The sequence below is a fragment of the Megascapheus bottae genome, chromosome X, assembly GCF_031878675.1.
Source record: "Megascapheus bottae isolate mThoBot1 chromosome X, mThoBot2.hap1, whole genome shotgun sequence".
NCBI lineage: Eukaryota > Metazoa > Chordata > Mammalia > Rodentia > Geomyidae > Megascapheus > Megascapheus bottae.
In genome coordinates, this window is record NC_143547.1 from 23,128,285 (window position 1) to 23,416,642 (window position 288,358).

General features: G+C 41.8%; 3 protein-coding genes and 1 non-coding gene across 9 annotated transcripts; 1 reads left to right on the forward strand and 3 right to left on the reverse strand.

Annotated features, from left to right (window-relative positions):
- Nucleotides 1-2,688: 2,688 nt before the first annotated feature.
- Nucleotides 2,689-3,279, forward strand: Mpc1l (mitochondrial pyruvate carrier 1 like). Its single transcript, XM_090326020.1, has one exon. The coding sequence runs from the start codon at nucleotides 2,741-2,743 to the stop codon at nucleotides 3,137-3,139; it is 399 nt and encodes a 132-aa protein (XP_090182146.1). The 5' UTR covers nucleotides 2,689-2,740; the 3' UTR covers nucleotides 3,140-3,279.
- A 2,361-nt stretch (nucleotides 3,280-5,640) lies between these two features.
- CXHXorf38 (chromosome X CXorf38 homolog) lies at nucleotides 5,641-25,457 on the reverse strand. Of its 2 annotated transcripts, none has more exons than XM_090326100.1 (7): nucleotides 25,202-25,457; nucleotides 24,875-25,009; nucleotides 21,783-21,902; nucleotides 17,513-17,662; nucleotides 16,117-16,296; nucleotides 12,050-12,212; nucleotides 5,641-5,936 (listed from the first exon to the last, which is right to left on the reverse strand). In XM_090326100.1, the coding sequence occupies exons 1-6, from the start codon at nucleotides 25,415-25,417 to the stop codon at nucleotides 12,051-12,053; spliced, it is 963 nt and encodes a 320-aa protein (XP_090182226.1). In that variant the 5' UTR covers nucleotides 25,418-25,457; the 3' UTR covers nucleotides 5,641-5,936; nucleotide 12,050. The 2 variants fall into 2 exon arrangements, with proteins under 2 accessions (XP_090182226.1, XP_090182225.1); XM_090326099.1 differs by lacking the exon at nucleotides 5,641-5,936 and adding an exon at nucleotides 7,713-9,925.
- A 2,475-nt stretch (nucleotides 25,458-27,932) lies between these two features.
- Nucleotides 27,933-126,189, reverse strand: Med14 (mediator complex subunit 14). Of its 5 annotated transcripts, none has more exons than XM_090326786.1 (32): nucleotides 124,992-126,189; nucleotides 118,494-118,520; nucleotides 114,298-114,403; nucleotides 109,419-109,592; nucleotides 107,767-107,896; nucleotides 106,318-106,446; nucleotides 105,920-106,027; nucleotides 104,917-105,049; nucleotides 100,587-100,737; nucleotides 98,723-98,838; nucleotides 93,841-93,893; nucleotides 92,107-92,232; nucleotides 86,733-86,811; nucleotides 81,180-81,339; nucleotides 77,835-78,029; nucleotides 75,518-75,652; nucleotides 71,771-71,847; nucleotides 65,290-65,450; nucleotides 65,059-65,205; nucleotides 64,524-64,615; nucleotides 63,754-63,906; nucleotides 63,178-63,447; nucleotides 57,054-57,194; nucleotides 54,571-54,682; nucleotides 49,475-49,606; nucleotides 47,316-47,498; nucleotides 45,238-45,473; nucleotides 43,994-44,173; nucleotides 43,586-43,693; nucleotides 34,134-34,259; nucleotides 33,619-33,811; nucleotides 27,933-30,226 (listed from the first exon to the last, which is right to left on the reverse strand). In XM_090326786.1, exons 1-32 carry the CDS (start codon nucleotides 125,204-125,206, stop codon nucleotides 30,153-30,155), a joined length of 4,422 nt encoding a protein of 1,473 aa, XP_090182912.1. In that variant the 5' UTR covers nucleotides 125,207-126,189; the 3' UTR covers nucleotides 27,933-30,152. The 5 variants fall into 5 exon arrangements, with proteins under 5 accessions (XP_090182912.1, XP_090182913.1, XP_090182914.1 ...); XM_090326790.1 differs by having other exon boundaries at nucleotides 27,934-30,226; nucleotides 125,855-126,188; XM_090326787.1 differs by lacking the exon at nucleotides 93,841-93,893 and having other exon boundaries at nucleotides 98,727-98,838.
- A 38,954-nt stretch (nucleotides 126,190-165,143) lies between these two features.
- Nucleotides 165,144-165,247, reverse strand: LOC150040593 (U6 spliceosomal RNA). Its single transcript, XR_016533996.1, has one exon. It is a non-coding gene; the product is annotated as a U6 spliceosomal RNA (small nuclear RNA).
- Between the last annotated feature and the right edge of the window lie 123,111 nt (nucleotides 165,248-288,358).

Here is a 288,358-nt window from a genome sequence, read left to right on the forward strand (position 1 = left end):
ATGGTGAGGTATCTGACATGTAGGCCTAAAATGTCATTCAATACATGCTTAGTTTAAACTTATGCTGAACTGACTTACATTAGTATATCGGTCACCCATATTTGGAAGTTCAGTATATTTATTATTTTTTGCCAATCATGGAGCTTTTACTCAGGGCCTGAGCACTGTCCTTGGGCTTTTCTCAAGGCTAGAGTTTTACCACTTGAGCCACAGCACCACTTCCAGGTTTTTCGTATGTATGTGGTACTGAGGAATCAAACCCTGGCCTTTGTGAATGCTAGGCAAGCACTCTACCACTAGGCCAAACTCCCAGTCCAGGAAGGTCAGTGTTTTTAAAGGGTTATCTAAGTAAAATGCTACTTTCCTTTTGAGCAATGGCTATATGCTGTAAAATATTTCAGATGTGAATGAATACTTAATGTTTAAAGGAACAGTGGATTTGGTTGTAAATCATTTCATAAAGTATTTCATATCAAGATATATTCAATTCTTTTTTTTTTTGGTTGGTCATGGGGCTTGAATTCTGGGCCTGGACATTGTCCCTGAGCTCTTTCAGCTCAAGGCTAGTGCTCTACTCCTTGAACCACAGCGCCACTTCCAGTTTTCTGGTGGTTAATTGGAGATAAGAGTCTCAAGGACTTTTAGTGCCCGGGCTGACTTTGAACCACGAACCTTAGATCTCAGCCTCCTAAGTAGCTAGGATTACAGGCGTGATTACCCACGCCTAACTTATTCAATGACTTTAAAAATTGCTACTTTTACTGGAAAAATAAGAAAGTAGGAAAATTATCACTTTTGTCATTAAGGAATTTTCACCCACAGATAGTTATATCAGATGAAAGTTCTGGAGAATAGAACAGGACTATCTTCTCAAAGTTCTCCCTCCTTGTATGTCTGTTGATTAGTGAGTGGAAAAAGCTACTTTTACAATGGAGAAACCTGTTAGACTGCTCTTCAATTATCAAACTTATGCATGGTGGAGCAAAGCGATGTGGGGTACCTCCCACTGTAATGCACTAAAGACAGTTATTACCTGAGATGGTTTGTCAAAAACAAACAAACAAACAAACAAAAAACCCTTGAACCTCCTGGATGCTGGTGGCTCAAGCCTATAACCCTAGCTACTCAGACGGCTGAGATCCGAGGTTCATGGTTTGAAGCCAGCCCAAACATGAAAGTCTGTGAGACTCTTATTTCCAATTAACCAACTGAAAACTGGAAGTGGAGCTTTGATTCAAAACAATAGAACACTAGCCTTGACCAAAACAGCTCAGGGACAGAGCTCAGGCCCTGAATTCAAGCCCTATGGCTGACAAAAACAAAACAAGGGCCAGGAGTGTAGCCTATTTGTGGAGTGCTCACCTACCGTGCACAAAGACCTGGGTTCGATCCCTGGGTACCACATATACAGACAAAGAGGAAATTGGCGCTGTGGTTCAAGTGGCTGGACACCAGCCTTGAGCAAAAAGTGTCCAAGGACAGTGCCCAGGCACTGAGCCAAGCCCCAGGACTGACCAAAAACCAAACAACCCCAGAAAACCCTTTAACCTGAATCTAATTATGGCAAAATAGAAAAAAAAAAAAAGCAAATTAAAGACATAATGAAAAGCCACTGGTTTGGGTTTTTCAAAAATGTCATTGCCAGAGAAAGTCTTCTAACTGAAAGGAAATTAACCCAAGGAGTTAAAGAAATGTAAACTTTAGATCTTGAATCTTCTGCCTCTGGCAAGACCAAAGTGGTGCGCATGTGTGGGGAAGACATTCCTCATAAAGCAGAAAATATGCAGTCCATATTAGATATGGTGCTGAACTTAATTAATTATATAGGTATGTTATCGTATTCTGATTGAGTAGGCCATTGTTGGGTTCTTTTTGCTTTTTGGCTTGAACTCAGGACCTGGGCGCTGTCCCTCAGCTTCTTTTTGCTCAGGGCTTGACCACTTGAGCCACAGCACCACTTCTGGCTTTTTCTGTGTATGTGATACTGAGGAATTGAACCCAGGGCTTCATGCATGCTAGGAGAGCACTGTACCACAAAGCCACACTCGCCGCTCTTGTCCTTGATATTAGGCAATAAATGCTAAAATATTTTGGGGGTGAAATGTCACTATGTCACCAGGAAATAGATGAATTGTGTAAGGAATAAAATTATGTATGTGGTTGAGGAATTGTGAATCAGCAGCTAGTCAGAGACAGGACAAAATCAGGAGTTTCCTCTCCACAGAAGGCCCCTTGCCTCCCTGGGTGATGAATGACTCCCTGAATGTTTTACGGTGGCCATAGCACATGGGGCAAGTAGGAAGAGGCAGAGGGCCAATGCACAGGCATGCACCTACACAGGCCATGGGCACGTTCTGCAAGAGCGAAACCCTGTCCCTTCCATGCAAAAGGGCATACTTCAGCTGCATGTGTGAGCTGACACACTTTACGGCAGCCATGAGAAGGCGCCAGGCTGAAACATGTCTTATGCCACAGCTGCACGTGCAGCCCGATGTGCTTTACGGCAGACACACAAAGAAGTCTAATGCACCAGCAGGTGCGGCCGGGGCCGGTGCGTTTTACGGTAGACACACACGACAATAGATGTTCGATGCCCTAGCATGTACGACCCGGTGCGCTTTACGGCAAAGCTCGGTGCAGGTACAGAGTTAAAGTACGTCATTGTCCACTGTGGGCATCAAGGTTCTGTATTCTAGTCCCGCAGTAGCCAGCAGTTGGGCGGTGGCATTCCTACTAGCTGATGACCATGGCGGCGATCTTAGCGCTACTTCGAAAGACGAGAGACTATGTGACAACCAAGGAGTTCCGAGATTACCTGACCAGCACGCATTTCTGGGGTCCGGTGGCCAATTGGGGCCTTCCGCTGGCAGCCATTAAAGACACCAAGGCTCCTCCCGACATCATCAGCGGCAGAATGACCACAGCACTCATCTTGTACTCCACCGCCTTCATGCGCTTCGCCTACCGCGTACAGCCTCGAAACTTCTTGCTGCTGGCGTGCCACGCCACCAACGTCGTGGCCCAGAGCGTGCAGGGCACTCGCTACCTCCGCTTCCACTATGGCAGTGGCAGCGGAGCCCATGGGGCTTCTGGAGCTTCCTCCCGCCCCAGTTCAAAGCCATCCCCCAAAGCACGTTAATGGGGGGTGGGAGGACGACACCTGATCGCCCTTCTGTGCAGTTTTTGCAAGAAACATCAAGGAAGACTTGGCTTTGACTCTCAAACTGTGTGAACCTGACTTGAAAACCTGCAGTTTGGTTAATCATAATAAATTGAAAAAAAGAAGCATCAAATTGAAATCTCTTTGAGTGTTGCCTATTTCTTGAACTGGGGTGGGGGCGGTCTGGGTTTGGGGTAGGGGGGAGGATTGGAGAGTCTCTTGTCACAAGAGACCTGTTCATGGAGAGAGAGGGAAGGATTGTTTTAATGAAAAAAAGTTTTATATTATCCCTCAACCTCTACCCTTTGCGTTGTCTTTTTTAAGCTCTCCAAGGAGCATGTTTTTGTGGCTTGTTTTAGGTGTCCAAGGCAAATAAGGGGATTTTTAGATTGCACACGTCCTTTACATTTTTGGACAATCACAAATGCCTGTAGCAAAGGAGATCCTGAGGCTGTTTGTGTGGAGGGGAAATGTTTCAAAGTGGGCTGAAATGAAATCCAGTGTGAACTTTTTAACAAATTACTTTGTTATTAGAGATGAGGTAGGGAAGGATACAATGTGGGCTTTGAAGGAATACTTGAGAATTCAGAATCACCTGGTAAACAAGAACAATTGAGAATCTGCTGTGGCAGCTGTGATAATGCAGGATACTTTGTCAATCCTGTCTTGTAGGAAAATAGAAGGTTAAAAAAAAGCCAAAACTATCCTTTTTCCTTTCCCTTGCCAAAATATGATGGCAGTTTGTAAAAATAAGGGTTGGGGAACTAAAACTCACTTGCCAATATAGTAGCTGAGTCTTCCCATAGAAATCCAAAAATCAGGGAGCCTGAGGGCAAACAGAAGGGAGGGGGGATTGAAGAGGAGGCCTTTTACCTCCTCTAGAATTTCCTAGAATTTACTGCATGGGCTATTGGCTAAAGCAGAACTATCAGTGGAACACTGGAAGAATCTTCATCTTCTGTGACATCAAGGCATCAGTCCTCTTTGTATGCAGTCTTATAAAGGGGGTGGGGCACAGGAACAAAACTGTGGGATAGTCTAGTGCCTGTTATCTATTGCTGTGTAACTCTTCACCTCCCAGCACAGCTTAAAAGAATAAACTACTGTTACACTTTCTGAGGTTCAGGAATGTAAGGTTCCCATCTCTGAAGATTTGGCTGGTGTGGGGGGGGAGGGGACATCCACTTCTGGGCTAACAGTTGTTTTCCTGAGGCTTCATCTTCTTATCCTGTGGGCCTCTCCATAGAGCTACCCTTGGCATGATATGCCTGCCTCCCCTATCCCGCCTCAGAGAGAACCTAACATGGTAGTTCTTGGGTTTGGGTGGGTTTTTTGTTTGTTTTTGTTGATTTTCCTTTTTGTTTTGTCAGTCATGGAACTTGAACTCTGGGCCTGGGTGCTGCCCCTGAGCTCTTCAGCTCAAGGCTACCACCCTACCCCTTGAGCCACAGACCCACTTCCGGTTTTCTGGTGAATAACTAGCCTTGGATTTGATTCCTCAGTACCACATACGCAGAAAAAGCTGGAAATGGTGCTGTGGCTCAAGTAGTAGAGTGCTAGCCTTGAGAAAGCCCAAGGACAGTGCCCAGGCCCTGAGTTCAAGCTCCAGGACTGGTAAAAACACAAACAAATACAAAACAGTTCTGAGCTGGGTGTCAGTGGCTCATGCCTATAATCCCAGCTACTCAGGAGGCTGAGAACTGAGATCAAGGTTTGAAGCCAGCTGGTACAGAAAAGTCGGTGTTGCTCCAATGAACAACAAAAAAGTTGGAACTACAGAAGTGGTTCAATTGGTAGAGTACTAGCTTTGAGAAAAAAAGCTCAGGGACAGACAATGCCCAGACCAAGTTCAAGCCATAGGACCAGCAAACACACACACTAAAAAAAAAGTTAGAAAATAAATCACAAAGCGGGATGTGGCTTAGGAGCATGGCCTAGTGGTAGAGTGCTTGCCTAGCATGTACAAAGCCTTGAATTTGATTCCTCCTTACCACATACACAGAAAAAGCTGGAAATGGTACTGTGGCTAAAGTGGCAGAGCATTATCTTTGAGAAAATGCAATTGCAGTGCCTAGACCCTGAGTTCAAGCTCCCAGGACTGGTCAAAAAAAAAAAAGCTGTGTGACTATAATCCTAGGTACTCAGGAGGCTGAGATTGGAGGATCTCTGTTCAAAGCCAGCCCTAGCACTAAAGAACCTGAGACTCTTATCTCCAATCAATCACTACAAAAATGGAAGTGGGGCTGTGGCTCCAGGAGTAGGGTGGTAGCCTTGTGCTAAAGAGCTCAGGGACAGCGCCCAGGGACAGCGCCCAGGCCAAGTTCAAGCCCCATGACCAACCACAATAACAATAGAACCCCAAAAACCTAAACACAGACCTTCCTTACTACCCAGCTATATCACTCCTAGGCATCTCCCCTAAGCATCACAAACAAGGATATGATAGGGACACCTGCACTGCCATGTTCATTGCTGCACTATTCACAATAGCCAATATACAGAAACAGTCCAGATGCCCCACTACAGATGAGTGGACCCAAAAAGTGTGGTACCCATCTCTATACAATAAAATTTTATACAGCCATTAGACTCATCCAATTACAGGAGGAATTGCTTCATGGCAGGATCACATTCTATAAGCACTCCTTTCACGACGCTGACCATCTTTGCCCAGTGAGAAGGTGCAGATGGCCTCAAGAATGCTCACTCTTCCCAGTCGCTCAGAGGACCAGCACGCTCGCCTTCCAGCTGGTCCTGCAGCGCTCCGTGTCACCGACTACACAGCCATTAGAAAGAATAAAATCATTCTTTTGCAGGGAAATGGATGAACTAGAACAAATCATGTTAAGTGAGGTAAGATTTTATTTTAAAAATTAGAATATTTTTTTCACTTCGCCAAGTATTATACGAATTAACATTTTTCAGCATGTCTTACAAAATGTATTTTGTAATTTGAATATATTTCAGTAAAAGGCCAGCAGTGTCTGTTGAAGACATTTCAGAGCAGGTAGCTTTCTAATTAACCTGGCAAGGTTAACCTGCTGATAATTTCCTATTAGTCTACATTTATAATTTAGAGATCAAAATGATTAGAGAAAATATCTAAGGCTGCCAGCACCTCCACTCCAATACAGCGCTGCACTTGCACACTTTATTCCTATTGTGTCCACCCAACTAGGAAAACTAGCCTTGTGCTGCCTAAATCCACACAAGTTAATTAGCACTTCAACCAAAATGAGCTTTTTGAGTCATTAAGGTAATAATCATTTCATAATTCCCCAAATTCTCAAACATAATCCTTTCAGACCATGGTAATTTAAAACTCTATGGATCTTGGCTGCTACTATTTTTTGCCAGTCTTGGAGCTTAAACTCACATGGGCACTGTCCCTGAGCCTCTTTGTGCTCAAGGCTAGTGATCTGCCACTTGAGCCAGTGTCACTTCTGGCTTTTTTCCTGCCTGGGCTTGCTTTGAATCACAATTCTCAGATTCCAGCCTATTGAGTAGCTAGGATTACAGACATGAGCCATTGGTGCCTGGCTTTATTTTTTTTAATTATTACTTTTTTTTATTTCTTTGCCAGTCCTGAAACTTGAACTCTGGCCCTGAGTGCTATCCCTGAGCTCCATTTGTTCAAGGCTAGCACTCTACCACTTCAGCCACAGTGTTGCTTCTAGCTTTTTCTGTGATTTAATTGGAAGTAAGATTCTCAGACTTTGAGCTGGCTTTGAGCTGTGATCCTCAGATCTCAGCCTCCTGAGTAGCTAAGATTATAGGCATGAGCCACCTAGGGTTATAGGTGTCCAGTTTGGCTGCTACTTTATGATGCCAGTAACATTTTCTGAGTTGGTAGGGCTAGAAATATTGGTCACGAACAGACTTATTTTCCATAATTTAGGTAGCTCTCTGTGTGTGTATGAACATGACACACCTGTACTGAAGCTTGAACTCAGGGAATAGGCATTTTCCCTTAGTTTTTGTTTGCTAGTCCGGGGCACAGTGTCTGGGCACTGTCCTGAGCCTTTCTGCGCTTGCCGCTAGTGTTCTACTACTAAGTCGTAGCACTACTTCCAGCTTTTTCTGTGTAGGTGGTACCAAGGAATGGAACCCAGGGCTTCCTGCATGCTCACCAAGCACTCTACCAGAGGCCATGCTCCTGGCCCCCTCCCTTAGCTTTTTTGTTCAGGGATGGTAGTCTATCACTCCACATAGCTACATGTAAGGGTTTTTGGTCTTAGAGATTTTCCTGCCCAGACTGGCTTTGATTAGTGGTCCTCAGATCTCAAGCCTTCTGAGTAGCTAGGAAGGATTACAGGCATGAGCCATCTGCACTAAGGTTCGGGTGTTTTTTTAATTTTAATGGAGTTTTTTTTTTATTAATGTTCCAGTCATTTTTCTCTTTGAATTCTTTCAAAATTATGAAGCACATGCTGTTTCTCCAGGAAAGGAAGCTCTTCCTGCGCTCTTCCCTGATTCTGCAGATCTGCCAGTGCCCTGGGAGGCACAGCTACAAAAAGAAAGTTACAAGATCCAGGACAGATGACAAATTCCATTTTCATGGTTCAGGTTACTGTTATTATTTTTTATTAAAAAATTCAAAATACACATGTGCATTTTTGTTGCTCAAATTTCCTATGAGAGTACACAAAATAGGAAAGTCAAATTCCTGCTACAAACTCAGGGACCCCAATTCCCTTCAGACCCAACAAAGCAAACAGGCTTGGGGAAAGAAAACAACTTTCCAGACCTGTTATTATAAAATACACATTGACACTGTGCTCTGCTGGATAAGCATTTCGTTGTTCTATTTATATTTGGTGGCAGTGCTACAGATTTCAGCCTCCTGAGTTGCTAGGATTACAGGTATGAGCGGCCAGTGCCCAGTTTCCTCTGCTTTAATGTAATTAAATGCTATTAGTATACAATTACCTTAACAATATCTTTGATTCATTATAAAAGTTAATAAATCTAGTAGGATGACAGCTCTTATACCATCATCTATACCAAACAAATCCTTATTTTTGCATCAATTTCATTGGCTGCAACACTGATAAGTGCAAGTTGCATAAGGAAAAACTATTTGTGCCAGGTGCTGGAGGCTCATGCCTGTCATCCTAGCTCCCAGATAGGATGAGATTTGAAGATCATGGTTTGAAGCCAGCCTGAGTAGGAAAGGCAGTGCAACTCTTACCTCCAATAAACTACTCAGAAAAAAGCCAGAGGTAGTACTTAAGTGGTAGAGCATTAGTGGTGAGCACAATGAGGCTCAGGAACAGTGCTGAGTCCTGAGTCCAAGACCCAAGACTGGTAAGAAAAGGAATGGAAAGGAAAGGAAAGGAAAAAGGAAAAAGGAAAAGGAAAAGGAAAAGGGAAAATGGAAAAGGAAAGCAAGAAGGAAGGGTGGCCAGGAGTTTGGCCTAGTAGTAGAGTGTTTGCGTAGCATGCACAAAGACAGGGGTTGATTCCTTGGTGCCACATACATAGAAAAAGCCAGAAGTGGTGCTGAGGCTCAAGTGATAGAGCTCTAGCCTTGAGAAAGCCCAAGGACAGTGCCAAGGCCCTGAGTTCAAGCCCCAGGACTGGAAAAAAAGGGGAGGGGAGAGACAAAGAAAGAAAGGAAGGAAGGAAGGAAGGAAGGAAGAAAGGAAGGAAGAAAGAAAGAAAGGAAACTACTTATAAGATAGAGATAGGGGGATTGAGTTTTTGTTTGTTTTGCCAGTCCTGGGGTTTAAACTCAGGGCCTGGGCACTGTCCTTGGGCTTTCTCAACGCTAACACTCTACCACTTGAGTCACAGAACCACTTCCAGCTTTTGCTGTGTATGTGGTAATGGGAAATCGAACTCAGGGTTTCTGCATGCTATGCAAGCACTCTATCATTAGACTATGCATAGCACGTAGGGATTGAGTTCTGAGGTCAATCAAGGTATAAAAAGTTTGTGAGAGTCTTCTGGGTGCTGGTGGCTCATGCTTGTGATCTTAGCTAATCAGGAGGCTGAGATCTGAAGATAGAGGTTCAAAGCTAGCCCAGTTCAAAAAGTTCACATGGAACGTTTATCTCCTATTATCCTGCAAATGGCTGGAAATGGAAGAGTGGTTTGAGTGGTAGAGTTCCAGCCTTGAGTGAAAAAGCCAAGTCAAAGCACAAGGTAATATTCATGCCCTAAGATTGGCACACATAAAAAAAAAAAGGTTGCAAGACTGTCTTAACTGATGGGCTGGGTGTGGTAGCACAATGGTTGGGCATAGTGGCAGATTTCTGTTCTCCTCAGTGACATAAGGAAGCACAAGTTAGGAGGATCAAAGCCCAGGCCAGAAAGTCTGGACAGAAAGTAAGCCCCTATCTCAAAATAGTAACAGGGCCTAGAGGTATGGCTCAAAGAGCAGAGGGTCTGCCTAGCCAGTGCAAGTTCAATCTCCACTATCAAAAATAGAAGCAGACTAAAGGAACACACTAAAAACCACAAACCTATGGATCCAAACACATTCATCCTAGTTTCTTGGAATTTTTAAAATGCATTGTAATGTACAAAATAGATGTCAGATATATCCCATTCTCTGTCCAGCCTGTGCAGAGTTCAGAACAGTTAAACAGGTGAAGACGCACATCCATCTTTGCTCAGACGTGGCATGGGGCATTTATTTCCTTCAGGCAGAGTTGTGGGCACATGGCAATTCTGGTCCTGAATGTCCAAAGGCAACCTGAGTCAGTTTAGTGCCACTGGCCGTGGGAAGATGATGGCGGACTCTACACACCACCACAGTGTCTGCACAGTTCAGGAACAAACAGGACAAAGTATGATTAGAAGACTTTGGGGGTAAAAGAAACATAGAAAGCATGAAGGGATTTGTAAGTTTGCTTTATGGTTTTTTCTGCATTTCCGTTAAGAGAGATACAATTTCATAATTTTTTTTGTCAGTCATGGGGCTTGAACTCAGGGCCTGGGCACTGTCCTTGAGCTCTTTTGCTCAGAGCCATGGCTCTACCACTTTGAGCCACAGTATTGCTTCCTATTTTCTGGTGGTTAATTGGAGATAAGAGGCTGCCTGGGCTGGCTTCAAACTGCAATCCTCAGATCTCAGCCTCCTGAGTAGCTAGAATTACAGGTACCAGTCACCAACGCTTACCTAATTTCATAAATTTTATGAATGAAGGAGTGGGCTTCGTTGATAATAATGAATCAACTCCTTGACTAACAGATGAACCTTTGGTCACACATTCACCTCAAGAGGGCCAGGCCTGCACTGGGAACAAAGTATACAAAACCAACTGGAACAGTCGTGGACTTGCCATCTTCTAAGTGCACTGACATGTAGCTGCCTGCTGGATGGTACCACAGCAGCCCAGATGTGGTGGCCTGGACCTTCCGCCTGCATGGGTCAAGTCCCTGCTCTCTAGCCCCCCACTGACCAGGCCAGCAGTCCCCTCCCTGGCTCTACTGCCTCAGGCTACTCAAATCTAGTAGTCACAGTTCTGTCCTAAATGAAAAGGGCTAGAAAATGGACTTCTAGTCAAAATTTCCCTCTTGCTTTCCTCCAAAAAGGGAAGGTTTCTATCTCAACCTTTATGTCCTAGCTCACTCTTGGGCATCCTTGTGAGAATGACTTTCACGCTGAGGCTATGGAGCCTGGGTGTGCATGCGGGGGGTGGGATGGGGGCGCAGAGCACTTCATGGGAGTTCTCAGCCCAGGCCTGACACAAAGGCCTTCATTGTGGTAAGCAACTGCAATCCAGGGACAGAAAAGACTCTTTTTTTGCCAGTCCTGGGGCTTGAAATCAGAGTCTGAGCACTGTTCTCGAGCTTTCGCAAGGCTAGCACACACCACTCACGGCCACAGCACCACTCACAGCTTTTTCTGTGTATAGGGTATCAAGGAATCGAACCCATGGCTTTGTGCATGCTAGGCAAGCACTCTACCACTAAGCTGTGCTCCTGGCCAAGACTCATCTTTTGAAGCAGGAAACCAAGGTATGATATGAGACTATTTATTACTGATTCATATACATATACAGTATGTTTGCGAATATGAAAAATATCTGAAAAGCCAGAAGAAAATCAAGGGGAACTAATGCTCCTTTTTGCTTGGGTACAGTATTTTTTTCTTTTACATAGAAAAGGATGCCTGAACTAGAAGCCAGAGTGATTTTCACAGAATAGATTTTCATTGAAGGATAACCTAAAATGGAAGAGAAGGGCTGGGTGCCGGTGGGGCACGCCTGTAATCCTAGCTACTCAGAAGGCTGAGATCTGAGGATCATGGTTTGAAGCCAGGCCAGCAAGAAATTCATGAGACTCTTATTTCCAATAAATCACCAAAAAGTGACAGAAGTGATGCTGTGGCTCAAGTGGCAGAGTGCTAGCCTTGAGCAAAAAGAAGTGCAGGTCCTGAGTTCAAGCCCCAGGACCAGCAGAAAGGGAAAGGAAGGGTAAGGAAGGGGAGGGGGGAGGAGAAGGGAGAGGAGAAAGAAGGAAGGGAATACATTCATTTTCTCTGAGAGAAAAACAAGTAAAACCCTGAAGATGGTTACTTAGGTTAACCAGTATTTCTTATGAAAACTACCCAATTGCTATTAATGCCACAGGAAGAACTGGGCATAGCTGGCACCACTTGAGGGGGCAGAAATGCTTCAAATTTTATGTTTTAAAAGACCAGACTAGTGACTTCTGTCTAAGAAAGCTGGCAGAGAGTTGACGCTGAATGCCTTCACAAATGGAAGAGCCATTAATTAGAGAAAAAACATGAAGCTCAGTGGCCTTCCTTTGAAATAATGAGGGCGTAGGGGAACCAGGTTAGACTGCTGTATTCAGTACAGCTTCACATAAGAGAACAGACATCAAAGAGGCGAGGCTATTGTGTCCTTATTTAAACATCCTATGCCTAAACCTCACCTCACGCCTTCCTTTCAGGTGTCTGGCTCTCAGCTTCCTTTGAATCTCGTTTTTGATGCTGCAGATAGAGGCTGTCTAGCTTCTGTATATCGTCTGTAAGACTCTTTCTAAGATCTTCATTGTTTCTCAGAAATTCCTTTACCATTTCCAGTTGAGTTGAGATCTGCAAGAGAAGATCATACAAAGCACAGCTTAGGATGATTTTTTTCATAGCAGACTTATAATTCAAATGACAAATTTTAGCAGCTTCGAGAATGGCATGTGGGACTGGGGAACAACCAACTGACAAAGGGCATGCTGAGCATGCGTGTGAAGTCCTGGGTTTTATCCCCATCATCTGCCTGCCCTCTGCAACCTGAAGACCTATTCCTGTTCCTGTCCATCAAGAAACCCTGGCTAGGGGCCGGGAGTTTGGCCCAGTGGTAGAGTGCTTGCCTAGCACGCACAAAGACCGGGGTTCGATTCTTCAGTACCACATACATAGAAAAAACGGGAAGCGGTGCTGTGGCTCAAGTGGTAGAGCTCTAGCCTTGAGAAAAGCTGAAGGACAGTGCTCAGGCCCTGAGTTCAAGCCCTAAGACTGAGGAAGAAAGGAAGGAAGAAGGAAGGAAGGAAGGAAGGAAGGAAGGAAGGAAGGAAGGAAGGAAGGAAGGAAGGAAGGGACTCTAGCTATAAGAATCTCTACAGGGGCTGGGAGTTAGGCCTAGTGGTAGACTGCTTGCCTAGCATGCACGAAGACCCGGGTTCGATTCCTTGGTACCACATACTTAGAAAAGAGCCAGAAGTGGTGCTGAGGCTCAAGTGGTAGAGCTCTAACCTTGAGAAAAATCCAAGGACAGTGCTCAGGCCCTGAGCTCAAGCCCAGGACTGGCAAAAAAAAAAATCTCTACAGATAGCTGGGCCCAGGTGGCTCAAACTTGTAATTCTAGCTACTCAGCAGGATGACATTTAAGGATCACAGTCTGAAGTCACCCCAGGAAAAAAAAAGTCTTGTGAGACTCATCTCCAATAAACATCTATATAAAAACAAACAAGCAAGCAAAAAAGCCAAGAAGCGGACCTGTGGCTCAAGTACACCACTAGCCTTGAGCAAAACCAAACAAAACTCAGGAATAACACCCAGGCCATAAGTTCTAGCCCCAGGATCAGCACACATGTGTGTACACATGTGCACACATAGAATCTATATGCATAGAAAATCGGTAACAAAATGTATTTTAAAAACACCACCACACCTGATGTGGTGTGGGCTTGTTTCCTCATGTGTTTCTGTTGCATTTACATAACAAGGTTTCATCCTATACACTCACATCTGTAAGCATGGATGTGTATGATATAAAATGAAGCTTTTTCATTTTGAGTTTTCATACCTGTGCATTTATTGGTTATATATGCACACAAAATTGACAGTAATAATGTAAAATCAAAAAACTGAAGCTCTACACAGAAGATGCTAAAAAGTCAGTTCTCTTCCAAACTCTTTCTCTAGTTATGTAAGCACCCCTCCCTTAAAGTGACACAACGAACTACCTCTTCTTCAGATACCCCGTGCATTTACATGGAAGTACATGCATGCACTTCATTTCTTTTGCTCTCTCAGCTTGCTTGTTCAGCTGCTAGCACTGTTCCCTTCAGTTAGCCTGGCTTTGTGTGTGTGCCCAAACTGTGGTTCAACTCAGGGCCTGAGCACTGTCTCTTAGGGTTTTTGTTCAATGTTGGAGCTCTACCACTTGAACCATAGCTCCACTTTCAGCTTTTTGCTAGTTAACTGGAGATAAAAGAGTCTAATAGATTTTCCTAACTGGCTGGTTTTGAATTGAGATCCTTAGACCTCAGCTTCCCAAATACCAAAGATTAAGATGTGAGCCACAAGCACTTTGGCCACCCAGATTTCTTCCTTCCTTCCTTCCTTCCTTCCTTCCTTCCTTCCTTCCTTCCTTCCTTCCTTCCTTCCTCCCTCCCTTCCTTCCCTTCCTTCCCTTCCTTCCCTTCCTTCCCTTCCTTCCCTTCCTTCCCTTCCTTCCCTCCTTCCTTCCTTCCTTCGTTCATTCTTTTTGGTTTTGTGGGTCATGGGGCTTGAAATCTGGCCTGGCACTGTCCCTGAGCTCTTCAGCTCAAGGATACTGCCCTACCCCTGAGCCACAGCCCTTTCCCTGAGCCACAGCCCTACTTCCCATTTTCTAGTGATTAATTGGAGATAAGAGTCTCTCTCACTCTTTAGTGCCCAGGCTAGCTTTGAACTGAGATCCTCAGATCTCAGTTTCCAGAGTAGCTAGGATTACAGGTGTGAGCCCCTGCGCCCAGCGGTTTTAGGTCTTTTTTAAAATAAGCACAAGGCCAAGATTGTGGCCTAGTGTTAGAATGCTTGCCTAGCATGCACGAAGCCCTGGGTTCAATTCCTCAGTATCACATATATAGAAAAGGTAAGAAGTGGCTCAATTGGTTGAGTGCTAACCTCGAGGAAAAGTTGTCCAAGGACAGTGCCCAGGCCCTGAATTCAAGCCCCAGGAGTGGCAAAATATAAATAAATAAAAATCAGCTGAAGTTAATTGCACGAAGGGTTTCATTGTGATATTTATATAAATGCACATGTGTATGTCAGCCTCATTTTCTTTTTGCCACTCCTGGGGCTTGAACTCAGGACCTGAGCATCGTCATTGGGCTTTCTCAAGGCTAGCACTCTATCACTTGAGCCACCGCACCACTTTCAGCTTTTTCTACGTATGCGTTACCTAGGAATTGAACCTGGGGTCTTTAGGCATGCTAGGCAAGCACTCTACCAATAGGCCAAACTCCCGGCCCAGCCTCACTGTTTTTAGTAGCAATAATGGATGGTTCATATTCCTACATGCAGGTCCTAAAACCTTAATGATCTTCTAGTCCTTCTCTCCTCCTTCCAGTCTCATGCTATGTCCAAGTATTCTATCAGGCTACTAAGATCCATCATCCTCCACAAAACCTCTAAAATCTGGCTCTGCCTCCACAATCTGTCTTCCCTCATGCAAGCACATGAGGCTTTTATTTCTTGATCCCCTGGCCAGTCATCTAACTCCCAACTGTGACAAAAGTTTACTTTCTAAAAGCTGTGTGTGATCTGATTGATCTTCCTTGCTTGAGAACATATGGTTCCCTCCTGCTTTTAAGAATAAGCCCTTGGTGGGGACCGGGAGTTTGGCCCAGTGGTAGAGTGCTCGCCTAGCATGCACGAAGACCCGGGTTCGATACCTTGGTATCCCACATACATAGCAAAAAGCTGGAAGTGGTGCTGAGGTTCAAGTGGTAGAGTGCTAGCCTTGAGAAAGTCCAAGGACAGTGCTCAAGCCCTGAGCCCAAGCCCAGGACTGGCAAAAAAAAGAAAGAATAAGCCCTTGGTGTGGTGAAGAAAACTTTCTGAAGTATGTTTTTTGTTAATTCACTGAATTACATTCCTACCTGACCATATGTCATGGGACTCACCTAATTATTGCCCAGGCCCACACTAGCCTTCATACTGTACCAAGGGTTGCTTCACTCTGCCAAATGTGCCCTTTCCCCTTAATTTGCCAAACCCTTTACTGAGTTTTGTTTTTTTGTGTTTTTTTTTTTTTGGCAATTCCACTGAGAGGCCCAAGAGACTCCCTCTCGTACAGAATGTTGTTATAGTCTTTACCCCATTGTTCTACTTCCTCTTTTTTTTGCCAGGCCTGAGGCTTGAACTCAGGGCCTGAGTAGTATCCCTGAGCTTCTTTTGTTCAAGGCTAGCACTCTACCACTTGAGCCACAGAGCCACTTCTGGCTTTTTCTGTGTATGAGGTACTGAGGAATCAAATCCAGGGCTTCATGCATGCTAAGTGAGTACTCTACTATTAAGTCACATTCCCAGCCACTCATTATTCTACTGTATGACATACTTTAGACCCTCAAGAGCTTGATTAAATGAAAATATTTGTCATAATATGTATCTGTGTCAAAAACGTATTCACTTTTGGAAATTACTTAACTTGTAGATCAGGAACCTAACTGGCTCTGGGTCTAAACTGGGTCCTCATATTCTTCACTCACACTGAGGCTCCAATCCCTGCCCTTACCTCTTTGGGCCACACTTCTTGTTCTTCTGCTTGAAGGCATATCTCTTGCAGTTTTTCCTTTAGTAGTTCCATTTCGATTTCATTGATTTGGCTAACACTCAGGTAACCTCCAAGTTCACATTCATACCCATCTGGCTGATCTTCCTCAGGAATGTAAACAGCCCAGTCTGAGGTCAACAGCTATGGGAAGATCACACAGATACATGAACGGATTTATTCATTCATTTTTTTTTGCCAGTCCTGGGCTTCAGCTCAGGACCTGAGCACTGTCCTTGAACTTTCTCAAGGCCAGAGCTCTATCACTTGAGTCTCAGCACCACTTGAATCTCAGCACCACTTCCATCATTTTTCAATGTAAGTGGTACCAAGGAATCGAACCTGGGTCTTTGTGCATGCTAGGCAAACACTCTACCACTAGGCCAAACTCCCAGCCCCGGATTTATTCATTCTTTAAATGTATAATTATTTTTAGTGTTGAAGATGGAACATAAGATCTTGCACATGCTGGGTAAATGCTCTACCATTGAGCTACATTGTCAGCCCACTGAACTGCTTTCAAGATCAAGACATTTCAATGGACTGCTCACAGCATTGGCAAACTAAACACTATTAACTAGATCTACGTTAGCCATTACTACAGAAAAGCTTATTAGCTCAGCGGAATAACAGGCCTCTTACTGGCATTCTTTCCCTTGCTTATGTTCTAAACTTTAGTGTAGACTCAGGGCTCAGTGGTATACATCGTTTGCCTTGCATGCATGAAGACCCTGGTTCGATTACTTGGTACCACATACACAGAAAAATGTTGGAAGTGGTGCTGTGACTCAAGTGGTAGAGCACTAGCCTTGAGGAAAGCCCAAGGGCAGTGTTCAGGTCCTGAGTTCAAGCCCCAGGATTGGCAAAAAAACAAAACAAAACCCAAACCCTGGGTTTCATCCATAGCACCACAAGATAATAATCAAAGGTTGGAAATGTGGCCTAGTGGTAGAGTGGTTGCCTAGAATGGATTCTAGACAGGGGTTCAATCCCAACATTGTAGCGTAAATAATAATTAAAAACTTAGTTTAAGCTGGGGGCTTGTGGCTCACATCTATAATCCTAGCTACTCAGGAGGTTGAGATCTAAAGGATTGCGGTTTGAAGACAGCCCAGTCAGAAAAGTCCCTGTGAGATTCTTCTCTGATTTAACTACTCAAAAACTGCAAATGGTGCTGTGGCTCAAGTGGTAAAGTGCTAGCTTGGAGCACACAGAGGCTCAGGGACAGTGCCCAGGTCCTGAGTTCAACCCCACAACTGTACTTTTAGTTTAAATCTAGTAAGTGCCACATTTTAAACAAGTAACTGCTTATTTATGATCCCTGGTTCCGAAGGGCAGGACTTTAAATATGATTTTTTACCTGTTCTATTCTGGAGTATGCAGCCACAACCTCTGGAATATTCTTAAATTCACTCAGAAAATTTTGGATCTTCATTTGAAAATCTGTAAGCCACACAGATGACACTTTCATCTCTGAAGAGTGCATGATCTCATTACGACATTTAATCACCTATAGAAAGACAAAAAGATAAAAGCCCTCAAAACAGATATCTTGTGACTTCAAAGAATAACCACAAAGCCAGGTGCAGTGGTTCACGCCTGTGGCAGCTCACACCTGTGATCTGAGCTACTCAGGAGGCTGAGATCTGAGGATCAAGGTTCAAAGTCAGCTGGGGCAAGAAAGTCTGTGAGATTCTTATCTCAAATTAACTATTAGAAAAAGAAATGGAAGTGGAGCTATGGCTCATGGTGGTAGAATACTAGCCTTGACCAAAAAAAAGCTGAGAGGCAGTGTCCAGGCCCTGAGTTCAAGTCCTATTACCAACAACAACAACAAAAAATAGAAAGAAAGAAAAGAAAAAACACAGAAAGGGGGCTGGGAGTTTGGCCTAGTGGAAAAGTGCTTGCCTAGCATGCACGAAGACCCAGGTTCGATTCCTTGGCACCACATACGTAGAAAAAAGCTGGAAGTGGTGTTGAGGTTCAAGATCCAGCCTTGAGAAAGCCCAAGGACAGTGCTCAGGCCCCGAGCTCAAGCCCAGGACTGGCGAAAAAAAAAAAGAAAAAAAAAGAAAGGAAAACACAGAAAGGCTTTGGTAAATATAAAAATCAGGTCTCCAGGTGAGAAGGGCTGCCCTTTTCTTGAGTCCACTGCATAAACTGGCATGGAGGATAGCACAGCTTGTAGAATTCATCCCCCAAGGAAGACTTCTACTTAATTTCATCCTGTCCGGAGAACATACACCACAAAGTAAAGTCCTCCCTGGGTCAAAACAGAAATGATTTCAAAAGAAACTTGACACTGGCCACATGCAGCAGCATGGACCAAAGAAGAGAAAAAATAGGGACAACTGGAGCCTGGATTTCTCTAATAAAGGGGCAGCTTTCTAATTAACTTGTCACCTGTTACTGTGGGAGCTGCGTGAATCTAGGGCCTTCTGCTATGTGTTATAGGCCCTTCGGATTTCTCAAGAAAGTTGGAAATTCCAATTTTTACGACAATTAAATAATTGAAACAGGAGGGAGCACAAATAAAATATGACTATAAGTCAGATTTTGGCCACAGAATAAAGTACTGTGAAGACTTTAGAGGTATGTTCAACCCCAGTGGCGCATGAATAAGAAATTAACCAGGGTAGGAAATGTCAATAAACCAGCTAGATGTTGTGGCACCTGCCTATAATCCTAGCACTTGACAGACTGAGGCAAGAGGTTGTGGGCAATCACAACCAGATGCAGTGGCTCATGCCTGTAATCCTACCTACTTAAAAGGCTGAGATCGGAGGATTGCGGTTCAAAGCCAGCCCAGGCACTAAAGCTCTTGAGACTCTTATCTCCATTCAATCACTAGGAAATAGGAAGTGGGGCTATGGCTGAAAGGGTAGGGTGGTAGCCTTGAGCTGAAGAGCTCAGGGATAGCACTCAGGCCCAGAGTTCAAGCCCCATGACCCACAAAAAAAGTCTCACAGACTTTCTTGGCTTCAAACTATGATCCTTACTTAAATCTCAGCCTCGTGAGAAGCTAGGATTATAGGCATGAGCCACTGGTACCAGGGGAAAAAAATGCGTGTGTGCATTTTTGCCAGTCCTGGGGCTTGAACTCAGAGCCTGAGCATGGTCGTTGGGGCTTTCTAGAGGCTAGAGCTCTACCATTTGAGCCACAGCACCACTTCAGGCTTAAAAAATACATATATTTCAAACAAATATGTGTAAATATAAACATATGCATATATTTTTTACATGTTGGAAGTTCCAGGAAGGTGAGACAAGGAAGTTTTTTTGTGTGAAAAACACAGTGACAGAAAAAATCAACTTTTGCTTATATTTTATGAAAAATGGTACCATCACATAAAACACAAATGACATAGCTTTCCACATTCCAAGGTGCAAGCACTGTTATAAGTCTTTGCTTGTATGAGGTCACAGAGGGTCTTCACTCTTTCCACCTGCTGTCATGCTGATGAAATATGTCATTTTTTTGCCAGTCCTAGGGATGGAACACAGGGCCTAAGCATTGTCCTTGGGCTTTCTCAAGGCCAGTGGCCTGCCAGTTGAGCCATAGCACCACTTCCAGCTTTTCTGTGTATGTAATACCAAGGAACTGAACCAGTCTTCGTGCATGCTAGGCAAGCACTCTACCACTAGGCCAAACTCCTGGTCCTTATGTCATTTTTTTGCCAGTCTGGGGGCTTGAACTCAGTGTCTGGGCACTGTGCATGGTCTTTCTCAAGGCTAGCCCTCTGCCACTTGAGCCACAGCGCCACTTCTGGCTTTTTCTGTTTATGTGATACTGAGGAATCAAACCTAGGGCTTCATGCATGCTAGGCAAGCACTCTACCAGTGTTCAACATATTTGACAATGTTGTTTTTTTTTTTTTTGTCGGTCGCAGGACTTGAACACTGGGCCTGGGCGCTGTACCTGAGCTCTTCAGCTCAAGGCTATTGCCCTACTCCTTGAGCCACAGTGCCACTTTTGGTTTTCTATGATTAACTAGAGATAAGCGTCTCAGGGACTTTTTAGTGCTCAGGCTGGCTTTGAACTGCAAGCTTCAGATATTGGCCTCCCGAGTAGCTAGGGTTACAGGTGTGAGCCACTGTGTCCAGCTGACAATGTTGTTTTATTTAGTTTGGTCTGTTGTGGGGATTCAACTCTGGGCCTGGGTGCTGTCCCTGAACTCTTCAGCTCAAGGCCAGTACTCTACTACTTTGAGCTACCACACTACTTCCAGCTTCCCCTGTTTTAAATACAGAAAATTTTCTGCATTAAAATTTTCTCTTTTAATGGGCCAAAGACTTAAAGAGAGTCTTCTCTGAAGAAGAAATAAGGATGGCCTATAGACACATGAAGAAATGCTCAACATCTCTGGCTATAAAAAAAATGCAAATCAAAACCACTTAAACAGTCCACCTCACTCCAGGTACAATGGCCATCATCAAGATATCTAATAACAACAGATGCTGGTGGGGATGTGGCCAGGAGGGATCACTACTACACTGTTGGTGGGAGTGTAAACTCATTCAGCCATCATGGAAAGCAGTATGGCAGTTCCTCAAAAGACTAAACATAGAGCTCCCCTATGACCCAGCAATTCCACTACTTGGCATTTACCCAACCATCCAGAAACTAGGGCATACTCAATCTACTACCACAACAATGTTCATTGCAGCATTATTCACCATAGCAAAAATATGGAACCAATCCAGATGTCCCTCAGTTGATGAGTGGATCAACAAGACGTGGTATTTGTACACAATGGAATTCTATGCTGCTGTCAGAAAGAACATCGCCTCATTTGTAAGGAAATGGAAAGACTTGGAAAAAATCATACTAAGTGAAGTAAGCCAGACTCAAAGGAACATAGGCCCAATGGTTTCCCTCATTTGTCATAATCAGTAGAAACTTTGGGCTCTCCTAGCAGAGATTTACAATAGAGCAAAACCTAGATACATAAGGCCACATAGGATGACGCTAAATGAAAGGACCTCCAGGATATAGAAACAAAGGCCGTATAATGGTTGTTGTCCTTAATGTACTATGTTATCTCTCATCTCTTTTGCTCTCCCTTGGTTATCTCATATTGTTACAGCATTTTACCTTGTTATCTGATATACTGTATATATGTTTATCTGGTTATCTGAAATAGGATAGGGAAGGGGGGAGGGAAATGGGGACCATGTCATGAGAAAAGGTATCAATGTGAAGTAATGCACCGTCTATCTGGTGAATATAATGTAACCCTTCTATTAATTACAATAAAAATATACAAAAAAATTTTCTGTTTTAACACAGAAAATTACTTTCTGTTTACAGAAGAACCAGCAAGTAGCACAATAACAAGCTGCCAGGAAACTTGTATTAGGATCTTCCTTAGTTCTTGGCTGAATTTATAAACCCTATTAGCCTGTTTAGTGATGCCAACTTGGGACTGAAATCTACCTTTTTCTCTTGTTTATTTCCCCCTTCTCTTTTTCTTTCTCTCCCCCTCCTCCACCCATCCCCACATAACACCATTCTGGGGGCTGTCCTTGGACTGCATGGCTGGCTTAACTCACAGGGTGTCTTACCACTTGCCCTCCCTGTATCAAACCTGATCGACTCAGTGCATGGCTTCTAACTTGACCGCTCTTACCTCTGTGACTTTCTTCCGATCAACCACAAAGTGATCACAGGAATTGATGAGACACAACAGAGCAACAGCATCACATTCCTCAGGTCCTCGTTTGTCTGCCAGTCCTCGGGGCATGAAGGCCTATAGAAGGGGAGGCATAAGAGCACTTGATTCTCCACCAACCCCAGGAGCTGGAGACAGCAGTGACACATCCACTCTCCAAAGGATGAGGCAAAGTCGCTTACCTGCCCAAGGCTACATGGTAGAGGGATGTGCATTTGAAGTGCAAGTGGGGAAAATAGTGTCATGGTTAATCCTTGGCCAAGAGCTTAGATTAGATACAGCTGCTGTAACTGTTTTTTTCTTTTCTTTTTTTTTGGGGGGGGCATATTTTTGTAACTGTTTTTTTCTTAAGTGACATAGAAGCACAAAGGTAAAAGTTACCTTTTTTTATTTGTTCCTGATTGAAATCTCAGTACCAAATTGTTAAAGGAAGACTTGCAAGTTACTTCTCCTCAAATACATTATATGTCAATAAATGAGGGATGACTACTGGCACCTATCTCAGAGATGGAGTGCGAATGCACAAAGGGATTGGCAGGTCAAGCACTCACAGTAACTGGTATGATACATGATAATAAACAGAGCAACTGTGTGCCAGTGACTCACTCCTATAATCCTGGCTACTCAAGAAGTCGAGATCTGGAGGATTGCAGATGGAAGCCAACCTGGGAAGTAAAGTCCTAGAGACTCCATCTTCCAAAACAAAAGTAAACAGCAAAAAGGCAGAACTGCAGGTGTGGCTCAAGTGGTCAGATACCAGCCAAGCAAGGTCAAAGTTCTGAGTTGTAACTACAGCATCATTAAACATACACACACACACACACACACACACACACACACACACACACACTACATATACTGGCAATCATGTTGGCAGTGGAACGTGAGTATCTGAGATGCCAGACACCAGAAGGCTTCATATCACATGATCTTGTCTTTACCAAGATTTTATGACAAAGACTACGACAATGATGTGATAGCAAAGCTTGGTGCTCTATCACCCGAGCCACACTTCAAATCCTTATTTCTCTTGAGTATTTGTCAATCATATGGTAACTGTTTAATCTTTTATTTCTTAAAAAATAAAAAATAAATGGGCTGGGAGTTTGGCCTAGTGGTAGAGTGTTTGCCTAGCATGCACTAAGACCCAGGTTCGATTCCTCAGTACCACATACATAGAAAAAGCCAGAAATGGTGCTGTGGCTCAAGTGGTAGAGCTCTAGCCTTGAGAAAGCCCAAGGACAGTGCTCAGGCCCTGAGCTCAAGCCCTGGGACTGGCAAAAAAGTGGCAACAATAGTAAAGCTATTTGTACAGTGAATAAGCTGGGAAGAATATGGAGAGCTGAAGACTCAAAGTCCTTGAGCAACTGGTAGAGAACAGTACCAGCACATAAGCCAAAGAAAGAAAGCCATGGGGGCTGGGAGTGTGGCCTAGCAGAAGAGTGCTTGCCTAGCATGTGCAAAGCCCAGGGTTCAATTCCTTGTACCACACACACAGAAAAAGTTGGAAGTGTTGCTATGGATCAAGTGGTAGAGTGCTAGCCTTGAGAAGGCTCAAGGACAGTGCCCAGGCCCTGAGTTCAAACCCCAGGACTGGTTAAAAAAGAGAACCAGGCCGGGAGTTTGGCCTAGTGGTAGAGTGCTTGCCTAGCATGCACGAAGACCCGGGTTCGATTCCTCGGTACCACATACATAGAAAAAAGCTGGAAGTGGTGCTGAGGCTCAAGTGGTAGAGCTCTAGCCTTGAGAAAGTCCAAGGACAGTGCTCAGGCCCTGAGCTCAAGCCCAGGACTGGCAAAAAAAAATAAAAAAAAAAGAAAGAACCATGTGCGATGGCTCATGCCTGTAATCCTAGCTACTCAGGAGGCTGAGATCTGAGGATCAAGGTTCAAAGCCAGCCTGACAACAAAAGGACCTGGGACTCTTATCTCCAATTAACCTCTAAAAAATGGGAAGTGTGGCTTAGCTCAAGGGGAGGGTGGTAGCCTTGAGCTTAGGAGCTCAGTGACAACCCCCAGGCCCAGGGATAGAAAGGTAGCCTTAAGCTGAAGAGCTCAAGGACAGTGTCCAGGCCGAGTTCAAGCCCCATGACGCACAAAATAAAATTCTTAGGGCTGGGAATGTGGCTTATTGTAGAGTGCTTGCCCAGCATGCTCGAAGCCCTGGGGTTTGATTCCTCAATAGCACTGAAGTTGATACTATGGCTCAAGCGGTAGAGTGCTAGTCTTCAGCAAAGAGAAGCTCAGGGATAGTACCCAGGTCCTGAGTTCAAGTATCAGGACTGGCACACAAAAAAGAAAAAAGAAAAGAAAAATTCCTAAATCACCCCAGCTGTTTGCCAATCACACAGTCAAGACCCAGACCTGAGGACAGGCCTAATAAGTATATTTCTTTCTAGCTGCTTACCTCATTTGCACCTTCCCAAGTTTCATTCCATAGCTTGAGAGAGGGATACTTATGGTCCCCCCCCTTTTTTTTGCCAGTCCTAGGGTGTGAACTGAGGGCCTGAGTACTGTCCTTGGGTTTTTCCTGAAGGCTATAGCTCCACAGCACTTCTAGCTTTTATATATGGCACCCAGGAATCGAACCTGGGTCTTTGTGCATGCTATGCGAGCACTCTACCACTAGGCCAAGCTCCTGGAGCTAGTTAGGGTCCCTTCTATTTTAGCCTTATCTTCCCTTAACTTCCTCTGCCATCTTCATGGCATCCATATAGGCCAAATGAGCCATTCAGTAATCCTATCCTCCAAGACTCTGTCCCTGCTCCTCTTTCCTTGCCTGTGCTCACGATGTTTGTAATGTTTGGATCTACATCCTGCTCGGGTTTCTCTTGCTGAAATCTTCCTTAAAGCTCAGCGCAGGTAGGCAGAAGAAAGTTTCTACTTCACTGAACTGGCTCAAGTGTACTCGAAGTAAGTCCTAAGCGCTTGGGCACTGGATGGCATCAATCAATCAACCTGCACTACAGCTTTAAAAGGCCCAGGTTTCCACCGAGACCCATCCACTAGCTGCACCCCCTCACGTCCCAGCCGCAGCAGCCATTTATTTACCTTGGCCACTTCCCAGGCGTCGAGGGGCCATCGGCCCGGCCGGCAGTTTCCCCAGTACACGTCTCCATTTCTGTGGACGTGATGTTTCAAAATCTCCTGTTTCCATTCGGCACACACTGGACACTGGGGCTGAAACTACAGAAGGCGGTGGTGAGGAGGGGCGCGGGCGGGCAGGGTGAGGGGGTCGAGGCTCCAGGAAAGGTTGGCAGTCCAGAGGATTGGGGCGGGACCCGCCTCAGGGATGAAAGGGAACGCTCCACCACCGGAAGTGGGACAGGGAGAGAGAATGGGGAAGGGTGGAGTTGTGGTTCCAGCCCGAATACTCACCTGGCGAGCGCGGGGTTGGCACCGTGAGCCGCCGATGCAAGTGGCACGGGGTCCCAAGCCAGGAGCTGTGGTGAGTAGGTCTCGGTGGAAGGAGAGTATCTCTCGACCGACGAAACCCTGCAGGCAGCTGCGCAACAGCAGCAGGCAGTGTCCTGCCTTCACCCAGTTCTTGTACTCGGCGCAGTTAAGGCGCGCGGCCAGCTCCGACAGCACCATATTTCACTCAGAGCCTCTGGGTGTAGGGCGGTCAGGGCGCACGGGCGCCAGCGCCAAGGTAGTGTGTAAGGCGCAGGCGCGACCCCACCCAGGGACCGCCCCCACGTGCAGTGGCTGAAAGTGTGTAGCTAGCGTCATTGGCCTCAGGGGTGGGGTTTTCCGTTTCCATGGACGGGCCAGCTCCACCCCTTAAGTGAACCGCTGATGTTTGCCTTGGCAAAAAACCTCCAGTTGCCTTGGCACCTAGTTGAAACCCAGGCTCTGCTCCCCAACCGGAAATCCTGCCAGGCCCCTCTCCTGATGTGCAGCTCCTGTTTGAACTTTATTTTAGAGATGTAAAGTGCTCAAGGGATCTTTCTTGAATTATTTGTATTCCTTGCCTTATGCAATTCTATTAAATGACTCATTCCTAGGCCCACAGGCTACCTCCATGGATTAGTGAAACATGACCACTGGCTGCCCATACTGCACACCTATTGTGCGTTGTGTGCAAAGCTCAGAAGCTCTACAATTGGGCCACCTAGCAGGACCAAACAGGACACCATATTGGTCAGATTCTAAAGGGCAGCACAGCCCCAAGCATCCTGAAGCATTGGCAAAGGTCAATGGTTACTTAAAGGATTTTCTTTGCCAGTCCTGGGGCTTGAACTCACTGCCTGGCCACTGTCCTTGAGCTTTCTCAAGGCTGGTGCTCTACTACTTGAACCACAGCACTATTTCCAGCCTTTTCTGTGTATGTGGTGACCAAGGAATTGAACCCACGGCTTGGTGCATGCTAGGCAAGCTCTCTATCGCTAGGCCACACTCCTAACCCCCTAAACGACTTTTCAGTCTTAAACCACTTTAAGTTCTAAAAAAGTACCAAGGAGGTCAGAAGATCAGAAGGCATTATCCTATCAACTTCTACAGCCCGGCCATGTTTTGGTTTCTTCCTTTTCTTTGGAGCTGGAACTGGGTCTCAAACTTAGGGCCTGGGCACTGTCCTTGAGATTTTCTTTTTTGCTTAAGGCTAGTGCTCTAGCACTTGAGCTGTGGTTCAAGTGTCCTGGATTTTCCTGCCTGGGCTGACTTCGAACTTGTGCTGATCAGATTTTAGCCACCAGGTGTAGAAAGGATTACAGGTGTGAGCCACTTGTGCCCAGCTTTGTTTTAGTTTTTCTCTCTTTTTTGAGGGGGAGGGAGCAGTCCTGGGGCTTGAACTCAGGGCCTGGGTGCTGTCCCTGAGCCTGTTTGTGCTCAAGACTGTATCTCTACTGCTTGAGCCACAGAGCCATTTCTGGATTTTCTTTCTTTTTTTTTTCAAGTAGTTTATTGGAGATAAGTCTCACAGAGATTTTTCTGCTTAGGATGGCTGGGTGGCTTTAACATTGATCCTCAGATGGCAGCCTCCTGAGTAGCTAGGATTACAGGCATGAGCTACCAGCACCCGGCTTGTTTTTTGTTTCTTCTAGTACATTTCTTGAGCGTGGCAAACATGTCAAAATTGTGTGTATTCCAAAGTTTCCCCTTACTGCCAGGTTCATATCAAGAGGTACAGGGTTAGGAGCACTAGCTCTGAACCTAAATAGCCTCCTTAGTGGTTTGCCCTTCAGGGATAATTTCATCACAAGAAAATTACTTCATTTTTGTGGTCTCTTTATCATCTGTAAAAGGAGGATACTGACATATAGGGTAGCTGGGAAATTAAATACACATGCCTGGCACACAGAAAACTCAGCAAATATTAGCTACCATTTTATCCTGATCTAAATATACACACTGAAACAGTCAGTTATAGTCTTAGGTAAGGTGAATGACAAGTCACTGGCCACTTGGATGTGAAGTCTAGAAAACTGAGCAGATCATAGTGCTCCTGGAGATAAACTGCACAGAGCAGGCCGACCTCATCCTAAGGAAACTCCTACACCTTCATCACCTTGGCATTCCCATCAAGCCAAATGAACAAGAAAGCCCCACTAGAAACACTGAAACCTACATTAACATGTGTTCTTTCTGTTCCTTGAGTGTAAGTTCTCTTCAAGCTTTCTGGGAGTGGAGAACATCTGAAAGTGTAGTGGTGCATACCTTTAATCCCAGCACTCTAGAGGCAGAGACAAGAGGACTGCTTAAAGCCTAGGAGTTGGAGAGACCCTGTCTCTTTAGAAAAAAAAAGTAATCATGTGTTTCTTTTGGAAAAAGAAAACATAAAAGAACTTTTATGTTGGAAATCAAATTAACTATAGTCCAAAGAATGTCTTAGAATCCTGTAACTGGACAGGTGTTAACTGCAACAAAGTGAAGTTATTAGTGACATTCAGACTCAAAATTGTAGATGCTTCCAGGCCCAGAGTTCAAGCCCCACCACCAACCAAAAAAAATATGTATGCTTTCTCTCATGTTTTCACTTAACTCACTCAATGGATTTTCAAATGAAAGCTCGGTTTTTGCTATTAAGATCAACTGATGGAAAAAAGGCAGGGAGTAAATCTGAACCAATTTCTTCTTTAAATGTTAAACTGACATTTTCACCAAAATTAACTAGAGAGAGTTGGTAGTTCTCTGAAACTTGTATAAATTTTATTTATTACTGTAAATACTAAAGTTACATGGGATACACCTTAAAATTAAGTCCTAAACCATCTGCTAAGGGAAATCACTATGAATATCCAGTCCCTTTGATCAAACCTGGGTAACAAAAGAGGCAAAAGACATGGTTTGAGATGAAACTTATGATTCCAATGCTAAATATTTTTCAAGCTTTAATAAAGCATATACCAATTCCAAGTACCAAGCATATTATCAAAATTCAATTTCATTGATTTACTCTTCATAAGCATCAAAAGAAAATTCTGTTTGCTGATTCCTATCTTACTTTTGATTTGCACAATGCATTCATAATTAAGAAAAAGTTCATCGAATGCATCATGTATAAAAATGCAATTAACATTTCCAAATCACACTCAAAAAAGGAAAATACCTGAAAAGTTAATTCTATTAATAAAATGTGACACAATATCATCCTGCAGATAAAAATACATTTCTTATATATACATGTAGATTTCTACATGAAAGAAAGAATTCAGCTCCAAATAGAAAAGGGCTGATGCTTGATAAAAAGACATCTTAGATTGCCAAACTGATGTGATAACCACTACAAGGAGAACTGAAAACAGAAGGATAAAAAGGTAAGTTAAAGGAAGGATAAAAGTTTAGTCACCTACTCTGGAACAGTGGCAGAGTTGGGTGAGAAGCAGGAGATGAAAGCAGAAATAAGACACAGAAGTCAAAGGTCTCCCCGTTGACCGGAAATGAATGAAGAATCAAGCAAAGTTAAGAACAGATATGATACAGTTGGCAGTGAGATGCTTGAAACTAGAACTTGGAGATTACAGTTATAAAAGCGCAATTAAATTATGGTAAAGTGGAATTAGACAAAGCATCTAAAATTTAATCAAAAACCAGCATTACAGTGACTAAATAACTTAGCATGGCATTATCTTAAAATATTTTTCCCCCAAACAACATTATGTCACCAGAAGACAGTCACTTCAGATTATCGTATTTGAATCTTAAAAAGTCCCTGACTAGGAGAAACAGTTGCGTATTCCAATAAAGAAACTGCTGAGATATGCATCAGAAGCGTTGCTGGACCCTGCCTGCATAGGCCCTGAGTCTTGAGGACTCTTACAATGACTAGACCAAGTTTCTTGCAAATAAAACATTCTATTATTTTGTTGACAATGAATTCATTTGAGATTGTTCAGAACAATACTAGTTTTGGTGGGGAAGGCAAGGAGAAGTGAAGGTAAAGAAATATCACAGAAAATTCACGCAAAAGTTGAGCATTAAATTTCCTTGTTTCCTAATTAATGCTGTATGCAAAAGTATCCTGTAAAGACAATTTGCCTAACAACAAAAAAAGCTCCAATATCCTCAACAGATGAGAAGGACTGTCTCAGGATAAAGCACTGTCTCTTCTCCAAAACTCAGTTCTTTCTTAATTCATTTCTACACTGAAAGATAACTGAGGGGCTAAATGTTACCACCACTCAAGTTAGGAATGTCTGAAAAAGAAAAATTAACCTTGAAACTGATGTTTTGGGTCAAATCTCAGACATTATTAGAAAATTACTTGCCCCACAAGGTTAAGCATGAAGGGAGGCCCTATAAAAATCCTAGACAGCTTATTATACACGCACAAGTGAGTGTCACTTTATTTTTTTACCTAGCTTTATTAAATATTGCTTCTTTGGGATGTGTTTATAATGACTCCCAGAACATTTTTTGTGTAAGGATTCAAAGCGGTCATATTAAAATACAGCTCCAATATAAAGTTTGTCACAGTTTTACAGTATTCAAAAATGACAGACCTGCCTTAAAAAAATAAACAAAAAAAATAAAAAAGGACTATTACACCCAAAACATAAGGAAACAATTAAATAAACAAGTTTGGCATTTTCATATCTTTATAGTATAAAACAGAATATTAAATCTATTACTGGCAAGCGGACACTGATGAATTACTCTAGTTTGGAATGTGTCCCATTTAACCACACTATACAAGTTCACTATACAAAAAAATTGATGATCTTTTTTGATGAAAGAAGTGCACCCTGAAAATTTTTTGCCAGTTTAGAATATTTAGCTCTTAAAGTTAAAAAAAAAGTCCTTTTCCTTTTTAAAAGTGAAGGCTGAATTCATTTTTTTGTTGTTTTGTCACATTTGTCAGCCTTCCTGGTTTTAAAAACAATAGTGTCTACGGACGCCCACCAGGGGGCAGTGTAAGATTAGCCATTAAATCACGAACAGCTGCAAATATTGTGCATTCACCTGCAACAGAGAAAAATGGTCATTAGCTATTCGCAATACAGGAAAGATGATGTTAACACACCGGTGGAGGGAGGGGGGAATTAAATCTGAAATTAGTTAGAACTTTAAAGATTATAGAAGATTAAACTCTGGTGTGATATAAAAAAGTTATATCTGATTTGGGTTGTTTTTCCTCAGAAGAAAATGTTGGCTAAGTTCCAGTTAGGTTCAAATTGGATATGCTTAAGGTTTTATAGAAATAATGGTGTACTGGATAAGCTTTAAAAGTTGGGGGGTTTTTTGGTTGTTTTTTTGCCGTTCCTGGGACTTGAACTCTGGGCCTGGGCTCTGTCCCTAAGCTTCTTTGTGCTCAAGGCTAGCAGGCTACCACTTGAGCCACAGCACCACTTCCTGCTTTTGTCTGAGTAGTTTATTGGAGATAAGCAAGTCACAGACTTTCCTGCCCTGGCTGGCTTCAGACCATGATCTTCAGATCTCAACCTCCTCAGTAGGGAGGATTACAGGCATGAGCCACTAGCACTCAGCAAAAGTTGGGCTTTATGTCAAAACTTTAAGGTTACTTACTATTTATACATTTTTTTGCCAGTCCTGGGGCTTGAACTCACGGCATGAGCACTGTCCTTGGGATTTCTCAAGGCTAGTGCTCTACCACTTGAGCCACAGCCCCACCTCCAGCTTTTTCTATGTGTGTGGTATCAAGGAATTGAACCCTGGTCATCATGCATGCTAGGCAAGCACTCTTACCACTAGGCCAAACTCACGGCCCCTATTTATACATTTGTAATCTAACAAGAAGATCTAATTTATCTTCATGTATTATTAATTACAACTCTGTATGGTATCCTTCTAATGTATTATAGACCAGATAAAAATGCCTCCTACAGCACTGTCCAGTAGAACTCATTATGCTGATAGAAATGTGTATGTATGTGTACTGTGGCTACTGAGCGCTTGTAACATAGCTAGTCTAACTAGGAAATGGACTTCAAAATTAAAGTTAAAAAAATAAATTGTATTTACTTTTAATTGACTTAAATAACCACATGTAGCTTTTGGAAGTTAGTTATACTAGACGGTATATACTGACATCTACTGGAGATTTCTCCTACATTTTAAGGAAATTGTCAACTTCTGTAGTTCAACTTTAAAATTAAATTAAAATCAAACAGTATAAAATCAGAACTCGAGCTAGGCATTGGTGACTCACGACTATAATCCTAGCTACTCAGAAGGCTGAGATCTGAGGATGGCTATTCAAAGCCAGAATGGACAGGAATGTTCATGAGATCCTTATCTCTAATTATCCACACCAAAAACCAGAAGTGGACCTGTGGCTAAAACAGTAGACCACTAGCTTTGAGTGACAAAGCTCAGGGACAGCATCTGAGCCTCGAGTTCAAGCCCCAGGACTGGTGAATTCTCTCTCTCTCTCTCTCTCTCTCTCTCTCTCTCTCTCTCTCTCTCTCTCTCTCTCTCTCTCTCTCTCTCCTTTTACACACACACACACACACACACACATACTTTTCCTACCTCAGCCTCCCAAGTGCTGGGATTACAAGTGTGTAATAACATGCCTGTGTTGGCTGTTTTTTTCTTTAAAAGTACTTTATCTTAGAAGTGACAGGTGTGTATGGGGGTGTGTGCCATGGAAGCTAAAGTATGGCATTATCAACAATCCCAACATACAATTTGTTGAGGGGGAATGGTAACTCATCCTTTTCAACTTCCCCTTTGTTTCTCACTTCTTGTAAATACAACTATTTCATCATAAACCAAAAGTTGGATATTTTCCACTAGAGCATAGCACTATGGTAGCTGGAAGTGGGAGGACTAAAGACATCGCATGTTTCATGGTTTACTGGAAAAGGGTGGGATGTTCAGGGATGCTACACAAATTACTGCCAATCTTCTCTCCAATCACTAGAAAATTAAGGCACAGTATGGAAAGGAATTCCAAAGGTTTGTCCAGCCAAAGGGAGTGGGGGGGTGGGGGAGAAAGGAAGAAGAAAACGCTTCTAAAATATTTCACCAATTTCTTATATAAATATATATATACATGTATATATGTATATAACACATATACATACATATATATTTAACACTTTCACTAATAGGTAGAAAAGCTTGCTTGATCCCAATAGGATCAAAACATTTTTTCTTTTAATTTTAAATTCCACAAGACATAATACATAAAAACACCTAAGATAATGATAAGTCAGTTGTTTGTGAAGGAATGGTCATTTATTATCAAAGTTCTACTGGACTGCTACCATGAGAATTGTGATAGTTTTAGACTTTGATTCTTGAGGACCTATTTTCAGCTGAAAGAAGAGAAAAGTCAAAGGATGAAAGCAGGAAGTTGTAAGAAGTAGAAGTATTACAACAAAAGATGCATACTCTACTGCCCAGTGGATTCCTTAGAAACTGTGGACTCGTCTACATACAACGTGGGGGAAAATAGCTAAAAAGATCACTTCTTTCATGATGATTCTCCTAACACTTTAACACTGTGGTACCTACAAATGTTTCAGAGAACAACTTTCCCTCATTAACCATAATTCTGTTATCAAGCTATTCTATAGAGGTAAAGAGGACTTTCTTGGCATTAAAAATAAGCAACATTAAAAATTAAAATGTCTTCAATTAGAAATGAGCAAAATGGAAGAAAAGTTCTCTTTGCCAAGCTTTACTGTTTTGTAACCCCAAATTTAGCACTGCTGGGAGTTACATGTTAGGTGGAACTAGTACAGTATTGAAAGGTCTTTGTTGCTCTGTCTAGAAACACGCTGGTTTCCTTGGATGTGTTCAGTTTGAGAGCTTCCTTGTGCACTTGGTGAAAAGGTTCACTTGCACCCGCCTAATACTTATATAAGAAGCCCAAAAAGCAGTGGTGCCATTTGTATCAGCTTTTATTCTTCACAAAACATTTAGAAGATACAGAACTTTTCATGACAATATTCTAGCCGTGATTGAACCATGAAATATGAGAAACCAACATGCATTTCAACTTTGTGATGTACAGAGTGGCAGGTATTGATGGCAGGGCAGGAATTCACAGCCATGGAAAATTCTATCATCCTAACCTAGGGCTTTTGTGGCAATGTGTGCTATAAATACAAGCTTCTGGCATTAGCAACTGGGTCAGTCCCAATAGTAAATCACCAAGGAAAATAAAAAGTCCAGGCAGCAGAGAAATGGACAAAAATAAAAAACCAGTGAGAAAGGAAGAAAGCGACAGGCAGACATTAGGAGGCCCACAGCAACAAGCTAGTACTGGGGTTGGGGGGTAGAGTGGCTGGGGGGTGGGGAGCAGGAGAGGAGGAGAGAAGAAGGTATCTCTCGAAAGAACTTTTATACCATATGCAATAAAATACCGTCTACTGGTCATGTACCTTGTCGTGGTGGGTTCATCTCTGCAAACCTCTTTAGAATGTTGCTGACCATCATGGGAGCAGCAACAGAAGAGTTCTGCTGTCTGGGAATGTCTGCCTGCTGGGTTGTACCTGAAGCCATGTCATAAATGATTGGAACTATAATACTAACAGGTTCTTGGGGAGGGACTGATGTTTTCTGAGTTAGTTGAAGCTGTAGACACACAAAAAGAATAAAACAAAAACAACATAAAACATTCGTCTAAATTTGTCAAAGGTACTATATCATTTACTATAATTTAAGACACAGCAAGCAAAAGGAAATGAAATGTGACAACTGAATATTATCGTAAGCACTAGGTCAATATATTTCTAGAAATACTTCAGAAAGCAATGAGGACTCCATAAAGTCTAAACTGCCACTTCACAAGCCTGGGCCTATGTTGGGCAGCAATCAATGGGCAATGTGGCTCCATTACCCCCACATGGCTTCTTCCTCAGAAGCTCTGTGCACACAGATGGCTGGTGATACTTACAAAGAACAGCATTTTGGATTTCAGCACTACAGCAGGTGTCCCAGGAGGTGCAATTGGCGGTGCGCTGGGAGGGATGGTCAGGCAAAATTGAACATTCCATTTTAGCTGTGTTGCCTGGTCAGGAAACTGTTTGGGGAGAGTGGGGAAGAGAAAGAAAAATCACAACAAGGTCATATATCGACATTTCAAGTTGTATACTAGTGGAGGAGTTTCAAAAAGTTAAGAATTTCATTTTAGATCCAATAATTCATAGAACATAAAGTTGGCAACCTGTACTTATTCAAAGAAATATACATATATATATATTTGTGTGTGCATGTATATGTATTATTTATACATATATCAAGTGACTGACAAAATGGAATTGCCTGAATGTATGTGCTATGTCCCTCTTCTTTCCCTGCCACTTCATTAATTCCCAAGGCCTATGGGTTCACCTTCTGTAGTATCTGATGCCTAGTCCAAATGTCCATTTTCACACAGTCCACCAAGCTTGGAGCTTCCTTACTTCTCCCATGGTTGCCTAACACCTCCTTCTAGTTGTTGCTTTCCCTAGTCCATCTTTACACTGCCATCAGTTACATGTCGTATAGTTCTAATCAAGCTTACAAATGTTCCCTGGTACTCAGTGATGCATGTTGCCCCCACCACTGCCAAAGTAAGGAGCAACACCTGACAAACACAGCTCCTTTTTTTTGGGAGGGAGGGTCCGTCGTGAGGCTTGGACTCTGGGCTTAGGTTCTGTCTCTGAGCTCTTTAGCTCAAGGCTACCACCCTACCTCCTGAGCTACAGTGCCAGTTCCAGTTTTCTAGTAGTTAATTAGAGATAAGAGTCTTACTGACTTTAGTGCCCAGGCTGGTTTTGAACCAAGGTCCTCAGATCTCAGCCTCCTGAGGAGCTACAATTACAGGCATGGGCTACTGCACCCAGCTTTTTTTTTCCTTCCAAAAATTGCTTTACTGTTCAACAAAATCATAGCAGCAACACAATAACTTGGCTATTACAAAGTCATCAACACAGCAAAGTAAGAACAAAGCCAATAAACAGGCATTGCTGCATCTTAAATTAGTTATTGCTTTTAACAGGAACCACTAATCTAATTGTTTTCAACTCAATCTGCAAATTAGAGCAATGGAGGAAAAGAATGCTGAGTGCTTTAAAAAGTTAGCTACAGGAAAGGCTCACTTGTGAATAACTAAATGAGCAACAATTTAGAACAGAGCCCAAACAAGGATTTTTAAAGTGCTCTTAGTACTGAGAGGTATAGGTATAAAGTTATAAATAATTGATGAAAATGCCCTCACAGCAACTCAAAAATACAAACACTGACCCTCTGACCAACTTCTTCCTTTTTATCTTAGAAAAGGGTAGTCCACTTATTGCTGTTCTTAATTCCATTAATACCTGAAATTATACATGCTAGCCAAATTGAAATTCTCACTAATTTAACCTCTATAAGATTTAAAATAATGCTAGCTTTTGGAAAGAATCCCCCAAGTTTTAAGTGTGCATACACACTCAAAGTCCGCTACTTGTTTAACCAGGAGGAAAATGTGCTAGAAAATATTTAATATCAGTAACTAGAAAATAATACTCATGCATCTACCCACAAAAAATCAACTTTTTGCTGTAGACAGGAACAGTTAAGTGATCTCTACCTATTTTTAAAGCTGCTGTAACTTTTAAAAAAAGATCATTTATCTTCAAAGTCAGAACCCAAACAAAACTTTTTTTTTAAATCAAAGATGCATGAATATAAAATACTTCATCTAGAACTAAAGTGCTCGCCTAGCATGCATGAATCCTGGATTCTATTCTTTGGTACCACACACACAGAAAAAGCTGAAAGTGATGGTGTGGTTCAAGCAGTAGAATGATAGCCTTGAGAAATCTCAAGAACAGTGCCCAGGCCCAAAGTTCAAGCCCCAGGACTGGAAAAACAAACAAAAAACCATCAATTTACTTAGACATACTGACTCAAATTCTTCAGCAACTTTGTCGGTCTCAATGACGATCTCAACCACTACATTCTTGCCTAAAAGCATATTCATGTAACATTTACCAGATTAGTAGATGAGTCCTCCAGTAGTAGTAGTGCATATGTATTATATCATCAAATTCTTCATTGTGTTGCAACCCCCCGCCCCGCCCAGCCTCCTCCTCCAGTCCACAGAGAAACTGAACTTCAATGCCTCCCCTAACTCCAGGCCTTTGATTCTCATGCTCCTTGCTGCCTGAGACTCTGCCTCTTTGCATTTTCTGAGTAAAGATGAAGGCTCTCCCATGGCCCTTATGACATTTGTGGGCTTTGGGGTCAGGCTTGGATGCTTGGTCTCAACAGCAGGGTGCTGAGTTGCAATAGCTCCTCCATGAAGTCACAGAGCAGACACTGCTTTCAAGGCACATAGAATATCAGTGGCTCATCTGCATGGCTCTTGGTCATGGGCTGCGAGGCCCAAGGATGGTTGCAAATCAAGGCCCTTCTTGACTGGTTATCCATTTAACATTTTGTTTCTAAACCATCCCTAAACAAACTAGCTGGAGCAATCTTTATGATTTTCAATTATATTCACTTGGTTTTTTTTATTACTTCTAAGTATTTATATTTATTTCTTTAAAAAAAAGTAAAGCACAGTCAGGTGTGGTGGCTTACACCTGTAATCCTAGCTACTCAGGAGGCTGAGATCTGAGGATCGTGGTTCAAAGCCAGCCCAGGCACTAAAGTCTGTGAGACTCTTATCTCCAATTAACCACTAGCAAACCAGAAGTTGGACTGTGGCTCCAGAGGTAGGGCAGTAGCCTTGTGCTGAAGAATTCAGGGACAGCATCCAAGCCCAGAGTTCAAGCCCCATGACTCACAATAAAAAAGAAAAACAGATTTCTTTCAGACACAAATATTTGCTAATAGCCTATCAGATCAAAAGCTAAATGTTGATATCATTAGCTTCCCCAATACTAATAGTAAAGTATCCATAAAAGATTGAGCAATTCAAATCAATATTAGAAATATTAAAATGAAATGACTATTGTCAGACTGAAAATAATAGAATCAGCTGTTATTTGTATTCTTTCTACATAATTATAAGGAATATTTAGTACAGTAAAAATGTAAAACTAAGCTGGGCATGGTGGCTTATGCCTGTAATCCTAGCCACTCAGGAGGCTAAAATCTGAGAATCACAGTTCAAACCAGCCTTGCTACTAAAGTCAGTGAGACTCTTATCTCCAATTAACCACTAGAAAACCAGAAGAGGTGCTGTGGCTCTAGGGGTAGGGCAGTAGCCTTGAGCTGAAGAGGTCAGGGACAGCGCCTAGGTCCAAAGATCAAGCTCCATGACCAACCAAAAAAAAAAGGAAAACTTCATAAAAACAGTTTAAAATAGTTCAAAAGATATAGCTTGGTGGTAGAACACTTGCTTAGCATGCAGAAGGCCCTGGATTCCATCCCCAGAACTGCCAATAAATAAACTTCAATGGGTTTACTTCTCCAGTATGCACGGAATGCTTGTAAATTATAAAATTATTCATAAATGATAAAACTATTGACAAGGATGTAAGAAAGAAGGTACTGTCTTAAATTGTTAGTGTGAATATAAACCAATAATATCTATGGAGAACAACTGGGTAGTATCTATCAAAATTATAGATATATCTACATATCCATATAACTATATCTTTTGATGTATCAAGTCATTCTAGAAATGGATCCCACAGATAAACTGGCACATCCATAAAAGGCTCTTTCCTATGGTCCTTCATATTGGCTTTTATAAGAGGAAAAAAGGCCTGGGTAGAAACACATACAGGGAGACAAATGTTGGAATGATGGGCATATAAGCCAAGAGACAACAAGGACTGTTGGCACCAACAAGAGAAGAGAAAGGAATAGAACACAGTGTCCCCTAGATCCTTCTGAGACTCCATGAGTCTACTAACACCTTTAGAACTACTATCCTCCAGAGTAGAGTGGTGGGAGAGGAAATTGCTGATGTTTTAAGGCACTTTGTGTTCATTTGTTCTACTGGCACTAGAAAATGAATGCACATGGGGACAGAGCTACAGAGAAATGAACAAAAATCCCCGAAAGGCCAAAAACAAATTTAAGAGGAAGCAGAGCTATGGATCAAGTAGTAAAGCATCTTGTGCTAGTGCCTAGGCCCTGAGTTCAAGCCCCAGGACTGGCAAAAATTATTCAAAAAAGATGCTTTATAGTCACAGCATCAGCTCCCGAGTCTGCACTGTGTCCCTGGCCAGTCAGTTCACCATCTACTTCCCCAATACATTCACCTTTTTATATGAGACTGTCTCTGTGTAGTGGACTCTGGTGGGACGTGGAATCCCCACCTGGAGGGATGTAGAATTCCCTCCTCTTGACCCCATAACATTTTTGGTGCATAGGCCAGGAAGAGTCCTTAACCACAGGGTGACTCGTGGGTTCAAGTCCCACCGGTGGATGTGGAATCCTATCGATAGCGTCAGATCCAAGAGAACCTCTGATTATCCTGGAGGAATTCTTAACCATTTTTTAGGGGGAAGTCGCCCAGGTGAAAAGTAAAGGCCTCCGGAGGTAAGTAGAAGTCGATCAACCACTCTGTATTTCTATACTTATATCTGTAAAGTGCACTCTGGGCCTAAAACAGAGAGGAAAAGCTGGACGCAGCAAGCTCTCTAAGGCCGGGGTGGTCAAGGGACGCCTTGACCCCCTTGTGGAGGTTCCTATCGGGAGGGATGTGAATCCCCTCCCTGGGACCATCAGATCTTTGGCAGGAGGGATGTGGAATGCACTCCCCAGGACTGAGGTGATACTGAGTTGTCAGAAACGAAAAACTCTTGCCCCCCTGATAGCAGTTTTTGTAGATAGGATGGCCTTTGCCAGCCGGCTGCTAGAGAATGGAAGTCTCCACGGGGAGGCGCCCCCTGAGAGTTTTCAGGGCCCCAGGTGTCTTCCTCACTCTGACTGCTGCCAGGCATGCCATCAAAATTTGGGGGTACTTAAAGGTCTCTGCTTCTGTCTTGTTTTGTGAGGTGTTTTTTGTGTTGTCTGGTTTTGTTTTCGAAATTGGTACCAGTCCTAAATATGGATTCTTGTGATTTTTGTGTGTGTATGTTTTTGTTATTTATTTGAACATTTCTAGGTCTCGGGCCTGGTATGGCCGCTCCCGTGTGGCTGCAGTTGTAATAAGCCCTGGAAAGATTCCAGCTAAGTTGCCTTGTAAAAAAAGTTTTGTTTCAAACCTGGTTCTCACCTGCAAGAGTAAAATTGGCAAAACTCACAAACTTCCAGAAAATGTATGGCCAATATTAATTTTGCATGCTTTAAGATCTTTGAGTATGAATGTTTGTGTGAACGGGTGTGAGTGAACATGTTCAAGGTTAAATTGTCAGCATGCTGTATAAAACAATGGATTAATTTATACTTAATAGTGGGTAGTTTACAATCCCACCCCCCACCCCCGTATTTGCTCAAAGCTCTAGCTAAGCGAGATTTGGGTTGAACACCAGGCACAAATTCAGGAAAGAAGTCTGTGGACCTACGGCTGTGTCCCCATTGATCTGTATATAGGCCTACATAGGTAAATGAGGCATTGCTGGGGTCACAGGGATTAAGTTGCCCAGACAATCAAGAAAATGCCTTTGCAAATGGGTGCTAAGTAAGCTACACTATTGTAGCCAAAGAAGGTTTGCGCGGTTGTTAAATGTCTTACATGATCTCCAGTTTGGAGTAAAATATTGCTTCTGAAATGTAATCCTGGCAACCCCTTGATAAAATACTCTAAGCTTTTTGGGTCCCTAGCTAAGGATAGAGACAACGCCCGAGTCAGCTTGAAGAAGTTACAGAAGCTGAATCTCCACCCATCAACCCCCTTTAGATGAAGGGACCAGAGTCATTTTTGGAAAGTGAGACAGGATAAATTAGAGGTATTGGAAATAGTAGTAATAGATGTGCAAGAGTAGAAATTGCCCTTGTGGAAAATAGTTACAGGTTCAAGTCTTCTATGCCTGCCTAGAAAATCCTAGTCTTATTTAAAGGAAATTTGGTTCCTAAAAGTTGTCACCCTGGTAGTCCTTTGGAAAAACTAATGAGGAAAAAAACGAGTGTGCTCAGGTAAAGCAACCAGAAAAGCATTGGGAAAAATCACCTTAGGTTAAGCTTCGTTAACCAGTCTGTGCAGAAATTTGCAGGCAACCCAGCAGGAGGTATGACATTCCATTGGAGCTGTTGAGAGATGAGGTTGCTGCCACATATTCTGTCCTGCCTGATTCCACCACCAACCCACAGCTGCTTCCTGAGAGGACTGAAACTAAACCCTTGGTGATGGGCTATTCTATCTGTGCTAAGTTCAAAGTCCCCTAGGTTTTTGCAGCCATTATGGTGACTCTGGATGGGTGAAGGGAATTTTCCACTCAGTGCTGAACAGCCTAGACGTGAGAGGTGCTAAATATGAATGAGGGCTATAGACAGGTAAACAAGAGAGAAAAAGTTTAGTAAAGAAAACCTTTGGAAAGGAATGGAGGAAACAGAAGGATAGTTTATGGATAAGGGAGGATCTGAAAAGAATTGTCTTATATTTGTTCCACAAAAAGGGAGAAAGACAAATCCTAGATAGTTCCTGTAGGTAGTAGATGGTATGAGCATTATCTTAAGAATGGAGATTACAAGTAGAATTGATAGGTATGTAATTGAGTTAGCCATGATGCAAGCTGGGTCAGGATTGGTACACTGATGTGGAACTATTCTTTGTGCCCACCTGAGGGATTGTTAAGCATGCTTCCTAGTTGTGAGAGCTTTTTCTTGGGTGCAGAACTGGGAGGGCACACTATATGCCCCTCCAAACCAAAGAATGCTGTCTGCCCGAGTCTGATAACAATTGTTGGCCCTCCAAGCCATGTGTTATCTCAGCTGGCACTGTTAACCATGATTCAATCCAGTCCTTACAGGCCTTAAAAGTTGATCTGGGGACATGTTCATCATCTGGTTTCCAGTACCCTGGCACTCAAATGAACCTGCGCTGTGATTCCCAGCACTCCAACCACTGTGAAGGTAGCAGAAACAAGCTACTGGGTTCATCACTCCTAGGTGAAGACTGCGTGTGAGGATACTGGACTTTCAGACTCCCACAGAACTCACTGAGGTCCCCTAGCTGAAGTTGTCCTCCAGAACAGAAGAGGACTAGATATATTGTTCCTAGAGGACTGAGTGTCGCCCTGGGAGGAGAATGTTGCTTTTTGGTGAACTACACTGGAGTAATAAAAGATAGCCTGGCCGCTGTAAACAGTCGATTATGTGAGCAAGAAAGGGAGAGACAGGGGTCCCAAGGATGGTATGAGAGGCTATACAACTGGTTCCCCTGGGCAACTTCCCTAATCTCAGTCATTATTGGCCCACTGGTGATTATTTTAATGTTACTGTTGATTGGCCCATGTGTAATCAATGAAATGATGTCTTTAGTAAAAAAAGGATCAGAGTTATAAAACTGATGATCCTACACACCCGGTATAACCCTGTTTGTACTAAGGTAAACTAGTCAAGGATTTGACTAGGCTAAAAGAAAAGCGGTGAGTGTTAAGGGGAGCACGGACTGGTGCCTAAGAGTTCCCCGTCCCATCAGCCCAGCCACCTTTGCCCTTCCAGGGAGCGGCAATCTTGAACTTCTCCCCAGCCCCCATGAGGAGGGATATCCGCTTGGGTGGGGGTGGGCCTGCTTTGTGTGGAGACGCCAACTCCAACTAAGGTGATAGGTAAATTCAAACACTGGTCTGTAACCCTATTGGCTACCTGAGTGTGGCTGGAGCTGGCTGTGGTCCCTCTGTGTACGTAACAATCCCATTGGCCACCTGTGTGTGGCCAGGTTCCACCACATGGGTTTTTGCTCTTAAAAACCCAGCATGAGGGCTGCTCGGGGTAACAGCATCAGCTTGTGAGCCTGCACTGTGTCCCTGGCTGGTCAGTTCACCATCTACTTCCCCAATAAATTCACCTTTTTATATGAAAAAAAAAGATGCTTTACATAATAAAACCCAGTAGGTATTTAGTGTGCCAATGGCAGCACCTATAGTGCCTCAGCACTTCAGTCTTCACAGCTCTTCAGGCAACTGGATGACTATGAGCCATGAAGGCGAGGAACCAAATAAAAACTTTTGTAACACATAAATTTGTACAGATGCATGTGCAAATTTCAAAACAAAAACGGGGAATCAAGTACAAATTATGACGCTTAATATTATTATTTTACATATTATTACTTTACAGGAGATATTATTATATGCAGCAGAAATATGAATTGGTGTTGCTATTGTTTTTCTGTCAGTCATGGGGCTTGAACTCTGGGCTTGGGCTCAAGGCTACTAGTGCCCTACCCAAGAAGCCACAGCACCACTTCCAGTTTTCTAGTGGTTAACTGAGATAAGAGCCTCAAGGACTTTAGTGCCTGAGATGGCTTTGAACCTCCATCCTCAGATCTCAGCCTCCTGAGTAGCTAGAATTACAGGCATGAGTTACCGCACCTGGCTCTGTTTTTCTTTTTCTAAGAAATAAAAAGAAGTAATCCACCGTGCCCGGCTTTGTCTGTTTTTTTTTTTGCTTTATTAGTCCTGGGGTTTGAATTCAGGGCCTAAGCACTGTCCTTGGGCTTTCTCAAGACTAGAGCTCTACCACTTGAGCCACAGCACCACTTCTGGTTTTTTCTATGTGTGTGGTACTAAGGAATCGAACCTGGGTTTTCCTGCATGCTAGGTAAATACTCTACCCACTAGGCCAAACTCCGGGCCCATGAATTGGTTTTGCAGACTACCTCTATAAAAACAGGCAAACTACTGTGGACTCAACTTACAGCGTGGCTGGACAGGAATGAATGACAAATTCCTCACTATACTGTCTTGTTCTGAATATGTCAATACAACATTTAATGTGTCAACTGTGTCAAAACTAAATAAAATGTAAGTTAAAAATTAAGAATTTACCTATGATTCTATAGCCATAATGTGTTATTACATAAATTAATATGTATCTGTGATATACAAACCCTTAGCCTAATTTTGATTATGTTCTAAAAACTAAATGCCAGTGATTGTATATAGATTCCCTTCTTGAACACTCATTTGTTAAACATGTCATTTGAAATATGATGTAAAAATCAATGTTAATAAATTCTTTAATAAAAAAATTAAGAATTTAGAAAATGAACTATACAACTTGTGAGTGGGACAGGAGGGAAAAACTTGGGAGAAAGTGAGAAAAAAGGTGACATTACCCAACAATATATATACTCTTAACCTGAGTTATATAACTATAAGTCCTCTGTATATCACCTTTATAGCAACAACAACGAAAAAAAAGAAAACAAAAAAATTTAGGAATTTAAAAGAAACATCTAAAAAGTACATAAATAGGTGCAAACTAACAAACACTGCTTTTTAAATAGACCTCACTAGAAAAGTATTTGTCACTTACCAGTTCTAGCTTCATAATATGCACACAGTCTCTGAGGATGTGTGTAGGTGCTCCTAATAGCTTGGTGAAAGCTATTAATGTATTGGCTTTAAATGGTGGTCCGGCAACCTATGAAGATAAATAAAGCAAATTATTCTTCATTCTATCTTGACTTTTTTTGCCAGTCCTGGGCTTGAGCTCAGGGCTTGAGTACTGTCCTTGGACTTTCTCAAGGCTAGCACTCTACCACTTGAGTCTAAGCACCACTTCTGGCTTTTTGGTATGTATGTGGGGTACCAAGGATCAAACCTGGTCTGCGTGCATGCTAGGCAAGCACTCTACCACTAGGCCAAACTCCTGGCCCCTATCTTGATTTTTTTTTGTGGCCTCATTAATCACAGTAAAATTGTACATTATTTAAACACATACTCTTGTTTCGAAGAATTTCTCTAAAACTTGAAGTTCATCAGGTTTCCACTGTCCTGCATTTTCAGGTGTCACTTTTAGCTGAAGCGTCTGGTTGGTTTTGGGACTAAGGGCTACTCTGCATTTCAGCGCGTCAGTCTTAAACATGATTACTCCAGGTTCATTGGAATTTATCAGCTGCAGCTGCAAAATAAGAATGATGCTCCTAATTACTGTTTTAGACAAAAAGAACATGAAATGCTAATGAGAAAATGAGTTTAAAACAAAAACAACTAAGCATACAGATGAACAAGATGAGGTTCAAAGGGCTGAAAGCTTACATGGACTGTACATAAGTAGTAGAGCTCAAGCTACATGATAGGGTCTGATGATTTACCAAGTTCGAAATGGTAATTTATTCAACTTAATTTATAATTTTATTTTTTTTGAGAGGGAGGCCAAAAGAGAGCCAGGAAGAAGTGAGTACGATCAACCTGCATTATATATAAGTATGAAATGTCATAATGAAACCCATTACTTTGTACAACATATGCTAATGCAATTTTTAAAAGTTTTTACATATTTTTCCACATCTGGATGGATAAAAAGGTTGCAAAATGGCTTTAAGCCAACTATGGAATGGATATTATAAACACCCACCAATTTTATATCACCTCATTAATATATAGAGTTTTCTTGTTTTTTTGCTTTTTGTCAGTGCTGGAGCTTGAACTCAGGGCCTGAGCACTGTCTTGGGCTTTCTCAAGGCTAGAGCTCTACCACTTGAGCCACAGCACCACTTACAGCTTTTTTTATGTATGTGCTAGGCAAGCACTCCATCACTAGGCTAAACTCCAGGCAGCAAGAATTTTAAATAAAAGCAATTGTACATGTATTTAGAAGGATCTGTCACCTTTGTGATCATCAACAATTTTATTGCAATGGAAATTCAGCTGCAAAGTTGACCTGCCCACCATGGTGTGCTAGAAAGCAAACAGCCAGGCTACATTATAAGATTCCAGCACTGTGAAATGTGACATATTTCTGAGTCCATGTTAGTTATATGACATAGAAACCACAGCACAGAAACTACAAAATGGAGAAGTATGCTAACCTAAGAATGGCAAAGAAAAAATGATGTTCCATTTTAAGGCTATGGCAGGATGAAAAACTGCTTATGAAGGTGGGACAGTAACATGTAAGCTAAGATCCAACTCAATGTTCTGCTTTTAACCATTGCCACTTAGAATGTCACTAAGTACCCATACCGTTTCTTGTTGAATAATTCTTTGAAGATGTCTTCTCATAATGACGGATCCAAGAAACCTCTCAAGTGGAGAACAAAGGTAACTACCTGCCAGGCCAGGCACGAGGCCTGGTGTTGGAGAGGGCAGTAGTAAAATGTTCAAGGCACTATGAGTGAGGATGGTAGGTATGGATGCCGCCCAAGAGCGCTGAGGTAGTTTGCGAGGTGGAGGCATATTTGTTGGCATTGTTTGGGAACCTTTTGGGAGGAAAAAACGTACCATTTCATTTACAAATTCATATTATCACATTGTTTCCTCTTTTGTTTTCATCATAAATCACTGCTATTATAAATTAGTCTGTAGTATATTAATTACAATCATACATGAATTCCTTATTAGCAAGAATAACTACAATTATTCTCCTTCCTATAGTCAGGCGCTTTCGCAATGTAATTCTGCAGGAATTCTTTCAAGGCCAAGGGTCCATTTCCCTATCTGTAATCTAGCTGGCCTGTCTTGCTTCTGGCCAAAATGGGGAAATGACACTGGGTTACATGCAATAGGCTTCCAACTCCTGAGAACTTGGTCCAGCCATCATGTGAACAAGGTCATATTCAACCAAGAGACCACAAAGAGCAGAAAAGCCATGCCAGTGGAGGCTATCTGAGTCCAGCTAGTCCCTGGTCAACCTAATAGCAGACTAGACATATTCATGCACTCAACAGTGTCTGCCAAACTGAAAAACTGTGAGCCAATATTTGGTTGTTTTATACTCTATATGTGCAACAAAACCTAATAAATACATTCAGTTTTTTTCTGGTGTTAATTTGCATAATTTTGGCTGTCAACTTAAGGTATTTTTCATTAACATGACAGCTAACAATTAAGTTATAGGCAGGGCTCATGCCTATAATCCTATAATCCTAACTACTCAGGAGGCTAAGAGCTGAGGTTCAAAGCCAGCCTGGCAGGATAGACCATGAGACTCTTATCTCTAATTAACCACCAAAAAGCTAGAAGTGAAGCTGTGGTTCAGGTGGTAGAGTACTGGCCTTGAGCAGAAAAGCCCAGGACCAGCACACACAAACAAAGTCATGAGAGCGATACTGGGACTCCATAAAGAAACAATATTATTCCTTCTTGTCCACTCAACCTTGCAAATTAGCTATTGTGTAGTGACTTAACAAATGGACAGAAGTTTGTTTTTTAGAAAACCCTATTTTTTTTGCCAGTCCTGGGCTTGGGCTCGGGGCCTGAGCACTGTCCTTGGACTTTCTCAAGGCTAGCACTCTACCACTTGAGCCTCAGCACCACTTTTTGCTATGTATGTGGTACCAAGGAATCGAACCCAGGTCTTCCTGCATGCTAGGCAAGCACTCTACCACTAGGCTAAACTCCCAGCCCTAGAAAACCCTATTTAATTCTGGGATCTGTGGCTCAAGCCTGTAATCCTAGCTGAGATCTGAGGATCAAGGTTCAAAGCCAGCCCGGGGTGGGGCACACTAAAGCTGTGAGAGTAAAGCCCATGAAATGTGACACTCTTATCCCCAATTAACCACTGAAAAATGGGAAATGGGGCTGTGCCTCAAGGGGTAGGGCAGTAACCTAGAGCTGAAGAGCTCAGGAACAGCACCCAGGCCCAGAGTTCAAGCCCCATGACCACACACACACAAAAAAGAAAGAAAGAAAGAAAAAGAAAGATAGCCAGCCCTATTCAACAAGTGTTAAGACTGTAAGATTGTAAGATTTTCAAGGGTGAAGATGAAATAAAATAGGTCATTTCTTGGTAATGCTAAAAAGAAACATAAAAATATTGATGACTGGCCACGCACGGGTAGCTCATGCTTATAATCCCAGCTATTCAGGAGGCTGAAATTTGAGGATCACAGTTTGAAGCCAGCCAAGACAGAAAAGTCTGTGAAACTTTTACTTCCAAATAACCACCAAAAAAAGCTGGAAGTAGAGCTGTGGTTCAAGTGGTAGAGTTCTAGCCTTGACCATAAAAATCTTAAGGACAGCACCCAGGCACAAAATTCAAGCTCTAGGACCAGCTCATCCTGCCCAACCCCCCCCAAAAGGAAAAAGCTGATGATGCTCACTTGTTCCAGCTCGAGGAGAATGAGAAGCATCTGTAACTGGAGAATGTAATGATGGGTTCGCTGGTGACATTCCAGGCAAACGGGTGGCCGGAGAGGGGCCAGACACTTGAGGAGATCCTGGCCAGTTCCCTGCTCGACCACTTGGTGACACCATAGTATATGGGGAACTAGGGTCTAGAGTTCCTGAGAAAAGTGAACAATCATTCTCAAAAATCTGCATATTAATCACCAAAAATTATAGCATACAAATTCTTAAGTGATTATTAATATTTTCCTTTCAAGAAATTTTATTGAAGATTGATGTCTCTTAACATTTACATATTAATGCATAAACTTATAAATTATTTTTATTTAAAACACATTATTAATTTTATATAATATGTAAGTATTATACAAACTACATGAATCTTTATTTTGTGTCATTTGTGTATTTTGTAACCAGATACAAGTATTAGGAAATAAAAGGACTAACAATGGATAAAATCTATACAAGCTTCCACATATGTAATAATCTGTGCTATCATTCATCTGAAAATATTAATTAATCTCAAGGCTCCTTTAGGGGTAGAAATTTGTGTGTGTGTGTGTGTGTGTGTGTGTGTGTGTGTGTGTGTGTGCCCTCACATTGTGTTTTTTTTTTCTTTTGCCAATCCAGGAGCTTGAACTCAAGGCCTGGGCACCATCCGTAAGCTATCTCAAGGCTAACGCTCTACCACTTGAGCCACAACACCTCTTCTGGCTTTTTCTTGGTATATGGTACTGAGGAATCAAATCCAGGGCTTTGTGCATGGTAGGCAAACACCACTGCTAGGTCATACTCCTGGCTGCTTCTGGCTACTTTGAGTAGTTTACTGGAGATAAGAGGTTAAGAGTCACATGGAGTTTCTTGCCTGAGCTGGCTTCAAACCAAACTCGGGCCTGGGTGTTGTCCTTTTTGTGTTCAAGGCTAAAGCTCTACCACTTGAGCCACTTCTGATTTTTGAGTGGTTAATTGGAGATAACAATCTCACGGGGAACTTTTTTGCCTGGGCTGGCTGAAATCCTCAGACCACAGCTTCCTGAGTAGTGAGGATTAAAGCACCTGGCTGGCACAATTTTTAATTGTGAAGAAAAGGTAATATTCTAGGGCCAGGAGTTTGGCCTAGTGGTAGAGTGCTTGCCTAGCATGCACGAAGACCCGGGTTTGATTCTTCAGTACCACATACACAGAAAAAGCCAGAAGTGGTGGTGTGGCTCAAGTGTAGAACACTAGCCTTGGGGAAAGCCCAAGGACAGTACTCAGGCCCTGAGTTCAGTCACCAGGACTGGCAAAAAAGGTAATATTCTAAATATATAATACAGGGGAAAAGTTAAACTATGGTATGCCTATACAAGGCAATACTATAACGCCATGTGCTGGGGATGATGCTAAGCTTTTAATTGACGAATATTCCCACAAATATTAATAGTAAAATTAAGTTATAGATATAAGTTGCTGAGAAAACTAGAATATCTGATGTGGCTTTACTCATTATATATTAAGCGAATACTGTACTCTATATTGCTATGTGTATAAGTGTGGGGCACATACATTTACTCTGCAAGAAGAATGTCATGTATTACTAATGTAATATTAAATGCCTCTGGTAAGAGTCACTAACTTAGGTGGATAGTGGGGTAAAAAGGAACACAATTCACTGGCTGCCATATTTAGTCTTTTATCTGTCTGAATTCATTCAAAACAGAAAATTTAAGTAAAAATCTTCCACTTGCAAAATAATTCAAATGGTAAAATGGACTCATCTTGGAGGATGGTACTTGGAGTTCACACAAACCAATGGGTAGAGAGGCAGTAAAGCAAGGAATATGGGAGAGAGCAGGCAAGCAGAGAGTATGTGACAGCAAGGGCAAGGCAGAGCCAAGCGGGGGAGTAAGGACAACAGGAAAGGAGGGAGAGAGGGAGTGATACAACAGAGCAAGATAAAGAAGATAGACCAACTAGTCATTAACCTCTGTGGAGTATGATTAGGAGAAATTAATTTTCTTTCTGTCCGAGTAATACTTTCACTATTTCTTAATAAGCAAGCAATAATTTTTATAACAATATAATACTTCTATTTAACAAAAATTACTTTCATGTCAAGCTCTTCAGCTATTGCAACTTCTATGTATGGACTCACCATGTGGACTAGCAAAACTGGCCCCTGGTCCTATTGAGATTCCATGCGAGGAGGGGGGAGGAGTTGGAACAAATGACGCTGGTGATGGGGCTCTCAAAGCCCCACTGGGGGAGCTGGCAGCATGCAGATTTCCTAATAAAGGAAAATAATTATAGATGATCTTGCAGGACATATAATATGTCCTGCCCAAGGACCCCCAAGTTAAAAAAATCTCTCTAAAGACTACAGAAACCAGTAGCAAACTCCTCTAAATAGCACAAAGAAAAACTGGAAAGGTCTTGTTAGTGAAAAAGAGAGCATTCAACTCCATGGGCCCAATTCTATCTTGCATATTGGCTAAGAAAAAAAAAGAAATCCAGCCAGGCACTGGTGGCTCAAGTTTGTAATCCTAGCTACTCAGGAGCCTGAGGTCTTAAGATTGTAGTTCAAACAGAGGCCAGGCTTGAAAGTCCAGTGAGACTCTTACCACCAATTAACCACTAGGAAAAGCGGAAATAGCATGTGGTTCAAAGTGGTAGAGCACTAGCCTTGAGCAAAAGAGCTCCGGGACAGCACCTTGGCCCGGAGTTCAAGCCTATAACCAACAACAACAACAAAAAATCCAGTGTAGGGCCAGGAGTTTGGCCTAGTGGTTAAAGTGCTTGCCTAGCATGCACGAAGACCTGGGTTCAATTCCTTGGTACCACATATGTAGAAAAAGCCAGAAGTGGTGCTGAGGCTCAAGTGGTAGAGCTCTAGCCTTGAGAAAGTCCAAGGACAGTGCTCAGGCCCTGAGCTCAAGCCCAGGACTGGCAAAAAAAAATCCAGTGTAGAGGCTGTAAGCATGACCTAGTGGTTGAGAATTTCCTTAGCATGCATGAAGCCCTGGGTTCAATTCCTTGGTACCACATACATAAAAAAGCCAGAAGTGGTGGTGTGGCTCAAATGGTAGAGTTCTAGCCTTGAGAAAACCCAAGGACTCAGGCCCTGAGTTCAAGCCACAGAATGGGCAAAAAAATTCCCATGTATTTTGTATTCTTATTCACTCATTCAACAATTAGGAATGATTATCAATTTCATGGCAAGCACTGTTCTAGCCATTGATGTAGTGATTAACAAAAGAAAATTTCTGTATTCAGGGAACTCATATTTTTGTAAAATAAGAAAGGGCTATGTGATCCAGGCAGAAAAAAAAGTGGGGAAGGACTGGCTGGCCACAGCTTAAGGTATCTAGAGGATAAGATACTCCAGGCAAACCAGAGAAACCACTTAGAAGTGACTGTAACTATTCAAGTGAGAGGGGACCAGTGGCTTGGACAAGGGTCACTGAGGCTGGGGTTGTGCAAGGTAGATGGATTCTGGGTAAAAAGAAATAGCTGACAATGTCGACAGTGTCTGCTAAGTGACTGAATGTAGGAAACAAAGAAAAAGGAGTCTTGCATAACTCTAACAGCCATGGAGCCAGGTAGCAGGAAAGAAGGGGTTGTCAATTACTGGAGTGACTGTGGTAACAGGAGGACTGAGAGGAAGATGCAGAGCTTAATTTCAGCCATGCCAAGTTTCAGAAATGTACAAGACATGTGGAAATGCTGAATGGATAGGTAGAAAATGCAGGCCTAGTATTTTAAGGCAAGCTCTAGAATATATTTTTAAAAATTGAAAACAAACTTAATGATGGCATTTAAAGCCACTGGGACTAATTTTAAGACTATGAAATGGGAAAGTCTGACTACACAATGTATAAATGAATATAACATTAAAGTACTTGCTACATTTCTATTACCATCTTCAATAATAGCAGGTTGTGTATTTTCTACTACACTGTAGAATAATTTCCTTTTCTTGTAGGTCATGGGGGCTTGGTCATTGTTCCTGAGCTCTACAGCTGAAGGCTACCACCCTACTCCTCAAGCACAGCCCCACTTCCCATTTTCTAGTGATTAATGATTAATTGAAGATAAGAGTCTATTGGCTTTGTAGTGCCCGGGCTGGCTTTGAACCTCAGATCTCATGGCTGTGAGCCACTGTACCCGACTATAACTTCCTATTTTTGTGTTCTGTAATAACCTAATCAATATATTACATGAACAACTGTTAACCTGGAAGTGTGATATGTACTTATTTAGCTGCATGACCTGACAAGTGACTTAGCTTTCCATGCCTCAATTTTTCTCCATAAAATGGGGCTAATGGCAGAACCCACACCACAAGTTTGCTGTGAAGATTTAAATGAGTCAAGTAAATAGAAAAAGGCTTGGCATATTCACAGCAGGCACTATATATCTGTCTGCTACTCTAACTATTTCAAAATTGTTGTTCTCTCTTCTTCCAATGTAACAACAATCTCAATTCACATCCAAGAAACACACTCTCCTGGAGTTGCATTTCTTTGAGAGCTCACCTCTTCCCCAGCTGTTCCTTTACCACAGAGTACTAGTGCTCTTAGTAGTTGAGCAGGCCCACTCATATGAACTTCCACATGCGCATCTGTGAATCACAGGCCTTAAAAGAGCCAACTACATGTCTTAACTTAGAAATCTCTGAGGACTGCTAGGTACTGGTGGCTCATGCCTATAATCCTAGCTTCTCAGGAGACTAACATCTGAGGATCATGGTTCAAACCCAGCCTTTTACTTATCTCCAATTACCCACCAAAAAGCAAGAAGTAGAGCTGTGGCTAAAGTGGTAGAGTGCTAGTCTTGAGCTAAAAACCTCAAAGAAAGCTCCCAGATCCTGTGTTCAAGCTCCAGGACTGGTACCAAACAAAAAAGGAAAATTTCTGAGGACTTACAAAACCAACAAGGTGGAGCGAACACCCTCCTTAGCTGTGCATCCCATAGCAATGCAAACTAAGAACCAATGGGGCACTATTAAAATCCAACTATGGCTCACCTACACAATAAATGCTGAGATCTATAATTGGCCCTTAAATCTCTAAGAGGACCAGGTCTATTATCCTCTGGGATCTCAGACGTCACATATCCCAAGTCACTGTCTGGAATACCTTCCTTATCGGTGCTTTCTTTATACCTAGACATCTATCTCTGACCTGTCATTCAAGTCTCTTCACCAGTGTCAGAGACAACAGGGAAGGCAAAACATCTCCACTGAAGTAATGGTCAAGCCCTACTTAATAAGGCTTTCAAATCTCTGGATCACCTCTTGGTAACACTTATCACTCCTGTCATTACAGATGAAGACTCTTTCACAAAATAAACCAAAAACCCATATTATATCTCCAAACAATAAGAATTGAAAGATGATTGAGGATGTTTCATTCTTTTTTCAAAAACTCTGCTACTATAGTAAGAGCAACATGAATGGCCAGAGAACCACGCCCTGTGTGTGCTATACACCAGGTCCCTAAACACTTGATGTGATTCATTTCATTAAATTCTCCCCACTCTCTCTCCCTCTCTCTTTCTCCCTCTCTCCCTTCTTCCCTCCCTCCCCCCTCCTTTTTTTTTTTTTGATCGGTCATAAGGCTTGAACTCTAGGCCTGGGCGCTGTCCTTGAGCTCTTCAGCTCCACCACTTGAGCCACAGAGCCATTTCCGGTTTTCTGGTGGAGATAAGAGTCCCCTGGACTTTTGTGCCCAGGCTGGCTTTGAACTGATATCCTCAGATCTCAGGCTCCTGAGTAGCTAGGATTACAGGTGTGAGCCACAGAAACTTGGCTAAATTCTCACATCTCTATTAAAGTTTTATATCATTCTCATTGTACAAAGTACTTGACAAGTGATGTCCTAATACCTCTCATTTGTAGATTACTAGATTCTACAGACTCATATAAATCTCTTTGTTCTCTCATTCTCTTTCACACACATACACACTTAAACATACAATCTAAAAGGATTTTTTTTAATTTTACAAAGTAAAAAAGTGCATCTTGAAAGTTTTGCTTTACAACATGAAAATGTAAATAAATTTGTTGGGTTAGTCACTTAAAAAAATAGTAACCAGCTGGGGTGCAGTGGCTCACGCCTGTAATCCTAGCTACTCAGGAGGCTGAGATCTGAGGATCAAGGTTCAGAGTCAGCCTGGGCACAAAAGGACCTGAGACTCTCATCTCCAATTAATCTCTAGAAAACAGGAATTGGGGCTTGGCTCAAGGATAGGGCGGTAGCCTTAAGCTGAAGAGCTCAAGGGACAGTGTCCAGGCCCAGGGGTAGGGTGGTATCCTTGAGCCGAAGAGCTCAGGGACAGCGCCCAGGCTGTTCAAGCCCTTTGAATGCCCCCTCCCCCCCCCCCCCGCCAAAAAAACAAGGTTTGGACTGGAGAAATAGAGTTTGGTGAAAAAAAAAAACATTTGTCGGGCCGGGAGTTTAGCCTAGTGGTAGAGTGCTTGCCTAGCATGCACGAAGACCCGGGTTCGATTCCTCGGTACCACATACATAGAAAAAAGCCAGAAATGGTGCTGAGGCTCAAGTGGTAGAGCTCTAAACTTGAGAAGAAGAACCCAAGGACAGTGCTCAGGCCCTGAGTCCAAGCCCAGGACTGGCAAAAGAAAACAAACAAAAAAAACATTTATCTAGCATAGTTGAAATCCCCAGGTTTCTTTCCCAGAACTGTAGAAAAAGAATAACAAAGGTAATTATACCTGCTCATTTTTCTAATAAGCTAGAATATCCTCTAGTGGTAATACTACATTCTTCAGTTACTGGAGTGATACACTTTTTTCTTGTGCTGGTCCTAGGGCTTGAACTTAGGGCCTGGGTGCTATACTTAAGCTTTTCCTTGCTCAAGACTAGTGCTTTATCACACAAGTCACAGCTCCATATCTAGCTTTTTGATGGTCAATTGAGGTAAGAGTCTCATGAACTTTCTTGTTGGGGTGGCATTGAACAGTGATCCTCACCTAAGAAGCTAAGATTACAGGCTGGCCTGGATTGATACATTGTTTATATTAGAATATATTAGTTACATAAGGGGAGGATTGTGACATTAACATACATATATACAATGTATCCTGATGAACCCACATTCCTTGTAGCCATATATTAGAAAGAATTCTCTCTGAAGCAGGAGGCTACATGCACAGTGCTTCTCAATGAGTGTGTGAGTGATGTGTGCTGGAGAAAAAAGTTGAATGTGACAAGAGAATAAGTAAACCATTACCTGGAGACTGTGTGTGCATCATAGAGGGAGACTGACTGACTGTGCTATGGTAAGATGTAGGAGGGGAAGTAAGTGGATAAGCTCCGGATGTTCCTGGTTGCTTTGGAAATGGCTGAGGGGAAGAAAAAAAAAAGATAGTTAAATGTTGGTAAACCGATAGTGTGAGCATGTGAGTTTCCCTTGATTACAGCTACAGTATTTACACACTTCATTGATGACCAAATAGGAAATGTGAAAGATGAAAACCTCGAAAGTACACACTAAGTCGCTGAAAACTCTAGTTCTCAAAAATGCTTTTTAAAACATAGCAACATCCTCTTTCCTTGCTTTGTATGCCTCAAGGTATGTTTCACTCATTTTATCTACCATCTCCAGGAATTATCTGTATCGTTTATCTACCATCTCACTAACTTTAAGGCATTTACCTGCATATTTTCATATCTCTGAAACCAGTAAATTTTTCAATTCCTGGTGTGTTAGGTTAAATAACTTGTAGCATTTTGTTTTGCCAGTCCTGAGGTTTAAATTTAGGGCCTAGGCACTGTCCCTGAGCCTCTTTGTGCTCAAGTCTAGTGCTTTACTAGCCACAGTGCCACCTTAGGCTTTTTCTTATTGGAGATAAGAGTCTCTCAGACTGTCCTGCCCTGGCTGGCTTCAAAATTTGACCCTCAGATCTCAGCCTCTGAGTAGCTAGAATTACAGGCTTGAGCCACTGGCCCCCGGCTTTTAGTTTTTTTTTTTGTTTTTTTTGTTTGTTTTTAGCAGGATATAAAACAAAAGTGGTACATCTTACATTGGTGGAGTATAAAAGTACTTGAACTCTATCCTCCTGCCTCAACCTCTAGAACGCTGGGATTACAGGTATGCCTCATCATATATATCTGGCTTCCTTTGCCCTTCCTAAAAACAAAGTTCTAGCTGGGAGCTGGTGGGCTTACACCTATAATCCTAACTACACAAGAGGCTGAGAACTGAAGATCAAATTTGAATCTAGTCTGGGAAGGAAAGACTGTGAAAATCTTATCTCCAATTAAGCATCAAAAAAGCAGAAGTGGAGCTGTGGCTCATGTGGTAGAGCCCTAGTCTTGGGCAAAAAAAAAGCCCAGAGACCGTGCTTAGACCCTTAGTTCCAGCCCCAGGACCAGCGTGCACACTTACATACACACAAATCAAAGTTGTCTATCTTGTTTCTTATTTATTCTTCTTAAACCATTTTAAGCTTCATTCTAAATTACAAAACCATACATTTTACTGCTATTATTTTATCCAATAATGTAGATTGTTTAAATATTTAAAGCACTGGTACCAAAACTATGATAGTTTTTTTTTGGTCTGTCATGGGGCTTAAATTCTGGGCCTGGGCGCTGTCCCTAAGCGCTTCAGCTCAAGCTTAGCACGCTACCACCTTGATCCACAGCACCAGTTCCTATTTTCTCATGGTTAATTGGAGACAGGAGTCTCTTCATGCCTGGGCTAGCTTCCAACAGTGATTCTCAGATCTCAGCCTCCTAAGTAGCTGGGATTACAAATGTGAGCCACTGGTGCCCTGTGTGTGTGTGTGCGTATTTTTTTTGGGGGGGGGGCAATGCTGGGGCTTGGATTCAGGGCCTGAGCACTGTCTTTGGGCTTTCTCAAGGCTAGTGCTCTACCACTTGAGCCACAGTACCACTTCTGGCTTTTTCTGTGTATGTGGTACTGAGGAATCAAATCCAGGGCTTCATGCATGGTAGGTAAGCACTCTACAACTAGGCCATGCTCCCGGCCCCATTAAGGAATTTTTAGAATTTTTTTTGGTTGGTTGTGGGGCTTTTACTCTGGACCTAGGTGTTGTCCCTGAGCTCTTCAGCTCAAGGCTAGCGTTCTACCACTTGAGCCACAGTGCCACATCTCCAGCTATGATACTCTTAAGACAATATTTTCTTCCTTTCCCACTGAATATCTAATGGATTAAAGCCACATTATAGCCATATATTAGTGGTTCATGCCTGTAATCCTAGCTAATTAGGAAGCAGAGCTCTGAAGATTAACCTTTGAAGACAGCTCCAGCAGAAAAGTCTGAGGATCTTATCTCCCTAATAAACCACCAAAAACCAAAAAACCATATGTAAAGGTTTGGGTCAAGTGGTAAAGTATCAGCTCTGAGTGAGAGAGAGCCCCCCAGACTCAAAGTTCAAGCTCTAGTACTGACACAAAAAATAACAACAAAACTGTACATTTTATATAAAATACTTGATAGGGGTGAATTTCTCCCAAGGCCTTCCTCAGACCCTGAAGATGTTTCAAATCCTTGGAATTACATTACTTTAAGCAAAGATGTGGTATAAGTGTCTGAGTTTAATGGTTTTCCCCAAACTATTCACTTCCCAGTCAATATTTTTCAAAAGGATTTCCTGGGCACCTTGGACCCACCATGGACCTGACCCCTATAGAACTTGAGAAGTTATAAAAATGCACCACTGTTTGGAATTTTACTGAGACATTACCTGTTGCTGGGGTGGTGGCTGCAGTTGTGATATTAAAGAGTCCATCATATCTCCTCCTATAGGAGAAGGAGGATTATCATCCTCATTCACAGACCTTCTTCGAGCATCCTGGTTGCTGTCAACGAACATATTCAGGAATGTCTACGGATATAAACAGGCAAAATTTAGATTATCTTTTTCGTAGGACATTTCAATAATTTAGAGTTTTTTAGTAGAAATAAAGATTATAACCATTGGTGAATATATTATTAGGATAATCTAGAGGAGATAGTACTAATTTTGAAGAAAAGGGTAGGCTTGAAGAAAGTATAGCAAAACTAAATAACTGATCATAGCTTTGGAGCTATGATCATTAAGCATAATTGGCCATCATGAATCCCAATAGATGGCCATAAAATAAATATTTACTAATGATTTCATCTTAAACCATTAAGTGTAAGAGACAGTCTGTTTTATAGGCTGTGTCATCAAAAAATTGAGCAAGGCTATCAAGAGTCTATCTCAAGCATAGAATTTCCTTCTTTTTCTTCTTCTTTTTTTTTGCCAGTCCTGGGGCTGGACCTCTGGACCTGGGCCCTGTCCCTGGGTCTCTCTGTGCTCAAGACTAGAGCTCTACCACTTGATCCAAAGTACCTTGTCTGGCCTTTTCTGTTTATGTGGCACTGAGGAATCGAACTGAGGGTTTCATGCATGCTAGGCAAGCACTCTACCACTAAGCCACCTTCTCAGCCCAATTTCCTTCTTTTATACACACCCACTTTCCCATTCTTCAAAAACAAGTAATAACAAGCTTATCATTAAAAGGTTATTAAAAAGTATGTAGTCTGACTTTTAAAGATAATGGATTTACAGCACATTTTATCTTTTCTCAATATGTTACTGAAACTACTAGAAAAAAAGTCATAAGGACAAAAAAAAGAAGAGAAAAAATAGCCGTATATTCCGAAGGCTGTGAAGCTGTGAAGCAGATGGTTGAACCACACTAGATTCAAGAGTCGTACCCTAAGCAAGCCACAGGGAAAGCCAAGAAGCAAAAGCTATTTCTATCCAAATCCTCAAGACATTTTGGAACTGGCAGGACCTGATACCTCTGGAAATGAGGGTGGAGGTGGGACTGAGTACTCAATACTGGGTGAAAGTCTTTCTAAAGTCTCTTTAAAAGACATTTAAACTCTTCTACATTCTCAGTTGCTTTTGCCTGAGCTTAGCTGATTTCCATCCCTTGGAGGAACTGATCTGAAGAGGGTGGGGATGGGGGGGGGGAACTCCAGGATATAATGGAGAGAAAATGGGACACTGAAGTCCACAAAGTTCAAGTTGAGAATATTGAGTTTCTCTCTCATTTGACTCAAACTGGGAGTCAGATGCATACTATTTATGCAGTATAGTTGAATCTTCTGCTCTTGGTACTTCCACCAGACCAAGAATTAAAGACCTAAAGCTACTGACATTGAAAGTATGGCCCAAGCAGATCCTCCTGTAATGAAAACCATAGCCAATACATCTGTAAGGTAATTAAGTCTTTCTTTTACATAAGACAGCAAAGAATGACTTGATATTTGAAGAAAGACATTAACATGAAAGAAATCAATGCACCCCACAATGAAAAAGAAGGGAGATTATGTAGGAAGAAAAGAGGTAAGAGATGATAATATAGCAATAAGACTATGATGTCACAAAATGAACATTTATAGAAGCCAAAATAGATTTTGGGGAAAAAAATTAAATCCTGGCAGGAAAAATAAAGAGGCTGTGAGAAAAATAAAAAATAAAAAGGAACCTTCCAGAAATAATGAGACAAAAAAGGGTGAACAAATTCAGAAATGGTGCTCACTATACAGCTTGTGGATGGGAGGGGAGGGAAAAACTGGGAGAGAATGAGGGAAGGGGTGATACTGTCAAAACAAAGAAATGTCCAATTAACCACCAGAAAAACAGAAGTGGTGTTGTGACTGAACATGGTAGAGTGCCAGCTTTGAGCAAAAGACTGAGGGACAGCACCCAGGCACCCTGAGTTTAAGCCTCATGACCACCACCAACAAAAAAGACAAAAAAAAGAAGTACAAATGGCCAATAATGGCCAGGACTTTAGCTTAGAGGTAGAGTGCTTGTCTAGCATGCATGATGACCCAGGTTCAATTCCTTAGTACCACATACATAGAAAAAGCCAGAAATGGTACTGTAGCTCAAGTGGTAGAGCTCTAGCCTTGAGAAAGCCGAAGGATAGTACTCAGGCCCTGAGTTCAAGCCCCAGGACTGGCAAAAAAAGGTCAATAAATACATAAAGAAATGCCAAAATATCTCTGGCATAATGAAAATATAAATGAGAATGACATTGAAATTTCATCTCATCCCAGTCAAAATGGCCATCATCAAGAATACAAACATCAAATTCTGGCAAGTATATAGGAAAGGAATTCTTTTTTTTTATTGTAATTAATAAATGGGTTACATGATATTTGCCCTATAGAATGTGCATTAATTCACATACATTGATACCCATAGAAAAGGAATTCTATCATACTGTTGTAGGACTATAAAATAGTTCATCTACTTTAAAAATCAATATGGAGGTCCCTCAAAAAACTAAATATAGAAATACCATATGATCAAATGAGCCAGTCTTGGGCTTATAGCTAAGTGACTGCAAGTTAGGCTATAATAGAGATGTCTGCATATGGAAGTTCATTGCAACACTATTCATAATAGCCAAGCTATGCAAATAGTCCGGATGATCTACAACTGATCAAGAGATGCAGAAGAGGTGGTACATATATACTATAGATTATTATTCAATCATAAAGAAGAACACAATTGTTTCTTGCAGGGAAATGGATGAACAGAACATCATGTTAAGGAAAGTCAGGTTCAGAAAAACAAAGGTGGAATGTTTTCTCTCAAGAGTTGGATGTTAGACATAAAGGATATAGGGACAGACATATAAAATTGTGGAACCATTTGAGGAGACTGGTGGTGGGGAAGGGGAGTAAAGGAAAAAAAATTCATTGCATTTGTAAAGGAATCTAGGTAGAAGCTATTAAATAAGATAGTAGAGATAAAGAAAGTGAGAGTAAACAAGGAGATTAATCTGATTAAAATATTGTATTATGCACATGTCAGGTACCATGGTGAAATCTCTGAGCAATTAGCATATACCTAAAAAAAAAAGAAGCCAGGCACAATGGCTCATGCTTGCAATCGTAGCTACTCAGGAGGTTCAGATCTGAGGATCAAGGTTCAAAGCACTAAAGTCCATGAGATGCTTATCTCCAATTAACCACCAGAAAACCGGAAGTGGCACTGTGGCTCAAGGGGTAGGGTGGTAGCCTTGTGCTAAAAAGCTCAGGGACAGCACCCAGGCCCAGAGTTCAAGTCCCATGACAAAAAAAAAACTAGAATTATAGGACAGGTCCAGTTTGGAACAAGGCAACTAGTAGAAAGGGAGAGAGCTAATGGAGGTAGGAGCGTGAATATGGCAAAAGTATTTTATGTACATGTATGAAAATGGAACAATTGAGCTTGGTGAGATTGTTTTAGAAAGAGAAAGGATGAGAGAGACTGACGGATGGTGAGTCTCATCAATGTACTATGTTCGTATGTGGACATGTCAAAATGAACCCCCCTCACACATGCAAAACTAATTGATGCCAACTAAAAATATGAAAGAGGTATGATGGGATTGGAAAACGGGGGAGAATAATGGAAGGAGTGACATTGATCAAGATGCAATGTATTCAGATTTAGAGTTACAATTGGAATGAAGTTACTGTTTCGATTTTTTCCTCATTTTAAATTTTCATTGTTTTTAAAGACAATAATTTATTTCCTTCTCCTGAGGTAAGACCTGCCACAGATTTTCACGAAGTTGTTATAAAAATTTATATTCCTCTTACATTTGTGTCTAATAAAATTGTGACATTGTTTTAAACTCTAAAAAAAAGATGCAATGTAGTCATAATTTGCCTTGTTTAAAACCTCTTTATATAACTATTTCAAGATAATAGCAGGGAGTGGAGCTGTAGCTCAAGGAGCAGAGCATTAGGCTCAGGGATAGCACCTAGGTCTTGAGTTCAAATCCTAGGGCCAATATATGCATGTGTATACACACACACACACACACACACACACACACACACACACACACAGCTAAAAGTTGCCAGGCCCTGGTCACTCACACCTGCAATCCTAGCTACTCAGAAGGATTGAGGTTCAAAGCAAGACAGGTAGCAAAGTCTGTGAGACTCTTATATCCAATCCACCACCAAAAAGCTAGAAGTAGAACATGGTCAGGTGGTAGAACACAAACCTTGAGCAAAAAAGCTCAGGACAGTGCTCAGACCCTCAGTGCATCAAGACCAGACTAAAAACAAAGAGGACTAAAGGTATGGCTCAAGAGGTACAGGGCTTGCCTAACAAACACAAGGCTCTCAATAAGAAACCAATAAGCTATCTGATTTTTTCAATGTATAGCAAGGGGAGTTATATAACTGGGATTTTTAAAGGCTGAGTTAGTGGTAAGTACAGTGAGAAACTAAGCCCTCCCCACAAACATAAAAGCCAATTAATAATTTCAGAAAATAATAATAATAATTCCAGGAAAATAAATGGTGAAGAAAAAAGGAAAAGCATTAATAGTAAGCTTGGTAAAACAATGTTTACACATTCATACTGTAACACCAAAACAAGTTATCTCATTATAGTACAAAGACAGGAAGTAAAAACACGCTGACATACTAGGAATAGGCTGGAAGGGAGGAAGGGTATGCAAAAAAGAATTTGAAAACTTAAATCCCTCCATTTTCACAGTGAGTATCAGATAAAGTCTTAAGCAAAAGGTCAACAAATAACACTAAGCATGCTGTTTAGTGATACAGATATAAACATGAAGAGAATCAACTATAGAAGAACTGAAAATCAGTGTGTCTGAGGGGCAGGAAAATGGCAGGAGTGGGTTGCTTTTTTTTTTCTTTGAAACAAGCCTTTTAGAACTACCTGACTCTACACTGTAGACACAAATAACTGAGCCATAATGTAAAAAGTTGTAGTTGTAATACAGAACATCACATTTTTAGAAAGCATCATAATTAACTGGTAAACATTTTAAATAACTAATAATAAACACTACTTTTAAAGTGCTAGGTTTTTTTAATTTTGTTTTGTTTTGTGTTGTTTTCTGGTCATAGAGCTTGAACTCTGGGCCTGGCCGCTATCCCTGAGCTCTTCAGCTCAAGGCTAGTGCTCTACCACTTTGAGCCACAATGCCATTTCCGTTTTTCTGGTAGTTAATTGGAGATAAGAGTTTCACAGAGTTGAGGCCGAGAGTTTGGCCTAGTGGTTAAAGTGCTTGCCTACCATGCATGAAGACCCGGGTTCGATTCCTTGGTACCACATACATAGAAAAAAGTCGGAAGTGGTGCTGAGGCTCAAGTGGTAGCGCTCTAGCCTTGAGAAAGTCCAAGGACAGTGCTCAGGCCCTGAGCTCAAGCCCAGGACTGGCAAAAAAAAAAAAAAAGAGTTTCACAGACTTTTGGATCGCGAGTTTGGCCTAGTGGTAGAGTGCTTGCCTTGCATGCACAAAGACCCAGGTTCGATTCCTTGGTACCACATACAAAGAAAAAAGCTAGAAGTAGTGCTGTGGCTCAAGTGGTAGAGCTCTAGCCTTGAGAAAGCCCAAGGATAGTGCTCAGGCCCTAACTTCAAGCCACAGGACTTGCAAAAAAAACTGTCTCACAGACATTCATGTCCGCGCTGGCTCTGAACTAAATTCCTCAGATCTCAGCCTCCTGAGTAGCTCAAATTACAGGTATGAGCCACTGGCACCTGGCTACTTTTAAAGTTTTAAAAAACAAGTATGATGTTCTTTGATACATTTTATCTCACTCATCACAGAGTAAAGAAATAAAGGGCTTACTATAATCTGGTTCACACAGGCACAGCACACCATCAGAACTTCTAGCTTCTTCAGAATTAAGTTACAGAGATGAGTTATTAACTCATGGTCTGATTAATCACTACTTAGTTAATTCAAACAAGACTTGTGTTACTTTGGCCCATTTCTCCCTCAGAGGAATTGTTTTAGAGATCATGTTTATGTTTACTGTCATGCTATAATAAAGTCTGTTACCTTTAATCCTGGTGCAGGATAAAAACCTTCAACTAACTTGCTGTTATCAAAAAGACTATAGGCACCATCCCGTATAGCCACAACGCCTCGACTCCGGCAGTATATGTCAATGCAGTACATATTCCTGAAGGCCAGTCTGATGTGCGTGGATGATTGTGGCAGAATAGAGAAGCACTGGTAGGCGGTGTTGGTTCTCTGGGTTAAGCCCAACATCGGCACAGTGGGGAGTTTGTTGATGGCATTTAATGGAGCCTGAGTATCAAACAGTACCTATAAAGAACAAGCACGATGAGGGCAGCCAGTTTCTGCACAAATGCCAACTCCTCAGAATTTTCAACATATAAAATTTCACAAATGAAATAATCATCATTTCGAAACATTCTCTAAAACATTCCCTTGCGGAAAATGCACAGAAGATAGCTGGAGTCTGACAAAATTATCAATGTGACATTTAAGATATAGAAGACACCTACCTTGTCATTAAAGAAAGGTGTTTACATGGTATTTTTTAAAATTTGGCATGGGACACAAATAGTGATAAGGTCTTATTTTTAGACAGAAGATAAACTTTATTACCTGTAATAACTGAACCACATTTGGTGTCTTGTTGAACATTTCTTGAAGCTGATGGAGAATGGTATTGTGACAGTTACTGCAACCTGAGTTAGGACCAACTGTTCCCAAAGAAATGTGAAATTTCTGATGGATAGAATTCCACTGGATACTAATCTAAATTGAACAGATTATATGTTTTAGAAACCAAGAAAGTAATATTCAAGCAGCAGAAAAAAATTAAAAGACAAAATGTGGAACATTTAATGAGATTTTTTGTGTGTGTGACAGTCCTGGGGCTTTGAACTCAGCGCCTGGGCACTGCCCTCGAGAAAGCTCAAAGCTAGAGCTCTACCACTTGAGCCACAGCACCACTTCCAGTTTTTTTCTATGTATGTGGTACTCAGGAATAGAACTCAGGGCTTCATGCATGTTAGGCAAGCACTGTACCACTAGGGCATATTCCTGGCCAACAAACATTTTAAATATGCCATTTTGTCCCTAGTTTTCACTTAATCTCTTATTTTAAAGAAATTTTAATATTTTTTGAGTTCTTGAGTTTTAAAACATTAATAGATAAAAAAAACCCTTTTTTTTGTCAGTCCTAGGGCTTGAACTCAGCTCAAGGTTAGCGCTCTGCCACTTGAGCCACAGATCCACTTTCAGCTTTTTCTGTGTATGTGGTACTGAGAAATCAAACATAGGGCTTCATGTATGCAAGGTGAACACTCTACCACTAGGCTATGTTCCCAGCCTTAGGAAAGGAACTTTTAAGTTTTAATTCATAGACTTACCGAGCTTCCCTTAGTAGTTCCATAACATAGAATAAGTTTTCGGTAATTATAAACACGAACTTCTGAGAAAATATTTAGGTGAGCAGGTATGTCTAAGAGAAAGAAAACAAAGATTATTGATACAAAATCTGAGAACTGGAGGTGCAGTTCAAGTGGCAGAGCTCCTGTCTAGCAAGTCTGAGATCCTGAGTTTAAACCCAACTACTGTTAAAAAAAATAGGGATGGAGAGAAGAATTAAAATATAAATTTAAAAAGGATAACACTTTACCAAAACTATATAAATAAGATATATAATAAGTAATCTTGTTTTTTAAAAAATATAGATAGTATGCTCCCATTGAAAATTGACCTGAGATAAAAGAAACACAATTTTCATTAGACATATTGTTGGTTTTCTAAAACAATGTATATGTTTTACATTTTCAGATAAAAATGGAGAATTATTATTTTAATTTAGGAGAAAAGATTATGCAAGCACAAGGAAGAATTCAATCCCCAGTAACACACACAGAAAAAGAAAATTATTACACGTACCTGGTAAAGAACGTGCAAATTCCAATACACACTCATATAATCGTGCAATGCTATTCCAGTCATTAAGAAACATTTCAACCACTTTTCTCCCACCAACAGGTTCAGACAACAGATTTTCATATGTCAGGTAAACATGCCGGGATGGTCCTACAGGATTAAAAAAAATGATTAGTAATCGGCACATTTTAAAATCCAAAATTACGCAAAGACTAAGTGTGTGAAAGATCTCACCTTGTTCCCTGGTAGAAGTGCCATTAAGTGGACAATTTGCAAATACTAATTCTGCCACCCATGTCCGGTTATTTCGACCTTGTAATCGGAAAGTGCAATCGAGAAGACAGCGGTCCAGAGCCTTTTGAGTTTCCTCAGTTATACCCTTACAAGGAGGAATTCTGGTGATAAAAGAGAGCATATGAAGCAGCATGACAAAGTACAATGTACATAATGATGGTCAGGGTGTGATATTAGAGCTTTACATTCTGCTTCCAGGTATCTTCTGCAAAGGAAGGAAGCAATTTACTCATAGCAAGTGACAATTTTAAAACCCGTTTCATTCACATCAACCTAGATTAGGACTCTTGCTTTAACTCAATGACATCTGTTGTTATCTGTAATCTTATTCAAAAAGAGCACAATTCTACAAGATGAAAAATTAAGAATACTGGTTCTACAACATCTATCTAGAGCATTTTCAAGAAAAAGATAAAGCCTAGCTAGGCACTGGTGGCTTATACTATCTACTGAGGAGGCTGAGATCTGAGAATCAAGGTTCAACAGCAGACTGGGCAAAAAAGTCCATGAGACTCTTCATCAATTAACTACCAAAAAATCCCCAAATGAAGCTATAGTCCAGGTGGTAGGGTGATAGCCTTGAACAAAAAGCTCAGGCACAGTCCTAGATTTCAAACTCTAGGACTGGCATACACACACACACACACACACACACACACAATGAGAAACAAAACATGTGTAATGCTATTCTTCAAAGACAGGACAATATAATACATCTCTGGAGTCAGAGACATGCATTCTAATTTTCATTCTGCCACATTTAACTTCTCTGAATTTCAGTTTCCCAGCATAGAGAATTATTTTATTAGGCAACTGATGAGAAAAAGACAAAACAATAGAGAAAACATTTATTGTTGATCCTCCCTTACACAAAAAACCCAAATACCTCCCTATTTTTCTCCTACAGCTTTTTTTGTGGGTTATGGGGCTTGAACTTGGCCTGTGTGCTGTCCCTGAGCTCTTCAGCTCAAGGTCATCATCCTACCCCTGGGCCTGGGCATTGTCCCTGAGCTGTTTGCCCTACCCTTTAGCCAAGCCCCACTTTCCCATTTTCTTGAGGTTAACTGGACATAAGAATCTCAGGTCCTTTTGTGCCCAGGCTGGCTTTGAACCTTGATCCTCAGATCTCAGATCTCAGCCTCCTGAGTAGCTAGGATTACAGACGTGAGCTACCGTGCCCTGGCTACAGCTTTATGGATTATTCATTTTTAGCAACACCCAATATGAAATAAGATATTTTACCTGTTAGTGAGTTAGTTCAGCAATGGATGAAATTATGAGGTGATATGTTAATTATGCATTATCCCTTAACTCAATAGGGTGATTAATTATCTGACTCAGTATAATGATTATAACAAGGCAAAGAAAAAAAGTATGGAACTAGAAATATGGGAATCTCTTATTCAGAATGTAACACCTAGAACAGGGTTTCTCTGTCCAGGAGATACTGGCATTTGGGGCTGGTTAATTCTTTGGTGTGGGAGCTGTCCTATGCACCCCAACCCCCACCTTCTACCTACTAGATGTGAATAGTACCTCTTATACCTCTCCCAGTTAATAACAACCAGAAACATCTCTACATATTGCGAAATGTTCCTTGAAGGGTAAAATGGCCTGGGGATCAAGAACCACTGATCTATAATTAAAAATTTTAAGGAAACAAAAGAGATTAGATGTGCCAAAAAATAAAACGTAAGGGCAGCAAGATTTATGCAATCTAGATTGCATAAAAATAGAATTTAAAGCCAGGCACAGTGGCTTACACCTGCAATCCTCGCTACTCAGGAACTGAGATCTGAGTGAGGGTCGAGGTTCAAAGCCAGCCTGGGCACAAAAGGACTTGAGACTCTTATCTCCAATTAAACTTTAAAAAAGGGGAAGTGGGGCTTGGCTCAAGGGTAGGGTGGTAGCCTTGAGCAGAAGAGCTCAGGGACAACACCCAGGCTAAGTTCAAGCCCCACAACCCACACACAAAAAAAGAAAGAAAATGAATACACAGAAATTAACATGTATTCAAGTGAGAACAATTTATGTTCTCAGGCATAGCAGGACCCTGAAGGTGCTTCTGTCACTTTCTTAATTTGTGCTACAGATGCAATTGGTTCTATTTACCAGAACCTGTAAGCTATTTACTCACTTCTTTTTCCCTTCAATAATGGGGATGGAATCAAGTTAAGCAAGTACTCCATATCACTGAGCTATAATTGCAGGCCTTTTATTTCCCCTCTGACTTTTAAGGTATAAATATAATAGGGAAATCCTCTCAGAATGATTGTGTAAGATGGGGATGATGACCAGGTCCCACAAAAAGAAACCAAGTTACTGCAGAGTAAGAAGTCAGTTAGCCAGAGTAAGAACTGAGGAAAATATATTTTGAAAAATGGATCCATCTTATCTGGAAATTCCTACCAATTAAAACTTTTTATTTTTCATTTCAACAGTTGATATGATTTTTCTCCATGACTTCAGAGAGTATTGAGCAAACTGAAAGACAAGGCTAGAGTCCTCTAAGGCAGATGAGTCAGCTGTTTACAAAAATCAGAAAACACACTACAGCCTTGTAGTGCAAAAGCAGGGAAGTGACAGGAAGAGCTAGTAACAGAAGTACCAGTGTGCCTAAAAGCAGAGGAGAGGGTTTTATAAAGGTTATACACATGTACACAGGAGTAGCAGAGTTCGTAACTTGCAAAGAAAAAAAAAAAGGATCTGTGCCTGTATGTTAGCGGTATAAGTTACAGTAAGTAAAGAAATAATGAAGACAAAAATAAAAACAAAGCAAAAAAAATCTCAAGATGTGGTCAGACACTGTGGCCAGAACACTGCCTGGAGTGAGTATAGAAGATGGGAAGACTGCCCAAGAGCTCATGTGGTTCTCAAAACCTGTGTTCCAAATCTGTCTTAAAAGACCAAAGATCTTTAGAATTCACACACGGTAGAAAAACCATAGCCATTGGAATTTACTAAGATGCACTGACTGCAGAGATGTAGTATATGAGGACTGCTCAACTGATATTTAGAAAAGAACAGACATTTTCAGCAAGGAAGGAGCAAATGTTTGAAAGATCAACCTATATTCCTAGTTAATATTAACATATCTAGATCTAAAGCTTGACAGAATAGTTTCTCAAGATTAAATGCATTAGAAAAATTGAGTTCTAGTGATATATATATGCAGAATTTTTATTTAAGAAATAGACATTTTATCATTTATGCTTTCCTTCTTCATTTGCATACCCTACCACAATAAGGGCATTTTCTAAATAAACATATATCTAATTTACCCATTTCTACATTTTTCCTTTAAGTTCTAAATAAACAAAAGCTAAAATTATAGACTTTCTTAGCTGAGTGCCGGTGGCTAACGCCTGTAATACTAGCTATTCAGGGAGCTGAGATCTGAGGATCGCAGTTCAAAGCCAACAAGGGCATGAAAGTCTGTGACACTCTTTATCTCCAATTAATCTCTGGAAAACCAAAATTGTCGCTGTGGCTCAATGGTAGAGTACTAGCCTTGAGCTGAAGAGCTCAGGGACAGTGCCTAGGCCCAGATTTCAAACCCTACAATTGAACAGGTCAGGAGTTTAGCCTAGGGATCGAGTGCTTATCTAGCATACAAGAAGACCTGGGTTCAATTCCTCAGTACCACATACACAGAAAAAGCCAGAAGTAGTGGTGTGGCTCAAATGGTAGAGCACTAGCCTTGAGAAAGCCTAAGAACATTGGTCAAGCCCCGAGTTCAAGCCCTAGGACTGGCAAAAAAATTACTGTAGAGGTCTTGGGGACATAGTTTAAATGGTAGAGTGTTTCCCTAACAAGCAAAAGGTCCTGAGTTCCATCCCCAGTATTGCAAAGCAAAAGAAGTTATAGGGCCAGGAGTGTGGCCTAGTGGTAGAGTGCTTGCCTAGCATGCACAAAGCCCTGGGTTTGATTCCTGGGTACCAGGATGTGGCTCAAGTGGCAGAGCGGTAATCTTGAGCAAAAAATGTCAAAAGAAAGTGCTCATGCCTTGAATTTAAGCCCTAGTACTGGTAAAAAAAAAAGTTAAAAATATAAAGTGCTTCCTTCCTAGGCAGAACTCTTAGGAGTTGTCTTGCTGTCTTGAGTTCATAAAGGGAGCTCTGAAGCTTCTCTTGTAAAAATGCTGAAGCTGGGTATAGCGGCTCCCACCTATAATCCTAGATACTCAGCAGGCTGGGATGTGAGGATTAAGGTTCAAACCCAGCCAAGACACTCCAAAGCCATGAGACTCTTATCTCTAATTAATCTCTAGAAAATAGGAAGTGGGGCTATTGCTCAAGGATAGGGTGGTAGCCTAGAGTTGAAGAGCTCAGGGAATATGCCTCGGCCCAGAGTTCAAGCCCTATGACCCTCTCCACCTCATCCCCCCAAAATGCTGATGGGCTGGGAGTGTGGCTTAGTGGTAGCATGCTTTCCTGGCATGCATGAAGCCCTGGCTTTGACTTCCTGAAACCACATACACAGAAAGGGCTGGAGTGGCTCAAGTGGCAGAGCGCTAGCTTTAAGCAAAAAGTGTCTAAGCGGGGGGAGGGAAATGGGGACCAAAACATAAGAAAGTGTATCAATGTTTGTGAAGTAATGCACCTTCTATCTGGCGAATATAATGTAACCCTTCTATTAATTACAATTTTTAAAAATGGGGAGAAAAAAGTGTCCAAGGACAGTGCCCAGGCCCTGAGTTCAAGCCCAGGACTGGCAAAAAAAATGCTAAGAACAAAGTACTTTCAAAATCTTATTAACCATGAAAAATATACCTAAAGGGAATAGAACATAAGTGTTAACATGTACTTATCTGTGGTTGCCAAGAATAGTTGGGTGTTTTTAATAGATATTTTAGGCAAAGTTATTCAAAACCAAATGCAATTAAAAATATCACATTTTCCTATTGAATTCAATTATAAGACCAGAACTGTCCCTGGCAAACTGTGTAGAGAAGGTGTTAAGACAGTCAGCCAGGAAGAAGAGCTACTCTTTAAATAATTAATTCAACTTGGCATTAAAAGTGAACACTATGACACATGGCTTGTTAGGCATACGCTATTTGCTAGCCCTGTCCATCTTCCACAGAAACCAAATGGTTCCTGTATAACAAAGGTTAAAGTACCATAGTTCAAATTTGCAGACCTGCTGTGTCTTGGCAGAGGAATTCAATAAATAAAAATTGCTTATGTATTAATAAAATGCACATAAAGCAATATCTAAGAAACGGTCACCTTTGTGTGTATGTGTGTAAGTCTTGGGACTTAAACTCAGGGGCTAGATGCTATCCCTGAGGGGTTTTTGTTTTGTTTTGTTTTGTTGCTCAAGTTTAGCACTCTACCACTTGAACTACAGCAGAGTATTTTGGCTTTTTTTGGTAGTTAATTGATGATAAATGTTTACAAACTTTCCTGCCTGGGCTGGCTTAAGAGTTGTAATCCTTGTATCTCAACCTCCTAAGTAAATAGCATTAGAGGCGTGAGTCAAAAGCACAAGCTAACAATCATCTCTTAAATCCTTGTAGAACCCACTTTAGTCTAAGTTACCAACAATTCTGGCATGAACCAGTTCTGTAACCTGTTTTGCTAGTTTGGTCTTGTTACCCTCCAATTTATTCTCTACACTTCTATCAGGTTGAAGTTTCAGAAGAATCTAATGATGTCAGTGTCTGCTTAAACTCATCTATGTTTTTTTCCATTGTGGTTTTTATTTATTTTTATTTTAATTTTTTCGATGAAATCTATGTTCCCTAGGCTGTTCTCCAACTTGTAGTCTCATTCAAGTAATCCTCTGGCCTCAGCCTTCTAAGTAAGTTTAGGCTACAAACACATGCTATAGTACATAGCTTGTAAGTGCTATTGGCATAAAGTCTAAATTATTGGAAGACCCTTAAAAAGAAAACCCTACAGGATCAAACCCATCCTGCTAACATCCAGTCCTTCCCTCTAACCTCCTCCTCTTACACTAAACTCTTTTTAGATCTAAGATACCATACCCTTGCATTAACAGCTACTCCCACTGGCTAAGACTTCATTTCCCTTCCCTCTGGCTAATTCTTATCTCCAGCCTGAGTACTGGTTCTTCCTCAAGTAACCCTTCCAGACTTCTGAAGTAGCCCACATCTCTCTGCTATGTGAATCCACAGCACTCTGAAGGGCTTTATGAGAAGTCAAGCCTAATATCCAATTGTATTCAGAAAATACCTATTGAAAGAATGAGAAGCAGAGGAAAGACACCTAAAAAAAACTTCTTAAGGGAACTGACCCATTCCCACTCAGGATATCAGTAATTCTGTGCAGAAATCTATCACATTTACACGTTTTGAGCTCTGTTTTACGCTGTTGTATGGAAAGAGAGGAAGGAACAGCTCTGGCAGTATAACTGCAATGTGTGATATCGAGTGAGGCACATGACAGGAGCTTACTTTAATAAGCGAATTGCGTGGCTGAAGCCATCACCTTCCACTTGCACCCCTTGATGTGGAATTTCCAGATTGGACAACTAGGAAGAGAAAAGCACAATGTCACACCATTTAAGTTTACATTATAAATCACTGTTTCTATGTACTATTGTCTTGATTTTCATGACATCTTTTCTAGAACCAGTAATTTCCCAATTTTACAACATTACCAGTTATGAACATTATCTCTCTTATTAGATTTTCCTGAAAGCTACTACACCAATTCAAGTGAAACTCAAAGCATCCCAGAGTTTCTAAACATCGCCACAGGTGGAAAATCTTCAAAATTTCCAGGATTCATAATTTTTTCATTAAGCAAAAAGAAATGCAGAATCAATTCTAATGGTTCCCAAATGATATACCTCAAAAATAAGGTGTATTCTTGTATAATCCTACTGTTGGCTCAAGACAAGGTTTGATTCATAATCATATCTCTTTTCTGATCATAAGCAGTACTTTTTTTTGATAAGTCGTGGGGCTTGAATTCTGGGCTTAGACATTGTCCCTGAGCTCTTCAGCTCAAGGCTACCACCCTACCCCTTGAGCCACAGCACCACTTCTAATAAACAGTACTTTAAGTTTATAACTGCTGAAATACAGTTTTGTATTTAAAAAGTTATTTCCTGTATGAGGTAAATGATTATCCAATGGGAACTTTTTCCAATTGGAGAACTCAGAAAGTGAGTTAAGAAGATAAATGTAGAGTAATACTTGAAATACTTCCTATGAAACTACAAGTTATTTTAGAATGGTAGAAAGTCATTTGATGATCTTTGGAAGATATTCTTATCTTTGGCATTACAGGTATCTTATACAGATATTGTTCCAAAAAGGAATCTCCAAAAAGTATTTGAATAAGTCCTTCTCTGTGGCCTGGGGAGGGCAAAGGTTTAGAAAAGTAGCTGTTAACCAAATAGTCAGCATGAGTTCAAATCCAAAAGGAAGTAAAGGGTAGGATGGCTGAAAAAATGCTGCCTTTATTCTATCAATCAGAAAGGGAAACATCCATGGTAAAACGACCTAGTTATTCATAGCTTAGTGCAAATTACTGTAAACAGAGAATGTGCTTGCTTTCCTTCTTAACTCAGCTATGAGTTTCTGCCACGATTAGAATATATAGCTAAGTTGTTGGGTGTTTTTTAAGTCTGTTATGGGGCTTAAACGCAGGGCCTGAGTGCTGTCTCTGAACTCATTTGCTCAAGGCTAGTACTTTACCACTTTGAGCCACAGCATCATTACCAGTCTTCTGATGATTATTTAAAGATTACAGCCTCACGAACTTTCTGATCTTCAGATCTCAGCTTCCTGAGTAGCTAGAATTATAGGCATGAGCCACCAGTACCTGGTTGTAGAAAGTCTTTTAGGAGCTTGACTGATTTCAAATAGTGGAGAATGTTCTCACATGTCATAGGTGTGCAACAGTATGCAAATACAAAAAAGATATGTCAACAGTTGAAATGGAGAAAGGACATAATTATATCTCAGTCTCAGCATCATGTATAATTCTTCTCTATTGCAAAAGTAATAACTGAATGATACTTAAGATAGATAATGCAAATGAAAGATGAAAAAAACACAGTTCCAGGAATTTTGCCTAGTGGTAGAGTGCTTGTCTAGCATGCATGAAGACCCGGGTTTGATTTCTCTGCACCACACACACAGAAAAGGCCAGACATGGTACAGTGGCTCAAGTGGTAGAGCTCTAGCCTTGAGAAAGCCCAAGGACAGTATTTAGGTCCTGAGTATAAGCCCCAGGACTGGGGGGGGGGAAGAATCCAAAAACGAAAAATGTAGAGAGGAAACACAGACAGTTCCTGTTCAGTTTAGGAGCTTCAACACCGAGCTCACTCACAGTTATAGGAGATGGATAGGTATATCAAGGACATGAGCACCTATTTTAGCTTTCTGTTTCTGGGCTTGAGTTTCCCTCTATTACTATTCTTTGCAATTTCATACCTTATCTTCTGCCTACGTATTCCAAAACCTTCTAAAGCATGGGTCAGTAAATAACACCTGATTTATGGGCTGAATCTGGCCCAATTCCTGCTTTATTTTTTAAAATATTGTTTTACTGGTGGACACAGCCACGCTTGTTTATTTAAACGCAACTCTGGCTGGCTCGCACTACAACAAGAGTTGAGTCATAACAGAGACAGTATGATCCACAAACACTAAAATGTTTACTATCTGATCCTTTAAAATAAAGGCTTGTCAACTCATTGGAAGACATGAAAGCTATTTTCAACAAGTCTTCCCAAGGCCATCTTCATTGGTCCAACTGAAAAAGTTCACCTTCGCAGTTTTACTTCCCTCCTTTATTTATAACTCAGATTGTGGTTCAAAGCTAGCCTGGACAGGAAAGTCCATAAGACTCTTATTTCAAATTAACCACCAGGAGACCGGAAGTGGCACTGTGGCTCAAGGTGAGAGAGCAGTTGCCTTGAGTGAAAAAGCTCAGAGATAATGCCCAGGCCCTGAGTTTAAGCCCCATGACCACAACCAAAAAATAAAAAATAAACCTTAGAACTAGAGGGAAATAATTTAGTTTTAATATATCACTATTGAAGGGTTTACCAATCTTTGGCCAATACATCATTTGAAATATGATGTAAAAATCAGTTAATAAATTCTTTAATAAAAAAAACTTTAAAAAATTATAGGCCATTACCTTCCTTTTCCTCTGTGTTTGAGGATTATGCTGAACCATCATTCTTGAAAACCATAGATTCTGCATTGGTCTATTGCTTTTTACGTATGACAAAAGTTTTTTTTTATTTAAGATGACTTTCTGACTTATTTCTCAGAGAGACATCAGTTTTATTAGTGCTTGAGCAATATGCATAGCTTTACTAACACAAAAAAACCATTCTTTTTATCAACTAACCATCTCATTTAGGCTTAAACATTACTACTAGAAGATTAAAAAATGTTAATTCTTAAAAGTTGTCCATTTTCTTAGAAAAAAATCATATTAAGTGAAGTAAGCCAGACTCAAAGGAACTTAGGCTCAATGGTTTCCCTCATTTGTCATAATCAGTAGAAACCTTGGGCTCTACTAGCAGAGATCTGCAATAGAGCAAAACCTTGATACATAAGGCCATATAGTATGAAGCTAATTGAAAGGACCTCCAGGATATAGAAACAAAAGCCATATAACGAATGATTGTTGTCCTTAATGTACTACGTTATCTCTCATCTCCTTTGCTGTCCCTTGGGTATCTCATATGTTGTTACAGTATCTCACTTTGTTATCTGATATACTGAATTTATTTGTATTTGGTTATTTGAAATTTGATAGGGAAGGGGGGAAAACCAAGACGGGGGGTGGGTGGTGGGTGGGGGGGAGGGTAATGGGTACCAAGACATGTGAAAGGGTATCAATGTATGTGAATTAATGCACCTTCTATCTGGCAAATATCATGTAACCCTTTTATTAATTACAATAAAAAATATAAAAAATAAAAAAAATAAAAAAGTTGTCCATTTTTTTAATTCAAAAGTTAATATCCTTTTATACAGACAGAAGGCCTGAAGCTGGAACCACAGGTAAAATAATTTAAGTCATGTTTTACATATATACTATTAGATGCTATGATTACAACCTCACCTTTCCCCAAATGAATAGGTTGTCCTAGTTGAACCTGTATAACTTGAGCAACACATGCTAAAATGACTCTTATTTATTGTTGCCAGAAGTGTTCTAAAAGTTACCTCTAACCGAAGTCCTACAAATGGCATGTTTGTATCACACATAGCAACAAAGTGAGCTAGAACTTTGTTGAAGGCACACGTTTCTCCAGATCGTTTGGCTTTCTTGGATTCCACTGGACATGAGTCATCAGACAACTACAAAACAAGTGAAAAACACAAGTAAAGAAGTGTTTGTGATACAAATCATTGAGGTTCTTTATTATAATAAAGCTCAAGGTTAACCAGAACAAAGTTGGCCGTATTGCCAGAAATATTCATTGAGTAAAGAACTAACTAAAATATTGGTAACTTAATTGTACATATTTTGTGTTTAATAAATTCTCTTGTGGAAAGTAACATGTAATTGTCAATTAAAATAGAAGGATTTGCCAGGTATGGGAGTGCACACCTGTAACCCCAGCATTTAGAAAGCTGAGATAAGACTTTTTTGTGGGGGGCAGGGGTTGGTCGTGGGGCTGGAACTCTGGGTTTGAGCATTATCCCTGAGCTATTCAGCTCAAGGATACCGCCACAACCTCACTTCTGGTTTTCTAGTGGTTAATTGGAGATAAGAGTTTCTTGTTTTTTGGTTCCCAGGCTGGCTTTGAACCTTGATCCTTGGATCTCACCCTCCAGAGTAGCTAAGATTGCAGGTGTGAAACACCAACCAGCAGGTAAGAAAATCCTGTCTCGAAAATAGAAGGGTTAGATTCTACATACTTACACAGAGTGAGACCCCATGTGGATACTCTTTTTTTTTTTTTGGTGGGTCATGGAGCTTGAATTCAGCCTGGGTGCTGTCCCTGAGCTCTTTAGCTCAAGGCTATTACCCTACCCTTGAGCCAAACCCCACTTCCCATTTTCTAGATGTTATATGGAGATAAGAGTCTTAGGTAATTTTGTACCCTGGCTGGCTTTGAACCTTGATCCTCAGATCTCAGCCTCCTGAGTAGCTAGGGTTACAGGCATGAGCCACTGCCTACCAAAGAGGATACTTTTAAGAGAGAAACATAAGGCACAATGCCTATATGTTTCTTCATGTTAACATAAAATTATATTTGTATAAAAATGTATATGTATATATACACATATACATATGAACAAACTCTAAGATATAAAAACAAGAGAGCTCTCTTTTTTCTTTAATTTTTATCCTTTTAATTTTTGTTTGTTTGTTTTTGCCAGTCCTGGGCTTGAGCTCAGTGCCTGAGCACTGTCCTTGGACTTTCTCAAGGGTAGAGCTCTATCACTTGAGCCACAGTACCACTTCCGGTTTTTTTCTATGTATGTGATACCGAGGAATTGAACCCAGGTCTTCGTGCATGCTAGGCAAGCACTCTACCACTAGGCCAAAATCCTGGCCCTATCCTTTTAATTTTTTATTTGTCGGTCTTCTTTTCCTTTTATGTATTCAAGTGTATATCTTCAGGAGGTTTAGGGGGACGGTAGAGAACGCAAGGGAAAATAGGGTGAAAATTCAGCAGTGGAGTTCACTGGACACTGATAAAAGTGAACTATACAACTCAGGATGGGATATGGGGAGGAGGGGCTGGCAGAGAATGAAGGATTGGAAAACACTGTAGGAAAGGAAATGTACTCATTACCTGACTCATGTAACTGTAATCCCTCTCTACATCACCTCTATAACAATAACTTAAGAAAAAAAATCCAAGGGCTGAAGATGTAGCTTTGTATAGCACTTGCCTAGCACAAGCAAGCCATTAAAAGAAAAAAAAAAGCAAGCTGGGCAAGGGTGACTCATGCCTGTAATCCTATCTACTCAGGAGGCTGAGATCTGAGGATCTCAGTTGGAAGGTAGCCCAGGCACTATAGACTCTAAAACTAAAAACCATGAGGCTCTTATCTCCAATTAATCTCTAGAAAAGAAAAGTACTGTTGTGGCTCAGGGTAGAGCACAGACAAGTGTTACTTAAGTTTCATTGCTGCTCTATCTCTTTAAGCCCCTATCTAAAGCTGAGTGTAGTAGCTCAAGCCTACAGTCTTAGTTACTTGGGAAGATGGCAATTTATATGCAAAAAGTTCACAAGACTCATCTCTGCCTGTCATCTCAGCTATATAAGGGGAAGCACAATGGCTGGGTGCAGAGATGCATGCTTATCATCACCAGCAACACAGAAAAGCATAAGCAAAGTCAGCCAGAACACAAAGTGAGAGCCCACTTCACAAATAAATAAGGAACAAAAACAAGCTGGAAGCATAGCTCAAGTGATAGAATGCCTAGTACTTCTAGAAAGAGAAATCAAAACCAACATCCTACCCAATTCTTTCCCATATTAAAAATAACAATTTCTATGCTCGTTCCCATAAGTGATCATACCTTGCGCTTGGTACCGGCTCTGGTTGGTTTCCCGGGTTTTGTACGTAAAACCAGGTCCTGGACATTTTCCTTGAACTGCTGCAGGAGCAGTGCCATAACAGGGCCATCTTCCCGATCTGCAGTATTCACAGACATGAAGTAATACTTGTACGACAGCTGTGTAGGTTCATTTGGAACTTCTAGCAGCTCCACAACCTAAAAAGACCCAAATTAGAAAAGAATTCAGAGAAGCACCAAATAGTCTCCTCCTCCTATTAAGTGATGCTTAGAATTATAAATCTACTGTTAGACACCAGTGGCTCACACCAGTAATCCTAGCTCCTCAGGAGCCTAAGATCTGAGGATCATGGTTCAAAGCCAGCCCAGGCATGAAAGTCTGCAAGACCTCCAATTAATCACCAGAAAACCAGAAGTGGTGCTGTGGCTCAAAGGGTAGATTGAGCCTTGAGCTGAAGAGCTCAGGGACAGCACCCAGGCCCCGCGTTCAAACCCCATGACAGACAAAAAAATAAATAAATAAATCTAGTGTACATCTTTTTTTTTTTTGCCAGTCCTGGGGCTTGAACTCAATGCCTGGATATTGTCCGTGAGCACTTTTGTTCAAGGCTAGTGTTCTACTACTTGTCACAGCACCACTTCCAACTTTTTCAGTGTATTTGGTACCAAGGAATCTAATTCAGAGCTTCATGCATGCTAGGAAGTACTCTACCACTAATCCATACTCCCTGCCTGAGTACCTGAACTCTGGGCCTGGGCATTAGCCTTGATCTCTTCAGCTCAAGGCTACCACCCTACCCCTTGTGCCACAGTGCCACTTCCATCTTTTTTTTTTTTGGCCAGTCCTAGGGACTGAGCACTGTCCTTGGGCTTTCCTCGAGGCTAGTGCTGAACCACTTGAGCTATAGCACCACTTCCAGTATGTGGTACCGGGTAATCCAGCCGGGGTCTTCGTGCATGCTAGGCAACCACTCTACCACTAGGCCAAACTCCCAGCCCCCCAACCCACACCGAGTATATCTTTTTTTTCTTTTAAAGAAAAACTTAATCATATAAAAAAAGTAGGGTTGAAGATATAGCTCAAGTGGTAAAGTGTCAATTAATGAGCAAAAGCATAAGACAGTGATTTCAAGTTCCAGTTTCACACAAAAGTAGCATTCTAGAGGTGGGGTGGGAGAATGCATTCAGCTATGGGTATATAGGATGGTGCCCCAAGCCAACCCCGGCACTAAAGACCCTGAGCCTCTTATCTCCAATTAATCACTAGAAAACAGGAAGTGGGGTTGTGGCTCGGGGGTAGAATGGTAGCCTTGAGCTGAAGAGCTCAAAGATAGAGCCCAGGCCCAGAGTTCAAAACCTATGGCCCACAAAAAAAAGAAGAGAGAGAGAGAGAGAGAGAGAGAGAGAGAGAGAGAGAGAGAGAGAGAGAGAGAGAGAGAGAGAGAAGGAAGGAGGGAAGGAAGGAAGGAAGGAAGGAAGGAAGGAAGGAAGGAAGGAAGGAAGGAAGGAAGAGAAAATGATCACACTGGTAATACACTTCTATAAGTGGAAGAATCAAAAGCATAATGGAGCTAGGGACTATTTCACACCTGAAATCCTAGTTACTCAAGGGGTTAAGTGGATTGTAGTATAAAGTCAGCCTTTGGCAGAAAAGTGTTTTGAGACCCTATCTCAAAAATAACCAGCTAAAAATGGGGCTGGAAACATGACTTAAATGGTAGAATGCCAGCTAAGTAAGCATGAGTCTGAGTTCAACACCAACATTCAAAAAAAGAAATGGAAAATAGACATTTCACCAATGAAAATTTATCATGCCAGCTTTTAGGAGACTGAGGCAGAAAGACCTCAAGTTCAAGGCCAATCTGGTCTGTGCAGAAAGCTGCAGGACAGCCTAAGCTATACAAGGAGACCTAGTCTCAAAAAAGCAAGCAAAACCAAAACAAAACAAGTATCACATCATAGGGCTAAAGATGTAGTTCAATGTTTATCCAGAATGCTCAAGGGCCTGGATAAAAACCCTAGCACCAGGTGGCTCACACCCGTAATCCCAGCTACTCAGGAGGCTGAGATCTGAGGATCAAGGTTCAAAGCCAGCCTGGGCACAAAAGGACCTGAGACTTATCTCCAATTAACCTCTAGAAAATGGGAAGCGGGGCTTGGCTCAAGGGTAGGGTGGTAGTCTTGAGCTGTACAGCTCAAGGACAATGCCCAGACCCAGGGGTAGGGCAGTAGCCTTGAGCTGAAGAACTCAGGGACAGCGCCCAGGCAGAGTTCAAGCCCCATGACCCACAGGAAAAAAAACCATATTGCTGATGGGGGTACAAAATAGTATACTTGTTTCTTAATTACTTATAAAGATACACACAAGGTGGGTGCCAATAACTCATATATGCAATACTAGCTACTCAGGACGCTGAAACATGCAGATTGCAGTTCAAAGCCAGTCTGGGAGTAAAGTTCATGTGACTCTTATCTCCAATTAACTATCATAAAGCTGAAAGTGGAACTAAAAAGCTATATAACAGCTCTCAGGCCCTGAGTTAAAATGTAGTACTGCAACAAAACAGAAGAGGGGGGAGGGAGAGAAGAGGGGAGGGGGAGGGAGAGAGAGAGAGAGAGAGAGAGAGAGAGAGAGAGAGAGAGAGAGAGAGAGAGAGAGAGAGAACAATATATATCATATATCATGTTCCTCTCTCATACTCATCCAAAATAATTCAAAAATTATGTTCATGTGCACAAAATGTATGCAAATGTTTCTGGTAGTTTTATCACAACTACCCCAAATGGAAACCACCTAGAAGTCCTTCAGTTGGTGACTAAACGGGTTCATCTACATCATGGAATACTAAGTGCTGTAACAAAAGAACAATTATATCTACAGCAGCATGGATAAATGAACATTAGGGACATTGTAAGAGTCTCACAGACTTTCCTGCCCAGGTTGGCTTTGAACCACGACCCTCAGATCTCTGCATCCTGAGTAGCTGGAATTACAGGAGTAAGCCACCAGCATGCAGCCCAGGAAGTTGATTGTTACAAAGGAGTAACAAGAGGGATTTGGATAGTGAATTTTGGTTCACCCAAGGCTCAGATCTATAATCCTAACTACTTCAATGGTACTGCATTTCAACCAGGAACTAGGCTTAACTACAGGAATTGAGATTTTAGGGTGAAGGGTGAAGGCTATCTTCTATTCCCCAATGGAGATATGACTTTCCTCTTTCCCTCATCCTAGCTGACATGAAAATTGCTATATGAAGTTCAAATATTCAATCACAAATTAAATCATTTAAGATACTAACAGAATCACTACACTTTTCCACCCTAGTTATCCCTTCATATACTTACGATGTAGTATTGTGGAAGACGGGTAAGTTTAATAAACAGCTTATTCTTAGAAAGTTTCCCAATAGGATGAGTTGAGTAGTTGGAAAGCTGTAATGTTTCAGTGCTTATTGTGGGTAAATGTTTTATAGATTGTTTACAACGCTGTTTTCCAAGCCAAAACCTAAATTTAAAACAGATAACCCATATCATATAAGCATATATTTTTGTTACTGATTTATAAACACAATCAAGGCTATTAACATTTAATTAATCATAATTTAAATGAAGTAATACACACATGATTATATTAATGAATTCTTACTTTTAGTTGACTTTAAGAAGCTTAAAATGGGCATAGTGGTACATAACTGTAATGCCATCTAATAAGGTAGGCAAAAATTGAGAGGATTGTAGTCAGAGGACAGCCCTAGCTCAACAAGTAAACTGGGTATGGTAGCTGTCTTATAATCCCAGCCATGCAAGATTACATAGTATATATAAGATCCTGAGTTCAAATCCCAGTCAAACAACAACAAAATAACCTTAATCTGTAATGTGAATGATTTTATTTGTAACACAAAACTATATGACTAGTTTCGTTTATGACAGGGAATAGTATATTTCCTATCTTCCAAAGACAGTACAATTAACCTCACTAAAATATGCATTTTATAAAGGATAAAGTGGCCATTCACTGGTGGTACATGTCTATATCCTAGCTACTTAGGAAGTTGAGATCACTGTTCAAAGCCAGACTAGACAGGCAAGTCTGTGAGGCTCTTGCCTCTAATTAACTTCCAAAAAAGCCAAAAGTAGAGCTGTGGCTCAAGTGGTAGAGCACTAGCCTCTAGCTGAAATAGCTCAGGAACAGCACCTAAACCTTAAACTCAATCCCAGAACCAACAAATTTTTTTAAAAAAATGTAAATCCTTTAAATAATGCCAGGAATTGTGGTTCATATGTATAATCCTAACTACTTAGAAGAGGTATGGAGGGTCTTGATTCAAGGCTAGTCTGAAAAAACAGTTGTTAAGATCCCATCTGAACCAATAAAAGTTGGCCATTGTGATAGATACCTATTATTCTAGCTTTATGGATAGCGTAAATAGAAGCATCAAAGTTCAGGATGGTCCCAGCATAAATACTAGACCCTATTCAAAAAATAACTAAAGTAAAAAGGTTGGGGGCATGCTCCACAAAGGAAAGTACCTACTTAGCAAGCACAAATCCAGTAAGTTCAAGCCCTGGTACCACCAAAAAAGTAAAAGACAAAACAAAATCACAAACACCTCTGGATATATAGTCTTTTCAAAGTATATACAGAATAGCTATTTTGCACTGGAGCTTTGCTTGTTATGATTTTTGTGGAATAAAAATTAGCATAATTACAGGCTCATGCCTGTAATCCTAGCTACTCATAAGGCTGAGATCTGAGGATCAAGGTTCAAAGCTAGCCTGGGCACTTAACTTCATGAGACTCTTATCTCCAATTAACAACCAGAAAACCAGAAGTGACTCTGTGGCTCAAGCGGTAGAGCAGTAGCCTTGTTCTGAAGAGCTCAGGGACAGCATCCAGGCCCAGTTCAAGTCCCACACAAAAAAAGTAATTTTCTAGCTAGGCACTGGAGGCTCAGCCTGTAATTCTACCTACTTAAGAGTATTACAGTTTGAAGCCAGCCAAGTAAGTCTGTGAAACTGTTATAATTAAGCACCAAAGAAGATGAAAATGGCTGGGAAAGTGGCTCAAGTCTGTAATCCTAGCTACTCATGAGGCTGAGATCTGAGGATCCCGGTTCAAGGCCAGCCTGGGCACTAAAGTCCAGCCTGGGCACGAAAGTCCTTGAGACTCTTATCTCTAACTACTAGAAAACCGGAAGTGGCACCAAGTCTTAAGGGGTAGGGCAGTTGCTTTGAACTGAAGAGCTCAGGGATAGCACCCAGGCCCAGAGTTCAAGCCCCACAACCAACAACAACAAAGATGAAAATGAAGCTATGGCTCAAGTGGTAGAGTATTAGCCTTGTGCACAAAAAGCTCAGGAAGCCAAGCATCAGTAGCTTCACACCTGTAATCCTAACTTCTCAGGAGAGGCTGGGATCTGAGGATCGCAGTGCAAAGCCACCCCAGGCATGAAAGACTATGAGACTCTTTATCTCCAATTAACCATTAGAAAACCAGAAGTGGAGCTATGGCTCAAGTGGTAGAGCGCTAGCCTTGAGCTGAAGAGCTCAGGAACAGCGCCCAGGCCCAGACTTCAAGCCCCATGACCAATGGCACAGAGACCAGGACTTGCATGAGAAAAGAAAAAGTGATTTTCTATACTAATTGCTATATATACTTCCAGTAAAACATGGTTTTGCCATTTTCCCTGTATTGTTTGTTCTGAGCTTTATTTATTGAAGTACATGTAATAGTATGTGTGTTGACTGATAATGACATTAAGTTCCACATGCTTTTTCTTTTTTCTAGAATTCATTTTTTGCATAATATAAAATATCACATAATTAGGAGCTCATTTTCACTAGTCAATAAGGAAATGTAACTCAAAATCACAGTGAGCTGGGTGCTGGTGACTCATACCTATAATCCTAGCTACTCAGAAGGCTGAGATTTAAGGATTGGGTTCAAAAACAGCCTGGGCAGACAAATTCAAGATATGCTTCTTCCCAATTAAGCAACAAAAAGCCAAAAGTTGAGTTGTAGCTCAAATAGAAGAGTGCTAACCTTGAGTAGAAAAGTCAGCTCAAGTCTTCATTTAGAGCATGAGGCCCTAGGTTCAAGTTCCATTACCAGCAAAATAAGATAAAATCACATTAAGATATTTCTTTATACCAAGGTGTCAATATTAGAAATGAAAGAAAAACAGAAATCCTTCATATATCAAATACTTGGAAGTTTCTTTGGAAAAAAAAATCAAACATGGTCTGGGAATGTGGCTTGGTGGTACAGTGTTTCCCTAGCATGCATGAAGTCCTGAGTTTGATTCCTCAGTACCACAATAACAGAAAAACCAGGAAGTAGCACTGTGGCTCAAGTGGTAGAGTGCTAGCCTTAAGCAAAAGAAAAGAATCTTAGAGACAATGCCCAGGCCCTCAGCTGAAGGCCTACGACTGGCAAAATAAGCAAACAAACATTTTAAAAAGCACATAAATGTACTACATGTCTCAGCAATTCTACTGCTAGGTATCAACCTAAGAGAAATGTAAGCATATAAGCTACACATAGACTGTCATGCAAGTATCCATAGAGTATCATTCACAACAAGCAAACAATGAAAACAATTCAACTACTCAACTGGTGAATACATAAAACGTTATCTATCCATCAGTGGAATATTGTTCAGCCACAATGATGAAATATTTATACATATTCTAACATGAATTTTGAAAATATGCTAAGTAGGAACTGGAGGCACGGCTCAATTGACAAAGCACCAGCCATGAGAGCATGGATCACCAGTGCTAGCACAAGAAAAAAGAAAAAGGTATGTGAATGAAGCCAGTTACTAAAGTCCATACATCTTATGTTTCAATTTACATAAAATGACCAGAATAGCCAAATTTACAGAAAGAAAAAGTACATTTGTAGACCACACAGGGCTAGGAATGGGCATTGAATAGATATTGGCATCTCTTTGGTGTGACAAAATCTTCTGTAACTGGACTGTGGTGATTATTGCAAAACTTTATAAATTTACTACAAATTATATGTTTAAAATATATTATATGATATTTAAATTATTTATCAAGAAGTTTTTGAAGTAACATCCCTGAAAGATTAGTGATAAACTGGCATCTATCAGGTATCCTTTGAGAGGCATTATTATAAGTAACAAGTACTTTCTTTTTCTTTTTCTTTTTTTTTGGTGGGTCATGGGGCTTGAACTCAGCCTGGGTGCTGTCCCTGAGCTCTTCAGCTCAAGGCTACTGCCCTACCCTGAGCCAAGCCCCACTTCCTATTTTCTAGGTTAATAGTCTCAGGTCCTTTTGAGCCCAGACTGGCTTTGAACCTTGATCCTCAGATCTTAGCCCCCTGAGTAGCTAGGATTACAGGTGTGAGCCACCACGCCTGGCTAGAACTACTTTCTTTTTAAGTAAATTATGTGGGTTAAAGATGTATATTTGATAATTAATTTAGCAAGTTTATCAAGGCTTTGAGGGTTTAGGTTGTATTTCTGTGAACTAAAATTAAAAGATAAAACATATCGAGATTCCTTCTTGAATACTTGTTTGTAAAAATCAATGTTAATAAATTCTTTAAAAAAAAAAGATAAAACAATCCCAAGTTAGGCACGAAGTGAATTATTAAACTTTATTCAGTCAAAATGTAAAAAACTGCTGAAGCATAGAAAATTTTAGAAATTATTCAGATTAAAGTTTATGATTTATTTTACATACAGGTAAATCAAATAGCCACTCACTCCCCAAAAGGTTTATATATTATATACTGGCATTAAAGTTCATGATTTGTGTACATAAATATTACCTAATTACATTGAATTTGAATCTTTAAATATTTGAGACCAAAGTTAGCAAAAGAAGAGGGGTAGGGCTGGGAGTTTGGCCTATTGGTAGAGTGCTTGCCTAGCATGCACAAAGACCTGGGTTTGATTCCTCGGCACCACGTACAAAGAAAAAAGCTGGAAGTGGTGCTGTGGCTCAAGGGTAGAGTTATAGCCTTGAGAAAAGTCCAAGGACAGTGCTCAGGCCCTGAGTTCAAGCCCCACAACTGGGGAAAAAAAAGAAGAGGGGCTACACAAAAGCTACAGATGCTACTGGCAAGTTTTTTGGGGGAGGGGGTTGGTGCTGGTTCTTGAGCCTTGAGCTTTCAACTGGCTTTTTCAATCAAGTCTGGTGTACTATCACTTTGAGCCACACCTCCATTTTCTTGCTTTTTGGGGGTGGTTAACTGGAGATAGGAGTCTCACAGACTTTCCTGCCTACACTGGCTTCAAACCATGATCCTCAGAGCTCAGCCTCCAGAATAGCAAGGACTGCAGGCATGAGACATTGGTATCTGGCTTGGGGTTTTGTTTCCTTCATTTTAAAGAACAGTAAGTATATTAGAGCTGTCATAATAGTGGATTTGTGAAACAATGGTAATAAAATTATTTCTAGTTTGATTTTAAATTTTATTTAGTATGAGGCCTTCAATGGATTTTGAGGGGGGAAAAAATCAATGATAGTATTAAAGCACCTGCTTTAATCAGCTGATGCTAGCCGGTGAAATTTATACTGGATAAGGACAAATAAGACTTTATTACACAGAACTACAGATGTAAAAATTTTATTGTGTAATTGATTTGGAAAATGCTTGGACAGGAGAATCTGTGGCGAGAAATAAAAGCTGAGGGTCATGTCCTTCATGCCTACATTTGAGCTGCAGGAGAATTTGATATGAGGCACTGCTACCTTGGCTCTGTTCCAAGAGAATTTATAGACTAAAGGTATGAAAAGGCACTCAAGTTTCATGTCATCAACCTTAAGGACAGTAATTCTCAAGAGCAATGATGAAAAAAATATATCCTGTCAAGATAAGCTTCTATTTTTAGCATTGAGCTAAATAAATAAGCTTACTTCAGTTGCTGGATCCAGGGAATAATCCGTTTCATGTCATCATTCACAGATTTCTCCATATCATCCAGTGTGGCCTGGTCTAAATAAAGCACTCCATTAAGTTAATTACTCATATAAGAAACAAAATTTTCATGAAAATTACTATTTTAGGCACCAAATCCATGTATTTATTTGAGTTAAAGAAAAACTAAAGGTACCATTAGTTATAAATAAACATGTGTTTTCCTCTTTTATGTGTGGGTCATGGGTCTTGAACTCAGGCCTTGGCACTGTATCTGAGCTCTTCAGCTCAAGGCTACCTCCCTACTCTTGAGCCAAGCCCCACTTCCCATTTTCTAGAGGTTAAATAGAGTTAAGAATCTCAGGTCCTTTTGTGCCCTGGCTAGATTTGAACCTTGATCCTCAGATCTCAGCCTCCTGAGTAGCTAGAATTACGGGTCTGAGCCACCACACCCCATGCCCACTATGCCCCACGCGTGGCTGTTTATTCCTCTTTTTAACATCTCAAGAGTCATAGGTAAAAACTAATAGTAAATGCAAATTAGCAAATAGCAAACAGCAAATTCTAGTTAGTATATAACATAACTATTTAAGGCTCATAATTATTATTAGACTTAGAACCTTGAAGATTATGTTTAAAACTCTCACTAAGCTAAGTACCAGTGACTTCTGTCTGTAACCCTAGTTACTGCGGAGGCTGAGATCTGAGGATCGTTGCTCATAGCCAGCCAGGGCAGGAAAGTCTAAGATTCCTATCTCCAATTAACCACTAAAAAAAGACAGAAGTAGAGCTGTGGCTCACATCACAGAGCACTAGCCTTGAGTGAAAAAGCTCAAGCAAGCCATGCCCTGGTGGCTCTGGCCTGTGATCCTTCCTACTCAGGAGGCTAAGATCTAAGGATTGCAATTCTAAGCCAGCCTAGGCAGGAAAGTAAGTCAGACTCTTATCTAAAATTAATCACAGGAAATCCTGGAGGGTAAAGCTGTGGCTAAGTGGTAGAGTAAGCACTAGCCTTGAGCAAAAGGAATCCAGGGACACCATCTAGGCCCACAATTCAAGCCCCAGGACCCACACATAAATAAAAAAATTCCACTGAGATGTTTATTTACTAAATATATCATTTCAAGTATAAGAGCTGTTGGTTGAAAACTGGCTTACTAAATCTACCTTATTAAAAATTTTTGTGTACTAATCCTAGGGCTTGAACTCGGGGCCTGGGCTCTGTCCCTGAGTTTGTGCTCGAGGCTAATATTCTACCACTTGTACCACAGCATAATTTTGGTCTTTTGGAGTTATTTACTAGAGATAGGAATCTCATGGACTTTCCTGACTGGGCTGGCTTTGAACTGCAATCCTCTGATCTTACCTTACTGAATAGCTAAGATTACAGGTATGAGCCACTAGCACCCAGCCCACAATAAATTTTAATGACATTAGGTAATAATAAAACTATTAAACTAAAAAGATACAAAATAAATTCAACAAACACTGTTTAATAAAATTGTACTCATTACTTGACTTATGTAACTGTAACCCCTCTATGTCACATCTTTACAATAAAATTTATATTAAAAAAAGAACACATAAATAGCATGAGAGAGAGAGAGAGAGAGAGAGAGAGAGAGAGAGAGAGAGAGAGAGAGAGAGAGAGAGAGAGAGAGAGAGAGAGAGGGGGGGGGAGGGGGGGGGGGAGAGAGGGAGAGCCTCTTGTGAGAACAGCCAGAAAATTCAGCTGAGGAAAGTCCTCAGCAGAAACCAACCACACACATCATGATTGTGAATTTGTAGCCTCCAGAATTGTGAGAAAATAAATTTTATTATATCTTTTTTTGTTGATTCTAAGGCTTGAACACAGGGCCTGGGAGCTATTCCTGAACTTTTCTACTCAAGGGTAGTGCTCTACCAGTTTGAGCCACAGCGCCACACTAAGTTTTCTGGTGGTCAATTGGACATTCCTGCCCAGGCTGGATTTGAACTGCATTCCTCAGATCTCAACCTTCTGAGTAGCTAGAATAACAAGTGTGAGCCACAAATGCCCAGCTAAATTTTATGTTTTTAATAAAATAAATATATTTTTTATTTTCTTTCATAGTAGCCTGATCTAAAATAAACACTGCTGTTTCTCTCACTTTTTTGTTTTATTATCTTACATAGTTATACAAAGGTGTTTCAATTCCTCATGCTTCTCCCATTTTTATGTTTGGGGTTTTTATTTATGAGTATATACTATATAAATGGCCAGGAAAACAATTAAAAGAAAAGCTTCAAGAAGCAGGGCCGCAGTGGGGTTCCAGAGCTGGCCTCCTGGTTCAGGTAAACAGAATAGAGGCCCCGGGCTAGCTGCTTCTCACTGTTTCTCCCCAAGACTACTTACAGGGAGATTCTTTGTTCTGTTTCAGCCCAGAGGAACCCTACAGGTCTCATCTATGGGAAAACCATGCATGAGTGCATTTCCATGCACATTGGCTAGAGTAATGTCCAGATTGCAAAGCCTGCCAGGAGCTCTACTGCTTGGAATTTGGTATTCATTAGGAGAGATGACTCCTCAACACCTTCAATGTGAGGGATGTCCAGGGCAATGTTTGTAGATTTGGATGCCACAATCATTGATGGAGTTTATATTGGCCTCTGCCATCAGCTCTTCCACACTGAACAGCTCATCCAAAGCAAGGAAGAAGCTACCAATAACCAAAGAATACTACACCACTAACAAACTCTGTCGCTTTGTCTGGAGACTAAATCTTCGAGCTGTCTGAGCAGTGCCCAGGTCTTCAGGATTTCCTGGTTTTCTATAGCTTTTATGAGGGAACCAGCTCAGGGTTCACCTCCCCACTGGTGGAACAACCTTCTACTGATTACACCAAGATGTTCAAGTTGGAGTTCTCCACTTACCCAGCCCCTTCCAGGTTTCCATGGCTGTCACTGAGACTTATTACTCCATCCTCATCACCCACCACCACCCTGGAGTATATCATAGTGAACAATGAGGCCATCTACAATATCTGTAGTAAATACATACTAAATTAACGACATTAGCCAAATTGCATCTTTGATTACCCTCTCTATATTTGGTGAAGGTCTGAATATTGATTAGACAGTATTCCAGGCCAAATTAAATCCACTTCTCTCTGGCCACATATATATCCCTGTCATCTCTGTTGAGAAAAATCTTCCATGAGCAACTTACTGTAGCAGGGGTCACCAGTTTTAGCTTTGAGCCAGCCAACTAGATGGTGAAATATGACCCTTGCATAGTAATATACATGACTTGCTGCCCATTTTACCATGGTGACATGGTCCCTCAATACGTCGATGTTGCCACAGCTGCCATCAAGATCAATTGTAACATCTAGTTTATAGACTTGTACCATCCTCATTGGCATTAATTACCAGCCCCTGACAACATTGCCTGGTGGAGATCTGGACAATACAGTAAGCTGCTTGCATTCTGAGACACACCATATTTGCTGCTGCATTCTGGCTCACATGCACAAGTATGACCTGATGCATACCATATGGGACACTGTCAATGCTATGTGGGAGAAAGGATTGAAGATTTTTCTGAGAATTGGGTGGGCATGCCCACCTTAGAGGATTCTTAGCAGCAGACAGTGTCCAGGGAGAGGACATGGATGAAGATGATTAGCCAGTCTAATACAAGTTTCCACTTTTCTTGAGATTCTCATACTTTGGTTCTGTGAAACTGAACCACTTTTCTTGAGATTCTCACACTTTGGTTCTGGAGTTTTTTTTGTGTATGTGTGTATGTTTTTTTTGTTTTTTGTTTTTTTTTTGCCAGTCCTGGGGCTTTAACTCAGGGCCTGAGCATTGTCCTTGCGCTTTTTCCTCAAGGCTAGTACTCTGTCACTTGAGTCACAACACCACTTCTGGCTTTTATTTTTCTATGTATAGGGTACTGAGGAATTGAACCTGGGTCTTCATGCATGCTAGGCAAGCACTCTACCACTAGGCCAAACTCCTGACTCTGGTTCTGTGGTTCTTGTAACCCTGAACTGTCAATAAAGGTGGTGTTTATATTTTAAATGAAAAGGAAAGAAAGAAGGAGGAGAATAAAGAAGGAGGAAAAGGAAGAAAGGAATTTTAAAGAATAATCACCATGGAGGCTGGGAGTTTGGCCTAGTGGTAAAAGTGCTGGCCTAGAATGCACGAAGACTGCATACATAGAAAAAAAAAGACAAAAGTGGTGCTGTGGCTCAAGTGGTAGGGCTCTAGCCTTGAGAAAGCCCAAGGATAGCACTCAGGCACTGAGCTCAAGCACAGGACTGCCCAAAAAATTAAAGAAAAGAAAAGAAAGAATAATCACCATGTTTGTTTAAAAACCAGTCAAAATAATTCACTTTGCACAACTACCTAATAACAACAATAAAAAAACTCATAAATGGGTTGGTCACTCAATTGTCATTTAGCCATCATAAATGTGATATGACTCAAGGTATGAATCTAGTTTTCCATGAGGAATTCACATAAAAAATAATCTTCAGAGCTACATAGCCAGAAAGTCCTTTATTTATCAATCTAGCTTGCCTAATATTAATTTCAAATGGCAAATGCACTAATATATTCAAGAACACTGTTCCAGCAATAAAAACAACACTACGTTTCTGGCATTTCATCTTTTCAGAACACTACATCATATACAGAACAAGCTACAAATCAGACTTAATTTCTACTGTGTTTAAGCCAGAGAAAAATACTTTTCTCTGACTCTGTGCCCAAAATCATCATAGATACTTATACTGCCATAAACTCATCTTCCAGCCATGAATGACATTAACATCCCTTGTCATTTCCATGTCATTAACTATTAGTGGTTTAATGAAAAAGAACTATTAGACAGATAAATGAATCAGCTATCACCATTATTACTTTAATATAATAAACAGTATGCATACACTTTATATTAGCAATTTAACATCTGGTAAAAAAAAAAACAATCCAAGATGGGTGCTGTGGCTCAAGCCTGTAATCCTAGCTACTCAAGAGGCTGAAATCTGAGGATCGCAGTTCAAAGCCATTCTGGGTAGAAAAGTCCGTGAGACTCTTATTTCCAATAAACTACTCAGAAAAAGCCGGAAGTGGTGCTGTGGCTCAAGTGGTAGAGTATTAGCCTTGAGCCTGAGAAGCTCAGGTTCAGCGCCCAGGCCCTGAGTTCAAGCCCCAGGACCTGCAAAAAAAAAAATCCAAGATAGAATTAAAACAATGCTCCAAGAAACAGATGTCAGTTATTTCTTCCACACCTACTTTTAACACTACATATACAAAACTTTCTAATACCTAATGACAAAAAAGTTATTTCTTTTTTGTTAAAAATATTTTTCTTGCATTGAGTAATGACATTGATTGGTAACTTACCAAGTCCATAAAGCATAAATTGGAACATTCCAGAATGCAAATCTACAAAAATGTGTAGGCACTCCGAATTACCACAGGGCTCCAGGATGGGAACAACAATAGCTGGAAGTGCAGTCTCTATGGAAGCTGAAGTTAAAAATCAAAGATTATTTTTCTTTCTGAAAATTACCCAATATATATACATATATTTCTCAATGAATAGAAACAACTATTGGAAGAGCTTGAATGGTAGAGGAAAATATGATTTTGCAAAATTTGGCAAAAAAAATAATGAATTAATGGTAACACAAAAGGAACAATGTAATTTAAAGTTGATTTTTAACTGATTCATCTCAAATACTACAGGAAAAAATCCTTTGAAAAGAATTAAAACAGCTAATGGAAAGTCAATCTCATCAATTAACTTTATTTTTTTCAGTGGCTGTTTGAAGTTAATATTTAGGGACGTTCTTCTTAATATTACTTGTTTGGTAAATAGAATAAGCTTCATCTATAACTTAAAGATTTTCATCTTCATTCTACAGTTCATTTTTTTAATGTCCTTCCCCCCTGGGGGGGCAATTTGGGCCAGATGTTTCAAGAAACACATAAAAGCTAATAAGCATTATTGATTCCAGAGGAAAAAAAGTTTAAATCATTTGTATATCTCACTTTCAAGACATAGATGAAACAAAACTACAGGCAGTTGCTAAACACAAACCAACAAATGTTAATAATATACTTGATCTAGAAAGCCATAGTATTTTCATCATGCTAAATTAAGTCTTGCCTGAATCCCAAAAGTTGGCAAAATGAAATTCTGTAAATGACCAAAGTACTGCAAGCACACTAAGTGCAGATCAGATTGAGTGGTGAAAAAATTCTTCTTGTTAGCAAGTTCATCTAACATTACAGAAAAGAAAGCCTTATACAAGGCATGACTGCTTTGCTACTTTGTCAGACTAGAACAAAAGTACTTTTCTCTTCATGCAAAAGATAGCTAGTAAAAAGAACAATTTGTGAAGTACTTAAAAAAAAGCAAAAGCTGGAGATATAGCTCAGTGGTAGAGCATATGCTTAGCTAAAACACTGGATTTAATGCCCAGGACCAAATAAACAAGAGCAATGTTCAACAAATGTTAGTCTGGCACCAGTGGCTCACAACTGTAATCCTAGCTACTCAGGAAGCAGAGATCTGATGATCACAGTTCAAAGCCATCCTGGGCAAAAAAGTACTTGAGATACTTACTTCCAATAAACTACAAAAAAAGGCCTGAGGTGGAGCTGTGGCTCAAGTGGTATAGCACTACCTTTGAGCAAAAGATTAGGGACAGTGCCCAGGCCCTGAGTTCAAGCCCCAGTACTGGCACACACAAAAAGTACACATTGTCTATATTCCTTTATGAAATCAAGGAAGTAACATTTAATCTTATGAATTTGCAGTATTTCAAATGAATGAAGTTATCATTAGTACTATATATACAAAATAAGGTAAAGAATGCAGGAGACATTTATTTAGATGAACATATATTGCTTTCAAGTATATCTAATACATATTTGTATATGAATATTTTAACATTCAGGTCCAGTAGACGTATCACCTGAAAAACAAAAACATCCAACAGAACAAAAAAAGCACAAAGAATCTCTTTTATACTATTTTGTAATTCAAGATCAGCATGACAAATTACTTTTTTAAAAAATCAATGCTTTACTAAACTCACTACATTAAATAATAAAATAAAAAGTACTTACAGATTTGAAGTAGGGGTGCTGATTTTTGAAACATTTCTATACACCAAAAATTCCTACCTGTGTACAAATGTATTCTTTAAAGCAAAGAAATGTAGCAATAGGGTAGTAATTATAATTAGTAATTACAATTCCAATCTAAAGCAAGGCATCAGAAGATAATGTCCTAAGAAAATATTTTGATTTTTTTCTATGAATATATTTTATGACAGTCAATGTCTCCATTTTTCTTTACAGAAACGTAGAGGCAGCTAAGCCCAATTAGGGATGGCTGTATGCTTCACAACTTCCAAAATAACCATTTCCAGATTCTGGCAGAATGCAACATTAGGGAGCACATCATAGCTCCTCTAAGAGTCAGACTATTTGGTGAATTGAGCCATAATGTATCTCATGTTACCTCTTGTGCCTTGCACTTGTTTTTGATCTCTCCAAAGGGCTGTCCTTCCTTTTTCCCGAGGCATTTCCATCCACATAAAACCTTACTGCTATCTGGGCTTCTAAAACCTGCAGCTATGCATTCTCCCAGTTATCTCTTGTAATGCTCCAACCTCTAAGTTACTCATTTCATCGGGTTATTCTGGTTATAAGGTGGGAGAAACACCACTCATCTAAGGGATTATACAAGCAAACTATAGCCCTTGGTGTCAGGAAAAGATTGTTTTTTGTTTTTGTTTTTGTTTTTGTTGGTACCAGGACTTGAACTGAGGACCTTGAGCTCTTTCTTAGCTCCTTTGCTCAAGGCTGGTATTCTACCACTTGAGCCATATCTACAGTCCAGCTTAATTAGAGGTAGTCTCAGACTTTTCTGCCCAGTTGAGCTTTTGAACTTTGACTTTTAGATCTCAGCCTCCTGAGTAGTTAAAATTACAGGTGTGAGCCACCAGTGCCTGGTTTCAGAAAAGGATCTTACTAAAGCATACTTTGCCACACAAAAGGTTTCAAATAAGACTATATGAAAAGTAAAGATTCACTAATACAAAATTTAAGAACAAGCTATATACCCTAAAATGGTTGAATAAAAATGTTATCGCTGTTGATTTCCAGGAATGCTTTGGTTAAGGCAGAACCAGAGACTCTACATGAGAGCTTCTCTCTTACTTCCTATAATCAAAGCCCCCCAAACACATTGCTCAACAACCCAGGCTTGATATCACTGCAATAGCACACTTCTACTAGAGTTAAGGGGTTTAGGAACAGCCAAGACTAATGTCCTGAAATTACAGATGAATAACGGGACTCAAAGAATGTAAATTAAGTTTTATATGCTTTAAGAAGTGCATAGCTGAACTCAGGATTTTCTGGCCACTTAGGCAACATCTCTACAAAAACCTTGCTGCCAATAAGCAAGTCCAGGTAGGAAAGTCCATAGACTCTTGATAACACTCAAGTATCATCAAAGCCTATCATAAGACTATCAAAGCCTATCAAAATGATCATAAGCTTCTTTTGGAATCCCAACAAATAAAGTGTTAGAATTTTGCTATTTGAAAATTTTTGAATACAAAAACATCAGAAAAATTAAGATTGAAAAATGCTTCCAGCCTTTAGAACAAAAGGGGAGTTTCACAACAAAAATGATAAAATAAAAATAAGGAAAATGATCTTTCATAAATGTTCCTAGGACAACTGCATGTCTCCTTCCAAAGAATGCTGTTGGACTCTTACCTGACAATCCACAAAAATTAACTGCAGTCACTGAGCTAAATAAAACTCCTAAAACATAGGTCTGCATGACATCAGGTTTAGGATCTAATTTTTTTGTTATTTTTTGCTAGTTCTGGGGCTTGAACTCAGGGGCCTGAGTGCTGTCCTTGAGCTTTCTCAAGACTAGAACTCTACCACTTGAGCCACAGCACCAACTCCTGATATACATATGTGTTATGGAGGACTCAAACCTGGGTCTTCATGCATGCTAGGCAAGCATTCTACCACTAGGCCAAACTCCTGCTCCAGGATATAATTTTTTAATACTATGTATCAGCTGTACAAGGGTTTCACTGTAAGATTTCCACATATATACAAATGTATTAAATCAATCTCCTGCCCTCAATGTTTTTCCTTACTCTTCTCTGTCTTGAAACAGTTTCAACAAATTTCATTGTTCTATTTTCATACATAGAAACACAAACTACCTCAAACAAATTCATTCTCATTCATATACCTTGTTAGCACAACAGAGAACCTCTTTCCTTATTAATTTTCTTTTAAATGTGTGGTAAAATTGCGCCAAGGATATGGAAAATGAATGATGCAACTTGTGGGCAAGGATAAGAAGGAGAATCCAGGAAAAAATGGAGGGAGGGGTATCATTGTACTCATAACTTCATTTATGAAATAGTAACTCCTTTGTAGATGTTAATAATAAAAAATAAATTTTTAATTGCACTAAGAACTGGACACTGATAGCTCATACCTATAATCCTAGCTACTCAGGAGGCTGAGATCTGAGGACTGAAGTTCAAAGCCAGCCCAGGCAGAAAAGTGTCCGTGAGACTCTTATTTCCAATTCACCACTCAAAAAACAGAAGTGGCAGCAAGGATTTTGGCCTAGTGGTAGAGTGTTTGCCTAGCATGCACCAAGACCCGGAATTGATTCCTTGATACCACCTACACAGGAAAAGCCAGAAGTGGTTCTGTGGCTCAAGTGGTAGAGCGCTAGCCTTGAGAAAGCCCAAGGACAGTGCTCAGGCCCTGAGTTCAAGCCAGGACTGGCAAAAAAAAAACAGAAGTGGAACTATAGCTCAAATAGTAGAGCACTAATCTTGAGCACAAAGAGACTCAGGGGCAGTGCCCAGGCCAAGTTCAAGCCTCAGGACAGGAAAAAAATGCATTAACGGGTAGGAAATAAATTCTAAAGTACGTTAAATGCACAAATGCAAAAATAAAAATTAGATTAAGTGAACCATCATTGTAACAAAAAATGTTTATCTGCAAATGATATCATAAAATGAAAAGAGAATTGAAAAATAAAAGTGGAAGAAAGCTGAGCACTGGTAGCTCACAGGAGACTGAAATCTGAGGATCATGGTTGAAGCCAACAGGGTCAGAAATGTCTGTGAGACTCTTCTTTCCATTAAACTACCAAAAATGCCTGAAGTAGAGCCATGGCTTGAGCAAAGAAAGCTCAAGTGTAAAACCCAGGCTCTAAGTTCAAACCCTAGGACCAGCACACAAAAAAGGGACAACATTCTTCCAAATCATGATTTACCAAAAGAGACTTTTATCCAGAACACAGAAAGAACTCTTACAATCCACAAAAAAAATAGTAACAATTAAGTCAGGTACTGGTGGTTCATGTCTATAATCCTATCTTTGCAGAAAGCTGAGGTATAGGATCTAGGTTCAGAGCCAGGCCAGGCAGGAAATTCTATGAGACTCTTATCTCCAATTAACTACCAAAAAGCTAGAAAGCTGTGACTAAAGTGGTAGAATGCTGCTAACTCTGGGCAAAAAAGCCCAGGGACAGTGTCCAGGTCCTGAGTTCAAACCCCAGGAACTGCATCAAAAAAATTCCGAATTGCTAACAATTGGTGGACATTTCTTCACCAAAAATAAGAGTTGTGCAATAATATATTCATCATTATTTCTAGCAAAAAATTATTTTAAGGCTCAAAGCTCATATTTACATTTTTGTTAAACTATTCTTTCTTTTAATCTCTTTAAAAATACAAGCAAATCCTCTGGTTTGTCTTAGACCCTTCTTTTCATCTCTTTTTTACTTTCTTTTAACATGTAGTTTTTATTGACACAAAATAATTGTATGACGTGACATTTTGAGACATTATATAATGATCAAGTGAGGATCAATCGAATATTCATCACAAACATTTTACCTTATGGACATTACATTCAAAAACCTCTTAGCTTTTTTTTTTACTCTAGCTGACTAGCTAGAGTCAACTACAATGTATCACAGTTATTGATGTATAATACATGTACAATGTATCATAGAAATGTACAATACATTGTATTGAACTATAGCTGGTCTACTTTGTAACAGAACAGAATTTATTTGAATGATTATACATTGTAAATTTTTCAGAATTCCTGCCTTTTCTTCAATGCTTTTACCTATTTTTTCTCAAAGTGGCTTTAATCCAGGATAAATAGTATATAACTAAGAAGCTGCTTTTCTTTAAGATTGGGAGTCTGTAATGATGACAAGAACTATATTTTGCTACTAGCGTCCTATGTTTAAGGCACTTCACCTACTGCATCTCTATTAAACTGCACTTTGGAGACCAGGTATGATGGTCAAAAGCATTTGTAAGAACTGACTGTGTTGACACACAATGTGTAGTCCTAACACAGGGGGACTGTCAGTTTGAGACCAGCCTAGGCTATATAGTAAAAACTCTTATATCCATGGGGAAAAAACTGGAACTAGAGATAGTAAATACACTTGTCACATAGATTTAAAGGGCTTGCTTTTAAAATGACTGTCTCTCAAAACTCTTTTGACTGGGTAATTATACTTGGAAGTATTTTTAACTAAGTGTTGATATCTACGTATCTTATTTTGAACTTGTTAATACGCTAACATTTCAAATTTCATTTTTAAAGATAAATGGAATTTTGCTTTGCTCAGTCATATTTTATAAATATAAATATTTGCAATACTGCTTTATCACTACAAAAAAGTTAAGAGAAATATGACTCATTAAAATTCTTCCATTTCGATGGGAACAAAATTTTTAAGAAGAGATGATATACAAACATTAAAAAATGAGCCAAAGCTAAATAAAAAATAATAATGAAAATATTAAGACAAATGTGGTAGATTATAAATTAAAATTCAGAAATGTTCATCCTCTACAATAAGCATATCAAGAACAAAAAGTGATATTAAAAAAAAACTTGAAGAAATGTCAATTTGAAACACCTACAGTTTTCATTTGCATTGAAGCCTCTAAGAATGGTCTTCAGTTCTTGGAGCTTCTGGTGAGCTCTTGCATGGACACTGTCAATCAGGAGTTTTTCTATTGATAAGTGATCAATCTGGATAAACAGCAACAAAAAAAACATATGTATAACTGAAACAATGTTACCTTAAAAGCCTGAGAGCAGATACTATTATACTTTCAAAATTTCCTCTCAGAATCAAATTGGTTAGCATAAGTAAATTTAGATAAAGTTAACATTGAACTTGTACTGAGTTTAAAAGTACTCTATTGTGGTAAAAGCTCAACACACACACAATATATATATATATATATATATATATATATATATATACATACATATTTTTCTGATATGGTTGTTGGGGTTTTGTTTGTTTTGTTTTTAAGCTTAGTTGATCTACCAATGAGCTATGCCTCCAGCCCTTTTCTACAATGGTTGTTTTTGAAATAGATTCTGTCTTCCTGCCTAGGCATAATTCTAATCCATGATTTGTTTTTTGTTTTGTTTTGTTTTTGTCGGCTGTGGCGCTTGAACTCTGGGCCTGGGCACTGTCCCTGATCTCTTCAGCTCAAGGCTAGCACTCTACTATTTGAGCCACAGCGCCACTTCCAGTTTTCTTGTGGTTAACTGGAGATAAGGGTCTCATGAACTTTAGTGCCCCAGCTGTATTGGCTGTCTTTGAAACTAGATCCTTAGATCTCAGCCTCCTGAGTAAACTAAGATTACAGGCATGAGCCACCACGCCCAGCTGATTTGTTTATTTTAAGCCTCCCCTTTGTATCTGGACTGACAGGTGCATACAACCTAACCAGATTTTTATGTTGAAGTCTCATGGACTTTTCTGCCCAAGCTGGCCTTGAACCATGATCTTCCTGTTCTCAGCCTTCTAAGGATCTCTGATTACAAGTGTAAAGCACTGGAATGAAGCTCAATATTTTCATAACTACAATTAATGTATCAAGTATTACAGTATTCAAATTCCAGACCTTAAGTATAAAATGGTAGCTATATGCCAGTGATGGCTCATGCTAGTCATTCTAGCAACTCAGGATGCTGAGATATGAGGATAGAAGTTTGAAGCCAACCCACACAGGAAAGTTTTGAGACTCTTATCTACAATTAACCACCCACAAATGCTAGAAGTGCAGCTGTGGTTAAAGTGGTAGAGTAAGAACACTCAGTTGACAGGACCCAGGCCCTGCACGCCCATGCCCATGCCCCCCCACCACACACACTCTTAAAAATTATACAATAGGGGCCAGGAGTTTGGCCTAGTGGTAGAGTGCTTGCCTAGCATGCACGAAGAGCCAGGTTTGATTCCTCGGTACCACATACATAGAAAAAGCCAGAAGTGGTTCTGAGGCTCAAGTGGCAGAGTTCTAGCCTTGCAAAAATCCAAGGAGAGTACTCAGGCCCTGAGTATAAGCCCAGGATTGGCAAAAATATGCAATGGTATGTTAGGTGTTAAAAAATCAGAAGTGGGCTGGGCACCGGTGCCTTACACCTGTAATCTTAGCTATTCAGGAGGCTGAAATCTGAGGATTGCAGTTCAAAGCCAATTCGGGCATGAAAGACTGAGAGACTCTTATCTCCACCAGAAAACCGAAACGTGGTACTGTGGCTCAAGTGGTAGAGCTCTAGCCTTGAGCTGAAAAGCTTGGGAACAGCACCTAGGCCTAGAGCTAAAGCCCCATGACCAACGAAAAGAAAAAAAAAATCAGAAGCATAACAATGACTTAAAACAAGTTCCACAGTCTTAGAAATTATTTTAAGAAATGTATGCTAAGTATAAATATAAATGTTAAGTTATATTCATTTAATCAAAATTTATTGAGTTCGTTTACCTTCATGGCTCTTTCTACTAATTTGGAATCTGAAGCTGGCAATGGAGGATCATGGAAAATCTGTAAAGGCTTGGAGACATCGTTCTCATCGATTTTAATTATAACTTTGTGAACAGATGCTATTCCTATTTTTTTTCCAAGAACCTGTTGACTAAAGAGAAAAAGATCTATTAGTAATGTTTTTCAATACAACCTGATAACTTTTGCAATAAAGGTAATCTATTGTGATTTTTTAGCCAAATTCTGGAGCATGGCATACTCTCAGTATTCGAGGAGGGAACACATTAATACTGGGAAAGCAACTATTCTGTAATCCAATACAAAATGTGACTCACATTTTTAAAAATATGTAATTTAAGGGGCTGGGAGCTTGGCCTAGAGATAGAGTGCTTGCCTACCATGCATGAAGCCCTGGGTTCGATTTCTTAGTACAACATATACAGAAAAAGCAAGAAGTGGCGCTGTGGCTCAAATGGCAGAGTGCTATCCTTGAGCAAAAAGTGTCCAAGGACAGAGCTCAAGCCCTGAATTCAAGCCCCAGTACTGGCAAAAAAAAAGGAATTTAAAAATAGAACTGAAGACTCAGATATTAAACCACAGACCTATGGCCATCTAATCTTTGACAAGGGAGCCAAAAAAAATAGAATGGAAGAAAGACAGCCTCTTCAAAAGTGGTGCTGGCAGAACTGGTTAAGCACCTGCAGAAAACTAAAGTTGGATCCTTCTTTGTCACCCTGCACTAGAATTAACTTCAAATAGATCAAAGACCTGGAGGTAAAAGCCGACACACTGAAAACTTTACAAGAAGGAATAGGAGATACACTAGGCCTCCTTGGCACAGGTCGAAACTTTCTTAATAAGGACCAAGAACCACAGCAAATCAGAGAAAGGCTGGATAAGTGGGACTGCATTAAACTGCAGAGCTTTTTTATGGCAAAGGACATAGCTAGTAAATTAATTAGGAAGCCTACAGAGTGGGAGAAGATCTTCACCAACCATACAACAGACAAAGGCCTCATATCTAAAATATATCAACAGCTCAAAAAATTGAATCACTCCAAAACTACTCTCTAAAGTAACAACCATCCCATTAAAAGATGGGCCAAGGCCGGGAGTTTGGCCTAGTGGTTAACGTGCTTGCCTAGCATGCATGAAGACCCGGGTTCGATTCCTCGGTACCACATACATAGAAAAAAGCCGGAAGTGGTGCTGAGGCTCAAGTGGTAGAGCTCTAGCCTTGAGAAAGTCCAAGGACCGTGCTCAGGCCCTGAGCTCAAGCCCAGGACTGGCAAAAAAATAAAAATAAAAAAATAAAAGATGAGCCAAAGACTTAAAGAGAGTCTTCTCTAAAGAGGAAACAAAAATGGCCTATAGACACATGAAGAAATGCTCAACATCTCTGGTCATAAAAGAAATGCAAATCAAAACAACTCTAAGATTCCACCTCACTCCAGTTAGAATGGCCAGGATCAAGAAAACTAATAACAACACATGCTGGAGAGGATGTGTCCAGGAGGGATCACTACTACACTGTTGGTGGGAGTGCAAACTCATTCAACCACTATGGAAAGCAGTATGGCAGTTCCTCAAAAGACTAAACATAGAGCTCCCCTATGACCCAGCAATTCCACTACTTGGCATTTACCCAATCATCCAGAAACAAGGACATACTAAATCCACTAGCACAACAATGTTCATTGCAGCACTATTTACCATAGCAAAGATATGGAACCAACCTAGATGTCCCTCAGTTGATGAATGGATCAACAAGATGTGGTATTTGTACACAATGGAATTCTATGCTGCTGTCAGAAAGAACCACACCGCCCCATTTGTAAGGAAATGGAAAGACTTAGAAAAAATCATATTAAGTGAAATAAGCCAGACTCAAAGGAACTTAGGCTCAATGGTTTCTTTCATTCGTCATAATCAGTAGAAACCTTGGGCTCTCCTAGCAGAGGTTTGCAATAGAGCAAAACCTTGATACATAAGGCCATATAGTATGACGCTAAATGAAAGGACCTCTAGGATATAGAAACATAAGCCATATAATGAATGATTGTTGTCCTTAATGCACTATGTTATCTCTCATCTCTTTTGCTGTCCCTTGGTTATATCATATTGTTACAGTATCTCACTTTATTACCTGATATATCAGATATATTTGTATTTGGTTATTTGAAATTGGATAGGGAAGGGGGGAAAACAAGATGAGGGATGGGGGTGGGGGGGAGGGAAATGGGGACCAAGACATGAGAAAGGGTATCAATGTATGTGAATAAATGCACCTTCTACCTGGCACATATAATGTAACCCTTCTACTAATTACAATAAAAATATATGAAAAAAATAAAGTTTATGGCACTGGGTGTCATGCCTGTAATCCTAGCTACTCAGGAGGCTGAGATCTGAGGATCAAGGTTCAAGGCCAGCCGGGGCATAAAAGGACCTGAGACTCTTATCTTCAATTAACCTCTAGAAAATGGAAGTGGGGCTTAACTCAAGGGTAGGGTTGTAGCCTAGAGCTGAAGAGCTCAGGGACAGCACCCAGGCCCACTTGAAGCACCATGACCCACAAAAAATAAAAAAAAATTTATGTACACACACACAATCTTTTGATTAATTTACAAAAAAAAAAGAATCAAGACAAGTTCAAACAAGACTTAGAGAACGCAGTTTGATTTCAATTTTCTCAGAAAGAATGTTTTGTTTTTAATGGTACTAGGTTTTGAACTCGGAGACTCAATATTTCTGGGCTACCCTTCTACCATTTGATCCCCACTTCCAGCTCTGATTTTTGCTGGTTATTTTGAAGATAAAGTTTAGTGGACTTTTCTGTCTGGAGTGACCTCAAATTGCCACCCTCTTGATCTCAGCCTCCTTAGTAGCTAGGATTATAGGTATGAACTATATACCCACACATACTTGGCCAAAAATAAGTGGGTTTGGGGGCGAGTTGTGGGGATTGAACTCAGGGCCTGGGCGCTGTCCTTAAACTTCTTTGTGATCAAGACTAATATTCTACCACTTGACATAACACCACTTCTGGGTCTTGAGTGGTAAATTGGAGATAAGAGACTCACAGGTACTCACGGGTGGGCTGGCTTTGAAATGTGATCCTCAGATTTCAACCTCCTGAATAGCTAGGATTGTAGGTGTGAGCCACTGGTGCCTGGCCACAACTAGGATTTTTGTTTGTTTGTTTTGTTGCCAGTTCTAGGGCTTGAATTCAGGGCCTAAGCACTATCCTTGAGCTTCTTCCTCAAGGCTAGAGCTACCACTTGAGCCACAACACCAATTCTAGCTTTTTCTATGTATGTGGTACTGAGGAATCGAACCTGGGTCTTTGGACATGCTAGGCAAGCACTCTGGCACTAGACCAAACACTTTGCCCCTCCCTCCCTTCCTTCCTTCCTTCCTTCCTGTCTCTTTCTTTCTTTCCTTCTTTCCTTCTTGTGCCAGAATTGGGGCTTGAACTCGGAGACTGGGTGCTATCGCTTAGCTTTTTCACTCAAGGCTAGCTAGCTAGCTCTCTACCATTTGAACCACACCTCCACTTTCCACTTTTTGCTAGGTTTTAAAAGGTATATTTCACACCTGTAATCCTAGCGACTCAGGAGGCTGAGATCTGAAGACTGTCAGTTCAAAGCCAGCCCAGGCAAGAGAGTTCATGAGACGTTTATCTCTAATTATCTATCAAAAAATCTGCAAGTGGTGTTGTGGCTCACATGATAGAGATCTAGCCTACAGCAAAAGAAGCTCAGGGATAGCCCCTAGGTTATGAGTTCAAATCTCAGGACTACCACAAAGAAGAAGGTATAATTCAAAATGAAAAACTGTCATAAACAATTATCTTTTACATATGATCCTTTAAAATATATGGTCATATCAGCCTGAATAGAGTCTCATCTTATCTTAGAAGCTAAACAGGATCAAGTCCAATCTGAGTAGTACTTGGTGGAAGACTACATGGGAATACTAGATACTGTAGTGTTTTGACTCAAACTCTGCCTATTCTTTGCTCTGAGCCAACCTCCAATTCTGTCCTCCTGAACCCTGAACAACATCTTCATCTTTCCCTCACCCTTTCCATCACCCCTTCCTCCATTCTTCAGTCCTCCACAAGATGCTGAGCAGGACTTCAAGTACAATCAGTAAAGATTAAATATCTACAAAACTAAAATACATAATACACTAAGAAATGACAATTATGAATATTCTACGTAGTTGGTTATATATAAACAAGCATGTAGCTACTGACATATATTAAATCAGATGTATAAGAAAAACAAAGACATAATGTGAACCTACCAGAATCAATTTTACTTACTTCCAAACTGAGAGGGAAAGGCATTTTCCAGCATGATACCTTTCTACCTGCACAAGGTCTCCCCACCGTTCTCGGATTAACATTAGAGTCTGAGAATGTAACACTTCTAATTGAAGTGACAAGCAGAAAGAATCTAATAGATCTTGTTAAGCAAATTTAATAAAATATATTATTTCAACAGCCAATCAAATATAGGTAAACTTCACTTAACAAAAGATATGTTCCCAAAACCTTGGTTATAAAAGAACTTACTCAAGTAACCCATCCTAAAAAGGTAAATTTTGTGGTTTTATGGAGTCATATTTCTCCAACAACTCAACAGAAAATGGTAATGCTTATAGTATAATGTTAGAGAAAAAGGTTTATATTTAAGTTTGAACCAATGTAAAAAAAAATAAGGCCTAAGTTGGTAGTTTAGAAAACATACTTTGGCCAATCAGTACTATTTTTCCCAAAACAGTATCATTAGGGGCAGGGGGAGACAGGTCTCACTATGTTGCCCAAACTGGCCTGAAATTCATAATCCTTCCCCTCAGCTTCCTTAGTTTTAGAATTATATATATGTGCCACTTCACCTGGCAAACCATTTCTAACTAATATTTTGAGAGTCTGCTACAAAGTCAATGGGAAAATCAGATTTTTTTTGCCAGTCCTGTGGCTTGAACTCTGGGCCTGAGCACTGTCCTTGGGCTTTCTCAAGGCTAGAGCTCTACCATTTGAGCCACAGCACCACTTCTGGCTTTTCTGAGTATGTGGTACCTAGATATGGAACCTAGATCTTCGTGCATGCTAAGCAAGCACTCTACCACTAGGCCAAAACCCTGGTCCCCAGAAAGTTTTTTATTACAAATCTTTCACTGCTCATCCTTCTGGTGGTTCCCCAACCCTATTTCTATTGAAAATTGACAGGGAGTAGAGGTCATCACAAAGGATAAATGGAAAAGAAAGAATTGACACAAAGATAAAAACCTTACAATACACATTTCATAATTCAGAAGGATACGTAAGCAATTGTACATGTCTTGAAGAGGTTTCTCATCAGCAAAGAGTCGAGACTGCACCAGTTGATGGATAAAGTTAATTTGCATACTATGAACCAGAGCTCTCCCATCTTCCAATGGCAGGAGAAAAGAAGACAGTTAATTAGAAAGGTGTACAGGTTGTGCCAAATAGGCAATTATATACAAAGAATTTAAAATAAGAACTAAAATTATGTACAAAAACTAGAGACAAAATACATGTTGGGGAAAATATGACTTTTATAGTGAGTAGACAGTTATAATTATCATAAAATTTGGATTAATTCATCATAAATTGCTACACATATTTATTGTTTGCAAGAATGTTTCAATATCAAGTGTTACATTGACATTGTTGATTTAAATTGTATTTATAATTTACCTCCTGTTTCCTTATCTTCAACTAGAATTTCTAGCTTGAGAAGACGCCATGGTACATCTGGATCATCTCCCATCACAGTCAAGGTGGCTTCAAATTCTCCTTCAACTCGAAATTTCACACGGCCATTTGCTTTTAGAAGAAAAAGATAAAGTGTACTTTGCTAAAAACTAAGCAGTTTCCTACTAATCTAGAACTCTGAGACTTGCTAGTAAGAGATTTTAAATAGAATGAACATTCTTTCCTAAGAGTTCAAACAAATCAGTGGCTCCTGCATAAATAGTAAACTAGCATCCAGGCTATGAAGAAACAAAAGGTAACACTTGTGGGGCCTGGAGTTTGGCCTAGTGATAGAGTGCTTGCCTAGCATGCACGAAGACCCGGGTTCGATTCTTTGGTACCACATACTTAGAAAAAGCCGGAAGTGGTGCTGAGGCTCAAGTGGTAAAGCTCTAGCCTTGAGAAAAATCCAAGGACAGTGCTCAGGCCCTGAGCTTAAGCCCAGGACTGGAAAAAAAAGAAAAGGTAATGCTTGTAACATAAAAGTATTTTCATCAGTCTCTACTCCAAGAGGTCTACTACTCCTCTACCCTCAGCTGAACTCACCCACTCTCCAGTTTCAAATACAAGTATTGTATTTTTAGGTACAGAAAAGAGTAATAAAGGAATAATTGAGTCATAAATTCAATCAGTGCCAAAATGGGGGGGGAAGCATCTATCCTAAACATCATGACCCAAGATATTATAAGGACACCTGCTCAGCTATGTTCATCTCTGTACTATTCACAATAGCCAGGCGATGGAAACAATCCAGATGCCCTACTGCAGATGAATGGATACAGAAAATGTGGTATATATACACAATGGAATTCTACATAGCCAACAGACAAGATAAAATAATGGCATTCACAGGGAAGTAGATGAATCTAGAGCGAATTATGTTGAATGAGACAGGTTAAGACCTAAGGAACAAAAAGCGCATGGTATCCTTAATATGTGGCTATTAAATCCAAATAGTACAAGAGCGAGGACTCAATAACTGCATACCCAAAGTTTTGGACATGGTAATGGAAATATAAACATAACTATATAGACATAAAAACCTGTGACTCTATAGACATGTTTTATTTCATAAATTAATATGTTTATATGACATACAAACCCTTAGCCTAATTTTGATTAAGTTCTAAATACTAAGTCCCAGTGATTGTAAATAGAGATTCCCTCCTTGAACACTTGTTTGTTAAGCTTGTCATTTAAAATATGTAAAAATCAACGTTAATAAATTCTTTAATTTAAAAAAAAACAGTCTTATAGACTTTCCTTCTTGAGCTGGCTTGGAACTGCAATCCTCAAGATTTCAGCCTCCCATGTAGCTAGGATTGCATGCATTTGCCACCAGCTCTCAGCTTTAAGAAAATATTCTTTTAGAAACTAGCTTCAGGTACATACCCACAGTAAGATTTGCTAGCTGAGGAGGAAGATCAGTAGTTACAAGTCGATGTCTAAGAATCTGATTAAGCTGATGAAGTGTGGCTTGTTTCTCAATTTTGGTAATTGGATCTGGAGGAATAATTTTATCCTACAAGAAAATTTAAGTGATGTTTAAATAATGTTTTAATAATGTACAACGAAACATAATTGTTTATCTGTCTTTATATAATATGTTCTTATTCTACCCATCAGTGTCACAACAGTCAAATGTTTTGCAGATTATATCCAATAGTGACCATGCATTAGAGTGCCAATAATTCTGTAGTCAGCTAGCTAAGACCATAAGATTACTCCCTATCTACAACATGGTTTCTTTCGTTCATGCTCCATTTAAAGTCAATTTAATTTCTCAGTGCTGGTCCTGGGGCCTGAACTCAGGTCCTCGGCACTGTCCCTGAGATTTTTTTTTGATCAGTCATAGGGCATTTTTTATCACTCTGGGCCTGGGTGCTGTCTCTGAGCTCTTCAGCTCAAGACTAGCACTCTACCACTAGAACCGCAGTGCCACTTCCGAGCTTTGAACATCTGTCCTCACATCTCAACCTCCTAAGATTCCTCAGGAGCTAGGATTACAGGCATGAGCTACCAGTGCCTGGCACCCTGAGATGTTTTGCTCAAGGCTAGCATTCTACCCCTTGAGCCACAGATCCACTTCGGGCTTTTTTTTATTTCTTTAGTAGTTAATTGAACATAAGAGTCTAATTAACTTTTCTGCCTGGGATGGCTTCAAACTGTGATGTTTTGATCTCAGATTGTATAAAATACAACAGTGGCAATAATAACTTTGTGGGTGTGTACTAGTATGTACTCAGGACCTGAGCATTTTATCTCAGCTTTTTCACTCATGACTAGCACTCTACCACCTGAGCCACACCTTCACTTCTGGCTTTTTTGGTAGTAAGAGAAAACAGTCTCACAGACTTTCCTGACCAGGCTGGCTTCAAACTTCAATCTGGAAATCTCAGCCTCCTAAGCAGCTAATAAGTACAGGCATGAGCCACTGGCACTTGGCTCAAGTCTGTAAATTTATTGACACAATAAATGTTTAAAGACCTCGAAAAAGTAGCTAGTGTACTTATTTTCACATTTGAAATGTTAAATTACATGCTATACATGTGCATCTTCCTGCAAAAAGGGAAAAAAAGATTCACCCATTTCCACATCTATTCACATCTGGCCCCAATTTATTTCAAAGAATCATAAATTTATTTGTACAGAAAAAAAGTAAATTACATGAAGTATTTGTTTTAACAATACATTTTTTTTGGCCAGGTATGGTGGCTCACACCTGTAATCCTAGCTACTCAGGATGCTGAGATCTGAGGATTGTGGTTCAAAGCCAACCTGGGCACTAAAGAAGGTGATACTCTTACCTCCAATTAACCACTAGAAAGCAGCAAGTGGAGCTGTGGCTCCAAGGGTAGGGCGGGAGCCTAGAGCTGAAGAGTTCAGGGACAGCGCCCAGGCCCAGAGTTCAAGCCCCATCACACACACACACACACACACACACACACACACACACACACACACACACCTTTTTTTTTTTGCTAGGTTCCTTAATCCATACCCAACACCTTCAATTTTTATGAACACGGTGACAAACTACTTACCCTAATGCAGGTTGGTAGGCGTGGATAAGAGCCAGTAGTGAGTACATCAATGGCATATGGGATGGCAAAACTAGGCAGGCGAGCATGGACCAGAGCATCTCTAGCTAATGATGCCAAGCGATCAGCCGTATCCACAAACAAGATGGCTTGCTGATCTAAAAAGCTTGAGATCATCTTTAAAGCAAAAGATAAATGTATATAAAAGATAAATGTATTAAATTACTTAAAAACCATCTGCTTTCTGCATTAAACATCATTCACTCCAAAGTAAACTTTAAGATACATTAGTAAAAGTTTTTTTGTAATTGATCAAGGTTCAAAGCCAGCCCGGGCACTAAAGACCTTGAGACTCTTATCTCAAATTAATCACTAGAAAAGGGGAAGTGGCACTGTGTCTCTAGGGGTAGGGCAGTAGCCCTGAGCTGAAGAGCTCAGGGACAACAACTAGGCCCAGAGTTCAAGTCCCATGACTCACATGAACATGGTCTTGTAGACATAAACATAACTACACAGACATAAAAATCTATGATGGGCTATATACTCTATAGACATAATGTTTTATTACACAGATTAATATGTGTCTATGACATATAAACCCTCAGCTTAATTTTAATTATGTTCTAAAATCTAAGTGCCAGTGATTATATAGAGAGATTCCCTTCTTAAATTCTTGTTTGTTAAACATGGCATTTGAGATATGATGTAAAAAATCAATGTTAATACATTTTTAATAAAAAATTTAAAATAAGGTGGGGGGGGAGGGTGATGGGTACCAAGACATGTGAAAGGGTATCAATGTATGTGAATTAATGCACCTTCTATCTGGCAAGTATCATGTAACCCTTTCATTAATTACAATAAAAAAATTATAAAAAAATTTTAAATAAAAATTACATTTGAAAAAAGTTCCCAGTAATTTGAGGAAATGCTTAATGCATGCATATTTGACATTAAAATATCAATTTTCTGTCACTTCAATGAAAAAATGTTTCAATTCATTTCTGTATCTTTCATATTTCATATTTCATACATACTCCAGGAAATGGAAACAAGAGTTTTTTTTTTCTTCTTGGTTGCTGTTTGTGTTTTCTTTTTGTCTTGTTTGTTCTTTATCTGTCTTTGGCAGGGTAAGGGGAGACACAGAAATGGAGGGACAAAGGGCGAAAAAATGCAGCAGTGATACTCACTAGACACTAGGTTGAAAATGAACTATACATCTCATGATGGGGACAGGAGGGAAAAACTAGGAGACCGAAGGAAGGAGTAACATTGTCCAAAAAGAAAGATACTCATTACCTGACTCATTACCTCTAACTGTAAACCCTCTGTATATCATCTTTGTAATGACAATATAAATTGCAAAAAAAATATACAGGGCTGGGAGTTTGGCCTAGTGGTAGAGTGCTTGCCTAGCATGCACAAAGACCTGGGTTCCATTCCTCAGTACCACATACACAGAAAAAGCCAGAAGTGGTGCTGTGGCTCAAGTGATTGAGCCCTAGCCTTGAGAAAGCCCAAGCTCAGGCGCTGAGCTCAAGGCCCAGGACTGATAAAAAAAAATTACATGTTATCAAAGGTTTTTCCAACTATAGAAGAGATGACTCCCAACCTTATAAAGTTGTTCTGAATAGTAGGAATTAATACTTATAAAATCTTTAGAACAATGCCTAGAACATAGGAAACAAATGTTGCCTACTATGAGATACAAGTTAACATGCCCAATACAAAATCCTTCTGATCCTGTAGTCAATGTACAAACTATCTCTCTAAAGCCTTTATTTCTTCTTTTTAAATATATTTCTATTTATCTTTGTGACTGTACAAAGAAGCTGCCATTCAAAAAAGCAGTTTATGAATACAATGCATCTAGATTAATGTTTCCTTTCCAACATTCTTGTCCTTCCTCCCAACCTCCCTTTCCCTCCCTTTTCTTAAGAAACATTTATCTTCTAATCCTGTTCAAAAATAATCCTTACTTTCCTCTCCCAAGTCCTTCAAATAGGCTGTTTGTGTCCAACTTAACACCACATCTTACACACACATGGCTCTACATTTTCTTTGTACTTCCAGTTACGTTTTTTTATCTGATTTTCACAACTCTAGTAACTTGAACCAGGTAAATACTATCACCTTAGAGGTGAGAAATTTGAGGCACAGATGAAAATACTTGTCTGAAGAAAAACAACCAATTATGTTTTTTCTCTTAGACCCAGCAGCTTACATCAGGAGAAATGCTACTTCCTATGATAAGTACCGAGGATTTCTTGCCATACTACCAACATTTAACTGCTTATTAGTAGCCATGACAGTGCTAACACACTTTCGTCTTTTAAACTGTTTTTCTTTTTTAAATTCAAATTCAAGCCATTCCAAGTCTCTCACCACCCAGGTCACTGAGAAAATGCTTGTCAGACCAAAATTAAAGTCAGAGTACCAGGGACCTCTCTCCTGTGGGAGGAATATCAATCAAGGCAATTTGAGTGCCAGTTTACTCAATCCTTACTGCTCCACCTTAAACAGGGTAATTAAATGAGATTCTTGCTGAACCTGAAATGCAACCATTTCAGCAATATTCCTCTTACTCAGAAGTCTAATGAAGATAAAATTTTAGTTTTGAGTAACCAATAAGTGAACTTATTAGGTAACTAATGATCATTATATTCTTGTCTTAAGTATTCACATCTCAACTAGTAATATGGTTAATTATAATCTTTAATATTTAACCGAGCACTGAGTAGTCATTTCTCTAAAATATGCAAATGGATCATGAAAAGATGTTTAACATTAGTCATCAGGGAAATGGGTATTAAAACTACAGTGACAAACAGACACATTGATGCATACTTGAAATCCCTGTACTCAGGAAGCTGAAGCAAAAGGATTTGAGAGTTCAAATCCAACCTGTCACAAATTCAAGGCCACCTGACCTACATAGTAAGACGCTATCTCAGAAGACAGAAGAAAGGAAAAGAGATAAGGAAACCACAGTGAGATATCAATTCATATCTATCTAAGTAGACTAATAAAGTCAGGTAAAAATGTTGGTATGGATGTGAATACGGAAAATTTGGAATCTTCATACATCCCTGGGGAGAATAAAAAATTATGCAGCCACTTTAGCTCTCCTCAAGTAGAGCAACAAATAGATGGAAACCAGTAGCTCGTGTCTATAATCCTACCTACTCTGGTGGCTAAGATCTGAGGATCATGACTTGAAGCTAGTCTGGGTACAGAAGTCCAAGAAACTTTTTTTTGCCAGCTGTGGGTCTTTAACTCAGGGCCTGGGCACTGACCTTGGACAAGTTTTGCTCAAGGCTAATGCTCTGTCATTTGAGCCACAGCACCACTTTCAGCTTTTTCTGTATATGTAGTACCAAAGAATCGAACCCAGGGCTTCATGTATGCTAGGCAAGCACTCTACCACTAGGCTGGCCCCCAAAAAACTCTTATCTCTGATTAACCAGCAAAAAGCAAAAAGTAGAACTGTGTCTTAAGTGATAAGAGCAGGCCTTGAGCAAAAAAGCCAAGCTAGAGCTCAAGGCTTCAGTATCAGCACCACCCCCCCCCAAAAATAGCAAACATAAATTATCATATGATCTAGCCACTCTACTTAGAAGTCTGTATTCAAAGAGGAAAAAAATGTGTATCTACCCCAAACCTCTTTACAGGAGCATTATTCATAGTGGTCCCAAGCTGAAAACCAAGCCCCTATTAACTAATGAATATAAAATAAAATGTAATATATATATGCAATTCAGTCACAAACAGAAATGAAATGCTGACACTACAATTTTAGTGAATATTAAAGAACACATGATTCTACTTGTATGAAATGGTCAGAACAGGCAAGTCCATAGAGACAAAAAGTTGATTAGTGATTGGTTAGTAAGATGAGAGATGGTGTGACGCCTGAAGTATAGTTTTTTTTTCAGGTGATAAATATATTCTAAAATTGATGGTACAGATCATGTACAAATTTGTGAATAAAAAACATTGACTCAGACATTTTAAATAGATGACTTGTAAGATATGTGAACTGTATCAAAATAGATGCTTGGGTGAGAGACTATCATCAGATAGTGACTTGATAAAAAATTTTAAAATGTGCTTGTGGCTCACACCTATAACCCTAGCTACTCAGGAGACTGAGTTCTGAGGATCACAGTTAAAAGCCAATTCAGGCAGGAAAGTCCATGAGACTCTTATCTTCCATATACTACCAGAAAAACTGGAAGGAGAGCTGTGACTCAAAGTGATAGAGTGCTAGGCTTGAGCAGAAGAGCTCAGGGACAGCACCCAGGCCTTCAGATTAGGTCCAATGATCAACAACAAAAATTCTTTTTAAATTGAGCATTACTGTCAGACAATGTCTTCATTTCCCCAATTCAACTGACATTTGTTAGAAGTTTTAATTGGCCTTATACAGTTGGGCATATAAAGCTGACCTTAATACAAATGGGTAAAAGCTTTCATGGTTTCAGGACTTTGTTCAAGTGCTGAATACCAGCCTAGCAAATATGAGGCCCTGAATTCAAAATCCTAGTTTTTCCTCCTTCCAAAATAAAGAACATGCAAATTTTAAGTAAGTCTTATAAATTCTAGACAATTAAAAATTAAATATAAACATTTCCCTCCTTTAGTTCCAATCTCAAATTTGAAGTACTCTCATGAATGATGTGTCCAGATGCTGCTTACCCTTCTGATCAAAGATTCATAAATACTAGGTTTGCACAAAAATAAGCTATAGATTATCATTCCAAAATATGGTTACTCATATGCCGTAATTTAAATCAGTTGATAAATGGCAAAGTGAAAATTAAAACTATTTAACATTCAAAACATTATTATATATAAAGTAAAATTTTAAAAATTAACTTACCGCACATTTTTCCACTTTGCCAGCATCATTAGCCCATTTTACTAATGCTAATAATCGAACGAAGAGTTGGCGTGTTCGGCTAGCAAACTGTACTATTTCTATTTTCCTATAAGATAAAACAATTTTCATTGAACCACTGTATTAGAATATTTCATGGTTTATCCTATGTGAGCTAGAAAAATCCATCTTTACAACTAGGAAAAAGTCCTAAAATATGAATTATCACAATTTGTAAGTCATCTGCATATGCTTTGTATTTTACTTCAGAGAAATAAGTTCAATAGGATGTTTTAGCAAGGAATCCCACTGTTAAATTAAGTTTGCACTACAGTAAAAATTTTTTCAATTAAAATATACTAAATTCATCACTATATGGCACTAGAAGTTAACTGAGTCAGAGAGGGGACCATGTTAGGAGTTATAAAATACAAATACCATTTTTAAATTTTGAGACATGTTCTCACTGTGGAGCCCAGGCTAGCCTTAAATGTACAATCCTCCTGCCTCAGCTTCCCAAGGACTGAGATTATAAGCATGCAGTACCATGCCTCACTAAAATATGAATTCCATAGATGACATAGCAAGTAACTAATAACTTTTAATGAAAGAAAGGAAATGAAAGCTTGAAATTATGTTCTTTCTACAAAAGTACCCATTTCCCAGCTTGCAAGATGACAATTTTTTTAAGTGAATAAGTAGCTTAACTTCATCATTTAAGCCACAAGGGTCATGCTCAAGTATTCTACTTGTCTAGCAAGCATGATACACCAGGATCAATCCCCAATATGGCAAAAATAAACAAATAAATAATCTAAGGCTGAAGAAAGTATGTTGTGAATAGCAAAAATAAAAGATAAAGTAGGCCAGGAGTGTGGCCTTGTGATAGAGTGCTTGCCTCGCACACACGAAACCTTGGGTTCGATTCCAGGGTACCACATACATAGAAAAAGTCAGAAGTGGGGCCGGGAGTTTGGCCTAGTGCTTGCCTAGCATGCATGAAGACCCGGGTTCGATTCCTCGGTACCACATACATAGAAAAAAGCCGGAAGTGGTGCTGAGGCTCAAGTGGTAGAGCTCTAGCCTTGAGAAAGTCCAAGGACAGTGCTCAGGCCCTGAGCTCAAGCCCAGGACTGGCAAAAAAAAAAAAAAGAAAAAGTCAGAAGTAGTGCTATGGTGCAAGTGGTAGAGCACGAATCTTGAGCTAAAGACCTTAGGGACAGGGTCCAGGCTCCCCGCCCCCCCCCCCCCCCCGACCAAAAAAAGGTAAGTAAGCTGGGAACCAGTGGCTTATGCCTGTATTCCTAGTTACTCAGGAGAATGAGATGTGAAGATCCCAGTTCAAAGCCAATCCAGACAGGAAAGTTCACAAGACTTATCTCCAATTCACCACCAGAAAGTCAGAAGTGGCACTGTGGCTAAAGTGATACAATGCTAGCCTTGAGTGAAAAAGCTCAGGTACAGGGCCCTGAGTTCAAGTCTCATGAATATCAAAAAAATAAAATGGTAAAGCAAAGAGGCTGAAGCAAGAGGGCTGTTAGTTCAAGGTTTGCCTAGACTACCCACTGAGATCTTGTCTCCAAAAATTCAAAAACATCCTAAGATAAAACAATTAAAAATCAAGGTAGAAAACCTATCCAACTCTATGCTATACCCACTTCTACACTTTTTTTCTTTCAATGCTCAACAGTTAGGTTGTGTTTGTTTGTTTGTTTGTGGGTAATGGGATTTGAACTTGGCCTGGGGGCTATCCCTGAGCTCTTCAGCTCAAGGCTACAGCCCTATCATTGAGACAAAACCCACTTCCCATTTTCTAGAGGTTAGTTAGAGATAAAGAGTCTCAGGTCTGTTTGTTCCCAGGCTGGCTTTGAACCTTGAAGATCTCAGCCTCCTGGGAAGCTAGGATTACAGGTATGATCCACTGTCATCTCACCAGCTTCAACAGTTTTTATGTCCTCATAAAGCTTTCAAAAATTGACTAAAAGAACTCTCAACTTCCTGGCAGCTATACCACTGATAAATATATCTTTCAGTGTTTACTTCCAGACAAAAGAAAAAAAATTAACATGACTCGGCAGAATACCAATGTCCCTCCAAATAGAACCTAATCCAATAATCTACATATAACTTTTCAGTGACCCAAGGATCCAACCCATATTTCATCATCTGGATAATATCACAATGATGCAATGCACCAAAATAAGTTTTTTTATTAAACCACATCCTACCTGAAGGCTGCAAACTTAAGCTGTTTATCAAGAACATGCAAAGCTCACAAACAAAAAGGTTTCCTTAAGATTAGCCAACAATATTAGTGATACTATAAAGAGAAAAATCAAGGAGACAATTATGATTCTTTGCCAATCTCTGAAAATGGTTATGAGAAAGCATGCAAAGAATCAAGACAGAAACACAGAAGTATTCAACATATATTAAGATCTGGCGAGCTGGAGTACAGCACTACCAGCATCATTACACACATAAAAGGCAGCCACCTCAGGGCTACTAAAGCTTCTCAGCACTATCACTCTAACTCATCAATATATTACCCAAGAGAAAAGTCTCCATCTTCTATTAAAGCAAGTAAGTTTGTAATTTTTACCTTTGTTTTACAAACTAACTACTAAGTTAGTAATGAATGGCCTTCTCCTGCAACTATTGTGTAACATTGTTTTCAGAAATGACATTGTCTGATGTAGAAGTTCTGATATTCCCACCTATACTCTGAGAGGACAAAACAAACCTGACTGACATTTCCTTCTTTAAAACCAGCCAGTCAAGCCATAACACAAGTTTCAAATGTCTCTTCTACCTCTATCATTTTGATCTATGTCTAATTCTATCAAAAAGAGAACTGGGAGTTGGAAGTGGAGTATAGCCATTAAAGAGTGCTATAAACCTCCTTAGTAACATGGTACTTAAAAAAAACAAAAACCTATCTGGCAAATATCATGTAACCCTTCTATTAATTACAATAAAAAATATATTAAAAAAAAACAGGGGCTGGGAGTTGGGCCTAGTGGTAAAGTGCTTGGCTAGCATGCACGAAGACCTGGGTTCAATTCCTCAGTACTGCATACATAGAAAAAAGCCAGAAGTGGTGCTGAGGCTCAAGTGGTAGAGCTCCAGCCTTGAGAAAAACCTAAGGATAAAGCTCAGGCCCTGAGCCCAGGCCCAGGCCTGGCAAAAAAAAGATATAGTCAAGTAACTATACTCTAGTCACAATTTAAATCTCTATCATGTGATGCTTGAAATTTTAATTTATCTTATTCTGTTGGTCAATGGAAAATATTAGTGTGTCAAGTATTAAGCCCCAAACTCCAACTAAACCAAATTTTTCTCAATCATAAAAAAACAGGAATAGTTAGTTTGGCACTGATGGCTCACACTTATAATCCTAGCTACTCGGTCGGCTGAGCTCTGAGGATCACAGTTCAAAGCAAACCTGGGTAGGATAAGTTTGTGAGGATAGTCTTTTTTTTGCCAGGCTTGGGCTTGGGCTCAGGGCCTGAGCACTGTCCTTGGACTTTCTCAAGACTAGCATTCTACCAGTTGAGCCTCAGCACCACTTCCGGCTTTTTTCTCTGTATGTGGTACTGAGGAATCGAACACGGGTCTTCGTGCATGCTAGGCAAGCACTCTACCACTAGGCCAAACTCCCGGCCCCAAGTGAGGGTAGTCTTATCTTCAGTTAAACACCAAAGAGCCAGAAGTGGGGCTGTACTCCTCAGAGCTCTAGGACTGAGCAAAAAATCTCAGGGACAATGCCCAGACTTTGAGTTCAAGTCTCAAAACCAAAAAAAAAAAAGTAGACAGACAGAAAGACAGACAGACAGATAGCAGGAGGCAAGTTTCTATTCTCTAAAGGTATGAAATAGCATTATTATAGTAAATGGTAATGAGGCAGCCAATTTTCTAAAGCCACTGTCCTCAGTTTCATCCATTATGGGCTTTGCCTTGCATATCTTCCTATCCGTTTCAGGAACTTGACCGGGTCAAATCACTCAATAAAGAGTTGTAAAATAAAACATCTAGAACTGGTCTCATACTCAGTTATTGTTAAGAAGTAGAAGACTACATTTCTCCATGCTCCCTAAGAACATAATCCCAGTATTTTTTGACATACTATTAAAATCCACACCCCCCCATAGTCACAGATAGATCAATAAGGATACAAATTAAGGTTCTGTGATACTCACCTTTCCACATCCGATTTCCTTGGCAATCTGAGAAGAAAAAAAAATTGATTAAACACATGTATACATTCATCAAACTGTGATATCTTTACTTCAACTCTGTAATAGTTTTAGTGTTTCAGAAAACCTTAGTTAACCACTGCTATAGATTCAAGTTGCTACCAAGTCTTGGTACTTACAAATGTTAGAAATATGGTTGCAAAGGAAAAACCAAAATGAACATTTCTCTCCATTCAAAATGCTTCAAAAGGTTTACATGAAGCCGGATACCGGTGGCTCATGCCCGTAATTCTAACTACTCAGGAGGCTGAGATCTGAGAATTGCAGTTTAAGGCCAGCCCGGGCACAAAAGTCCATGGGACTCTTTTTTTTTGCCAGTCCTGGGCTTGAGCTCAGGGCCTGAGCACTGTCCTTGGACTTTCTCAAGGCTAAAGCTCTACCACTTGAGCCTCAGCACCACTTCTGGCTTTTATCTATATATGTGGTACCGAGGAATCGAACCCGGGTCTTCATGCATGCTAGGCAAGCACTTTAACCACTAGGCCAAACTCCCGGCCCCTCCATGGGACTCTTATCTCCAATTAATTACCAGAAAACCGGAAGTGGCTCTGTGGCTCAAGTTGTAGAGCACTAGCCTTGATCTAAAGAGCTCAAGGACAGGCTCAGAGTTCAAGCTCCATGAACAAAGAAAAAAGAAAAAAATTGAAAAAAAGGTATTAGATGAACCTCAAACATCTAAAAAGCCCAAATCTTATATCAGCACACTATATCAAATATTTGGTAAGACCAAATATTCTTTTAAGACCAAATTGACCACAGATGTCAGAGTAGTACTTAGTTGCCAGTCTCCTAGTCCCTAATGAATACATACTTTAGTTCTAGGCAATAATCCTTCCATGTTTTGTTATGGTGGGTGAAACTGGAAGCTAAGCATACACTCAAGGGTTTTATGATAATTACAATGAAGCTGTACAGTAGCTAAATGAAAGACCTTCATCATAAGGTTTTGATTTTTTTAATTCTCTAGTATTGGTAGCCAGAAACCCATCTCAATTTCTTCCTTGATAGATCATACAATCTAACACTCTTGCATCTACTGATGCACAGAAAGGGCCTAAGCTGCCTACTGAACTGCTGCTATATTCTGTTCATCTCTGACCAGTGGTTCAGACTCTGAAAAACCGAGCCAACTATATATACTCTTCTCCCATCCATTATGTCACAAGAACAGATGAACTGAAACCATTTCTAAAGGTACAAGGAGGGGAAAGTATTAAAATGTGACTGACAGTTACCTGATATTCTCAGAGAAGACAGTGGATGGAAATAAGGCCAACAGACCACAGGAATTAAAGCAGAAATTAAGGCCCTATTTTTTAAAAAAAAAATCACAAATAAGGCTAAGCACCACAGGCTTACAGCTGTAATTGTAACTCCTCAAGAGGCTAAGATCAGATGAAGCCAGCCCAGGCAGGAAAATCCATGAGGTTCTTTTTTTCCCCCGTCCTGGGCTTGGGCTCAGGGCCTGAGCACAGTCCTTGGACTTTCTCAAGGCTAGAGCTCTACCACTTGAGCCTCAGTACCACTTCTGGCTTTTTTCTATGTATGTGGTACTGAGGAATTGAACCCGGGTCTTCATGCATGCTAGGCAAGCACTCTACCACTAGGCCAAACTTCTGGCCAATCCATGAGTTTCTTTTCCCTAATTAACTAAGAAAAAGCTAGAAATAAAGCGGTGGTTCAAAGCAGTAGAGCATTATACTAGCCTTGAGCACAAAAGCTCTGGGACAGCACCAGACCCTGAGTTTAAGTCCCAGGACCAGCATAAAAACAAAACTCACAAATATAGTCACTGGTATATTCTGCTACACACAAAAACTTCTGAGAATATTTGAGGAGGCACAATCTTTTGTCCTCAATCGAGAAAGATGACAAGTGCAGGATTGGCAGGGAAATATACACAGCAAAAACAAGATTCCTACCTCAGATACCCTAAAAGTATCATTTCACACCAGAGGTGCTGTCATTTCTGAGACAAAGGACAGGATTTGCTGACTGTTTCTCCTTTTTGTCAATGCTTCCTAATCTATTTCAAATTCTTTTGTGAAAAGAAATTCACATTGAAGGGTAAAAGTCCTATAATACAAATGTTGGAACATATATAAAGCACAGTAACTTATTTATGCTAAAGTGCAGCAAAACAAGTTTACATGACTGAGACCCTACCATTTTCTAATTTTAACTCAAGTTTAGAAGAGTAGAATAACGGCAGGGAAGATGGCCTAGTGGTAGAGTGCTTGCCTACCATGCATGAAGCCCTGGGTTCAATTCCTCGTTACCACATACACAGAAAAAGGAGGAACTGGTGCTGTGGCTCAAGTGGTAGAGAGCTAGCCTTGAGGAAAGCCCAAGGACAGTACTCAGACCCTGAGACCAAGCCCCAGGCCTGGCATAAAAAAAAGAGTAGAATAAGCTGGCCACTGGTAGCTGTAATCCTTGCTACTCAGGAGACTGAGATCTGAACTTGTAGCTCAAACCCAGCCCAGGCAGGAAAGTCCATAATACTCTTATTTCCAATTAGCTACTCAAAAAGCCAGAAAGAGAGCTGTGCCTCAAGTGGCAGAGCACAAAAGCACAAGGACTCAAGTCCTAGGTTTAAGCCACAAGATCAGCAAAAAAAAAAAGAAGGGCCGGAAGTTTGGCCTAGTGGTAGAGTGCTTGCCTAGCATGCATAAAGACCCAGGTTCGATTCCTCGGCACCACATACATAGAAAAAAAAGCCAGAAATGTTGCTGAGGCTCAAGTGCTAGAGCTCTAACCTTGAGAAAAAGAACAAAAGGGCAGTGCTCAAGCCCTGAGTCCAAGCCCAGGACTGGCAAAAAAAGAAAAAAAAGAGAAAGAAACAAATTCTTAAAAAGTTATATGATGTGGGGCCAGGTGTTTGGCCTAGTGGTAGAGTGCTTGCGTACCATGCACGAAGACCCAGGTTCAATTCCTCAGTACAACATACATAGAAAAAAGCTGGAAGTGGTGCTGAGGCTCAGCTGGTAGAGTTCTGGCCTTGAGAAAGTCCAAGGCCAATCAGTGCTCAGGCCCTGAGCTCAAGCCCAGGACTGGAAAAAAAAAAAGTTATAAGATGTGAGCATATATGGAAGGGAGGAAGAATAGCCAAGCATAAGGTGGGGGCGGGGAAGTCCAAAAGCCTGGGACCAAAACCAAACCATGTAAATTACCCAAGCTGTACTTTCTACCTTCAGTTGTTCAAGTGATGCAGAAATAAGTACTATGCCCCTAAAAACTCGTATAAAACATACCTATAACACTAGCTCTACATTAATACAGTAACTTGGATAGTTTCTGCCTAGAACAAGAAAAAAACATAGTAGCCAGGTAAATTGATACTCTGTAATCCCAGCATTTAGAAGGTGAATAAAAGAGGAAAGCAAGTTGCAGTCCACTCAGAGCTATAAAACAAAGCCCTGTCTCATTAAAAAGGGCAAAGGACCAAGTACTGGTGGCTCAGGCCTATAATCCTAGCCATTCAGGAGGCTGAGATCTAAGGATGTGGTTTCCTGCCAGCCTGGGCAGGAAAATTCCTGAAACTCTCATCTCCAATAAACTACTCAACCTGCAAAAACATACTCAAAAAAGCTGAAAGTGGCACTGTGGCTCAAGTGGTAGAGCATTTGCTTTGAGCAAAATAAGCTCAGGGACAGCACCCATGCCCAGAGTTCAAGCCTCAGAGTTGAAAAAAAACTATCCATGGTTTATGATAAGAATTTTAAAATTTCACTCACCCACGTACTAAATTCAGCATACTTAGTTAAGCCCTGAGTATGTGCCAAGCATTGTTTCAGGTCCTGGGGAAAGCAGCAAACAAATTAAATTTTCTGTCCCTAAGGAGGTAATATTCTAAATGGGGACCAATATCTTAATGTCAGGTAAGTATTACAGAGATAAAACACTAAGAAGAAGCATGAAGGGGCAGAGTACTATCATATAGGTGGTTAGAGAGAAAGTCCTCCTAAGTTTTATGTGGACTAAGAGCTAAAGGAAATGAGAGAGGAAATCACGATTTCTGGGGGAAGAGCAAAGGCTCCAAACTGGAAGTGTATGTGGAACTATCAAGATGGCTAGTTTAGCTGGAACAAAATAAGCAAAAGCAAGCATTAATTAGGACATGAACTGAAGAGGTAATGGTGAGAAGTCATAGCCTACAAAGGCCCTTGAAAGTAAAAATGCCCACATCCTGGTTTGTACAAAACAGTAGTGGTTTATCCTTGTTTCTAATGTGTGTGTGTGTGTGTGTGTGTGTGTGTGTAGAGTTGGGGATAGATGCACCCAGGCTGTGTACGTGCCAGACAAGTGCTTTACCACTGAGCTACAATCCCAGTTCACTGGTCAATATTATTAACACGAGTCCTGGATTGGATCATAAATTTTATTGTCATTCTATATATAGGTGATTATATAGATTGTCAGAAATCAGTGGCTCAAGCCTGTAACCCTAACTAATGGGGAGGCTGAGATCTAAGGATCAAGATTCAAAGCCAACTGCAATAGGAAAGCCCAGGAATCTCTTATCTCTTAATTTTTAAGCACCAAAAAGCTGGAAGTGGAGCTGTAGCTAAAATGGTAAGTAAGCACTGAGGGTGGGGAAGCTCAGGGAAAGGACCCCAGCCCTAAGCTCAAGCCCCAGGACTGGCACAAAAAATAATTAAATAAAATAGACTTTAAATGAGACAGGAAATGACTGGAAAGATCTGAGCAGAGTTTTAAAAGAATCATCCCAGTTACTTCATGGACAAGAAACCACAGTGGAGCAACAAGCAAGGTTAGTAAAAATACAGATAAGCAGAGTATTCCAGAACACAGGTTAAGGACAAAGTAACTTGAACCAACACTTGATGGAAATGCTGAGAAGTGGTAAGAATCTAAAGTCAGGAATAACAGGACACTGGTTGTGGAATTTGAAAAAAAAGAGGATCCAGGAATTATTCTAAAAATTTTGGCCTGAACAACAGGAAGAATGGGGGGGGGCAGGAATAGAAGGAGTCAAACAGAACCAGGAGTTTGGGTCTGGACTTGGTATAATGGAATACCCATTAAATGCTTGCTATGTCTTTGAGGCAAGATCTCAGTATGTAGTGCAAGGTAGGCTTGAACTCCCTATGTAGGCCATGCTGGCATCATGATCTTCCTGCCTCAGCTGGGTGCCAAGACCCGTGTCACCACACCAGATTCCCTTTATATACTGAATCTGGAAAATATATTTATGAATATTCATCTCACACGGGTGTGGGACTCTAACCATATATTTACTCTACAGCAATAAAACAGATAAACTCAAGCCCTAAAATAGTAAAACACAATTCAAGAAGCTACCAGTCCTATATGGGAAAACAAATCCATGAGACATTTTACATAGGACAGGACCTTCCCATATGTGAAGCTTCCATAAGAATGCTTTAAAAAATAAAATCCTCCAATAAGCAGTGCAGAAATATGTTACTAAAATAATATATAACCATGAGACCTATCTTAAACATCTTTAACTCTACCTCTATCCTTCTTAATGAAGTCACAGCACAACAAAACTAAGTGGCAAGGTTTTACAAGTGGAACCTACTGTAATTCTTTTAGTCTTTTGCAAACACGAATTGTAAGTCTCTAGGAACATATTGCCATGCAGTATTTCAGCTTACTATGTGAATACTGATGTTCTTCATTTGAAAACCATGACCTGAAATTTTATGACAAAGAAAAACTAACCTAGATAAAAACTAATAATGACTTTTTGTAAACCTGGGCTATTAGATTGAAAACAGAGCCCCAAATTTTTAGAGTGCTTGCCTTTCCTTTCGGCACCAAGTCGTTGGTGTATTCTAAATCCATTCCTTCGGGATTAACACCATAATGGTGCCCTAAGGCATTTCACAGGTAACTACGTGCTTGAAATAACAGCATACTAGGTACAAAAACATTTTACTTTCACTAAATCCTTGCAAACTTCACTTTCAAAGGTTTCAGGAAAAAAAATACTTGACATCTAAACCGTTGTCGGATTAAACAATCTCCGGCATTCGAGTCACCAGAAACCATTACAACGTATCTTTCGAATGTATTGTCAAGATACTGTTAAACAAATGTCCCGTCTTTGGGATTTTTCCCCCCCAGTTCCAATATTATGTATTCCCAAATTCTGAGCTCTATTCTCGAACTCAGCCTAGAGTCAATAGAGTTGTATGGGGAACTCGGGACGAAAATCCCAAAGACAATCTTCAATCAAAGTGTGATAAGAAGCAAATTAGCAGGTCTGGACGGCTGCACTGTCAGAAAGACCCACCCTTAATACAAAGCTTCCCTTCCATGTCTTCCGAGCCCCATTCTCGAATCCTAGGCGTAGCAACCACAGGAGGAGGAGGAGCAAGCACCCGTCTTACTCGGTAGGGCGGGAAGGTGGGGGAGGCTGAGGACCAGGCATGGGTTCGCGGCACTTACAAGTCTGTCAACACCAAGAGCTCCGAGTAGGCCCGGTGCAGCAGAAATTCGATCAGAGTGCTCAGTCGGTAGCCAGGGCTAGCCGCAGCAGCAGCTGCCGCCGCCACGGCAGCTCCTGGAGGAGGTGGTGCTGGGGCTGACGCGGGGCCGCCACTGCCACCGCCGCCACCGCCAGGCGGGACCAGCTGATGGTTCTCCAGTTGCACAGGGGCCATGGCGGGGCAGGGCCAGGCTTGGCGCAATGGCCCACGATGCGGCTCTTGAGCCTCCGGGGTACTCGGTCACCGCGCCTGAGCGGGCGCGGGCAACGGTGGCCTCTGCCTACCGTCGAGCCACCGGCGAACAGGAAGCAGTACTCGGACCTTGGAGGCCCGCCCCCATATAGTGTGAAGCCCGCCGGCCCCAGGGATGCGAGCGGGCGGGGGGAAGGGGATGGGGGAGGGGAGGGGGGCGGGGGAAAGGCAAAGAGGGCGGGGAGGCAGGGCGGCCGCTGCAGACAAGCTGCAACTCCGCAGACTGCTCAGTAACAATTTCACCAGGCAGCTGCAGCATCCATGTTGACGGCTCGAAGCGGAAGTCGTCAGGACAGAACGGAAGAGGAACGTGCGAGCAGCCTGCTGAAACTAACCGGCAATGGTTTCCCCCAACACACCCGCAGCCCTGCGTCGGAGCCTTTACAAGGAAGGCGGGCGCGTGGGAGTGGGGCGGAGCTGGAGCGTGGGCGGGAAAACGGAAAAGGGGAGCCGGTGGCGCCGGAAGCGGGGGTGACGGCAGAACAGGCCGCGTCCTAATGGACGTAAGCAGTTACCGGGCGCCTCAGCCTTGCCCTCCCTCCCTCTAACCTCTAACGTCCCAAAGACTACCACTATCCCGTGGAGACCGTCTTCGCTTCCTAAGTGAGTCCCTTAGACGGCCGAAGAGGCTGTCCCTAGAAGTTCGTAAGTTGGGTTTCAAGTGTCGCAACGAAATTGCCCTGGCCTGGCCTCGCGCTCGTACTGGTCACGCCCTGGTCACGCCTATGGCCACGCCCACCGGCGTTCGTGGCGTGCTGCGTCTCGAATGTGGCCTTGCCCTTTTTTTTTTTTTTTTTTTTTGCAGCTATGGGAAAAGGTGTGAGATTATAGGACTGAGGTTGGGGACAGGGCAACTTGGCAAAATAATCTAGTTTTCACAGGGTGGAACCTATGCTAAATTCGTTAATGTCAATCAAATCCTGTCTAGCCAGCCCTTAAATCCTCTCTTAGGAGCTCTAGGGTTTTGTCTATGCCCTGCTTTTCAAAGCAAGGGCTTTCAGATCAGCTATTGCCACACCCTTCTCCCCCTCAGCTTCCTTCAAAATCCACGCTTTGTATTTTGTGGCTGTTTTTCAGTCTTGGCTTCGCTTTGGAATCACCTGGTGGCTTTTTTAACAGCAACAAAAAATAAGCCTCATGGGTACCATCCCCTGAAGATGCCAATGTAATAATTGGTCTGGTGTGATGTCTAGGCTTGGGGATTTTTGAAAGTTCCCCAAGTGATTCTAATGTGCAACTCACTTTAAAAAATGTTGTTAAATGGAATCGCGACCTTTCCCCTTATTTTTTAGCATCAATGATTTGTACAAAGGATTACACCTTGACATGTACGCATATGCATGTTGATCAGACTCCTCAGTCTGCCACTGACCGTTATTCTCTCACTCCTCAAACTACCCAGGACAAGCTTCATTGTTACAATTTTAATCATCTCTTTGAAGCCGCATCTAAAGTGGAAGATTGCTTCTATTTTACCCTTAATGTTGCAAAATGCTACTCTTGTTCAGTTAGAGCCAAGGTTAGGAGTGTCCCGCGGACGAAATCTTTTGATACATGACAGACAGATATAATAGTTTGTTTGTTTTGTTTTGTTTGCCAGTCGTGGGCTTGAACTCAGGACCTGAGAGCCTGAGCACTGTCCTTGGACTTTTCTCAAGGCTGGAGCTCTACCACTTGAGCTACAGCACCACTTCCAGCTTTTTTCCATGTATATAGTACGAAGGAATCGAGCCTGGGTCTTCATGCACGCTAGGCAAGCACTTTACCACTAGGCCAAACTCCTGGCTCCCAGACAGATGTAATTTTTTCTCCTGGACTACTTTTAGCCATTCTGCCTGTATTGGTAATTTTGAAAGGGCAGGAAATGATGTTATAAATATCCAAATGTTCCTCAGCACATTGGGGTGGGAGGAAAAGTTTGTCGATGACTCACACCTATAATCCTAACTACTCAAGAGGTTGACATCTGAGAATCATGATTCAATACAGGCAGGAAAGCCTATGAGATTTTTTGTTGTTTTTTTTTTTTGTTTTTTGCCAGTCCTGGGCTTGGGCTCAGGGGCTGAGCTCTGTCCTTGGACTTTCTCAAGGCTAGAGCTCTACTACTTGAGCCACAGCACCACTTCCAGCTTTTTCTATGTATGGGGTACTGAGAAATCAAACCTGGATCTTTGCGCATGCTAGGCAAGCACTCTACAACTAGGCCAAACTCACCTCTCCACTCTGAGATTATTTTTCCAGTTAACCACCAGAAAACCGGATGAGGCACTGTGGCTCAAAGTGGTAGAGTGCCAGCCTTGAGTGGAAAAAGTTCAGGGATATGCCCCAGGCCCTGAGTTCAAGCCCTATAAACAACAATGAAAGTTCCCCAGATCAGAATAATAACTTACCCGTTGTCAGTGTCTGACACCTGTAATCCTGTCTACTGAGGATGCTGACATCCTAGCATCAGGGTTTGAAGCCAGCCAAGGCAGGAAAGTCTGAGAGTCTTATCTCCAATTAACCACTAAAAGCCCAAAGGAGAGCTAAGATTCTAGTGGTAGAACACTAGCCTTTAGTGGAAAAAAAAAAAAAAAAGAAAATCTCACGGATGGCACCCAGGCCCTAAGAGACCAGCCCCAGTGCTGGCATGCAGGCACACATAGTAATAATAATAATAATAGCTTTTACGTGTTTCTTTTCAACACAGTGTTGGAACATAAGATCTGGAACTCAAGTTCCTCCTGCCTCAGCTGGAGGCACATGTCTGTGCTCTGCCTGGCCAGGGAACTTCGGCTGTTTCTGTATCATGGCTATTGTCAATAGTGCTACAAAAAGGAGTGCAGACCTCTCCAGCACACTGATTCCATTTCTTTTCCTGATATCTCCAAAAGTATTTTTAGAGACCTTCATTACTGTTTTGTACAAGCTGTGCTCATCTACATTGTCACCCTCCATGTTTGAGAGTTTGATTTTGCTCACATCCTCATAAAAATTTATTTCCCTTTTCCCTTCTGAAATAGCCATTTGAACAGTTGTATATGGTATCTACTGGTGCTGCTTCTTTTAATAGTAGTATTAGTATTCGTATTAGTACCATTTTCGTGTTGGTTTTGAGACAGGCTGTTCATGTATTGCCCAGGCTCATGTAGAATTTGCTGTATAACCTAGGATGGCCTCAAATTTCAGTCTTCCTACCTCTGCCTCTCTGACTGATAGAAATACTGGCGTGAGGCACCACACATGACTTCATTGTGGTTTTAATTTACATGGAAAACAAAAATTTTGTATTAGATAGAATTGGGCAATTTCCTTGTGACATGTTTCATTGAAGTTTATTTTCCCTCTAACTCTATCACATCTCAGATAGTTTCAGTACAACTGCAACCATTTTTCCTTAGTTCTTTTTTTTTTCTCTTGGGTCATGGGGTTTGACTCTGGGCATGAGCACTGTCCCTGAGCTCTTCAGCTCAAGGCTATCACCCTACCCTTAAGCTAAGCCCCACTTCCTATTTTCTAGAGGTTAATTGGAGATAGAGTCTCAGGTCCTTTTGTGCTGGACTGGCTTTGAACCTTGATCCTCAGACCTCAGCCTCCTGAGTAGCTAGGATTACAGGCGTGAGCTACCGCTGGCCTTTCCTTAAGTTGTTAACCTAAATACCTTTGATCTTTCATTAAGTTAGTCATAACAAAGGTAAAGCAAATTGCAAAACAAGAATGGGAGGAGGAGGTGCTGGGAGTTTGGCCTAGTGGTTAAGGTGCTTGCCTAGCATGCATGAAGACCCGGGTTCGATTCCTCGGTACCACATACATAGAAAAAAGCCGGAAGTGGTGCTGAGGCTCAGGTGGTAGAGCTCTAGCCTTGAGAAAGTCCAAGGACAGTGCTCAGGCCCTGAGCTCAAGCCCAGGACTGGCAAAAAAAAAAAAAAGAATGGGAGGAGGAGGCATTTTCTTTTGTTATTTTTTGAAGGAAAATGAAATTGGGCTATATATTATTTTCATTTAAAATATATAACTGCTGCTCAGACACAGAAGGGTAAAAAAGACATTGAAAAGTGTTTTATTTATTTTTGTAATATACTGTAATCAATTCCCCAAAATGGGGTTAAGAAGTAACTACAGGGGCCAGGAGTTTGGCCTAGTGATAGAGTGCTTGCCTAGCATGCACCAAGACCCAGGTTCAATTCCTTGGTACCACATACATAGAAAAAAGCTGGAAGTGGTGCTGAGGCTCAAGTGGTAAAGCTCTGGCCTTGAGAAAGTCCAAGGACAGTGCTCAGGCCCTGAGCTCAAGCCCAGGACTGGCAAAAAAAAAGTAATTATATTACATTCATACTGAAGTTGAGGTAAAGAACTCACAACATTGTGAGCATGGCCTGACCATCCTAGGAAAAAAAAGAATACTTTAATGGCTTTGCATTTGGAATAAAATCTATACTTCTTACTGTGGCCTTAAAGCAATAAGCAGAATGGCCTTTATCTTCTTTTCCATTTAACCCCATCTCCTGGAATTTTCCCCTCACTACACAGAATCTAATACATGCCATTCTCTCTCACCTGTCCTTTGTGTCAGATGAATCTCTCTCCCTGGTTCACTGAAGCAAAAGTTGAGTAAAGGATTGCTAAATACTGTAAGTACTGTTAAATACTATTAGAATTATTGATTCTGTATTGAAGACTTCTTAAATCTTTAATGTATATAACCCTTTTAATGTTTTCTGTGAATGATTTAAACTATCAAGAACAGGCCTTTTGTCTGACTTTCCCTTAGAGCAGGCTGTCTTGAGAGGAGGACTGACAGCCAAGCAGCCCCCCTCTTTGGAAGCCCCCCATATTGTCCTCAAGGCAATGTGGTTGTTCTGAGTACTCTAAGTGCCTTAAGGAAATCACACAGCTACTACAGCTACTTGCTGCTAAAGCGGAACTCTAGCTCCAAAAGGCACTAATTCAGCTATAATTGTTTTAAATGTCTTTTGCAGGTCTTTTTACCATCATAAACCTCAGGGAATTCTAGTACATATTTTTACTCAGCCAGATGGGGACAACTTCTGATAGCCAAGCAGAATGTTTTGCATTAAGGCCTATGCCATGGTTGGTCTGAACACATTTCCTCATTTGCATAGAGCGCTGAGCCTTCATTACTGAAACCATCCCTTATTTGTGTGGATAGCTGCACCATGATTAGTCTAAGCTAATCCCTCATTTGCATGAAGGACTGGGCCATGATTGACACTTTTTCTCATTTCCACAAAGGACTGTGTCATAATTGGTACAAACACAGTCCTTCATTTGCAGGAAAGTGTCTTTGCAAAATATAAGTAGGATGGGATTTTATCTGAGTCAGATTATTCCTGATGGGGTTTTGTGTTTTATGAATAAGGGTGAATTATTTCTAAAGCTATGACAATGAGAAGATAAAATGAGAAGCACCCTCAAATTCATTCTCCTAAATTTGCACCAAAATAAAGGAGAGTTGAGAGATTAGTAATAACCCTAGCGCCTCAGAATGAGATTTTTCTCATGCAAGTGCATAGCCTATGAAGGCAAGATGAATGGATGGATGGATAGATAGATAGATAGATATTCCATTAGCTAGAATTAGTCACACAACTGGGAAAATGGCTTCCTTTGTGCATAAAAAGGAAGTGAAAAGGTCTGATGAAGTAGTACATTGTTATTACCACAATATTAAACTTTTTCCCTAGATCACATTCTCTGAAATCAGAATGCTTACATTTAAATCATTCCTACCACCTACTGTCAGCTCTTTCCAGCAAGCTACTTCACTTCTCTGGATCTCAGTTACATCAACTGTAATAGCTATGGATTATTACAGATTTACATCAGAGAATGATCATGAAGAATACAAGAATTAGCACTTACAAAGGGCTTAAGATTTAAGTGATTTGTAAATATTAACTTGTGTGTGCACGCGCACAGTTTCTGGAGCTTGAACTCAAGGCCTTGGCACTGTCCTGGAGCTTTTGTGCTCAAGACTAGTACTTAACCACAGCTGAACTTCTAGCTTTTAGGTGGTGACTTTCCTTCATAGGCTGGCTTCACACCTTGAACCTCAGATCTCAGCTTCCTCAGAAGAGAGGATCACAGACCTGAGCCACTAGTACCTAGCTATTAACTTTTACTATCGTGATCATTTAGGAACAGTAAATCTTGTATCTATTCATCTAATAAGCTGTTAGCTTTCTATCTTCTCATGCTTTTGTGTGGCTATCTTTAATATCCTCAACACCTAGCATAGCATCTAGCTGTTGGCTGTGATGAAACAATTTGACCCTTTCATTTATGTTAGTTAATTCTACTTATACTGCTTTAACTTTTATAGGATTAAGATTGATTTGTGCTGGGCTCTAGTGGCTGTTGCCTGTAATCCTAGCTACTCCACATGCTGAGGTTTGCAATTTGAAGTTCAAGTATTAGGAGCACGAGCCTTAAGCAGAATAGCTATGGGACATCATCTACATCCTCATACTGGCACAAAAAGAAAAAAGGATTGCACCTGTTTGCAAAAATGAAGAATTAGGAGTTCTTTTAAAGTAATTTAGGAAAAAAATGTTGAAGGGGGTAAATGAAACATTATTGTCAGAATATTAACAATTATTAAGCCTATCATAAGGACTTACTAGAATATTTCCGTTCTCTTTGTGAAGATATTTAACAAAAAGTTAAAAGAGGAACTGGAGCCAAGCACTGGTGGCTCACACCTGTAATCCTAGCTACTTAGGAGGCTGAGATTTGAGGATTGCAGTTCAAAGTCATCCTAGGCTGGAAAGTCCATGAGACTCTTATCTCCAACTAACCAGCTAAAAAAACAGAAGTTGAGCTATGACTCAAGTGGTAGGGCATTATCCTTAAGCAAAAAAGCTCTGAGATAGCACCCAGGCCCCCAGTTCAAACCCAGGGACTGGCACAAAATATATATATATATATATGTATATATAGATTACATATATATGTAATATACATAATAATCAAGCCCTGCACAGGTGGCTTACACTTGTAATCCTAAATTACTCAGGAAGCTGAGATCCAGAGGATGTAAATTCACAGCCAGCATAGGCAGAAAAGTCTGTGAAGATGCTATTCAAAAGTAAGCAGGGTGGGACCGGGAGTTTGGCCTAGTGGTTAAAGTGCTTGCCTAGTATGCATGAAGACCCGGGTTCGATTCCTCGGTACCACATACATAGAAAAAAGCCGGAAGTGGTGCTGAGGCTCAAGTGGTAGAGCTCTAGTCTTGAGAAAGTCCAAGGACAGTGCTCAGGCCCTGAGCTCAAGCCCAGGACTAGCAAAAAAAAAAAAAAAAGTAAGCAGGGAGTTGGGGCCGGGAGTTTGGCCTAGTGGTAGAATGCTTGCCTAGCATACATGAAAGCCCAGGTTTGAGTCCTCGGTACCACATACATAGAAAAAAGCTGGAAGTGGTGCTGTGGCTCAAGTGCTAGAGTTCTAGTTTTGAGGAAGCACAAGGACAGTGCTTAGGCCCTGAGTTCAAGCCTCTCAACTGGCAAAAAACAACAACAACAACAACAACCAAAAGCTCAAAAAAGAAAAGGGCAGGGTTTCCAGGAACCACAGCCAGCACACAAACAAAAGAGCAGAAGTGGCTGTATATTGTCAGGGTGTCAGGGCAGAATGACAGATATGAAGTGCCAGTTTCTATTGTGTCAAGTACATAGTATTCTTAGAATACTTAATACTGATAATCAGAATGTCTGCAAGAAAGGGAAAAAAATGTTTCCATTTTTTATTAGCACAGACTTTCACAAAGAGGTTTCTTTCTGACATCTTTATGTATACAATGTATCTTATCAAACATTTCAGTCACTCCTCCCCCTCCCCTTCCTAAATCAATCTCAGCAGACTTCTTATTCCATTTTCATACATGTAATAAAACATTGTGTTTATAATAAAGTGTTCATGTTCTTTACTCACTCCATTTATCTCCCTCCCACTAGTTCCGCACCCTCAAGGACTTATTTTAATTCCTGCCATTTTTGTCTTAGTGTAATGCTCATTGTTCAATGGGGTTTCAGCATTATATTTCACACATGTATATATAGTACTTTAATCAGATTTGCCCACCCCTTTCACAATTACTTTCACATTCTCTATCACCTCCACTCCTATTATTCAACAGCAAGAAAGGAAAAATTTAATAAACTTCAGAAAATATAAACAAGTTTAAATAATAGCCTTTGTTATCACAGTTACAAGATAAAAATGCCTTCTCCTGATTTTTTTTTTTGCCAGTCCTGGGCTTGAGCTCAGGGCCTGAGCACTGTCCTTGGATTTTCTCAAGGCTAGAGCTCTACCACTTGAGCCTCAGCACCACTTCTGGCTTTTTTTTTCTATGTATGTGGTACCGAGGAATTGAACCCGGGTCTTCATGCATGCTAGGCAAGCACTTTAACCACTAGGCCAAACTCCCGGCCGCCTTCTCCTGATTTTAATCCATAAAATTAATGTAAGCCAACTTTCTAATTTATAAGCAACCAAGGCCAAACTGCAGTATTTCCACTTCCTAAATTTCCTAGATTGGTTTCACAGGTCCAATAAGTTGTTAGTGTTTCCATAAAATTTTGAAGATTGCAAAATGTAAAATAGTATTTCACTAAGCAATTTCCATTGACAGTTATCTTTTTTTTTGACAGTTCTGGGCCTTGAACTCAGGGCCTGAGTATTGTCCTTGGGCTTTCTCAAGGCTAGAGCTCTACCACTTGAGCTACAGAAACACTTCTGGCTTTTTTTTTTCTATGTATGTGGTACCGAGGAATCAAACCCAGGTCTTCTTCCACACTAGGCAAGCACTCTAGCTCCAGGCTAAACTCCCGGCCCCATGACAGGTATCTTTTTTTTTTTTTGCCAGTCCTGAGCTTGAGCTTAGGGCCTGAGCACTGTCCTTGGACTTTCTCAAGGCTAGAGCTCTACCACTTGAGCCTCAGCACCACTTCCGGCTTTTTTCTATATGTGGTACTGAGGAATTGAACCCGGGTCTTCATGCATGCTAGGCAAGCACTTTAACCACTAGGCCAAACTCCTGGCCCATAACAGGTATCTTTAAAAATGGTTAAAGGGGGCCGGAAGTTTAGCCTGGTGGTAGAGTGTTTGCCTAGCATGCATGAAGACCTGTGTTCGATTCCTCAGTACCGCATACACACACAAAGAAAAGCCAGAAGTGGTGCTGTGGCTCAAGTGGTAGAGCTCTAGCCTCGAGGAAACCCCAAGGATAGTGCTTAGGCCCTGAGTTCAAGCCCCAGAACTAGGAAAAAATGGCTTAAGGCAGGGAGCATAGTCTAGTGGTAGAGTGCTTGCCTAGCATGCATGAAGCCCAGAGTTCAGTTCTTCAGTACTACATACTCAGAAAAAGCCAGAAGTGGCACTGTGGCTCAAGTGGCAGAGCACTATCCTTGAGCAAAGCATGTCAAAGGACAGTGCCCAGGCCCTGAGTTCAAGCCCCAGGACTGGCAAAAATAAAGTGGTTTAAGCCAGGCATCACTGGTTCACATCTGTAATCTTGCTCCGGAAGCTGAGATCTGAGGATCACAGTCCAAAGCCATCCCAGGTAAGGAAGTCTGTTAGACTCTTGTCTCCAGTGAACCACCAAAAACCCAGATATGGAGCTGTGGCTTTAGGGAAAAAAAATTCAAGAACTCACACTGGAGCTCAAACCCTAAGACTAGCCCCCAAAAGGTGTTTGTGGGGGGGTTAACTTATTTCTTACAAGTCTTTGGCATATAAGGGTTTAAGGTATTAGCAAAAATTCAAATTGTAATTTCCAGATCTAAAGCTAAGGGTTTAAACATTAGCCTGAATTCATTGATAATATTTGATAATGTTTGATTACTTGTCCACACACTTTTGACCACTAAATGTACTTTGATTTTCTGTGTGTGGAGAATATAATAATTGGCTACTGAAAAGAGTTAAAAAGAACTAAGCCAGGCCGGGAGTTTGGCCTAGTGGTTAAAGTGCTTGCGTAGCATGCACGAAGACCCGGGTTCGATTCCTTGGTACCACATACATAGAAAAAAGCCGGAAGTGGTGCTGAGGCTCAAGTGGTAGAGCTCTAACCTTGAGAAAGTCCAATGACAGTGCTCAAGCCCTGAGCTCAAGCCCAGGACTGGCAAAAAAAAAAAGAACTAAGCCGGACCAGGAGTTTAGCCTAGTGCTTGCCTAGCATGCACAAAGACCCGGGTTCAATTCCTCGGTACCACATACATAGAAAAAATCTGGAAATTGTGCTGAGGCTCAAGTGGTAGAGCTCTAGCCTTGAGAAAGTCTAAGGACAGTGCTCGGGCCTTGAGCTCAAGCCCTGGACTGGCAGAAAAAAAAAAAGAACTACGCTGCTCCATGGCACAATAATTACATAAAATACAAAATGTATCAAGATAATTTATCTGTTAGTTGAAGTTACTCTTTAGTCTATGTAGACATTTCAGTGCAACATATACATTGTTTGCCATCATATGCTGACTAATTATAAAGTAAAAGCCATTTCATTTTATTGTATCATTTTGTCCAAACACACTCAATTCAGAATATATTAAGGAATGATGTGGCCAAAATTGCCAACTAAGATACCCCTTCAACTGAAGCAGCTAATGAGCTAACAACAACTCATAGTCAACTTGCAATTCATTCAAATCTAGTCAAAGGAGGTTAGGAGAGCAGCAGGCAGCTACCACCCTGACACCTCACATTTGTGGCAGCCCAGAGGATAGAAGCCACCACTACTGTGACAGGTTGCAACTGACACCAAAAGGAACAACACAAAACCCACCTTTTCGATCCATCTGTGGTGATGCATTTATAAGAGTCTGATGGTTTCTGAAGGACTAGCATAGGCCCTCTTTGTACATGTCCATCAAAGCATTCCCAAGCCCAGAGTGAGCATCTTTTGCCCAAGCATTATTCAAGGGCATAAGTATGACCTTGAATAATCTGAGGCAAGCAACAATGATAGAGAAAATTTTAAAAAAGGCCTAGAAAAGAGTTAATTTTCCCTCTCTTTGTTTTCCTTTCTTTCTCTCCTTCCTTCTTTCCTTCTTTTCTTTCCCAGTCCTGGGCCTTGAACTCTAGGCCTGGACGCTGTCCCTGAGATCCTTTTGCTCAAGGCCAAGGCTCTACAACTTTGAGCCACAACACCACTTCCATATTTTTAGTGGTTCATTGAAGATAAGACTCGCTTGGACTTTCCTGCCCCAGGCTAGCTTCAAACAATGATCCTCAGATCTTAGCCTCCTGAGCAGCCAGGATTGCAGGTGTGAGCTAGCAGTGCCTGGCTTTTATCATTGTTTTGTGGTAAAAAGATTCAAACCTTATAATGATTATCATTTAGTTTATCATTTGTAATCACTCTACTACACAACAGAACATTGGAACTTATTTCTCCCATCTGACTATAACTAACACCTAGTAACTAACCTTGTCTCATCCCTTCCAAGTCCCAAGGCTCTGGTACCCACTCTTCTACTCTCATCTTCTACCACATCAACCATTTTAGAGTGATCCCACTTATGTGTAATACTCTGTGTTGTTTGTCCTTCTATATCTTATTTCACTTAGCGTCTTCTAGTTTTATCCATGTTGACATAGGATCTCATTTTTTATGGCTTCACAGTATTGAATTGTGTGTATGTACCACATGTTCTTTATAAATTCACCAGTTGATGAGCACAGAAGTTGATTTCCTTGCTTGACTATGTGAATAGTACTGCAATGAACACAATGAAATGTCTGTTCAGTGCAGTGATCTTCTGTCCTTTGGAAAATATATTCACTCATGGGATTGCTGCATCATATGGTAGTCCTGTGTTTATTTTTTTTAACCAGTCCTGGGGCTGGAACTCAACTTCTGGGAACCGTCTTCCAGCTTTTCAAGGCTCCAGCACTACCACTTGAGCACCACTTCCAGCTTTTTATGTGTATGTGATACTGAGGAATTGAACCCAGGGCTTTGTGCATGCTAGGCCAACATTCTACACTAGGTCATACAGGATTCATTATGGCCAAAAATTTTAGTTCATTGTTTCTAGAGACTTTTTCTTTATGGCGCTAAGAATTGAAACCAGGGCTTTCTATATTTTATGCAGGCACTCTACTTCTAAGCTATACCAAAGCCCTTGTTTCTAGAGCTTGTGTGGGTGTGCACACACACCTGTAAGTGCCAGTACTGGGGCTTGCACTTATAGCCCAAACACTGTCCCTTAGCATTTTTGTTTAAGGCCAGTGTTCTACCATTAAATCACACCTCCACTTGTTGCTCTTTTGTGATTAATGGGAGATAAGTGTCTCACAGACTTTCTTGCCCAGGCTGACTGCAAACCATGTTCCTCAAATCACAACCTCCTTAGTAGCTAGGATTATAAGCATGAGCCCTGAGCACCTGGGGGGTATTTTTTAATAAGATAGAATGAATCTGAAAAAAATGATAATTTCTAAACTAAAAATTAAGATTCAACAAAAACAATTCTCTTAAGGAAATATGAATTATAACTTGAGTTTTGCTTTAATATTTATGAAGAATGAAAAATTATTTTCTCTGAGACAGGCTTCAGTGGCTCATGCCTGTAATCCTAGCTACTCAGGAAGCTGAGATCTGAAGATAACAGTTCCAAGCCAGCCAGGGCAAAGAAGTCCCCTTGAGACCCTTATCTCCAATTAACCACTCAAAAACCGGAAGTGGAACTATTGCTCAAAGTGGTAGAGCCTTGAGCAATATTGCTCCAGGACAGCGCCCAGGCCCTAAGTTCAAGCCCTATGACTAAACAAAAATAAATAAAAATGAATAAATAAATAATTGAGTGCTGCTGTTGAGTTATAACAATATGTTCACTAACTCAAAAATAGAGCACCAAATATTTTTAGTTGATTTCTTCAGCAATTATATTTGCAGGTTTATTAAAAACGTCAGTTTTACCTTTTTTTCCCATCAAGCCAGATAACCAGAAATGCATTGATTGTATTGGAGACCCTAGACTATATTGAATCTAAACTATTCAACTTTTCTTTTTTTGTTAGTCCTACAGACTGAACTCAGGTCCTGAGCACTGTCCTTAGGCTTTGTCAAGGCTAGGGCTCTACCACTTGAGCCACAGCACCACTTCTAGTTTTTTCTATGTATGTAGTACAAAGGAATCGAACCCAGGTCTTCGTGCAAGCTAGGCAATCACTCTAACACTAGGCCAAACTCCCTGCCCACTATTCAAGTTTTGATAGCTGCCAACATATGCAAATTGATGTGGATCTGTACCTTTAAATCTGATACGTGATTAAACATTTATCCTTCCCAAGAATCAAATATAAATGCTTTTTTTCCACTGTGAAAAAGTTTTATGACATTGCTTTATATTTGTAGCAAATAACAATTCTGTCGCACTGAATTTCCCTATCCATCAGCTTTTGGATCTTTGTGAGAGTCACATTTCATTATTCTGCCATTGTGGGTCATGATTTAAAGTCAAAGCATTTTCTAATGGACAACAGAATGTTTCTCCTCATCAAACAAACAGTAAACAGATTTAAGAGACAGTGCAGAAAACCATGTTGGTGAGTGTGGCAGTGAACCTTGGCCCATCTGTTTTTGGTATGCAGCTGTTACAGCACATTTGTAGACTTTCCCAGACTGACCTTGGCGAAATACTAGATTGTGTTTCAAAATCATTAGGACTGTGAGTTCTGACTTGAGAAAAACAAAATTAATGAAACCCAGCCTGAGGGAAAGCTGGTTTTGCTTTAGTTCCTGAGTTTCTCATAACTCAAACATCCCCAATTGTATCAGTTAGGAATGACTGAGCACAAGAACAGAAAATCTGACAAACTGGACTGGGAATTCCTTTCTCATGTCAAGGTGTCTGGTAGAGCAAAGTGCCAGTGATTCATAGCTATAATCCTAGCTGCTCAGGAGGCTGAGATTTGAGGGTTGTGGTTCAATGACAGCCCAGGCAGGAAAGTAGGTCCGTGAGACTCTCCTCTCCAGTTAACCATTAGAAAACTGGAACTGGAGCTGTAGCTCAAAGTGGTAGAGCACTAACCTTGAGCAAAAGAGCTCAGGGACAGCACCCAGGCCTTGAGTTCAAGCCCCACAACCAACAGAGAGAGAGAAGGGGAGAGAGAGGGAGGGAGAGGGAGAGAGAGAGAGAGGTGCAAAGGGTCTAGAGATGGGTGGGGATTTGATTCAGAATCTGAAGTAACTCAGGATGCTCTTCTCCATTAATATCCTAACCACAAGATGGATGCAATCCTAGTGACATAGAAGGAAGGAAATGGTTTCAGGGTCATTTCCCATACCCACCCCCACCCCCCTCTCCACACACATACTAGTTTTCTGCTTGGAATCAGAAGCAGTGAGGTTTTACCACTACTGAAGAGGACCTGGGAAAATGATCATAGAAAGCTCAAGTAATCATAGAAACAGGAACAAACCTTAGGTTAGCCTACCTGCACATGGGACATGCATGCAGCTATTTAGCAATTCAGAGGGGACAGGGCAGTTGCATGTAGAAGGAACTCTACATTGTTTTGTCCATGAGGGGTTCCAAATCTTCCATTCAGTTTGCTAAAATTCAAACCAAAGCTCCCATTCAAGTTTTTACTCACCTTTCCTTTTGTATACCATTGTGGTCTGACCCAATTCCATGCCATCACTCATCTGATTAGCTTTTGTTCCCATTTCTACACTGGAACATGATAGTCGTTCTTCCCAGTACAGCTCAAGTGTTATCTCTTCCAGAAGTGCTCCCTGATTTCCCCCAGATGGAGATGATCAATGAGCTCCAGGGCCTATAAATGTAGAGAATAACAATGGCTTGGATGCTTTCTGTGGTGTGTGTGTGTGTGTGTGTGTGCGTGCGCGCACGCGCGCGTGCATGCTCAAAAGAAAGAAACCAGAAAGTCTGATGTGTTTAAGAGCATACAGCTAGAAAGTATTAGTGACGACTCAGCTCAGCTTCCCCCTTCCCCCTAGCCCCAGTCCTGGGGCTTGAATTCAGGTCTGGACACTGTCCTTTGGCTTTTTTCCTCAAAGCTAGTACTTGCTCTACCACTTGAGCCACGTCACCAGTTTCAGCTTTTTCTGTGTATGTGGTACTGAGGAATCAAATCCAGGGCTTCGAGCGTGCTAAGCAAGCATTCTACCACAAGGCCACGCTCCCAGCCATCACCTCTGCTTTTTTATTTTTTTATTTTTATTTTTTCCACCTCTGCTTTTTTAAAGGGCCAAATCCATTAACTTACCATGTCCATACTGTTCCCCCTATATCCACAGGCCTCAATTGGGCCAATTAAAGTGGAAAGAGTCTTCTAGTCACCTCTAACTAGTTTCTACACCTATTTTGATCATATCCTACTTAAAACCAGTTATAATTTAATGAGTAAAGCAAAAGCTTGGTCTATGGGCAACAAAACATTATATAAGCAGGCACTGGTGGCACACACCTGTATTTCTAGCTACTCAGGAAGCTAAGATCTGAGGATTGATGTTTGAAGCCAGCCTGGGCAGTGAAGCCTGTGAAATTCTTATCTCCAATTAACCACCAGAAAACCAGAAGTAGCACTGTGGCTCAAAGTGGTAGAGCAATAGCCTTGATCAAAAGAGGTAAGGGACAGCAGCTAGACCCTGAGTTCAAGCCCCACAACCACCACTACTCACAACAAAAACCAGCAATCAGATTGTTAGAAACCAAAAACTACTCTTTCATTTTCATTTTCAAGATACCTAAAAAAGAAATCATAGTCTTTGGCCCGAAAGAGCTAGGTCCACATGTAGCCTGTTCACTGCTCAAACTGGACCCAGTGTATACCCAAGGATAAAAACCATTAAGAAGTTTATCATTGGATTTGTTATCTTGATTTTTTAAAATTAACTTTCGCTTTTATGGGTACCAAAGAACTGAACCCAGGGCCTCATGCCTGCTAGGCATTCACTACCATGGAGCCGAATTTCTAGCCCTGATTTTTTTTGCCAGTCCTGGGGCTTGAACTCAGAGCTTAGGAACTGTCCTTGAGCTTTCTCAAGGCTAGCCCTCTACCACTTAAGTCACACTACCACTTCTGGCTTTTTCTGTGTATGTGGTACCAAGGAATCGAGCCCAGGGCTTCATGTATGCTAGGAAAGCACTCTACCACTAACTAGGTCACACTTCCAGTCCTTAATGATGCCTTTTAATGAAGAGAAAAACTTTCCTTTTAATGGCTCCCAACAAGTGTGCTTGTTTCTTTAAGATACTCTGTTTTGATCCATAAAGTCAACTTGGTATTGTTAGCAATCAGAGATTCTAGTTATCTGAAATAATCTGACTTATTCCAGTTATCTGAATTAATCATCTGCATAGCATAGCTCTTTCAGTCCTAAGCATTTAAGTTTTGCATGACATCATTCTGGCTATGTTCTTAACAGTGTTCTTAACAGTGCCACCTAGAGGTGGGGGCCTCCATTCCAAGCAGGCTAGGGTACATGGGAAATTTGTAGAGGAAAGAAGCTTCCTTGAAAAGTTAAAAAATAAATAAATAAAAATCTCAGGGATAAGCCTTTTTCTGGGTTTAAAGTCCTAATTTATACTAGCTATATCATTTCATAATTTCCAAACTATAAAATCAGCCTGAAAAATAAATTGGTTCTGCTCCAGTGACTCTTCCTTAAGGACCTGATACCGTAATTACCATATCTATCCATTTACCTCCACACACCACATCAGTCCTGCTCTGTGAATGGGCCTTGTCAACATGGCTCCTTTGGCACACAGCGCAATGTTGAGCTCTGTCAGGTGAGGGTGCTGGAGGAACACAGCAAAGTACCAAGCAGCAGGAGCTGGTCTTTCTGATCTATTTCCTTTTCCTGAAATCTATGCTGCAAGTACTGATGGTATGCAAGAAATGGAGCAGCAACCAGGCTATGGTAGTTATCACCAGAATCTCAGCAGGGTGCACACACCCCCTGACACACTCTTCAGCCCTGGTATACTAGCACCAGCTCCTGTGCTCCCCAGGCCAGCAAGCAGCTCCTTTGATCTTCAGCCTCCAGCAACCAGCAAGGCTGTTCTGAATCTTACCCCAGGCTGGGGGAAGGGACAATGCTTAAATGCTTGACATTCTTTCAACTCAGCTGCTAGCTAGCTGCTCCTAGCAAAGCTCCTCTATTTTTTGCTTGCTTGCGTGCGTGCGCGCGCATCTGTGTGTGTGTGTGTGTGTGTGTGTGTGTACCAGTCCTGGGGCTTGAACTTAAGGCCTGGGCACAGTCCTTGAGCCTCTCTGTGTGCAAGCATTTTTGCTCAAGGCTAACACTGTACAGCTTGAGCTATATCTCTACTTTTTTGTTTTGTTTTGTTTTGCTGATTCATTCGAGATAAGAGTCTCTTTGACTTGCCTGCTGAGGCTAGCTTTGAACCACAATCATCAGATCTCAGCCTTCTGAGTAGGTAGGATTACAGGTGTGAACCGCTCACGGCTGGCTGTTCATCTAATTCTTTAAAGTATTTTTCATTATTTTATTGACCACCTTTCATTAGTTAATAATTCTTCACATCAATTATGTTCAAATTAGTATTATGGTTCCTAACTAGACCCTGAATCACATCCAAGTAAATGCAAAGAGCTCAGGCTGAACTGAATTCACATTAAAAAAAAAACAAAACACTTTTTTTCCTTTTCTTTCTTTCTTTTTGCTTCTTTTTTTGCCAGCCCTGGGGCTTGAACTCAGGGCCTGGGTTCTGTCCTTGAGCCTCTCTGTGTGCAAGGCTAGCATTCTACCACTCGAGCCATGGCACCACTTCGGGCTTTTTCTATGTATGTGATACTCAGGAAGCAAAACAGGTCTTTGTGCATGCTGGGCAAGCACTCTACCACTACCAAATGTTCCTGTCCCTATTTTTTTTGTGGATCATGGGGCTTGAACTCTGGACCTGGGCCCTGTCCCTGAGCTCTTCAGCTCAAGTCTACCACCCTACCCTGAAGTAAAAGCCCCATTTCCCATTTTTCTAGTGGTTAATTGGCGATAAGAGTTTTAGGTTCTTAAGTGCCAGGGCTGGCTTTGAAGTACTATCCTCAGTGAAGGGACCCCCCCCCTCTAGATTACCCCTTAAAAATATAGAAACCCCTTTGAGACCTCTCTCTCATCCCCTATAGGCATTTGCCTTCCTCATGACAAAGGAGTACTTGACTTGTTAAACATCAAACTGGGCCAGGCTGTAAATTCCCTGATAACAGCTCAGATTACAGGAGCAGCCTGACCAGGTGAGCTACCTGAGCTCCTACTCCACCCCTCCCCCTTTGCCGGCCAGGGTAAGGAAAGCCCCTTCCCCTTTCCTTTGTCATCAGAGCAGGGCACCAAAGGCCCTCTGAGATGATAGGTCTGCTCAAACAGCAAAGGAGTCAGTGGTCGCCCCAGCTGTCACTCAAGTATGTTGAAATTCTATTGGCCACCTGTGTATGGCCAAGCTCAACCACATGGCTGGTGGCCTATAAAAGTAGCCTGTGAGATTAAGCATCGTTGCTCTCTCTCTCTCTCTCTCACAAATCTTAGAGATGGCCCTGACCGGTCAGTATGATTCTCAATGCTAGGCGTGGAATAAAACTGTTTAACTTCCACTTTTTTTATTACAGAATTTGTTAACACTGATTTTTACGTCACATTTTAAATGACAAGTTTAACAAACAAGTGTTCAAGGAGGGAATTGTTGGGGCCTAGCCTCCATCTCTGAGGCCTGATTCTGGCTCAGCTGCAATTAAAGGGCTTTGTCTAGGCATTCGGTCCTTTGCATACCTCTCTTAAGGCATCTCTGTGTACTGACTCGATTGAACCCCCCGCAGTTTCGCGGGTCTCGCAGCAGCTCAGGTCTCGCGCACTTTCCTGCACCTGTGCTGCCCACTACCTGAAAGCCCCACCCAGACCCTTAGTGGTAGCACAGAGGCCCTCTTCCTATTGGCTAGCTTCCCAGTGCCCACCTTCTCCTACCCTAACAGTATATAACTAATTGTCTGACGCAATAAAGAGGAGAGCAGCAGAGATCAGCAGAGAGATCTGATGCGCTTTCATGGTTAACACTGCTTCTGACTCAGCGTGTTTTTTTCTTCCCCGGTGATTGGGGGAGGGTTCGGTCTTCGACACTTACCATGTCGCTTGGCTCCCGGGGGACTACAGGCTGGCCCTGTGTGTCCCTCCCCGTTCCCGTGTTGCTGCCCCGGAGAGGAGCAACAGGAATCTCTATTTACAATCACTGGGACTTAGTGTTTAGAACTTAATCAAAATTAGTCTAAGGGTTTGTATGTCATAGAAACATATTAATTTATGAAATAAAACATTACATCTATAGAGTCATAGGTTTTTATGTCTATATACTTATGTTTATATTTCCATTACTATGTCCATAGCTTTGGGTATGCAGTTATTGAGTCCTCGCTCTTGTACTCTTTGGATAACTTCCACTTTTGCATCAGACTCGTTCCTTTTATCACGGACCCTAATATTGGGGGACTGTAAATTAATATTCAGGTCCTCAGATCTCAGCCTCCCAAGTAGCTAGGATTACAGGAGTGAGCCACCGCACCCAGCTTCTAATCATTTTTTATTTGCCAGTCCTGGGGCTTGAACTCAGGGTCTGAGCACTGTCCTTGGGCTTTGTCAAGGCTAGAGCTCTACCACTTGAGCCCAGCATCACTTTCAGCTTTTTTCTATGGATGTGGTACCGTGGAATTGAACCCAGGTCTTCGTGATGCTAAGCAAGCACTCCACTACTAGGCCACACTCCAGGCCCCTAGCAAGCACTCTACCCCTAGGCCAAACTTCATGCCCCTCATCATTTTTAAACTGTTAAAGAAACAACCCAAGCCGGGGAGACTTTTTTGTGTGGGTCATGGGGCTTGAGCTTGGCCTAGGCGCTGTCCCTGAGCTCTTCAACTCAAGGCTACCACCCTACCCTTGAGCCAAGCCCCACTTCCCGTTTTCTAGAGGTTAATTGGAAATAAGAGTCTCAGTTCTTTTTGTGCCTGGGCTGGCATTGAACCTTGATCTTCAGATCTCAGCCTCCTGAGTAGCTAGGATTACAGGTGTGAGCCACAGGGCTGACTTAGAACTTGAGATTTTTTTTTATCTCCAGTTAATCACCAGAAAACTGAATGTGGCGCTGAGGTTCAAGGGGTGGGCCTTGAGCTGAAGAGCTCAGGGATAGGGTCCAGGCCCAGAGTTCAAACCCCATGACCAACAATAAAAAAAAAGCACAGGCACCATGCCCAGGCCCTGAGTTCAAGCCCTAGGATTGGTGCGCGTGCACGCGCGCGCGCACACACACACACACACACACACACACACACACATACACACACACATAAAAGAAAAAATAAATAAACCAAACAGATTTAAAGAGATTTTTCTGACTAATGTGCCATTAACATTGATAATATGTAACAGGCCAGGTGCCAGTGTCTCATGCCTGTAATCCTAGCTACTCAGGAGGCTGAGATCTGAGGATCACAAAGCCAGCCTGGGCACAAAAGTTGAAGAGACTTGTATCTGTAATTAACCTCCAGAAAACCCAAAGTGGTGTGGAGGCTCAAAGTGGTAAAGTGTTAGCCTTGAGCTGAAGAGCCCAGGGACAGCACCCAGCCCCAGAGTTCAAGTGCCACAACCAAAATAAAATAAATCTTGGCAAAGCTTTTTTTTTTATTAAGTAAGCAAGCAGAAAAGCAGAGGCACACTGCAACAGAGTAGGAGCGCTCCCAAAGAGAAACTCTGGGCTCTATTTACATGATAAAAGCAGGGCCTGACTTAAAATCATGCAAAAATAAGTTTTTATCTTTGCTCCTAATCACTCTTGGTGTTATACTTTTACCACTTGAGCTCAAGGTCTCTGAGACTGACCAGTAATTTAAACATATGAGCATGATGTTTGAACATCCCTTTTAGGAAAGAATGCATTCTGTCATATATTTTAAAACTGGTGGGCCCAGGAGCATGTCCTAGCGGTAGAGTGCTTGCTTAGCATGCACGAAGCCCTGGCTTTCATTCCTCGGTACCACATACACAGAAAAAACAAACTGGAAGTAGTGCTGTGGCTCAAGTGGTAGAGTGTTAGCCTTGTAAAAACCCAAGGACAGTACCCAAGCTCTGAGTTCAAGACACAGGACTGAAAAAAAAAACAACTAGTGTCTATCCTTGAGCTAGAGAATGGAGAATGTATATTGTGCCACAAATATTCATCCTATGAAATAAGCACTTTGTGCCAGAAGTGGTTTTTCAATGTATTGGCTTCTCCAGGATATCTGTTTTTGTTTTTGTTTTTTGCCAGTCTTGTGGTTTGAACTCAGGAACTGCGCACTGTCCTTGAACACTTTTTGCTCAAGGATATTGCTCTATCACCTGAACTACAGTACCATTACCAGCTCTTTTGTGTATGTGGTACCGAGGAATCAAATCCATGGCTTCCTGATGTCAGGCGAGCACTCTACCATTAGGCTACACTCCCAGCCCTGGTTCTTTTTTTTTTTTTGATCGGTTGTGAGGCTTGAACTTTTGGCCTGGGCACTATCCTTGAGCTCTTCAACTCAAGGCTACTGCCCTACCCTTTGAGCCTCAGCACCACGTCCGGTTTTCTAGTGGTTAATTGGAAATAAGAGTCTCAGGTTCTTTAGTGCCCAGGCTAGCTTTGAACCTTGATCCTCAGATGTCAGCCTCCTGAGTAGCTAGGATTATGGGTGTGAGCCATCTCATCCAACCAAGGCTGAAACCCTGGTTCTTTAATCTTAAGGGAAGTTGATGGATGAAGTTCAATCTCCTATATTTTCTTTTTCTTTTTTTGCTTTCTTTCTTTCTTGCTTGCTTGCTTGCTTTCTTGCTTGTTTGCTTGCTTTCTTTCTTTCTTTCTTTCTTTCTTTCTTTCTTTCTTTCTTTCTTTCTTTCTTTCTTTTTTTGCTAGTCCTGGAGCTTGAACTCAGAGCCTGAGCACTGTCCTTGGATTTTCTCAAGGCTAGAGCTCTACCACTTGAGCCACAGCACCACTTCCAGTTTTTCTAGGTATATGATACTGAGGAATTGAACCATGGGTCTTTGTGCATGCTAGGCAAGCACTCTACCACTGAGCCAAATTTCTGGCCTACTGTATTTTCTTTAAGCTGAGTTTTTGAACTACTGGCTGTTGTTTACCATGCCTCATTTTCCCTAATCTATCCTGCCTTAGTATCATAGCCTGTGAGATTTATCTACCACTTGGGCTCAGGGTCTCTGACACTGACCAGTTATTTCAATATATGAACACACACACACACACACACACTGTATAAGACTTAGAGAACAGAATGTATAAAACTCAGAGCAGTGTTTATAGTATGATGCCTTTTGTGTAAAGAAAATGAAGCCTATTGTACCCCTGTAATCCCAGAATTTAGGTAACTGAGAAAGGAGGATGGTGAATTTGAAGCTACATAGTCAGATCTGCCTTTAAAAAGGGGAGGGAAGATACTATAATAAATATATTTTATTGTATTTTTATAACAAAGGCAAAGTATACACAAAAAATATTGATAGGTAGCAATAGATCTTTTTGTGTTGGATTAAACAGTGGATGGGGGAGGGTTGGGCTGAACTTTTATTACTATATGACCCAATGTGCACCAATATATTTATTTTCTATATCCTAGAATATATAAAAGATTTAATTTACCATTCATGACTTAGCAGAAGACAGGATAGGGCTACAGTGCAGTTGGAAGGCTGAGAAGGCATTTTCAAGCCTGAGGAGCCTGTTGCAGGATCACATGACCTGCAGGAACTGGTTGGTCTGCAGGGGCTGGGGTGCTTAGTCACTGACTGAGAGCAGCCTTTGTGAGAAATGCTCCATGCTTACGCGTCTCCCCCCTCCCCCCCCCCGCAGCTGCTGAGGCCATCTGCCAATTACATTCCCTGTAGCAAAAGATCTGAGTGGCATGTCTTTGTAGCTGCCACACCATAGGACCAAATTCTCTGTTCAAAGAAGGGCAACCTAGAGACTCTCCCCTCCCCCCCACAAAGACAAGAAGCTTACACTCCTCACTCTAAAGACTTCTCTATGATTATTTGCTTTAGGAAGAAATAATTTGAAATCTGAAGGACAATGTAGGAGGTAAGAGAAAGAGTGGGGGAAAGAAAAGAAGAAAGAATAGAACCAGATGTGGTAGTACAAGCCTGTAATATCAGCACTTGAAAGGTTAAGACAAGAGAATCCTTAAATTTCAGGCCAGTCTGAGCTATGTAATGAGACCTTGTCTCAAAAAAAAAGACAATGGTGATTAATTTAATGTATTTAAAACAAAGTGAAAATAAAACATTAACAATAAACATGTAGAGCTGGAGGTATGGCTCAATCAGTAGAGTAATCGCTTGGCAAACATGAGGTCCTGAGTTTAAACCCCACACTGCTCAAAACAAACCAAACAAGTAATATGTTAAATAGGAAGGAAAAAATGAAATCTGTTAAGCTCCATGGATTTGTCTGTAGGTTGGTAAAGATGCAGATTAACTTCAAACCAAGTATGATAACATTTAAGAGAAACGACTAGAAGAAAAAAATATATCTGATTACAATAATACAAATGAATTACATGATTTTTAAGTCAGAAGGAGTGGAAGGAAAATAGTAAAACAGTAGAAGCTGGCATGAAAAAAGAGAGAGGACAAAGAAAAGAAACAGAATATAGAAGGCACAACCAAAAATAATAAAAATAAATATATATCATTAATCATTATGGCTAGGCATTATTTTCTTCCCACCAAGGATATCCCCCTTGTAAAGGAAATGAATGAATTGCACACCACTTCCCTTAACTTTTTCCTCTTTGAAACATGTTCCACATTCATGCACATTTACAAATATATTTCTATATCTATCTCTTATACATATTAAATACAGAGTCCATTCTCATGCCCCAAATCCCAACCCAGAACTACAAATTTTATCCTACTTCTCCCCTTTTCATATTCATCCCTTCCTTTTCAGACTGAAAAATCTGCCCCAATATATTTATTTGCTAAATCCTAAAATATATAAAATTGGTCATTTGTGCCATCATGGAAATCTAGCCTTTTGGCTTTAGAAGACAAGGCAATACTGCTCATTTTGAGTCAACACACACACATTTTCCTCCCAAATAAACCTCCCAAAATAAAACCCATACCTTCAGCAATACTTGGTTAAACATTAAAAGATAGCAAGATGTTCAAATTACCTGTAAGTTGAAAAATACATCAAATTTCCATAGAGCTCCTGTCATCTGCCTGTGGCTGCAAACGTGGGCACAGAATGGAGAAGTGGCTTAAGAAGAGGCTTAAGAAGCTTCAGGGAAAAAAGCACCTAGGGGCCTAGGGGACTTCAGATGGGGCACACCCAAAATAACCCCCAGGAAGAGAAAGCCACAGGAGATCAAAGCTGGAATACAAAACTGAGGTCAGGATGTGGCTTGTAGTTTGTTATGCAATGATAGAAACCCTGTGGGGTTTAGTACCTGAAAGTGAGGTGTTGCTGGAACAAACCCTTCAAAGTTGGAATGATCAACTGGGCCTGGTAGCGCATTCCAGCAGTACTGGAGGCTGAGGATAGAAGATCAACTTGGAGTTCCAGGCTAGCCCAGGCCATGTTGTCAGACTCCCTCAAAGAGGGAAAGAAAGAGAGACAGAGAGAGACAGAGACAGAGGCAGAGAAAGGAGAGGGAGAGGGATGGGAGGAGGAGAGGGAGAGGGAAGAGAGAGAGGTGGGAGGGGTGAGGGAGAGGGAGAAGGAAAGAGAGAGAGAGAGGAGAGAGAGGTGGGAGGGGAGAGGGAGACAAGAGAGAGAGAGAGAGAGAGAGAGAGAGAGAGAGAGAGAGAGAGAGAGAGAGAGAGAGAGAGAGAGAGAAAGTGCTGGTGGCTCACACTATAGTCCTAGCTGCCACTCTGGAGGCTGAGATCTGAGGATTGCAGTTCAAAGCCAACCCAGGCAGAAAAGTTCATGAGGCTCTTATCAGCAATTAACCGGAAAACCAAATCAGAAGTGGCACTGTGGCTCAACATGATAGAGCGCTAGCCTTGAGTAAAAGAGCTAAGGGACATGGGTCAGGAGTTTGGCTTAGTGATAGAGTACTTGCCTAGTATGTCTGAAGACCCAGGTTCCATTCCTTGATACTCCGTACATAGAAAAAAGCTGGAAGTGGTGCTGTGATTCAAGTGGCAGAGTTCTAACCTTGAGCAAAAAGTGTCCAAGGACAGTGACCAGGCCCTGAGTTCAAGCCCCAGGACTGGCAAAAAAAAGTGCTAAAAGACAGCACTCAAACTTCCAGTTCAAGTCCCATGACAGACAAAAATAAAGTCTCTTTGGAAACCAAGTTTAAAGAGAAGGTGGGGCATGACCCAGCAAGCCTAAATTACCTTGAACAGAATGATAGAAATGTGGACATTCTGGTAGGGCTCAGAGGAAGCAAGGTGCATGTCTGAAAACCCTTGTTACATATGTAGACAACTTAGCAGAATTATGTCCTACAGTTATGTAAGAAGACTGAATTTCAAAGCAATGAACTTGGCTATTTAGCCAAAGGAAGATTTTCATGCTAAGTGTTAAAGGTGCAATCTGGCTTCTTTTTGCCTATTATAAGAAAAATCCATGAAGACCAATTGAGAAAGGAACTTGAAAGCCAAAGCAATTGTTTCACTCTTTACCTATCCAGATGGCCCAGCACACCAACCGTGAGCAATGGCTTCCAAAAGCATGGCAAAGGAAGAGACAGAGGAAGTGACTATTCAACTCTTTTGTAAACACTTCAGACAAAGTATTTGGTTACTAGAGGCTGAAAATATGAGCCTCAGAGATATTTTTCTTTGGGGGGGGAGTCGGTCATGGGGCTTGAACACTGGGTGTGGGCACTGTCCCTGAGCTGTACAGCCCAAAGCTAGCACTCTACCACTTTGAGGCACAGTGCCACTTCCGGTTCGGGAGTTGGCTAATTAAAGATGAGAGTCTTATGAACCTTCCTGCCTCGGCTGGCTTTGAACTGTGATCCTCAGATCTCAGTCTCCTGCAGAGCACGGCATAGCCTCAGAGATCTTAATCAAACCAGTGGCTTCGAGGAAATGTAATGGTGTCTCTCACTCAGAGCTAAAGGCAGAGAAAGGGTTATCTCATGCAGATTTGTGGGCATGGCTTACATTGAATACTTGGTGTCCACAAGGCTCAGGAGAAACTCGGATCCGCGGAAACACTGCGGGATAGGGCTGAAAGTGACAGGATCCAAAGTGAAAGGATTCGTTTCTTTCTACTCTAAAAATGCTTTTAGAAGGCAAACTATTTGTAAAAATGACTCAGCTAGCCTGGGGCAGTAGGTCATACCTGTACTCTAGGCTCAGAGGCGCCTGACCTTGGGAGGATCATGGTTTGAAGCCAACCCAGGCCAAAGGTCCATGAGACTGCATTTCAATCAAAAGCTAGGCACAAATCCAGACACCTGTAGTTCACTCCTGTGATCCTTGCTACTCAGGATGCTGAGATCTGAGGATCATAGTTTGAAACCAGTCTGTGCAGGAAAATGTGGGAGACTCTTATCTCTACTTAATCCCAGAAAAAAGCCTGAAATGGCACTGTGGCTCAGGTGGTAGAGTGCTAGCCCTGAGCAAAAGGAGCCTAGGGACAGTGCCCTGGCTGACTTCAAGCCCCAAGACTGGCAAAAGAAAAAAAAAACAGCTGGACACTGGTGGCTCACACCTGTAATCCTAGCTACTCAGGAGGCTGAGATCTTAGGATCAAGGTTCAAAGCCAACCAGGGCACCAAAATCCATGAGATTCTTATCTCCAATTAACCACCTGAAAACCAGAAATGGCGCTGTGGCTCAAGTGGTAGGTATAGTGGTAGCCTTGAACTGAAGAGCTCAGAGACCAATGCCCAGGCCCAGAGTTCAAGCCTCATGACAGACAAAAAAAAAGAGGGGTGGTGGGGAGTTTAGCCTAGTGGCAGCATGCTTGTCTAGCATGCATGAAGACCCAGGTTCAATTCCTTTGTAGCACATACACAGAAAAAAGCCAGAAGTGGTTCTGTGGCTCAAGTAATAGAGCTCTAGACTTGAGAAAGTCTAAGGACAGTGCTCAGGCCCTGAGCTCAAGCCCAGGACTGGCAAAAAAAAAATACAATGGAGAAGATAATTCCAGGCTTGCCTGAACAAAGAAAAGTCTCAATGGAAAAAAAAAGTTGAGCATCATGGTACACAACTGTCTTTTCAGTCATGACAATAAGCATATAATATAGGAGGTTATAGTCCAGGTATGGAAATGAAGCAAGACCCTAGCTCAAAATAACTAGTGTGAAAAAGGAATAGAGGTACATGACTCAGTGGTAGAGTGCCTTCCTGGCAGGCATGAGGCTCTGAATTCAAGTTCTGATCCTACCAAAAAAAAGTCATTCAGCTATACATACATTGTACCTTTCAGGAGAAAAGAAAGATAGCTTAAAGGAAGGAACTAGAAGCTAGAGGGCAGAGTCAAAGTCCTAATTATGTGACTTTCTCAGCTATGTTTGGCCCAGATGACTGCATTTTACCCTTCCTTTTCCTCCATTTTATTTACTTAGGTTTTCTTGTGCCCATTCTGCAGCTTGAATCAGTGCCTAGGGACTGTCCTTGAACTTTTTTTTTTTTTTGCTTATAGCTACTGCTTCACCACTTGAGCCACAACTCCAGTTCTGGCTTTCTGATAGTTAGTTGGAGATATGAGTATTCCTGTTCAGGCTGGTGGTTTTTATTTTTTGTCAGTTGTAGGTTTGAACTCAGGGTCTGGGCATTGTCTCCGAGCTCTTTTGCTCAAGGCCTAATGTCCTACCACCTTGAGCCACAGCTCCACTGATTGTTTTCTGGTGCTTAAGTGGAGATAAAAGTCTCCTGGACTTTTCTGCCCAGGACTTTTCTGCCTGGGCTAGTTTGGAATGTGATCCTCAGATCTCAGCCTCCTCAGCAGTGAAGATTACGGGTGTGAGCCACCTGCACTGGGCTTTGTTGAGAAGTTAAGTATCAAGTTCCTGTTCCTGTAGTCTGTTGAAGTGCTGAAATGGCTTTTCCCTTTTATACTTGTTTTTTGCCAGTCCTGGGCTTGAACTCAGGGCCAGAGCACTCCTTGGGCTTTCTCAAAGCTACACCTCTACCCTTGAGCCACAGTACCACTTCCAGCTTTTTCTATGTATGTGGTACCAAGGAATCACATATGCTAGGCAAGCACTCTACTACAAGGCCACACTCCAGGCCCAACTTCCTTAAGTTTTAGATGGTAAGTAGAGTGGGGTTTTGTTGTTGTTGTTGTTTCTGTCAGTCGTGGGGTTGAACTATAGGCCTGGGTGCTGTCCCTAAGTTCTCCAGCTCAAGACTAGTGCTCTAGTTCTTTGAGTCACAGCACCACTTCCATTTTCTGCAAGTTAATTGGAGATGAGTCTGAAGGAGACAGGTGTGGTGGCTCACACCTGTAATCCTAGCTACTCAGAAGGCTGAAATCTGAGGATCGTGGTTCAAAGCCAGCCCAGGCCCTAAAGTCCGTGAGATTCTTATCTCCAATTAACCACTAGAAAACCATAAGTGGCACTGTGGTTCAAGGGGTAGGGCGGTAACCTTGAGCTGAAGAGCTCAGGAACAGCGCCAAGTCCCAGAGTTCAAGCCCCATGACCCACCAAAAATAAAGTCTGATGGACTTTCATGCCTGGGCTGGCTTTGAACCCTGATACTTAGATCTCAGCCTCCTAACTATCTAACTAGGTATGATTAGAGGTGTGAGCCACCAGCTCCCTGCATGGGATTTTTTTTTGCCAGTCCTGAGCCTTGAACTCTGGTTCTAGGCACTGTCTCTGAGCTCTTTTTGCTTAAGGCCAGCACCATTTTTTCCCCCTCAGATCTCAGCTTCGTGAGTAGCTAGGATTGCAGCCTAAGCCACTGCATCTGGCTTTTTTTTTGCCAGTCCTGGAGCTTGAACTCAGGGTCTGAGCACTGTCCTTGGGATTTCCCAAGGCTAGTGCCCTACCACTTGAGCCACAGCAGCAATTCCTGCTTTTCTGAGATTTTTATAAAAAATATATAACTTGATGGTTAAAACTCATTCCTATTGTTTTGGTAAAGTGTCCAGAATTTATGGTAGCCTTTTTCCTTGTTATGCATTTTGCTAGCATTCAGTATAGCAACCACTGACTTCATGAGTTTTTCAAAAGAGGAGTTTATGTGAAAGGTAGCCAAGCATGGAAGAGGGAGATGGTCCTTCTACAGGCAAGTTAGATAATGAGGAGACAGAATGATTGCTTGTGTGGAGAAAGGTGATTGCTTAAAGGTGAAGGAATCAGTGCTCTGCACACATGAAGTCATCATCACGCTTCATAGAATGCATGTTCAGAAAATGGCTACAGCAGCATCATCTGAGAGTAGTTTCTAGCTTCCTGATATCCAAAGGTCATCCATTAAACACCTGAACAAGAGCTAGCAGTTTCAACACTGAACCAGCTATCAAGATCCTGAAAAGTAACCTGATACTGGTTACTGATTACAACTGTAATCCCAACAACTCAGAAGGCTAAGATCTGAGGACTGCAGTTCAAAGCCAGCCCAGGGAAGGTGGCACCTAAAAAAGAAAGAAAGAAAGAAAGAAAGAAAGAAAGAAAGAAAGAAAGAAAGAAAGAAAAGAAAGAAAGAAAGAAAAGAAAGAAAGAAAATGATCCCATTTGCAGTAGCCCCCAAAAGAATAAAATACTTAAGAATTAACTTAACCAAAGATGTAAAAGAATTATTGAATGAAAACTATAAAAGCGTAACGAGAGAAATTAAAGAGGAAACCAGGAAATGGAAAGACATCCCATGCTCATGGGTAGGGAGAACCAACATAGTGAAAATGGCCATACTGCCAAAATTGATTTACAAATTCAAGGTAATCCCCAGCAAAATCCCAAAGACATTCTTTACGGAAATAGAAGATATAATCCAAAGGTTCATATGGAACAAGAAAAGACCTAAAATAGCCAAAACAATTCTAGGCAAAAAGAGCAATGCAGGCGGTATTACAATACGAGACTTCAAACTCTACTATAGAGCCATAATAACAAAAACAGCATGGTATTGGCACAAAAACAGACCAGAAGATCAATGGAACAGAATAGAAGATCCAGAAATAAAACCACATACCTGTAGTCAACTTGTATTTGACAAAGGAGCCAAAGATATACAGTGGAACAAACCCAGTCTATTCAATTATTGGTGCTGGCAAAGCTGGGCAGCCACATGCAGAAAACTAAAAATTGACCCTAGCACCATGCACAAGCATTAACTCAAAATGTATCAAAGACCTCAATATCTGACCAGAAACCTCGAAACTGCTACATGATAGAGTTGGAGAGACACTGGAACTCATAGGCACAGGCAAAAACTTCCTGAACAGAATCCCAGGGTCACAACAGATTGAAGAGAGACTCGATAAATGGGACTACCTAAAAATACATATTTTCTGCACAGATCAAAGCATAGCTACTAAAGTAGAAAGACAACCAATCAACTTGGAAAAGTTATTTACCAATAATACATTAGACAAATGCTTAATATGCAGTATCTACAAGGAACTCAAGAAACTAATCCCCCCAAACCCAACAAAACAATCACTAAGTGGGCAAGGGAACTAAAGAGAAACTTTTCAAAAGAAGAGGTTAAAATGGCAGAAAAGCATATGAGAAAATGCTCATCATCCATGGTCATAAAGGAAATGCAAATAAAAACAACCCTAAGATATCACCTTACCCCAATAAGAATGACCAAGATTTTGAACTCAGACAATGACAGTTGCTGGCAGGTTTGTGGAGAAAAATGAACCCTACTGTACTGCTGGTGGGTTTGTAAGCAAGTTCAGCCACTTTGTAAAGCAGTGTGGAGGTTTCTTTAATTAAAAAAAGAAAGAAACATTATTGTTAGCATATTCCTCATGGCAAAAGGTGATAATATATAGCTTAGATGTATGGCCTCTAGAATTTTTTTAAGCCAACTTAGGGAAGGCACAGGGGCTCAGTATTAGAGGTAAAAATAAAAGGGGTTGCTTAGTAATATCAAAGAGTCTTTGCTATGTTTGCTGGCTAATATTTATCAAAGTGAGGATTCTGTCTTTCCATGGAGTTTTGAAGAATGAGTTCTTACCGCTTTGGGTTTTTTTTTTTTTTTTCCCAGTCCTGCGCTTGAGCTCAGGGCCTGAGCACTGTCCTTGGACTTTTTCAAGGCTAGAGCTCTTCCACTTGAGCCTCAGCACCACTTCTGGCTTTTTTCTCTGTATGTGGTACCAAGGAATGGAACCCGGGTCTTCGTGTGTCCTAGGCAAGCACTCCACCACTAGGCCAAACTCCTGGCCCTAACTTTTTTTTAACAAGTTCTGGGGCTTGAACTCAGGGCCTGAGCACTGTCCTTGGACTTCCTCAAGGCTAGAGCCATAGCACCACTCCCAGATTTTTCTATGTATGTAATACCAAGGAATGGAACCCAGGTCTTCATGCAAGCTAGGCAAGTACTGTACCACTAGGCTAAACTCTGGCCCCACTTTTTTTTGTGGGTCATGGGGCTTGAACTCTGGGCCTGGGTGCTGTCCCTGAGCTCTTCAGCTTAAGGCTACCACCCTACCCCTGGAGCAACAGCCCTACTTCCCTTTCTCTAGACATTAATTGGAGATAAGAGTCACACAGTGGCCAGGCGTGATGCCTAGCTACTCAGGAGGCTGAGATCAGAGCATCAACGTTCAAAGCCAGTCCAGGCACAAAAGGACCTAAGACTCTTATCTCCAATTAACCCCTAGAAAATGACAAGTGGACTTTGGATCAAGGGTAGGGCGGGAGCCTTTAGCTGAAGAGTTCAGGGACAGTGCCCAGGCGATCAAGCCCCATGATCCCCACCCCAGACACACACACCAAAATCTGTTTATTTTTGTGCTGGTCCTGGGGCTTGAACTCAGGGCCTGGGTTCTGTATTTCATCTTTTTTTTGCCAGTCCTGGGCTTGAGCTCAGGGCCTGAGCACTGTCCTTGGACTTTCTCAAGGCTAGAGCTCTACCACTTGAGCCTCAGCACCACTTCCAGCTTTTTTCTATGCATGTGGTACCAAGGAATCGAACCCAGGTCTTCGTGCGTTCTAGGCAAGCACTCTACCACTAGGCCAAACTCCTGGCCCTCTTTTTACTTTTTCTTTTTGTCAGTACTAGTTCTTGAACTCAGGGCCTGATACTGTCCATGACCTTTATTTGCTCAAGGCTAGGGCTCTACCACTTTGAGCCACAGCTTTATAAGTAGTTTATTAGAGATAAGAGTCTTCCGGACTTTCTTGCCCCTGCTGTCTTTGAACCCCGATCATAAGATCTCAGCCTCTTGAGTAGCTAGGATTACAGGTGTGGGCCACCAGCACATGTCTCTAAATTCCTTGAGAGATGTTTCAGAGCTATAAAAAAGAATTACAATTGTAAGCCCTTCTTTTAATAAATGACGGCAAATGGTTTATGGTCCATGGTGAAAGGGTTCTATTTAATTTTGAGAGTACTAGACTGATCCACTTCTCAACTTTTTCTGGACCTATTTTCCTTTTATCTAACAGTCACTGTCCTGTTCAATTTAGATTAGTTAGCAGATCTCACTGTGCATATTTAGCCCTATAAAGTGCTTCAGGTGAGTGGTTTTAAGAGCTCATATGACCCAAACTGCTTTAGCCTTCTTATGCTCCTTTACAGAGCATTGCTTTGCAGTGTTAAACCCCTTAAAATCTTAGTGCCTGTTGCATTTGGCTTTCTGAGCTTTCTGCAAGTACATGGTGGATACATTGTTGTCCTCCGGTCAATATGATACTCTGTTGTTACTGTGTATGTACCAGAATGGTCAAGTATGGTCAAATTACTCCTTTTCCTTTCTTCCTTTTTCCTCTCTCTCTCCCTCCCCCTCTCTCTCCTTCTACCTCTCTCCCTTTCTTTCTCTCCCTCCCTCTCTCTCTCCCTACCCCCTCTCTCTTTTGCTGGTCCTGAAGATTGAACTCAGAGCCTGGACACCATCCTGATGCTCTTTGTGCTCAAGGGTAGCTCCACATGGAGCCACTTCCAGTTTTATTTGAGTAGTTTACTGAAAATGAGAATCTCATGGGGACTTTTCTGCCTAGGCTAGCTTCGAACCCTGATCCTCAGGTATCAGCCTCCTGAGTAGCTAGGATTGCAGGCATGAGAGATTAGTGCTGGCTCAAGTGAATACTTTTTTCTTTCTTTTTTTGTGGGTCATGGGGCTTGAACTCAGCCTGGGTGCTATCCCCGAGCTCTTCAGCTCAAGGCTGCCACCCTACCCTTGAGCCAAGCCCCACTTCTCATTTTCTAAAGGTTAATTGGAGATCAGAGTCTCAGGTCCTTTTGTACCTGGGCTGGCTTTGAACCTTGATCCTCAGATCTCAGCCTCCTGAGTAGCTAGGACTACAGGTGTGAGCCACCAAACCTACCTTTTTTCTTTCTTTCTTTCTTTCTTTCTTTCTTTCTTTCTTTCTTTCTTTCTTTCTTTCGTTCTTTCTTTCTTTCTTTCTTTCTTTCTCTTTTTTTGTCAATCCTAGGGCTTGAACTCAGGGCCTGGGCACTGTCCTTAGGCTTTCTTAAGGCTAGCGCCCTACCACTTGAGCCATAGCACCACTTCTAGCTTTTCTGTTTATGTGGTACTGAGGAATTGAACCTGGGTCTTTTTGCATGCTAGGCAAGCACTCTACTACTAGACCAAACTCCCAGCCCCTCAGCTGGGAGGTTTTATTTTTTTTGCCAGTCCCGAGGCTTGAACTCAGGGCCAGGGCACTGTCCTTGGGCTTTCTCAAGGCTAGAGCTCTACCACTTGAGCCACAGCACCACTTCTGACTTTTTCTATGTATGTTTTACCGAAGAATCAAACCTGGGTCTTTGTGCATGCAAGCACTCTACCACTAGGCCAAACTCCCAGGCCAGGTGAATACTTCGAAATCCCAAATAAGTACCTTAAGATGCTTCTTGGGGAGATAATATATTAATTAAATTTATTTATTTATTTATTTATTTATTTATTTATTTATTGGCCAGCCCTTTGCTTGAACTCAGAGCCTGACCGCTGTCCCTGGGTTTTCTCAAGGCTAGAGTTCTACCACTTGAGCCACAGCACCACTTCCGCCTTTTTCTGCTTATGTGGTACTGGGGAATCGAAACCCGGTCTTCGTGCATGCTCAACAAGCACTCTACCACTAGGGAAAACTCCTGGCCCTATCTTTCTATTTTTATAGCTATGTCTTTAGCTGTGCAGGAACTTCTTTTTTGGTCAGTCAAGGTGCTTGAACTCTGGGCCTGGACGTTGTTGTTGAACTCTTCAGATCAAGGCTACCACCCTACCCATTAAGCCACAGGGCCACTTCTGGTTTTCTGGTGGTTAATTGGAGATAGGAGTCTCAGGGACTTTAGTGTCCAGGCTGGCTTTGAACCACGATTCTCAGATCTCAGCCTCCTGAGTAACTAGGATTACAGGCGTGAGCCACTGCACCCGGCTAGATGCAATTCTTTTTTTTTTTTTTTTTTGGCAGTCCTGGGCTTCAGCTCAGGGCCTGAGCACTGTCCTTGGACTTTCTCAAGGCTAGAGCTCTAGACCACTTGAGCCTCAGCACCACTTCCAGCTTTTTTTTTCTATGTATATGGTACCGAGGAATCGAACCCGGGTCTTTGTGCATGCTAGGCAAACACTCTACCACTAGGCCAAACTCCCAGCCCCTAGATTCAATTCTTAAACATCTAAAAATTATATCATGCTTTGGGATTAGAATTCTCAGTGACTAAAATGGGGAACTTATATTTTGCAAAGTACAAAGTTAGTCTTTTGGATATTTCAAATCCTTTTTCACAGATACACTATCCCAGGTTTTTCATTTCACCCCCATTGTATAACAGCTTAAATGTATCCACAGATAACTTCATGCATTGCTCTTTAATTCTCCAAATGCTTTAAATGGTACATTTTAACCCTAGAATTCTTTTCTTTGCCTCTTTTTTTTTTTGCTGGTCCTGAGGCATGAACTCTGGGCCTAGGCACTGTTCCTGAGCTATTTTGCTTTTGTGCTTAAGGCTAGTGCTCTACCACTGGAGCCACAGCTCCACTTATAGTTTTTCTTTTAGTTTAGTGGATATGGTGGCTCATGCTCATAATCCTAGCTACTCAGGAGGCTGGGATCTAAGGATCCTGGTTCAAAGACAGCCCAGGGACTAAAGACTATGAGACTCTTTTCTCCAATTAACCACTAAAAAACAGGAAGTAGGCCTGTGTCTTGAGGGCTAGGGCAGTAGCCTTGAGCTGAAGAGCTCAGGGAAAGTGCCCAGGGCCAGAGTTCAAGCCCAATGATCCACAAAAATAAAACAAAACAAAAGAGTCTTCCATGGCCGGGAGTTTGGCCTAGTGGTTAAAGTGTTTGCCTAGCATGCATGAAGACCTGGGTTCGATTCCTCGGTACCACATACATAGAAAATAGCCAGAAGTGGTGCTGAGGCTCAAGTGGTAGAGCTCTAGCCTTGAGAAAGTCCAAGGACAGTGCTCAGGCCCTGAGCTCAAGCCCAGGACTGGCAAAATAAATAAATAAATAAATAAATAAATAAATAAATAAAAATAAAAAAATAAAAAATAAAAAAAGAGTCTTCCAGACTTTCCTACCCTGGATATCTTCAAACTATCAGATCTCAACCTCATTAGAAGCTAGGATTAATAGGTAATGAGCCACTGGTGCCTGACAAAAAATTCCTAATACTCTTAATAATTTAATGGTGTCCAATTGTGGAAGTAAAGCTTGAATTCATTAACTGAAAGTAACATTTTAAAAGTTGTAAATAATCAAAATATAAGGATTACCAAAAATCATTTGTCTTAGGTATTGAGCCCTCCATTATATAAAATAGGAGATATACTTTTTTCATTGTTATAATTTATTCAGGAGCCATAAAAATAGTACCTACTTACAAGATATTTTAAATGTATATACAATAGAAAACAAAACAATATTTTCTTCAAGTAGGAGTGGTGGTGCAGCCTGTAATCTCAACACAGAAGTGTCTGAGGTTACAAGATTGCAATTTTGAGATATATAGGGAAAGCAAAACCCTGTCTCAAACAAAACAAACACATCAAAACTACTACGACAAGATAAAAGCTCAACCTAGTTCCAAGTACCTTTCTCACTGCCAAGTATATTCCGCATGTATTAATCAAACCTGTTGGTACTCTAACCAAGTAACTGACAGAAACAACTGAAGAGAGAAAGTATTATTTTGGTTCATTGTCTCAGAGGTTTAGCCAGTGGTTACTAGGCCCCTAGTCCTTCAGCAGAATGTCATGTCAATGAGAGAGTGTGAGGCAAAGGGCTTCTTCAGTTCTTGATGGTCGGGAGCAGAGAAAGAGAGGCAGGAAGTGCTCAAGGACACAATTGCTCCCAAGTATTTAACTCCATTGACCTACTTCCTCCAGCTAGCCCCAACTTTCCAGTTTCTAGAACCTTTGGAAATAGTGCCACCAGCTGGACACCAAGTCTCCAGCAGGTCAGCCTTTTGAAGAGACATTTTCAAATCATAATAGCAATTAAATACCATAATAGATGGATATGTTTCTAAAGTATAGGAAATCACCAGTGGCTCACACCTATAATCTTAGCTTCTCAGAAGGCTGAGATTTGAGAATCCAGCTGAGGCAGGAAAAATCTGAGTGGCTCTTATCTCCAAATTAACCACCAAAAAAAGAGCCAGATGTGGAGCTGTGACTCAAATGTTAGAGCACCAGCCTTGAGAAAAAAATAAATAAATAAAAGCTCAGGAGCAGTGCCCAGGCCCGGACTGGAATACACAAAAAAATCATGGGAAAACTATAATTCTCTTTGTATATCACCCTGGCAATAAAATTAAATTTAATATGGGAAAGTGTGTGTGTGTGTGTGTGTGTGTGTGTGTGTGTGTGTGTGTGTGTGTGTGTGTGTACCTGTGTACTAAAGAATGCAAAAAAGAAGCAGGAAGGGGAATGGGGATAGGATGATAGGATATTTGCGATAGAAGAGGTATTGTGATTTTAGGTAAACTCTGAAGGAAGTGACTCTGGAGAAAAAGCACTTGAGGCAGAGGGAAGAGAAAATGTCCAAATTATGAGACAAGAGCTTGGCTAAAGTGATGGAGGGAAGATAGTTGAGGGCATCTCCTGTCTGTCTATTATGAGGTCCAACTTACCTCTGAGCAAGATGGAGAGCTATTGGTAAGTTTCAAGTTGCTTCATCCTCTGACTTTAGGATTTTAACTGGTCAGTGACTGCTATGATAAGAATAGAATGAATGTAAAATGGACTTCCTTTGATCTTGGCAGAAATAATAACCTTTTTGCAGGTATACTGATGGACTAGGCTCATAAAGAAGGAGAAATGGATATGGGAAAAGAAAAAGGAAAATCGTCACAGCAATATCAAAAGATATGCAGTGATATAAATGTTTTTAACCATATATCATTGAATTTGCCATACTTGGATTTTGTTTCTGTTTTTTCTTCTTTTGTCGTCGTGGGACTTGAACTCTGGGCCTGGGTGCTAAGCTCTTCACTCAAGGCTACCGCCCTATCCCTGGAACCACAGCCCCATTTCTGGTTTTCTAGTGATTAAGTGGAGATAAGAGTCTCTCAGGTTCTTTAGTGTCTGGGCTGGCTTCGCACTGAGATCCTCAGATCTCAGCCTCCTGAGTAGCTAGGATTCCAGGTATGAGCCACCACACCGGGCATATTTGTTGTTTCTAAATTTTTTTTGTCAGTCCTGGGGCTTGAACTCAAGGCCTGGGGACTGTCCGTGGACAATTTTTCTCAAGGCTAGCTCTCAGCCACTTGATCCACAGTGCCACTTCCGGCTTTTTCTGAGTATATGGTACCAAGGAATCAAACCCAGGGCTTTGTGCATGGTAGGTGAGCACTCTATCACTAGGCTATGTTCTGCCCCTTAAAAAAAAACTTAAAAAATTGTTATTACAATAGGTGATATACAGAGGGGTTCCAGTTATAGGCTAGATAATAACCACATTTCTTTTTCTTCTCTTTTTTTTGTCATTAGACTTGAACTCGAGGCCTGGGTGCTGTCCCTTACCTCTTTTCCTCAAGGTTAGTGCTCACCACTTTGAGCCACAGCACCACTTCCAGTTTTCTGGTGACTAATAGGAGATAAGTGTTTCATGGGCTTTCCTGTTGAGGCTGGCTTCGAACCAAGATCCGCAGATCTCAGCCTCCTGAGTAGCTAGGATTACAAGCGTGAGCCACCAGCTAGCGGCATAAGTACATTTCTTGTCGGGCAACACTGACCCTTCCCTCGCCCTCTCCCAGGTATTCCTTCCCATGCCCACCTACCAATTGTGTAGTTCATATTGCACATAGTGTGTAGTGAGTAGCGCTACTGCTGTGTTCATCCCTTTTCCCTTCATTTTGGGCCTCTTCTTATCCTCGAAAGGACAGATAACAGAAAAACCAAGACGAAAAGAAAAGAAAACAGGAAAAACAACAAAGGAAAAACCTCTTATTGCCGTTTCTTGGAGCTTATTTTAATCAATTTGAGTTTCTCTGGTCAGATGCACATGGGTGTTGTGCTTTTGTGTTCATATGTGTTGTTTGTTGTTGGTCTCTCCCCATTAGAAAGCAAGCTCATTTTTTTTGCCAGTCCTGGAGTTTAAACTCAGGGCCTGAGCACGACCCTCCCTTGGGTTTTCTCAAGGCTAGAGCTCTACCACTTGAGCCACAGAACCACTTCCGGCTTTTTTATGTGTATGTAGTATCAGGGAATCAAATCCAGGTCTTCATGCATGCTAGGCAAGCACTCTACCACTAGGCCAAACTCCCAGCCCCACAAGCTCACTGTTTAATTTTTTTTTGTGGGTCATGGGGCTTGAACTTGGCCTTGGCGCTGTCCATGAGCTCTTCAGCTCAAGGCTACCGACCTACATTTGAGCCAAGCTCCACTTCCCATTTTCTAGAGGTTCATTGGATATAAGATTCTCAAGTGCTTTTGTGCCTGGGCTGGCTTTGAATCTTGATCCTCAGATCTCAGCCTCCTGAATTTCTAGGATTACAGGTGTAAGCCACCATGCCTGGCATCTCTTTATGAATTCTTTTTGCCAGTCCTGGCTTGAACTTAAGGCCTGAGCACTGTCCTTGGACTTTCTCAAGGCTAGCACTCTACCATTTGAGCCTCAGCACCACGTCTAGATTTTTTCTATGTGTGTGGTATGGAGGAATCGAACCCTGGTCTTTGTGCATGCTAGGCAAGCACTCTCCCACTAGGCCAAACTCCCAGCCTCACTTTAAATTTTTTTTAAGTTTTTCTTTTCTTTTTTAAATTTCTTTTTATTTATTTATTTATTTTAACTATACTGTCAAAGTGATGTACATAGGGGTTACAGTTACTAGAGGTACCTGTTATTGTTTCAATTGTATTTCATTGTTAGGATGATGTATAGATGGGTTACACTTACATTCATCAGGTAGTAGGTACATTACTTCTTGAACATTGATACCTTCTCATGTTTTTCTCCCACTTTTCCTTACCCCTCTCCCACTCCTCTCTCCCTCCTAATCATCTTGCTTTTCCCTTTCTCTTCCCTATTTCGAATAAACAAATAGATGTCTATACAATATACCAGGTGCCAAAGTTAGATTCAGTAACAACATGAGATAAAATATAAGGGAAAAAAGAAAAAAGAAACAACTTCACATAGTACATTAAGAACAACAATCACACAAAAAAATAACAACAATCACTAAGATTAATCTCTTGTTTCCACATCCTGGAGTTCATTTCGCTTAGCCTCATCCTATATGGCCTTAGGTACATAGCTTTTGAGCTGTTTTGATCCTCAGTTAGGAGAATCCTAGATGTATACTAAAAAAATATGAAACACCACGAATTTATGTGTCATCCTTGCACAGGGGCCGTGCTAATCTCTGTGTCATTCCAGTTTTAATACATGTGTTGATGAAGCGAGCACAGCTCATTTTTTTTTGCCAGGCCTGGGGCCTGAACTCAGGTCCTGAGCATTATCCCTGAGTTTCTTTTGCTTCAAGGCTTGCACTCTACCACTTGAGCCACAATGCCACTTCTAGCTTTTTCTTTTTATGTGGTACTGAGGAATTGAACCCAGAGCTTCATGGCAATAGTTATATTTGAAAGCCCTTTATATCCATTTTCATTAGGTGTCCTTCCTGGAAGCATGTACATGAGAAATATAATTTGAAGGACTGCTAGATCAACGTTTGACACTGTTTATCCAGGGCTTGCAGGGCAGTGATTCCACTAGCATCCCAAAGTACACATATTGCTTATCATGAGAATCACTAGTAAAGATTAACAGGGGAGCTGTGAGTTTGACTTAGTGGTAGAGTACTTGCCCAGCATGCACGAAGTCCTGGGTTTGATTCCTTGGTATCACATACATAGAAAAAGCTGGAAGTAAAAAAAAAAAAGCTGGAAGTGGTACTGTGGCTCAAGTGGTAGAGCTCTGGCTTTGAGAAACCCAAGGACAGTTCTCCGGCCATGAGTTCAAGCACCAGGACTGACAAAAAAGAAATATACATATATACATGTATATATACATATATGTATATATATACATATAAATATATGGCTGATGCTGGTCAGGATGCATTGTAGGCATAGTACGCATAAATGGATGTGTTAACATGAAACTTCCTGTGCAACTAATTGATGCTAATAAAAAAGATGATTTTAGGAAGCATTAAATTTGTATCCATTTGGTCAAAAGTTCATTTTCTTTTTTCTTTTTTTTTTCTTTTTTGCTAGCACTGGGCTTGGACTCAGGGCCTGAGCACTGTTCTTGGACTTTCTCAAGGCTAGCACTCTACCACTTGAGCCTCAGCACCACTTCCGGCTTTTTGCTATGCATGTGGTACCGAGGAATCGAACCCGGGTCTTCGTGCATGTTAGACAAGCACTCTACCACTAGGCCAAACTCCCAGCCCTCTTTATTCTTTTCTTAGTTTTTCTTTTCTGTACCAGTCTTGGGCTTGAATTCAGGGCCTATATATTGTCCCTGGGCTTTTCTCTTTTTTGGCTTTTCTTTTTTTACCACCTAAGTCACAGATTCACTTCTGTCCTTTTGGTGGTTCTTTGGAGATAAGAGTCTCAATAGACTTTCCTGCTGAGGCTGGGTTTTGAACCACGATCCTCAGATCTCAGCCTTCTTGAGTAGCTAGGATTACAGGTGAGAGCTACTGGTACCTGGCCACATGAACATTTTCTTGATGTTTTTCCATACAATTTACTGGGTATTTTCTCTGACCAATGCCAAGGACAGGGAAAAGTGAAGCTGCTGTGGCACAGTGACCCTCTTCTCTAGAAAATTCAACTAAATGTCAGATTCTTTTCTCTACTTTGGAAAATTTAAGAAAGGGCACATTCTCTGCAGCACAAGTTACAATTTCTGATGCTTACAAAGCTGATTTGTTCAACAACAATGCAGACTGAATTTCTACTTAGAGACTGAAACTTACATACTGCTTTGAGATTAGATGTCCATTGCTCAGTAAATAAATTGGACATTATTTCAAGGAATAAATATATATTTTTCTCTTTTAACAGAACAATTCACACATGCCTTTCATGCTTTCAAAGAAATATATGTCACAGTCATAAGCTTATAAGAATTTACAAATGAATTCATTCTTTCATTCACACAAAGCTGCCATTTTAACTAAGGGAATTACTGCAGGAACCAATTAGTCAATAGAATAGATAGATATCATATCTTTTTTTTTCTTAACTAGTTCTGGGGTTTGAACTCTGAGTCTGAGCACTGTTCCTGAGCTTCTTTTGCTCAAGGTTAGCACTCCACCACTTGAGCCACAGCATCACTTTCCGCTTTTTGTGGGATTAATTGGATTAATTGGAGATTATTGTCTCATGGATTTTCCTGCCCAGGCTAGCTTCAAACTGCAGTCGCTCCTGAGTAGCTAGGATTACAGGTGTGAGCCACTGGTGCCCAGCTAGATGCCATATCTTTTCATAAACTTCTCAATTTCTTTATTCTTTCTTTTTTTCTTTCTTTCTTGTCAGTCCCGGGACTTGGACTCCGGACCTGGGTGCTGTCTCTGAGCTCTTCAGCTCAAAGCTATGGCTCTACCACTTGAGCCACAGGGCCACTTCCGGTTTCTGGTGGTTAATTGGAGATAAGAGTCTCATAGACTTTAGTACCCGGGCTGGCTTGGAACGGAGGTCCTCAGATCTTGGCCTCCTGAGTAGCTAGGATTACAGGTGTGAGCCACCAGAGTCCAGCTGTTTTTTTTTTTTTTCTCATGCCAGTCTTGGGGCTTGAAGTCAGCCAGGGCTAGCACTCTACCACTTGAGCCACAGTGCCATTTCAGGCTTTTTCTGGGATTTAGTAGAGATAAGAGTCTCCCAGATTTTCCTGCCCAGACTGGTTTCAAACTATGATCCTCAGATCTCAGCATCCTGAGTAGCTAGGATTACAGATGTGAGCCACCAGCACCCCGCTCACTTGCTTTTCTTTCTTTCTTTCTCTTTCCTTCCTTCCTTCCTTCCTTCCTTCCTTCCTTCCTTCCTTCCTTCCTTCCTTCCTTCCTTCCTTCCTTCCTTCCTTTCGTCGGTCATAGGACTTGAACTCTTGGCCTGTGCTTTGTCCCTGGGCTCTTCAACTCAAGGCTAAGGCTCTACCACTTTGAACTACAGCATCACTTCCAGATTTCTCAATTTCTCTCTCTTAGAGATAAGACAATCAATGTTTTTTTTTTAAATTGAGGTTAAGTAGTTACATAAAGTTTACAGTACTGTGGCATATTTATATTTAGCTAATGTTACAATCATTTTTTACTTTCATAATACTATGCATCATTGTTCTAGTCTATAGATTTATAAATGTTAGATATATAAAACCCTCTGGTTGGGGCCGGGAGCTTGGCCTAGTGGTTAAAGTGCTTGCCTAGCATGCATGAAGACCCGGGTTCGATTCCTCGGTACCACATACATAGAAAAAAGCCAGAAGTGGTGCTGAGGCTCAAGTGGTAGAGCTCTAGCCTTGAGAAAGTCCAAGGACAGTGCTCAGGCCCTGAGCTCAAGCCCAGGCCTGGCAAAAAAAAACCCTCTGGTTTTACATAGACCAACAGGTTTAACTATTTGAACATTGACAATAAAACCATTTCTCTTTCTTTCTGTCTTTGTTTCTTTCTGTCTTTGTTTCTTTGTTTCTTTCTTTCTTTCTTTCTTTCTTTCTTTTTTGGCTTCTCCTGGGGCTTGAACTCAGGCCAGGGGCACTGTCCCTAAACCTCTCTGTGCTCACAGCTAGCACTCTTACCGGAGGTGGTGCTGTGACTCAAGTCGTAGAGCACTAGGCCTTGAGAAAGTCCCAAAACAATGCTGAGGACCTGAGTTCAAGTCCTAGGACTGTGAAAATAAATAAATAAATACATACATAAATACATAAAAGCATCAACAGTAATTAAAACCTGATCAGAAATGTACAACACTTAGCAGATAATCCATCCTTGGCCGTGCTAGGGATTGAATGCTGCCATGACATTAGCAAGGCAGAATGCTCTACCACACCCTCCTTAGTCCTTTTGCTTTCTAGTTTGTTTTCCAGGTAGCATTTTGCTTTGGCCAGCTGCAAACTAGGATCTTCCTATCTCCATCCTTCATCTAACAGCTGGGGACTCTTAGCAAGAACTACACACCCAGTCCCTTAGCACAGTCTGACAGAAGAGATGCTTGCTATCTGCTAGCCTTTTCAACAATTGATCCAGCGCTGAAAAAGCTACTTTGTAAAGAAGCTTGCATAGATTTGTGAGCACATTAAATTACATTATTTTTTGCTGGTCCTGCGGCTTGAAATCAGGGCCTGAGCACTGTCCTTCGTCTTTTTCCTCAAGTCTAGCGCTCTGCCACTTGAACTACAGCACCGCTTCTGGCTTTGCTTTTCTTCCTCTTCCTCTTCCTCTTCCTCTTCCTCTTCCTCTTCCTCTTCCTCTTCCTCTTCCTCTTCTTCTTCTTCTTCTTCTTCTTCTTCTTCTTCTTCTTCTTCTTCTTCTTCTTCTTCTTCTTCTTCTTCTGGTCATGGGACTTCAACTGGGCCTGTGCGCTGTCTCTGAGCTCTTCAGCTCAAGGCTACCACCCTACCCCTGGGCCTGGGTATTGTCCTTGAGTTCTTCAACTCTAGGCTACCATCCTACCCTTGAGCCAAGACCCACTTTCCGTTTTCTAGAGGTTAACTGGAGATAAGAGTCCCATGTCCTTCTGTGCCTGGGCTGGCTTTGAACCTTGATCCTCAGATCTCAGCCTCCTGAGTAGGATTACAGGCATGAGCCACCATACCCCACCACTTCTGGCTTTTCTATGTATGTTGTACTGAGAAATCGAACCCAGGTCTTCATGCATGCTAGGCAAGTACTCTACCACTAGGCTAAACTTCCGGCCACATTAAATGACTTTTGCAGCTGAAGTATCTAAGATAATGTTACAAGTGTTCAGTTTTCTTTTCCTTCCTTCCTTCCTTCCTTCCTTCCTTCCTTCCTTCCTTCCTTCCTTCCTGTCTTTCTTTCTGTCTTTCTTTCTTTCTTTCTTTCTTTCTTTCTTTCTTTCTTTCTTTCTTTCTTTCTTTCTTTCTCTCTTTTTGGAGTCCTGGAACTTGAACTCAGGGCCTGGATGGTGTAGTTCCTGAGCTTTGTTGTTCAAAGCTAGCACTCTATCACTTGAGCCACAGTGCCACTTCCCAATTTTTTTCCCCTGAGTAGTTTATTGGAGATAAGAGTTTTATGGACTTTCCTGCTCAGGCTATCTTCAAACTGTGATTCTCAGGTCTCAGCCTCCTAAGTAGCTAGGATTATAGGTGTGAGCCTCCAGCATCCTTCTTCCAGTGTGTTCAGTTTTAACAGCAAGGAGGCCTGTAAATTGTAATTTTTTTTCTTTCTTTTCTCTCTTTCCTTTCCTTGCCAGGTAAAATAGGTTTTATTCATATACAAAAGGATGGCTCAGTATGTTAAGAGAATAAGAAAATGCAAAAGGCCATGGGCATAGCTCCACATGCATCTACCTCAAATGTCACAGAGCAAGGGAGGTGGCAGCAGCGCTGCTGCAAAGGGTGCTCATTCATTTCCTTGGGATTGTTCCTCAAACATATGGGGAAGCCAGGTGCCAGTGGCTCATGCCTGTCATGTTAGCTACTCAGGAGGCTGAGATCTTTGGATCACAGTTCAAAGATATTCCAGGCAGGAAAATCCAGTCTTGGAGCTTGAACTCAGGGCCTAAGCACTGTCCTTGGGCTTTCTCAAGGCTAGAGCTCTACTACTTCAGCTATAGCAACACTTCTGGCTTTTTCTATGTCTGGGTACTGAGGAATCGAACCAGGGTCTTCATGCATGCTAGGCCTGCTCTACTAGTAGGCCAAGATCCCAGCCCTATGAGACTCTTATCTTCAATAAACTACTCAGAAAAAATTTGGACAGGGCACTGTGGCTTAAGTGGTAGGATGCTAGTCTTAAGTACAGAAAGGCTCAGGGACAGCGCCAGGCCCTGCATTCAAGTCCCAGGACTGGCAAAAAAAAAAGAATAAGGGACATTCTTTCTCCTTTCAGGAAAGAAACAAAAATAACAGAAATGAGCATTGCTGAGTTAAAAAAAAAACCTGAATTTTCAGAAGTTCAACACCTAATTCTGAAGTGAATTTTCTTTCTTTTACCTAATTACTCCTTCTATGGAAAATCCCAAAATGAGTAACCCTTGGCATAGCCAGACTTTCACAAGCAAATCATGAAAACATGATGTTCCCTTATCAGGATGGCAGGAAGCCATGTCCCTGTGGCCAAGACCTACTTGCAGTATGTTCTACTCCATGGCACATCAAATAAAAGGAGTGGGGGTTCTGGGTTCAAGTGATTTCAGCAAGGGAAGCTCACAGAATCGGCAAAGGCTCCATGCTAGGGAAGGACCTGTTCTACTATAAAGCATCTCTACTTTTTAAAAGGGAAAGCCTCTTTTCTTTATCTTTCTTTTCTTTTCTACTCCCACCTTCCCTTTCCTTTCCCTCCCTTTCCTTTCCCTCCCTCCGTCTGTCCGTCCGTCTCTCCCTCCCTCCCTCCCTCCCTCCCTCCCTCCCTTCCTTCCTTTTTTGACACTCCTGGGGCTTGAACTCAGGGCTTGGGCAACGTCCCTGAGCCTGTTTGTGTTCAAGGCTAGTGCTCTACCACTTGCACCACAGCACCACTTCCAGCCTTTTTCTGGGTAATTAGAGATGGCCTCACAGACTTTCCTGCCTGTGCTGGCTTTAAATTGTGATCCTCGATCTCAGCCTCCTGAGTAGCTAGGATTCAAGTCATGAGACACGAGTGCCCAACTCTGTGTATGTGCACGCGTGCGCACACGCACATCTATGCTTATGTGTGTTTCTGCCCGCGCATGCATGTGTGCCTGGCTGAAGGTACTTTTTATTAGATGAGTGGGTAAATAAACCATGGGTATATTCATATAATGGAATACTTAGATGAGCAGATACTACTAAGCAAAAGAAGCTAGAATATGGACATGTATTTTATCATTCTGCTTATATGACACTGGAAAAGGCCAAACTATAAAAACACCAACAGTGGGGCCGGAGTTTGGCCTAGTGGTTAAAGTGCTTGCCTAGCATGCATGAAGACCCAGGTTCAATTCCTCGGTACCACATACATAGAAAAAAGCCAGAAGTGGTGCTGAGGCTCAAGCGGTAGAGCTCTAGCCTTGAGAAAGTCCCAGGACAGTGCTCAGGCCCTGAGCTCAAGCCCAGGACTGGCAAAAATAAATAAATAAATAAATAAAAAATAAAAACACCAACAGAAACCCAATGTTACTGGTTGTTAGGGAATGAGGGCAATAGGAATTGTTGACTACAAAAGGTATGCACTTCAAAGGGTATGGAATTGTTCTGTACTGGAGTGATGGATATACAATTCCGTATTTGAGCCAGACCCTGGTGGCTCACACCTGTAATCCTAGCTACTCAGGAGGCTAAAATCTGAGGACTGTGGTTCAAAGGTAGCCTGGGCAGGAAAGTCCATGAGACTTTTATCTCCCCCAATTAAAAATCAAAAGCCAGAAGTGAAGCTGTGGCTCATGTGGTAGAGTGCTAGCTTTGAGCACAAAAGCTATGGGACAGTGCCTTGGCCCCGACTTCAAGCCCCACAACAGACAAAAAAGAAAGAAATAGGGCTGTGAGTGTGGCCTAGTGGTAGAGTGCTTACCCCACATCCACGAAGCCCTGGGGTGGATTCCTAGGTACCACATCCACAGAAAAAGCTAGAAGTGGTGCTGTGATTCAAGTAGCAGATTGCTCGCCTTCAGCAAAAAGTGCCCAAGCCCTGAGCTCAAGCCTCAGGACTGGTTAAAAAAAAAGAGAGAGAGGAGGGAGGAAGAGAGGGAGAAAGGAAGGAAGGAAGGATGGAAGGAGAAAGCTTAGCAGCTAGTTTAATATCAAAGTAGATTTGAGAGTGAAGGTCATTTCATAGTGATAAAGCAATCAACCAATCAGGAGGAAATCATCCAAAACATTTATACATCTAATAATTAAACTTTGAAATATATGCAGAAGAATCTCAGTAAACTACAAAGAGGAATGGGTAACAATTATAATTGATTTCAATTCACCAGCACCTAGCTGCTTAGACTTCATTTTATTACCAGTCCTGGGGCTTGAACTCAGGGCCTGAACACTGTCCTTGGACTTTCCTCAAGGCTAGCGCTCTACCACTTGAGACACTGCACCATTTCCATTTTTTTTCTATATATGTGGTACTGAGGAATTGAACCTGGGTCCTCCTGCATGCTAGGCAAGCACTCTACCACTAGGCCAAACTCCCGGCCCCTGCTTAGATTTCTTAAGAGTGCATTCCTAATTATATTTCTATTTGTAGAAGGTGTATAGTCCAATGATGCAAGATGGATGTTGCCATATGTGGTGGCACCAAATGAAGGACTATTGCCCTAGCTTTCAGGAGTAGATGGATGTATTTCATATTTCATATGTATTACTGAAGTGATATCTTTCAGAATGGCAGCCTTCTCAACTTAGAGACAGTACAGCTCTAGTGGTCCCCTGGAGGCTGTCAAAATTGTGACAAGGCTTACATTTATTGCCTAGTCTACCCCTTCTTGATTCTGTTGATACGAATCCCTAGAGAACATCTTAATGAACAGCCTGAAAGAAAGAAAGAAAGAAAGAAAGAAAGAAAGAAAGAAAGAAAGAAAGAAAGAAAGAAAGACTCTATCTCAAAAGTTTCTTCCTGGGCCGGACGCGGTGGCGCACGCCTCTAATCCTAGCTACTCAGAAGGCTGAGATCTGAGGATCAAGGTTCAAAACCAGCCCAGGCACAAAAGGACCTGAGACTCTTATCTCCAATTAACCTCTAGAAAATGGGCTTGGCTCAAGGGTAGGGTGGTAGCCTTGAGCTGAAGAGCTCAGGGACAGCACCAGACCCAGTTCAAGCCCCTTGACCCTCCCTCCCCCCAACACAAAAGTTTCTCCCTAGAAACTATAGAGGCAGTGGAGGCTTTAGAGGAAATGGTGGAGGCTTGGGAGGTAGAAACTATGGAGGTGGTGGAGGCTACAGTAGTGGCTCCAACTCTTATCAGGGAGGATATGGAAGGGTTGGGGTGGTTTTAGAGGAGGTTCACAAGGGGGCTATAGAGGTGGCTTTGGTGGGGACTACAGGGGATTTGGTGGAGGAGGCTACAGAAGATCTGGAGAGTTCTGTCGAGGTGGTAACAGAGGGAACTATGGGGGAGGCTACTTTGGATAAGGGAGAGGACGTGGTGGTTATTAAACATTGTTATATCAGTGCCTATGCATAGTTTTTTTTAAAGCATGCTATGTGTTTTACCTGTGGTGTTCATTTTCACCAAATCAGAAAACCCATTTCCCTTCTATTCTGTGGTTTGTTGTACTTCAAGGAAACCAAGCATATTGATATGTTAGTGATTTTATTTAAATTATATAAAATACAATCTCTCGGGGCCGGGAATTTGGCCTAGTGGTAGAGTGCTTGCCTTGCATGCACAAAGACCAGGGTTCGATTCCTCGGCACCACATATGTAGAAAAAAGCCGGAAATGGTGCTGAGGCTTAAGTGGAAGAGCTCTAGCCTTGAGAAAGTCCAAGGACAGTGCTCAGGCCCTGAGCTCAAGCCCAGGACTGGCCAAAAAAAATACAATCTCTCTCTCTCTCTCTCTTTCTCTCTCTCTCTCTCTCTCTCTCTCTCTCTCTCTCTCTCTCTCTCTCTCTCTCTCGTTCTCTCTCTCTCTTTCACACACACACACACACACACACACACACACACACACACACACACACACACACACAGTTTCTCCCTAAGAAACCTAACTCAGCAACACAACAGTTTTCATGAGTTAATATTACAGATTTTGGGTAGCTTAATGTTTTCTTGGCTTGAAGCTCTGCTATGAACAATCTTATTATTGCTTCTCCTGGTATTGCAGATTTCTACCCTCAAACAATTAATCACCACTGAGAAAAGCAATTTGGTAGATTAGATATAATAGTAACCGAATGCCACAATCTGCCAATAGCTATTCATCTAGATTGTTGATTTAAAGCAGCAGCCTTATGAGCCCATAATCACCAATTACTCCACTTTCTGCCCTTCATCACTTTATCCAGCCCCCCTGTAGATAGGAAGAGGCATGTAATTGGTTTTGGCCAATAGATTCTGAGGATATGAATCTCTGTTCCTGAGCTGAGCAGTGGAAAATCCAGCAATCCTCCTGTCTATCGTCCTCTGCTGGCAGGCACGGAGATTACATGTTCTGCACAGTGTATATACAAGATGCTGTCACCTCAGACAGCTGTACCTAGGGGCTGTGAGAATCAGGCTGTGGGGGCTGTTGATTCAATCCTGATTAATATATTTCATAAAATATATTCACTGTAGCTGGTGAATGCTCGTGACTCATGCCTGTAATCCTAGCAACTCAGAAAGCTGAGATCTGAGGATGATGGTTTGAAGCCAGCTTGGGCAGAAAAGTCCATGAGACTCTTTTTTTTTTGCCAGTCCTGGGCTTGAGCTCAGGGCTTGAGCACTGTGCTTGGACTTTCTCAAGGCTAGAGCTCTACCACTTGAGCCTCAGTACCACTTCTGGCTTTTTCCATATATGTGGTACCAAGGAATTGAACCCGGGTCTTCGTGCATGCTAGGCAAGCACTTTAACCACTAGGCCAAACTCCCGGTCTCCATGAGACTCTTATCTCCAGTTAAGCACCAGAAAACTGGAAGTGGTGCTGTGGCTCAAGGAGTAGAGCGCTAGCCTTGAGCTGAAGAGCTCAGGGACAGCGCCCAGGCTCAGAGTGCAATCCCCATGACCAAGAGAAAGGAAGGAAGGAAGGAAGGAAGGAAGGAAGGAAGGAAGGAAGGAAGGAAGGAAGGAAGGAAGGAAGGAAAGAAGAAAGAAAGAAAGAAAGAACAGTGAGAGGAAGAGAGAGAAGGAAGAAAGAAAGAAAGAAAAGTGGTCTCTGAAAATTATAATAACAACAACATAAAAGAGTAGTTATTTAACATTTAAAGCCATTTGGTCATAGAAAATGAAACATTTCATTTAACATATATAGTATATATACATACAATTTTTTGCTTCAGAGAAGCATGATAAAATGATTAATAAAAGCTTTTCAAACCTAAAAATATATTACATTAGCATAGCATTTTGTAGGGGAAGTGAAATGAAATGATCACATTTAGAAGAGGAAAAGGAACAACTCAATAGATTCAGGTACTAAAGAAAGGTGTATTCAAAGTCTTTTTTTAATGCATAATGGTGGATATTAAATCACTGAAGAAATTAGTATCCACTGGAAAAGCTGATGTGCTTTTTATTTTTAAAGGTCAATTTTAACAATATATTGGAAATTATATGCTGTGATGGAAGCTGCCAATTGTCCACCAAAATCTATTCTCTCCATTATTTTAATTGAGATATGACTACTCAATCAGGGACCAATTTTCTCACTCTCATCAGCATTTGAGCATATGTAACAAGAGCAAGCTGGGTCCTAGATCATCTTTCTTCTTCCTATCCTTCTGGCTAGAATAGAAATGACTCAGGATAAGGAAGGGAAGGGGAAAAACAAGATGATTGGGAGGGAGAGGGAAGGTGGGAGAAAAACATGAGAAGGGGTATCAATGTTCAAGAAGCAATGTACTCACTACCTTTCTAACATAACTGTAACCCCTCTATATGTTACCTCGACAATAAAATACAATTTAAAAAAGACTCAGGAAGTCTCACATTAAAGACATCAAATCTGTCATAAGTGTTGAAGCCTGTCTAACTTAGAACTTCTGAAGACTTAGAACTCAGTCAGGTGCCAGAGACTGATGCCTGTAATTCTAGCTATTTAGGGGGCTGAGATCTGAAGATTTCCGTTTGAAGCCAGCCTAAAAAGGAAAGTCCATAAGACTCGTATCTCCAATTAATCACCAATGAAGCTAGAAGTCGAGTTGTGGCTTAAGTGGTAGAGTGCTAGCCTGAATGAAAAAGCTAAGGGGCAGTGTTCAAGCCCCGGGAGCAATGTTTTTTATTTTTATTTTTTTGCTGGGCTTGGGGCTTGAACTTTGGGCCTGGGTGCTGTCGCTGAGCTTCTTTGTGCTCATGGTTAGCACTCTACCACTCGAGCCACAGTACCATTTCAGAGTAGTTAATTAGAGACAAGAGTCTCATGGTCTTTTCTGCCTGGGCTAGTTTTGAATCATGATCTCAGATCTCAGCATCCTGAGTAGCTAGGATTACAGGTGTGGGCTACCAGCACCTGGCTTAATGCTCTACATTTTAAGGGGTCTCTGTGTGCTTTAGCTAGTACAAGAAGTGCTACTTGCCAAGTAGGTTTAACAGACTCAGTGGACCAAGAATTATTAGTGCTTTTCAGTCTTTCTTTCTCCAAACAAGACTTTCATTATGATCGTATACTGAGTAGAGACAGAACAGATAATTTGTCTTGTAGTTCATAGATTTACTGACCCAAGGAACCACACTTACTAAAATGCCTCTCCTTTTTCCCCATAACAATTCAGTTACTGCTTAGTTGTAGCTGGTCAGGACCATAGTTCCCAACTTCCCTTTCAGCAAAGCTTATGGTCATGTGACAAACATTACTCCCGAGGAATTTGACCATTAGTGATGTGGCAACTTCAGCTTCATTTGCTTGAGAGAAATTTTCTGCCCCTAGAATTCTGCTCTATCTAGAGGGATCTTAGAAACTGCATATTGGTGGCAAACCAGTCTGAAATTTGAAACCATTATATGGGAAATAAATAAACTTTTTTTGGGGGGGGTAGTCTTGGGGCTTGAACTCAGGGCCCGAACATTGTCCTTGGGCTTTTTCTTGAAGGCTAGTGGTATGCCACTTGAGTCACAGCACCACTTCTGGCTTTTCTATGTATGTGGTACTGAGGAATCAAACCCAGGTCTTCATGCATGCTAGGCGAGTACTCTACCACTAGGCCAAACTCCCACCAGAAACAAACTTTTTGTATATTGTGTGTGCTGGTTCTGAAGGTTGAACTCAGGGCCTAGGTACTGTCTTTTTACTTCTTTTGCTCAAGCCTCAAGGATAGCACTCTATCACTTTAGCCACAGTTCCATTTCTGGCTTTATTTGGTGGCTAATTGGAGATAATATTCTCACAGACTTTTTTACATGGGCTGGTTTCAAACAGTGCTCCTCAGATCTCAGCCTCCTGAGTAGCTAGGATTACAGATTGAGCCACTGGCGCCCAACTAAGTGTGTGTGTGTGTGTGTGTGTGTGCATTTGTTTATGTTGGTCGTGGGGCTTGGACTCTGGGCCTAAGTGCTGTCCCTGTGCTCTTCAGCTCAAGGATACCGCTCTACCTCTTGAGCCACAGTGCCACTTCTGGTTTTCTGGTGTTTAATTGGAGATAAGAATCTGATGGACTCTAGTGCCCTGGCTGGCTTTGAACCGCGATCCTCAGATCTTAGCCTCCTGAGTAGCTAGGATTCCATGTGTGAGCCACCTCACCTGGCTAAGTGTTTATTTTTTTAGTGAACTTGTCTTATAGCAATCAGTCCAGTCCAGGCTGTCCTGTCTACGCCACCAGCTGGTGACATTGTGCACTACATGACAACCAGGGAGCCAGCTTGGGGAAGGCATCTAGAGGTAGTAACAGGTGTTTGGGAGTGAAAATTGGTTAACCTGATCCCTCATCTGCTGTTTCTCTTTCTTTCCTCCCTCCCTCCCTCCCTCCCTCCCTCCCTCCCTTCTTCCTTCCTTCCTTCCTTCCTTCCTTCCTTCTTTCCTTCCTTCCTTCCTTCCTTCCTTCCTTCCTTCCTTCCTTCCTTCCTTCCTTCCTTCCTCTCTTCCTTTCTGTGTCCATCATAGGGCTTGAACTTAGAGCCTAGGAGCTATCCTTGAGCTTCTTTTTGCTCAAGGTTAGCACTCTACCACTGGAATCATTGCTCCACTTCCAGATTTTTGGTACTTTATTGGAGATAAGAGTGTCGCAGACTTTCCTGACCTGGCTGACTTCAAACTGAGATCCTCAGTTCTTAGCCTCCTGAGTAGCTAGGATTACAGGCATGAGCCACTGGTACCTGGCTTTTGTCTGATGTTTCTGATAAACTTCTCAATAAGATAAAGTCAGTGCTGTGGTCAGAGCTATCTGGCACAGGAAGTGAGGCTCAGAAGACAGTTTAAAGTAACAAAAAATAGGCTGGAAGTGTGGCTCAGTGAGAAAGCACCTGCCTAGCACATGTGAGGCCTTTACTTCAAACTTCAGTACTTCCAAAATAAGTGAATGGGAAAATCCAGCACCTCAATCAAGCACTTTTTCCTCTCTGAGCTAGAAGACCATTCATCTCCTTCCTCTGTTCATCTTGACGTCTGAGATCTGGGTTCTGTCCCTTTGCTTTATTTTTGAAAGATGTTACTAACACTGATTTTCACATCATATTTCAAATGTCATGTTTAACAAACAAGTATTCAAGAAGGGAATCTCTATATGCAATCACTGGCACATAGATTTTAGAACATAATTAAAATTAAGCTAAGGATTTGTATGTCATAGATCCATATCAATGTATATAATATAACATTATGTCTATACTGTATATATCCCATCATAGCCTTAGCTTTTTTTGCTCAAGCCTAGTGTTCTACCACTTGAGCCACAGTTTCATGTCCGGCTTTTTTGTTGTTGTTGTTGTTTGTCGCTGTGGTTAAAGGAGATAAAAATCTCAGGGATTTTCTTGCCCAGGCTAGCTTTAAACTATGATGCTTAGATCTCAGCCTCCTGCATTGCTGGGGACTACACACCACGCCTGTAATTCACAGGCCTCTAATTCGGTGGCAGAACATTTGCCTAGCAAGCATGAGGCACTGGGATGGATCCCTAGTATTAGTGGGGAGAAAGATTTTTAAGGAGACTGCTCAAACTTCCACAATGCCAGATGCCTGTGGATGGTAGGGGTCGTGGTGGATCTATTGAATACCTTGACAATGAGCCTGTTGTGTGTGGCTTTTACGAGAAAAGAGGCATTATTGTCAGCCTGCAAATGGGCTGGGAATGTGATCACGTGACACAGACTAGCCTCAAGGATCACAATGATTTGTTTGGACTCAGCTGATCAAACTAGAACAGTAGCACTGTAACAACAATAACAACAAAAAGTTGTTGACCCAAGAATGGGTCACAAGCCCACTGTGGCCAGTTTTTTAGGAGGAGGTGCGGTCAATGGCCTTGTACTGTGCCTGTCACTCTGAGACAAAGTGTGTGTGTGTGTGTGTGTGTGCACATGTGTGTGTGTGTGCACGTGCACCTGAGCATATGCATGCGTGCATGTGTACTAGGGTTTGAACTCAAGGCCTCAAGCGCTTACTTTTTTTTTTCCCTCAACACAGGTGCTCTATTGCTGGATCGACACCTCCACTTCTGTTTTTTTTGTTGGTCCAGCAAAAATAAGAGTCTCAGGGACTCTTCTGCTTGGGCTGGCCTCAAGGGATCTGTAATCCCCACATCTTAGTCTCCTGAGTACCTAGGATGACAAGCCTGAGCCACAATCACCCAGGTAAACAAACTTTTTTTTTGCCAGTCCTGAGCTTGAACTCAGGGCCTGAGCACTGTCCTGGGCTTTCTCAAGGCTAGAGCTCTACCATTTGAGCCACAACATCACTTCCACCTTTTTTCTTTCTTTCTTTCTTTCTTTCTTTCTTTCTTTCTTTCTTTCTTTCTTTCTTCATTTTTTTCTTTCTTTCTTTTTTTTGTGGCCCATGGGGCTTGAACTCTGGGCCTAGGTGCTTTCCCTGAGCTCTTCAGCTCAAGGCTACCAGCCTACCCTTGAACCAAGCCCCACTTCCCATTTTCTAGAGGTTAATTGGAGATAAGAATCTCAGGTCCTTTTGTGCCCAGGGTGGCTTTGAACCTTGATCCTCAGATCTCAACCTCCTGAGTAGCTAGGATTACAGGCGTGAGCCACCGCGCCCAGTTTCTTCCGGCTTTTTTTCTATGGATGTGGTACCGAGGAATTGAACCTGGGCTTTTGTGCATGGTAGGCAAGCACTCTACCACTAGGCCAAACTCCTGGCCTACACAAACTTAAACAAAAATCCCAAGTCTGGTGGTATTAGTCTTGCCATGTCTGATCCAGGCAGCAGTGGTTGTAATGTGGACCATACAAGACTTGATTAATCTCCTGGGAGAATGGGCTGTTCCCTGGGCATCTATGTGAATGACTTAGAGGTCTGATCAGCAGTCATGATTTGTTTGCACAGCTCAATGGTTCCAGAGAGAGACTTTTTTCATTGGTCAGTTAATAGTTTAAGGTGTGGCTAACCACATGACTCAACCATTGGGAACATCTGAGAAGTCAATAAAACCATAACAAGGTTCATCGAGGGGAATACTGGCCTGCACAATGAGAATATTTCTGAGCTCTGCCCACTAAATACAGAGGCCATGTTAATTTTGGGTTTCTCATTGCTGGCAGAGAGCTGGAGAAGCACCACTGTCTTTCCATTTCATATAACCATCAGTGAATGAGGCCCAGGCATTAGAGGAGCTTTTGTGAATTCTGCGAATCTAGAGTACCATCCAATGGGGAATCTATTAACTTCTGAAAGGAAGTTATTTTCTCATCTCAAGTCAAAATGTGGCTGGAATCACATCAGCTGCTTTCTTGGATACATTTCTTCTTTATTCTTCCCCTCCTCCTCCTCCTCCTCCTCCTCCTCCTCCTCCTCCTCCTCCTCTTCCTCCTCCTCCTCCTCCTTCTCCTCCTCTTCCTCCTTCCCCCTACCCTTTCTCTCTCTCTCTTGTTTTGTCAATCCTGGGGCTTGAACTCAGGGACTGGGTGCTGTCTCTGAGCTATTTCACTCAAAGCTAGTGTTCTACCATTTTGCAACACAGTGCTACTTTTGGCTTTTTTCTTTTTACCAGTCTTGGGCTTGAGCTCAGGGCCTGAGCACTGTCCTTGGACTTTCCTCAAGGCTAGTGTTCTGCCCTGAGCCACTGCACGACTTCTGGCTTTTTCTATGTATGTGGTACAGAGGAATCGAACCTGGGTCTTCCTGTATACTAGGCAGGCATTCTACCACTAGGCCAAACTCCTGGCCCCTACTTCTGGCTTTTTTGAGTAGTTTATTGGAGATAAGAGTTTCATGGACTTTACTGCTGAAGGGTGGCTTTGAACCACAATCCTCAGATCTCAACTTCCTTTATAACTACAGGCATGAGCTGAGCCACTGGTGCCCAGCTTATACCGCCTCTTCTTTTAAGTTAGCTGACTTTATTGTTATTATAGAGGTGATGTGCAGAGGGATTATAATTATGTGAGTCAGGTAATAGAACATTTGCTTTTGTACAGTGTCTTCTGTTTCCCTTTTCTCTTCCGGTCCCAACCTCTCATTTTCACCACGAGTTGTATACTCCATCAGTGTCTGGTGAACTCCACGGCTGCACTTTTTCACCCCTTTTCTCTCAAGTTCCATGCCCCTTCCATATCCTCTTGAATATAAACACGTGAATACACCATACATAAGGGAAAAAAGACAGAATCACCCAAAACTAAAAAGAAAGAAAGGGAAAAAGAAAGAAAGAAAGAAAAAAAGAAGGAAAGAAAGAAAAAAGAAGTTTCTTGTTTTCATGTCTTGGAGTTCATTTCAGCATGCGTATTATTTTATTTTGTCATACTTGAACTCTGGGTCTGGGCACTGTCCCTGAACTCTTGAGCTCAAGCCTACCTATCACCCTACCCCTTGAGTCACTGCACCCCTTTTGGTTTTCTGATGCTTCATTGGAGATAAGAGTCTCACAGACTTTCATGCTGGGGCTGGCTTTGAACCACAATCCTCAGATCTCAGCCTCCTGAGTAGCTAGGACTACAGGCGTGAGCCACTGGCACCCGGCATGCACATTATTTTATATAAATATGAACAGGCACTTAGGCATTGGGCCTTTGTGTTTCTCTTCTAGGAAGAGTATCATTTTGGGGTCTCCCAGTGTGTGAGTATCTCGAATCCTGTGTAATTTGTCATATCCCACTGTATTTTAGATCTCACTTCTGCCATAGCAGAGAGAGCATGCACTGTTTGTCTCTCTGAGCTAGGCTTACCTCACTTAACATTATTTGTTCTAGGTCCATCCATTTCCCTGCAAATGATATAACATTATTTTTTCTACTGGCTGTGAAAAATTCCATTGTGTATAGGTACCACATTTGTTTGGGGGGAGTCCACTCATTTATTGTGGGGCATCTGGGCTATTTCCACAACTTGGCTATTGTGCTCAGTGTAGCATTGAACATGGATGTGCAGGTGTCCTTGTCATATCCTGGCTAGTGATGTTTATATCCTTTCTTTTAAGAACTGGAAAGGTCATGAGGCCCCTTGGCCTTGGCTTCCATAGATTTCAGAACTCCCAAGGACCGAAAACTAGCCCTGACCCTCTAGGCCTACCCCCGTTAGAGAAAAAAAATTACCTAGGATAAGTGCCTAATGAAAGGGTTCAATAAATGTCTCTAATGTAAAAAGCTGTTCTGAAAAACACTCCTACATAAGGTCACAATGCCAACGTTTTGTAGAAAACTGAGTTGTCAAAACATGATCAAATATCATACCTTACTCTGTAAATAAAAGCTCTGGATGTAGATGGAATACATGCCAAAGAAAACGTAGCCTTAATGCCCTTTCCTAGCCTTGCACTTTGGAAATTAGACTGGTGTTTTCCAAACTCCACTCTGCAATCCATTAAGGGATTGTGAAATCAATTGAACAGGTGGCACCCCGCTTTTTTATTTTTACAAAAACAACTAAGATAGATTGGACTAGAATAAGAAATAGCAAAGGGCATGCGAAGTAGCAAGGGCATATGCTATTGAAGAAAGTTTGGCTTCATATTTCTATGTGTGTGTGTATTTGTGGATCTGAAATGAACTTTTAAAAAATATTGTATTAACATTGATTTTTACATTATGTTTCAAATGTCATGTTTAACAAACAAGTATTCAAGAAGGGAATCACTAGCTCATAGATTTTAGAACATAATTAAAATTGAGCTGAGGGTTTGTATGTCATAGATACATATTAATTCATGTAATGAAACATGTCTGTAGAGTATATACCCATCATAGATTTTTGTGCCTATGTAGTTATGATTATATCTCCAAGACCATGTCCATAAACTTGGGTACCTAAATATTGAGTCATTGCTCTTATACTGTTTGGATCTAATAGCCACATATTAAGGATACAATGCGCCTTTTGTTCCTTTGGTCTTGACTTGTCTCAACATGATTCGCTCTAGATTCATCCAATTCCCTGCGAATGCCATTATGTTATCTTGACTGCTGGCTATGTAGAATTCCATTGTGTATATATACCTCATTTTTGTATCCATTCATCTGCAGTAGGATATCTGGATTGTTTCCATCGCCTGCTATTGTGAATAGTGCAGAGATGAACATGGCTGAGCAGGTGTCCTTATCATATCTGGATTATGAAGCTCAGGGTAGATGCCCAGGAGTGATATGGCGGGATCATTGGGAAGTTCTCTTTTCAGTTTTTTTTTTAAGAAACCTTCAAACTGCCTTCCAGAGTGGCTGAACTAGTTTACATTCCCACCAGCAGTGCAGTAAGAGTTCCTCTTTCTCCATAACCCAGCCAGCATGAAATGCACTTTTTTTTGTCAGTGATACGGCTTAATCTCAGCCTAGGCATGGTCCCTGAACTCTTTTGCTCAAAGCTAGTGCTCTACCATTTTGAGCCACAGGGCCACTTCTGGTTTCTTGTTGATTAGTTGTAGATAAAGAGTGTTTTGGACTTTTCTGCTTGGGCTGGCTTTGAACTGCAATACTCAGAGTAGCTAGCACAACAGGTGAGAACCACCAACACCTGGCTGAAATGCACTTTTTTAAAAAAGCATTCAGGACCAGGAGTTTGGCCTAGTGGTAGAATGCTTGCCTAGCATGCATGAAGCCCTGGGTTTGATTCCTTGGTTACCACATACACAGAAAATGACAGAAGTGGTGCTGTGGCTTAAGTGGTAGCATGCCAGCCTTGAAAAAGCTCAAGGACAATGCCCGGGCCCTGAGTTCAAGACCCAGGTCTGGCAAAAAAAGAAATTAAAATTAAAAGCATTTGGAGCCATGTACTAATGGCTCACCCCTGTCCTCTTTTCTCTGGGGTCACAACCTGGGCAGCTTTGGTCATGCTTCCTTTGGACTGTGGGAGACTCGGAGATCACACATCCACATCTGCTATGACCGCTCCTCCCCACTCCCTTCCACTTAACTCCAACCTCACCAGGTGTTGGATCTGTCTGTGTGCACCTCCACTGCGTGGGGGAGGCCAGCAGTTCCGAATAAACTTTCCTTTTTCTGCCTCAGACCCTGTGGTAGCTTCCTAGACCTAATTGAGCCTAATAGCTGTGAAGCACTGGATGTGAGCCGCCCCCTCCGCTACCCCATTGAAAACCAGCCAGCCCTTGCTCACCCAATGCCAGCTGCTTCTTGTTGTCGTTAGCCCCTCATGGCAGCTTCATTCATTGAGTGCTTTGTAAGCACCCAATTTATCACCACAATGTCTTATGAGCTAAACTGCTTCAATTTAATGGTTAGTATAATTTTCCAACACTCATCTTTGACTTACATAGTGCCTTCAAATGATAATACCACTTCGTGTATAATAAAATGTACTTTTGTCTTCTTCTCTCATACTTGGGGTTATTGTTAGCTTACATTTTCCTTCTATATGATTACAATTCTCACATAGCACAGCAATAATTTTTGCTTTTACTCACTGTCGTTTCAGTAAATGAAAAGATGAGAAGCTTTGTATCTGCCATTGCCATGCTGTTTATTCATCTATAATGATCTAAGCTCCCCTATGGCATTATTTTCCTTCATCATGAGGAAATTCCTTTAAGATGCGTGTATTTCCTATTGGCTGGCCACACGTTCTCTCAGTCCGTTTTCTGGAAACTTTTTTTTTTTTTGCCAGGGGCAAACTCAGGGTCTGGGCACTCTTTTGGCTTTCTCAAGGCTGGTGCTCTACCACTTGAGCCACAGCACCACTTCTGGCTTTTTCTGTGTATGTGGTGCTGAGGAATAGAACTCGGGGCACCATGCAAACTAGGCAAATACTCTACCACTAGGCCACACTCCTGGCCCTCCCCACTTTTTTTTCCTCAATGCTAGTGTTCTGTCACTTGAGCCACAACTCCACTTTGGCTTTTTGGTGGTTAATTGGAGTTAATAATCTCATGGACTTGCCTGCCTGCCTCCTCCTTCTCCTCTTCCTCCTCTTTCTCCTTCTCCTTTTTTTGCCAGTCCTGGGCTTGGGCTCAGTGCCTGAGCACTGTCCTTGGGTTTTCTCAATGCTAGAACTCTACCACTTGAGCCACAGCACCATTCTTGGCTTTTTTCTATGTATGTGGTACTGAGGAATCAAAGCCAGATCTTCATGCATGCTAGGCAAGCACTCTACCACTAGGACAAACTCTTGGCTCTGCCACATGTTCTACCTGAAGTACTGCCCTGCCAGAAGCACAAAGGCTTCCAAGTGGCATGGACTGAGTCTTCTAAAACTGTGAACCAAAATAATTCTTTTTTAGGTTGATTATTTTAGGTATTTTGTCACAGTGACCAAAAGCTTATTAGTACAATATGTTTTTTTTTTCTTTTTGGATATGTAGCTTGAATTAGGGCTTGGGTGCTCTCCCTGAGCTCTTTTGCTCAAGACTAGTGCTCTACCACTTTGAGCCACAGTGCCACTTCCGATTTTCTGGTTGTTATTTGGAGATAAGCAGGCCTTGCCTGCTTGGGCTGGCTTTGAATTGTATTCCTCAAATCTCTCCCTCCTCAGTAGCTAGGATTACAGGCGTGAGCCATTGGTGCCTAGCTTTATAATTGTCTTTTCTAGGATCTAATCTACTGTTAAGTCTACCCAGTAAATATTTCATTTGGGAACAAATCATGTTAAGTGAGGTAAGCAAGATCAGAGAGACAAATGGTATGTGTTCACTCAGAAGTTGGATCTAAAACACACTGGGATATGACAAATTACACAGGATTCTAGATGCTCACATACAGTGAGACCAAAAGAGGTTAATCTTAGGAGAGAATCACAAAGGTGTAATACTCAAATGCCTCTTCATATGTATATAAAATAAAATACATGCTGACATGAAATTCAAAGATATGGAAACAAAGGACTTTTTAAAAATCTTTTTTTTTAAGCTGGGCACGGTGGCTCACGCCTGTAATCCTAGGTACTCAGGAGGTTGAGATCTGAGGATCATGGTTCAAAGCCAGCCTGTGCACTAAAGTCCATGAGCCTCTTATCTCCAATTAACCACTAGAAAACCAGAAGTGGGGTTGCGGCTCTAGGGGTAGGGCAGTAGCCTGGAGCTGAAGAGCTCAGGGACAGCACTCAGGCCCAGAGTTCAAGCACCATGACTGACAAAAACAAAGAAAGAAAGGAAGGAAGGAAGGAAGAAAGAAAGAAAATGTACTCATTATCTGACACATGTGAATGTAGCCCTTTTGTATATCACCTCTATAATAACAAAGCAAATTAAAAAATGTTCATTTTGAATATCATATATATTTTTCCTCTAAAAGTCCTGCTTAGTTCTTTTTATTTAAATTGTGGTAAAATATTCGTAATATTCACTTTACAGCTTCTATCATGTTTAAGTGTATAGTTCAGCAACATTAAATACATTCGTATTGTTGAACAGTTATCCCCACTATCACTCTCCAGAACTTTTTCATCTTTCCAAATTGAAACTCTGTCTCCATTAAATAATAACTCCAGGGAAATTCCTATGAAGGATAAGGCGCAGAAGGAGGTGGATTGGGAATATACCAAGTGTTTAGAAACTGCTTTTGTTAAAAAATCTCTGACTCACTTGAGCCTGCAAATGTCCAAAGGGGAACTGAAAGCTGAATAAAAGCTTGCCTTCTCCACTTTGCATCTGTCTTCGTTTAAACAATCAGTCTGGAATCCAGAGTCATGAAAAAGAAAAGGGAACTGTTACATGAAGATAAAAAATAGCAGACCTGCTTCTATCTGGCAAATATCATGTAACCCTTTTACTAATTACAATAAAAAAATTAAAAAAAATAGCAGACCTGGTCAGGAGTTTGGCCTAGTGGTACACTGCTTACCTAGCATGCACGAAGAACCAAGTTCAATTCCTTGGTACCACATACATAGGAAAAAAAGCCAGAGTGATGCTGTGGCTCAAGTGGTAGAGCACTAGCTATGAGGAAAGCCCAAGGACAGTGCTCAGGCCCTGAGTTCAAGCCCCAGGACTGGCAAAAATAAAATAGGAGACCTAACACCTGGCTGATAACATGTATCTCATCTCATAGTGTCTTGAGCTCCTGCTCAAGTGCTTCTTCCTGCTCAAATTCTTTTTCTTCTCATACTGTCCTGGGTACCTGTTCAACAAATGGAAAGGACCAGTATTGTGCATATATAAGCCATCAATCAATCAGCCAAAAACAGAGAGGAGGAGAAATGAGAGGAGCTTTATATTATAAATTGTTCTGGGCTGAAGGCTAGTGGCTCTTGCCTATAATCCTAGCTACACAGAAGGCTGAGATCTGAAGATCATTGTTCAAAGCCAGCCCAAGCAGGAAAAGTTCATGAAATTCTTTTTTTTTGCCAGTCCTGGGCTTGAGCTCAGGGCCTGAGCACTGCCCTTGGACTTTCTCAAGCCTAGAGCTCTACCACTTGAGCCTCAGCTCCCATTCCAGCTTTTTTTTTTCCTATGTATGTGGTACCAAAGAATCGAATCCGGGTCTTTGTGCATGCTGGGCAAGTACTTTAACCACTAGGCCAAACTCCCAGCCGTGAAATTCTTATCTCTAAGAAGCTACTCAGAAAAGGCTAGAAGTGGTACTGTGGCTCAAGCTGTAGAGCACTAACTTTGCGCTAAAGAAATTCAGAGACATGCTAAGGTCCTGAGTTCAAGACCCAGGAATGGTCCAAAAATAAAAAAACAAAAAACAAAAGTAATCAGAATATTGTATAGCCTGAGCAATAAAGGATATATACCTAATTCTGACAGGGGCATCCAATGAGCACAGCCCAGGATATAAGAACCACTATTCTCAGAGACATACACACAGAGACAGCCAACTGAAGAAGGGAGAATTAGCAACCACCAGTGGCCCTTGAGACACATACTTTTCTTCTGAGTCAAGTTCTGCACACTCCTCCGATGTTCTGGGCTTCATTCCTTAAACTCGGGACACAGGAACCCCAGGAGGCTACAATAGTGCTGGCAGTGGAGCTGCAACATTGGCAGGCACTGTCTGCTGCTAATCTACAGCCTTAAGCAGAGCTGCAGAGCTGTAACCCTAGTGGTCTCTGCCAGTTATTTATTCAAAAGGGTTGTGTGGGGCCCATCTAGAACAAGAGCAGAAAATTCCGTGTCATTGGGTTGAAAGGCTTACTGTGTGTGCCTCTTCCTGTAAAGTGCCTTGACACATAATAAATCTCTTACTCATCTCTAGACTTGCCGTATTGAGGTAAGTGGTCAGACCTGTCATATGAGAACCCCTGGAGTTGGCCTTCTGGCGTAGAACTCCAGTGACAGACAGAGAGCAGCAACAATACCTGTGAAAGGAGGCCAGGAAGCTTCCTTCCTGGAAGAAATGGATAATGGAAGGTTCAGCAAAAGAAGACCGCTACATGGTTCATGCAGAAAAGTTTGCACAAGATGGTGGGTACAGAGGGCACAAGGGATGCAGGGAAAGGGGAAGGGAAGGGGGGAGGGGAAAGGGGAAAATGGGCGGAACTAATGGTGGAGACACATACAGGGAGAGCGCAGGGGAGGAGGTGTGGCCACAGTGAAGGGGGGAGGGGAGGAGGTGTGGCCACAGTGAAGACCTCAGAGCCTACAGTGCCTCCTGCTGCCCCCAGGTGCCCCGTTACTGAGTTACATGGGTTCTAGGCAGGGACTTTTAGAGCGAAAACAAAGCTCGGGGGCCTCAGATTTCAGCACAGCTTTTTGCATCATCTTGATCTGGTTGATGTAGAGCTCCAGGGTAAACACTGTCCCTTAGAGAGAAATGGCTCTTCACCATACTCCACAATGCCACACTCCATCAAGGACTTAGAGCCCACCTGGAAATACATGGTTTCCTTCTGAATGCCATGACTGATGGGAACAGGAAAGCATGCCTGCCAGTAGGCCTTAGTATCCTAGACCCGATGGGGACTTTCATCATCACAGCGCCCCCTAGGGTTCAGTCTCCTGTAATTCAGTCCCAGATGAAGCAATCAGCAACAGCCCCAGCTTCTTCCTCCTACAGCTTCATCTTTCCCCCAGTTGTTCCCTTTTTGCACCTCCCTCCCTCTCCCCTCTCTCTCTTTCTCTCTCTCTCTCCCCACACCTCTCATCCTATAGCCAGGACGCTGAAAAGCCCTCTCAGGTTTTTTTTCCCCTAATAAAACCCCCTTTCTCGATTCTTTTGTCCACTCTAACCTTAAACAATTTGCATACACTGACAGATCCGAAAAGTGGGGAGGTATCTGGAAGCTGTTGGCCAACTATACTCGAAGTCACAGGCTCTATTTATTTATGGAATATAGTGCTGCCACAGGTATCCTCCTGGGGCCTCCCTCCCCTCCTCCTCCTTGCCAGTCCTGGGGCTTGAACTCTGGGCCTGGGCACTGTCCTTGGACCTTCTCAAGGCTAAAGCTCTACCACTTGAGCCTCAGCACCACTTCTGGCTTTTTTCTATGTATGTGGTACCAAGGAATCGAACCCGGGTCTTCATGCATGCTAGGCAAGCACTTTAACCACTAGGCCAAACTCCTGGCCCCCTGGGCACTGTTCTTGAGCTTTCTCAAGGCTAGCACTTTGCCCTTTGAGCTGCAGCACCACTTCTGGCTCTTCTGTGTATGTAGTACTGAGGAATGGAACCCAAGGCTTCTCGCATGCTAGGCAAGCAATCCACCACTAGGACACACTCCTAGCCCTACTAGTCACTTCTTCCAAGGAGCCTTCCCAGACTACCTACCCCAGCACCCATGCAGGATTCTATAAGAGACTCCACCATTACATTATAATTGTCCTTCACACATCGATTCCCAGAACCTTCATGTGAAAAGCCATCTGTAGCTGTTACCACCACTCAGTTCAGTGCCTGACACAATAGGTACCCGTGAATTTTCCCCTGGTTCAGGAATGCGGAAGGAAGCAATTGCGCATCACCAGGCTGTAGTCAGTAAGGTCCTTCTACACTGTTACATTCTCCTCCCGTTTTCTTTTTAAATTTGTACAATTCTCATTTTGTGTTATTTGTGCAAGAATCACTGGCAGATTCACATAGCTGTAAATGGCACCCCCACTCAGAGACGATTTGCATTAAGAAGTGAAGATTGAGAAAGACCATTCCTCTTGCCAAAGAAGGAATTTCAAGCATCTGCAGCTGGACAGTAAGGGGAGATTTTTTTCTTTTAAGGGGCCAGAGGCCCTTTAAGAGAGCAAGTACTAAAACCATCCCAGACAAGATTTTCTTTTGGATGTAGTACCATTTTGAAGATCGGAATAAAATTCCCACAGAGGCTTGAATGTGAAAAGACAATGGGAAGGCAGCAGCTAGCATTTAAAGAGACACTTCCATTTTCCCTGCTCCAGCTCCAGCTCTAGCTCCACTTCGGCTAAGTCTCCGCCCCCGGCTGAGTCTCCGCCCCTTTCCCCTCACATGTTTTTGTCTGTGCTTGAAATTATGCCAGCCCAGCCTGGGATTCCATCCAAGCAGCATGCTGTCAGCAGCATCAGCCAGCAGGAACGCATAATCCTCCCACCCTTTGGTAATAGAGGGGAATTTTAGCTAAGAAAATACTCCACATCTTCTTTCGGTGGCTGTAACTTGCTCTCTCTTCAGACATGCTCCTCTCTCCTACACTTAGGGGAAATTTCTTTCTTTCCTTTTTTTTTTCCCCTTCCCAAGACAGCATCCAATTCAGGAAACGAGTCAGCATCTCCCAGGACAAAAAAAGCAGCGTTTCAGACTGCTATTCCATTTCATTCCCACTGCACCCAGAGTCAAAGGGGCAAAATGACCTCAAGTTTTAACATTTCTTCAAATCCAGTGGACTAGCTATGTTTCCCATCTTCCACCACGTACAGCTGTTATTAAATTGAGGGCCAATTAATGACTTTTCCCCCCACCCCCATTGGAGGAAATCTGTGCCATTAAAAAAAAAATCTCACTATCATCACACTAGTCCACCCTCCCCCTCTCTGCTAAAAGTAAAACAAAGATATTCTCCATGTGCTCTACTGCAGTTTAGTTCAGGCCAGGGAAATGATAGAAATGTATTCTATGTCAAAGCCTTGATGTTTACAGGGCACTGACACAAGTACAAAGGCATTAATGCTGACCCCCTGCTTTATGTAGCTAAACGCAATTGGTCAGGAAGACAATTACAGACCCAATTAGCAAACAATGCAATCAGTGTGATAATATGAAGACTGACAGGGCAGAGGAAAAAGCAATCACATTTCATGTGGGAAGTGGCACACTCATGCTGGACCACTGGTCATGCCCCCAGCCCTTTTTACTTTCCAGATAGGGTCTCTGAAGCTCTTTCTGTGAAGCTGAGATTACACATGCACACCACTGTGCCTGGCTCACGTGTTTCTTAGAGATCACTTTAATAGCTTTATTCTACTGTAAGGAATGCTTCCCCTTTCTGTCTGGTCCTGAGGATTGAACTCAGGGCTTTGCTCTACCACTTGATCCATGCCCTTAAAATAAGGAGACTGTTAAGTAGATAGGAATAAAAAGTGGCAGACATAGTATACGGCTAATAACATCATGGTATCCCTTGTTCTCATAGTGCATCAGACTCCTGCTCAAATGCTTCTTCACTGAGTGCCCACCCAACCTAATGGAAATAGCCAATGAAGTACATGCATAAAGCCACCAAGCAACCAGTGCAAAGCTCAGAGGAGGAAATAAATATGGGAGGCGCTCAGTACTAAAAAAAAACAAAACAAAAACATCCTCTGGGCCTGGACTGTGGCCTAGTTGTAGAGTGCTTGCCTTGTATGCACAAAGCCATGGGTTCAATTCCTTGGTACCATATATACAGAAAAGGCCAAAACTAGTTCTGTGGCTCAAGTGGTAGAGCACTAACCTTCAGAAAGCTCAAGGACAGTACCCAGACCCGGGCAAAACAAAGCAAAACAAACAAACAAACAAAAATCTTCTAAGAGAACTCTTTAGTCCCTCTCCAGATGGAATGTGTGCTACTTTCTTTCACTTTCAAATAAATGTTCCCCTATTCAATTTTTTTTCACAGTTATTGGCTTTATTTCTATACTATTTCAGGGAGCAAGGACCCATCACTCATGTATCGTATGTGTGTGTGTATATATATATATATACAAACACATAAACATATATATTTTTTTCTAAGTGGCAGGGGATGGGTACAGTTGGAACAGATGGAGAAGAGGGAGGAGAATTATGAAAGCAGTGATACTGATTAAAATATACTTATAGATTGATGTGTTAATTGAAATCCATACTCCCCCTAGTTCTTTTGCTTGAGTTTATTTTTAATTTGTAATTTTTTATTGTTATGAGAAGGGTTACAGTTACATAAGTCAGGTAAAGAGTACATTTTGGACAATGTCACCCTTCTCTCACCCCCAGTTTTCCCTCCTAGCCCCACTTTTATAGTTATATAACTTATATAGTTTATTTTCCACAGTCTTTATCAAGTACCAGTGCTGTATTTGTTTACCCTTTGTTCTTCCATTTCTATGTTCTGAACTCAAGTAATGATTTTGTCAGTCGTGGGCTTGAACTCAGGGCCTGTCTACTATCCCTGAGCAATTTTGCTCAAGGCTGGTGCTATACCACTTTGAACCATAGTGCTACTTTCAATTTTTGAATGGTTAATTGGAGATAAGAGTCTCACTGGGACTTTTCTGCCCAGGCTGGTTTTGAACTGTGATCCTCAGATCTCAGCCTCCTGAGTATCTATGATTACAGGCTTGAAACACTGGTGCCCAGCTGTGCTTAAGTTAATTAATTTTTTTGCCAGTCCTGGGCCTTGAACTCAGGACATGGGCACTGTCCTTGGGCTTTCTCAAGGCTAGAGCTCTAACACTTGAGCCATAGCACCACTTCCGGCCTTTTCTGAGTATGTGGTACCAAGGAATGGAACCCGGGACTTCATGCACACCAGGCAAGCACTCTACCACTAGGCTAAACTACCGGCCCTTTTGGTTTGCTTGTTTGTTTGTTTTTAAAGTATATATTTTTTGTCTTTCTTTTTTGGTACTGGGGATCGAACCCAGGACATTGCACTTGCTAAGCAAGTGCTTTGCCACTGAGCTACATCCCAGCCCACTTAAGTGTATTTTTGATAAGGTCTTATACTTTTCCCCACACTGGCCTTAACCATTACCACCCTATCTCCATCTCCCTAGTAGCTAGGATTACAGGCATATAGCACTTTGTCCAGCTGAGCCTTCATTCCTTTAGGATAAGTACTTCAATGGGCAATTGGTGGGTTGCATTTTCTTTTCTTCTTTTTCTTTCTTTCTTCCTTCCTTTCTTTTTTTTCTTTTTTTGAGTAGTTTATTAGATATAAAAGTCTCATAGGAACTTTTCTGCTCAGGCTGTCCTCAAACCTCGATCCTCAGATCTCAGCCTCCTGAGTAGCTAGGATTACAGATATGAGCCACCAGAGCCTGGCTGTATTTTCTTATTTTGTTTTGGTTTTAGTTAGGGTGTCATGCATGCTAAGTATATGTTCAGCATCCAAGCTATACATATTTAATTTTTATTTGAATGATTTCATTGCCGCTATTAAAATGTTGTATAGAGTTACTACCATTTCATAAGTGAGTTATTTAGTACATTTCTTTTTCAGACAATGTCATCCCTTCCTTTACTTTCCCTCAGTTTCCCCTTCCCCTCCTTGCCTTGACATAGGTCATTTTCCACATAATGCATCCTGAAGAGCATGATTGCATCTGTTCACCCTTCCTCCCTCCATTTCTGCAGTGCACCTTCCCTACCTCCAGAAAAAAATGACCAAAACAAAAACAAACACCGCCACTAAGAACAAAAACAATAACAACAACAGAAAAAATCAATATACACATTCAGTTTTTGTTTTGACCAGTCCTGGAGCTTGAATTCAGGGCCTGGGCACCGTTGTTGACGTTTCTCAAGGCTAGCAATCTACCACTTGAACCACAGCACCACTTCCATCTTTTGCTATGTATGTCATATGGAGGAATCGAACCCAGAGCTTTATGCATGCTAGACAAGCACTCTAAGACTAGTCCATGCTCCCGGGCCACATGTTCAATTTTTTTTTGCCATTTCTGGGGTTTGAACTCAGGGCCTGGGCACTGTCCTTGGGCTTTCTCAAGGCTACTGCTCTACCACTTGTGTCACAGCACCACTTTTGGCTTTTTCTGTGTATGTGGTACTGAGAAATCGAACCCAGGGCTTTATGCATGCTAGGCAAGCACTCTACCACTAAGCCACACTCCTGGCCCACAAGTTCAATTTTTAAGGAAATGGATCCACTGTTTTCCACAGTGATTCTATCATTTTATCTTTTCACCAACAATGTAAGAGTGATCCAAGTTTTTGGCACCCTCACCAGCATGGGTTGATGACGTTATTTTCAATTTGAAGCCATTCCAATATGTGTATAGTGATACCTTATTGTGGTCTGTTAAATATTCCTAAAAACTATTATTAATTTTACAGAATAGTGACTTTCATTATTACTGTGGTTTAGTTAGTTTATATTTCACTGATGGCTAATCATGTTCAACATCTTTTCATGTGTCCATTTGCCATCTGAGTGGCTTCTTCAGTGAAGAATCTTGGCATGTCTTTTGATTATTTTTAATTAAATTTTCTTGCACTACTGAGTTTTGAGAGCTTTGCAAAATATATTCTATGTGGTAGTCTTTTGTTAAATATGTCTCTTGGCTGGGCACTGGTGGCTTGTGCCTATAACCTAGTTACTCAGCAGTCTAAGATCTGAGGCTCACAGGTCAAAGCCAGACAGCTCTGACAAATCTGAGACTCTTATCTCCAATTAATCACTAGCCTTGAATTAGTAATGCTAAAAGACTGTGTCCAAGCCCTGATCAAGCACCAGTACCAACACACACACACACACACACACACACCCCAACATACACATACCAACACACAACACACACACACACACCAACATACACATACCAACACACACATACACATACACACACCAACATACACATACCAACACACATACACACACACACCAACATACACATACCAACACACACACACACACACACACACACACACACACACACACACACACACAGGGCTTTGCCAATATTTTCTCCCAGACTTTAGCTTGTTTTTTTTATTTCTAAGGCTTTATCACATAGACTTTGAAGAATAAAACATTTTAATTCTGACAAAGTAGAATTCTTCAGTTTTATACTTTATGCTTTGGATGTGGAAGTCTGAGCACTTTGTCTCACTCTACCTCCAATAAAAAACTGGATATGCCAGGTTGCTGGTGGCCATGTCTGTAATCTAAGTTACTCATGAGGCTCACAGTTTGAAGCCAGCTGGGGCAGATAAAACAAGTACCACGAGACTCTTATGTCCAATTAACCACTCAAAAATCAGAAGTGGTGCTGTGCCTCAAAATGGTGGAGTACCAGCCTTGAGCAAAAGAGCTTAGGGACGGTGTTGAGCCCTGAGTTCAAGCCCCTTAACTGACCAAAAAGAAAAACGAAAAAACCTAGACGTTATGGTACATGGTTGTTATCTCAGATACTCAGAAAGCTTGGGTAGAAGGACTGTTATCTGAGGCCAATCCTGGGCAATAGCATAAGATCTTGCCTGAATAGTAAGTAAAGCACAAAAAAGAGCTGGTGGAGTGGTTTAGGTGGTAGAGCCTCTGCCTAGTAAGTGCAAGGCCCTGAGTTCCAAACCCAGTACCACTAAAGGAAAAAAGATAAAAGAAATTTAAACCTGGGAGTGAGAGAGAGAGAGAGAAAGAGAGAGAGAGAGAGAGAGAGAGAGAGAGAGAGAGAGAGAGAGAGAGAGAGAGAGAGAGAGACAGACAGAGAGAGAGACAGACAGAGAGAGAGACAGACAGAGAGAGAGACAGACAGAGAGAGAGACAATGAGAGAGACACAGAGCGAGACAGAGACAGAGAGAGAGACAGAGAGACACAGAGAGAGAGAGAGGCAGAATACTATCCTTGAGCAAAAAGTGTCCAAGGATAGTGCCCAGGTCCTGAGTTCAAGCCCCAGGACTGGCAAAAAAAAAGAAAAAGGCCTCTACTCTTCATAGCAACACTTCTGTCCAATTAAATATCAAGCATAGGAAATACTTCAGTCATATTCACTTTCTTTCCCCTTCCCCCACCCAATGGTTTCCATCTCCCAAACATCCCTTCCTCCCATTTTCCACTCAGTTGTGTGTGTGTGTGTGTGTGTGTGTGTGTGTGTGTGTGTGTGTGTGTGTTTGACTGGTTTGGGGCCTTGAACTCACGGCCTGGTCTCTGTCCCTGAGCTCTTTTTTTTTTCTCAAGGCCAGTGCTCTACCACTTTGAACCCCAGCTCCATTTCCAGTTTTCTGGTGGTGAGTTGGAGATAGATGTCTCACAGACTTTCCTGCCCAGGCTGACTTTGAACTGTGATCCTCAGATCTCAGCTTTCTGAGTATCTAGGATTACTGATGTGAAGAACCAGCACCTGACTTTCGGCTTGTTTTAGAAACAATTATTTTTCTTTTGTGCCCAGGCTGGCCTCAATCCTCAATCTTCCTATTTCTATCTCCCGAGAAGCTCAAAGAGATCTTTTAGAATATGTCTTATGGCCTGATTGAAGCCCCTATTACTTTTAGGCTCAAGACCAGATTTTTTTTTAGAGGATCAAGATTCTCTCTCTCTCTCTCTCTCCCCCCCTCCTCTCTCTCTCTCTCTCTCTCTCTCTCTCTCTCTCTCTCTCTCTCTCTCTCTCTCTCTCTCTCTCTCTCTCTCTCTCTCTCTCTCCTTTTTTTGCCAGTCCTGGGCTTGAACTCAGGGCCTGAGCACTGTCCTTGGGCTTTCTCAAGGCTTCAGCTCTATCACTTGAGCCAAGGCATTATTTCCAGTTTTTTTGTTTGTTTGTTTTTTTATGTATGTGGCACTGAGGAATCAAACCTGGGTCTTCGTGCATGCTAGGCAAGCACTCTACCACTAGGCCAGAATTTTTGCCTAGGCTTTAGGCCTAGCAGAGATGTGCTGCATCTCGGGCTCCTTTGCCTTATTTCCCCTTCTCTGAACTTCATATTTGCAATAACCAGCTTACCCCATACTACTCCTGCTCCGCCAACACTCTTTATTTCCCTTTTACAGCGCTCATACCTGTTCCCTCTCCTCCATCAGTCCAAGCATCATCTTTCCAAGGAGGCGCTACCTGACCCCTCTAGTTTGACTCCCAGAATTAGATATTTAATGTTGTTTATATTATTTCTTGCTTTTTTGTGGGGGTCATGGGGCTTGAATTCTGGGCCTGGGAACTGTCCCTGAGCTCTTCAGTTCAAGGCTACCCCCCTACCCTAAGTCCCACTTCCCATTTTCTAGAGGTTAATTAGAGATAAGGGTCTCAGGTCCTTTTGTGCCTGGGCTGGCTTTGAATCTTGATCCTCAGATCTCAGCCTTCTGAGTAGCTAGAATTACAGGCGTGAGGCACTGGACTCGACTTGTTTATATGATTTCTTGATTAATATTGGCCACCACCCACCTCAATTCCAGCCCATTGAAATGACATCTTTAAGTGACATAGAGGGTCATGTTCGGTTTGTGTTATTGCTATATTCCTGATGCCAGCTCAGAATCTGGCAAGCTCTAGTGTACTTGGCACCTGTGTATTTAACTAACAACTTGCTAAATCAGGTGTTGAGCTCAAATGACTTTAGAGCTCATGTCAGCTGGAATGTTTTGGGCTTCCTTTTCAGGGTGTGCTTGTAGGACAGAAGGATGTGGAGGAAAGCAGCCAACTGTGGTAAATGAGCAGCTTAAAACTTAAAGAACCCTTTTCCTACTTCAAAGGCCCTGTAAAGAACAAAGTGGCAGGCACCTGTACTTGACTGGCCAGACAATTCTCAAGGAATGCTTGACACAGGCCAGAAAACTGAGTGCCAGAAATTCTGGGATGGAGTCCTTTGGCTAGGAGATTCCCTGCCTTGGTGAGCTGAGCTGAGAGAGAAATGGCTTCAAATGCCACTGATGAATTAACAAGGAGGTATGCAGTCATTTCAGCATTGTGCTTTTGCTCTTTTCAACTTGTAACTCCCTGCCCCTTTGAAAAAGACTTCCAAAGTGACTTACGTCCTGAAATCTGCTTGCTTGCCCAATGCCTACATTGATATAGATAACATCTTGCAACTTCTGTATTGATTGGAGAAATCAATCCCTTAATTATGACCACCCAAGTTAGCAGTATCCCATCCTGGTGGCCAGGGATTTTCCTTGATTGCTGCTAAAGCTCTAAACACTCCCAACTCCACCCCAGCCCTCAGAGCTGGGCCCATCCCTGCTCCTTTTCTCTTCCTCTTTCTGTCACTTCTATGAAGCAGGGGCCTCTCCTCACAGCTCTCTGGATGCCTCCCAATTGCTTTTCCTGTGCTGTGCACTCCAATCCCCCATGCTCTAGAAACTCCCACTCCTGGCCTGTGTTTCGATTCTCTCAAGATAGAACTTTGCAGTTATTTCACCAGGAAATAATAACTCCTCTCCCCAGCAGGTGGTCGCTTGACCATCATTAATATCCGCATGTCATTTCCTGTGGGGAGGACACAGGCTCTGATGGCCTGCTTGAAACCCGAGTCACTCCCATGGAACCGAAGAAAATCTGTTCTGAATTGTGAAACCAGATTTGCCAACATACTTTTGGAACAACACCAGTTCTTTCTTTCTTTCTTTCTTTCTTTCTTTCTTTCTTTCTTTCTTTCTTTCTTCCTTCCTTCCTTCCTTCCTTCCTTCCTTCCTTCCTTCCTTTCTTTCTTTCTTTCTTTCTTTCTTTCTTTCTTTCTTTCTTTTTTTTTCAGTTGCCCAGGAAGGAAAGTCTGTGAGACTCCTATCTCCAATTAACCACCAGAAAACCGAAGTGTAGCTGTGACTCAAAGTGCTATAGTGCTAGTCTTGAATGGAAAAGCTCAGGCACACCACCCAGGCCCTGAGTCACCCAGGCCGTGAGTTCAAGCCCCAAGACCAACAAAGCAAAAACAGAATAAAACAAAACAAAACAAAATACCAAAAAAGGACAGCTTTGCTACCTGCCTGAGCTTCTTCAATGCCTAGGATCTGTTTCAAACACTGCTTTCTCTCCACAGTCCCACATCTTAAATAGAAACAGTGTAATGACAAACTTCACTAAGAGCTGTTCGTTTACCACACATGTGATTTCTAATTGCTGGAATAATACTACACAATGGAATCATTTCCTAACTAGGATAAATGATTCCTCTTTGCCTTAGTGATAATATTCTGTTGAAATATAATGCTGTTCCAGACAGTGACTACATAATGTCTGGAATCTCTTTTTTTCTCTTCTCCTTTTTTCTATTTATAACCTTGAAATGCTTAGTGTGAGGAGCAAGGCAGTAAGTAGCAAGTGACAAAAACAAGTTCCTGGGTGATGAGAATTCTTTAGGTCGATATTGGCATTTCTAATTACCAAACATCCTCGGATAAAATAGTGAATTGATGAATTTCTAACACATAGAGGTCTTTGTGAAACAGGAGAACTTAAGGAAACTGAGGCCTGGTAAAGGCAACCCAAAAATGTGGTATTTAGAAGTGCAATCTTTGCTTCAAAGAGAGACAACAAAATGCATTTCTTTCTGAGGGATGCAAATCTCACCCAACTTAATAGCTAACTGAGAGAATCTATGCCTTCCTGAGAAAAATCAAGCTACCTGCCCAAAATACAGATAACAGGATGCCTCCTTGTCTTAAGGATAAGGTTCTGTTTGATGGCAGGATGCATTTTTACCCATAATCTCAAAAAGTAACACCAGGCGTAATTAGAGCAAAGACAAAGCACTGATCTTTGGATAACATTGAAGCCAGACCCCCTGCCTTTACCCTGTGAATACCACAACAGCCCAAGGAGCTGTGTGCTTCTCTGTCCATCTCCCTATGAGAGATGGACACTCTGTAAGAGTGTGCCCCTGCCTTTCTGTTTGTGTGCTATTTGTCGGATTGACTATTTATTTACTCCATAAGACTCTGCCAAATTTTCTTTCTTCTTTTTGATTTGCTTATTTTTTAAAGAATTTATTAACATTGACTTTTTTTTTTGCTAGTCCTGGGCTTGAGCTCAGGGCCTGAGCACTGTCCTTGGACTTTCTCAAGGCAGGAGCTCTACCACTTGAGCCTCAGCACCACTTCCAGCTTTTTTCTATATATGTGGTACCAAGGAATCGAACCCGGATCTTTGTGCATGCTAGGCAAGCACTTTAACCACTAGGCCAAACTCCCGGCCCCTTAACATTGATTTTTATATCATATTTTAAATGATGTGTTTAACAAACAAGTATTCAAGAAGGGAATCTCTATATACAATCACTGGCACTTGGATTTTAGAACATAATTAAAATTAGGATGAGGGTTTGTATGTCATAGATACATATTAATCTATGTAATAAAACATTATGTCTATAGACTCATAATTTTTTTTTGCCAGTCCTGAACTTGAGCTCAGGGCCTGAGCACTGTCCTTGGACTTTCTCAAGGCTAGAGCTCTACCACTTAAGCCTCAGCACCACTTTCGGCTTTTTCTATGAATGTGGTACCGAGGAATCGAACCCAGGTCTTCATGCATGCTAGGCAAGCACTCTACCCCTAGGCCAAACTCCCGACGCTAGAGTCATAAACTTTTATGTCTATGTAGTTGTATTTATATTTCCAATATCATGTCCATAGCATTGGGTACGAAAATATTGAGTCACCTTTCTTGTACTGTTTGGTTCTAATCATCACATATTAAACATACCAGGCACTTTTAAAAAATTAATTTTTTATTGTCAGGGTAATGTATAGAGGGGTTACAGTTACATTCACAAGATAGTAGGTGCATTACTTCTCACACAATGACAAAAACATCTGCCAAGTTTTCTTTTTCCAGTCCTGGGTTTGATCTCAGGGCCTGAGCACTGTCCTTGGGCTTTCTCAAGGCTTGAGCCTCAGCACCACTTCTGGCTTTTTTCTATGTATGTGGTACCAAGGAATCGAACCCAGGTCTTCATGCATGCTAGGCAAGCACTCTACCACTAGGCCAAACCTCCGGCCCAATCTGCCAAGTTTTCTTACTATCAGGAATTGTTCAGAACGATCAAAGTCAAGGAACCTAAGTGGAGAGTTCCTATATATAAAGGAAAGCTTAACTAAACCTCACCTCCACCCATCCAGTGACATAAATGGCAACCACAAAGGGACTCTAGGAGGTGACAGTTCTCTAATTGGCTTTGAGAATATCCACAGGTAAGAAAATTGGCATTTGCTTTATTGCTCTCTTCTCCTTCTTTCCCGTCTTTGTTCTCTTCTCTTTACCATTTCTTACCAATACTAACACATGCAAACTCTTAAATTTGCCTTCATGTTTTGTAACCTCTGTGTGATGATGGGACACACACACACACACACACACACACACACACACACACACACACACACGTTTTAATGCACAAATCCAATCCTCACTTTGTGAACCATTGGACCAACAAAGGCAGGCTTTTCTTTAGAAAATGAAATGGTAGCTGGGTACTGGTGGTTCATACCTGCAATCCTAGCAAATCAGGAGGATCACAGTTCAAAGCCAGCCCCATCACAAAAGGCCTTAACACTTTCAAATCCAATTAACCACCAGAAAATCAGAAGGGACTTTGTGGCTCAACGTGGTAGAGTACTACCCTTGAACAAAAGAGCTCAGATACAGCACCCATGCCTTGAGTTCAAGCCTCACAACCAACAACAATAAAAAATACTGATGTAGCTTTTACAAATGCTACCCCGATGAGCAAAGCTATAATCCCAGTCCTAGACATATCTGCAAGAGAAATGAGTACATATGTTTATGTGGAGAATATCCATAGGTATTCATAAAAACCTCCAACTGGCAAATACTTGCCTTAATCGATTTTGTGTTACTAAAAAGTCTGAAGTGGAGCTGTGGCTCAAGTGGTAGAGAGCTAGTCTTGAGCATAAAAGCTCAGGGACAGTGCCCAGACCCCTGAGTTCAAGCTCTGGGACTAACCCCCCCACACACACACCAAAAAAACCAGAGACAACAGTATTATATAACAAAAGTTACACAATGTGGTCTCTGTGTCTACATAACTTATTTTCTTGTACTCACTGTTCTTATGAAGCTGTAAGGTGCTATGCTATCTACATGATGAGAAGAGTTGAAGTGAGCCACATAGACAAGAGGACTTAGGCTATTATGCAAAGCTTACTTAAACACTAGCATGGAGATCCTGGGTCAGTTCATCTGATAACTAAGATGGCTACTATGTAACTCATAGGTGAGTAACATGTATCCGGGATGATTCTAGGAAGGATGGAGCATGATGTAAATTTTCATCATACTGCTCAGAAGGGCATGAAATTGAAAATGTTTGAATTGTTTCTTTTCATAATTTTCCATTTACTGTTTTCAATTGACTGTGGGTCACTACAGAAAAGCATAAAGAACAAAATGACAGGTAAGTTCTTTCAAGTTAAAAGAACATGAAGCCACAAGCAAGAACATTATGAAGGAATCAGGAAAAACTAGGGGTTTTCCACACTTTTACTTTTTTTTTTTTTGGTCGCAGTCCTGAGGCTTGAACTCAGGGTCTGGGCACTGTCCTTGATATCATGACCCTCAGAGCTCAGCCTCCTGAGTAGTTAGGATTATAGGCACGGGACACCAGTGTCCAGGTCCTTCTTTTAAAAATTATTAAATATTTTAAATTGTTATTATAAAGGTGACATACAGGGGTTATCATTTCATAAGTCAGGCAATGAGTACATTTTTTTGCCAATCCTGGGATTGAGCTCAGGGCCTGAGCACTGTCCTTGGGCTTTCTCAAGGCTAGAGCTCTACCACTTAAACCACTTGTGGCTTTTTTCTATGTATGTGGTACTGAGGAATTGAACCCTGGTCTTTGTGCATGCTAGGCAAGCACTCTACCACTAGGCCAAACTCCCAGCCCAATGAGTACATTTTTTTAGACAATGTCAACCCTTCTTTCACTCTCTCCAAGTTTTTTCCTCCCCTTCCTTTTTTTTGGTCAGTCATGGGACTTGAACTCTAGGCCTGGGCACTGTCCCTGAGCTCTTCAGCTCCAGGCTACCACCCTATCCTCTCCCCTTTTTTTATTTTATTTTATCTTAATTTTTATTTTTTTTTGCCAGTCTTGGGTGTGAGCTCAGTGTCTGAGCACTGTCCTTGGGCTTTCTCAAGGCTAGAGGTCTACCACTTGAGCTTCAGCACCACTTCTGGCTTTTTCTCTCTGTATGTGGTACCAAGGAATCGAACCCGGGTCTTTGTGCATGCTAGGCAAGCATCTACTATTAGGCCAAACTCCCGGCTCTCCCTTCTTTTTTAATACAAAGTCTTGCTATATAGCCATAGTGACCTGGAGCTCATTATGTGGCTAAGATTGGCCGTGAACTCTCAATCCTCCTGTGTCAGTCTCCCGAATTCTGAGATTACAGATTACCACTATTACACCTGGCTTTTTTGTTTTTTGTTTATAGGCACCCTCGTCAGATTTTATTGTAGTGATAGTAAACTGAACACACACACACACACACACACACACACACCCCACACACATATGCAAGCCTTACAGGGAGGCACAAAGACCAGGAGAGAAAACAGCAATGAAATTTTAGAAGAAGCAGGAAAGCATGCGGGTAGTCACTGACTTAGTAAACTAGATCTTACTTTTGATGGGTTTAGAGAGAGACCAGAAAACAAGATAAGTTTCTTCTTTAAGGCTCCAGAAAGACTTGAGATTTGGAGGTCTTCATGTTTGTGAAAGGGGAGGTGGTGAGGGGCTGGAAACTAAATGATGATAAAAGCAAGTCAGAATGGAGTTTGAACATAGAAGCCATAGCAATTATTTGAATAGAAGGCATTTATCACATAGGAGATGAAAGCCTAGCTCTCACGCATGCTAGGTAAGCGTTCTATCACTGAGCCATATTCCCAGCTGGAACAGAAAGAATTTAATATATAAAGAATTTTTAGCCAGGTCCAGGGCTCTTGTCAATAATCCTAGCTACATAAGAGGCTGAGAGCTAGAGGATCCTAATTTGAAGCCAGTAAGGACAATAAAGTCTGTGAGAATCTACCTCCAAAGAACCACCGAAGTGCATGGTTCATGTAGAGCCATGAGCAAGTAAGCAAAGCGAGTGTGTGGCTCTGAGATCAAACCTTTGTACTGGTAAAAAAGAAAGAAGGAAAGAAGGAAGGAGAGAGAGGGAGGAGGGAGGGGCAGGAGTGTGGCCTAGTGTTAGAATGCTTGTCCAGCATTCATGAAGCCCTGGGTTCGATTTCTCAATATTACATGCACAAAAGAGTCAGAAGTGGTGCTGTGGGTAGAGAAAGCTCAAGGACAGTGCCCAGGCCCTCAGATCAAGGCCAAGGACTGGCAAAACAAAAAGAAAGAGGAAAGGAAGCAAGGGAAGATAAGGAGGAAGGAAGGAAGGAAAAAAAAGAGGAAAGGAAGGGAGGGAGGAAAGGAAGAAAGGAAGCAAAAAAAGAAAGAAAGAAAGAAAGGGAGAGAAAGAAGGAGGGATGGAAGGAAGGAAGGAAGGAAGGAAGGAAGGAAAGTGAAAGAAAGGCAGGCAGGCAGAAAGGAAAAAGGAAGGAAATGAAATAGTTAACTAGGCCAAACATTATCTAGGTCAGTGAAGAAATGAAAAAGAGAACTCTTAAGGATAATGGAGCTGATAGCTACAGGAAGCAGCTACCACCCCAGAGGGCAAGGGAACAAAGGAAAACAGAGAGAAAAAGAAAACAAAAACCAAACTTGTGCCTTATAAGGCGAGCAAAGGAGCCTGGTCTAGGGGTCTAGACCTCTATTTGTTGGTGCTGGGTAGGTGTGTAAAGAGGCTGTGGTGTGACTCACAAAAACAGATATTGCCCTGCACTGTTGCTGAAGGAAGGGACAAGCGCCCCAGAAGCATTTGCGGGTACGACTTAGAACGGCAACAAGATGACAGGAAGTAGCTTGTCGGGGAGTTTCTTTCCCCAGCCTATGGCTTTCCCTCTATTGCCCTCTATGGGTGGAGCCTAACAAGGGACAGCCAGCAAAGTGTCTGTGGTTTGCAGACTCTCAGCTTCCGTGTCACAAAGCTGAGTGTGGAAGGGGGAGCTTAGAGCCAGGAGACATTATTCTACAAGCCATCAATGCTCTGATGACAAATAAATTGAAACTCAGACCTCAACGTTCACCAAGGCAGCCATTGCTTCTTCCAGCTGAAGTGCTGAGTTGGGCTTTCTGGAGGAGGAAGAAGGAAAATCTCCTCATTAGGGGACATTTAGCACAGCTGAAGGTGGGATCCTAGTTTAAAAAGTAGGAAAAGCCAGGCGCTGGTGGCTCATGCCTGTAATCCTAGCTACTCAGGAGGATGAGATCTGAGGATCATCTTCAATGCTATTCCATGCAGGAAAGTCCTTGAGATTCTTATCGCCAGTAAACTACTCAGAAAAGGCTGTGGATCAAGTGGTAGAGCAAGTAGCAATAGAAGCTCATGGACACATCCAGGCCCTGAGTTTGAACCCCGGCCAGAATAAAAAGGTGGGTGAGGGATAGTGTAGGTTAGACATGAGTGGCTTATGCCTGTAATAATCCTAGCTACTCAGGATGTTGAGGATTGCAGCTCAAAGCCAGCCCAGGCAGGAAAAATCTGTGAGACTTTTAGTTCTAATTAATCGCCAAAAAGTTCTCGAAATTGCGCCATGGCTCAAGTGGAACAGCACTAACCTTGAATAAAAGAAACTCAGGGACAGCACCCTAGTCTTGAGTTCAAGCCCCAGGACTGGCATTCACACACAAAACCGAGTGAAATAGTGAACACAGAAACCAAAATGAAGAAGTGAAGGATCACAACCTTCTCCTAAATGACTTCTACTGAAGTCATGCATACCCACTTTCCAGACAATTAAAAAAAGAAGAAAAAGGCAATTATTAACTCCAAGAAAAAAAAGTGACTCAGGAAAGGAAGAATGCCAAGTGTGCTCAGGTATGAATAATGGTTCCCTGAGGTGTTGGCTATGTTCTGTCTTCATCTTCCAACTCTAGCCACCCTTCTTCACCTGTTCTATGCTCAAGATACTAATCTCAATTGACTACCCACAGACTGGCCTGCCCCTAGGCTCTCAGGTGTGTGAGTCCCTGAGGGGACTCAGCAGGAGATCAGAGGAAGGGAGGGAGGAGGAGAAGTTGGGAATACGTTGCATCTGGCTCTGTTCCCTAGTGTGAGCATTCAAGGCTGGCCACGGATCTTAACCTACTGTCCTAGCAGCTGTCTGTACAGCATTCTGTCTCGGGTTTTCTGGGTCCTAACACTGGCAATCAAGTCCCCAGTTTTTACTAACAGCGTCTCTAGTGGTTTCCCTAGTCCCCGCCCACACTTTTAGAAATAGTCCTTTGTTGAATTCTTCTCCAATTACCCAATTTAAGTGTGCCATCTGTTTCATGCTGATGGATATATCCACCATCATATGAACAATGAAGGTTGATTTAGCCCAAAACATATAGTATATTAGCAGGTACAGTAAGAAAGGAAGTGGATGTATAGTTGAACGTGCACAGAACTAAGACAACTCTGTATTGTCTATAAGAAGTAAATGGATTGTAACTAGAAAGAAGAAAGGAAGGAAGATGGATTTACTTCCCAGAAGTAAATCCAGACAAATGGAAAAAAAGAAAAGAACTGAGGAAATAAGAACCTTGGTTATCTATCATTTGAATATCTGAAGACTAGCTCTAAAAGTGGTTCCTTAGCTTTGATTGAAGATTTGTTCATGAGTTTTGAAATCAATTTAGTAGGCACTCATCAATTCAATTACTAGTCAGAGCAGAGTAAAACTGAAAAACAGGCTTCACAAATAGTGAGATGAAATATGATTTTGTTACGCTTTGATTCAGGTGTGTGTGTGTGTGTGTGTGATGTAAAATGTATTTCTTGTTGTAGAGTGGCCTCAAAAGAGTTTGCAATCAGTATTCTAAAAGACAGAATGGTGCCTGAAAAATGAAGACAGGGTAGACAAGTAAATATCCTCACTAAATGAGGTTAAATGGTTGCACTATTCTCCGAGGATGCAGTTAAATTCCAAATGACTGACGGGAGTAATAATTCTCTGCACTGATGGGAGGCCCTGCCGGGTTAACGGTTCTACATGCAGCTCTTATTATAGTTACCCTGTGCATTATAATGTTCTTGGCTCACAGGCTAATAATGAACGAAATCCAGAGCCTTACTGTTGGAATGATGTATTGCTTTCTATGGAAGCCACTACCTAAAAAGAAATATAATTGTCTAGGGTGGAGCTAAGGGGACACTGAAATATAGGTTAGGAAATAAGAATAGAAATTACATTTCACACAATAGGAAATGAGACCAAAATCTAGGCCTATTTGCAATTAACTGTTACTTAAAGCTATCAGCTAGGTAATTCAGGACTTAAGCTAATACAATTTCCAGAACCTAAAAACCAAAGCCATCTCATAGGATAAACATCAGTGCGCTCTCTCTCTCTCTCTCTCTCTCTCTCTCTCTCTCTCTCTCTCTCTCTCTCTCTCTCTCTCTCTCTCTCTCTCTCTCTCTAACCAGTGAAAGGGAAAATGAAATCCAGATCAAAGAAATGAATGAAAGCTGGGTACTGGTAACTGGCACCTATAATCCTAACTACTCAGGAAGCTGAGATTTGAGGACTGTGATTCAAAGCCAGCCCAGGAAAGTCCATGAGACTCTTATCTCCAATTACCTACTAGAAAACTGGAAATGGAACTGTGGCTCAAAGTGGTAGAGCACTAGCCTTGAGTGAAAAAAACTCAGGGACTGTGCCTAGGTCCTAAGTTCCAGCTGCATGATCCACACAAAAAAAAGAAAGGAAGGAAGGGAAAAAGGTGTACTTTGTGTTCAATCTCGGAAAAAAATGAAGTGAGATTAAATGTTCACAGTACCCTATTTATTACACATCATTGGAACTCTGTATAATTGTGGAGTTGAAGCTATGTTTTAATATAATTTGCATGATTATATAAATATAGATATTAAGAGGAAAATGAGGAACCCAGCTATAATTTGTCACCAACTTGTGTAAATGAAATCACATGTGATACCAAAAGATCAATAATTCTGATGCACTAGAGCATTCATTTTCCTTTCAAGTTCTAAAAACAAATAACAAGTGCAAAGTTTTTGATCATGAGGATAAACAGAGATACATGATTTCTATGTATTTTTTTTGCCAGTCTTGGGGCTTGAACCCAGAGCCTGAGCATTGGCCTTGGGATTTCTCAAGGCTTGAGCCAAAGCAGCACTTCCAGCTTTTTCCTATGTATGTGTTATCACGGAATCTAACCTGGGTCTTCGTGCTTGTTAAGGAAGCACTCTACCACTATGCCAAACTCCTGACCCTCTGTGCATTTTTTTAAATTTGCTGGTCCAGGGTCTTGAACTCAGGGCCTAGGCACTGTCCCTGAGCTTCTTTTGTTCAAGACTAGTGCGCTACCACTTGAGCTACAGTGCCACTTCCAGCTTTTTCTAAATAGTTTATTGGAGATGAATCTCACAGACTTTCCTGCTCTGGCTGGCTTCAAGCCATGATCCTCAGATCTTAGCTTTCTGGGTAGCTAGGATTATAGAAGTGAGCCACGTGCCCGGCTACATTATTTTCTTTACTATAACAACTACTTGTGAAAGGATCATTGATAAAATGTTAACATTACCAAGGGTACTTTGGTCTCATATCTGTAATCCTAACTATTCAGAAGGCTGAGATCTGAGGATCATGGTTCAAAGCCATTCTGGGCAGACAAATCCAAGACACTTATCTCAAATTAACTAGCCAAATGCTAGAACTGGTGGCGTGGCTCAAGTGGTAGATTGCCAACTTTGAGCAGGCCCAGGCCCTGAGGTCAAGCCCCGGTCCCGGCACTAAAAAAACAGAATGAAACAAAACAAACGTTAGCATTTATGCATCAACTTTTTAACCCAGTGGTTTGTTCAAGTCTGTGAGATAGTGTAAAGGAGTTAGGGAGACTGAAGGGTTGTCCCTGGGCTGCGGTCTCAGAAAAATATTGCCAGTCCACTGGAGATGCAGGTACAACAGGAAAGTTCACATCCTCCATCTTCAGATTGTGATAGTGCATGGAAGGGATGAACCAAAAGTTGGGGTTGGCATTCTGTGGTGGCCCTCAGTCTTATTTGGGCACTCGGGAAACAACTGGAGTATTACAGTAGATGGCATTTAGGGAAGAGCTAAGTTGTGTGGACTGAAAAGTAAGTTTAGGTGGGGCTAAGGGCTCACACCTGTAATCCTAGCTACTCAGGAGGCTGAGATCTAAGGATCACAGTTTGAAGTCAACCAGGGCAGGAAAGTACATGAGACTTTTATCTCTAATTAACTAGGTAGGGAAAAAAAGGTGTGGGTAGACTGCAGGTAAGAATATATTGTCTATAACAAAGGATTGAGAAAAAATAAGGGAAGGGATGGTGGAAGTGTGTGTGTGTGTGTGTGTGTGTGTGTGTGTGTCTGTGTGTGTGTGTGTGTGTGAAGATATTAAAGGGATGACACAGATCAACATGCACTGTATACATAAACTGCTTTGTTAAATAGCAAAACGTTCAATACGAATGGACCTAGAACAAAGCTTGTCAAGTGAGGAAAGCCAAGCTCAGAGACAAATGGTGCGTGTTTTCTCTCATATAAAGAAGCTAGATCTAAAATACATCAGGACATGATAAATTATACATCAGTCTAAGCATTCATACACGTGAGCCCAAAGGAGGATGGTCTTATGGGAGGAACACAAAGGTGCAATACTTATGTGCTTCTAATCATATAAAATCATATTTGTTAGTCAGGAATCATTGGCTCATACCTGTAATCCTAGCTACTGAGGAGGTGGAGATCTGAGTATCATGGTTCAAAGCCAGCCCAGGCAGAAACATCCCCATGAGATTCTTATCTCTAATAAAGTACTCAGAAAAGGCTAGAAGTAGCGCTGTTGCTCAAGTGAGAGAGTGCTAGCCTTGAGCAAAAGTTGCTTAGGGACAGTACCAAGGCCCAGAAAAAAAAGCCAAAGTGGAGCTATGGCTCATGGAGTCAGTGCTCAAGCCCTGAGTTCAAGCCCTAATTCCAACACACACGCACAAACACACACACACACACATCATACACACACACACACACACACACAGAGGGGGGAGGGAGAGAGAGAGAGAGGGAGAGGGAGAGGGAGATGAAGGGATCTAGTGCTCTTGATGTAATTCTAGGGGTTGTTTGGAGAAGTCCTGCTGTCTGTGATGGGGCTGCTGAAAACAGCAAGCTTGTCTTTTCCTGCAATGCACTTGGCTGGGCTATACCAAGTGAACATAAGCATATACTCATTTTTGTAAGTTGTAGGACTTGAACTCAGGGCCTGGGCACTCTCCCTGAGCTCTTTTACTCAAGACTAGCACTCTACCACTTGAGCCACAACACCACTTCTGATTTTTTTGGTGGTTAATTGGAGATAAGAGTCTCATGGACTTTAGTGCCTGGGCTGGCTTTGAACCTCAATCCTCACACCTCAGCCTCCTGAGTAGCTAGGATTATAGGTGTAAACCACCAGTGTCTGGATCACCAACATACACTTTTGAGCCCATTACTGAACTCTCGATGGCTCTGACTCAAACTCCCTGATGCCTATTTACATTAAGCTACTGCTTGTCTCCTGATAAGCTTTAGAAAGCTGGCTTACAAGAAGTGGGTGTCAGGAAAATCGAAGTTCTCTGCTTGACCACCTATCCTGTCTTTTGTTTGAAGCAATAACACAGCAAGATGGTAGTACAGAATCACACAGCAGGTGTATCAGGCAGGTTCTTTGTTGTAAATAACATCCTTGCTGATTGGCTATGTAAAAATGACTATACTGAGAAAGAGAGGAGCTCACTGAATATCTACCATGGTGACAGAATCAGGTTTTAAAGTAAATTGTGCCATCAGATTGCTCTGGTGAGACTTCACTGCTGGGAAGTGATGGCTATATTAATTAGCTTAATTGTAGAGAATCCTGTCACAATGTATACATTAGCAGAACATGGCGGTGCACATTATAAATAAGTATGAACCATTTTTACTTGTCTTTTGCATCTCAGAACAACAGAAATCATAAAACATGGCATTAAAAATACCTTAAGAAGTTTGGGTTCCCAGGTCTCATTGTTCAGCCTTCTTCTTTTTGGTTAATTGTAGGGCTTGAATTCAGGGTCTGTGCTGTCCCTGAGCTCATTTTTGCTTTACCACTTTGAGAAACAGCTCCATTTCTTGTTCTTTCTTAGCTGCGTATCAGTGGCTCATATGTGTAATCCTAGCTACTCAAAAGGTTTGGGATCTGAGAATTGTGGTACAAAGTCAGCCTGGGCAAACAAACTCCATGAGACTCTAACTCCAACTAACCAGCAAAAAGCCAGAAGTCAGGTGTGGCTCAAACAGTAGCTCACTAACCCTGGGCAAAAAAAGCTCAGGGACAGTGCCCAGACCCTGAGTTCGAACTCTAGGACCGGCACACTCACACACACACACACACACACACACACACACACACACACACACACACACACACACCCACAAATACACAAACACACAAGCACACACACAGAATATCCTATTCCCTTTAGAGGGCAGTGTTCCTCCACCTTGACCTGGATCCTCCCACTAGGCCCCATGTCTTGAAAGCTCCTAGCTTTCACATTGCCACGCTAGCAACTAAATTCCCAAGCCACCAGCCTTTGAGAGGAACAAAATCACCTGAAACATAGTAGCACAGAATAAATGTTAGCCCTTGTTTGTCTTTTAATCATCATTGTTATTTGTTAATCCTTCTCATATAAATATGTTATAACAGAGTCAAACCCTCTTCAAAGGAGCATTCATATTTACATATGAAATGAGTTTATTCACAAAAGCAGAAATCTAAATGTGAACGTTTGTTGAATTGAGTGGAAGGAAAATAATAGCTCCAAGTTGTAGTGTTGAGTACAGGGAACGACATTGTTGTCATTTGTATGTCAAAACAATGACTCAAACCCTAAGGCAATAATTACTCTTCACGTAGAAAGGCTTTCACAGATCTCAAGATGTAGAGTTTATCTCCTGAATCTAAAAATAACTTCTTCCCGAGTTTTTTTTTTTTTTTAAGCATATGCATTTGCATTCAGGACAGCAGGGGGCAGCTATATTAGAGACATTTATCAGTTCAGTAGTAAGTCATCTGGAAATTCTTGAGCTGCAAGTTTTGTCTTATCAGGTGGAGTCAATGAGTAGATGTATTCACTGGGTTTCTGCTGATATATTTTCAAGAGTATGTATTTGTTTAATTGAGCTCATAGCATGGACGGCAATTACTATCAACGAACCAGGCTTTCTTGTACAAAATAAAAGTTGGCAAAACTTTATTATAAGTGTGAGTCACAAAAATCCCTCCCTCCCTTTTTGTCAGTCGTGGGGCTTGAACTCTATGTCTGGGTGCTGTCCCCTGAGTTCTTTAGCTCAAGGCTACCAACCTACCCCTTGAGCCACAGCCCTATGTCCGGTTTTCTAGTGGTTCATTGGAAATGATCTCAAGGACTTTAGTGCCTAGGTTGGCTTTGAACCATGATTCTCAGATCTCAGCCTCCTGAGCAGCTAGGATTACAGGTGTGAGCCATGGTGCCCAGCTACGAAAATCCCTTTTAAGCAAATTAATGACTATGGAGGAAAATAAGGAATGTCAATACAATTTCAATAAATTATTGGAGATTTGATCTTCCTGACCACCTCCAGGCTCTTTTGATACTGTAGATACAGAGGCTATCATGCCCAGCCTCCTGAGCTTTATCAAGACTAGAGCTCTACCACTTGAGCCACAGCACTTCTGGCTTTTTCTTTGTATGTAGTACCAAGGAATAAAACCCAGATCTCCGTGCATGCTAGGCAATCACTAGGCCAACTCCTGTCCCTGGACTGTTTTGTTTTGTTTTTGTTTTGCTAGTCCCAGGGCTTGAACTGAGGACCTGAGCACTGTCCTTGGGCTTTCTCAAGGCCTAGTGCTCTACCACTTGAGCCACTGCACTACTCCCGGCTTTTTCTTTTTTTCGTTTTTTTTGTTGGTCATGGGACTTGAACTCAGGGCTTGGGCATTGTCCCTGAGCTCTTCAGCTCCAGGCTACTGCCCTACACTGGAGCCACAGTTCCACTTCCAGTTTTCTGGTAATTAATTGGAGATAAGAGTTTCACGGGCTTTGTAGTGCCTGGCTGGCTTTGAACCTCAATCCTCAGAACCCAGCCTCCTGAGTAGCTACAATTACAGGGATGAGCCACTGCACCCAGCTTACTCCCTGCTTTTTCTATGTATATGGTACCAAGGAATCGAACTCTGGTCTTCATGCATGCTAGGCAAGTTCTTTACCACTAGGCCAAACTCTGGGTCCCCCATCCTGTTGTTGTTGTTTTAAAACTGTTTCCCCCAGTGGAGTTTGAAGCACTCTATTACTTTAACCGCACTTCCAGTCCTTTTTGTTTTAGTGTGTTTTTCAGACAGGGTCTTACATTTTTGCCTGCTCTGGCATTGGATATTGATCCAATTGGCTTTTAAGGTAAAACCCAATGCCTTCCATTATAGCTGGGATTACAGGTGAGCGCCGCCGGTGACAGCCATCATGAATCACTCTTTTTTCATTTTTGTTTTGGAGGTAATGGGGCTTGAATTTGGGGCATGGGTGCTTTTTTGCTCAAGGCTAACACTCTACTACTTTTAGCCACAGCTCTATTTCTGGTTTTTAGGTGGTTAATTGGAGATAAGAACCTCATGTACTTTCTTGCCCCGATGAGCTTTGAACTATGATCCTCAGATCCTCAGCCTCTTGAGTAGCTAGGATTACAGGTGGTGGTTACCAGCACCCGGCCATTCTTGTTATCCAAGGACTTTTCTTTTTCTGCCTATCTGTTCAATGTTGGAATTTCCTCATTCCTTACTTTACACCTAGAGACTTCTACAGCATTGTCTTACTGTTTTGTTTTGTTAAATACTCAGTTTTCTTCCTAGTATCCAAATCCACTGCTCTGTGTTTTGGATTCCTCCACCCAACTGCCTGCCTACGTTCTCTCCTGCAGTCCTCATAGCTCCTCTGAATCACCCTGTCCCAAGAGCCCTGTTCGCTGGTGAAGGTAGGTGTCCTCTGCTTCATTCCACTGCCAGAAACTACCCATTCCTCATTTTAAGTCAGGGTTATGGGACGCAAAGATCTTCCATGGCCTGCAGCCACCAAATATCCACCAAATCACCAAAATATTAAGCCCCATTCCCTCACCACTACTAGCATGGTGAGATGGGGCCCGTGTATAGGTCAGGCCTCACAAGCCAGGATGTCAGAGATGTGGAGTGAAGAAGATTAAAAAGGCCAGAGGGGGCCAGGAACTTGGCCTAGTGTTTAAAGTGCTTGCCTAGCATGCACGAAGACCCAGGTTCGATTCCTTGGTACCACATATATAGAAAAAGCTGGAAGTGATGCTGAGGCTCAAGTGGTAGAGTTCTAGCCTTGAGAAAGTCCAGGCCCTGAGCTCAAGCCCAGGACTGGCAAAAAAAAAAAAAGGCCAGGGGACCTTCTCTTAATGTAGAGAAACTTTGCTTTTTCCTTCCTTCCTTCCTTCCTTCCTTCCTTCCTTCCTTCCTTCCTTCATTCCTTTCCTCCTCCTCCTCCTCCTCCTCCTCCTCCTCCTCCTCCTCCTCCTCCTCCTCCTCCTTCTTCTTCTTATTGTCGGTGGTGGGGCTTGAACTCTGGGCCTGGGTATTGTCCCTGAGCTCTTCAGCTCAAGGCTACTGCCCTACCCCTGAAGCCACATGGCCACTTCCAGTTTTCTGGTGGTTAATTGGAGATAAGTGTGTCATGGAATTTAGTGCCCGGGCTGGCTTTGAACCTCAATTCTCAGATCTCAGACTCCTGAGTAGCTAGGATTACAGGCGTGAGCCACTGAGCCCAGCATAGAAACTTTTCTTTTTTCATGAAATTTCCAGTAGCAAAACAAGGAAGGAGCAAAGACTACTCAGCCTCCTGAGTAGCTAGGATTGCAGGTGTGAGCCACTGGCATTGGGTTCAAGATCAATGATAGATTAGAGAAGTGAATTGTCCTGGTCATTGAGGGGAGGGAATTAGGGAAGAAATAAACATAATAAACCTAAATAAACATAGTAGATATACTTAGGGCCAGGAGGCTAAGGTCTGAGGATCACAGTTCAAAGCCAGCTCAGACAGGAAAGTCCATGAGAATCTTATCTCCAATTAGCCAACAAAAATTCTGGAAGTGGAGCTGTGGCTCAAGTGGTAAAGTTCTTACCATGAGTGAGAAAAGCTGAGGAACAGCGCCTAGGCCCAGAGTTCAAGCCCCAGGACCAGCATAAAAGAAACAAAATATATTTAAGGAATATATGACAGTTTGTATCCTAACAACTCTACAGGACATCTGGCTGTTTTGATGTCTGATGAGAAAATGCCAACAGGAATAGAAAGGAGATTCCCAGTTGGTGACCTGGTTTCATTGCTGACTAGCCAGACTGATGACTGTCTATTCCCTAGGCTCTAAGAATATTAGCAGCTATCTTTCATTTCTCACAGGAATTATGACCCAAATAAGGAACTAAAGTTCAGCCCATTTACTACCAAACTTAGAGAGTTTAGAGGAAATTGCCCCAAAGATTTCTAAGTCCTTTGTGTAGTTTGTGTTGTGTGTCTCTCTTGTGTGTGAATGTGTGTCTGTGTGTGTGCCAGTCCTGGGCCTAGGTGCTGTTCCTGAAGCTTTTGTGCTCAGGGATAGTGCTGTATCTCTTGAGCCACAGCTCCACTGTTAGGTTTTTGGGTGTTTAATGAGAGATTAGAGTCTCATGGATTTTCCTTGGACTGTCTTTGAAAGATGATCCCCATGTCTCAGCCTCCTGAGTAGCTAGGATTACAGGCAGAGATACCAGTGCACAACTCTAGCTGCTTTTGAGGAGCTGTTCACACTGAGTAGACATGGGGGGATCCAGCCAAGTGTCCTGGTCCAGCTGACATCTCTCCAACTACCTACAATTTTTGCCAGTCCTGGTGCTTGAGCTCAGGGCCTGAGCATTGTCCTTGGACTTTCTCAAGGCTAGAGCTCTACTACTTGAGCCACATCACCACTTCTGGCCTTTACTGTATATGTGATACCAAGGAATCGAACTTGGGACTTCATGCATGCTAGGCAAGCACTCTACCACTAGGCCAAAGTCCCGGTTCCAGCTGGCATCTCTCTTGCCTGACTTTCAGGTGTAGATGGGGCTCATCTTTCAAGTAAAGTACCTATTGCCATGAAGACTCTGGTCTCTTGCATCTTGGGCCTCTCTAATTCCTGCTATGTATGATAAATGCTGCCTCTTCTACAGCAGGGTGGACATGAGAGCAAGCCTAAATAATGCCAACCACAAGCCAGTGTCTGATTCACATGTGACCTACTCAATCAGAATCTTCAGGAAAAGGACCAGGGCATTTTAGTTTTCAAAGGCTCCAAATGATTCATCCATGCAGCCAGAAACAATCACAGCCTTTTTTTGCCTGTCCCGGAGCTTGAACTCAGGGCCTGAACACTGTCCTTGGACTTTCTCAAAGCTAGAGCTCTGCCACTTGAGCCACAGCACCACTTCTGGCTTTTTTCTATGCATGGGTACCGAGGAATCGAATCTGCGTCTTTGTGCATGCTAGGCAAGCATTCTACTTCCCGGCCCCAACAATCACAACCTTTTGAGGGTAGATGTTATTAACTCAGACCTAAAATGCACCAACCAACCAACTCAGCTGGTTATCATGGAGCTCACCTCCATCTTTGTGACTGACTTGGTGGCTTATTTTGGATAGATTTCTAATCTCCTTCTTCAATATCCATGTCAGGAAGTGGATCTAAGAGATATTGGTGGCTCATGCTTGTCATCCTAGCAACACAGGAGGCTGAGATCTGAGGATCACAGTTTGAAACCAGCCCAGGCAAGAAAATCTCCACAAACACTACCCCTCCCCCACAAAACCCTCCCAGAAGTGGATCTGTGGCTCAAGTGGTATAGCACTAGCCTTGAGGAAAAGCATCTCAGGGACAGTACCCAGGCCCTGAGTTTAAGCCCTGGGACCAGCACCCCTGTCCCTCCAATTCAGTCATCTGATCCATAGCCTTGGTCCTTCTTAATATTTTTTTTGGCAGTCCTATGCTTGAGCTCAGGGTCTGAGCACTGTCCTTGGACTTTCTCAAGGCTAGAGCTCTACCACTTGAGCCTCAGCACCACTTCCGGCTTTTTTCTATATGTGGTACCAAGGAATCGAACCTGGGTCTTCATGCATGCTAGGCAAGCACTTTAACCACTAGGCCAAACTCCAGGCCCAGCCTTGGTCCTTCTATGTAAGGGCTATAAACCTAGGGTTTAATTAACTGGGGGAAACTCAACTTCCTTGCAAAGTGTGATTTGTGCTATTTGTTCTAGCTATAGCCGTACTTAGATTGGCACAATTCTCAGTTAACCTCAGGGCTACCCATGATGATAGATGATAGCTCCTAAAAACAGAGACAAGATTATTTAATTCATCTCATACATAGAAAAACACTCCACAAGAGTAGACATTTTAGATTGGCTCAATTCTGCAAATTTCTGAGCTCTCTAAGAATAAAGGTAATTGCTTGTTGACCTTCTATTTCTAGGTTCATCCAAGCCTTGACACAAACATTTAATAAATGTGTGTTTATAAAAAAGCATTTCAGTCCTGTATGCCCAATTCAGTGTGCCTTTCATAATACACCAACATAATCACATGCTTTGTGAGGTTTGTTTTCTCTCTTTGGCTTTGATTGAGCTGCAAACAATTCATTCACTATGTAATCAGTTAGAGAAAGTGACATTTGGAAAACTGTTTACTTCCCCACACTAATCCTACCTGCTGAGATTACCAATATTAAGTTTGGTCTATTATTTTTCCATGTCATTCTTTCAGTTCATATAAGAACACATAAGGTTACATACATGCATACATACATACATAAATATGTCAAGGTTCTCTTGAGAAATAGGAGATGTATGTGGAGAGAGAGTCAGAGAAGCTGATATGTTTCATTTTGTAGTAGACTTTATTTTCAGCAGTTTGAGATTACCAGCAACACTGAGCAGAAGATAGAAACAATTGTGAATAAAGGTAGTATGTGTAGGTTTTTGTGTAGACATACCTTTTCAACTTCTTTGAGTGAATTTCAACTTATATGATCATTGGGTATTAAGGTAAAAGTGCAATTCGTGTGTGTGTGTGTGTGTGTGTGTGTGTGTGTGTGTGTGTGTGTGTGTGTGTGTGTGTGTGTGTGTGTGTGTGTGTGTGTGTGTGTGTGTGCGCGCGCGCGCAGCGCGCGCGCGCGCGCGCGCATGCGCGTGCGCGTGCGCATGTGTTAGTCCTGGAGCTTGAACTCAGAGGCTGGGCACTATCACTAAGCCTTTGAGTTTAAGGCTAGCACTCTACTACTTGAGTCACAGCTCCACTTCTGGCTTTTTTGGGGGTGCTTAATTGGAGATGAGAGTGTCACAGACTGGACTTTCCTGCTTGGGTTGGCTTTGAACCACAGTCCTCAGATCTCAGGCTCCTGAGTAGCTAAGATTACAGAAATGAGCCTCTGGCACAGGACTTTGCTGAAGTTTTGAGTAAAAAATGCCAGAAGACAGGCCAGCAAAGTAGAGACTCAGACAGGATTTCTGTGTTACAAGGTTGGGTTGAAATAGCAAAAGTGCCATTTTCATTTAAAACAAACCATTTGAATATCAGCAATCAAGTATTGTGGATATTAATATTATGGACTTTAACCCTTCATCTGCCACTAGCTACAACTCTTTCCTTATAGCCGATGAATGCTCCGTTTTTATGTTTTTTTGTATCTTCTGCCACTAGAAAACAATAATTTTCTTTATTATCAAATCAGTTTTGTTTTCTTTATGCCTTTTCAATTTCTTGTGTTATTTAAGAGGACCTCTCTACCTGAAGGTAACATAAATATTCTCTCCTATTTACTTCTGGAGTCTTTGCTCTAGGTTTGCCTCATTTATCCATCAGTAATGAACGAAGTAGAAGTCAATCTATTTTCCATGTGATAGGCCATTAGTATAGCAGCATTTATTAACAAGCCACAAGTGAATTAAACTGCCACCTTTATTATACACTGTGTTAGGTTCCAATAGAATCTGTTTCTTTCTATTTGATTCTGCTCTTCTGTGAATGTGCCAATGCCCTACCCTTTTGATTTGACTAGCTTTGTCATGAATTTTAATGTTCATTAGAGCCAGACATTAGTTTTGTTTTTCAATTCTTTACTGGCAATTATCACAATTGTGCCAGTGTTTTTCACACAGATCTGCAGAGATTCCCCCAGTTAATAGTTAAATCCTTTATATGTCTTAATATTTCCCTCACCTCATGAAGCCATTTGGGTTCAAGTTTCACCTAACTCTTATTGAGAGCCTTTTGTTTATATTCGCCTTGGGAGGCTAGTAGCCCAGAGCTTCAGCATATGACTGCTTAGGAAGATGGAGAGAGAGAGAGAGAGACAGAGAGAGAGACACAGAAAGAGACAGAGACAGACAGACAGACAGACAGATAGACACACAGACACACACACACAGACACACACACACATACACACACACACACAGGCTAATCAGTTCCTCTGGAAGCCCTCAGCATAAGCGATAGTTGTTCAGAATTATACCTTGTTGTCCCCTCCAGGTAGGTGATATAGTACAGCAGGGTAAGAGCAGCAGAAACAAACTGCTTAATTTCAGAGTTTGGGTTAGGAACAGCCTTGTTCTTAACAAATATTTAAATGACCCTGAAGTTTAAGAAGAATTCCTCTGCTTATTAATCCAAAGCACGGTGTATTAAATTAAAGCACATGGGAGTAGCCAGGCACTGGTGGCTGAATCCCAACTACTCAGGAGGCTGAGATCTGAGGATCCTAGTTCAAAGCTAGCCCTAGCAGGAAAAGTCCCAGAGACCCTTATTCCCATTTAACCACCTAAAAACCAGAAGTGGAGCTGTGGCTCAAAGTGGTAGAGCACTAAATTTGAGCAAAAAAGCTCAGGGATAGCAAACACCCAGGCTCTGAGTTCAAATCCCATGACTGACAAAAATTATATATCTGAATATATATTATATAGAAACTCATATATTATATACATATATACTATCATATATAAATGTACACTATATATTATACATATAATATATATGAGTTTCAATGCAGCAATGTGATCTTCCAGCTAGAAAGACCAGCTAGGACCCTGGCGCAGTGGTTCACGCCTGTAATCCTAGCTACTCAGGAGGCTGAAATCTGAGGATCGAGGTTCAAAGCCAGCCCCGATGCTAAACTCTGTGAGACTCTCATCTCCAATAAACCACTAGAAAACTGGAAGTGGTGCTGTGGCTCCAGGAGTAAGAGAGTAGTCTCTAGCTGAAGAGCTCAGGGACAATACCAAGGCCCAGAGTTCAAGCCCCATGACTGACAGAAAGCAAACAAACACTGTCCCCCCCCCCCCAAATAGCTAGGGCATGTCAAATGGATGCCATTGCAGCATTCCAGAGCAGGATGCTAAGTAATTATGGTACTAAATGTAATATACCATAGGAATAACTCTGGTTTCTACATAAACTCTTAACATGTATATTGTTCTAGTTCATTGAAGGAATGGTTTCCTCAAGCAGGATCTAGAATTTCATGTAATGCTAGCTACTCAGGAGGTCGAGATCCGAGGATCATGGTTTGAAGCTAACTTGGACAGGAAAGTCTGTGAGACTCTTATTTCCAATAAACTACCACCACCACCACCAACAACAAAAACAGCAGTTGAGATGTGGCTCAAGTGGTAGAGTGTTAGCTTTGAGCAAAAAAAAAAAGAGTAAAGCACCCAGGCCCTGAGTTCAAGCCCCAGTATCAACACAGAAAGAGAAAGTCTCATGGGGCTGGGAATGTGGCTTAGTGGTAGAATACTTGCCTAGCATGCATGAAGCCCTGGGTTCAATTCTTCAGCACCACACAAACACAAAAGCCAGAAGTGGTGCAGTGGCTCAAGTGGCAGAGTGCTACCCTTGAGCAAAAAGTGCTCAAGGACAGTGCCCAGGCCCTAAGTTCAAGCCCCAGAACTGGCAAAGATCAAAGAAAGAAAAAAAGAAAGAAAGAAAGAAAGAAAGTCTCTTAACTAGCCCAACCCATCCCCATCTACTTTTTCATCTCCCGTGGGTTTTACATAGAGAAAATTCCAGTAAAGCAATTGCAAGAATCCAGTGTTCTTATATTTCTGATTATAAGTCATCATCCTAGTTGATTGAATTGCAGGTTGGTTAAATTGATTTTTTTGTCAGTCCTGGAGACTGAACTCAGGGCCTGAGCACTGTCCTTGGGCTTTCCTGAAGACTAGAGCTCCACCACTTGAGCCACAGCACCACTTCCAGCTTTTCTATGTATGTGGTACTGAGGAATGGAACCCAGGTCTTTGTGCATGCTAGGCAAGCACTCTACCACTAGGCAACTCCCAGCCCATGTTAAATTGACTATTTTTGCCAGTCCTGGGGCTTGAACTCAGGGCCTGAGCACTGTCCTTGGTCATTTTCCTCAAAGCCAGCACTCTGCCACTTGACCCACAGTACTACTTCTGGCTTTTCTATGTATGTGGTACCAAGGAATCAAAACCAGGTCTTCATGCATGCTAGGCAAACACTCTACCACTAGGCCAAACTCCTGGCCCAGTTAAATTGATTTTTTCATATATTTTTTATTGTTATCAATAGAAGGGTTACATTATATTCACCAGATAGAGGGTGCATTACTTCACAAACATTGATACCCTTTCTCATATCTTTGTCCCCATTTACCTCCCACCCCCCCTGATTTTTTTTTGCCGGTTGTGGGGCCTGAACACAGGGTCTGAGTGCAGTCCTTGGACTTTTTTTTCTCACTTGAGCCACAGTACCACATCCAGCTTTTTGCTATGTATGTGGTACTGAAAATTGAACCCGGGTCTTCATGCATGCTAGGCAAGCACTCTACCACTAGGCCCAACTCCCAGCCCAGTTAAATTGATTTTTAAAGGAGATACAATGTACTGCAAAAGACTGTGCTTGAGAAACTGGGGAGAAGGATTCGAACTGGCCAAGGGGAGAAGGATCTGAGCTCCAGGGGAATGGGGGGGGTTAGAATGAGCACAAGCAAGGAGTCCAGGTAGGCTTACAGTCTAGGCAAAGTCTCCCAGATATGAGGAAGTGTTTTCTTCTCTTTTATTTTATTTACATAGTTGCATAAAGGAGTTGCCACTCAACCAAGCAGCTTAGGATCCAGTGCGTCTTGACCAGTGTCACACCTTTCAGCATTCCCGCCCAGCCTTCTCCAACCCCCTTCCCTCACTTCTCGGAATTTTTAGGTTATGTATCGAATTTTTTTGTGCCCCTTAACAAAGCAATTGATGTATACAGTGCACCTTGATCTATGTCAAGGAAGTATTTTCTGACTTTTCCACAGCCATGAGGACTATGAGGAAACCAGTTAGTGATTATAATGCAGGAAGTTTTCTCCTATGGCTTAGTCATCACAGGAGTTGTCTAGGGGCCCACTTCTAGAAGCAGTTCACTGAATGGGGCAGAGCAGGGGAAAAGAAATAGGGCTGATTTAAGTCATGACAGCATAGGCCAGGCACTAGTGGCACAAGCCTGTAATCCTAGCTATTCAGGAGGCTGAAAGTTGAAGGCAGTGGTTTAAAGCCACTCCAGGCAGGAAAGTCTGTGAGACTCTTATCTTCAATAAACTACTAAAAACCAATGTCAGAAGTGGAGCTGTGGAGCACTAGCTTTGAGCAAAAAAACCAGAACAACAACAAACACCAGCTCAGGGATAACATCTAGGACCTGAGTTCAAGCTCCAGAACCAGCTACTCCCCTCTTCCCCCATAAAACAAAAGCAACCAGAAGTCTAGTCTAGAGTAGGAGTCCATTCTTGGACAGTACTGCCTTTTGTCCACAAAAGGGGGCATGAGGAGAGAGAAAACTCAAGAGCCCAAACCCAAGAGCCAAAGATAGACAGGTAGGCTGCCCATTTCCTATTAGACACACTCAGAGATGGGCACTGGTGGCTCATGCTTGTAATCTTAGCTTCTCAGGAGGCTGAGATCGAAGGATCACAGTTCAAAGCCAGCCTATGCATTAAAAGGTCCTTGACGGGGGGTGTGGGGGGGGAGGGAAATGGGTACCAAGACATGTGAAAGGGTATCAATGTATGTGAATTAATGCACCTTCTATCTGGCAAATATCATGTAACCCTTTTACTAATTACAATAATAAAAAAAAATAAAACGTCCTTGAAACTCTTATCTCCAATTAACCACCAGAAAACCGGAAGTGGTGCTATGGTTCAAAGTTGAAGTGTGCTTGAGCTGAAGAGCTCAGGGACAGTGCCCAGGCCCAGAGTTCAAGCTCCCTGATGACAAAAGAAAAAAAAAGTGGCCTAGCAGTAGCGTACTCGTCAGCATGCATGAAGCATGCAATTCCTCGGAACCACATACACAGAAAAAGTTAGAAGTGGCGCTCTGGCTCAAGTGGCAGAGTGCTAGCCTTGAGCAAACTTGTGCAAGGACAGTGCCCAGGCTCTGAGTTCAAGCCCCAGGACTGGCAAAAAAAGAAAGAAAAAGAAAGAAAGAAAGAAAGAAAAGAAAGAAAGAAACAAAAGAAAGAAAGAAAGAAAGAGAGAAAGAGAGAAAAGAAAGAAGTACAGACTCAGGAAGGAGGCCATAATAATGTTCCCTCATTTGTTCCTTCCTTTAGGAGTGCTGCTAGCAACAACTGTATGTGAGGACCACAGCAGAGTAATTCTGAACTCAGATTGTGTGCCCAATGGAATCCTTTTGTCCCTCCAAATCTACTTGGCACTTCACTACCCACTCTGTTTCTAGAGAGACGTCTCAATGGAGTCTATCAAGGGGCTCCTGTATCTTCTGCCTTGCAGTTGGCTTTGGTCACTTACAGGAAATGGGAGGCAGCGAGGAAAGAGGGCAGGCTATTTATATATTTTCTCCAAGTGCCACCTTGAGGGCTGGCTGGCTATATCCCTGGACCAAAAGCCACAGCTCTAGTCAAGAGGCTCTCTTCACAGATTTCTCATTCTCTCAAGTTTCTAGTAATTGCTTCCTCCTTCTGGTCCTTCTGGCCTGTGGTTTCCTCTACCCTGTTATGTCTTTGTAAACAGTCTCTTTAGGAAACTTTTCTCAATTTGCCCAATCTGAGAATGCCATCTGTTTCCTGCCAGAACCTGGAATGATACAGATGGCATGTCTGACTGGACCTATGGTCGGCCAAGTACCCTTACTGTTCTAGGCAGAGGTGGGATAGCCTGCAGATAGCTGGAAGTTACTATACGTAGGTGCAATGAAGCTGGAAATATATTGAGGGGGAGACCGTGGCCTATATGCTTCTCCTGATAGATGGCAGGGCTGATCTTTAAGTAGGGAAGCATCAAGAACAGATTTCTTCTTCAATTCAGTAACACTCTGTCTTATATGGGAGAAGGATCTTAGAGATATCCTGGAGAGGTTTTACTCTGAATGATTTTCTGCGAAGAGCAACACAAAAGCTGGAATCTGACATCCACACTTCGAGAGGAAGAAAGAGCCATAGGCAGAGACAGAAGAGTTGAGCATTTAGAACAGCACTGAAGGAAGATCTAAAAGAAAAAAGATCTAAAAGATTCCAGGGCATGTATATCCCTCAGCTTTGCTGAAGGCTGCAGTTCTGGGCCAGGAAGAGATGCTAAGCTGATGAAATAGAAACAGAAGAAAAGCAAGAGCCCCTATCCACCATGTCCACCTCTCACCAGGTAGTAGGTGAAGGCCAATTACCCACAACTTTGGCATTCTAGAAATATGATGCTGGTGGCTCACACTTATAATCCTAGCTACTAAGGAGTGTAAGATGAAGACTAAAAGCCAGTTTAGAAAGACAACAACAACAACAAAGAACTGGAGGCCTGACTCAAATGGTGAGAACAAAAGCTGGGAGAGAGCACAAGACCCAGAATTTGAGCCCAATATCAGCGTACACCCACATACACATGCACAGAGGTATACACACATGCACACACACACATATACATACATACATACATACATACATACATACACACATATAAAGAAAAATTGTAATAATAGAATAGGTAAATATTGCCTTTGTAAATATATAACATTTTATCATTTTGGAAAGCCAGTGTACAGCAAAATTATAGCTGTATCCAATGACTTAAGAGCTGATATGAGGGGCTTGGCATACACAAAGATCCAAGTTCGATTCCTTAGTAACCCATACATAGAAAAAGCCAAGCTGGGCAAAGTGGTTCATGCCTGTAATCCTAGCTACTCAGGAGGCTGAGATCTGAGGATTGCAGTTTAAAGCCAGCCCAGGCACTGAAGATTGTGAGACTCTTATCTCCAACTAACCACTAGAAAACTAAAAGTGGTGCTGTGGCTTAATGTGGTAGAGCAATAGCCTTGAGCCGAAGAGCTCAGGGACAGTGGCCAGGCCCAGAGGTCAAGCCCCACAACCGACAAAAAAATCCCCAAACAAAACTATTTAACTTCTTTGAGCCTCAATTTTCTCATCTCCAATGAGGATAATAATCCCATCTATTCTACAGAGATTTGGAAAGATCAAATAATGTAACACATCCGAGAGGTTGTTATGAAGCCTATATTATATTATAATATTATTGTTAATAAATACATTGTTGTTAAATATCCTTGTGGGGTTTTTTTTTGGCCAGTCCTGGGCTTGAGCTCAGAGCCAGAGCACTGTCCTTGGACTTTCTCAAGGCTAGAGCTCTACCACTTGAGGCTCAGCACTACTTCCGGCTTTTTTCTCTGTATGTAGTACTGAGGAATTGAACCCAGATCTTCGTGCATGCTAGGCAAGCACTCTACCACTAGGCCAAACTCCTGGTCCTGGTTTTATTTTATTTATTTTTTGCCAGTCCTGGGACTTAAACTCAGGGCCTGAGCACTATCCTTGAGCGTTTTCATTCAAAGCTACCTCTCTACTCTTTTGATCCTTGAGCTCCAGAGCCACTTCTGGTTTTCTGGTGGTTAACTGGAAATAAAAGCCTCTGGGACTTTCCTTCCTAAGCTGGCTTTGAACTGTGACCCTCAGATCTCAGCCTCTAAAGTAGCTAGGATTATAGATGTGAGACACTAGTGCAGGGCCTTTCTAGAGAAAGAATCAGGGAGACAAAAACAGTATAGAACGGAGAAAAAACCAAGTCCATTATTTTTCTTTCTCGTTCTTCAGTGGAACTGGGATTTGAATGAGAGAAAACTTTCAAATGGTAACTGATCTTTTCCAACGAAACACCAGAACAAAAACTGCATCTCGAATCCCACTCATACTAGCAAAGACCTAGTGGAGAGCCTAGAATTGTTCCCTTGCAAGGCTCTAATGAGATGTCTAACCCAAAGCATCAGAGGAAGCCAAGTGTGGAGCTCGCATGTTCATCCTTGCTGGGTGGTAATGAGGAAACCACATGGGGAAATGTACTTCCACACTGCAGCCTTTCTGCTTGGGTGATCATAGAGTGGAGAATCAGGAATTTTATTACTGCTCAGTGACATGAAGGCTACTGTCTTTCTGAGTATCAGTGGAGGCTTACTGGAGAACCTGAACTCCCCAAACAGCAGTAATAAAAGTCCTTCTAACTGTTAACAGAGATTGGGTGAATTTTTCCCCTGACCTTGGCAGAGTGGAGGAATACTCTTCCCCATCCCCTGGTAGAGCAATCTCAAACAAAATAAAAGCCAAAGTAAAATACAGAACCTTAACACAATACCCAGTGTGTGTTTCAGTCAAAGACCATTCATTCGACCAGGAATAAGAAAGATCTCAGGCCAGGAGCAGACCCTAGTGGTAGAGTGCTTGCTTAGCATGCATGAAACCCTGGGTTCGATTCATCAGTACCACATACACAGAAAAAGCCAGAAGTGGTGCTGTGGCTCAAGTGGTAGAATGCTAGCCTGAGCAAATACTGTCCAAGGACAGTTCCCGGGCCCTGAGTTCAAGCCCCAGGAGTAGAAAAAAAAAGATCTCAAATAGAAGTTAAAAGGGCACTTACTAGTGCTAACACAGCAAGACAACAAACAAAAAGTGAACAAAATTAAAGCAAAAGGAAAGAGATGTTCAACCACTCTGCACAGAAGTATGGAGGTTCCTCAAAAGACTAAACATAGAGTTCCTCTATGACCCAGCAATCCCACTCCAGGGCCCTATTCCAATTGACCTCAAAGTCACAATAAAGCTACCAGCGCAATCATGTTCATTGCAGTATTGTTTACCATAGCCAAGCAAAGCCAACCATCAACCCAGATGCCCCTCAGTGGATGAATGGATCAAGAAAATGTAGTATATATACACAATGAACGTCAGTGCTTCCATCAGAAAGAATGACATTGTCCCATTCATAAAGAAATGGAACGACTTGGAAAATATTGTATGAGGTGAAGAAAGCCAGACCAAGAGAAACATTGGTTGCATATTTTCCCTCGATTGTAGTAAGTAGAATGTGCCTATAAATCTAGAAGTAAACACAATGAATGATAAAAGACAAGAGGTTACACTTGGACACAATAAATTGGCACTCTAAATATTCATACACACACACACACACACACACACACACACACACACTCGCACAGTGAGACCAATGAAGGATATTCTTAGGAGAGGATCACAAAGGATCAATAGCTATGTGCATAAGATCATATAAAATGATTTCGAATGCTGGGTGCCAGTGGCTCATGCCTATAATTCTAGCTACTTAGAGGGCTGAGATCTGAGGATTGTGGTTCGAAATCAGCCATAGCAGACAGTTCTTAAGACTCTTATTTTCAACAAGCTAATCAGAAAAAGTGGGCAGTTGTGCTGTGGTTCAGGTGATAGAATGCTAGCCTTGAACACAGAGAGACTCAGGGACAGCACTCAGGCCCAGAGTTCAGGCCCCAGGACCTCCCCCACCCTCCACTCTCCCTGCAAAATGATGCAGATCAAGATGAATTCCAAGAAATGGAAAAAGAGGTTGTCACTTGTTTTGTTTGTTTTGTGGGTCATAGGGCTTAAACTTGGCATGGGCGCTATCCCTGAGCTCTTCAGCTTAAGGCTACCAACTTACCATTGAGCCAAGCCCCACTTCCGATTTCTAGAGGTTAATTGGAGATAAGAGTCTCAAGTCCTTTTGTGCTTGGCTGGCTTTGGACCTTGATCCTCAGATCTCAGCCTCTTGAGTAGCTAGGATTACAGGCGTGAGCCAACACACTCAGCTTGGGTTTTTTTTTTGTGGGTTGTGGGACTTGAACTCTGGGCCTGGGCATTGCCCCTGATCTCTTCACCTCAAGGCTACCACCCTACCCCTTGAGCCTCAGTGCCACTTCCAGTTTTCTGGTGGTTAATTGGAGATAAGAATCTCATGGACTTTAATGCCAGGGCTGGCTTTGGACCTTGATCCTCAGATCTCAGCCTCCTGAGTAGCTAGGATTACAGGTGCAAGCCACCGTGCCCAGCTGTCACTGTTTTTTATTTCTGTACTTTTTATCTTGTATGTAAGTTTATCTGTTTGGGGGAGGAGAAGTGGAAGCATAGAGCTAGTGGAACAAAGGGGTCTCGAGGAAAAAAATGGGAGAAAGCAAGGGAAGAGTGACACTGTTAAAAAAAATGCATTCAATACCTGACTTACGTAACTGTATACCCTCTGTATATAAAGGAGATAATCTTTACAATTTTAAAAAGGAAACAATATGGCAGTTTCTAAAAAAAACTTTAAAACATGGCTGGGAGTTTAGTGTAGTGGTAGAGTGATTGCCTAGCATGCATGAAGACCTGGGTTTGATCCCTTAGTACCACATACATAGAAACAATCCAGAGATGGTGTTGTGGCTCAAGTGGTAGAGCTCTAGCCTTGAGAAAGCCAAAGGACAATGCTCAGGCCCTGAGTTCAAGGCCCACTGGCAAAAAAAAATAAAATAGAATTGCTACCCCCCTAAAATTAACCAATCAACTTCAGCAATTCTACTTCTGGGTGTATGGGTATAAACTTAAAATAATTAAAAGTAAAGTCTTCAAGAGATATGTATAAACCCATGTTCACAGCTCCATCATTCTCAAATGCTAACATGTGAAAACAACTTCTATATATCAACAAATAAATGGATTAGCAAAATGTGCTCTATACATAAATAGCATATTCTTCAACTTCAAAACAAAGGAAATTCTGGCATATGTTATGACATAGATTAGTCTCGAGGTCTATGTTAAGAGAGATTACTTAGCTACAAAAAACCCCCCACAAATATTAACTATGTACTGTTAGCTCACCCCTGTAATCCTAGCAACTCAGGAGGCTGAGATGCTAGGCTCACAGCTTAAAATCAGCCTAGCTAGAAAGTCCACGAGACTCTTATCTCCAATGACTTACTGAAAAAAAAAAGCCAGAAGTGGAGTTGTGGCTTAAGTGGTAGATTGCTAACCTTGAACCAAAAAAAGCTTAGGGACTGTGCCCAGTTCAAGACCCATGACAAGAACATACATCTTCACATACACAAAAGACAAATACTATATGCTTCTATTCAGTGATGAAATTCAGAGATAGGAAATGATTGACAAAGGATGGGGAGAAGGAACTGGAATATTGTGTCTAATGGGTACACAGCTTCAACTTTACAAAATGAAAAGAATTCTGAGATGGCAGATGTTAATAGGTGCATGCAAGTATATGCAATGTTACTGAATTGTACATCCCAAAATGGTTAGATACATTTTATGAGTATCATATGGAAAAAACACATGTAGGAGTTTCATGGGGAAAAGCACAAAATATTGATGAGCAATATAAAGTATTTAAACATTTGGTGAAATATTCCGTGATTGTGCATTAGAGAATTCAACATAGTATCCTTGTCAAAACAGAAATGCTGTAGACCTGGACTTTTCCAGGGTCCATGTCTTGCTTGAGATACTGTATTGAAATCTTGCAAGATGTAACCAGGAGGCAAAAGATACATGGGAATCTTTCTATACATTTTTCTTACAACTGTATGTTGTCATCTAGATTTCTTTCAAAATCAAATGTTTGATTTACAAAGAGATGAAGTAGTCAGAGGCAGAGACTCATACCTAAAATTCTAGCTACTCAGAAGACTGAGATCTGGAGATCATGGTTCAAAGCCAGCCTGGGCTCGAAAGCCTATGAGGAGACTCTTAAAAATTCAATTACCCCCTTAGCCTAATTTCGATTATGTTCTAAAAACTAAGTGCCAGTGATTGTATATAGAGATTCCCTTCTTGAATAGTTGTTTGTTAAACACGATATATGATGTAAAAATCAATGTTAATACATTGTTTAATAAAAAATTCAATTACCACTTCCTGACTCTGAAAAAAAAAAGCTTGAAGTGTAGCTGTGGCTCAAGTGGTAGAACACCAGTCTGGAGAGAACAAAAAAAGCTCAGAGACAGTGTTCAAGCCCTGAGTTCAAGCTGCAGGACTGGCAAACACAAAAAAGAGGTGAAGTAGAAGTTCTGTCAGAGAGTAGAAAGCCTACAAGAGAAGAAAGAATAGCAACTCACAGTGGGATTTTACACATGGCTATCAGTCAGTAGAGGAGCTATTTGTACTCCTGTCACCTTCCATAAGCCAGTCCTGGCACCTGTACAGAGAGATACTGGTGCTGACACAGAAAAGATTCTTCCCCTATTACCCTCTGTAAAATTTGCAGTCATCAGTAAAGCCAAGATGAGAGTTTATCCAAGCATAAAGGACTTTAAAATCGTATTTAATGGCCTGCTTGTATGCTTGTGTAATGAAACTACAGTGATTTATATCTACAAAGGTTAACACAGTTTTAATCAGTACTGAAGAGGAATGTGCAGCTGCAAATATCTGAGGTCTATCTAGGTAAAAATTTTGAAGTATCTTAATTTTCTTAGTGAGAAAATAGCCCCAGTCTCAGATGCGGTTACAGGATAATGGTCTCTTGATGACTCATAAAATACCTCTTCAGTGGAAAAATATCTCTAGCATTACAGAGAGTTGCAAAAAGCAAAAAAAAAGCAAGTTTTGTCTAGTCAAAAGGTTTTTTATCTGGACATGATGTTCTATAACTTTTGTTGTGGGCAGATTAGTGGATAAGTGGAGGCTAAGAGAGGTGGGACGAATGACAAAGACTCTTAAAGATTGTACTGAATATCAGTATCTCTAAAATACTTAAATCTCTCCCTCCCGCCTCTCTGTGTGTCTATGTGTTATTGCTGAAGAAGCAACCCTATATAAAGCTCTCTTACTGTCTCTTTCTTTCTGTCTCTGTGCCTCTCTTATTGCTATGGATGGATCCCAGTACCTTCTTCATGCTAGTCAAACTCTACCATTGAGCTATACTTACAACCCAAAATGTCCAATCCAAAGTATACTTTAACACATAACCCTGAAGACAGTGGTGTTGAAGAATTACCATGGGCCCACTTCAAGGTGGAGTATTGAGAGGCAGAACAATAGTTGGAGTCCCTGTTGAAGGGCTCAGCAAGCCACTGATAGGTAAAATTCTAAGACGACATCGCCATCCTTGGCCCCAACTTCTTCCTCGTAGTGGACACATTCTGAATTGTCCCATCCCTTTCACGTGGCACATAAGACCCCGTGGATCACATCAGACCCCGTAAAGTTGCAGACTGGAGGGGTTCTGCTGAATGACAGCAGATTCTTTTTAGCCAATAAATTTTGTAATTTAAGCTGGGCCCCAGTGACTCATGCCTGGAATCCTCACTACTCATGAGGCTGAGATCTGAGGATTGCAGTTTGAAGCCAGCCTGGACAAGAAAGTCCCAGAGAGACTCTAATTTCCAATTAACTACTCAAAAACCAAAAAAGTGACACTGTGGTTCAAAATGGTAGAATGCTAGTCTTGAGCAAAAGAGCTCAAGGACAGTACCTATGCCACAAGTTCAAGCCCCATGACAGACAAAAATTGTGATTTATTATGCTAATTTATAAGAGCTGGACTGAATCTAGGATGGGCAGGATCAAAGGGCTTGGAGACAGTGTCAAGCTGTGTAGATAGATCCGACAGGGCACTAACCTTAAAGGATATCCTATATCCCATTTGTGCCATAACTTTCTTTTAAGGGGCCTGGCTACTCTCAGGTATTGCATGTTGTATTCACGTATCCACAGAAGTCAATTGAGAAATATCCATCAAAATTAAAGGAGCACAGGATGTTTGACGCAGTGATCTCCCCCACAGATGTGTTGGCAGACCTGGGAAATGAGTCCTAGTGCCCACGTGATCCTCTTGACCATTTCCCTGCTCATTCATTGATTTGACACATGTGCATTGTTAGTAATAAAGATCAAAAACAACCTAAATGCTGTTAATAGGGATGCTTAAATACATTATCATACAGTAATGGAGCAATAACCACAAAAGAACAAAGCAACTCTGAATCAATTTGGGAAGATCTTTAAAAAAAAAACTTTAAAATACATTCTAGGCACCCAGAACTCATGCCTTTAATACTAGATCGTTGGGAGGCTGAGATGTGAGGATCATGATTTGAAGCCAGTCCAGGCAGGAAAGTCCGTGAAACTCTTATCTCCAATTAAGCACAGAAAAAAACTGGTAGTGGTGCTGTGTATCAAGTGGTATAGAGCTAGCTTTGATCAAAAGGAGTTCATGGACATTGCTCAGACCCAGAGTTCAAGCCCCACCACCTACCCCCCCAAAAAAAACCTTAAAAAATTCATTTGGCAGTACAAAAGTGTGAACTAAGGGCCACCCACTTGCGAGGCAGATGTTCTACTACTTGAGCCATGCTTCCAGTCTACCAGTAAACTATTTTTGCCAGTCCTGGGGCTTGAACTCAGGGTCTGGGCACTGTTTTGGGGCTTTCTCCAGACTAGCACTCTACCACTTGAACCATAGCACCATTTCCAGGTTTTTCTGTGTATGTGGTACCAAGGAATCGAACCCAGGGCTTTGTGCATGCTAGGCAAGCACTCTACCACTAGGCCACCCTCCCGGTCCCCTACCAATGAACTTTTCAGGGGGAAAGCCTAGACAAGAGCATGTATTTTGTTAAGAGGCAGGCAATGAGAACGTATACTCTCATTTATTCCTACCCCTTTTTAAAAAAGATGTGAAAGTCACAATTTTTGCCTTATTTTTTTGTGGGTCATGGGGCTTGAACTATGGGCCTGGGCGTTGTCTCCGAGCTCTTCAGCTCAAGGCTACTGCCCTACCCCTTGAGCCATAGCCCCACTCCCTGTTTTTTAGTGATTAATTAGAGATAATACTCTCATGTTCTTTAGTGCCTGGCTTTGAACTGTGATCCTTAGATCTCAGCCTCCTGAGTGGCTAGGATTACAGGCATGAGCAACCGTGCCTGGCAATTTTTGCCTTGTTGAGAAAGATGGGGATAGAGATTAGTGAAGGAGTCCTTAGAGAATTTTCACTATTCCACGATGTGCCTGATTAGATTTTATGTTTCTAAAGCCTAGTAAACTATCAACTGTGTAAAATGTCCAGTTCGCATATGTATGTATTTTTTTTAAACATTTTTTTTGCCAGTCCTGGGCTTGAGCTCAGGGCCTGAGCACTGTCCTTGGACTTTCTCAAGGCTAGAGCTCTACCACTTGAGCCTCAGCACCACTTCCGGCTTTTTTCTGTGTATGTGGTACCGAGAAATCGAACCTGGCTCTTTGTGCATGCTAGGCAAGCACTAGGCCAAACTCCCGGCCCCAATATGTATGTATTTTTGCTGGGAGTATGGCTTCAACTCAGGGCCTCAGGCCACTTTTCCTTAGCTTTTCATTCAAGGCCAGTGCTCTACCACTTAAACCATAGCTCTATTTTTGGCTTTTTTATTTAGTTTTTAATTTTTTTGCAATTCCTGGGCCTGAGCACTGTCCTTGGGCTTTCTCAAGGCTAGTGATCTGCCACTTGAACCACAGCACCGCTTCCAGCTTGTTTTTATGTATGTGGTACCAAGGACTCGAACCCTGGTCTTTGTGCATGCTAGGCAAGCACTTTACCAATAGGCCAAACTCCCAGCCCCCACTTCCAGCTTTTTGCTAGGTAATTAGTGATAACATTCTCTCTGCTTTGTCTGCCTAGGCTGGCTTTGAACCAGGATCCTTTATATTCAGGATCCTCCTGAGTCGCTTGGATTACAGGTGTGAGCCAATGGTGCCTAGCATCAGTGAATGCATTCTTTAATTAAAATATTTGAAAAGAGGCTGAGAGAGCTAAGAAGCCCACATGATCTTTTTGTTTGTTTGTTTGTGTCATTTGAATTTATTGGTCCCTATACATAGACAAGTTGAATTCCATGAGTGGCCTATTGGCCTTCATTTAGTTCTGAGAACTTGTTGGTCTTTCTCAGGCCTGTCTTTACCATGTGATCGCAAGGGTTTGCATTCGTTCATTTTTGTGAATATGTCCTATGTTTCTGGCATTGTTCTATGGAAGTGTATACATTACAGACTCAACTTTCCTAAGGTCCCAAGGAAAAAATTAGTAAGCAACATCTCTATTTTACAAATTAGGAAACTGGGCCTTCAAGACAGTAATTCGCTTGCTGGAGGTCACACATCTATGTATAAAACACCTTGAAGACAGCTTTCCATGTAGAAAGTCACTGGTACTCCTCTCCTGATTCTTCTCCCTGGCTGCAAAGCTATGTTAGTCAGCTTTCAGAAAGTATGACAAAATTCCTGGTATAATGAACATTGGAGGAAGAAAGGTTTATCTGGGCTCACAGTTTTTACGCCTTCAGAAGATGGTCCATTGGATTCATTTCCCTGGCCTTGTGGCAAGGCAGTGTGTCCCAGTAGGAACATCTAGTGGAGAGAAACCATTCATCTTATGAGCTGGGAGCAAAGGCTCACAGCCCTTATTTAGAGCCCGTTTCCAATAACCTAAAAACCTCTCACTAGATCTTATGTACCGAGAGTTCTGGCAACTTTCATAATCTTTGCTAAGGCATTTAACATCTGGGCCTTTAACATCTGGGCCTCCTTGGGCATCCAGCCTCCAAACTACAACTAATGTCATGGAAGGCTAGAGACCTCTCACTTCTCTGTCCCTGAAGCCACAGTGTTCAGAAGGATTCTGCAGAGACTTGGCTGTTCCATTTTCTCTGGTGCTGTTGGGGATGACCAAGAGCTCCGGCACAGAAACCACCTTCCTCATGCATTTTGTTTTACCTTCCCCTATCTGCTCCCCTTTTCTACCCTCTCACAGCAAATCAACAAGGCAGGAAGCAGATTAGACTAAGTCAGAATCCATCCATTTACAATTGTCAACACCACATGATCTCTGTGTCTGCTCATCTTCCTTTCCTGTGTATGACAGTGCAGCCTGGAAAGGAGGCCATTCCCCACCCCCACCCCTGCATCCATATTTGGATTTTGCAGCCACCACCATCCTCTAATGCAGCTTCCATTTACCTTTCCCACTTTAGCTCCCTAGGGAAGACTTAAGTTCTGTTTTTCTCAGAGGCCACAGGACCCACCAATTGCATCCCTAGCACCACTGCTGGCAGCTGAGAGTCCCCAGGGAGGTAAGACTCTGCTAATCATCAATCCCCAACCATCTGGGACAAATCTTGAGTTCAAGTAAGCCAACCAGCTCTTTCCTACCAGGCTGAATCCCCAGGAAACAGCTTCCACAGAGACGTATCAGTACAACTGTTCATATGTAGAGTCTGTTCTGCTGCTTTGGGCCATGTGTTCTACCCTTTTGTTAAATAAATATTCTAGGGCTATTCCTTTCACTTCAATCTCTCCTCCTCCCCCCTCCTCTCCTGGACTTCCATGTTCCACCCCCCATCCCCATCCTGCCTGTTGCTGCTAATTGCCTTCCTGTAGCAGACAGGAACCAGTAAGAAACAGATGGCACACTCCAATTGGGTAACTTGAGAGTTTAAGAAAGGAGCACTCATGAGAGTAAGGGCAGGGCATTATGAGACCGTTTGGGCAGTCTTCTGGGGTAAGCCAGATCAGCTGGGTACAGAAGAGCTGGCAGAAGCTGAGCCTGTGATTGGTTGCCCAAGGCAGACAGTTCATTGTGACTCATTCATGAGAGATGTTGGGAAAGTGAATTAGCTAAGCTTACTCTCCTTGTTTTCCATCACAATTTCCCAACCCAGCAGAGGGCACAGGAGCCCATTGATTCAATCCAAAGATGTCAGCCTCCCAAAACATAGGGCAAAGTGGGAAAAAAAGATGGAGAGAGAGTTAGATGGGATTTACTTAACTCCTCTATCACACCATTTTAGAAAAAGTACATCATAGAAAGTTCTCAAACATATATTTGAAAAAAGTAGAGGGACTAAGTCAGATAGGGTAATCCTAATACTCAGGAGGTGGCCTTGCATTCAAGGCCAGTCTGGGCTACACAGAGAAACTCTTTGTGGCCAGAAGCGTGTCCTACAGGTAGAGTGCTCGTCTAGCAGGCATGAAGCCCTGGGTTCGATTCCTCAGTACCACAAACACAGAAGCCAGAAATGGTGCTGTGGCTCAAATAGTAAATCGCTAGCCTTGAGCAAGGTGTCCAAAGGACAGTGCACAGGCCCTGAGTTCAAGCCCCCCCTCAAAAAAAAGAGAAACTCTATCTCCAGGTGGCTCATACTTATCATCCTAAATCCTCAGGGTGCTCAGACCTGAGGATCACTGTTCAAAACTAGCCTGGGCAGGAAAGCTGGTGAGACTTACCTACAATGAACCAGCAAAAAGCCAGAAGTGAAGCTTTGGTTCATGCAGCAGAGCATTAGTATTTATTTATTTATTTGTTGTCGATTGCAGGACTTGAAATCTGGGCCTGGGCATTGTCCCTAAGCTCTTCAGCTCAAGACTACCACCCTACCCCTTGAGCCACAGAGCCACTTCCGGTTTTCTGGTGGTTAATAAGAGTCTCAAGGACTTTACTGTCTGAGCTGGCTTTGGACTGTGATACTCAGATCTCAGCCTCCTGAGTAGCTAGGATTACAGGCGTGAGCCACCTTGCCTGGCACAGCAAGTCTTTACCCCAAAAAACTAAGAGAAAGCTCCCAGGCCTTGAGTTCAAGCTCCAGGATTGGCACCCCAAAATAGAGGGAATAATATGATGACTTCCAGATAAACATCGTCCAAATTCAACAATTCTCAAGCCAGCATGTTTTAGCTGTATCCTCAGTTATTCTTTCCCTTCTGTTACTTTGCAGCAAAAGCCAGGCCTTTTATCATTTTTATTGGTCAGTAAGTCATATACATTTCTAAAAGATATGCAGAATCAATTATAGAATAAGAAAGTCTCCATTTGCAGACCCTAATACAATGATGGAGGTCAGTGACTGTTATCAATGTTCAGTAGAACCATTGTGTAAAAATTGGACAGGACATGTTACAAAAGAATAAAGTCTATACTATTTGGTCTGTTAGCCAATTTTAGCAACTACATCAGTGAGACAACACACATTATTTGCCTCTTGATGTGATGTGACGGGAAGTATGCAGCAGTGCCAGTTAGATCTTTTTGCCTATCGAAAATTTAATAAAGTTTGTATATTGCCTCATCTCACTGGATTACATCTCTAATCTTAGCTGCTTAGGAGGCTGAGATCTGATGAGTGCAGTTCAAACTAGTCCAAGGCAGGAAAGTCCAGGAGACTTTTTCTCCAATTAACTACCACTAAAAAAAGCCAGAAGTGGAGCTGTGGCTCAAGTGACAGTGTACCAACATTGAGCAAAAAATGCTTAGGGGGGCCCGGGAGTTTGGCCTAGCGGTTAAAGTGCTTGCCTAGCATGCACAAAGACCCGGGTTCGATTCCTCGGTATCCCACATACACAACCAAACCGGAAAAGTGGCAGAGACAAGACTGCGAAGGCGACAGAGAGCGAAAGAAGCGAGCTGAGCTGAAGTGAACAGAGCCCAACCGAGTGGTGGCCGGAGCGAGCAGGGCCGGAGCGAGCAGGACCGGAGCATGCGGGAGCGACCGGAGCATGCGGGAGCGAGCCGAGCCAGAGCCAGCGAGGCCGGAGCGAGCGGGGCCGGAGCGAGCGGGGCCAGGAGCGAGCGGGGCCGGAGCCTGTGGGAGCGAGCCGAGCCAGAGCCAGCAGGGCCAGAGCGAGCGGGGCCAGAGCGAGAAGGGGCCGGAGCGAGCAGAGCCAGGAGCGTGCGGGAGCGACCCGGGCCGGAGCGAGTGGGGCCAGAGCAAGCCAGGAGCAGGGCCGGGCGGAGCGAGCGGGGCCAAGAGCAAGCTGGAGCGAGCCGGGCGGAAGCAAGCGGGGCCAGAACGAGCGGGCCGGAGCGAGCGGGGCCGGAGCGAGCGGGGCCTGAGCTAGAGAGGGGGCCTAGCCGGCCGGAGAGAGCGGGCCAGAAAGAGAAAGGGGCCAAAAATAAAAAAAAATGCTTAGGGGCAATACCCAAGCCCTGAGTACAAGCCTTAATAATAATTAAAAAAAAACTTCTATGTCTACCAACTCATTTTGGGGAAGCATAGAACTAGAGAATGAGCTAAAAGACACACTGAAGAAACAATCAGCCAAATCTAGAATCTAAGATATCTTCCAATCAATCAATGGTATGGGAAGAAAAAAGGAAGTAACATTACTGTAGGATAAAAAAAAAAACTTGTGAAGAAGTAGCATTGTTGCTCAAGTGGCAGAGCACTAGAACTCAGGGACAGCGCCCAGGCCCAGAGTTCAAGTCCCATGATTGACAAAAAGAAAGAAAGAAAGAAAGAAAGAAAGAAAGAAAGAAAGAAAGAAAGAAAGAAAGAAAGAAAGAAAGAAAGAGAAAGGAAGGAAGAAATGAAAAGAAAGGAAGAAAGAAAGAAAGAAATTATGAGCTTTCATCACCAAATACAATGTTTGAACCTTGCTCTAATCAGGATAGGGGTAGACCAGTGCAAAATGATTGCTTTGTTATAAGTGGGAACATTGAAAACAGCCTAGGATGAAATAATATTAAGAGGATGAATATTAAGAGGAGCCTGGGATGAATACTATTATACATAATATTAAGGCTCATATAGAGCACCTGTTCAGTCAAAGCAAGATCCTCAATCAAACCCAAGTACTTGTTAAAGTAGTCTTTATTTTCAGGTATAATTATACGGTGGTATTTATCTTATTTTCAGTGTCCTTGTTAGAGATGGGTCAGGAACTACCTATACATGAAATGCTGGAATTTGTGTTTTGCTTTAAACTACTTCAACAAGCCAGGTGTTGTTAGCTCATGTTGCCTAGCTACTCAGGAGACTGAGATCCAAGAATCGCAGTTCAAAGCAGCCTAGGCAGGAAAGTCTGTGAGACTCTTATCTCCAAGTAACTACCAAAAAGCCAGAAACAGAGCTGTGGCTTAAGTGGTAGATCCCTAGCCTTAAGCACAGGGACAGTGCCCAGGCCATGAGTTCAAGCTCCAGTATAGTATTCCTCCCCCTACAATTGAACAATTATAAGGTTGGTGATTGGAATGAATAGAAGGAGCTTGGAAAATTGGGAAGTATTATTGAGGCTGAGTCATGAGTTCAAAGAGTTTCATATTTTAACAGTATTGATGATTGAACTCAGAGCCTCACACTAGTCAACTTCTACACTATGTGGGGCATACTCCTAGTTCTTTGACATTTAGTGGTGTGTGTGTGTGTGTGTGTGTGTGTGTGTGTGTGTGTGTGTGTGATGGGGTCTCAAGCTTTTCAATGGGCTAACCACTTTGATTCTTTGACTTTGACTTTGATTCTCCTCCCTCTGCCTCCTGAGTAGCTGGGACTACAAGCATGTTCTATCAAGTCCAATCCTACATGATTGCTTCTACTTGTTCATGTTTAAAGTTTTCACACTACAAATCAAAAAAAATAAATGTTCCTTGGCTCAAGTGGTAGAACACTTGCTTACCAACTGTGAAGACCTGAGTTCAAACATCAGCACCATCAAAACAAACCATTTCTATGGACTAGAGTAGAGTGCTTGCCTAGCAAGTGAGGGGCCCTGAGTTCTAACCTCAGTACTGAATGGAAATGTAAGCAAGGAACGATTACAGATTGGAGGAGACTAAAGAGGCATGATGACAAAATACAAAGTGGAATCCTGAGTCAGAACTTTAAAAAGAAAATAAAATGCCAGGCACCAGGGGCTCACATCTGTAATCCTAGTTACTCAGGAGGCTGAGATTTCAGGATCCTGATTTGAAGCCAGCCCCAGCAGAAAAGTCTATGAGACTTTTATCTCCAATAAATCATCCTAATATGCCAGCAGTGGAACTGTGGTTCAAGTGGTAGAATACTAGCTTTGAGAATAAAAGCTCAGTGACAGTGCCCAGGCTGAGTTCAAGCCCCAAGACTGGCACACATACAATTAAAGACTAGTTTAGGGAACACAGTGAGTTTGAGGCCAGCTTGAAATATGTAATATCTCAAAAAAACTACTACACACATATTGATTTCTTGGCTTGATACATTTTCCATGGTTATATAAGTCATTAATAATAAAGAGAGCAGGCTGAGATGGGCTGGAGGGCTAGGAAAAGAGAAAAAGCAAGACAATGGATTAATCTGACTAAAATATAAAGCACATAGGAAATGCCATTGTGAAAAACCCTTTGTTCAATTGACATGCACTACAAAATGTCCGACAGAAAAGTAAAACGGGCTCATTTTTTTTGGGGGGGCGGGGGGGTGGGGAAGATAGCAACAGGAAAGGGGACAGCCAAGGAAGAGGGAGAATGACAGTGAATATGGACAAAATAAATTGTATGTATGGAAATAAACCAATGAAACTTGTTGAAATTGTTTGAAGATGTAAGAGATGAGAGATGGAGGAAGGGAGTTTGATGTAGTACATCATATGCATGTATAGAAATGCCACAATGAAAACCCTGTAAAACTACTACATAATAATTAAATAAAAGTATATATTTAAAGAAAGCTAGCTGAATACTGGGTTACAGTGGCTCATGCCTATAATCCTAGCTACTCAGGAGGCTGAGATCTGAGAATCAGGGTTGGAGGGGAGCCCAGGCAGGAAACTCTATGAGACTCTTATCTCTAACCAATCACAGAAAAAGCCAGAAGTGGAACTGTGGATCAAGTGGTAGAGTGCTAGTCGAGCAAAAAGGAACTCAGGGACAGTGCCCAGGGCCAGAGCTCAAGCCCTAGGACCAGCAAAACAACAATAACAACAAATACCAAGAAGGCTAGCTGAAGGATGTACAGGATACTCTTCATCTCTTCTGTAAATTTAAAATTAATTTAGAATAAAATACTGAAACAATTAAATATGCCTTCACCTCTATGTATAATTTATATAAGGTGAACTTTTTATTTAAGAGAATAATACTCCTGCCTATAATGATTGAATTATACTTCTTGAATAATTCTTAAAAAGATGGAGAAATGAGGGCCAGGAGTTTGGCCTAGTGGTAGAGTGCTTGCCTAGCATGCACAAAGACCCGGGTTCGATTCCTCGGTACCACATACATACAAAAGAAAATGCCAGAATGGTGCTGAGGCTCAAGTGGTAGAGCTCTAGCCTTGAGAAAGTCCAAGGACAGTGCTCAGGCCCTGAGCTCAAGCCAATGAGTGGCAAAAAAAAAGTGGAGAAATGAGTGTTTGGCCTAGTGGTAGAGTGCTTGCCTAGCATACATGAAGACCTGGGTTTGATTCCTCAGTACAACTTACATAGAAAAAAAGCCAGAAGTGGTGCTGTGGCTCAAGTGGTAGAGGGCTAGGTTTGGGAAAGTCCAAGGACAGTGCTCAGACCCTGAGCCCAAGCCCAGGACAGGGAAAAAAGAGATGGAGAAATGGGCGCTTTTATATAAACCACCATGATTTTTCCCTTCCAGAATTTCCAGAATTTGGCTGGCTACATTATTTTGTTGTTGTTATTTCTGTCTAGCATCCTAGTAAACATTTTCATGAGATTCTGCATGGAATACTTTCTTTGCTTTTAATGGGCCCATTTTTTACTCTTTGATATTTTCACTATTACATCTGTTCATAGAAATGTATCTGACAATTGTGTCTTCGAGAAAAGCCCTTGGGAATAATCACAGCATCTGTCTGTGCCATCATATTTGGATGGCACTGTGGCTTGGCACATGTCCTCTTTCCCTGAAGATGTGGTAGTCAAGGCTCCTCCATCTCCTAATACTGGATGAGATTGTAGATGAGAATGCTGGATGAGGTGGGAAGCCAGAAAAAGGCTTCCCATTCACAAGTGATTTGGTTTATTTGCAATGATTCCCCTAGGATATCTTTCTTAATCTCTGAAGCCCAGCATCTTCATCTGGATAGGTACTGAATCTCACTGTTGTATGGCCAGAGCTAAACTACCCAGCAGAGGTTTATTCTTTCCAGTTATAAATTTAAGTCTTAATACTGGAAGCACTCTTGAACATTAATCTTCCTGATTAAGAAACACTCATCAGTCCAACAGTGAATCACCTTTGTTCTCTGAATCTGTCACTTTCTCGTTAATCCTTGCAAACTTTTATTTTATTTTATTTTAGTATGTGTGTGTGCCAGGCTTGGGACTTGAACTTGGGTCCTACATACAATTCCCGTGTGTGTGTGTGTGTGTGTGTGTGTGTGTGTGTGTGTGTGCATGTGTGTGCATGTGCACGCATGCGCAATTAGAGTTAGAGGCTCACAAACTTTCTTGCCAGAGCTAGCTTTGAACCATGATCCTCAGAACTCAACCTCTTGAGTAGCTGGCATCACTGGCGTGAGCCACCAGTGCCCAGCCTTTCAAAGTTTGGAAAACAATATTTGTTATATGCTTCTTTGCTTTGCTCACTTTTCTCAAGCCTTCCTTCTAAATGCATGGTTGTTTGTTTTTCTTGGGGGGGTTGCTGATTTGTTGTTGTTGTTAGTAATGTCTCTCTCTTTTTTGCTGCTTTGAATATAATGTTCATTTTGCTTTTGTTTTGTTTTGAGATATGATCTTGCTATGTAGCCCAAGCTGGCCTTAAATTTGAGATCTTCCTGCCTCCACTTCCTGAGTTCTGAGATTTCAAGTAGACATGACACTACTAAACTTTTTTATTTCTGTCTTCTCCATTTCTTGAGTTCTGCTAATTCGGTTTTCTTTTCTTTTTTTTTTTCAGTTGTGGGGCTTGAACTCTGGGCCTGGGCAGTGTTCCCAAGTTCTTCAGCTCAAGGCTGGAACTCTACCACTTTAGCCACAACGCCATTCCGGTTTTCTGGTGGTTAATTGGAGTGAAAGTCTCACAGGATTTTCCTGCCTGGGCTGGCTTTGAACTGCGCTCCTCAGATCTCAGCCTCCTGAGCAGTTAGGATTACAGGCGTGAGCCACTGGCACTGGCTGCCAACTAGTTTTTAATCTACTTTGTTAATATTTCTTTGTTGGCTTTTGACAGTCATGGGACTTGAACTCTGGGCCTGGGGATTGTCCCTGAGTTTTTCAGCTCAAGGTCACCGCCCTATCCATTGAGCCACAGCACCATTTCAGGTTTTCTGGTGATTAATTGGACATAACTGTCTCATGGTCTTTAGTGACCAGGCTGGCTTTGAACCATGATTCTCAGATCTCAGCCTCCTGAGTAGCTAGGCTTATAGGCTTGAGCCACCGTGCCTGGCTTATTATTTCTTTGTTAAACTATATCTTGGTTTAAAGTCCCAATTAATAGATTTTCCTTTTAATATGTTTTTGCATGCCTTCATAATAGTGAAGGTTATTAATTTTTCCACAGTGAAATATTGCTCACATGTAGATGCCCTTTGGCCTCCTTTATTGTTGGGCATCTATCTGTATAGTTCCTAGACTGGTTACTTTTTGTGAATGTGTGTTCTGGGGCTAGAACTCAGGGCCTGGGAACTGTCCCTTAAGGTTTTTTTGCTCAAGGCTAACACTCTACCATTGGAGAAATAGCTCCTCTTCTGGTGGTTCATTAAAGAGAAGAATCTCCTGGAGTTTTCTGGCCTGCCAGGCTTTGAACTGAAATCCTCAGGTCTCAGCCTCCTGAGTAGGTAGGATTACAGGCATGAGCCACTAGTGCCTGGTATTAATATCCTTTTTTTTTTTTGTAAATGGGTCGTGGGGTTTGAACTCTGGGCTTGGGCACTGTCCCTGAGCTCTTCAGCTCAAGGCTACTGCCTTGCTGGAGCCACAGGCCCACTTCCCATTTTCTAGTGGTTAATTGGAGATAAGAGTCTCATGGACTTTAGTGCCTGGGTTTGGCTTTCAACCGTGATCTTCAGATCTCAGCCTCCTGAGTAGCTAGGATTACAGGTGTGAGGCACCATGCCCAGCTTAATATGCTTTTTGATCCTAGATATGAAAACTGGGAAACCACTCTAGCAATACATAAAGAAGAATTTATCCAGGAATACAAAGCAATATGCAAAAACCAATGGAATCTATCCTATCAACAGGCCCTGGGGGAAAAAAAAACTACACAATCATATCAAATGATGCAGATAAAGCATTTGGAAAAAAGTCAACATCTATGCATAAAAAACTTGCAGCAGACTAAGAGAACAAGGAAATATATAGGTAATAAAATTTAACAAATCATATATGGTATATCTCAATTTTAAAATTGTAAAAAGTTAAGACAAGGTCAGGTGCTGCTGGTTTATGCCTGTAATCCTAGCTACTCAGGAGTCTGAGACTTGAAGGAGTATGGTTCAAAGCCATCTTGGGCAGAAAATACCTGGAGTTTCCATTTCCAATTAACCAGCAAAATCTAGGCTAGAAGCATGACTCAAGTAGTAGAACACCAGCCTTGAGCAAGCAAGTAAAGCAAGTGTGAAGCCCTGAGCTCAAACCTTGGTACTGGTGAAAAAAATAATAAAATAAAATAAAAGGTGGGAATGAGGCCTAATGTTGTTAGCTAGGTAACTAAAAAAATAAAAAAGCAGAACAAAAAATAAGCAGAACAAAAAAAACGGTCACAAAACTAGTCGCTATGGGAAGCAGCTACCATTCTCTAGGGTAGGAGAAATAAAGGAATAAGGAGGGAAGTATTTTCACTGAACTTTGTACAGAGAGGGGACCCATCTAGGGACCTAGACCTTTGAGCTGGAGCTGCTGCTTGACTGGCAAAACAAAGCAAAACAAAAACCCAACAATAACCAAAAGATAATAGAAGTCAAACACATCAGCAAATAGAAATGCATATATTACTATCTTCATGAGTTGGATGAATTAATATAGAAAAGATACCAGTTCTCCCAAATCATCTGTAGATATAACACAATTCCTGCCAAAATCTCAGTAGGAATTTTTTTTTTAGATTTAAACAGGCTGATCTTAACAGGACAAAGGCAAGGGAACTAGACTAGCTAAAGATCACTTTGAAAAAGAAAAAGAAACATAGACAAACCACACTACCTGATTTGAAGATTTACTGTATAGTTACAAGCAATCCAAATGCTGTGAAAGCAATAGACACATGTATCCATGAAATAAAATAGACAACCCCAAATTAGATCCAGAGAAATCAGTGTGCAGCTGAATTTCAACCAAGGTGCAAAAGCAATTCAGAGGGGGAAAAACAGTCTTTTCAGCATTGGCTGGAGCAATTGGTCATGCTTAGTAAGAAAAAATATCTCAACCTAAACCTCACATTTCATGTAAAAATTAACTCAAAAATAAGAAAGCAAGTGAAGGGGCAGCACTATCCAAAAAGAAATGTGCTCTTTACCTGACTTATATAACTGGAACTCCTTTGTACATCATCTTTATAAGAACAATAAAAATCTATAAAATTAACTCATGAATCATGCACTTAAATATAAAATAAAACTATAGAAAAATATTTATTAAAACAAACAAAAGACAGTCTTTGAGACCCTGAGCAAGGAACATAATTCTTAAATTTGATACTCAAAAGTCCAATCTATAAAAGGAAAAAAATGGATGTTGTACTTCATAAAAACTAAAACCTTTTTCCCCCCTCCCCATCTATGAATTCATCTGTTGAGAAGATGAAAAGACAAACTAGCCTGGGGAAAGGATTTGTAGACCACATATCTGATGAAGGACTCCTGTCTTTAATATACAAAGAATGCTTAAAAATCAACTGGAAAAAAATCAGTTACGGAAAGACAGAGTTCGTCCAAGAAGATAGATGGGTAGTAAATTTGAACATGGGAAATGTTCAACATCATTACTGTTAGAGTAATGTAAAACAAACCCCCAATGATTTAGTATCACACAGTTATTAGAATGGCTGTAACAAAAAATCGCTGACAATACCAAATGCTGATCTGCTGTTGCGTGGTAAATAAGTGGTCACCTCTCCTCTCTAAACTCCAATGACTTGGGCAAGGGTAAGGCTACTTGAATTTGTGCCTAAGTGTTTGCTGGTGGTGCCCCTTTGTTATTTGAAAAGAAAGGGGGGCGGGAGTTTGTCCTTGGACTTTGAGAAAGTCCAAGGACAGAGTTCAGTCCCTGAGTACAAGCCCCAGGACTGGCAAAAAAAAGATAGTGGGGCTGGGAGTTTGGCCTAATGGTAGCAGAGCTTGCCTAGCATGCACAAAGACCCAGGTTTGATTCCTCGGTACCACATACATAGAAAAAAGCCAGAAGTGTTGCTGAGGCTCAACTGATAGAACTCTAGCCTTGAGAAAAATTCAAGGACAGCGCTCAGGCTCTGAGCTCAAGCCCAGGACTGGCAAAAAAAAAAGAAAAGAAAAGAAAGCACATTCCAATGTGCTAATTAATTAGTCTGGTCAGTGAGGGTGGGGTTTTGAACTCAGGACCTATACTCTGTCCCTGAGCAATTTTTTTCTCAAGACTAGCACTCTATTACTTTGAGACATAACACCACTTCTGGTTTTCTGCTGGTTAATTAGAAATAAAAGTCTCATAGACTTTCCTGTCTGGGCTGGCTTTGAATTGTGATTCTCAGCTCTCAGCCTCCTGAGGAGCTAAGATTACAGGTGTGAACCATCAGTACCTGGCTTAGCTTGCTGATTTAAGTAGAATGATTTACAGAAGACTTCTTCTATAAATAAGCCATTTTCCTAAAAGAAAAAAATATATAGAGAGAGAAAGAGCACCTGGAATATTCCTGGTAAGAATGTAAAATGGCTGGATTTTGGGTTGCTTTTTGTAAAGTTAAACAGATGCGGTGAACAAATGCAGCAGTAGTACTCATTAGACACTATGTTAAAAATGGACAAAACAGGGGCCGGGAGTTTGGCCTAGTGGTTAAAGTGCTTGCCTAGCATGCATGAAGACCCGGGTTCGATTCCTCGGTACCACATATAGAAAAAAAAAGCCAGAAGTGGTGCTGAGGCTCAAGTGGTAGAGCTCTAGCCTTGAGAAAGTCCAAGGACAGTGTTCAGGCCCTGAGCTCAAGCCCAGGACTGGCAAAAAAAAATGGACAAAACAACTGTGGGTGGGGACAGGGAGGAAAAACTGAGAATGAGAGAGAGAAAGAGAGAGAGAGAGAGAGAGAGAGAGAGAGAGAGAGAGAGAGAGAGAGAGAGAGAGAGAGAGAGAGAGAGAGAGAGAGAGGCTGCCACTGTCCAAAAAGAAATGTACTTTTACCTGACTTATGTAACTGGAACTCCTCTGTACATCACCTTTGTAATAGCAATAATAAAAACAGTCTGGAAAGACATATAGTCATGGTGACAGAAATAGACCTGTGAGGTTTAGGGTGGGTGACTGACCTGACTTTAAAGGGGCTGCATGAAGGAGATTTTTATAGTGATGAAACTCTTTTACATCCTTACTGTGCTTACTGTGCTGGTGGTTACACAAATATATATGGTACAGGATTGGGCAACAAAGAAAAAGAGCTCATTTTACTATGTGATGTGTGGTGTGTGTGTGTGTGTGTGTGTGTGTGTGTGTGTGTGTGTGTGTGTGTGTGTGTGTGTGTATACCAGTGCTGGAGCTTGACTTCATGGCCTGGCCACTGTCCCTGAGTTCAAGGCTAGTGCTCTGTCACTTCAGCAACATCTCCATTTCTGACTTTTTGGTGGTTAATTGAAGATACCACAGACTTCTGAGTAGCTGGGATTGCAGGTGTGACCCATTGCCACTTGGCTATGATAAACTTTTTTTTGCTAGTCCTGAGCACTGTTCTTGGGCTTTCTCAAGGCTATCGATTGAGGTTCAAAGCCAGCCTAGGCAAGAAAGTCCCCGAGACTCTTATCGCCAATTAACTACAAAAGAAAGGCTGAAGTGACACTGTGGCTCAAGTGGTAAAGTGATATTCTTGAGCAAAAAAGCTCCGGATACAGTCCTGAGTTCAAGTCTCAGGACTGGTGTGCATGTTAGCAAGCATGGCACGTGTGCATGTGCACATCTCTGTGTGTGTGTGTGTGTGTGTGTGTGTGTACATTAATATGAAATAGTCCAATATTTGCCAGTGTATAAGTCATTTTAAAGTGGCTCATGAGTGAAAATGAAATTTTAAATTGTGCTAACAATAGTAATAGTTACAAACTAAAAACAAGAAGGTCCGTGTCATTTTGGGTCAACACTGGGTTTGTTCTCCTGTCACTTTGCCACTCATTAGTGGAGAGACTGCCACAGAATGTCACTTTTGCCAGCATGAAGAGATGGTGTTGGGTCAGGAGGTGTGTGGAAGCAGATGGAGGGAGGAGCGTTAGCCAATGCCACAAATAATATTCTCCAGTCATCAATGCCCGGAGAATGAAGTTCCCACTGTGAACTTCATTGAAAATTTGGCACAGGTTAGATCAGAGGAATATAAGTCATTTTCCAGAGAGGATAAAGAAGAGGGTCATTTACATAACCAATGCGTACCGTGTCACGGAAGAACAGTAAGAAGCACAGCCTTTGTGCTTAGGTGCCACAGGGAATTGAGTTTCACTCAGGTGAGCCGATCATAGGCTTCCCAAACCTCAGGTACTTACACTAATGGCGCCCAGGGATAATGAGCATTCTAGTATTACCTCCAGATGGCGGTAGTAATGAATAACTCTAATCTCTCTTCTTCCAACGAAAGACTTCCCACTCAGGTTTTGCAAACCAACAGGATGTCGTCTTTCTTTGTCATCTCAAGGCATATTTCTCCACTGAGACCTTCAGAGTCTAATTTTAAAAATTATTGATGAAGAAAATGCTTATATATATATATTTTTTGTTTGTTTGTTTGTTTTTGCTGGTCCTGGGGCTTGAACTCAACGTCTGGACCCTGTCTCTTAGCTTTTTTTTGCTCAAGACTAGCACTCTACTGCTTGAGCCATAGCTCCACTTCCAGATTTGTTTTGGAGTGGTTAATTAGAGATGAATCTCTAATGGGCTTTCCTTCCAGGGTTGGTTTTAACCTGCAATCCTCAGAGCTCAGCCTCCTGAGTAGCTGGGGGGGGGTATAACCTTCAGATGCTCAGCTGAAATGTATTTTCTTTATAATTCCCTAAGTGCAAGGAAGGCTAGGAAATGTACTCTGGTACTGTTCCCAGGAAGAATAAGTAAGAGGTAACGAGTCCAGTCTTTGCCACAAGTGAATTGGTGATGATGCAGCAGGAAGTGGAGATATTCCATTTGAACAACTTCTCCACAGAGAGTTCCTGCAATGAGCAACACTGAATGGAAACTGAGACCCTTTGACCACAGAGTTAGTTATGTCCTCCTGGAAGTACCTGTTACAACAGAAGACATGCAGGGTACCAGTGGCTCATACCTGTAATCCCATCTACTCAGGGGGCTAAGATCTGAGGATCACATCTCTTGTCTCCAATTGAACACTCCCAAAAGCCAAAAGTGTAGCTCAAAGTGACAGAGTGCTAACCTTGAGCAAAGGAAGCTCAGGGACAGCACCCAAGCTCCGAGTTCAAGCCGCAGAACCCCCCCCCCCAAAAGGATAGGAGAGATGAGGTACATAGGTAAGGAATGACTGTGATAAATAATAGATTTGTTGCTGCAGGCTGGACAGGGCCAGCCTTGGACTACAGTGCAGATTTGAGAAATCTCAACCAGTCCAGAAGGACTCAGAGCACAGAGAACTGATTACAAAAATGTCACATTGCCCGGTCATGGCCTCAAAGAATGTCTGGAGGCTACTGAAAAAAGGCCCAGCCTAGGTTAAAAAAACACAACTGAGGCAGAGGTGATATCAGCCACGTAGTGAGATAGAATGCCCCAGACTTGCTGGGTGACTCACACCAATAATCCCAGCTATTGAGGAGGCTGAGTTCTTAGGATCAAGGTTTAAAGCTAGCCTGGGCAGGAAAGTCCCTAGGACTCTTGTATCCAATGAACCACCACAAAACCTGAAGTGGTGCTGTGGTTCAAAGTGCTAGAGCACTAACACTGAGGAAATAACTTAAGTCTCCAGTTCAAGCCCCATGACCAAAAAAAAAAAAAAGAGAGAGAGAGAGAAAGAAAAAGAAAAAGAAAAGAAAAGAAAAATAGAAAGCCCTAGATTCTCCTTCCTCTCATGAAGACACTGGATAGCAATTCCTTAGTGAGACATGAGAAATGAGAAATGTCCCTCTGGGAGAAAGCCAGATTCCAGTATCCTAGGAAAATTCATAGTCACCTTCTCTCCAAATTTCCTCCCCCCAGCATGACACCATGTGATTGTGAGGCAAGTCTCAGCTCCTAGCTTCAGATTGGACTTTTCAGGGGGTCAGAGGCTGCCTGAGGGACTGGCTTCTTGTCTTTTGCCTGTCTTAGGATACCAACAGGCCTCAGCAGGCCTTAGCTGCCTGGGGGGGGGGCATGGACAAGTTGCTGCTCCAGAGCCTCCCTGCCTCCCCCCCATTCCCCCAAACAGCATGCAGAGGTCAGGAAAGCTGGGCGGCTTCTCCCTTAGGCAGCATGGACAAGAATGGATGGAGTCTGTGTTCAACATTATGGTTGGTTTTTTTTTTTTCCAGAGGCTGGCCTGAGGGACCGATCTGTGTCTTGCCTGGCTTTGAGCATTGACAGGACTCAACATATTCCAGATACCTGGAGACTGCTGGAAAAAAAAAAACTGAGCCGGATGGTATGCTGCTGTTGGCTGCCACAGCAATGTGACCTCTCCTTCCATGGGAAACAGAAAGAATGGAGCACGAGTTCATTGTTGCAGCATTTCAGAGGCCTGGTAGCTGTCTTGCCAGTCTTGAAAGAAGCACAGGACTCAACATAGTCTGCATGCCTGGGCTTGCTGAGAATGCAAAGGGACAGTGTGATTACTCTAGAAGGCCATACATTAATTAGCTCAGAGATGAAGGAGGGAAAAAGAACCTCATGCAAGTAACAACCCAGAGACACGGGGCCGGGGGGGGGGGGGGGGGGGAATCCATCCTTACATTAGACCAAATAGGTTTTACATCACAAAGTGTCACAGCACACAAAAAGGAACTCTATGCACTGAATGATAATAGGATTAATTTACCAGGAAACTATAATCATTGTGAACATATTGCAGCCAACATGAAAGCACCTAAACACGGAAAACTAACATGGATGTAAGTGAAAGGAGGAATTGAAACCTCCATCATAATACAGAGCAGATGTCAGGGGCCACATTCAATAAGGGAGAGGAAATAAAAAATGAAGGGCCAATATCCTTAGTAAATAAAGATTACAAAAATCCTCAGCAAAACCTAAAACAGAAAAGTTAGACAGCATGAAGTGAGCATGCTTCTGCTTACAAGAAGCTATCAGCAGAGTGAAAAGGAAGCTCACAGAAGGGGAGAAAAAAATCCTTTCAAACTGTATATCTGCTATGAGGACAATATCCAAAATATTAAAAACTCAATAGCAAAACACCTGATTCCAAAATGAACAAATGAGAGCTGGACACCAATGGCTCCCTCCTAGCTAGTTTAAATCTGAGGGTTGAAGTTCAAAGCCAGCCTGGGCAGGAAAAGTCTATGACTCTTTTTTTTTCCTTTTTGGCTGGTCATGGGGCTTGAACTCTGGGCCTAGGCACTATCCCTGAGCTCCTCAGCTCAAGGCTAGTGCACTTGAGCCACAGCTCCACTTCTAGTTTTCTGATGGTTGATTGGAGATAAGAATTTCATGGACTTTCGTGCCCAGGTTGGCCTTGAACCATGATCCTCAGATCTCAGCCTCCTGAGTAGTTAGTATTACAGGTGTGAGCCACCCACTCCTCCTGGCTTCCATGAGATGCCTATCTTCAATTAGCCACAAAAAATCTGGAGCTGTGGCTCAAGTGGTGGAGTGCTAGCTTTGAGCACAGAAGCTTACAGTGTCTTAGTCCAGTATTAAAGCCTTAGGACCAGCAAAAATTAAAAAAAAACATTTTTTTCTCACAATAAGTTGATAAATAAATAAATAAAATGGACAAAGGGCTGGGATTAGGCATTCCTCAAAAGAAGACATAGAAACAGCTAGCAAGAGTATGAAAAAAGCCAGGCGCGGTGTCTCACGCCTATAATCCTAGCTACTCAGGAGGCTGAGATCTAAGGATCATGGTGGATCATGGTTCAAAGCCAGCCCAGGCATTAAAGTCTGTGAGACTCTTATCTCCAATTAACCACCAGAAAAAAGGAACTGGTGCTGTGGTTCAAGGGGTAGGGCAGTAGCCTTGAGCTGAAGAGCTCAGGGAGACCACCCAGGCCAAGAGTTTAAGCCCCACAACTGACAACAAATAAAAAGAGTATGAAATAAATGTTTAACATCACTGATCATCAAGAAAATGCAAATCAAAACCACAGTGAGATATCATCTCAGGGGCCAGGAGTTTGGTCTAGTGGTAAGAGTGCTTGCCTAGCATGCACGGAGACACAAGTTCAATTCTTTTTTACCACATACTTAGAAAAAGCTGGGAATTGTGCTGTGGCTCAAGTGGTAGACCTCTATCCTTGAGAAAGCACAAGGACAGCGTTCAGACCCTAAGTTCAAGCCCCAAGACTGGCAAAAAAAGAGATATTACCCCATTCCTGTTAAGATGATCATGAGTCAGGCATTGGCTCCTCTCATCTATAACCCTAGCTACCCAGGCAAGTGAGATCTGAGGGTCATAGTTCAAAGTTAGCTCCAGCAGAAAACCTGCCTGTGAGACTCACCTCGAATTAACCATCAGAAAAGTGTAAGTGGCATTATGGCCAAAGTGGTAGAGTGCTAGCCTTAAGCAAAAGAGTTCAGGGACAGTGCCCAGGTCCCGAGTTCAAGCTCCACTAGTGCCAAAAAAAAAGCCCAAAATAACAAAAGTTAGCAAAGATACCGAAGATGAGAAATTACAGTCCATGTGCACTGTTGATGGGAAAACAAAATGGTGCTGCAATGGAAAACCATATAACACCCTTTAAAAATTAAGAACAACATGATCCAGCAATCCTACTTCTTGGTATTATCTCAAAGAATTAAAACTAAGCTCTTGTATCATACTTTTAACAAATTTAAGAGGGTAGAATCATCTTAGATTATGTATTATTTTTATTATAGTTCCCTTCCTTCCTTCCTTCCTTCCTTCCTTCCTTCCTTCCTTCCTTCCTTCCTTCCTTCCTTCCTTTGTTCTTTCCTTTCTTCGGTGCTATGCCTAGGGCTAAAACTTAGGATCTGGATTCTGTCCCTGAGCTTCTTTTGCTCAAGGGTAACACTCTACCACTTCAGCCACATCTATACTTCTGGCTCTTTGGTAGTATACTGGAGATAAGAATCTTATGAACTTTCCTGTCTGCGCTGGCTTCAAGTTGCAATCCTCAGATCTTAGCTTCCTGAGTAGCTAGGCTTACAGGCAGGCACCAGTGCCACCAGTGCCATCTTGGGAAATTCTTTCTTGAAGCTTAGAATAGCACACCTTGCCTCCATGGCTCTTGGACACTGAGCTGCTCAACAGTTTGGGGAGCCATGATTGAGGCAAAGGCAGAAAATAATAGTGTTCATATACCTCCAACTGACTCACAATAGGAAGAGTCCTCATTACAGACAACTAAGTTGGGTTTGAAAATGATCTTTCTTTCTTTCTTTCTTTCTTTCTTTCTTTCTTTCTTTCTTTCTTTCTTTCTTTCTTTCTTTTTTTTTGGTGGGTCATGGAGCTTTAACTGTGGGCCTGGGCACTGTCCCTGAGCTCTTTAGCTCCAGGTTACCACCCTGCCCCTGGAGCCACAGCGCCACTTCTGGTTTTCTGGTGGTTAATTGGAGATAAGAGTCTCACAGTCTTTAGTGCCTGGGCTGGCTTTGAACCGTGATCCTCAGATCTCAGCTTGCTGAGTAGCTAGGATTACAGGCATGAGCCACCACATCCGGATTTCATTTTCTTTTGAGACAAAGCCTTACGGTGTAGCCCGGGCTGGTCTCCAACACGTAACCCTTCTGCTTCAGCCTCCCGAGTACTCAGATCACACGATTATCTCTCCACTGGCCAGCTAACATTTTATCTTGACATAATTACAGACTGACACCAAGAATGATACTAGAAAATTCCTAAGAGCTTCCCCCCCGCCCCCAGTTTTCCCCAACGATTGCATTTCACATGATAGTGCAATTTACACACCAGAAAGTGACATTGGCACAGAGTGTGTGTATAGAGCTCTGTGTTATTTTGTCACATGTTTAGATTTGTGTAACCATCAACCACACGTTTTATTGATCTTTGCAAAGAACCCAGCTTTCTATTTGATTGTTTTTTCTCTATTTTTGTCTCTTGTGCATTTATTGGTTTCTGCTCTTCTTTTAATTTCCCTCTTTCTTCATGCTTTCAGTTTCTTTTCCTCTTCATTTTCTAAGTTCTTTTTTTTCCCTTTTGTCATTATGAGGCTTGAACTCAGGGTTTGGATGCTGCCCCTGGGATCGTCAGCTCAAGGCAAGTGCTCTACCACTTGAAACCACAATACCATTTCTACTTTTCTGATGGTTAATTGGAGATAAAATATTATGGCCTTTTCTGCCCAGGCTAGCTTTGAACTTCAGTCCTCAGATTTCAGCTTCCTCAGTAGCCAGGATTCCAGGCATGAGCCAAGAGCTCTCAGCTATTTTCTAGTTTCTTGAAGCTGTGACTGAAGTCATTGATCTGACACTTTCTCGCTTCTAATGTAAGCACTGAGAGCTTTAACCTTCCCTCTCAACTCAGCTCTAGCTCACAAAATTTGATGGATTTTTATTTTTATTCAGTTGGATGTGTTTAAATTTCACTTGAGACTTCCTCTTTGACACATGCATTATTTGAAAGTGTGTTGTTTAGTTTCCAAGTATTTGAAGTTTTTCCTATTATCTTCTTGTTACTCATTTCTAGTTTGGTTATAGTGCACACAGAGAAGACGATATTTGATTTCAATTCTTTTCAATTTACTAATGTTTGCTGATGCCCAGCTTAAAACAATTTTGTGATAGCAGATTTTTTGTTTGTGTGTGCCAGTACTGGGGCTTCATATTCTCACTTGGCTTTTTTACTCACAGCTGATGCTATGCCACTTGAGCCACACCCACAGTCTAGCATTTTGTGATTAACTGGAGAGTCAATTTGTCTGTTCGGTCTAGCTTTAAACCTCAATCCTCAAATCACAGCTTTCTGAGTAACTAGAATTATAGACCTGAGCCACCATGCTTGGCAATGATGATTGATTTGAACTCTTTGCGAGTTAATTCTAGTATTTTTGTCTTCTTAGTACTGATATATATTGATAATCTTTGGCAAGTTGAGATCTTTCTGGTTGTTGGTATAATGAATGAGTTTTCTATTGAAACCTTACGCTATAAGATGCTGAATCTTGGTTACATTGTGTGTGTGGTTTCTTTAAAAAAAAAAAAACAAGCAAACTCATTTTTTTGGAAGAACTAGGGTTTGATTTTAGGGCCTTGTGGTTGCTACACAGATGCTCTATATTTCTCAGCCATATCTCCATTTATCTCTCTCCTTTTTATTTTGTCGGTCATGGGGCTTGAACTCTGGGCCTGGGCACTGTCCCTGAGCTCTTCAGCTCAAGACTACCGCCCTAGCCCTGGAGCCAGAGCGCCACTTCCCGTTTTCTAGTAGTTAATTGGAGATAAGTATCTCACGGACTTTAGTGCCCGGGCTGGCTTTGAACCTCGATCCTCAGATCACAGCCTCCTGCATAGCTAGGATTACAGGTGTGCCTGGCTTCCATCTCTTTTTTTGTAGTGGTTATTTTCTAAATATGATTTAGAAATATAATATAATTTCCTGCCCAGATGGACACTTGGACCATGATCCTCCTATTTTTAACTTCCCACTTTAACTGAGATGTCAGGCACTTGCAATTACATACAACTTCCTCCACTGAGATGAAGTCTCTTGAACTTTCCTACCCAAGCTGGCCGAGAACCTTGATCCTCCAAATTTCAGCCTCCCACACAGCTTAGGATGACAGATGCTCTCCACTATGAGTTAAGAGAGGGTTGTGTTCGTATGTAGTTCATGGGCAGGGATGCAAGAGGAAACTGGGGTTAGCGAAGGAAGGGCTGACATTGTCAAAAAAAATGAAATGTACTCAATGTCAGACTTAGGAAATGGTAACCCTTTTGTACAGCATGTCAATAATAACAATAGCATTGTATTTTTCTTTAAAAGAGGGGGGAGCAGGCCAAGAGGGTATACTCCAGCTGACATTGATCTGCAGTCCTCTTGATCTGAGCCTCCCTTGTAGGCTTATAGACATTGAGCCATCACCCCCAGCTACACTGTGTATTTTAACAGGCTCCCTCTGCAATGTTGTTACTGCAGAGGGGCAATGGTGGCTCCCCATTAGGAAAGCATGGATACTATCTTGTGTGGGATGGGGCTGGGAAGGGGTCCTTCTTGTTGCTCCCTAAATTGTTTATGCTGACATCAGTCAGTAGTGGCTTCTTCACTGCTTAGCAGTGGTTGAGTTTTGATTCTCCAGTAGATTTATTCAGATTCTGCTCCACAAGAATGTCTGATTCTCCACATGGTCTCCACTGGCAAGATTGAGAGAGACAGACTGCAGACAGACAGATAGACAGACAGACAGACAGACAGAATTTCCTTACTATCCACCTCTGGCTCCTCACTTGGTGTTCTCTTGTACTCTCTGAAGAAAGGCTCGGAGTCTTACATTATAGCCTGGAAAAAAATCAGCATTTTTAGATTGACAGACTCTCCAATATTCAGAGTTGGCTCTATAAAGCAAATAGAAAACCCTGGGAGCTCACAGTCTTAACATTCCTTCAGTTTGAAGGTCCCTAGCCAGTCTCCTTCTCAATACTGTTCACAGCCTTGTGCTCACATGTTACATTTAATACCCAGGGATTTGAAGCTGTAGTTAGTTGGGAGCAATAGCAAAAAGTACGCCTGCTCATCTTTCCATATATAAAAGTCAAGATAATTTTTATTCTTTTTTCCATATATTTTTATTGTAATTGATAGAAGGATTACAATATATTCACCAGATAGAAGGTGTATTACTTCACAAACATTGATACCCTTTCTCATATCTTGGTCCCCATTTCCCTCCCCCCACCCCCACCCCTCTGTTTTCCTCCCTTCCCTATCAGACTTCAAATAACCAAATACACGTATATCCAATATACCAGATAACCAAGCGAAATACTGTAACAATATGAGATAACCAAGGGACAGCAAAAGAGATGAGATATATCATAGTTCATTAGGGACAATAATCACTCATTATATGGCTTTTGTTTCTATATCCTGGAGGTCCTTTCATCATTTTATATGGCCTTATGTATCTAGGTTTTGTTCTATTGTAAATCTCTGCTAGGAGAGCCCAAGGTTTCTACTGATTATGACAAATGAGGGAAACCATGGAGCCTATGTTCCTTTGAGTCTGGCTTACTTCACTTAATATGATTTTTTCTAAGTCTTTCCATTTCCTTACAAATGGGGCGATGTCATTCTTTATGACAGCAGCATAGAATTCCATTGCATATAAGTACCGTATTTTGTTGATCTACTCATCAACTGAGGGGCATCTGGGTTGGTTCCATATCTTTGCTATGGTAAATAGTGCTGCAATGAACATTGTTGTGCTGGTGGATTTAGTATGTCCTTGTTTCTGGACGGTTGGGTAAATGCCAAGTAGTGGAATTGCTGGGTCATAGGGGAGCTCTATGTTTAGCCTTTTGAGGCACTGCCACACTGCTTTCCATAGTGGTTGAATGAGTTTGCACTCCCACCAACAGTGGAGTAGTGATCCCTCCTGGCCACATCCCCTCCAGCATCTGTTGTTATTAGTTTTCTTGATCCTGGCCATTCTATCTGGAGTGAGGTGGAATCTTAGAGTTGTTTTGATGATAATTTTTATTCTTTCTATTTTCCCTCTTAGACAATGAGCTCTGCTTCAGCCAGGATCTTTTTTCTGTTTTGTGTAGTGTGTGTGTGTGTGTGTGTGTGTGTGTGTGTGTGTGTGTGTGTGTGTGTGTGTGTGTGTATGTGTGCCCTGGGGCTTGAACTCTGGACCTGGGCATTGTCCCTAAGCTTTTGTGCTTAAGGCTAGTGCCCTACCACTCTAAGCCACAACACCATTTCTAGTTTCTAGGTAGTTAATTGGAGATAAGAGTATCATAGGGACTTTTCCGCCCAGGCTGGCTTCCAACCACCATCCTCAGATCTCAGCTTCCTGAGTAGCTAGAAATGCAGGTGTGAGCCACCAGCACACAGCTCTTGTGCATTTTTAAATTCTCCAGCTCTTAACAGTATTTGGTACATAACTGATCACCTACAAGTATTTGGGGGGAGGGAATAAGTAACTAAAGAAAGACAAAAACAAGAGAAAACCGGAAGTTACTTTTGAATATTCGTGCAATTGGAATTTGTTTCTTTGGTGCCAGACCTAGGACTTGAACTCATGGCCTGGGACCTGTTCCTGAACTTTTAGCTCAAGGCTAGCTCACTACCACTTGAGCTACAGCTCCACTTTTGGCTTTTTGCTGGGTCATTGAAGATAAGAGTGTCATGGACTTTCTTGTCTGGGTTGGCTTCAAACCACAATGCTCAGATGGCAGCCTCCTGACTAGCTTGGATTACAGATGTGAGGTACTACCCCCAGCTTTATGCAGCTGTTTTACGGGAGGAAGGTTTGATTTGTTTCCTGGTTTTGCTTCTCAAGCACAGAGTTAGAAGCAAGAATGGAAGATACAGAGAAGCAAAATTTACTAAGCAGAAGGACCCATTTTCTAACAAAAGTTTCTAAGAAACACTGAGATTGATAGCCATTGGGCCTGCACCTGCAGAAGTCCTCAAAGCATGTGGAAATTGAGATGAATTAACCTGTTTGTCAGGAATTCTCAAATATTCATGTATGTGCCTAAAACAATAAAATCACAGCCAGGCGTTGGTGGCTCACACCTGTAATCCTAGACACTCAGGAGGCTGAGATTGCAATTTGAAGCCAGCTCCAGCAGAAAAGTCCATGAGACCCTTCTCTGCAATAAACTACTGAGACAAGGTCAATAGAGGCACTGAGGTTCAAGTGTAGAGCACTAGCCTTGGGTAAAAGAAGCTCAGGGACAGCACCCAGACCCTGAATTCAAGCCCCAGGACTAGCAACAAAACAAAGAAAAAATCACCTGGGAATCTTTGTAGAAGGGAAAATCCTGAGTTAGCAAGAGTAGGTGAGGCCTGACATTTAACATTTCTTTTCTTTTTTTTTACCAGTCCCGGGGCTTGAACTCAGAGCCTGAACACTGCTCTTGTGCTTTCTCAAGGCTAGAGCTCTACCACTTGAGCCATAGCACCATTTCCAGCTTTTTTCCATGTATGTGGTACCGAGGAATTGAACTTGGGTCTTTGTACATGCTAGGCAAGCACTCTACCACTAAGCCAAACTCCCAGCCCGACATTTAACATTTCTAAGACGTTTCCAAACGATGCTAATACAATATGGCTACAGACCACACTTGGAAGAACCCGTTTCTCTTTTTCCCCTTTTCAGTGAATGTTCATGGCAGAGCAATTCCATAATTGGTTTCTTGCAGGGAACACCTTTCCCATGTGAGCACAGTTCAGATATGACTGTTCTCTAGTTGGAAGGAGACAGAAGAGAAAACCACAGGTGGCTTGAAATATAACATTCATATCACTAGAAAAAAATTCTATGTGCTTATCAGTGCCCTGTATTCACGGAAATGAAAGACAACCAAAGGTCAATAAGAGGGCTTTTCTTTCTCCAACTCCTTTCTCCTGAGGCCTCCTCCTCTTTCTCCTTCCCCCTCCACTTATCCTGCTCCCCTCTCCCCCCTCTCCTTTCCTTTACCTCCTCCTCTTTGGGGCTTGAACTCAGGGGTTGTGATCTTTCACTGAGCATTTTTCCTCCCTCGCTCAAGGCAAGTGCTCTACCACTTGAACCACAGCTTTACTTATGGATTTTTGCTGGTTCACTGAAGATAAGAATCTCATGGAATTTCTTGCCCATTTGGCTTTAAATTGTTGCTCCTCAGATCTCAGCCTCTTGAGTAGCTAGGAGTACATATGTGACCCACTGGCTCCCAGTCTAAGAGGGTTTCTTGGAAGGTCTGTAGCATGTACTTCTGAAAAGTTCCAAAGCTCATTGATTTCCTATAGAAGTATTGAACTGAAGAAATCTGCTTAATTTTGTTTCATCTAAGTTTATTTGGCCACAACCCCTATTAATATCTCAAAGGCCAACAGAGTCCCCGTGACCTAAGTAGGAAGTGCTTGTCACAGGGGTCTTTGATGTTTTCCTCATTTATAGTGTGTGGCAGAAATACTATTATGCTAGTGTTCAAAGAGCATGTGCTTCTCAAGAAAACGTTGAAATCCTTAGCTTTAAATGTGAGACTTCTTGTTTTAGTTTGGATTCTCCCAGAAACAGACCTAAGACAGGCATGTGAGGGCATGTTTGTTGTTTGTTGGTTTGACTTTTGTCTTTTGCTTTTGTCAGACATAGGCCTTGAACTCAGGGCCTGGGTGCTGTCCCTAAGCTTTTTCGCTCAAGGCTAGCACTCTACCACCTTGAGCCCCAACTCCACTTCTGATTTTCTGGTGGTTAATTGGCGATAAGAGTCTCATAGACTGCTTGGGCTGACTTTGAACCACAATCCTCAAATTTCAGCTTCTTGAGTAGCTAGGATGACAGGCGTGAGCCACCAGCACCCAGCTCGGAGGGCATGTTTGAAGGCAGAGTAAGAGATGAGAGAGTTAGAAAATGATATCAGGAAGAGAAGGAAATAAAGAGGAATGAGTTATTGAACATGATAAAATTCTGGGCAAATGAAACTTCATTTCACTGAAGAATTCTGGGAGAAAATGTAGGATATACTTTGGGGTTGTCAAATTATACAGCACAGGGAGGGGGCAGGAAGCAAGAGTATTTACTCTAAGCTCCTTTCCAGCTTGGGGCTGAGGGCTGCTCCCACTCTCTCTGGCACTTCCTGCCTGCCCTGGCCACAGCTGAGAGAAAGTGTGCAGGCTGAGAGCCACAGCTCCTAGCACTAGATGCCTTAGTCTTCTGGAAGAACGGGTGCCAACGGGCTATGAATGGGCCAATGTCAGTTTCTGCCACGTCTCTGCATTTTAAATGTGTTTTTCCTAGTCTCTCCTTGGCTCCAATATAGTTAAATATACACCCCTACTAGTAAAATATTTTTGAAGCTACTGAAACAAGCTATTGATTTTTATTATTTATTTTTTTAATGTCCAAGAAGCCAGCTGGAACTGACTACCCATGTTGGCTGCAGAGAGGATGGAACAGGCTGAGTAGAAATGAATCCCAAGACTGCACCCCTACCTCTGCAATGATGCTGTGCAAAGAGCCGCAGGGGACCAGACCCAGCTTTCTGGGCTGACAACAGACCAGTATAGAAAACAGCTCATGGCATCTGACAGCTATGATGAAAGACAGTTGATCAGGGGATAGAGACAGTGTTAGAAAGGTCAAAGTTAGATTGACAGAATGTTTTTAATGGTACTCAGAACCTCTGATAGGAATGCAGTGAAGGAGGCAGATGGGCAATGGGGTAACAGAATCATATGCCTCCAGCAGTTGGAGCCAATCAGCGGGAAGAAGTTTGGCAGGAATTGGGACTTATGGAATGAGCCTGCCGAGACTAAAACAGGAAGCTACAGTCTCACTTGTCTGAGGTAGAAGACACGTGCCCAAGGCAAGATCTAAAACAGCAAGAATGAGAAAGGTCAAAGTAGAGTTGTAGCTAAAAGCATGCAAAACTGTGACTTCCAGTAAGATGGACAAGAAGCCCAATGTAAGAAATGTCAGTAAGTTGGGCACTATTGACTCATGCCTGCGATCTAGCTACTCAGGGCCTGAGATCTTAGGATCACAGTTCAAAGCCAGCCTAGGCAGCAAACTTCGTGAGTCTTATTTCCAGTTAACCGGCCAAAAACCAGAAGTGAAGTTGTGGCTCAAGTGGTGGAGAACCCACTTTGATTGAAAAAGTTAAGGGACAGCTCCCAAACCTTGAGTTCAAGTCTTAGGAGTAGAACAAAAGGAAAAGAAGGTAGGACTGGGAGTGTGGCCTATTAGTAGAGTGCTTGCCTAACATGCACAATGTCCTGGATTTGATTCTTTGGTACCACATACATAGAAAAAGCCAGAAGTACAGAAGTAGTGCTGTGGCTCAAGTGGTAGAGCGCTAGCCTTGAGGAAGCTCAAGGACAGTGGCCAGACCCTGAGTTCAAGCCCCAGGACTGGCAAAAGACACACACACACACACACACACACACACACACACACACACACACACACACACACAGACAGCATGAGCACGAGGTGGGGGTGGCTCCCGCCTGTAATTCTAGCTACATAGGAGGCTGAGATCTGAGGATCCCAGGTCAAAGCCAGCCCTAACAGGAAAATCCAGGAGACTCTTATATCCAATAAATCACCAGAAAACCAGAATGGAGCTGTGACTCAATGTGGTAGAGTGATAGTCTTGAGCAAAAGAACTCAGGACAGTGCCAGAGTTCTGAGTTCAAGCCCCACAACTGACAAGAGAGAGAGTGGTGGGCGAGGGAGGGAGGGAGGGAGGGAGGGAGGAAGGAAGGAAGGAAGGAAGGAAGGAAGGAAGGAAGGAAGGAAGGAAGGAGGGAAGGAAGGAAGGAAAAAGAAAATACACATAATTAGAATTCCTTGCTTTGGTGTCTGAGTATTTGTAAGATTGGGACCAAGACTCCTGACATATTATTCCATATAAGGCTAGAATTTGTCCAAGAGCTTACAGGAGGCTTTATCACCAGATACCCATCTAGTGCCCCTAGCTGTTTAGAAGACAAAGTTCTTTGAGACGAGAAGTCAAGCAAAGCCTGGGCACATACTGTGCTGCTTGCAGCTTGGTTCTTAGAAATTCTGTCAGTCCACTCCAACTTCTTTCTCTACCTACTTCATGGCCTTGCACATTTTGTCTCACTGCCCTACAGTGTCCCTGGCCACCCTAGGCCCTGGGTTCACTTATAAACAGGATCCTGCTCAAATCATGAACCACTGGTTTCTATGACAACATCTAGAGCTTTTGTTCTCCATACAGGGATAGAATTTCCAGGTAATTTGAAAAACCTCTGCTTTTTTTTTTGCTGGTCCTGGGCTTGGGCTCAGGGCCTGAGCACTGTCCTTGGACTTTCTTAAAGCTAGCACTCTACCACTTGAGCCTCATCACCACTCCCGGCTTTTTTCTATGTATGTGGTACCGAGGAATCGAACCTGGGTCTTCATGCATGCTAGGCAAGCACTCTACCACTAGGCCAAACTCCCAGCCCCCAAACCTCTGCTTTTTTTTTGTGCCCTCCCATCTGCACACTGGGGCTTGAACTCGGGGCGTGAGGGCTGCTGCTGAGCTTTTTTTTTTTTCTCAAATCTAGTGTGCTAACTCTTTCCGGGTTTAGCTGGTTCATTGGAGATAAGAGTCTCATGAACTTTCCTGCTTAGGCTGGCTTTGAACTGCTATCCTCATGCCTCAGCCTCCTGAGTAGCTAGGACTTACAGGCATGAGCCATCGGCACCTGGCTTCCATTTTTTAAAATTAATATTGAAAATGATTTCTCTTTGAAGTCTATTCACATCGTGTTAATCCACCCCCCCCATTCTCCCCTTTTGCTTTTAGAAACTACTGTGCATGTCTATTCTAGGCAGTTTCCTGTTAACATAGCTTCCCTTTTTCTCTCTTTTCTTGTTCTCTTTTCTCCCATGTTCATTTTTGCTGCTTTGTGGGGAACTGCCTTTGGCCCATTGCCCCATCGTCACTCCCAAGAAGATTCCAGTCTATCCATTGACCGCTTATATCACACTTCTTTATTCTTTCCAGCCCTTTCCTTACCTTTAGTTTTTTTTTCCCATTTTTCTGTTTTGGTTTTAATCCTTCATTACTCAGCTTCTGCTGGCAAATGCCCAAGGCTAAATTGCCTATTTTTCTTTTTTTTTTCTTGTAGATTTTTTTTATATTTTTATTGTAATTAATAAAAGGGTTACATGATATTTGCCAGATAGAACGTGCCTTAATTCACATACATTGATACCCTTTCACATGTCTTGGTACCCATTACCCTCCCCCCACCCCCCCACCCATCTTGGTTTTCCCCCCTTCCCTATCAAATTTCAAATAACCAAATACAAATGAATTCAATATATCAGATAACAAAGTGAGATACTGTAACAATATGAGATACCCAAGGGACAGCAAAGGAGATGAGAGATAACATAGTACATAAAGGACAACAATCATTCGTTATATAGCTTTTGTTTCAATATCCTGGAGGTCCTTTCAATTAGCTTCATACTATATGGCCTTATGTATCAAGATTTTGCTCTATTGCAGATCTCTGCTAGTAGAGCCCAAGGTTTTTACTGATTATGACAAATGAGGGAAACCATTGAGCCTAAGTTCCTTTGAGTCTGGCTTACTTCACTTAATATGATTTTTTCTAAGTCTTTCCATTTCCTAACAAATGGGGCGATGTCATTCTTTCTGACAGCAGCATAGAATTCCATTGTGTACAAATACCACAACTTGTTGATCCACTCATCAACTGAGGGACATCTAGGTTGGTTCCATATCTTTGCTATGGTGAATAATGCTGCAATGAACATTGTTGTGCTAGTGGATTTAGTATGCCCTTGTTTCTGGATGGTTGGGTAAATGCCTAGTAGTGGAATTGCTGGGTCATAGGGGAGTTCTATGTTTAGCCTTTTGAGGCACTGCCACACTGCTTTCCATAGTGGTTGAATGAGTTTGCACTCCCACCAACAGTGTAGTAGTGATCCCTCCTGGCCACATCCCCTCCAGCATCTGTTGTTATTAGATTTCTTGATCCTGGCCATTCTAACTGGAGTGAAGTGGAATCTTAGAGTTGTTTTGATTTGCATTTCTTTTATGACCAGAGATGTTGAGCATTTCTTCATGTGTCTATAGGCCTAAATTGCCTATTTTTCTAAACCTTCTCTTAGCCCTTCCCTTTTCCCCCCTTCTCCCCATCTTCCTGATACTCTGCCTCAAGGACTTGTTATATTTTTGTTTCTTCCAATAACAAATAATTTACTCTTTTGAATAAAGTAACTGTTTTGTGCTTTGTAGCTCATGGAAATCTTGCTTCTGCTTTTGCTTCTCCTCCTCCTCCTGGTCCTCCTCCTCCTCCTCCTGGTCCTCTTCCTCCTCCTCCTCTTCCTCCTCCACCTCTTATTTTTTTTGCCATTCCTGGGGCTTGAACTCAGGGCCTCGGAACTGTCCTTGGGCTTTTGGGATTTCTCAAGGCTAGGACTCTACCACTTGAGCCATAGCACCATTTCCATCTTTTTTTTTTCTATATATGTGATACTGAGGAATCGAACCCTAGTCTTTGTGCATGCTAGGCAAGCACTCTACCACTGGAGTGCTTCTCCTCCTCTTCCTCTCCCTCCCCTACCCCCCTCCCCTCTCTTCTCCCTCCTCCTCCTCCTCTTCCTCCTCCCCCCTCCTCCTCTTCCCCCACCTCCTCCTCTCCCCCCCTCCTCTTCCTCCTCCTCCTCCTCCCCCTTCTTCTTCTTCTTCTTCTTCTTCTTCTTCTTCTTCTTCTTCTTCTTCTTCTTCTTCTTCTTCTTCTTCTCCTTCTTCTTCTTCCTCCTGAAAACACTGTATTAGAGGAATCAAATGAACCTCTCCTATACTACACTCTCACTGGATTGTTTTTGCCTTCTCTTTGCAGAATTCCAAATGCGTGACGTTCTGTGCATGTGGACATGCCCTGGCTAACCCTCAGCTTTGCAGTCAATGCAACTTCTGTTATGAAGATGGCCCAGGTGATTAGGTTCACCAAGGGCCTGTTACTCAGCCCAGGCAATCTGATCCTTTCTGCCAGGAGAGGCCACTTCGGGGGAAGATTGCTTAGTGGTGCTAACAGTCCAAAGTCTGATATCTGCAGAATTTCATTCAAGTATTTTAAATTATATTTTATCTGTCTCTTTGCCAATCCTGGGCCTGAACTCTGGGCCTGGAAGTTGTCCCTAAGCCCCCTTTGCTCAAGGTTAGCCCTCTATCACTTGAACTAGAGAATCAGTTCTGGCTTTTTCTGTGAATAATTGGAGAGAAGTCTGGTGGTCTTTCCTTCCCAGGCTGGTTTTGAAGCACAATCCTCAGATCTCAGTGTCCTGAGTAGCTAACATTACAGGTGTGAGCCATCAGCACCTGGCTCATTTTTATTATCCCTAAGTAGTTGTACAAAGGGGTTACCATTCAACTATTCACTTCACGAGTGCAATGCATCCTGATCAGTGTCACACTTTCATCATTCTCCTCCATCCCTCCCTACTCAGCCCCTCCCTCAATTGTTCTAGTTTTATAGGATATGCAATTAGTCGTATGACACATTTCCCCCACCCCCCTTTTAAAAATTAATTTTATTTTTTATTGTTTATATGGTAGTGAGGAATCACACCGTGGGCCTCATGCATGCTTGGCAAACAGTCTATCACTAAGTCACATTCCCAGCCCTGTCCCCCTTTCTTCTCTTCATATTTGCGCGCGCGCGTGTGTGTGTGTGTGTGTGTGTGTGTGTGTGTGTGTGTGTGTGTGCGTGCGCGCGCGTGCTGGTCCTGTGGTTTGAACTTGGGACCTAGGCTCTGTCCCTGAGCCTCTATGTGCTCAAGGGTAGCACTCTACACTTGAGCCACAGCACCGCTTCCAGCTTTTTCTGTTTATGTGGTACTGAGGAATTGAACCCAGGACTTCATGCATGTGAGGCAAACACTCTACCACTAAGCCACATTCCCAGCCCTCTTCATTTCATATTCTTAAAGTCTTTAGTGGGATATGGAGAAATCACTCAGACTTTTGTGTCTCCTCAATCGCCATAAGGAAGGAGACAACAGCAATCCTATGAGGAAAAAAAAAAATCCTTCAACTCTTTTGGACTCAGGGATGAAGAACAACCTCAGCCAGGGTACTGCTCCTTATCAACTGCTAGGGCCAGGGGCAGGAGTAGCACTGGAGTTGTCCACAGCTCTCTCTCCCAGGCCTGTCCTAGGCATTTGGGCCTGTCTCTCTCACTACTTTCCATGTTGTACATTTGAGAGTGTGTTCCTCATTGCACAAGTTAATAAAAAGCCAATAGAACCTTGATGGAGAGGCAGCACACATTGGTAGTTAAACATAAGGTCCTGCCAGGTGCCACTGGCTCATACCTGTAATCCTAGCTACTCAAGAGGCTGAAATATGAGAATTGCAGTTCGAAGCCAGCTTGGGCAGGAAAGTCTGTGAGACTCATGTCCAATAAAACTACTCAGAAGAGGACAGAAGTGGCTCTGTGGTTCAGGTAATCAAGCACTAGCCTTGAGCAGAAAAATCTTAAGTACAGTGCCCAGGCCTTGAGTTCAAACTCTAGACAAGCAAAAATAAACTAAAACAAACCACAATAAGTCCAGATACTCACTGGAGACTATATTGAAAATGAACTATATAATTTATAGGTGAGGATGGGAGGGAAAAGTGGGAGAGAGGGAAAGTAATGACATTGTCCCAAAAAATATGCTCTTTACCTGACTTACATAACCCCTCTGTACATCACCCTTATAATAACCGTACTTATTTTTTTTTAAAGATTATAGTCTCTAGACTAGCACAGTGGCCCACAATTTTAATCTAAGCTACTTGGAAGTTTCAGGTGTGGAGGATTGCAGCTTGAGGCTACCCAGGCAGAAAGTTAACCTTTATCTCAAGCCCTGTATCTCAGTAAGCTGGATGTTTTGTTATGTACTTGTAGTCCCAGCTATGCAGGAGGTATAGGTAGAAAGATCTAGGTCTGAGGCAAACCCTGTGTAAAAATGTAAACAAGGGCTGGGGATGTGACTTAAGTCTAGCTTGAGTGCCGATTTAGGAAGCATAAAGCCCTGTCTGTGTTCAAATCCCACTACTACAAAAAATATTTTCTGTGACTCAAATGCCTCATTTGTATATTGGGAAGGATCTTGCAAAAATTAAGCAGATGACTATTTTATAAAGTTTGCTTGGAACAATTCCTATCACATGAGCACCATAAAACATTTGTTAAATAAGAACATTGTCCCAAGTCTAATAATTTTAATGTCATAAAATTTTTCTTGGAAATAATTTGGGAGAGATAACAAAGCATTGTTTGAAAAGACAGCCTTCTTGTCTCTAGTGCATAAAGGATATGGGGATGTGGAAAATAAAATGTAAACATAGCAAAAATAAAATTATTTAGGGAGCCACCAGGCAGACTGTCACAATGAGCTTGTTGGCAAGACTTGAATAACTCACTGATGCTGTGCTGTTTATATCTGAAAGGAAGGAAGGGCAAGAGGGAGGCAAGAAGGGAAGTGAAAGGGAAGGGGAAAAGGCAGAGAAAAGAAAATCCTTTGAGATTTTTTTTTGCCTGTTCTGGGGCTTGAACTCAGGGCATGAGCATTGTTCTTCAGCTTTCTCAAGGCTAGAGCTCTACCACTTGAGCCTCAGCACCACTTCTGGCTTTTTTTCTATGTATGTGGTACCGAGGAATTGAACCCGGGTCTTCATGCATGCTAGGCAAGCACTCTACCACTAGGCCAAATTCAGAGTCCACTTGACTACTTGTTTTGATGCTAGGGATGAACTCCTGGCCTTGCACATGCTAAAAAAATGCTCTACCATTGAGCTACAACCCCTGAATTTTTCATTTTTTCTTTTCTTTGCCCTTCCTTTTCTCCCCCTCCCTTCCTTTCCCTTCTCTTTTCCATTCTTTACTTTTGACTCCAGGCCTGGGTACCATCTTTGATTTCTTTTGCTCAAGGATAGCACTCTACCATTTTGAGCCATAGCACCACTTCTGGTTTTCAGGTGGTTCATTGAAGATGAGTCTTATGGCCTTTCCTTTCCCAGGCTGGCTTTGAACCACACTCCCCAGATCTCGGCCTCCTGAGTAGCTAGGATTACAGATATAAGCCACCAGTGCCAGGTCTCCTGATTAAAAAAATACAATCCAGGGTGTTTCATGCTTTTGTGTTTTGTAGGAATCAGGAAGGCATAGCTTCCATTTTTCCTTTGGGCTGCACAGATGCATGTGTTCTTCTTTCATGGGACATGGAAACCTTCCCACCAAAGTCTGCAATCTGGACAGAGGCTCGTCTCCTCTGACCAATAGAGTATGGTGGAAGGAGGCTAAGCCCAGCTTTTCCAGTCTGGGTCATGGGATGGATACAGCCCTGCAAAATTCTCTCCCACAATATTTGTCACTGCCTGAGCCCCATGAGAAGGGAGCTGTGGTGAGCAGTGCACTAGCTGGCAACCAGCAGTCAGTAGCAGCATGAGAATGAATTTTCAGTCTTCCCAGCTGAGGAAGATGTCAAAGAGCTGAAATTAGCTGTCTCTGGTTCTCCTCTCTTTCAATCTCTGACTCACAGAAATCATCCAACATAAGCAACTTTTATTATTATTATTATTATTATTATTATTATTATTATTACTATTATTATTTTAAACCATTGAGGGTTTTTTTTTTGGCAGTAAGAAATAATCGATCCAGGGTATTTGGGAGATTGGCCTAGTGGTAGAGTGCTTGCCTAGCATGCATGAAAGCCTGGGTTCGATTCCTCAGTACCACATACACTGAAAAAGCTGGAAGTGGTGCTGTGGCTAAAGTGGAAGAGCTTCTAGCCTTGAAAAAGCCCAAAGAGAGTGCTCAGGCCCTGAGTGCAAGCCCCAGAACTGGCAAAAAAAAAAGAAAAGAAAAGAAAAGAAAAGAAAAGAAAGAAAAAGAAATAATCGATCCTGGAAGTTTATGAGAAAGTTTAATGAGTGAGATTTCAGTGTGGCACTGGTGGCTCACATCTGTAATCCTAGCTATTCTAGGAGGCTAAGATCTGAAGATTGTACTTTGAAGCCAGCTCAAGGCAGGCAAGTCCATGAGACTCTTATCTCAAATTAAGCACCAAAAAACTTGAAGTACGGCTGTGGCTCAGGTGGTAGAGCACTAGCCATGTGTGTAAATGCTCAGGAATACCCAAGCTCTGATTTCAAGCCCCAGGCATGTGCGCGTGCGTATACACACACACACACACACACACACATACACACAGAAACAGGAGTAAAGTTGTCAAGTTTCCAAAAGGAATGGCCGTCAGATCAGAATGGCCCCATGGGAAATCCCATTGGAGTCACTTCAGATTTAAATCCTTTATCACAACAGTTCAGAGTTCCTGAATCAGCTCCAACAAACTACACATGAGCTAAGTCAAAATGAGAATCTCTCTGAACGAATGTCATAGTCGTGGGGCTGTCAAATGTCCCTTCTAGGAATCTAGAGTTCCCTAACTCAGGGTGCCAAGCTAAGCAGTGGAAACTTCTAAAGTTAACAGTGATTACAAAATGGCCTGGTGACTACAGCTCATCAAAACCACAACAATATATTTGCTGCTTTGTTCATTAGAAGTGCATGGAAGAAAGGTAAGAAAATATAGTTAAATAACTAGAAGAAAACACGAATAATCTACTTTACTAATTAAATAACAAGTAAGCCATATTTCATTTCATTTCATTTATTTACTTTTTTGATCGGTCATGGAACTTGAACTAGGGGCCTGGGTGCTGTCCCTGAGCTCTTTGTGATCCAGGCTAATACTCTACCACTTTGAGTCAAAGAGCCACTTCTGATTTTCTGGTGATTAACTGGAGATGAGTCTCATGGACTTTCCTTCTCAGGCTGGCTTTGAACCGTGGTCCTCAGATCTCAGCCTCCTGAGTAGCTAGGATTATAAGCATGAGCCACCAGTGCCTGGCTTCATATTTCATTTTAGACATAAGAAAGTATAAGAATTCAAAAAATAATTTGTAACATTACCCTAATAGCATGACCCAGAAATAACCATCCATAATATTTTCTTTTTGGTCAGTCCTGAGGCTTGAACTCAGGGTCTGAACACTGTCCCTGAGCTTTCTCAAGGCTAGCACTCTACCACTTGAGCCACAGCACCACTTCTGGGTTTTTTCTGTGTATGTGGTACTGAGGAATCCAACCTGCGTCTCTGTGCAGGCTAGGCAAGCACTCTACCACTAGGCCAGATTCCCAGCCCCCATAATATTATTTTTAAAAATGCTTTGTTACCATATCTCAAATATTTGTATAAAAGGGTTTCAATTTAACATTTATATGTACAATGTATCTTGAGCAGAGTTATCCCTTCCATCATTCTCCTCCACCCTGCTTCCAATAGATATACCCTACCACTCATAATACATTTATGTATACTTTTTGTCTACTTGTTAAGTTACTTTATTACTTATTCTGAATGACTTTTGAAATTATTATTTTTAATATTTTATTATTATTATGAAGATGATATACAGAGGGGTTAACAGTTACCCTCTCCCTCATTTTCTCCTGCTTACTCCTTCTTACTCCCTTCCCCCAAGAGTACATTTCTTTTAGAGCAATGTCACCTCTTCCCTCCCTCTCTCCTAGTTTTGCCTTCACATTCCCATCCACAAGTTATGTAGCTCATTTTTATCAGTGTCTAGGGAGTATCACTGCTACATGTGGTCAGCCTTTGTTCCTCCATTTATTTGTTTATCTTTATACTGGTACTGGGGAGTGAACTCCAGAGCTCTCAGTCTTGCTTGGCTTTTTCGCTCATAGCTGGTGCTCTACCATTTGACCCATACCTCCAGTCTGGCATTTTAGTGGTTATTTGGAAAGTGTCTCAGGGAACATTTCTTTTTAAATTTAATGTCCATCTTTATTCATGTGAAAACAGTTCCTAGAAAAATCATCCATTCACTCATTCAATTACTCAAACAGGAGTAAAGTAATCTTGGGAAAGCATGGATGGTTTCAGCAAATAAGGCTGTACGCTTGCCATTACTTCCTTTTTAAAATTTTTTTCTGTATTGTAATTAATAGAAGGGTTACATCATATTCACCAGATAGAGGGTGCATTACTTCACACACATTGATACCTCTTCTCATGTTTTTGTCCCCATTTCTCCCGACCCCCACCCCTCATCTTGCTTTCCCTGGGAACTTTTCTATTCAGGATGAATTCAAATCTAGATCCCCAGATCTCAATCTCCTGAACAGCTAGGAAAATTACAAGTCTGAGACACTAGCTCTTAACTTTATTTTTAGTTAAATAATGATTGTATATTTTTATGGAGTATAATGAGTTGTTATGATAGACGCACACACTATGAAATGAGCAAATCAAACTAATTAACATGTCTATCACATCACTTATTACTTTGTAGTGAAAACATCTAAAATCTTTTAGTGATTGTAAAATACATATTATTACTAATTTTAAACTTTATTCATTTATAAAATTAAATTGACTTGTATAAACTACTTGGAAATGATGAATCTATTATCTATCTTACATATTGTAATTCTTTTTCTTTTTTTATTTTTGGCCAGGACTAGGGCTTGAACTCAGGACCTTGAGCTCTCAGGTAAGCTACTCCTCCAGTCCTACAATTCTTTTTCTTTTTTTTTTTTACCAGCCCTGGGGCTTGAACTTAGAGCCTGAGCACTGTCATTGGACTTTCTCAAGGCTAGATCTCTCACTTCTGGCTTTTTCTATATGTGTGGTACCTGTGTCTTTGTGTCTGCTAGGCAAACACTACCACTCTGCCAAACTCCCAACCCCTGCAATTATTTTTCTTAAATGATTGTTTTGTGTGTGTGTGTGTGTGTGTGTGTGTGTGTGTGTGTGTGTGTGTGCCTGTTTTGGGTCACTTGAACCACATCTGCGCTTCTGACTTTTTGGTGTTTTATTAGAGATAAGAATCTCACAGATATTCCAAAGCTCATCCTAGAGAATAGCTCAGCAAATGATTGTCTTTGGATATTATTAATGATGGGTATATTTTTTGTTCCCTGCAAATTTCTTAAATATAAAATTGCTTCCCATGTAGTGATGATAAAGAAAAGCACGTGGAAGCTGAGCATTATGGCACATGCCTATGTTTCTAGCAAAATGAGGCAGAAAGATGAACAGTTTGAGGTCAAGCTGAGTGCCAGTGACTCACGCCAATAATCCTAGCTACTCAGGAGGTTGAGATTTGAGGACTGAACTTTCAAAACTAATCCTGAGCAAGAAAGTCCATGAAATTTTCTCCAATTCACCATCAGAAAACTGGATGTGGCGCTGTGACTCAAAGGAGTAGAGTACTAGCATTGAGTGAAAGAGCTCAAGGACAGCGCCCAGGCCCTGAGATCATGCTCCACGACTGACGGAAATAAAAGAAGTCCTTGGATGGGTAATCTATTGTCACAACAATGTATCTATCAAAAAAGTTTGTTGCATCAATGGCAGTTTGTTGTTCACATGTCTAGGGTTACTGTAGGCCAGATCAACAACCCTGCTTTTTAACTGGACTCAATCACATGTCTGAATGTGCTTGCTTATTGGCTGATGTAGGTTGGCCTGAGTGAGTTCTGGATTATCTTTCACTAAGGATGCTTGTGATCAACAGGCTTGGAAGATAAAGATGGTGTCTCTCTCCAGAGCAAGGGCAACTGTCTAGATGCAGGTTCTAGGCGGAGTGTCCGTGGCTCACGCCTGTAATCCTAGCTACTCAGGGGGTTGAGATCTGAGGATATTGGTTTAAAGCCATTCAGGAACAGAAAAGTCCATGCGATTCTTATCTCCAGTTAACTACCAAAAATCCAGAAATGGCTTTGTTACTCAAAGTGGTATAGCACTAGCTTTGAGCCTACAAGCTCAGGGACAACACGTAGGCCTTGGGTTCAAGTCCCAGGACTGGCACAAAAGAAGAAAGAAGAAGGAGGAGAAGGAGGAGGAGGAGGAGGAGGAAGAAGAAGAAGCGAGATTCAGGTTCTCTAATCTTTAATGTTTTTCTGCTGTAATGCAGGCACCTATCAGAGCCTATACATCATCTCCATCAGACTTGGGGATAAGGAGGATTGATGTAAATACATGAATGCTCATGCTTCTTGCTGTGCCGTGAGCAATAAAATGCTATAGCTTTGGCCCAGGAGTCTCGTGAAACTGCCACATTAACTAATTAGCTTACAATAAAATAAAATTTTCCATTCTTCATAGCTCTTCACATCGTGGGATCTGGGAGGACCTTTCCCAGCCATGCTCTCAGTGCCAGGCACTGGGTTTGATATGTAAATAGTATTTCTGAAATATTTACCAAATGAATAAATGAAACTTTATGAGTTTTATTCTCAGCAAACAGACATGAAAATATCCTTTTACATGACAGCATCATCAATCTGTCATGGTTATGTTGCTATACATAGCCTTTCCTCACCTCCACAGGACTTGTTAAGGTAATAATGTGACAGTATAGGGGTACTTGGATATATTGCGTGTGTGTGTGTGTGTGTGTGTGTGTGTGTGTGTGTGTGTGTGTGTGTGTACTGGGGCTTCAACTCAGCACTGGGGTCTTGTGTTCCACTAGGCTATTTTTCTCATGGCTTGTGCTCTACCACTTGAGCCATACCTCCACTTTGACTTTTTGCTGGTTTTGGAAATAGAGTTTTAAAGACTTTTCTACCTGGGTTGTCTTGGAATTTCTATCCTCTGATCTCATTATCTAGAGTAGCTAAGATGACAAGCATGAGCCATTGGCACCTGGCTGCATTTTTTTTCTCTTTTTGGACAAGTTCCTGATATGTAACCCAGGCTGGCCTCAAACATAAATCCTATTGCCTCAGTGCTAGAAGTATAGGCATGCATCACCACATCCATCTATTTTGAACTTTTTAAAGCACTGTGGAATAGAGTTCGATGCAAGACACTACAAAATATGTGTTTATGTTTTGTGGATATAGTTCCTACTTTTCTGAGACTTATTTACTTCGGGGCTTTGATTTCTTTTCAGGATAATGTATAGAGAGGTTACAGTTACATTCATCAGGTAGTAGGTGCATTACTCCTCACACATTGATACCCTTTCTCATGGTTTTTGTCCCCATTAGGGCTTTGATTTTTTTATGAAATTTTTTTCCTGTAGAATTTAGACAAAAGTTAAGCACAGTGACTCATACCTGTAATCTTAGTTATTCAGGAGGCTGAGATCCGAGAATCATGGTTCAAAGCTAGTCTGGGCGGGAAAGTCTGTGAGACTCGTATCTCCAATAAACTACCAAAAAGACAGAAGTGGAACTGTGATTCAACTAGGTAGAGTGTTAGTCTTGAGCAAAAATAAGTTCAAGAACAGTGCCCAGGCCCTGAGTTCAAGTCCCAGGATGGGAGGTGGGAGAGGAGGAATATGGTGCAACAGAAAAGTGAGATCCATGGATTCGAAACAGTAAGAATGGCTAAAATTAGGATAATTGCTATTGTGCTAGTTTCCTGTAGCTGTCTGCTTAACTGCTGAAGTCTGGGTTCAAGTTCAAAGGAAAAAAATATCTCTACGCACATATTTTCTCATTTCAAAAGGTTGAAGTATTTGAAAGTCAAATCTTTCCATATATTCAAGCACCAGAGATGAATTTTCATAAGGCATAGAAGCAGGACAGAAATAATTCAGTTCAAACATAAGCATCATTAATGTTTAAACGGTATTAATTTTCAAACCTCAGCCCTGGCGCACTTATGAAGTCTGTCCTCCCGCTGACTCTGGCGACTATTTCAGGGCTCACTGTGAGTCCTAGCCGCAGGCAGCATTGCTTTTCCCTTGCCCTTGTGTTTGCTTGTAGTGATTGGAAAGCAGGCACACAGGAGAAAAGCAAATGTGGGAATGGAGTCCTCCTGATTTTATCCAAAAGCCTCTGGCTTCAGCAATAGGTAAAAATTGTAGTCATGAATTTGCAGATGGAACAGAATGTCCATAAGTAAGAAAATAATGAACACTTAATGCTACCAAACTGTACACTTACATATGATTAAATTCTGTGATGTGTGTTTTACAAGAAAAATGGCAATGAATTCTTCAGCCCCCAGTTTCTTATGCCTGGAATCCTAGCTACTCAGGAGGTTGAAATCTGAGGATCACAGTTCAAACCCAGCCCAGGCAAGTAAGTCTAATGGACTCATCTCCAATTAACCATCAAAAGGCTGGAAGTGGAGCTGTGGCTCAATAGTAGAGCTCCAGCCTTGAACAAGAAAACTACAACAACAACTAAGGAAAAGTGTCCAGGCCTTGAATGTAAGACCAAATCCTGGAACAGAAAAAAATATGCAATGAATTAATGCTCGTACACTGGTGATATTTAAAATTTGGACCAATTTTTCATTTAAAAATGGATCAAAATAAAAGGAAAAAATAAAACAGATTCATCTTTTTCCTAGAGAAACTGTGCCAGTAGGAAATTGAATAGTACAGTGGGGAGCTATAACATTATCCCAACTAATTTGTGAAAATAAAATGATAGAATTAGATCATCACCATATTGCAACACTCAAAGAATCAATGGATCCTAGGCAGTGAGAATCAACACCTGCTAATAAACAAAAAGAGACAGAACTAAACATTATGGTCTCCTGATGTTACCACTCAGCACCACTCAGTCATGCAGAGAGGATCAAAAGTGATTTTAATCAAATGGCTCCATCCAATTGACCACTGGCAAGCAAAACAGAAGAAAGGACTCATGTTGACATGTGTCATGAGCATTTCATCAACAAAATTCAATTTTCAGATATTTTTCAGTTTTTGCCAGTCCTGGGCTTGGACTCAGGACCTGAGCACTGTCCTTGGGCTTTCTCACGGCTAGAGCTCTACCACTTGAGCCACAGCACCACTTCTGGCATTTTTTTCTACATATGTGGTACTGAGGAATCGAACTTGGGTCTTTGCACATGCTAGGCAAGCACTCTACCACTAGGCCAAACTCTTAGCCCCAATATTTCAGACACTTTAGGTCCAACCATCTGTGTTCTTCAGCCAGTGAATTATAAACAAAAGGAAGAGATGGAGAGGAAAATCAGATTAACATAATTTTAAGAATGTCTAAGGATACACACTTAGGTGGTAGAGCCCTGAGTTTAATGTAATGATTATTATATAAAAACAAAACAAAAAGCCAAGAAGCTGGGCCTGGTAAGCTGCAATCCTAGCATTTTGGGAAGTATTGCGATTTGAAGTCAGAACATATTAAAAAAAAAAATCTTTGAGAGCCGGTGGCTCATTGTCTGTAATCCTAGCTACCCGGAAGGTTAAGATTGGAGGACTGTAGTTCAAAGCCAACCACAGCAGGAATGTCCATGAGACTCCAATTAATCACAAAAATCTGGAAGTTGAACTATGGTTCAAGGAGTAGATCGCTGAACACAAAAGCTAAGAGACAGTGCCTAGGCCCTGAGTTCCATTCCCAGGACTGGCACAAAACAACAGCAACAACAAAACATTGCTTAACTGAGTATGATGATACATGCTTGTAATCTCAACACTAGGAAAGCTGGAGCAGTAAAATCATGATTTCAAGTCCAGTCTGGGCTACATAAGAAAATATGATGATGATGAGGAAGAGGGGGAGGAGAACAATGACAATGACAAACAACAACAATAATCGTATCAATCCCTAACAGGTTGAAGCTTTTATAACTTGGGTTTCTCCCTTTTTTGTTTGTGTGGTAATAAGGAATCAAACCCAGGTCTTCATGTGTGCTAGGCAAGCACTCTAGCACTGAGCCACATTCTCAGACCTGTTGAGTTTCTTTTCCATGTTTTGGAACGTAATCCTGATGCATGAACAAGGATCGTAAAGGAAATGTAATGTTTGTGGGAAACTTTAAACCAATCTATAAATAAGCTTTAAGAAAAATACTTGGAAATGTTAGGTCTCCTAAAATATTGATTTCCTTAAGTGTGAAGACATTTTCTGGTAGATACCAAAAAGAAGAACTTTTTTTTCTTTTTGCTCATCCTAGGGCTTGGACTCAGGGCCGGGGCTGTGTCTCTGAGTCTCTTTGTGCTCAAGGCTAGTGCTCTACCATTGGAGCCATAGAGCCACTTCCAGTTTTCTGGTGATTAATTGGAGATAAAAGTCTCATGGACACTTTCAGCCTGGGTTGGCTTCAAATTGTGACCCTCAGATCTCAACCTCCTAAGTAGCTAGGATTATAGGCATGGGGCACTGGTGCCTGAGAAGAACTTTTAACTTAGTCCATCACTGTATCTTTTGACAAAGGAAATTTCCATGTGAACAAATTTGTAGTACAGGTCATCTGAGCTCTCCTTTAATCTGCTGTGACTTTAATATAGAAGCATACAGATTGTCAGGAAGAGATTGGACTTGATGTTGGTTTTATTGCCTGGCATAACTGCTCTGCACATTGAGGGACATCAAGACAGTAGCACAGCAACGAGAGCTAGGATCTCTGCTGGAATCAGGTCCTTTGAGGGTGAAAAGCAACGAAAGAACAAACAACTAATTAAAAAAGAAAACCCAAGGTGGGAATCCTTCGTTTGTTGAAAGAGGGAACAGGGTGTTGTTGGCCAGGGTGATAAAATTTTGAACAGATCTTTTCTGGGAAACACAAACATTTTTATGTACTTAGAAAAACAAATTTGAGCTGGGCATGGTGGTTCATGCATGTAATACTAGCTACTGAGATCTGAGGATCAAGGTTCAAAGCTAGCTAGGACACCAAAGACCATGAGACTCTTATCTCCATTAATCACTAGAAAACTGGAAGTGGTGCTGTGGCTCCAGGGGTAGGGTGGTAGCCTTGAGCTGAACTGCTCAGGGACAGTGTCCAGGCCCAGAGTTCAAAACTCCAAGACTGACAAAAGGAAAAAAGAAAAGAAAAACAAATTTAAAGGAAAAGAATAAAAAATTAAGCCTTGGATACAATTTTTTCTGTATGTCAAATTGGTAGCTTTACAGCACAGAAAGAAATCATCTCAAATCACTTTAAACACATGTAATTGACTAGACCTCTATTGTAGGACATATCCTGTGGGAGAAGAATGTCAAAACAATCATGAACCACCTTAAAGTCTTAAAGTACCATTGCTATTCTGAAATGGTAAGATTGCATGCTATATAAGCATACATAGAAACACACACATTTATATGATACACTCTCACCTACCTATCAAGGACAAAAGTGGATATGTTAATGTTATCAAGAACTAAGGGTTTTAGCCTAAGGGGAAAGACATACAAACATATGATGTAAAAGCCCATACAATCCTAATTTTGAATTAAAGACATTAATAACTCTTTGTGAATCTATCTAAAAGGCATTAACTTTCCAGTCCTCCCCGCAGAAACCCCAAAATGGTGGTGCCCCTAGTTCCCACATTGTACCTTTTCAATGTCTTTACCTAGTGAAGGAAGTAGGACTCTCCAGAGAAATAGCTGATTTCAGATATCTGGGCCAGGAAATGTATAAGATGTACAAACTCCTTTTAGCAGAAAGCAAGGACAACATCATATATGATTGATGTTGTGTCAAAAGGACACAGCAATCAATTTTAAGGAGTTCTATTTGCTTAAAGATGAGAACATTTGAACGTGATAAAGAATAATGATTTTAAGCTAGAGAACAGGACAGGGGTAGAACTATCTCTGTTTACAGATGGCATGAACTTGTAAGTAGAAAAGGAGTCTACTAAAATGCATTTAGAATTAGTAAAAAAAATGTCTAGTGAAGCTTCCGATTACAAAATCATTATGTAGAATGCAGTTGCATTTCCGTCATTAACAAAAATCATCTGAAAATAAAATAATAAATCAACTTACAATATCATGAAAAGTCATTGCTGGGCATGGTGGCTCACACCTGCATCCCTAGCTACTCAGGAGGCTGAGAACCACAGGATGGCTGTTTCAAGTCAGCCTAGGCAAAACGCTTACAAGATTCTAACCCAACAGAAAATGCTGAACATTGTGGTGTGTATCTATCAATTCAGCTGTGGGGAGAAGCATACACAGGAAGATAGCAATCTAGGTCAGCCTGGGTAAAACTAAAAAAGCAGGACTGGGTCAGGATCATGGCCTAGCAGTAGAGTGCTTGCGTAACATGCATCAAGATCAGGTTCCATTCCTTGGTACCACATGCACAGAAAAAAGCCAGAAGTGGTGCTGTGGCTCCAGTAGTAGGGCTCTAGCCTTGAGAAAGTCCAAGGACAGTGCTTAGGCCCTGAGTTCAAGCCCCAGGACTGGCAAAAAAAAGCAAGACTTCGCTTTTTTCACACACAAAAAAAGAAATTACAAAAGATATAGGGGAATGGCTGTAGTGCTAGAGGGTCTGCTTAGCAATTTCAGAGCCCTGAGTTCAAACCTTAATACCGGAAGAAAAAAAGGTTCCAAGTAGGTGTCTTGCCAGTGAAGATACACACATGCCATTAGGAACATGAAAAGATATTCTGTTAGGCTCTTGTGTTGAGTACTTGGTCCTCAGCTGGTTAGGAGATGGTGGACATTTGGGGAAATAGGGCCTAACAGATGGGTGGGTCTCTGAGGATGTGATTTCTTTTTCCAGTCCTGGGGCTTGAACTCAGGGCCTGGGCACTGAACTTAGACACATTTTGCTCAAGACTAGCTCTCTGTTACTTGAGCCACAGCAACACTTCTAGTTTTTTTTCTTTGTGTATGGAACCAAGAAATGGAACTCAGGGCTTCATGAATGATAGGTGAGCACTCTACCACTAGGCTATGCTCCAGGCCCTGGGATGTGTTTTTATGTTTTTTTTTTTGAGGGTCATGGGGCTTGAATTTGGCCTGGGTGGTGTCGCTGAGCTCTTCAGCTCAAGGCTACGACCCTATCCCTGAATCAAGCCCCACTTCCTGTTTTCTAGAGGTTAATTGGAGATAGTCTCAGGTTCTTTTGTGCCTCGGCTGGCTTTGAACCTTGATCCTCAGATCTCAGCCTCCTGAGTAGCTAGGATTAGAGGCGTGAGCCACTGTGCCTGGCTTTTTTTTTGCTAGTGCTGGGCTTGAGCTCAGGGCCTCAGCACTGAACTTGGGTTTTGTCAAGGCTAGAGTTCTACCACTTGAATCACAACACCACTTCTGGCTTATTTTCTATGTGAGTGGTATTGAGGAATTGAACCTGGGTCTTTGTGCATGCTAAGCAAGCACTTGACCACTAGGCCAAATTCCCAGCCCCTGGGGGTGTGATTTTGAAGGGCATATCTTACTCTGTCCTCTTGCTGTCACTCTGTGCTTCCTGGCTGCCATGAGGTGAACAGCCTTCTCCTTCTCATGCTCCTATGCTGTCATGACGTTCAGCCTTGCCTCAGGCTCAAAGTAATGGAGTCAGCTAGCCACAGACTAAATCTTCTATAACCACAAACTGGAATAAATAATTTCTGGGCCTAGTGGTAGTGTGCTTGTGTAGCATGCACAAAGCCCAGGGTTCGATTCCCTGGAACCACATATACAGCAAAAGCCTTAGAATGGCAGAATGCTAGCCAAGGACAGTGCCCAGGCCCTGATTTCAAGCCTCAGGACTGGCAAAAAAATTCTTCCCTTTAAAGTTTGCTGTCTGAGGTATTTTGGTCACAATTACTGGAAGTAACTAATACAAACACTTTATTAGTTTCCTAGGGTTAATATCATAAATTGCTACAAACTGGGTGGGCTTAAGACATCAAAATGGTTTTGCTTAGGTCTGAAGGCCAAAAGTCTGAAATCCAAGTGTCAGTAGGGCTGCTTCCTCTGAAGATCCTAGGAGAAAATCATTCTCTCCTCTCGTTTCTAGTGACAAAGTTTTTCTTAGTTTGTAATATCTGTACAATGTCAATGTCTTGGTCTTTCACCTGTGACATGTGTCACTTACTGGGCTTAGGGCACATCTGGCTAATCTAGGATGATCTCAATTTGACATCCTTCACTTTACCCCATCTGCAAAGAATCTTTCTTCCAAATAAAGGTTTTGGAGACTAAATGGTAGACATATCTTTTTTTTTGACATCTTTTTTTGGAGGCCACTATGCAACCCACTACAAATCAAAATGTACCTCAAAGGATTAATTAGTAAATAAAATGTAGTCCAACCATTCATTGAAATATTATTTTGCAGTGAAAAAAGAATGAATCTTTGGCATGTTTTGCAGCATAGACGAAAGTGTCTGTCATAGGCAAATCAATAGAGACAGAAAGTAGATCAATAGCTGCCTGGGACTGTGGGGGCATTAAGGGGACTAGGAATGACTTCTAATGGATATAGGGTTTCTTTTCGGCATATTCTAAAATTAGATTGTGGTAATAGTGGCACTTTAAACGAGAGCATTGTATGGTTTCTGAATTATATTTCTACAAACTGTTAAATGATGAAGAATTTAAAATGAATAATGAGTATAATGGATTGAAATGCCTCAAATATACTAAGATCCACAGGGGTAAGTGCTTTTTAAAAAATCATTCATGGGGGGCTGGGAGTTTGGCCTAGTGGTAGAGTGCTTGCCTAGCATGCATGAAGACCTGGGTTCAATTCCTCGGTCCCACATACATAGGAAAAGCCAGAAGTGGTGCTGAGGCTCAAGTGCTAGAGCTCTAGCCTTGAGAAAGTCCAAGGACAGTGTTGAGGCCCTGAGCTCAAGCCCAGGACTGGCAAAAAAAATCAGTCATGGGGCTTGAACAAGGGGCCTGGGCACTGTCACTGAGCTCTTTCACTCAAGGCTAGTGTTCTACCACTTTGAACCACTGTGCCACTTCTGGTTTTCTGGCAGTTAGTTGGAGATAAGAGTCTCATGGACTTTTCTTCCAATCTTAGCGCCTCCCCCCAGGTGTGAACCACTGATGTCTGGCCTCAAGTGATTTTTTTTTGTTGGTCATGGGGCTTGAGCTCTAGGCCCGGGCACTATCCCTGAAGTCTTCAGCTCAAGGCCACAACCCTATCCCTGGGCCTGGGCACTGTCCCAGAGCTCTTCATCTCAAGGCTACCACCCTACTCCTTGAGCCACAGCCCCACTTCCAATTTTCTAGAGGTTAATTGGAGAAAAGAGTCTAAGGTCCTTTTGTGCCTGGGCTGGCTTTGAACCTCGATCCTCAGATCTCAGCCTCCTGAGTAGCTAGGATTATAGGCATGAGCCCCAGCTTAAAAGAAAAACTTTATTTGAAGATGAGGATCTCACAAATATGTCTGCTCTAACTTAGTTTCAAATATGGGTTATAGATGTGAACCACTGGCATCTAGCTATTGAATTTTTTTTAATGTCACATTTTTAATTGTAATTAATAAAAGAGTTACATGATATTTGCTAGATAGAAGGTGCATTAATTCACATATATTGATACCCTTTCACATGTCTTGGTCCCCATTACCCTCCCCTCCACCCCCCCCCCCCGTCTTGGTTTCCCCCCCTCCTTATCCAATTTCAAATAACCAAATACAAATAAATCCAATATATCAGATAACAAAGTGAGATACTGTAACAATATGAGATAACCAAGGGACAGCAAAAGAGATGAGAGATAACATAGTACATTAAGGACAACAATCATTCATTGTATGGCTTTTGTTTCAATATCCTGGAGGTCTTTTCAATTAGCTTCATACTATATGGCCTTACGTATCAAGGTTTTGATCTATTGTAAATCTCTGCCAGGAGAGTCCAAGGTTTCTACTGACTATTACAAATGAGGGAAACCATTGAGCCTAAGTTCCTTTGAGACTGGCTTACTTCACTTAATATGATTTTTTCTAAGACTTTCCATTTCCTAACAAATGGGGCGATGTCATTTTTTCTGACAGCAGCATAGAATTCCATTGTGTACAAATACCACATCTTGTTGATCCACTCATCAACTGAGGGACATCTAGGTCGGTTCCATATTTTTGCTATGGTGAATAATGCTGCAATGAACATTGTTGTGGTAGTGGATTTAGTATGCCATAGTTTCTGGATGGTTGGGTGAATGCCAAGTAGTGGAATTGCTGGGTCATAGGGGAGCTCTATGTTTAGTCTTTTGAGGAACTGCCATACTGCTTTCCATAGTGGTTGAACGAGTTTGCACTCCCACCAACAGTGTAGTAGGGATCCCTCCTGGCCACATCCCCTCCAGCATCTGTTGTTATTAGTTTTCCTGATCCTGGCCATTCTAACTGGAGTGAGGTGGAATCTTGAGCTATTGAAATTTTAAGATAAGATTTGGTTTCATAGTTTAGGCTAGCCTTAAACTCAAAATTCTCCTACTTCTGCCTCCTCTGTGCTGGGATTACAGTCAGGTACAACCATACACTGTAGTAAAAAGGGTTTTGTTGTTATTAATAGTTCTTTGAAACATTGAATTGTATCCTGTGTCCATATTTTTAGTATCAATCAGTACAGATTTTGCCTGGTAATATAGTTTAGATTAGAACTATCCCCCAAAGCCCATGTATTAAAGATTCAGTACTCTGCCTTTGGGGCTACTTTAAGGGGGTAGTGTCTTTAAGAGCTGGGGCCTAGTGGAAGGAAGGAAGGTCACTGAGGCATGCTGCTGAAGGAGACACGATCCCCTGCTGTCTGTCTTTGCTTCCAGGTTGCCTCTTATTTCTTCTTGTTCTATAGTTAAAAAGAGATGCTTAGGCTGGATGCCAGTGGCCCACAGCTGTAATCCTAGCTACTCAGAAGACTGATATCTGAGGGTCATGCGTCAGAGCCAGCCCAGGCACAAAAGTCTATGAGATTCTTATCCCAAATTAACCACCAGAAAACTAGAAGTGGCATGGTGGCTCAAGTGATAACAATAGCCTTGAGCTGAAGAGCTCAGGGACATTACCCAGGCCCAGAGTTCAAGCCCCATGAACAATAACAACAAAAAAGTTATGCCTAGCCAGGGTCATGTGGCTCACATATGTAATCCTAGCTACTAAGGAGGCTGAGATCTGAGGAACAAGGTTCTAAGCCAGTCTGGGCAGAAAAGTCCATGAGACTCTTATCTTTAATTACCCACCAGAAAATTGGAGGTCGAGTTGTGGCTCAAAGTGGTAGAGCACTAATCTTGAATGAAGTGGGGCTCAGAGGCAGTGCCAAGTCCCTGAGTTCAGGCCCCATAACTGGCCATAAAAAGAAAGGGAGAGGGCCGGAAGTTTGGCCTAGTGGTAGAGTGCTTGCCTAGCATGCACGAAGACCAGGGTTCAATTCCTCGGTACCATATACATAGAAAAAAAAGTCGGAAGTGGTGCTGAGGCTCAAGTGGTAGAGTGCTAGCTTTGAGAAAGTCCAAGGACAGTGCTCAGGCCCTTAGCCCAAGCCCAGGATTGGCAAAGAAAAAAGAAAGGGAGAGGATTTCTTTCAGACTGTCATGACAGAAACGTCCTTCTCCTGGCTGCCCCCACGATGACATGTTGCCTTGTCACAGTCCCCAAAGCTATGAGTCCACCATCGCTGGATGAAATAATCAAAACTAGACAGTACATCTCGAGGAGAGAGGCAGGCAATGGGTTAAGGATTGATTATGTGAAAGTTGTTGAGCTTTTGAGTTTTATCAAACAGATGAATTTATTAGGTGGCACGGAACTGAAGGCCTCCCTAGTTAGTGCCATCCCAAAATGGTTTGACAACTGTTCAGTGGCTGCTCAGGTATGGGAAAGCATGCATCTGCCCATTTGATCCTCTTTGCCCTTTTCCATTTGGTCCTCTTTAAAGCTAACCTAGAAGTGTGTGTGTGTGTGTGTGTGTGTGTGTGTGTGTGTGTGTGTGTGTGTGTGTGTGATTATGTGAGTCCTGTGGCTGGAACTAGGGCCTAGATATTGTCCCTAAGCTTTTGTACTCAAGGCTAGTAGTGCTCTACCACTTGAGCCACAGTTCCACTTCTGGCTTTTTGGTGATTAATTGGGGATGAGAGTCTTAAAGTCTTTCCTGCCTGGGCTGGCTTCAAACTGTGATCCTCAGATCTCAATCTCCTGAGTAGCTAGGATTACAAGGTGTGAGCCTATAACCTGGCCTCAGCTAGTTCATAATTGAATTAATTATCTAATGTGACTTGACTTAGCTCAGCCAGGAAGTTCTATTTTCTACTGCCAGCTGGGGGCATAGTCCCCTGGCAATTGAATTGGGTTGCAATAGCCAAAATGGCTCCCATCTGTGGCCAGAAATTGATGCCAATTGTTAGCTGGGAACTCAACAAAAGCTATTGTTCACAGCAGCCCCACGTGGCCTGTCTATGGGATTTGAGCTTCTTCCATGGGGTCAGGGGTCCAAGAGGGAGTATCCAGGGAAAATGTTTCAAATAGGAGAAACCAGAATCTGCTACTCATTAGTGCCTGACCTCAGCACAAAGTTATTACTGTACAGTTACATTATATTGGTTAGCCCAAGCCTGCCAAGTACAATGAAGGGAGAAATAAACTCACTTCTTGATGGGGAGAGGGACAAAGAACGGGTAATCATGTGTGTTATTCAGCTTTCTGTTACTGCAACAAATACCTAAGAGAATCAACTTACAAAGAGAAGAAAAATTGGGCATAGTGGCACACATCCATAGTTCCGGCTACTTGGGAAACTGATTTGAGGTCAGCCTGCTTTCCTGATAACACATCAAGAAAGAAAGAGCCAAGCACTGATGGCTCATACCTATAACCTTAGCTACTCAGGAGTCTGAGATCTGAGGATCATGGCACCAATCTAGTCCAGGAAGGAAGATTCATGAAACGCTTATATCCAAATAACCAGCAAAAAGTTGTAAGTGGAAGTGTGGCTCCAGTGATAGAGTGCTATCCTTCAGCATAATAACCAAGTGGAACACAAGTCTCAGTACCAGCACACACACACACACACACACACACACACCACATACACGTGTGCATGGGTGAATGCACACACACACATGCACCCACATCCACACACAAAGATACATTTTGGTTGGCAGTTTTGGAATAGTCAGTCATACTTAACTGGCTCCATTGCTTTGGGGCCTGTGGCAGGCAAGAAAACATGGCAGCAGGATGTGGCAAAACTGCTCACCTTATAGCCAAAATTAGAATGAGAGAAAGAAGTGATTGCTTATTCCCACTAGCCCTTCAAGGATGCACTGCCAATGACCTAAACCCTCTCTCTAGGCCCTACCTTGTAAAG

Bases quoted from the DNA above. Each gene is read 5' to 3' on its own strand.
- Mpc1l (XM_090326020.1), top strand. From the start codon at position 2,741: ATGACCATGGCGGCGATCTTAGCGCTACTTCGAAAGACGAGAGACTAT.
- CXHXorf38 (XM_090326100.1), bottom strand. From the start codon at position 25,417: ATGGTGCTGTCGGAGCTGGCCGCGCGCCTTAACTGCGCCGAGTACAAG. The intron at 21,903-24,874 runs GTAAATAAATGG...CCCCTTCTATAG, and splicing joins ACGCCTGGGAAGTGGCCAAG to GCCTTCATGCCCCGAGGACT. The intron at 17,663-21,782 runs GTAAGAGCGGTC...GTCTTTCTATAG, and splicing joins ATCGGAAGAAAGTCACAGAG to GTGATTAAATGTCGTAATGA.
- Med14 (XM_090326786.1), bottom strand. From the start codon at position 125,206: ATGGCCCCTGTGCAACTGGAGAACCATCAGCTGGTCCCGCCTGGCGGT. The intron at 98,839-100,586 runs GTAAACGAACTC...CTGTTTATCCAG, and splicing joins TAGTAGAAAGAGCCATGAAG to ATTGATCACTTATCAATAGA. The intron at 49,607-54,570 runs GTAATGGTTTAC...TTCCTTTATTAG, and splicing joins GATGCACACACAGTCTCCAG to GAAATCTGCATGCTGCCAGC.